This window comes from Anas acuta, chromosome 26, assembly GCF_963932015.1.
Source record: "Anas acuta chromosome 26, bAnaAcu1.1, whole genome shotgun sequence".
Taxonomy (NCBI): Eukaryota; Metazoa; Chordata; class Aves; order Anseriformes; family Anatidae; genus Anas; species Anas acuta.
In genome coordinates, this window is record NC_089004.1 from 2,420,237 (window position 1) to 2,705,827 (window position 285,591).

At 42.9% G+C, this 285,591-nt stretch overlaps 10 protein-coding genes and 2 long non-coding RNA genes across 16 annotated transcripts; 6 read left to right on the plus strand and 6 right to left on the minus strand.

The window, feature by feature from the left end:
• The first annotated feature begins 371 nt into the window (after nt 1–371).
• On the plus strand, nt 372–18,905 carry LONP1 (lon peptidase 1, mitochondrial). Its single transcript, XM_068661430.1, has 18 exons — nt 372–788; nt 2,294–2,382; nt 2,789–2,908; nt 4,369–4,597; nt 5,126–5,187; nt 5,749–5,878; nt 6,279–6,362; nt 7,567–7,787; nt 9,476–9,614; nt 11,133–11,311; nt 12,467–12,554; nt 14,349–14,471; nt 15,153–15,269; nt 15,571–15,711; nt 15,797–15,962; nt 17,119–17,327; nt 17,681–17,845; nt 18,525–18,905. Exons 1-18 carry the CDS (start codon nt 399–401, stop codon nt 18,687–18,689), a joined length of 2,817 nt encoding a protein of 938 aa, XP_068517531.1. The 5' UTR covers nt 372–398; the 3' UTR covers nt 18,690–18,905.
• A 2,402-nt stretch (nt 18,906–21,307) lies between these two features.
• Nucleotides 21,308–23,553, minus strand: RPL36 (ribosomal protein L36). The gene is made up of 4 exons (XM_068661431.1): nt 23,415–23,553; nt 23,237–23,331; nt 21,923–22,057; nt 21,308–21,438 (listed from the first exon to the last, which is right to left on the minus strand). The coding sequence occupies exons 2-4, from the start codon at nt 23,327–23,329 to the stop codon at nt 21,349–21,351; spliced, it is 318 nt and encodes a 105-aa protein (XP_068517532.1). The 5' UTR covers nt 23,330–23,331; nt 23,415–23,553; the 3' UTR covers nt 21,308–21,348.
• A 573-nt stretch (nt 23,554–24,126) lies between these two features.
• On the minus strand, nt 24,127–29,533 carry LOC137844823 (uncharacterized). The gene is made up of 2 exons (XR_011090020.1): nt 28,269–29,533; nt 24,127–24,529 (listed from the first exon to the last, which is right to left on the minus strand). It is a non-coding gene; the product is annotated as an uncharacterized lncRNA (long non-coding RNA).
• Nucleotides 29,534–37,783: 8,250 nt separating this feature from the next.
• LMNB2 (lamin B2) lies at nt 37,784–68,408 on the plus strand. Its single transcript, XM_068661782.1, has 12 exons — nt 37,784–38,096; nt 47,125–47,261; nt 53,218–53,374; nt 53,983–54,108; nt 55,417–55,587; nt 57,369–57,494; nt 57,710–57,930; nt 58,557–58,848; nt 59,336–59,443; nt 60,301–60,420; nt 61,809–61,910; nt 63,112–68,408. Exons 1-12 carry the CDS (start codon nt 37,896–37,898, stop codon nt 63,151–63,153), a joined length of 1,803 nt encoding a protein of 600 aa, XP_068517883.1. The 5' UTR covers nt 37,784–37,895; the 3' UTR covers nt 63,154–68,408.
• Nucleotides 68,409–69,796: 1,388 nt separating this feature from the next.
• Nucleotides 69,797–70,540, plus strand: TIMM13 (translocase of inner mitochondrial membrane 13). Its single transcript, XM_068661795.1, has 3 exons — nt 69,797–70,011; nt 70,142–70,210; nt 70,308–70,540. Exons 1-3 carry the CDS (start codon nt 69,874–69,876, stop codon nt 70,404–70,406), a joined length of 306 nt encoding a protein of 101 aa, XP_068517896.1. The 5' UTR covers nt 69,797–69,873; the 3' UTR covers nt 70,407–70,540.
• Nucleotides 70,541–70,705: 165 nt separating this feature from the next.
• On the minus strand, nt 70,706–96,223 carry TMPRSS9 (transmembrane serine protease 9). Of its 2 annotated transcripts, none has more exons than XM_068661775.1 (20): nt 94,780–96,223; nt 86,888–87,020; nt 85,877–86,004; nt 85,312–85,379; nt 84,719–84,897; nt 83,604–83,645; nt 83,129–83,242; nt 82,008–82,179; nt 81,494–81,768; nt 81,181–81,317; nt 79,665–79,983; nt 78,690–78,861; nt 77,424–77,695; nt 76,580–76,716; nt 75,721–76,081; nt 75,516–75,632; nt 74,750–74,921; nt 74,166–74,431; nt 73,491–73,627; nt 70,706–73,029 (listed from the first exon to the last, which is right to left on the minus strand). In XM_068661775.1, the coding sequence occupies exons 2-20, from the start codon at nt 87,003–87,005 to the stop codon at nt 72,868–72,870; spliced, it is 3,348 nt and encodes a 1,115-aa protein (XP_068517876.1). In that variant the 5' UTR covers nt 87,006–87,020; nt 94,780–96,223; the 3' UTR covers nt 70,706–72,867. The 2 variants fall into 2 exon arrangements, with proteins under 2 accessions (XP_068517876.1, XP_068517877.1); XM_068661776.1 differs by having other exon boundaries at nt 84,719–84,894; nt 94,780–96,222.
• On the plus strand, nt 88,151–93,478 carry LOC137845009 (uncharacterized). The gene is made up of 3 exons (XR_011090065.1): nt 88,151–88,249; nt 88,327–88,961; nt 89,045–93,478. It is a non-coding gene; the product is annotated as an uncharacterized lncRNA (long non-coding RNA).
• Nucleotides 96,224–103,059: 6,836 nt separating the features above from the next.
• SPPL2B (signal peptide peptidase like 2B) lies at nt 103,060–125,694 on the minus strand. 2 transcript variants are annotated; one of them, XM_068661783.1, is made up of 15 exons: nt 125,537–125,693; nt 118,651–118,770; nt 117,466–117,648; nt 116,339–116,428; nt 115,501–115,640; nt 114,585–114,727; nt 113,687–113,783; nt 113,416–113,532; nt 112,645–112,726; nt 111,769–111,843; nt 111,574–111,636; nt 110,164–110,263; nt 108,370–108,447; nt 107,129–107,289; nt 103,060–105,519 (listed from the first exon to the last, which is right to left on the minus strand). In XM_068661783.1, the coding sequence occupies exons 1-15, from the start codon at nt 125,591–125,593 to the stop codon at nt 105,232–105,234; spliced, it is 1,794 nt and encodes a 597-aa protein (XP_068517884.1). In that variant the 5' UTR covers nt 125,594–125,693; the 3' UTR covers nt 103,060–105,231. The 2 variants fall into 2 exon arrangements, with proteins under 2 accessions (XP_068517884.1, XP_068517885.1); XM_068661784.1 differs by having other exon boundaries at nt 105,379–105,519; nt 107,061–107,289; nt 125,537–125,694.
• Nucleotides 125,688–129,787, plus strand: LSM7 (LSM7 homolog, U6 small nuclear RNA and mRNA degradation associated). Its single transcript, XM_068661794.1, has 4 exons — nt 125,688–125,819; nt 126,043–126,133; nt 127,554–127,625; nt 128,738–129,787. The coding sequence occupies exons 1-4, from the start codon at nt 125,763–125,765 to the stop codon at nt 128,878–128,880; spliced, it is 363 nt and encodes a 120-aa protein (XP_068517895.1). The 5' UTR covers nt 125,688–125,762; the 3' UTR covers nt 128,881–129,787.
• Nucleotides 129,788–131,074: 1,287 nt separating this feature from the next.
• Nucleotides 131,075–139,417, plus strand: LOC137845002 (kelch-like protein 23). Its single transcript, XM_068661785.1, has 3 exons — nt 131,075–132,460; nt 133,194–133,605; nt 137,343–139,417. The coding sequence occupies exons 1-3, from the start codon at nt 131,482–131,484 to the stop codon at nt 137,653–137,655; spliced, it is 1,704 nt and encodes a 567-aa protein (XP_068517886.1). The 5' UTR covers nt 131,075–131,481; the 3' UTR covers nt 137,656–139,417.
• Nucleotides 139,418–139,491: 74 nt separating this feature from the next.
• Nucleotides 139,492–152,449, minus strand: LOC137845005 (ceramide synthase 4-like). The gene is made up of 11 exons (XM_068661792.1): nt 151,997–152,449; nt 149,718–149,890; nt 146,939–147,056; nt 145,887–146,005; nt 145,334–145,391; nt 144,797–144,847; nt 143,933–144,025; nt 143,243–143,371; nt 142,848–142,954; nt 140,275–140,419; nt 139,492–139,619 (listed from the first exon to the last, which is right to left on the minus strand). The coding sequence occupies exons 2-11, from the start codon at nt 149,882–149,884 to the stop codon at nt 139,542–139,544; spliced, it is 1,065 nt and encodes a 354-aa protein (XP_068517893.1). The 5' UTR covers nt 149,885–149,890; nt 151,997–152,449; the 3' UTR covers nt 139,492–139,541.
• A 137-nt stretch (nt 152,450–152,586) lies between these two features.
• CERS4 (ceramide synthase 4) lies at nt 152,587–207,034 on the minus strand. Of its 3 annotated transcripts, none has more exons than XM_068661789.1 (12): nt 206,881–207,034; nt 202,009–202,063; nt 186,223–186,396; nt 170,729–170,846; nt 167,238–167,356; nt 164,809–164,866; nt 163,680–163,730; nt 160,363–160,455; nt 159,628–159,756; nt 159,244–159,350; nt 158,688–158,844; nt 152,587–154,529 (listed from the first exon to the last, which is right to left on the minus strand). In XM_068661789.1, exons 2-12 carry the CDS (start codon nt 202,026–202,028, stop codon nt 154,338–154,340), a joined length of 1,218 nt encoding a protein of 405 aa, XP_068517890.1. In that variant the 5' UTR covers nt 202,029–202,063; nt 206,881–207,034; the 3' UTR covers nt 152,587–154,337. The 3 variants fall into 3 exon arrangements, with proteins under 3 accessions (XP_068517890.1, XP_068517891.1, XP_068517892.1); XM_068661790.1 differs by having other exon boundaries at nt 206,887–207,005; XM_068661791.1 differs by lacking the exons at nt 202,009–202,063; nt 206,881–207,034 and adding an exon at nt 191,249–191,268.
• Nucleotides 207,035–285,591: the final 78,557 nt, after the last annotated feature.

Consider the following 285,591-nt stretch of genomic DNA (forward strand, 5'->3'; position numbering starts at 1 on the left):
GCGCTCTGGCACCCTCCCCGGGAAGAAGTTCTTTGGCGTGTTGGTGCGGAACTGCCTGGGCTCCATTTGGTGGCCACTGCCCCTTGTCCTGTCCCCACAGAGCCCTGAGAAGAGGTTGGCCATGTCCCTCTGTCTGCCACCCCTCAGCTCTTTCCAGACACTGCTCAGATCCCCTCTCAGCCTCTCCTCCCAGGGGAGATGCTCCAGGCCCCGGATCATCTCTGTGGCCCTCCACACCGGCCCCCGGCCGAGCCGGGACTCGAACCCGCGACCCCGAGAGGACGCCCCCTCAGCCCGCAGCGGACGTGCGCGGCCCCACGCTCGGCGAGTCCCAGCGGCTCCCCCGGCGCCTGCGCGGGGCGGCGCGGGCCGGAAGTGCGGCAGCGCCCGCCGGCAGCATGGCGGCCGCCCGCTGCTTGCGGCTCTGCGGCCGCTGGCGGCCGGCGCTGCTGGGGCCCGCGCGGCGCCGCCTCTTGGCGGCCTCCTCGGCTTCCCCGGGCCCCGCCGCCGCCTCTCCGAGCCCCGCTCCGCCGGCCCGCGCCGCCTTCGGCACCGCCCCGCGGTGGCACCAGTGGAGCCCCGGGGGCCTGGCGGGGGGCGACGCGCTGGAGGGCGGCGGCGGAGGAGCCGAGGACGGCGGCGGAGGCGGCGGCGGGGCGGACCCCGGTGGGGCCGCGCCGGTGATGACGGCGCTGACGCCGCTGATGGTCCCGGAGCATTTCCCCAACGTGCCCCTCATCGCCGTGACGCGCAACCCGGTTTTCCCTCGCTTCATCAAGATCATTGAGGTGAGCGGCCCGGGGGGGGGGGGGGGGGGGGACCCGGGGCTGCAGCTCGGGGCCGTGCCCGGGCCCCGGCTCCGTCAGGCGGCTCCCGGCGGGTCCTGGGGCGGCTCCCCTGGAGCACAGGCACCGGGCTCGGGAGCTTCCCTCCCGGTTTGTGCCTTTCTGGTCCTTATTATTTACAAATCCCGGTTAATTACTCGGGAGGGCAGCGCGGTGTGGCACGCTCGAGGGCTTTCTGCTTCTCTGTGTTAGTTTTTAGCGGTCTAATTTTACTGACACACTGCTTTTTGGGGCTAGTAGCGGCCGTACGGTTTCACAGGTATTGCATCAGAGCCCGTTATGCTGCTTCTGGGGGGGAATCGCGCGGGAACTCTTCCAGAGGTCGCTGTCCTCGCTCGTTTGCTGAAGGTTAAGGGAAAGTGTCCTTGGTTTAGCTTCATGGGCTTGTGTCGATGCACCAAGAGGAATATTTTTGTGAAGGCAGTAATCGGTGAGGTGCAAGAGGAAGGCTCGAGTCCAGTGTAGAGCAACGCTGCTAAGTGGGAGGTGGTGCTGAGGCAGGATGATAATTGCAAAATTTAAGTTTGATCTTTGACGTGATGTGAGCTCACAAGGCAGACATATTTTCTCTTCCTGGAAGGTAATCATTTTGGAACAAACACTCATATTTGTACCACCCAATAATATTTTTCCAAACCAGTTTTGGGGGAAATGGAACAGATACTGAACCAATAATTCCCTATTCATGTAGTGCTATTTATCCTAATGTAATTCCCACTGGATATTTTTGCATGTCTAAATCTGATATATGCAAATTCTAGTGGCTTTGTAGCTGTGTTGGGGAGTGTAGAAGCTTGTGTATTATTGTGATCTTCAGATATGTAATCATATGACACTTCTATATATAAGTGATTAATTTCAGGTCAGGTCTTATATTCAGACAGTTGTTAAATGCTGTCTTATATCCCGTGAATTCATTGAGCTACCATTTATTACTTTAGTGACAAAGTGAGGTCCTATAATGAATATGGAAGGGCCCCTGGGTAGGCTGCTGGGGCTGTAGGAGATAAGGAACGGGACAGGCTTTGGATATGAGGATTTAAATTAGACTGGATGGGTTGATGGGGAAGGTTGGGCTAGCTGCCTAGTTGGAGTGGAGAGCTGGGACACACAGGTGTTGAAGTGATAGCAACAGAAATACTTACAAAGTGTTGCTCAAGTGACTGAGAAGTTTCTTGCTCAGAAGATTTGTAGGGTTTAGGCTTGATTTCTTCCCCTGCCTTCAAGTTAGTTTTATATACTCAGTGTTTTGTCTTAAATATTCAGTTTTCCTGTTTCTCTAATATTCTTCCACTTCTTTATTACTATCTCTTAATGAAGACAAGACTGGAAGGAACAAAGATTAGACTTGATAATTCAGTCAAAGGGTTTCACCATGCCTGTTCTTACACACTGAGTGTTCAAAGCTTATGTAAAATCTACATCTGACTTCACACTTATTGTCCCAGGTAAAAAATAAGAAGCTGGTGGAGCTGCTGAGGAGGAAAGTTCGTCTTGCTCAGCCTTATGCTGGTGTATTCCTTAAAAAGGATGACAAGTAAGTTGTTTCTCTTGATCTTTTTAACAATAAAATAATTCCATGACTAGCCTACATTTACACAAAAGGCTGTCATTTGAGATCCCCTGTCTTGGGTAGTATTAGAAATATTTGTAAGTATGCTTGGACCATTTTCTTACTATGAAAGTTTCCGTTACCACCACCAGCACTGCCAGGGGCTTGAGTCTTGCTCTAGGAAGGGCTGTTGTTGTCTGGGAGAGGGATGAACCATCCAGATAGTTGAGTGATTTGTAAAGGGACATGGTGGTGACCGCAAATAATGCGAACAGTCTTTGCTCCTGAATCCAATTTGAAGTTCTGCAAACAGTCATTGTTTTTTTTCCTTTTTTATATTTTACCTATTTTCTCAAGATTGTGAATATCTACTCTGTTTGTTTCTCAATAGTAATGAATCTGATGTAGTGGAGGATCTGAATGAAATCTACCAGATGGGAACTTTTGTACAGATTCACGAAATGCAAGACCTCGGAGACAAGTTGCGTATGATAGTCATGGGGCACCGAAGGTAATTACTTGTACTTCCACCACATCTTGTCAAATTATTTTTCTAAAGATATGTCCCTTGATCATTTTCACCATGTATATGCAGTTCCGTATGCAGCTCTTGTACAACTTTTTATCTTTTATTTTGTTACCACGATGTATTCTGACAGTATTCCAGACGCAGTATTCTGCATACTGTCACAGATGCAGTAGGTTAGCCCCCAAAAAAGAAGAGCCTCATGCATGTCATTCTTCCATAAACCATAATGTGATTCATGCAAGTATTCGATATGTGGGGAATTGGTCTTTATTTGATTGAGTTGGAGAGCACTGTTCAGTCGTGTCCACAGGAGGAACCAGACTGGGTATCAGATCTCAGGAGCATGCTGCATTTGGGGGGAAAAAAATATAGAAAAGGGAATTGTTTTATCAGCAGCCATAATAATGAGATGTGGTGTCCTACAAGTGTGGGTCCTCTCATTTCTAAATCCCTCCATTAGCTCTTCCCATACACCTTCTGGAATGTGGCAGCAACATCTTTATGAATGTGTTTGTAATGAGAACTTGAGGAAGGGAATGGGAAAGCTACTATCTGAAACAAATGATGATCTTTAGAAATAGTGGAATTCGTTTGTAGTGGTCTAAGAATACATGCAAGGTAAGCGCAGTAGTGTATTTCTTAGACTAGTGTTATTGTTGGAAGAAAGGCAAGCAAAGACAGTTGAGCTTTAGAGCTTAAAAACTTTGTTGAGGAACTGAACTTAAATATGAGCATTTCAAGAGGAGTGCAAAGGGGTTTTGACTTGATAACTTGATCCATCTTAAATATCTTACATCACGCATTAAGTTAGCAGGAACACATTTAGGAAGCATTGAGGAGTAAAAGCTAATTTGAAACTATATCCAAGTACTGAAAGAACCTTTCAGGGTTCATACTAGATACAGAGGAAATAGTAGGAGGTGTCCTTTTGTTTGCTGAAGCATATTTTGACAGCCCGTTCCTTTAAGTCTTGACTTAATATCACGACACAATCTTAAGTACATAATGATTTGACACAGTGGGAGTAGCTTAGGTATCCATCTTCCTTCAGAAAAGCCTCCTATTACTTCTTCCAGCTATTTATGATTTTGTTTGAGAAAGCTAGCCTGTCAAAATCTGGAGAGCAGGAACAGAAGTAGGCAAGTCAATTAACTTTTTTTTTTTTTTGAATACTTACTCACTGTGAATAGAGATTACTTACTCACTGTAAAATTACTTAAGTCCCATCCATATCTGTCACTTTACTGTTTTACTAAATCAAGCCTTATTTTGACAGAATGAACCCTAACCTAAACCTTATCAAAATAAATACAGTCTATTAGTTGCCTTTGTCAAATTTGGGAATTTTAGGTTATTCAAAATACAGCCCTTTTCATGCTGAAGAGCTGAAGTTACATACAGCAGAGGAGAATTGGTTGTATCTGGTTTCTTTTGGCTTTCAGGATTCGTATAAACAGGCAGCTGGAGGTTGAGCCTGAGGAGCCTGAAAACAAACAGAAAGCTAGAAGGAAACAGAAACGCTCTAAGAAAGAGGCTGAAGAGGAGTCAGGAGCAAAGGACCAAGCCGTGGAAGTGGTTCTAGATCCTGTAGCTGCTTCCTCACAAGAAGTTCTCATGGTAGAAGTAGAGAATGTGGTTCATGAAGATTTTCAGATCACAGAAGAGGTTAAAGTAAGTGAATTAATCATGCAAGCCTCAGCCTGTCCTGTAGAATTGCATCCATATTTGTTGCTTAAAGGAAGAGTTCTAAAATGAAGCTCTAATTCCAGGCTTTGGAAACCATTTCCTTTTTCTCACAGTCACTGCCTGAGGGGACTTCATGAAAATAATGGTTTTTCATTGCAACACCTCAATTCCTTAGAATCAGTCACTTCAAAAAATTGCTGACTGAAGACATTAAACTGTGCTTAAGTCTGTGTAATATCTTTTATCAAATTGGACCTTTGCTCCAAGGTGACTTGAGTGGTCAAGTTGACTGTATCTCTGTCCCAGAACAAGTTTTGTGCAAGCAGGAAGCCAGCCTGCAGCCCTTGCCCCCCAGGAGAAGTAACTGCCCCAACATGAAATACCATTTCAGCACAGCATTGGAGACAGATGGATTGAGCTCCCACAGTGGAGGGGTTGGGGAACATTGTGTTTATACTGAGGCCTTGTCCTTTTCCAGTCTTTTTCTTGATTAAATCTCTCTTGTGTTTATAGGCTCTTACTGCAGAAATTGTCAAAACAATCCGGGACATCATTGCCTTGAACCCTTTGTACAGGTACGTATTTCCCACACTGCTCTGCCTTGGGAACAGTGTATTCTCAGGCTGAAGTACCCTGAGGTTTTCTGTTCCATTTGTCCTTTCGCTGTAACAAAGAGGAGACGCTTGCTGAATTGCTACCTAGAAGTTTGTTTTGAGATGTAAGCTTTAGCATCCGCTGTTAGTAAAAGAGAGGAACGTTTGAAACCTATGAAATAGGACAATTGGACTTGCAGCAGGTGGTTTGGATCTGTGTGAAACTCACTGCATTAACAGTCACAGTCTTGATGCATGTAATATGAGCATAGTAAGAGGCCTAGCATAGTGGGGCACAAAAATTGTGTGACTATTGAGATAACACTTCACCTAGTTGATTATATTTATCATTGATCATTCCTTTCATCAAGTGATGTATGTGCTTGGTAAAATTTTTAAAAAGTTTTTAAAAGTTCCTTTGCTATGAAACTGAGCAGCATTTAATTTCTTTACCATTATAACAAGTAAGTAACCCCATAATGTTACTCCCTTATGAATGTACATATTTACTGAGCATTTTGGTTTTTACTACCATTTTTCTAGAGAGTCCGTGCTTCAGATGATGCAGGCTGGACAACGTGTGGTAGATAACCCTATCTATCTGAGTGACATGGGTGCAGCACTGACAGGAGCAGAGTCGCACGAACTTCAAGATATCCTGGAAGAAACCAGTGTAAGATGAAACTTTTAACTAAAGCTGTATTAGCTGAACCAAAAGTGTGTCTGCCATATGCCATGGTTTCTCTACCAGCCTCACTACAGAGGAGATTTCAGAACTACATTTGATGATATCAGTTAGTATCAATGATGAGATTCCTGCTGAAGGATATAGTGAGTAATTAATAACATGCCTTCAGGGAAAGGATGCTCTGCATCTTTGGTGGCAAACGTACTGGTTGTGTGTTGCTGTATTGCTAAATGGTTGCTCTTTCTACATCTGTGGGTGCTGGAGAATTAGAAAATGTAACGCCCAGGCAATCTGGTGGAGCTTTTTATTCTAGATTATAGCCTTTTGTACAGGGAGCTGACATGACTACAGTGCTTGAAAACTCATTTTTTATCTATCATTTCAGATTCCTAAAAGGCTTTACAAAGCCCTCTCCCTTCTTAAGAAGGAATATGAGTTGAGCAAACTTCAGCAACGTCTTGGAAGGGAGGTAAGTCTTTCAAGTAACGTGGAGATATATGTATATATCATATATATATTTATCATGTCCACCGCTCTGGTGCTTAGCACTACCAGTGATGAATTTAAAAGCAAATAACACACACTCTAAAGGAATTTGATTATTTTAGAGTTTGTATTTGATACTTTTTTCCATTAGAAATTTGATTTTTCTTGCACATTTGTAAAAGTAATACAGAATCTGATTAAATCTGCTTTCTCCTGGAAGCCTGTGCAGGCAAATGAAGGAGAAGGAGATGATTTGGAAGAGCCAGAAGGCATTTTAAAAGAGCAAACTGGGCCTGACCAAAGTGATTACCTTCTCAGATAAGAAGATCTAGAGCACAAAGGGAGAACAATACGTACTGTATACCTTGATGTTAGCAAGGCCTTTGTTGTGGTCATCGTTAGTATTCTTATGGTCAAATTGGGTGATATAGACTAGAAGGTTGAAGTACAAGATGTATGAAAAAGTTGGCTAGATTGCTGGACAGAAAGGATTATGATCAACAGTACGAAGTCTAAACTGCAACTAGTTGGTAGTGCTGTCTCTCAGAGAGTCAGTAAGAACCTCCTCAAGTTCAGCAAAGAGAAATTCGTAGTCCTACATGTGAGTTGGAATAATCCCATGCAACAGGCTGGGTGTCTGCATAGAAAACAACTTTGTGAAAAGGACTTTGAGATCCTGATTATTGTCTAGAAAACTGAAATGTCAGTCAAGCCTAATTTTCCTAAGTGGAGGACAAGAAGGATGAACTACAGCTTTTCCTTCTGTGAGATAAATTAAGCTGCACAGCCCTTAAATATGCTTGGATAGTGGGCATAGAAGAATGAGAAGTTATGGTATGTCGGAGGGGTGTGTGAAAGTAAAATGCGTAGTCCCCTATGGGACTATGCTCTTAAGGAGGCTTATTTTTTTGCAGGTCATTTCCAGAGTTGTTTGCAAAAGTTCTCCAGCTTACAGTATATCTGTATATATGTGCATATACACAAAAACAGTTGTGGAGATAATGTTGTCAGAGTGTTGGAAATGGTACAATTAGAGTCACCTGTTATATTAGAACACGCTTCAAATGAAGATTTCTGTTGTATTTTCAGCTGCTGAGGAGGTCATAACTCAGAAATGTTTGGAAGTATTTGATGTTTCTTGGTGGTACCCGGAACAGAATAGTAATGATACTTGTTGCTGTGTTTAGGTTGAGGAGAAGATCAAGCAGACGCATCGCAAGTATCTTCTCCAGGAGCAGCTGAAGATCATTAAAAAAGAGCTAGGTCTGGAAAAAGAGGACAAGGATGCTATAGAAGAAAAATTCCGTGAGCGACTAAAAGATCTGGTAGTGCCAAAGCATGTTATGGATGTGATTGATGAAGAGTTGAACAAGTTGGGCTTGCTGGATAATCACTCCTCAGAATTCAAGTGAGTGCATGCTTGTGTCCTCTGCTATCAGGATTAGTTAGTGGAACGTGGGAAATGGGAGAAATCTATCCAATTCTGTTCAACTCTTACCTTAAGTATTTATTTTCTCTTTTTGTTGTAATTGTATTCCCTGCTGGAGTATCTGATAACACCATAGTTGTAGGATGCTTCTCTAAATCTCCAGGGTTTTACTGTATTTGACCTTTTTTGGAACATTTTAGCTCTTCTCTTGCAACCTAATGCTATGTGTAAGTACAGTTCTATTCCTCCTCGTGAAAAATGCAGTGATTCCTACAGTCCTTAAGTTTGTCTCTTCTCGCATCTTCTTAGGTGTTTTCATTAGATACTAGTGAAAAGAAGTGAGTAGCTAACACACAACGCTGGCTGTGTGTTTGATTCCCTGAGCTGAGTGTGCAGAGTTTTAGAACAGACGAGTGCTGCTTTCACACGTGTTCTCCTCTGTAGTAGTCTGTTTAAACTGCTTACCACTGCCATTAGTTTCTCCATTAACATCCTTTTCTCCCAGTCTGAAATCTTTCTCTGTCATACCATACCTCCAGCCCTTTTTCCTTCTTGTACCAGGAAGCTTTCTTTATGTTGTCTTGGTCCACTGGGAAATCAGACAATCCTAGTTTGCTGTTTTAAAGTTTCATAGCCTGATTCAAACAGTTGACAGTCATGCAGAGCTTACAAAAAATTTCACTCAGCTTCAGACAGGAACCAGCACAACATCAAGAAATCGTACAAGGAAACTGTGTGCAGCAATCCAAGTGTTTGAACAGTACATTGGAGGTGCTGCTTTTTTTTTTTTTCTTTTTAAACCAACATTACTGAGGATTTTCACACGAAACATAGAAACTTGTCACATGCAGAAAGTTCCTGCTCTGGCATATTTCAAATCTTCCACTTCTGAAGCATGGTGAGGGGAGTATACCATAGCGGAAAAGTGTCAGTATTGTTTAGCAGTTTCCTTTTGTCCAAATTAGGCGGGTCTGGTTGTTTGATTTTTCATTGATAATTATCTGTAGTTAAAATTAAAGGTCTGTTTTATTGCTAGAACGTTAGACCAGAACTTTTGGCAAAGTCGCGGCATGGTTTCAAATGTCTTGTAAAAGGGAGCGGTGTGTGCTTGTGTTAGGTGGTGATACCAGACTGTAAGATCAGGTGTAAAAATAAATAACCACAAAGCCAGTGTTATCTTTAAGTCCAGCATTGCTGTGCACCCACTGGATAACAAACAGGTCTTGTTGTCAAGCCTTGTTTCACTACAAACTGGATTTTTATGCAGTATTTACCGCAACCACGTGATTCTAGCTATAAATGCTCATGTGGGATAGTCCTGGCAAGCCAACAGCCTTTGTCTCCTAAATAATGCAAGCTAAAGGAAGTAAGCCGATGTGGGAGTTCAACAGAAGGGAATTTACTACCTAGACCAAGGTAGTAAATTTCTTTTTCATAGATCTTGTTTTCCTGAGACAAAAGTTTTGATTTTCTAGGGAAGGAGCAAGGGAATGAAGATGTCAATGAAAGGTTAGCAGTGACTGCTCAGATCACAATGATATTTTCATAGTCCCCTGTTCATGAGTACAGTTTATACCCCATTTGTTTTCGGCAAGGTTATTTTGAAAGGCAGTGGAGAGTGGGAGCTGGTTGTTGTTAAATCACTCTCACTTGCGTGTTTCTGTCAGTGTTACACGGAACTACTTGGACTGGCTGACATCCATCCCATGGGGCAAGTGCAGTGAGGAGAACCTGGAGCTGACCAGAGCCCGAGAAGTTCTGGAGGAGGATCACTATGGAATGGATGATGTCAAGAAGCGAATCCTGGTAAGGCAGGAATAGGCAGAGAGCACAGCTTCACACTCTGCCTGACCCTGGGCAGTTTGTTTGTGTTTCAGCTTGTGGCTCTCCATTGAATTTGCATTAGTTCAGGAATCACAGAAAGCTGGAGGAATGTTCTGGTGATAAGTTAATATGTTTAATTGCCAGTGACAGTGAAAGTCATGTTCTGATTTAAATGAAAATATACCTCTTCTGTTATGTAAAAGAGGTATGCTGAGGAAATTAATAAATATTCAAGGGGAGCAATCTCTGGATTTTAATCAGTGTATCATCAAAATGGTTCATTACAACAGGCAAAGCTTCTGCCCTTCCAAAGCTTATTGAACCCCTACTTAAACCTCTCCAGTTAAGGCAGGGGGAGATGTTAGCTAAGATGCATGTTTGCCTCATTCATGACCCTTACCTGTCCCTAGAGTTGTGTTGCAAGCTGAAGGGTTTATAACGTTGCCTTGTTCCACAAATTCCCTTGCTTTTGCCTGAAGGTGTCCCACCTGCACTTAACATTGTTAGCAACTCTGTTTATATATAAGACTAGACACATGCAACAGGTTGCAGAAACTTGCAGTGGGAGCTGCCTGCCTGTCCAGAGGACAGGAATAGGATCCTGCTTTTAGGCAGCCAGTGATTTCAAGCAGTGAAACACGACCCCAGTGTTGGCAGGATTCTGGGAGGAGTGTGCCCTGTAGAGAGGAGGCAGGTGCAAATACTGATTTTGTGTTACAAATTTGCAGCGAGACCTTGCCAGATTTGGTGAAGCTACCGAGTACAGCTAGCCTTCAGCTTGACCTAGATGCCATTTCCTTCCAACGGTACATTAAGACAGTTTCTCTTATTGTTCAGTGTGCTGATGTAGCACAGCTCTGTGTTACCTTGTGGACAGAACTGATTACAGTTAGGCCACCTCAGTAATCACTGTGCACAGAAACAGAAGCTGTAGAGGCACCTCCTAAGCTACCAGTGAAATATTGATATGTATAACAAACCATAAATCCTTAGCCAGCCTGGATCTTTATTTTTATTAAATTGCTTTGTTCCACTCTGTAGAAAAAGGTAAAGGTTGTGAAATGTCTTCTCTCTGATCCTGAAAGGGGGATTCTTTCCCTAGTAGCACCCAAGACTTGTGAATTAATCCCACTATCTAATTCATTATTTTAAATGCTTTACAGTAAGCCCATTGTTGCACATCAGCAAGCAGGCAGTCCCTTTTGAGTATCAGCCAGCCATGCTGCTCATCAGCACTAGCACTATTTATGCTGTCTATGCCCAGTCTTTATACAGAATCAGATTGAGTTGCATCATGCAGGTCTGTGGATTTGATTACTGATGTGGCTGATTCCATGCAGTGGAAGAGTTGCACCAGTAATCTAACTTCTCCCCTTGCCCCCTCCAGCTCCTCTGGGGACCAGTTTTGTGTATGATGCTCAATTTGTAAGTGTTGCTTGATCCATTAACAAATATGCTGCAGTTGCCCTCTTCACTACTGATGCTTCATCTGTTGTGCAGGAATTTATCGCAGTCAGCCAGCTGCGAGGATCCACCCAAGGGAAAATCCTGTGTTTTTATGGCCCCCCTGGGGTTGGCAAAACCAGCATTGCCCGCTCCATTGCCAGAGCCCTAAACAGAGAGTACTTCCGCTTCAGTGTTGGAGGGATGACCGATGTGGCAGAAATAAAAGGACACAGGTGAGTGTACCTTGAGCAATTTCGCTGTCCAGCAATTTTTATTAATGTCAAAATAGGAGTGTGACTGAAGTTGGACAACGTGTGTAATTTCATTTCTGTTCTCCAACTCCCTTCAGCAAGAGTTGGCATAGAGGAAGAGGTGAAAATGATAGCAAAGGGAGGAGTTCATCGAAATGATATCTGTGCCTCAAAATGCCATTGCTTGCTGCTTCTTACGTATGCTTACAGGTGATCTTTGAAAAGTTGTGAGAGCTTTACAAAAGCATTGGACTTAGATGCAAACGTTAATTTGTGTTTGTCTATAAGAGCCAGCACTAGAGAATGGGGATAGTTTGAACAAGGTGATTCACTTGTTTTCAAATGTAACTGAGACTTGGTGTCTAAATGATCAGGAGAGAGGTGCTGTGTGAGGGAAACTTGGGAACAAGAATATTCATGGAGGAATGGGAAGTGAATACAAAAATCAGGAAAGCAGCTCCTGCCGGGGGTTATTTTTCCCCTGTGTATACCTTAAAACGTTTTTTTTTCAAACTAGTAAGGAAAAGCAGCAGTTCTGCAAGTTCTACAGCATGTATTGAACCTGTGAGGTTCTGCCCTGTGTGATACAGAAGTAGAGATAAATATTTTAGATGCTTTTCTGGAAGTTCTCTGCTCTGTGCCTCCTGGCATTCATCCTGCTGTTATCCTCTTGCTCTTCTTCTGCCTGTTCCTCTAACAGGATTGTGTTTTGCTGTTAGCAATAAGTACCTTCAGTGTACCTCTTGATTTACACTGATCCTCCTTTTTTTCTGTCTACCAAGTGAAGGAATGAAACATTCCCTTTCCTAACATTTATTTAACTAAAAACAAGAGGTTGCTTTTCAACCCTCTCACTTCTTAGCTTTACCTATTTGCTTCTCACTGATTTAAAAGAGATTAAAGATAAAAACTGCAGTCCAGGAGTATTCTGACAAAATTCAAGTCTGATCTGTAGTAGAAACAGACTGTATGGCTCTGGGTGCTTAGTATGGTGATGGAGAATGCTTTTGATAGATGTTAAAGAAATTCAGGCTTGTTTTCCAGCAGGATATACCTGTTCCACCATCTGCATGCTGTGTTGTGTGATGTGTGCTGTACTGCATGGTTCTTCCCTAAACATGGTCTGTGGTAAAACAGGAGGACCTACGTTGGAGCAATGCCAGGAAAAATCATCCAGTGTCTGAAGAAGACCAAGACAGAGAATCCACTTATACTGATCGATGAGGTGATGTATCTGCCCTTCTAGTTTTTGCTCTTAAAAATATATGTCAGTTACTGACACCAACAGGAAAGGTGCAGCAGTGACTAGATTCTTTTTGTTTTTAAATTATGCTGGGCTCTCTGATTCTTTAGGTGACAGTGATACCTTAGACCTTTGTTTTCTCTTCCTATAACAGACTTAAACTTTTATATTTCAGTTGTGCTCTTCTCTTTAAATTGCAGTTATTTGGATCATGAGGATCGTAGTGGTGCTGGCTGAGTGTTCAGAGAATTCAGTAGCTCTCACATTCCCTACCTAGTTGATACACCATTGTGAACAAAAACATGATTATTAGAAAAGATCACTTTTGGCAAGTCTAAAGCAATACTATAAGGAGTAAGATGTTTACAGTCACTTTCAGGTCTGATTTGAGAATAAATAAGAGCCAGGTCTACCAGTCCACTGCTTTGTGGAAAAGCAAATAGGGACGGGATATAAAAGCAGGTGTTCAGAATGGACCAGAGATGTCTCTAGTTCCATTACGTGCCATGCATGGGAAAGATCTACAGCAGGTGGTTTGGGAATGCTATAGAGGACTAAGAAGCTGGGTAAGGAGTTGCAGTGTAGTGAAACCATTAAGTAACTGGTAATGATTTGAAAGATCATGATAATGATTTGAAATCTGTAGCTCATGGCACTTCTACTTAAGTGGCATTGATGAGGAGCTGTGTGTTGGCCATAGCAGCACACTGTGTAACTATTGTCTAGTTAATTCTTTTTACGGAGGGGAAAAGCAGTGGAGAGGCACCTGGTTGAGAGCTTGTCCATGCTCTCAGAAGGAGGACAACACAGAAAGTAACAGCAACCGTGGAGATGCTCAAAAGCTGGTCCTGGGCAGCCAGCTCTGTAGGTGGCCTCACTTGAGCAGGGATGTTGGACAAGATGATGCCTTCCAGAGAGGTCTGTCCCAACCTCAGCCAGTTTGTGATTCTGTCAAAGTAGCCAAGTCCTCTAGCTGAGCTGTTTTCAGTGGCTGCGTGTATGTGTATTATTTGAGTATGCATCGGTTTTGGTATTACAGCTGCAGGGGTATTATAGCCCCCATTCCCCGTTCTCCTGTGCTGCTCAGGGGATGACATAGAAGAGGATGGATGCAGAGGAAGGTGGTTTTATCTTGCTTTTAGTTTCTCACTGTTCTAGCCTGCTAGTGATAGGCCATACATTACATTAATATCTCTGTGCTGAATCTGTTTTTCCCATGATATAATTGTTGAGTGATCTCCCTGTCCTTATCTCAACCCTTGAGCACTTTCCATTTTATTTTCTCCCCTTTTTTTCTTTGAGGAGGAGGAGGAGTGAGAGTGGTTGTGGTGGAGTTCAGCTGCGTAGCAGGGTAAAACCACCACAGTACGCACTTTGCACTTTGAGCAGTGTAAGTAAGGCATCTTAGATTAAATATTAGGGGAATGGTTTAAGCTAGCACCCTGCAGTCCTCCCGCTCTGGGTTCTGTGAATATAGCTTGGATTGGCAAGTAGCCCACTGATCCATGCTAACTCATTTGTTTCTAATTACACGCACACTTCTGAGACTTTGTGGTGCTTCTCCACACCACTGTTAAGAGTCCTGTGTCTTGTTAGTGTGCCACAGGCTCATGCCTTTAAGATCGTAGTAACTTGCGTAAATCTACAGAAAGCTTGGTAATGGCTGTTTATGAACAAACACATGAAGATTTTGAGATGGAGTTTTTAAAGAATCTTTACGTGGCAATCTATTGTGGTGAGAAACGTCTTGTAGCATGTAAATTGTGTCTCCCATAGGTGGATAAAATAGGAAGAGGATATCAGGGGGATCCATCCTCAGCACTTCTAGAGCTGCTGGACCCAGAACAGAACTCTAACTTCTTGGATCATTACCTTGATGTTCCTGTGGACTTATCAAAGGTAAGGTTCTTAAGGTGTAGACTTATCAAAGGTTAGGTTCTGGCTGTCTCGGATAACCTCCTTGTCTCCAGGCCACATGTCCCTGCTTCCACAGCCTCTGCATTTCTTTCTTGTGCCTCAGGCTAGCCAGCAGGTCCTTGCTCAGCCATCCAGGTTTTCTGCCCTTCCTGCCCACTTTCTTACCCAGGGGGTTGGAGAGTTCTTGTGCCCAAGGGAAAACATCCTTAAAGAGTTGCCAGCTCTGTTCAGCTCCTTTGTCCCTATCAACAGTGTTCCAGGGCATCTCTTCCACTAGGTCTTTAAATAGTTGGAAGTTTGCTCTTTGGAAAAATTCAGGGTCCTGACTTTGCTCTTTGCCAAGCCTGTATTCCTCAAGATCACAAACTCCACCAGGGCATGGACACTGCAGACCAGACTAGCACTGATCTTAACCTCTTTAATGAGTTTGTCTGCATTGGTGAGCACCAGGTCCAGTAATAGGGAACATCCTATTACATAGTTCTAGAATCCAAAGCATTATCTGTAATAAAAAAAAAAAAAAGACTCCACAGAGGACATGACCTTGTTCCATCCCTTCAGATCTTGCTCCAGCTCTTCAGACAGAAACGCAGTGAGGATGTACTGCTTGGAATAAAGTAGCAGCTTAATGAAATGCCTAAAAGGATCTGGTTATGCTTTCAGGTACTTTTTATTTGTACTGCCAATGTAACGGAAACCATTCCAGAGCCACTGCGGGATAGAATGGAAGTGATCAATGTGTCAGGATATGTAGCAGAAGAGAAACTTGCAATTGCAGAGGTAAGAGAAACTACTTCAGTGATGCACTGTAAATTACATCTAATAATGTTTTTGGCAGCTTCAGGCTTGCATATCTACATTCAACTATATCAACAAATATTAGGCACATGGTGTTGTGGACAGTGTACCTCTGATTTGAATACCCACTTAAAATAATTCCAGCATTCTGTAACAGTCTGTGGACTCCAGCAAATGTCATTCAGCTAATGGCAGATGGAAGTTAAATAAATTGGAACTACCAGGCTTTTTTTTTTTTTCCCACAAATACTAACAAAAGAATGTGCTGAATGATTTCTTTCAGAGGTACTTGGTCCCTCAAGCACGAGTTCTATGTGGCTTGGATGAAAACAAAGCCAAAATCACATCAGATGTCTTGACTGTTCTCATCAAGCAGTACTGCAGAGAGAGTGGGGTGAGGAATCTGCAGAAACAAGTAGAAAAGGTAACAGAAAATTATGTGTAACCGTGACCTCTTTGCTTCAACATTCTCAGCTTTTCCTACAGAAACAAATTCTTGTCTCACTCAGGTACTGAGAAAATCAGCCTATAAAATTGTGAGTGGAGAAGCAGAGACGGTCCAAGTAACACCCGAAAACCTGCAGGACTTTGTAGGAAAGCCCATCTTCACTGTGGATCGAATGTATGAAACCACTCCTCCAGGAGTGGTGATGGGTCTGGCCTGGACAGCTATGGGTAAGAGTTGTGCAGTTACCCAATGTGCAGTTAAACAGTGGCTTTTGGGCAAATGTGCATTTCCAGGAGAAATGCTTCCTCTTATCCTGCATTGAGGTGAGGTTGCAGGTTCTGAAATGTAAGTACTAGCTGGAAAACTGAAATGTGTGTCTACATTTCCATACAATTTTCAAAAATTGAGTGTGGTAGTCAAACTGAATTCTCCCAAGTCCACCAAAGTTCTTCTGCTGGCATCCGTAACGTTAACTTCTGTTGCTTTTTAGATTCTGACCTCTTCTTCCCTAAAGAAAGGACTTTTTTTATTTATAAGCCAAGGCTAATTTTGACTTCAGGCCAGAATGTTTTTCTCTTCATGCTCCATATCCTGTATGAACTGCATCCATTAGGAACAGTAACGATTAAAAGCATAATACTTGCTAAAAGCAAGGACAAAACCTTGTCTTACTTCCTTAAAAGCAGGAGGTGCTTATGGCACAGCTGGGGCATGCTGTATCTCTTCAATTATGTCTCACCACTGACTTGGCTTTCGATGTCAAGGGCAGATACAGGTATTCCAGCACTCTGTTGGGGTCGGTGGAAGTGACTAGTTACATAGGTCCTTGGATTACTCCCAATAGTACCTTGGAGGCTTATGAATACCACTGAAAGGAAATACAGTACATAATAAAGGACAAGGTTTTACATATGACTCCTGTGTATTCTAATTGACTTTTGGTAGAACTGAAATCCTGGAAGTAGTTAGGAGGGAAAGAAATCAGTATAGCAGAGAACGTAAAGAGGTGTCTGACAATGGAAACCAGAACTGGCCAGAAGTGTGTTATGGTGTGAGCTTGTCTTACTTCGTAGCCAAAAAAGTGCCTAAAACCTTTATAAGAACTGCTTGTTTTCACTAACTTTGGGTTGCATCTGTGTTAGTGGAGTATAAAGTCTAAAGAAGCAATGAAAGGAGGCTGTCAATGCAGGTCTGCTGAGAATTCTAGCTAAGCTTTCTGAAGGGATCTGGAAAGCAGGTTTTAATTGCTCTTTACCCAAGAGCTTCTGTCTCATTAGAGGGCCACAGACTCAAATCTGACGTCACTTCTGCATCACCAAAGCCGCCTGCTCAAATTTTCCTTTAACTTCTTTCAGAATGTCCTTTTTCTATTGTTTTTCTTAGGAGGTTCCACTCTGTTTGTTGAAACATCCCTGAAGCGACCCAAAGACAAGGAGAACAAGGATGGGTCCCTTGAAGTAACAGGGCAACTGGGAGATGTAATGAAAGAGAGTGCCAAAATAGCATACACATTTGCAAGAGCATTTCTGATGCAGAAGGAACCCAGCAATGACTTCCTCGTGTCCTCCCATATCCACCTGCATGTGCCGGAGGTAATCTGATGCAGAATTCAGAGGTGCATAGCAGCTAGGTTTACTTGCTACCTATGACATGAAGTTGAAAAACAATTTGTCCATGTGTTGTCCATGTATTGAATGCACACTTTTAGCAGTAAAACCTAGAAAAGTTGAGGAATGATAAGTTACTACTTATTATTAGATGGGCCAATTCAAGAATTCTATCAGTGACGACTTGACAAAAAGCTTTGTGTAGTGAATTTTCACCAACCTGAAATTGGTGCCATTGTAAAAATAGCAAGAGCAAAGGTTTTGTCTGGTTTTGCTACTCTTTGAATGAGGTAAAAACAAGGTTTTTTTGTACTTATTGTGTTGGTTTTTTTTTAAAGGGAGCAACACCAAAGGATGGACCAAGTGCAGGGTGTACAATAGTAACAGCTTTGCTGTCATTGGCTATGAATTGCCCAGTGAGGCAGAATGTGGCCATGACTGGAGAGGTGTCATTAACTGGAAAAATTCTTCCTGTTGGTGGAATCAAGGAGAAGACTATTGCGGTAAGAGCTCTCTCTGTCTCCATGCCTCATGGATTCATCTCAGGAGTATTTTGCTTTATGACAGTCATTATGGAAGGAATAATACATAATAGGGATGTCTGCAGGTCTGGTAACGAGCTGTGCTTGCAGGAGTGTGAATGGCCCCCAGAGATAAATGCAGGATCACCCAGAGAGTGGGTGAACACCTGCCAGTTGATGAGCAGGTTCCACTTACATGCTGTTTCTGATGCATGTGTCTGTATCAAAAGGCTTTGTAGAACTGTGCTATGGGTCATGATGTGGTGGGTTGGTCTGATAAACTTCATTTGAGTTTAAGGTTTGTCCTCAGACAAGTTGGAGCAGGCTTCTACAACTCAGTAAAACACTACGAATTAGCGTAATGCTCCCCTGGTGTGCTCTCATAGTCCTACTAAAATACCTCCCCCTTCATCTGTCCACACACCCCCTGGAAAGTGTTTTGGGGGGCTTGAGGAGATCTTGAAATATGATCTGTCCTAGTGACAGCTTCTATGAGTAATGTCATTGCTGCTCTCTGAAGAAGAGAGTAAAGCCAGATCATGTTCCTTAATAACTGTGCTTGTTCCCGCTTTCTGAAGTGGGAGAGAATCTCTGTTTTTAATAGATTGATGGATTTCTAGGACTAAACACGCAGACTGCATAATTTTCTTTTTCCCCATAGGCAAAGAGAGCAGGTGTTACCTGCATCATTTTGCCATCAGAGAATAAAAAGGATTATTACGACCTTGCTGGATTCATTACAGAAGGACTAGAAGTGCATTTTGTTGAGCACTACAATGAGGTGTTTGATATAGCGTTTTCAAAACTGGATTCGGCTGGAGGATGATGTTCAACAACCTGATGACTGCAAGGTGGTTTGTACCTTAATGCTCTGCCTCAGCTCAGAAATGGGGCAGTCCTGAAGTGGGACATGGAGCTATTGCTGCTGCGCAGCTGCTGAAATGAATTAGAGCTTTGGTAGAATAAAGTATTTCTCACTCTTTCATATTGAATTATGATTCAACTTAAGTATTTCCAATAAAAATAAAGCTGTGAAATTTTACCTAGAGAATGTGCATCTTATCAGCCAGCAGCAGTGGAGCTAGTTTTCCCTTAAGTATAAAAGAGACTAATGTTTTCAGTTATTTGACTGTAAATCTAAGTATCTGCTTCAGGAAATATTTAACTAGAACATATAAAGTGGTCATGATGTGGTACTGGTGGTTGAGTAGCTCACAAAAACCTCTCCCTGTCTTGGCTTAAAAGCCCACACTAAGCTAGAGGGAAAATTGAAATTCTCCTCGGACACTGCCGTAGATCTAGCAAATTCAGCTGCAGAGAAAAATGGTTCTTTTATTACAGAATAAACCATATACCATCAGTAACAGTTCCAAGCTTAAAGAGAGAAAACTGGGACAAAAGAGAAACGTGCTCAGTGTCAGTAGTCAGCACTGCACACCACTATAGGCTTTGTCACTATAGCAGCTGTGTTATGTTCACTGAGGGGAAAAAAGGAATTAAATGTGTTAGTGTGACTATTGTGCATCAATAAACACAGGCTTGGTCTAGAGAATTTGAGTACTTCATCTATGTCAAACACTAGAAAAACTGAGTTTAAATAGGATTCATTAAATAGCTGAAGAGTAGTTCCATGAAGCATTTGAAATGCATTTCCTTCTGCTGGAAGAACAGCAGCTGTCCCATCTCACAGCTAGGTAGTCCTGGGTGCAGAATAAAGAATTTGGGCAGCTGTTACTAACTCCAGTTCTTTAATGATTTGAAAACATGCTGAAATTAGTGTGAGCGGAGGATGCAAAGGGAGAAAAGCAAGAGCAATAGAAACTGCAGAAGGAACACATTGAAGTATCAAGAGGGAGAAGTGCAAAGTTGTTACTGTTAGTAATAATTCTTGGCTCCCATGTCTGCCTGCACACCTACATATGGGTAGGGGAGGCTGAGAAAGGATTTCCCTGGCATTGCAGCCTTCAAAGACTGGTCTATTGCAGAGACCAACCCTATCCCAAGGAAGCCCAGTTCAGTGAAACCAGGAGATGTGTTCTTCCTCTGGAATGTATCAACAGGACAGTTTCTGGGACAACACCAAGCCTGAGATGGCACAAGCCTGGACAAAAAAGGTTTGAGCTAAGGATGTCCCGGAACACAGTTAAACTCCCTGGTCAGCCTGCAGGATACAAATGAAAGACAGACCCGGGCCCGTTGTTTCATAGGACCTGACAACCACCTGAAGTGGTAAAGCATAGCTCTCTATTATCACCGTCTTTACATTTTTTTTATATGTACTTCTTGCACTAACTCCAGATCTGGGCATGGTGCTTTGCTAGAAAACAGGTACTGTGTTTTGCAGCAACTTCTGTCTGCATCCCCAGATGGGCCAGTTATGAACTGGTCTTTCTTTGTCATGATCACAGAGGAGCTGGAGTGTCAGGACAGGCAGACCTCACCACCTACTGGCAGTCATTTCCTCGCCTCATTTTCCTTTTATTGATTTATTCGTGATTCAGTGGAACAGCCAGGCTGACATACCTAAAAGAAGATGGATGCTCAAAGGTGTAAGGGAAGCATCCTTTTCCTTACAGCAGGTGGGACAGATGACAACATGTGCTGAGGCTGTTCCCAGCTGCCTGAAGCACAGTGAAATGGTGTAGGATGGTCACAGGTTCAGGAACCTGCCTTGACTCAAGGATGCAGCACAGCCTGGAGTTCAAGGGAGATCATGACACCCTTACCTGATGATATGTTCTGTCCAGCTGCCACCAAATCTAGGACAGGAGTTCTGTGGAATGTAACTCCTCCTTGTTGGTATACTGGGGACTTCTTCTGCAACCACCAGGAGTCAAAAGGTACTTAACAGAAGAGTGGAAAACAGGTGGAGTTCACAGAAAGGAAGAAGGGATGGGTTATAGTCAGGTACGTTACTGCCCGTTGTGGCAGGCTGACAGGCAGGATGGGGTATTCAGCCTCAGAAGCCCTGTGCAGGTCTTCTGCAACAGGATTTAGCTTTTTGCACTGTCTATTTATGTTATGAGAGGCTCTTTGAAAGGACAGGCCTTTTCTTGGTAGACAGCGTGAGAAGGCCACCACGCTGCTCTGGAGGAGCAGAAGCTGTGGCTCTGCACATAGAGAAAACATTCGCAGAGTTGCCTGCAGTCCCTGCAGGGCTTTTTCTGTGCTCTGGGTGGTTTTCCTGCATTTCCCTTTCCCCTCGTGCCTGTTTTGAGAATGATGATGAACTGCCCGGCTACTGCAACAGGCACAAAAGGGATTTTAAAAGGAGTTCATCCACATTTAGGAAGGTAGAAGTTGCAGGAGGGAGTGGAAGAATAAGGGCATCACCATCTGCAGCATTTTTTCCAGCTTACTGTATCTTAGGGATTTAGCATCCCCAGGAGCTACCCCAGTCCCCACAGACTGATGCAGACAGACCATTAACAGCTGCTACACCACTTTTGTGAGAAAGGACTTTATTGAGTTACAGACTGTACAACTCAATCCTTCTTTGCAGCAGCTTTCCTCATGGCTGCCAGGACGTTACTGAGCTCCTCCCGCTTTCGCTTGGCCCGAATGTGAGTGCCAACCTGCAGAGAAGAGAGCAGTACAGTCAGCATTCATCCCAGCAAAGAGCAGGGAAAAGAACCTTGTCAGACTTCAACCTCAACTGGCAAGCCAGGAACTACTTAACATCAGAGCTCGGTAGTATTTCTACTCTAGATTTTTTGGGGGGGACAGATGATTCTCTCAGCTATCAGGGCTGCCTTCAACAAACTCTCAAGTCACCTGGTTAATGGTACCCAGCCTCCATCAATGCTGCTCTCCTGTTCCCAGCACCAGATTTGCAAGTAATACAAAAACAGCAAAGAAAATCTATTGCTGTAGTTTGGGGCCTTGTCAGCAAAGTATTTTTGTCTGCCTCCCTCTTTCCCACTGGTCCTTGGCTGCTAACTACACTAACAATTGAAAAAAAAATAAAATAAAAAATAAAGTTTCCCTAGGAAAGGGCAGAAAACAAAGTTAGCCAAAAAACATTTCTGACATCCTCATTATGGTATCAGATTGACCTACCCGTTTCTTTATGAACTTCAGAGCACGTTTATCTTTGGAAACTTTCAGCAGTTCCATAGCACGTCTCTCATAGGGTGCAAAGCCACAGACCTCCCTGATCATGTCTCGCACAAACTTGGTGTGTTTGGTCAGGCGCTACAGGTAGGGGAAAAAAAAAACAAGTCACAATGAACACAAGCACAATCACAGCCAGCATCAATATTTCCATCAAAGCAGTTACTATAAAATAACTTCTGTTTCAAAGCTTGATTCAGTGACATGCAAAAATCATCCTTGTTAAGTGCCAGAATCAGTGCAGAATCAGTGCAGCCCTTTCACATATCCTGCAAGGTTCTCAACTACCTTGGCTACTTGCCTACACTTCTAGCACAGCCGGAGAGGAAGCTGCAGTCTCCAGTTGTATGCTAGTCACTTGCACTCAGTCAGCCTGGAACATTGATCATACTCACACATCAGAGCTTTCAGGAAAATATTCCCCTCAGCAAACAGAAGAGTTTGGGTGTACCATGCAGCAATGTTTCACGTACAGAAACAAATCCAACGCCACACAAGCAACTTTACAAAGAATGTAGGCAAACTGCTTGTACATTACTATTTAAGTACCAAAATGCAATTTAGGAATTCAAAACAAAGTACATAGTAGTACGGTTGGGTGGAACTTGTCTTCCTGGACTGAAGGCCTGGACTGCAAAGGGCTGTGGCAAACCCTAGGTTAAGGCCCCAAACCTATTATGCCATTAGCACATCTCAGAAGACACCTCGTAGGCTGTAAGCAGCACGGTGCTTTCAGAGACATGCTGCTCTCTGTTCATTTTAGCCGTAACACCTTTTATTGAGCACATCTGCGTGCACCAACACCTTTAGATGGGGCCAGGAGGAATCCAGGGTGTGCAGTGCTACATATCTCAAACACCATACGTAAATACTCTATTTAACCAAAGTGTGATAAAAGATACAAACTGAATTTCTCTCACGTGCTGAACCTTCACAGCTCCCGGTATCTGTCATCAGCTGTCAGTGATGTAGAAACCTGCTGCTGTTCCCCAAACAAGCAGCGTAGGAAGGCCTTCGGCAGCCATCCAGCCCGTTTTCTATTTCGCTATTAATTCAACTAAAGCCGTGCTCACCTACCTTTTTTTTTCACCTTATCGTCCACCTACCTTATTCTCCCACTACCGACTCCTCCCCCGCTAGCTCGGGGCCGCGCCTCCAATTCCTGCTCCGCGCTCCGCTGCCAGCGACTCCCCCGTCACCCCCCCCCTCCCCGGTACCTCAGGGGCCGTGCGCGCCCCCCCCCCCCGGCCCCGTACTCACCCCGCGGCGGCGGCACTGGCGCGGCTTGGTCACGTTCTTCGTCACTTTATAGCCCTTGTTGAGGCCCACGGCCATCGGGTAGCGGATCGCCATGTCTGCGGGGAGAGAGCGGTCAGCGCTGAGCCTCCGATGGCCGCGGATGGAGGCGGATCCCGGCCCGGCCCGGCCCGCTCCTCACCTGCAGCTCCGCCGATGGCGCCGCACCGGAAGGAAAGACCGCGCGCGGGGCTCTGAGGCAGCACTTCCGGTGGCACTTCCGCCAGCCCGCCCCTCGCCCCGCCCGGCGGCCGCTCTATCTCGCCTCTGCACCATAGAGGTGGCGGACTGGAGGACTGGCGGGCTCCCTGAGGGGACTGAAGGCAGGCACAGGAGGGCGGCTGCCCTGGGGGCAAATGGTCCTTAATTGGGAATGGCATTTGTGCCTTTCTCTGTGCCAGAGCGCCTGTAGGTTCTGCCTAGCTCGTGTTTGAAATGCTGCTGAAAGTGGCTGCTTCTCCAGGAGCTGCTGGGGAAGGTTTTTGCCTTTTCCTCTTGCTGCTTCCTCAGCTCCAGCTCCACCCCTTGCAAGCCCACAGCCCCTTGGCCTCAGGCCTTGCTGGCAGGCAGCATTGAGGTTCAATGGGATGTGAGGGTTTGTGCACAATTCCAGACTTTTCAGGCTCTGTAGCAGTAAGAGGACTCGAGCAGGTTGCTGCTAAATTCTGAAGGGCAAACCAAGCTGCCGAAGGAAGCTGTTTGATTTCCCCCCTGATAGTTTTACAAATATATTTTAATTTTGATAAACGGATCAAATTAAACAGCGTAAGCATAAGTTTTGGAAATGAAAGAGCTTAGATTTTCCTGCCTGAACAAATCCTTGCCTCTTAGAAAGAACAGAGAGGAGCACGTAGTTCAACCCAAAGAACTGTTTTCTACTTCCAAAGGCAGATAATATTTTTAACTGAAAATATTGAATTGAAAATATAAAATTGAAAACATTTCATTTTAAAGAAAATTATAGAATATAATTAAGAAGTAATTACATCTTGCCATTAGATGTATAGATCACATTAGATGTATAGGATCACACAATATAGAACTAGTCCGGATGCGAGACTCGTTCCTGCTGTACCAGGGTGGTTGTTTCAACCAACACGCGAATCCTGTTTGGATTCCCCGTCACCCAGCTCATGTCACAGATTCAAGAGTTGAGGAATATTCATCCCTTACATCCTGGAACAGGTCCAGCTGTAACTTTTTTCTCCACAGGAGGGCAGAATATTGACGGACCTGTGCAGCAGGGAAATGACTGTCCTGTTGAGACAAAAGAAATCCCGAATCTGCTTCATTCTAACGTTTCTGAAAGTCATTAAAGCAACATTAGGAATGCCAAATTTGTTATACGCACCTCTAAAATCAGCCCGAATTTGGTATAATGTTTATTAAAACACAACTATCATACAAGGCAAATAATGTCCATCCATCCACAAGCCCTTGTTTTCCTTCAGGAGATGTTGCATGCCCCAAACTGGACAAGATGTCATGTCCCCTGCCTGGGGCTATTTTGGTTGCTGCCTACATCAGCTCTGGGTGTGCAGAAGGGGAACATCCACCCACTTGGTCCCTGTAGCCACCAGCCAGCAAGGTGGCTCTGAAACAAGCCCTTGCCTGAAGGAGGAAGAGGCCACTGCCTTCTGTTGCCTGGTTCTGCGAGCACAATTGAACCAGGATGTGCTGCGGGATGGGTATTTTCCTCCACTCACCTGGCTACTGGAATATTCCACTCATGATGCTTTCTTCTTTCCCACTCAATGTGCAGACACATCAATGTACTGCTACCAACCTCTTCTTGGGTTTCTCCTCATTTTGCCTCCCTATTCTTCACTAAAAACCCAGAGAAAAACCATCTTTCCCCCATCCTTTTAGACCCTTTGCCTCCCATCATTGCTTTTACAAGTCCCTTATCACCTACTTGAAAATCCAGTCTTGCAGTTCCCAAAAGCCTCTGCCACATTCCATCAGAGGTAAATGCCTTGTCCCACATTTCCAGCATTTGCAAGTGGTTTGCATCTCAGCAGAATTTCCCCCTTTAATTAATTCCGCATTAAGTCTCCGTGCTCTTTTCCCTTATTAATTTCTCAGAGCTGTTATGAGCAAAGTCTTCATCAGGGGAGCGTGGAGGTTTTGTCTGGCCCAAGTACAGGAAGGATGGAGGCTGTTCCCAGATGAGTAACTAATTCTTTTGCCCAAAGCTTCGGTTGACTAGGTCAGGCAAAAAGGGCTCATAGACATTCCCAGGTGGGGATGAACCTGAGCTGGTCCCCAGAGTCGATGATTCAGCAGGCATATAAGAACACAGGTATTTAAAATCCAAGTTGTAAAATAGTTGGCTGCAGGGAAGTTTGTGGGTCTTTTCAAGTCAGATTCTTCCGAATCTCCCTTTTAGAACTGGTGACTCTAGGATGACTAATTCTTTCACTTTTACACAACGGCTGTCTGTTATGCTCTTCAAGGCAATTTTTACATGAATCAGCCATTTCGGAGAACAAGCAAGGAAAATGTGCTTTCACCACCAAATGTGGTTAATGTGGCCAAGGTTGAATCAGTGCCTTTTTTCCCTTCGTCTTCACCAACAGGTTCTCCCAGACTTTTGAGCCTACAGACAGAGATTTCTTGAGAAAATACCTACATCTCTACAGGACCAAATGAGATGCAGCCAGTGGTGCAAAGACGCCTGGCTGATATCAATGCAAGACTGCTGTCTACTTTTTGAAAGCTCATGGAAATCACTGATGATCACTGAGAAAGCACAACATGGCACCAGCCTTCAAAAAGTAGTTCCACGCATTAACTTAATTGCCTCCACAGAAGTGAGAAGTCAGGAAGCTGTAGCCTGCTGCTGTCTAGCCATGGTCCACCTTCGTGTCTTACCTGTCCCTGACCAAGGCCTTGCATGTTGTAGGCATTTGCGTTTGCCTGGATCCAGCCATACAGGAGGCTGTAGTGAGGTGGGGTTGGTCTATTCTCCCATGTGCCTGGTGACAGGATGAGGGGGAATGGGCTAAAGTCACGCCAAGGGTGTTTTAGGTTGGATTTTAGGAAGAACTTCTTTACCGAGAGGGTTGTTAGGCATTGGAATGGGCTGCCCAGGGAAGCGGTGGAGTCACCATCCCTGGAGGTTTTTAAAAGACATTTAGATGTTGAACTTAGCGATATGGTTTAGTGGAGGACTTGCTAGTGTTAGGTCAGAGGTTGGATCTAGAGGTCTCTTCCAATATAGACAATTCTGTGATTCTGTGACTCTGTGAGACAGCAGATCCAGGGAAACTGGTAGAGCTGGGCATCAGGAAGACAAGAAGGAGATTGATCATGAAGGAGGCTCAGCCTCATGCCTAAATCCAGGACACTTTAAATTTAAAGTCTACTGTCTTAGGTTAATTAACAAAAATACGCACAGCAACCAGTGTGAAAATACTTCAGCACCATTCCCACAGGCAGCCAGAGGTCTCCCCTTTGAGCTGAGACCTTGTTGCTCTCACAGCACCAATCTCGTTGGGAAGTGCTGCTTCCCAGTGCTCTCCTGGCTGTCCCTTCTAGACCTAAAACCCCTGAGAGCCCCACTCACTTCTGCAAGGATCTGAGCTGTTCGGATCTGCACTGAGGTCTGCTCTCACGTGCTAATGTGTTTTATCAGCTCAGCTTCGTATGTTCATGCAGGGTGTTTCCCCAAGTGATGGAGCTGCACTGTCTTCCAGGAAACAATTACTCACAAACATAACCATCACAGAACTCATCATATGCAGTATTTCTGCAACTGAGATCATCACAGTTAGGGATGATAATACCCCCATGCACCAAGAACGCACCAAGAACAGGAACAACTAGAACAGGGCTCCGAAAAGAGGATGTGGGGACAGGAGCAGTGATAACATCTCTCTGCCATCTAAAAAGTGACTGTGGCTGTCAGACACAGAAACTTGAGATTCTGAGTGTGCCCCTCTCACAGGCATGCAGTGCTATGCTGGCACAGCTTGGGCACTTTGTCATAGTTGCCACCATTGCTCCACTGTGCTCTTCTGAGGGGACAGGAGAGAGCTAGGGAATGGGTCCCCACAGCTTCTCTTGATGAGATGCTGAAGGTGGAGAGGATCCTTGTTGTGCAATGGAGCAGTCTGGGAAGTGATCAGAGCCAAATCAAGGTGGCCCTTCCTTGCCCAAGCAAGCTGAGGATTCCCCACCACTCGATCTTTAATAAAAACAGCCCTCCTGTGTAGGAATGACTCCACTGTCTTTGTCAGCTTTGTCTATCTCCTACATAGTGTTTGCTGTGCAAGCCTCAGTGCACAGGAACGTGCTGCATCAGTCTCAGCCCAGCCAGGCTGACCTCTGGATGGCTTCTGCTGGACTGTGTTGTTCACCATCTCCTTCACAAAGTTTTTCCCTGCTTTGAGGCAGTTAGAGACCCAAAACACTTTCTTTGATGGTGGTTTATTAGGTAAGTTTAAGCACACTTTATACAAAACACTGCTTTGCACATTGTAGAGAAATTTTTACATTGGTCTTTGATTCTTGCCATTTGAACTGAATTTAAAGAAAACTCTGGTCTTGGTAAGTAAACTGGGGTTGAGAAAATATCACCCAGAAATATTTGGTATCTTGCAAGACTTCCAATAGCAAAATCAGAAACCAGCAGCTTCTGTCCAGAAAATAAAAATAAATAAATAAACCAAAAAAAAAAAAGCAAAATCCTTCTCCTATGTGACCCCATAAACAAGGGCACCAGCTGCTCCACTTGAACCAAAATCTGCCCTCTGAAACAGTGCAAGTGCGTGGACATACAGACACACATACAGAAGCCGTGAAAACAGCACTCCTGAGAGGGGAAAGGCAGATGACAGTCCCCCTCTGTTAACACCACCGAACAGAGAAGCCAACGTGTGTCTCTGGTGCTATGCTTCGTGCACAGGCTTCTTTTGTAGCCTTTTATAGCACAGGCACAGTGCTAAAGCCATCACCCAAGCTGTCCCAGACCAGCATCTGTTCCCGAGCCCACCTGCTCCAGGAAAAACTGGACAACAACCCCTGCCTGTTCCTTGGGGCTGCTGCTGAACGATGGCTGTCATCCACCTGGCCAGTCCAATGCCTCCTCTGTCCGAGCACAGGAACCGCCTGCAGCTGCCATTTCAGGAGGGTTGCTGCTATTGCAGGAAATAATTTAACCCTTCCAGGGCTGTGGAGGTTGGTTTGTACAATCTGGGCTACTGTACTTAAACTCTGCTGCCATGCAAGGGAATGTCTTAATTTTTGATCCTCTTCTGCAATTGCAGAAAATTCTGTGTGGTGTCTGTGTGAAGGGATCCCTCATCCCTCTGGCATGGGCTCTCCTGAAGCATTTGTCTGAAATGGTATTACCTGTGGATGGTCACTGCCTGCTCAGACCTGCTCCCATTAAACAAGTCTCCCACCCAGCCTGAGACCAGCAAGCCCTGGTGGAGACAAGAAGAGCTCCCCAGCTCAGCCCTGTCTGTCTCCAGTGACACTGCCCCAGAGGATCAGCTGCAGGGAGCCTGCAGAAAGCTGTGCTGTCTGCTCACAGCACACACCACCAGGCAGCTGGAAACTCAACTTTTCCCACTTCTCACTTGCACGAATGCATTACCGGCCCACGCTTCATTGCTGCTGCCTGGGGACATCTGAAGAGCCCAGGACATACCTGTGACCACCTGATGGGGAGGAAGCAGCCACCGGTTATGGAGGCAGGAAACACAGAGTGAGGAAAAGATGGATAAAAAGCAGGGAAGCAGCACTAAATCCTAGCTGTAGAAGTGAGACGACAAGGAGAAGGGAGGGGAGAGATGCTCTTCTGCCCCAGAGGCTACAGTGACTGTGCAATACAGCTTCCCACCTGTCCTCAGGTCAAAAAAAAAAAAAAAAAAAGACACAAAAAAGACACTAAAGCAGCAAGAATGATGCAAGGGTTGGGTAAAATGGGGGACTACAAAGAGGAGGTCCTTCCCAAAGTAAGTTTTTACAGGAAAAGACCCAACTGAAAGGTCAAGGATTGCAAGGACAACTCTGCAAGACTGTGTCCAGAGTAGAAGGAAGTAGAGTAATGGGGGTATCCACCTCCCAAGGAGGTGTTGATCCTTCCTTGTTCACACACCAACAGGAGAGCCCTGTGGAAAGCAAATGTTGCTATTGATTTTACATAAGAAGGCATTTTGACAAGAATGAACAGGAAAGTTGGTCATGAGTAGGTTGGTATGGCCAGGGTGCTGCTAGCTGTCAACATCAAAGGAGAAATGTGCAGGGTGGAGAAAACCTGGAAAGAAAAAAGGAAACTGAATTCAAGAGATCTGTGAAAAGACAGAAAAGGCAAATAGGTAAACAGTCACAGTGCCCCTAAGTGACTCATGTAATGTAGACCTTACACATAAGATTTTCTCCATGTGGGAGTCCTGCTTTCTAGTCATTCAGCCAAAGATGTCCTGAGGCTCACTGAGGTTTCTCTCCAGGCACCCGGTTGCTACACTGGAAGACGTTCCAGCTCCTTGCCAGCTGCAGGGTGGAGGTGTTCTCCCCTCTGGCCTCAGCACAGTCCTGCAGACCCAACCCTGGCCACTGGGAAACTGGGCGGGGTGGCTGCTGAACCAGAACCGCTGGGTGACATTTCACACAAAATGTATTTGCTTAGTGGGAGGGGTAGAGTAGGTAGGGATTTATACTCTGCAGCACACAAATGCTTTGCAGGCTTGTACAGATTGGAGCCCTTGCCCCTGCAGTCCTGTTCAGACCAGCACGATGCAGGTGTGTGAATGAGGATGCTAACGGAGCCACCCACATGCTGACTTGTGGGCAGGCAGCCAGGCTCCTACAAGTAGCAGTTCATATGTGATGCCAGCTGTGCACTGCAGGAGGTGACAGTGGGGTTACAGACTTAACTCTTTACTGCTTTTTAAGTTAAATTGTAGGTATTAGCTGTCAATGGCCTCACCTGGTCATAGCCCGACACCAAACCCTGCGTCCCTCAGCATCTGCGGCCAGTTAGCAGTTTGCACCGTTTCTAAGCACTCCTTGGTATCCCATACAAATGCTACAAAAATGCAAAACCAGCAACACTTGCAGAACGAAGGTTATCAACTGCTTCTTTACCATCCAACATACATCAGCTTAACCTGACTGTTTTAAACTGGGCAGGCAGAGTCCAGGTCTCACACGTCCAATGGGTGCTTACAGGTAGACCACTCTTGGAGTCCACCACCGAAGGGGTGCTAGACACTGAGCACACAAGAACACATCCACACGTGCCACAGGGGTTGTGCACATCTGCCCTGGGTTGTAACACTGTGGCTGGGGGGGGCTACGCCCGAGGGTAGTGTCTCAGATAGTGGTCACGGTGCTGGTAAACTGAAGCAATCTCCCAATGCACTTTCTGGTATGCTGAGGGAGAGCTGGTCTGTTCTCTTGGGAAGAAGAACTGTCAGCTAGCAAATGCATGTCAGTTATTATCTCTTGGCAGATTGGGAAGCTCAATACTTCAAGCTTACAGGTTGTTTCTCTGGATTCCACAGAGTTATAATCTTTTGCACTTGAGGGAGCTCAAGGACTCAATCCGAGCAGGCCCAGCTGTGAAATTGCTTGCACCTGGGCATATCGCCCACTGAGCAATGACATTCGTGCCTCCCATTGCCACTGCATGATGTCTTCATCTTTCCAATAGGCAATATGGTCACTCTGTCACTGCACTGTGGTGGTTTCACAGATATTAACTGTGTAAATTTCACAGTCACGTGAATTTTGTTGCAAGCCCATTACAGTGCTTGATATATTATCCTTTGTAAAACACACTGATGTCTTAGGGCAGAGTGCACTTTGGAATTGCTGAATGCATGCATGCATTCTTCCCATCTCCTGTGTTAATCATACAATATACACAACAGAGACTGATCCTAAGCACATGCCTCTTTATCTCCACAGATGTTGTCCTCCCCACCTCACATATGTTTACTCCATAAAGTGTACCTTTGACAGAGGCTGTCTCAAAGAATCCCACATGTACACAGCATTTCTCATGTTACTGTACATGATGGGCTAATTATCTTTCAAAGTGAAACCAAAGATTTCTACTTTTACCTCTATTTGCTAAAAACTGAGTTCCTAACACTGGGGGTTTGGGGCTGATTGCTGAACAGAATAAAATCTTTGCTTATCTCCAGCAAGACCACAACAGAGCCTGAGCCTGCCTGGCCAGACATGAGGTACGTAGCAGGTTATTACAGCTGCTGGGGGAAAATATGTAAGTAGCTCTATGGTGATGGGCACAGAGCCAGCAGCAGTTGGTTTGAGGATTTGAAAATAAGGCGCCAAATGGTTGTTTTGAAAAAAACACTGGGTTTGTTTTCACTAGCATTTGAGATCGGTGCCAGGGCTTTATATAACAGTGCGGGGGTGTGAGCACTACATGCTCCCCTCCCACAGCTTTGCTGGAGTGGCGATGATCTAAGTGATCCTAGGGGCAGGCAGAGCTGGGATTGCTCCTGGCTGATAAAGCAAGCTTTGTGAACCCAGAGGAACTGCGTTTCAGAGCCAGTCCCCACCCTCCTGCACTAGGCACACCAAGCTACCAAACAGCTAAAATATTAGGAACTTGCTCGTTTTGAGGGAACCTGAACTCCATGGAATGCTATGGATGTCCTTTATTGACTAGAATAAGACTCAACTCAGAATGTGAAAATCAAAACTCAAAATGTCCAAACTTACTGGTATAACATTTCATAAAAGGTGATAAGCACAAACCCTTCCTTGAGTTTAGATTAAATTTGCTATCACCTCCACAAACAGCAGCTAGGTATACACATGAAGACTTGACCTCCCCAGGCTCCAGGGCTGCCTGCAGCCAGACTAGAAGGAAATGGTAGTATTGTTCCCACCTGGCCACCTCGTTTGTTTTCAGTGGTATTTTCACAGTACTTTATTGCCAAGAAGTCTGTCTTCCTATTACTTTGGAAGAATTCCTGAGCTATGGGGAGCCAGCGAAGGGAAATCTCAGTACCTAATGGTACACTTCCTTAGCCCGATAAAGGCTCTATTGAAGAAAACCTCTCCACTGTTCTCGTGTTACGGAAGTGGCTTTTTGGTAGGTGGGATGATAAATCACTGCATGGAGAAGTGACGAGGTAGGATTGTTTTAAATTGAGGAGCCCTAAGCCCCTAGCTTCTTCCTTTGTTTCTTTTTTTTGTTGAGATGGGAAAAAATGCGGTGTTCTTTTTTAATAAAATTCTCAGTTCTTTCTGGTCACATGAGACTAGGATCTGGTTGCAGTACTAGAATCTAAAGAACCGCCCAGGCTCTCCTGACATTGAAAGTCACTTGCCTTTCTGCCACAAAGGAGTGAACAATTTAAAGCACAGACCTGAATTCTCTTCCCCAGGCTTGGTTAATGCATTTCCCAGCATGATACAGGTTGAATTCTGCCTCAGTGAGGAGGTAAATGCTGTAGCAGAAGGATGTTATTGTCCAAGGGTCCTGCCAAACATTATTTGCCTGGAAATTAGAAATAAATACATCTGCTACACATTAGAGGGTGTCTTGTTTTGAAAAAATCCTTGTTCTACATACAGTCTAATAGCTGTTTGCTTTAATCCCACAACTGTGCACTGTGTTCCTCTTTGCTCTTCTTTGTATGTCTCTTAGCAAACTTTTTCATAAGCAAGCAAGGAAGATCTCCCTGCTGGAAGCAATTTTATTTAGTGGAAGCTGGAATTCAGGAGCAGAAATCTGTGGTGTAGTATGAATACTTCTTCCAGACTTTAAGTCATTGCTAGCAATTTTTAAATTACTGTTGAGCTGGGTTGAACGTGGACTGCTAGGAAAATGTTTTGTGCTATGTGTTCAATCCATGTCTCTTCCTAAAATTAATGAAAATATCTGAGACTATCAACTAAATAGGCAGTTCAGAGTGAAATAAGGAACATGAGGCAGAGAGGAAGTTGGATGACCAGAGGAAAGGCAGAGACAATCTTGCTATGGAAGACATATGAATAACAAAGGGTGGGATGAGAAAGTAGAGAATGTGACAGCTGCTGAGAAAGTAAAACAGTTGAGGTAAGAAACAGCAATGGAAAACCCATGTCCCCAGATTTGTCAAAATGTCAGAATCATTATGGAATCCAAGACAGCATCAGAAAACTCTTTACATCAAAATGTACAGGAAAGTGGCCAATGACAGAGAACATGCTTTGCGTCAAAGGATATGTGAGGTTTTCCCTTGTCTTTATTACCCAGTTTAATTATTTTTTTCATTTATCTAATGGGAAGAAGCACTCGAGTGCTAGGCAGAGCCTGTCACGGCTATCTATGTTCTCTGACATCCCAAGAATTTATTCTTAACCTACCCAAACAGTCAGGTGTTGCAAGTACCTTTGATATAGGGCTCCAAAACAGAGCCTAGGCACTTCCAAGTTCCTGACTTTATATCAGAATGAAAGCTGTACATGCACCAGCCTGTGCTCAGCTTTACATGAAAAATAAACCTGGTAGAGTCGATGAGATAGCAGCCTTCATGTGCTCCAAACAAGTTTGCAATCTGAAAAGCCATGAACACAGCTCCACTGATTGCCATGGCCCTCTGCCACCCCAGGCGGGTAAGGCTTACACATCCTTAGACTGTCCCTTTGTTGTGGGACAACAAAATAAATGATTGTGCCCTTATGTAGCAAATCAGTTCTACCTTCTGAAAGCAGAGAGGGAGTTTTAGTATTAAATTATTTTGTGTACCACTGAACTCATGGTCCTTAATAGTAATCTAATTGCTAAATATTGAGACAAATTGACTCTGGTTCAATACTAACCTATATCATCACAGTGATACAAAACGACCAGTATTTGAACAGATGCTGATTCCACCAGTAAAGCATGTGTAGCACTCCATGTCCACAGTCATCTACTGACTATTGGCTTTTGCACTTCCCTTCCTCCTTTTTTTCCCCTCTTCCCCATCCCACTCTCAAACTGTTCTCTTCTCTTTAGCAGAGGTATGAAAAGCGAAATACACATTCAGCAAACAGGGAGGGAAGACAAGTGCCTAAGACAAAAGTTTGCTAATGTTCCAGTTACTGCTTAAGAAAGGCACCTTCTAAGAAGTGTAGAAAATATTAAATCATAGAATCCTTTAGGTAGGAAAAGACCTTTAAGATCATCAAGTCCAACCATCCACCTAACACTACCAAGTCTACCACTAAACCATGTCCCTAAGTGCCACATCCACGCATCTCTTACGTGGTATTTCAAGAAACGTGTGAAAAAAAATAGGTTACTGTGACATGGGATCAGCACTATGAAAATAACTGGTAATATTAGATGGCAAAACAAACAAACTTGAAACATACAAAGTTAGTAAGGCATCATTTAAAAATCTGACAAAAAATAACAGGAGGAGTTTGGGCTAAACTTTTTGAACAAAGGGGACTTATATTATGAATTATATTATCAAACAAAATGAGGAAAAAGGTTTAAAGGAATTTCCAAAATATGATAGATGTGCAGGGTGTCACCTCAAATAACAAAAGAAATGAGCTCGCCCAAAAATGCTTATTCAGAGGCTTTCAGCATTCCAAAAAATATTTTTCTTCTGGTTTAATATAACCAAACTTTATTAGTGGTCTTCCACGATTTTCCTGGTGTGGGGAACTGTATGCCGGGAGAGAAAAAGTTCATTCCAAGTGCACAGCTTGAGGCTCACGAGCATTTTTCTTTGCTTCACCCAGGGGAAGGCAGCTACGTTTGAAATGACACAGACTCACACGGGCAGCTCCTGCAAGGCTGGGGGCTGGAGCCGATCCAGCAGCAGTTGGTTTACAGTTTGCAAGTGGCGCCGAAATTCAAAAAACGCACTGTACTTCAAATCTAGAGACGCAGATGAAAACAATGAGGAAGGAGGTGGCTTCAGAGCCTCCTGGGCTGTCCTTGGTGTGGCTCCCTGCCCTGAGCGGGCAGATGGTGGGTCAGACCTCCCTGCTGAGCAAAGAGGCCACAGCACTCTGGGATTTGTAGTCTGTCGTTTCTTTGTCATTTCCTGGATCCATTTCAAGACAAAGACAACTGTTTATGAGTTCAGTCAGGAAGCTGTTTCACACTGAGTGTTTGCTGAGTGTTTACTGAGTGTTTCACACTCAGTAATCATATTATAATCATGTATAACCTATTATCAGATCTCACTGACACAGAAAATCTGATAACAGTAATGGTAAAATACCAACATTGAATAAATGCCTATAGAAATGACAGGGATAGTGATCTAGATGCTTATTTTTCATCTCTCACAAACTCCCTCCAAGCTTCACAGGCTCAGTGTGGAAATCCCTGAAGGAGACAGGGATGAAGAAGCAACCAACCCTCTCCTAGGAGAGATGACACCCAAGGCCAGGTGGGATCATCTGCAGCCAGGAGGGCATGGTCTGTTTTCAAGAGGGGAAGGCAAGACAACTCTTTCATATTGGATACATATTTTTTAAATAGATATACTTAAGTGAAAACCTGTTTATATGGGTCAACTGCTAAAGATATGCTGTTATTGCAATAGGGACTTAAAGCTATTCACCAACAACAGAGTATTGATGTACTGAGGTTTTTCCAGACTGAGGTGTACTTGATCTTAGGATCCCAGATCCTCTAACATGAGAATCATCTAGCTTATGTGTTAAAGATAAACACACTTGTGCTTATTTGTTCAGCCTGCCTCCATGAGTTTGTTTTCATATATTGCATGCAATTTTTTCTCTTTGTGTTTACATCACACAATTACTATTTTGTTTGTTTGTTTGTTTGTTTTTCTTTGCTGTTCACATACCACTGATTTTGTATCTAGTTTTCCGTCTTCTCAGACAGAAAATCTTCCTTTTCTAAGCCTTTTCTGGTAGCCAAAAGGCAAAACTGCAGTAAGTGCTTTTCAACCTCAGAAGTTTTGTGACATTAGGAACTAGCTTACGAGAATGGAAATACAATATATAGTAGTTTATGTGTAAGAATGACAGAAATTGGTGTATGTTCAGTAAAAATATGCTTTGGGGAAAATAATACTTCAAGCATTTAGGAAGTGAAAACTTCCAAGTGGCTTTTTACAAATTTGGCTGCATTCCCTGTGATGGCAAAAGGATCTCAGGGTAACTGCCTTCTTGAACAGCCTGGCTGGAGGCTAGGAAGCCTTATACCTTCTCAGTAAGATTGGGGAAGTTTCTAACACCTACAAAACAGCACTCCTAAAAATTCCCTCCTGGAAATAGCTAATTGGTATTCATTTTGAAACACTCTATCCCCATTATAAACAAACAGCAGGTCCCTGGCCTACAGGATTTCAATGCAGACAGGAATTACAGCAAATTCATAAACACTTCAAAACAGGCTGATACAACACTTTTAGATATGTAAGGTGAAAATAGATCCTATAAGAAAAATATTACAACTTTCAGTAAAATCATAGAATTATGGGATGGTTTGGGTGGGAAGAGATCTTAAAGATCGTCTAATTCTAACCCCCCTGCCATGGGCAGGGACACCTCCCACTAGACCAGGTTGCTCGAAGTCACATCAAGCCTGGTCTTGAACACCTCCAGGGATGGGACATCCACAATTTCTCTGGGAAACCTGTTACAGTGCCTCACCGCTCATCTGAGTAGATATTTTCTTCCTTATACCTGATGTAAATCTACCCACTTTTAGTTTAAAGCCATTACTCCTTGTCACTACACCCTCTAACAAGGAGTCCCTCCCCAGCTTTCCTGCAGCCCCCTTTAGGTACTGGAAAACTGTTGGAAGTTCTCCTCAAAGCCTTCTCTTCTCCAGGCTGAACAATCGCAAATCCCTCAGCCTGTCCTCATAGGAGAGGTGCTCAAGCCCCTTGATCATCTTGGAGGCCATCCTCTGGACTTGTTCTAAGATGTCCCTCTGTTCTTCTTGTGCTGGGGGCCCCAGAGCTGAATGCAGTAAAATTGTGAGAATTAGGAACACAGCATCACTTCAAATCAATGCTTCCCTTGGAGGATATGGAAGGCTGCCGACTGTACAGGTCTATTTGTACAAAGTCATTTTTGGTGGGCATGGGGCTTTGTTAACAAAGAGCAGAGGCAGATCATAGCAGGGAGCAGCTGCTCTGCATCCCTGGCAGCTTACAGCACCTCAGCAGGATCACTGCAGGACCCCGGGAGCTGGGGGTGAGGTGGGGGAGCAGGAGCAGTGCTTGTTCTTGCTCTGCACGACACACTAGGATCTACTGCTGAGATCCAAGCACCTTAAACACTTGAGGAGCAGCCCTGACCCATAGCTCTGATCCCTCACGTTTGCAGTAAAAACACCACTTTCAGGACTGCTCGCTTTCACGTTGTGCTTTACTCATAGCCACGACAGCCCAACCCAGCCTTTAAAGCACATTACAAACTCCCAATTTCAGACGAGAAGCACACGCGGCCCTGCCAGCCGCCCGCAGCCCACAAAATGGAGGGCGTGAAGGGAACTGCGCCTCCCGGCGCGCCCCGCGGCGCAGCGCGGCCATCTTGGCGCCGAGACTTCATTTCCCAGGCGGCGCGGCGGTGGGGGAGGCGATGTCCGCCATCTTACCGCTCCCTCCTCCCCCGGTGCGGCTGGATTGAATGAGCCCGCTGCCCGCCTGCCCGCCAAGCGAGCGCCATGTCAAGCACCCCGAGCCGCGGCACCCCCGGCGGGACCCCGCTGTCGCCGACTCGCATCTCCCGCCTGCAGGAGAAGGAGGAGCTGCGGCAGCTCAATGACCGCCTGGCCGTCTACATCGACCGTGTGCGGGCGCTGGAGCTGGAGAATGACCGCTTGCTGGTGAAGATCTCCGAGAAGGAGGAGGTCACTACTCGGGAGGTACGGCCCAGGGCGGCCTGCGGGCCCCCTCCCGGGGCTCCTGAGGCGGGAGGGGTAACGACGGCGGCTCGCTGGAGGCGTTTTCCCCGCTCCCTCCGAAAAAAAAGGGGGGAGTCCGCGGCCCTGGGGCTCGCCCGACCCCTTCCCCCGCGGCTCCTCCGCGTTCCCGCCCAGCGCGGGCCGCGCTGTGGAGGCTCCGCGGGCCGGGTTTGTAGAAATCCCAGCCTGTTTCTGTGCCCACCCTGATTCTATGTGGCTCGTCAGGGATCTGTAGGGGCCGCGATGCCGGGCTGAGAGGCTGCTGGCGGCGCGCTGAGCTCGGCTCAGGCCGGGCTCGGCAGCGAGGGGAAACTCGTGAGGCGGGAAGGAGCCTGAGGCGGGCGCACGGGCTGGAGCCGCCCGCCGCCCTTCTCCTTTCGGCCGGGTAGGGTTTGCCGCCCAAAATGCGGCTCTCGGAGGCATCGAAATGTTCGGGCAGGTCTCATCTGCTGCATGCTGGTTCTCCGCTGTAGTTTGTAGCTCGTTCCCCTGTCACAGGTAAACCAAGGCTGAGCGCTTGGACCCCCTTGTCGTGTGAGTTGTAGCAAACAGACTGTCAAGTTTTATGTGTTTTTTTTTGTGTTTTTTTTTTTTTTTTTTCTCTGCCCTGTGGCTGTTACGATGAGGTGAAGAATTTGAAAGGGTTTATGCTAACTTTGGTTATAACTAGAGAAAATCTCTCTTAGTCCCTTCAAATGCCATGGATCAAATCCATTAGTGTGGAAGGGGATCTGGTCCCTTCCTTGTGATCCGGGAGGCAGACTGGCTGGTCCTTTTTCTCTAAGCCATGTTTTGCTTTTCCCTCCTCTCTTCCTTTCCCCCAGGACTCCCCTTCCCCTATGGAGGAAGGGTGTAGTCAGGGGTGCAGCTGGGGGCAGTCCCACCCATCCTGTACCAGCCCAAGCCCTCCTCCATCTCTTGGAGGCAGTCTGCGAGGTAAGGTGTCCCACTTCACAAATTAAACTTAATTAAGTTAAATTTCCATGGAAAGCTGGCAGATAGCAGCATTGTAACTTGTGTGATGTGAAGGATTGCTGTGGCACTAATGTAGGCTTTTTTATTTTTTTTAAGGGATCTGTTTTGGTGATGGTAGGGGGAGAAGGGTTTATATTCATGTAATTCAGTTTAAGCAGGCCAGATGTGGCTATGGCTTTTTTGGGGAGTGGTCAGCCTACCTGCAATCAGTGTACACTAAAGTACCTTGAAATGCATGTGTATTACTTAATGTTGTAGTATAACTTCAGTGTTTTCGAGATAATTAGGTATTGTGAAACATAAAAAATTGCCTGTGTCACTTGTTCTGTGTGAAATCATGCTATAAACAGAATAACCATGTCTGGTTCAGGGAACTTCTGAGTTGTAGATTGCTGGAGGCTGGAGATAAAAACAGGGACTGCATGCTTCAAATATAGGAGGCAGAATATAATTCCATTAACAAGAACATATGGAATGAGGGGAAGAACAGGGCAAGCACAACACACAAAAATAATCTTACATCTAGTATAAATTAAACCACCTTCTAATAACTGTTTTGTGTTACCAATTCTGGAAAAATACTCAGATGCAGTAATTAGGGAAAGTAAGCCTGAAGATTTTGATATAAAAATCAAAACGTTACCCTGGAGCTTTCCTTTCTTTGCTTTTATTCCAGACTCTTTTTTTTTTTTTTTTTTTTTTTTTTTTAAATCTTAATTCTTGGGCATAATCTAGGATTCCTCAAGCCCTTCTGTGTTAAGAGCCAATGCCTGTAAGATATTTCATTTGGTTCCTGGACTATCCTGTTAAATGCTTCCCCCTTCCTTTTAGGACAGCTTATTTTTTTCTATACATGTGTCTGGAATGATAGACTTGGCAGTCTTATCAGTGTTTTGATTCAGGATTGTGGACAGTGATTCAGGATTGTGCGAGCCTTAAAACTTGAAGTGGCTGTCAGTTTTCGGGTTTCCTGGGGTGGCAGAATCCTGTCCTTTCAGCACCAAACTGGTCAACTGGATTTTGTGCTGATAGCTCAATTTTCTTGTAACACCATTAGAAGTTGTGTTCCTAAAATAATCAGACTTAGCATGAAATGAGATACTAATTAAAAAAAAAAAAAGACCACCAGCAAAACAAACAAACAAACAAAACTAACTTCTATTCAGAAGCACTGTTAAGTGTAGTTTAGTTATACTGGCACACTGTTTGGGTGCATCATTATATCTTTATATTAGTCCTGCATGTTTAAAATATACTATTTTCTTCTTTCAGGGTGTTCATGGTGAAAACTCCCCTTGGTTAACCTCAGCTGTGTGCAAGTTTTGTCTCCTTTGATTTTTTTTTTTAGCTGTCTAAATATTTGAATATCTCTGGCTTATCTGTGGTTATCTGCATTTTCCCTCCTGATATTCTTCTTGTTACATTTACCACATTTAATAACTATCTTGACCTTTTACAGATTTTTTTCTGCACTCCAAGACTTTAATTTCAGTATGCATTAGGTCTGCTACTTTTTCTTCTTTCTAATAAATACGTTGTTTAAAGGGGGTTATCTGACTTTTTTAAGCCTATGATGGCTTACCTGCTGGTTGTGATAGTGTAATGTTGAGTAAGTCTGAGTAGAGAGCTAGTTCCCTTCCCACAAGAAGGATGGTGTTCTGGTATGATTCTGGTATGGTTCAACGCTTTATAGAAACTGAGACGCTTCCATATCCTGCTTATCCACTTCAATATTCAATAGGCCTGGTTAATTTTTTGTTAGCTTTTGTTCCAGAGTCTTTTTTTTTTTTTTTTTACCACTTATACATGGTAGGAGACAGCTTGCTGCACATGTTGAACTATTTGGGATAGTTTAAACTAATACTGGCTGAAGATTTTCAGAAGAACCTCAGTATCCAAATGATGCATGGCATGGAGTTGCAAGCAGGAGTAACTGCTTACCCATTGGGCTCTGCATTAACACCTGAAACTTCTGCCTTGAGAGCAGGTGACATGTCTGTGATCAAATGGGAGGTTTAAGGTTGTTCTGAAAAGCAGTAGGAAAAGTCGTGGGATCGGTAGAGGGGTGATTGTCCATTGCTCGTTTGACCATCCAGCCTGTTCCTCACCCACTGAGTTGTCCCTTTGTCAGATCCATGTCTCTCCAATTTAGAGACAAGGATTTTATGGGGGACAGTCTCAAATGCTTTGTACAAGTCTGTGTAGATGTCAGTTGCACTTCCCCCATCCACCAAACCTGCAACCCCCTTCTAGAAGGCCACCAGATCTGTCAGGCATGATCTACCCTTAGTGAGGCCATGCTGGCTGTCACCAATCACCTCCTTATTTTCCATGCCCCTTAGCAGAGTTTCCAGGAGGATCTGCCCCATGATCTTGCCAGGCACAGAGGTGAGGCTGACTGGCCTGTAGTTCCCAGGTCTTCCTTTTTTTCCTTTTTAAAATGGGGGTTTTATTTCCCCTCTTGCAGTCAGTGGGGGCTTCACTGGACTGCCATGATTTCTTGGCTATGGTGGTTAGTGGCTTGGCAACTTCATCTGCCACTTCCCTCAGGACCCTTGGAGGCATCTCCTCAGGTCCTATGGATTTGTCCACCTTTAGGTTCCTCAGATGGCTGCAAACTTGATCTCCTACTGTGAGTGGTTCCTCAGTCTCCCAGCCTCTGCATTTGCCTTCTGGCGTTTGGGCTTTGTGGCTAGAACTACCAATACCCTCCCTCCCACTGCAGTGCTTATGATTGCCTACCTCCAGAAAAGGCATTTTTAAGGCCTGGCGGGGGTTAGTACACTGTTCTGAGCACATCCCACTGTTCTCACCCTCAGGAAGAGGGGTGGGATGAGTAGGGGGAGTGAAGATCCCTGGAAGACTTCAGCACTGGCAGCAATCACACTTGTGGCAGAGGCAGTGTCTCCAGGCTTCCCTGCTCACTTGTGTTTTCTCACCTCTGTGGGTGTCACTGAAGGTGGCTGTAGCCTTGTATGTCACAGCCACCAAAAGTTTCATGGAGGTCTCACCTGGTTTATCACTTACCTGTCAGTGCTGCACGTGCTGTGCAAACAGCTACTGTCAGGGCTGTGATACGTGGCTTTGGTGCTACCTCATTGCCACCTCTGAGAAATACGTGTTCGGATGCTTCTGTGAGTGCTGGGTCCTTTGAGTCATAGCCTCAAGGCATAAGGATAAAGGATCTTCTGCCACTGCAGATATCTGTAGGGTGGTGACTGTATGCAGCTCACTTTCCTGCAGTAGTTTCACACCTGAACTGCTGTGCCTGGATGAAGAAGAAGGGAGAATGCTTACATGAGCTATTTTACTGAGGTCTTTGGGCAAAGGCAACCCTGTTCCTCCAAGACCTGTGACCTCACGTGCAGAGTTTCACTCAGATTGTGCTGTGGCACCAAGCATCTCTGTCAAGAAGCTGGTCCTCAACCCTATAGATTTCCTTGAACGGGTGTGATACTACTGACAACATGGGAATAATCTACCTTTGCCAGTGATGTTGATGCTGATGAGTGCCTGGTCCTAGGCAGATGTTTCAATAGCCTGGATGGGTGGGATCACATCAGAAAAAAGAGTACCCATGCCCTAACAGGTGTTCTTGGTGAGTCTGGTAGTCCTTCAGCAGCCTGTAACAGGTGAACAGGAGTGTGTGGAGCCACACCTGGTGGGAATGCACGTACCTCTGGCACATTGATGCACATTAATCTGATGAATGCTTCCTCACCCAGTTTGTCCAGGCTTGCTTGTGGGATGGGGCATGCTTCTTAGCCTGTGGATTTGTTGCCTTGGTGTGCCTTCTGTGTCTTCACTGAGTGATGTCTTGAGGATTTTCAAGTGATTGATGGAGGACCACTTGTGTTCATCTGTTTGCCCTTCAGCTGCTGCACAGGGCTTTCTTGAGTGCTCTCAGCACAGTTGGGTTACAGTAGGTAGGAAGGTTGAAGTAGACTTAAGAACATCCAGCAGTTCTGCCTTTCAAAGTGTTCTGTGCAGATATCTCTGCTTTCTTGTGCTTCACGTACTCATTTCCTTTCTCCCCCGTCTTCAGACGGTGCCTATGTTTTCAAAATGGACCTGACCTGCCTTCTGGGGAGGTTTGCTGCTGACCAGGGCATTCAGGTAGTTGCGGAGGAGCTCCTGAGACTTGTTTGGCCATCTGATTGTTAACCCCTGCTGCACATCCAGGTGATGCTGGCAGGGGTGACCTGGAGAGCATCAAGTTTGACTCCACGTCTCTGTGGGCAACTGTTCGTGTGATGGAGGCTCGGATGGTTTGCTGAGCAGGTGGAGCTTGAGGGTGACAGGACAGATCCTGCAGAGCAGCAGTCGACTGCAGCAAAGCTGTTGACAACAGGATTTTGGTTTCTAGAACCATGGAGCTGTCTTTCAGGATCAACAACTGCTTAGAAGAGAGGTTCTACCTAAGCAGGGCAAAGGTATCTCTGTCAACAGACTGGTCAGCCTGATAAGAACTTCAAACTAGGAATAATGAGGGGGAGAGAGGTTCCTCTAAGATCTGGTGAGGAAGTGGTACGTAGGCAAAGAGCCTGGGGTTATGTGAACAGAGAAGACAGTAATTAACAGAACAAGGATGAAATGGAATCGTCCACAACATAGGCACGTAAAGAAGGAAGCGCCTGTGGGACAGCCTTGTGGGGAAAGTTCTCGGGCTCTTCTTGGGGGATCATCATGGTGCTTTCTCTGAAATGTCTGGATGCTAATGTGTGCAATGTAGGGAACAACCAGGAGGAACAGGGCATTGGGGTCACTACAACCTCACTGGAGTCATGGAGGTGAAGTGGCATAGTTCACATGATGAGTGCTGCAACAGATGCATACAAGAAGCCCAAAAAAAGGATTCCAAAGAGAAAAGAGGTCCGAGAGAGCTGGGTTGATGTGCAAGGATAGCTGCCTCTAAGCTATGATCAATCCTGATAATTTCACTGGTACTTTAAAAAATGACAAAAAAGGGAAGATACTGGAAATTTTCTCTTGCACCCAGTATTCTTTAGGAGCGTTCAAGGACAAGTAGGCTCGATCTGGTGGCCCTCTGCAGGGAATTGCGATTAGGCAAAGACCCTGAAATGGGCTGCACGGTTGCTAGATGCATTTATTGAATTTCCTTTTTTTTTTTTTTTTTCTGGTCTTTTTAATGAGTAGCCAGCATGGGCTAGAAGTGTCATCAAGCCCAAGTTAAGAAATGGGTCCATGTGATCCTACTGAGGTTCAACAAGTCCAAGTGCGAGGTGTTGCAGCTGTGTTGGGGCAGTGCCAGATACGAGCACAGAGTGGGGGAAGAGCTCATTGAGAGCAGCCCTGCAGAGAAGGACTTGGGGGTTCTGGTGGGCAAAGAGCTCAACATGAGCCAGCTCTGCATGCTTGCTGCCCAGAAGGCCAACTGCATCCTGGGCTGCATCAGCAGAGGAATGGCTAGCAGGGGAGGGAGGGGATTGTCATAGAATCACTAAGGTCGGAAAAGGCCTCTAGATCACCTGGTCCAACTGTTCCCCAACCACTAATATCACCTGCGAAACCATGTCCCTAAGTACTACATCCATCCTTTCCTTAAACATCCCCAGATAGTGACTCCACCACCTCCCTGGGCAACCCATCCCAATGCCTGACTGCTCTTTCTGAGAAGAAATGTCTCCTCATTTCTAACCTAAACCTCCCCTGGCACAACTTGAGGCCATTCTCTCTAGTCCTATCACTAGTTGAACAAGATGGAGAGCAACTCTTTGCTCAGTCAGATAATGACAAGACAAGGGGGAATGGTTTTAAACTAAAAGGAGATTTAGGTTAAAGGTTAGGAGGAAATTCTTTACTCAGAGTGTGGTGAGGCACTGGAACAGGTTGCCCAGAGAGACTGTGGATGCCCCATCCATGGAGGTGTTCAAGGCCAGGTTAGATGAGGCCCATTTCTCAGTTACTTCTGCCTGCTGATTAGCTTAAAATGCTACTGAAAGTGGCTGTCGTGATAACATTTCGGACTGTGAATTGGAGCTATGTGTTTGCTACAACAGGAAAAAAAAAAAAAAACATACTAAGTTACTACAACAGCAGTGTGAGTCAGTCCGTTTTAATTAAGTAGCATGGTTTCTGGTTCTCTTTTTACCAGTAGGTTCTGAAATGGCTTGCATCATACCATTTTTAGTTCACTCTTGCAATCCTTGTCTTGAAAGAAGATAGCATTGTGTTTATTCACAGTTCAGAATATTGTTCTGGTGGTGGTGGTGTTTGGAGTGCCCTGAATGTGAAACGTAAATCATTCACTGCCTGTTGCTGCTCTGATCCTTACGCTACCTTTTTGTGGCAGTGTTTGCAAAAATCTGGGGAAAGAGGCTTTCTTTGTACATGCAATTCTGGTGAATGCCTTGGAGGACTGGGAAGTGATTTGTGCTTGTGTCCTTCGCTGGGATTTCACGTTATCTCTCTGAACCTCCAGCAACATAGACCCAAGCTCCCACAGGACATCCTAGTGCAAGTATTTTAGTAAATGTAAATAAAAGATGTAGGGGAAATGGTGTGGAGGTGGCCAGCATTAGGGAGGGAGCATTGTGGATGTAGTACCTGATATGGTACAGAATCAGTGCTTGGCCGTTGGGCAGTTGCATTTTGTACTGGTATTTGCACATGCTGTATTTTTACTGACGGGTTGTCCATAGGAGAAGGCTTTACAGCCTTAAAAATCTCTGTTTTCTTCTGGACGTAATGGAGTGCTGTATGAAGGATCTTAGCACAGTCAAGATACACATCTTTGTAGAACTTCCTGAATCTTGTAACTGGTAACGCAGAGTTGTATTGCCCTGTGTCACAGACAATTCCTGTCTATCAGCTATGGAAAAAAAAAATAACAAAACAAGTTGAATAAGGCTTGAAAGAATGAATTCTTTAGAGAAAGATGTAAGATGACATGGATAGCCAACCAAGTTGTTTCTGGTATGCAGTGTGCTTGCAAGCTAAGGCTTTTCAGCCCTCAGACTGTCATATCATAGTTAATTTCAGAAGGGTTGTGAAATGTACTCTATCAAGAACTGAATTATATCCTGACTGCCTTTAATCAGTCTTTTTGAAGACCAGTTGGTTGAGTCTGTCGTTGGTGCCACTCTGATGTTGAAATACGCACTCCTAGGAGCAACACAGTTGTCTTTTCTTGTCTCTACATTTTATGCTTTATGAAATTTCTCTTCCTAAAGTTGGTATGTTCGGCTTTTGGCTCATCCCACTCCCTTACTGCTCTGTCTGAATTTACATCAATAATAGCTGTTGTGGCACCCTTTGATAGAAGCAATACCAACAATCTTATCTTGAAATTCTTGCTACCTGATACACCTTTCAAATGATCTCATGTTCTAAAAAAAAATAATAAAAAAAAAATTACAGGTGTTGAAGACTTTGATGTGCATTGTTGCAGTCTGAATGGCTGATAATAGATTTTTTTTTCGAGTCTGGACAGGGAGAGGTCTATAGATCCTTATCCTCTGAGGTAGAGTACAGGAGTGGGAGTTTCTCTGTACAGTTCGTATTTTTGTAGTTCATCTCATTTCAGTTTCTTTTTTGCTTCATAGTACAAGAACAGTGGAGCTAAATTGGACTTCAGTCTGTATTCCAGAAAATGTTTGTCATAGTTTGTTTTTAAATGATCCTACCGCTTCAAAAAAATCACCCAAAACACCAATCTTGGAAACAAGTGTGAATAATTTAAGGTCTGTCTGTAGGGTGTGCCAGTTCGCTTCACTTGATCTCTTTGGAAGACTTGCACACTTCAAACTTGGTATGTTTTGTTATGTTCTGCTGGGAATAAATCTGAAATATTGTCTTTGGGACTAGATCACAATTAACTGTAGGTGCATAATTGAGAATGTTCAATATAGAATGCTCTTAAACAACAAAGTCATATCATGCACTCTCTTTTTTAAGGAAAGCTAAATGAAACCTGTTAATCTATTTCAGTTCTTTGATGCTTAGTCTTTGGGATGTTCTCATGTCTGAATACTTTTTTTTTTTTTTACTTCAGGTGAGTGGAATCAAGAGTCTCTACGAGTCTGAACTGGCTGATGCTCGAAGAGTTCTGGATGAAACCGCCAAAGAGAGGGCTAGATTACAGATTGAAATCGGAAAACTGAGAGCAGAACTTGAGGAGTTCAATAAAAGGTAAGGAAAGCCCTGTGTGATCATTTTTTGTTTTTTAATATGATAATGGGCAGTATTTGCAACATGACTGATGCTGCTGATGCTTCTTAAAATGCCTTAGTGGGTGACTTTTGGAAGTGTTATAGATCAGTGAGAAGGTGCAGGCTTGTAGAGGGGAATTCCTCAGAATGTACAGCTAGTTAGAGCAAATTATCAGCTTGGTATGTACACAAACATACATGTAAATGGAAGATTAATAAACTGTGATTTGATGAGCAATTTGAAATCTAGATGTTGAAACAATCAATTGTGCCCACTTCTGTCCTGTTGTGTCTCTTCTGATGTGAGCATGCAAGCATGCAGCTATTCAGTAAAATGGATCGAGAAACTAGATTAAAATTAACCCATCCAAGGAAGGTTAATTTTTAAACACTATCAATTTTATTGTCTGGTCCAGTGCATGTCTGATAGCAGAAATGAAGGAGAAGGGAAATTCATGGCCCTGAGCACACTGGGAATGTAGAAGCGATGTTGGCTTGAAAGTGCATGAAGCTACAGCATAAGCGTGCTGTAAGAGACATCGTAGTGACTACATAAAAAAAAAAATACTGTTTAGTCTGCAGTAAAGATAATTGACCTAATAAACAGGCTAATGAAGCCGATGTAATCCATTATTTCTGTTTGCACTAGGAAGCCTTTGTGCTCAAATACTGTTTAGCAGCTGAAAATTAATTTAAAAGTGAATATATGCCATGGCTAAAAGATCTTTGCTTCTGATTGAATTTTGGTACCTGTTTTAGTACATAAGGTTTGGGATGTACAGATTTCTCCTGAGCAAGTCAGTATGTTTGTGAACACTATTGGACATAAAATTGCTCTTAGTCTGGCAATGCCAGTACAAGCCTACCATAAGTCTCCCAATTTCCTTTTTCATTTAACTGGTTATACAAATAATGAAATATATTCTTTTTTTTTTTTTTCGGACTAGCTGATTTATTTATGATGGAGCATTTTTGTTTTCTATCACTGGATCTTCATTTTCTGTGCTGGACCCTGTTGTTAAAGTCAGAGACTTTGTGGACTTTGCTCCTAAATGAAATGGCCAAATATGAAATATCTGTAGTGTAAACATCTCTGTTTGAATAAGTCACCATAAAGCCTATTGAACTTGGTGCTCGCTTCATATCAGAAAATTTGTGTGCGTGCAGTTGGAGGAATTGTGCTTTAATATTTACTGGCTCTTGTTGAGGCCTTTCCTGACCATAAGAAGACCTTGTGGTGTGTGTAGGCATCTGAAGTTACGTGAGACAAATACCACCCAGTCCTACTTCCACGTCCCTCTTGTTGGGGCTAACTTCTTGCTTACAAGCTGTGGGCCAGCAGTCCGTTGTGGTTTAACCAAGCCTGCAGCTAAACACCACACAGCCGTTTGCTCACCCTCTCCCCTCCTGTCTGGGATGGGGGAGAGAAATGGGAAAGTGAAGCCTGTGAGTTGAGATAAAGACAGTTTATTAAGACAGAAAAATAATAACAATAATGATGATAATAGTACTAAGAATAATAATGTGTATGAAACAAGTGATGCACAATGCAGTTGCTCACCACCCGCTGACCAATGCCCAGCCTAACCCTGAGCAGTCCAGCCCTCCCACCCTGGCTAGCCACCCCTATATATTGTTTTGCATGACCCCAGATGGGGTGGAATATCCCTTTGGTCAGTTTGGGTCAGCAGTTCTGGGTCTGTTCCCTCCTAGCTCTTGCAGCACCCCCAGCCTGCCTGCTGGCAGGACAGAGTGAGAAGCTGAAACGTCCTTGGCTTGGTGTAAGCACTGCTCTGCAACAATTAAAACATTAGCATGTTATCAGCACTCTTCTCATCCTAAGCCAAAACACAGCACCCTACCAGCTACTAGGAAGAAGACTAACTCTGTCCTAACTGAAACCAGGACACAGTCCTAATGTTGATTTCAGATACTATGTTTTGCATGGCAGTCAGAGTTAGATGGACATCAGGGTTGTCCTGATGATAGCAAATATTCTGCTTGCTTGGGTTTTAATGCAAGCTCCAGAAACGAACAGCCCCAGTATCTCCAGGAATTTGGTTAATGTTTCCTGTTCTGCAGGGTGTGTATTTCTATGCTTTGATTAAGATATTTTTGTCAGAACTATCTTCACTTTGCAGCTGATGAGAATCACTGCAAGTTGTCTCCTGTTCTTTAGGCTTTTGACAGCACTAAGAGACTTTTCAAATATTTTGTAGAACGTTGTGCACTTGAAGTGATGGCGATGGTGTTTTCCCTCGAGTTATCTCCCTTTTGTGCACTTTTCTTGGACAATTGAGTTGAGTACCATTATCTGTCACTTCACTGACTTGATAGCGTAATTCTGCTCATAGGCTAAATATGAGGAAAGTACACTTCTTTTTGTCTGTTCTTAGTTTATAGAAGTAGAATTGAATTCTTTCTTGGCTTTGAATTTTCTTCTACCAAGTTGCTTCCAGTCCCTTAAGATGCTTGTAAGGTACTTGGAGTATTCCTGCTGTGTCTGTCTGGGGACATAGGGAAGGTTATGCTCGTGATGTGGCCAGATCTCAGATACGAGTCTTGCAAACACAGCTTTGAAAAGTCTGTTTGCAGGGTGTCCTCTTGACAGCCAGCTGATGACCAAAATCCTCCCTGCCCAAGCTGACAGATGCTTCTGGTCCCATGCCAAGTTTAGGTCAGTGCTTTGTGTATAATGGAAGAGCAGGTCAGCCTGTAATTTATGGTTGCTTACAATTACCTCAGTGTCTCTTTCAAGCTCGCAGCAGGCTTAGAGATGCCAGGAGGGATCCCAGGCATTGCTGCTCCCTTGATTGCTTGGAATAGATTGGGTTCCTGGGAAAGGAGACAGTAGGCTTCTGGCTTGGGGCATCTTTCCTTTGGTCTCCCATGTGAGAGAGGGAAGAAAATGGATAGTTGGGGGAGTCACAGTAGGAGAAAACAATGGCTGAAAAGGGTGCAGGGAAGTTTTTCCTAAAGATTAAACTGAACTGAATTTTAGTTGCGGAGCTACAAGCTTGTAGGGCTTTTCTAGCTACTGCCACTAATATAGCCAACTTCCAAGAGATGCCTTCAAGATACAGCTAACATCTTCAAGAGACGCCTTTCTCCCTGTATTTCTCTGCTAAAGCCTGTGTTTGTTAGTATGGAAAACACTTTCCTGGAAGTGCTGAGGATGCTCCAGGAAGGCCCTGAGGTGTGGCTGGGTGTGGTGATGTTGGGCCCAGTTCATGCACAGGAGGGAGCCCGAGGCTTACTCCGCTCTTGGCTTGTTCCTGAGGCTGTCTGCTTGCACAACACCAGCACACTTGGGAAGCTGCAAGACCCTTGCTTGCTACATGAGGATTTATGTCAGGGTTTATGGTCTAGGAGAGAACATGTTCTGTCTGTCAGTGCAAGCATTTATGCTTATGTCTTTCTGCCATGTACTCAGGCAGCTTCTTCAGCTAGTGACAAATGTTATCACCCCAGTATTGTGTGAGTACAGATACATATCCCTTGGGGTTTTGGATACCCTGGCAGATATTTTAATTATTTATTTATTATTTACCATGTAGCATACTGATGTTCTAACCTTTTCTGTGTTTTAGTACTTGGGATAATTGAACAAAAAGAAGCATCCCAAGCCTTTTTTTTTTTTTCTTAGAGCAGATCATATTGAATTGGGCCATCTTTGGCAAGTGATGTTGTTGAAACCTTGTGAGTCCAAGCAGACTGGCTTAGGTTGATCTTTCTTTTCCAAATGCTTTTTTACTGACTTCTTGGGAAGCTTATCTTCCCTTTACAAAAGCTAAATTCACCCTGACTCTTCAAATTCATCTGTGCTTATGCATATGCCCACTGCTCTTCATTGACACCTTTGTCTAATTTTGTCCATGCAAATATCAGGGTCTGGATTTCTCTGTATAATTAAAACAAAACAACCAAAAAAACACAAACAAACAAAACATTAATTTACTTCTTTAACATCTTATCATTCTGGTCAGGTCCTTCCGCAGGTGGTTCATCTCCAGGCTTGTCAGGCTCTGTTTCCTCAGCCCCTGCTCTGAGGGCACGTACTTCAACTCTCGGGACATCTTGGTGGCCCAGTACTGAACTTGTTCCAGTTTATTGACATCTTTCTTGGACTGGGAGTCCATAACTGGGTGCAGTATTGGACACACACATAATCACTGTCATGCTTTACCAGGCACATCCTATTAAAACAGCCCCAGATGCCTTTAGCCACCTTTGCTTCTGTGCCCTGCTGGTTGATGCTCATCTTCTTTAGAGGAGTCAAGCAAAATTAGTTTGGCTTCCAAATTACGGAGTCATCTGCAGAAGACAGAAGGGAGCCATTGGTCAATATGTTAGCATCTATACACATTTCAATTGAATTTTCTAGTTAGTAACATGAAACGTGATTTCTGGACAACACAATTAGTATTCAGATGCCTGAATGTCAATCTCTTGAACCTCCCTCACATCCTTTCTATGTCATAAATGCTGGCATAACCTGGATGTTGCAGGTATCGCAGAGCTTCTTAAGTCAAAGCATCTAAATCCTATCTTAACTAAACTTAAAAGGGTTTTCTCTGAGGGAAGTCTTTTCAGAAAATGCTTTCATTTCTCATTGTATACATTGTTGTAATAAAACTGCCTATCTTTTAAATTATATTTTTTGTGAGCTGTACAGTTTTCCAAACGAAACAAGAAAACAAAAAATCAGCTCCAGAAGGCTTTGGAGTATAGATAAAAGCATAAGGTCTTCATTGTCTCATAGCCAGGTGGAAGATGGAATAGTACTTTCTACATGTTTAGAACTGTACCATAGTTTTTCATCCAACTTAGGGGTGAGAACAATATGGAAAGAAAAATGAGGTATAAGGCCAGTGGGATGAGTTGAGAGTTCCCAGGCTTTGGGAGGTGCTGAGACATCCTGTTAATTACTACTCCAAGACTCCAGAGCTACCCTTTGTCAGCATGTGGCAAAGATGAGATATGTAAAGGGAGCCAGATAAAGTAATGCCGCTAGACTCAGAATGCCAAATCTCTCCATCACAGAAGGGAAGGGATTTGTCATCATTACCCTTTTTCCCAGGGAGGTCCTTACCTGGGTTAGGCTCTCCCTCGGTGTGAAAGGATCAATAAAGTTACTTGGAAGGAGCCATGGTGTCAATGTGCTTGCTCTGTGCTTCTGCTGAAAATGAGCACAGCAGAAGGGACACGCTGGTGCTACGGCCAGAGGGGAAGCAAGATCCATGGGAACTAGGTTCTAAGTTGTGCTCAGGTGCTTTTGAAACATCAGTCTTTTTAAGATAAAATATTTATATTATTCTGATTCTCCTAATGCAATTAAGCTCTTAAGTTTGTTCCTCAGAGTGGAATAGCCACTACAGTGTGGAAGTAGAAACATGGCAGGATGATTTCTTTATTACAGCACTTAACTTTGCTGCTTGCAGCTTTCCTGCTGCATTAATAAACATGACAACAGGAGGTGGTGATTGAAAAGCTTCAGAGAACAGTTATATTTCATTTAGGTATTTTTGTTCACAATACCCATCTTTGATGTTGTTGTCCTTTACGATGTTCTTTGGTAAGCTATCAAGATGATGAGGCTTCAAGTGTAAGTGAAGAAACAGATGAGAGAGGAATTCCCACTTCTTGGGACAGTTCTTTTGCAATGAAGACTAGTAGATAGAATTTTTGGTAGGTTTTTTTTTTTTGCCTGCCAGTGATGTGTTCATCTTTTCTAGGCAATACACTTAAATACATTGGCACAAGCTGAGTTCTAAGACAGGTTTATGATTATTTTAATTAGCTGCAGTTGGAGCCACCTAGTGGCACAACAGTCATAGTATAAGCGTATAGTAACACAAATCTGTAATTGCAACCAGGGTATTCTCAAGGTGTGTGTGCATCCATGTGTAAATATAGGTAAATTTTGTTTGTTTCAGCTACAAAAAGAAAGATGCAGATTTGTCTGTGGCTCAAGGTCGCATTAAGGATCTTGAAGTGCTGTTCCATAGAAGTGAAGCAGAACTCAATACTGTCCTGAATGAGAAACGCACTCTGGAAGCAGAGGTGGCTGATTTGCGTGCCCAACTTGCTAAGGTATGGCAGTGAATGTTTCCTTCAGCACGAGAAAGGTTGTTCCTTGTAAATAAATAAATAAATAATTTTGTTGTTAGTTTATATTTGAACATCACTATTTCGGTTCACTTAGGGTTAATTTTTACCTTCTCTTCTTGGATATAAAAATAAATTTTAAGAAATGTTTGTGAAAGAACCAAAGTAACATGGTATATTAGAAATTTTGATAGTGAAAAAAATACTTAAAAATATTTGGTAAATGTTTCTAGTTACTGAATGTTGTCCTTTGTAACATCCTGGTTAATTTTAAACTTACACTGAAGTATCCAGTGGGACTGTGCTGGCAAAAAAAAAGAATATGAAATATATGCTTGAGAAATTAATAATCCTTGGTTTTATTACCAGTCTGCACTGAAATTATCCTGTGGTTTAAACAGGTGCTTTATAAACATGAAAGCTTTTCGAAGTACTCATGCACACATTTTCACTTTTTTTTTAATTAGTAATTTGAGATTAGATCTATTGTTATAGATTATTGGTCCAAAAATATCAATTGAGGACCATAAAGGGCTTGTGGATGGGGAAAAAAGACATCCAGTCAAATCATTACCTTCCAAATTCTCTACCAGGCTGAAGATGGTCATGCTGTGGCTAAGAAGCAATTGGAGAAGGAGACACTCATGCGTGTGGACCTGGAAAATCGGTGCCAGAGCTTGCAAGAGGATCTGGATTTCAGGAAGAATGTGTTTGAGGAGGTATTATCAACCTCGTAATCTCATTATATTGTGAAGTGTATGTAGATCTTGTTCAGACTGATTATAAACCATTACTAGCTAGTCCACGTAGGGAAAATCAATATTATTCTTGCTATGAATTGGTTGAGTAATAAAACAGTTAAAGGTTTTGCAAGAGTCGCATGATAAATCAGTGGTTGCATAGGCATAAAAGCCAAGTGACAAGGGTATTACTGTTCCCTCGGCTGTTGAGCTAATGTAACTGCTTGCTGTGTGAAAGGGTAAGTCTTATTCCCCTTCTCTACACCTGGTTGCATGGCCCTGCCCCTTACTTGCACCACCCTCAGTGATTGTTAGACCTGAGTGTAACCTGTATTCGTTGATGAGAACAGTATATAGTTGCCCTGCTTTTTGCTGGGGTAATTTTCTGCCTGTTTAGTGGGTTGAACTGGCTCATAGTGATTCTAAGGAGGATTAGAGCTTCTCTAAAGCAAGTAGTGAGAATGCACATGTGAGGATGTGGGGGGAATGAGAAAGGGAAGCAAGGCCTTTGTGTACTAGTAGTAAACATATCAGGTCAGTTTATTTCATCCTGTGAACACCAGCTCTGACCTTTGATTATTTAGCAGCCTGAGCTCATTTAATTAGTGCTCTGAGCAGCTGCCACGTGTTCTACCTGTCATCTCACCCCATGCCAGATGTGATGTTTGGCTGACCATGCACCAAACCATTTTGGTCTGATTAACTAGGAAATACTTCTGGTTCTTCTTATTGAGTTTAATATTTGATAATGTAGTGGCTGAGTTATGTTTTACCATGGAATCAAGTGAGTGCTCAAACTGAATTAAGGGGCTAGGTGCAAGGTTGTGTGGCTAAGGACAGGTGCTGGAGTATAGAATCACAGAATATCCAAGTTAGAAGGGACCCACCAGTATTATTGAGTCCAACTCCTGGGTCCCCAAAGGGGGGTCCACCCAAAAAAATCAGACCATGTGTCTGACCACTGCCTGGGAGGAGGAGGTAAAAGAGGGTGGATGGGGGCAGAATGTGTTTTTGGTTTGCTTTTAGTTTCTCAGTGTTCTAGTCTGCTAGTGATAGGCCATGCATTACATTAACCTCCCTGTACTGAGTCTATTATGACTGTGATAATAGCTGAACGATCTCCCCGTCCTTTTCTCAACCCTTGAGCTGTTTCCATTGTGTTTTCTCCCCTTTTTTCTTTGAGGGGGGGAGTGAGAGAGTGGCTATAGTGGAGTTCAGCTGCACAGTGGGGTAAAACCACCAAGCCGCAGGAGCTTAATCTTTTTATCTTTTTTATTTTTTATGCAGGAGATAAGGGAGACAAGAAAACGGCACGAACATCGTTTGGTCGAGGTGGACACTAGTCGCCAGCAGGAGTATGAATCCAAAATGGCTCAGGCCCTAGAGGATCTGCGAAATCAACATGATGAACAAGTCAAACTGTACAAACTGGAGCTGGAGCAGACCTATCAGGCTAAGGTAACGACTGCTATCCACAGCACTGTCTGCCAGGAACTCTGGTCAAGGAAATAAAACCATTTCCATCAGTCCTACTGCTTTTAAGCAGACTAGTAATTATAATTTAAACAAGCTTTGTTCTGCTGTCCGAATGTTTCCTCTTGTGCTTGTGTGCAGATCCATTTCCACTGAGGTTATAGCCCAAGGTAACAGCCAGGAATAGCGTTAGCTGAGAAAGGCCAGTTTCCAAGAGAACTCTTGGAACTTCTGGTCACTGAGGAGGACAGAGTGGGAAAGAGGGATGTCACATACCTTATTAGACAGTGCCTTCTGTTATAAGGTGGATTTTTATTTTTTAAATATCAGTAGATCCAGTTTTTCCTCCAAAATGGAGGTGGAGTGAGTTGGCTCTAAGAACTGCTGCTCTGCTGCTGACTACCAGAAGGAATGGGTTGGAGAGCTCGGGGAATGGGTGGATTTCAGGACAAGCCTTTGCCCGATCAAGCTTGCAATCTCATTGTGGCCATATTGAGAGGAACGTTACAAGGTTGCATAGTCACTCTTCTCTAATTGGGGCCTTTGCAATGCTTTTACTAGCCCTGATACAGTAAATGTGTGTAAATATTACACATTTAAGTGATCTAAGTTAGTTCTGGATTCTAGAAAATTACTGTGTGCAGTTGTAGTTTCATTGGTGGGGGTCAGACAAGATACTGGACTTTTTAACAGGTATTGATGATGAAAACCGTAGTATGTAAGTTGGAGGTGTGAGCAAAGTGAGGAGTCACTTTATCCAGAAGAACGCTTCTTAAACTTCTTAAAATGTTTGCGCTACCTTAAAGGAAGTTGGGGGGAAACGGGGGCTAGCCTCTTGTCACAGGTAACTAATGATAGGACTAGAGGGAATGGCCTCAAGTTGTGCCAGGGAAGGTTCACAATTAACAACTAAAACCAGATTGTTTATTTAGAACCACTAGGAAAAAAAAAATCAAAAGCATCATTTTGCCTCTATGGCAGGACATTATCTGAAGTGCTTGCTGAGGGTAGCTTTGGTCCTTTCGGAGAAGGCAGCATAGAGTAATACAGAGAAGACCAGCTCAGGAGACTATTAAAAGTATGAAATGGGTCCTGCATGAAGAATACTTAAAATGAAACCTGACCTGGAAAAAGAGATGAGTCAAGAGAAGGGAAAGATGATGCCTGTAAAAAGATGAATGGCATAGAGAAGGTGAATCTTTATTATTTTTCAGTAGAAGTAGGGAAAATGATCATAACTCTCCAGTGGCAGATTCAAAAGGGACAGAAGAAAAACACTCTGTGCTGTGTGGATGCAGAGGGCAGAGGCTAATTCCTGCCTGAAGAATCTGTTGAAAGATTGTAAACATCAGGATCCTGTCTCCAACTGAGGAAGTTACAATTGGACAGCTGAGACATGACACTAGTGAAATTCTTTATTCAATCTGCACCCTGGGCATTCAGGGAACTGTTAGACCAAGACACAAACTCGCTAACGTTTGCTCCAGTTCATTGTGTCTTTTTTGTGGCAAGAAGGCAGATCGTGTGTGGCAACATGAACCTGAGCCTTTAGAAACTCTAAGGCTGCAAGTATAATCTTACAGGAATATGGCTCAAATTTTCTTGGCTCTTAGGACATTTCCTTGATATTATGAAATTCTGGTCATAAACATACTAGATTTCCATTTAAAATTATTTAAGGTTGAATGTCTTTCATTTCCTACCGAAAGGGTATTTTCAGGATATCTATCTCAATGCAACTGACTTTTATAAAACTTGCCTTCCAGCTGGAGAATGCCAAACTGGCCTCTGACCAAAATGACAAAGCTGCTGGTGCGGCTCGGGAGGAGTTGAAGGAGGCTCGCATGAGGATAGAATCTCTCAGCTACCAGCTTTCCGGCCTTCAGAAACAGGTATAAAAGGGGAAAAAGGGGCAAATTTTGCTCTTGTTTTTAATATAAAGCACTGTAATGTTTGCATATATTCAAATTTCTGTCCCTCCATATTTTCTGAAGTTTATGGAGATAAATGTTTTATCTTCTTTTGGAAGGATGGTAAATTTTAACTTATTTTTCTATTGCACCCCACATGGATGGCAACTGGATTTTCTGTTATACTGTCTCCCTAGGCTAGTGCAGCAGAAGATCGCATTCATGAATTGGAGGAAATGATGGCTGGTGAACGGGATAAGTTTAGGAAGATGCTAGATGCCAAGGAGAGGGAGATGACAGAAATGAGGGACCAGATGCAGCAGCAGCTTGCAGAATACCAGGAACTGCTTGATGTGAAATTAGCACTAGATATGGAGATCAGTGCTTACCGAAAACTCCTGGAAGGAGAAGAGGAAAGGTAAGTACAGATTCCATATGCTTATCTTAGGACTAGTAAGTGTTATTTTCACTTCTTAACATTTTTTTTTTTTAAACCATTTTAGCAGAAGTGACCGTATCACAGTTCCCTGCAGTCACATTGGCTTTGCACTGCAGTGTGTTACATGGAACACTTACAGCTGTTCTTGTCCAAACACCTGTCCTTACATTGTTTGGTTTTTCATAATGATCTCAACGTGTGGTGCAATTTATTCTGTACTTGACATTCATCTCCTCTTTGTATTTAAGTGCTTATACTTCTATGTTTTCCTGTTTTTAAATTGTTAGGCCAAGAATAGTGTGTTTAGTAATAGAAATACTGGAGGGAGGTATGATGTGATTTGCGTTGCTCTTGCCAAGCACTTCCACCTCATGTAGTCATGTTACTAGAAAACTTGAGAGGACTGGATAGCCTCCCTCTTCCTTTATATGAAGTCCTGCTGGCAAGACACTGAGGCTGCTATCAGCTTTGGGGCATATTACAGTCTGGTTACTGAGTGTATTTTGCATTTTATTGTGTGTAGTTCCCTGAATGAGCTAAAAAAAAAAAAAATCTTCACTTAGTTTTCTTCCATTTCAATAAAATGCTTGCTTGATTTTGTTCAGGCTGAAGCTCTCTCCAAGTCCCTCCTCCCGTGTTACAGTCTCTCGGGCTACCTCCAGCAGCAGCAGTAGCAGCACTTCACTCATTCGCTCTTCCCGAGGCAAGAGAAAACGTATTGAAGCAGAGGAGCTTTCAGGCAGTGGAACAAGTGGAATTGGCACTGGAAGTATTAGTGGCAGCAGTAGTAGCAGTAGCTTCCAAATGTCCCAGCAAGCTTCAGCTACTGGAAGTATCAGCATAGATGAGATAGACCTGGAGGGCAAATATGTTCAACTGAAGAACAACTCGGAGAAGGTGAGTGCCAGCTGAACTCCAAGGAAACAAGAAGCTAAATTGAAATGTTGCACAGCCTAATAAGCACACGTAGATAAAGTCTCTTGAGAGAAATAGCATTTTTCAAGGTGTGTCATCCTGCAGTAATTAACAGTGGCATTTGAAAGGTGAATATTACTACACTGCACTAGCATGAGTGTAGTGTTTGATGCAGGAAGAGAACGCAGTTTGTGCCCTGAATATCTAAACATATGTGCTGGTACCTAGCTTGTTGAAAACAGCCTTGCTGGCTGTAACAGAACTGTGAAATATCTCTTAAATTGTTGCTGAATGACCTTGTAGGATTTACAAATAACACTATTTTTGGGTATAGGAAAATATTTTCAAGTTAGAATGCAGATGTCTAACAACCATGTAAATAAATGTAATTGAAAAAGATCTAGGGAAAGTTCTGATGCCTGTTTGCTCTGTTTTGCTCACCCTGAATAACTTTGACTTTTCTCATTAGGATCAGTCTTTGGGTAACTGGAGACTGAAAAGACAAATCGGAGACGGAGAGGAAATTGCTTATAAATTTACTCCGAAGTATGTCCTCAGGGCTGGGCAGACTGTAACAGTAAGTCATACTTCAAGTATGTTGAAAACAATGTTATTTTGTTGATATTGTAGCAGTTGTAAATCTAACATTTGGTTTGGCCTGATTTAGGGTATAACTTCAGCTTTCTTGCGTTTTACTTTAGAGGAGTAGGATTTCAGTTACAGAAAGGCAAAATACAAGTTGGATTTCCATATTAACACTTAGTATTTAAGACTATTTGTGACACAAAGAGATGAAAAGGTATTTGGGGTGGGAGGAGAGGCAAGGACTGATTTTCAAACACCTTTGTCCAGGCTTGGAACATTAATCTTGCTCTACTTCATTAAATAGGAAAATTTTGGAGCATTTATTTGAACTGGTAGACTTTAAGACTAGATACTCTAAGCCTTAAATATAGTAGAACAGCTGCTTTTCTGTAATTTTATGTTTGATATTTAGTCTGCAATAGATGTCCTTTCAGAATTAAAAAAAATGGCTTTCCTTTGATCAATTCCAGCTATTACTACTTAAGTATCAATTGCTCAGATGCATGCCAAAAATGAAATTGGTACATTACAAGTTGCATTTTATGTCTCGGCTTCATACAGTGTAGTCATTGAGACTGTGGTAGGAGAAACTGCTATATTCAGAAAAGAATTGATGACTGCAATAATAGAATAACTTCTTTTCTCTTGCCTTTAACTATGGCTAGTGTTAATTTTTTTGCAGACTGAGAATGTCTTCCTAAAAGTACTGGCATAGGCAAAAGTAGGGTAAAATTACCACTGGAGTTTCAAAACAAAACTAACATGGAGAGAGAAGTGGGAGAGTTAGAAGTTTTTGGATATTAAAAAAATGTACACAAATACCTGATTACAGAATGTCTTTCTCACTAGATTTGGGGTGCAGATGCAGGTGTATCTCATAGCCCCCCTTCTGTTCTCGTGTGGAAGAATCAAGGCAGCTGGGGCACCGGAGGCAATATCCGCACATACCTCGTAAACTCTGATGGAGAGGTAGGCTCTGCCTGTTGAATAAGAATGTGGGCTGGGTTATCTCCTAAACTGATGAAATTGTTCTGGGAAAAACAAAACAAACAAAAATTTCCCCCATTGTCTTCTAATATAGTATAAGTTACAACACTGAAGTAATTAAATACCTGTATCTTTGTGATTTTGGAAACTTCAGACAACTGTGATTGTTATCCTTATTACATCCGTAGACTACTTTTTTCTCATTTTTAGAAAAACTCCCTGCTAGTAGTGGATTTGCTTGGCATTTAAGTTTGTGTTTTCAGTCAAAGAGGCAGAGAAAATAAATATTGCTGGCAATTAAAAGTTAGTGTGTAGGACCCACCATATTTTGGGATGCAGTGTCATTATTAATGTGGAAAGATAGTTGCTTTTTCAGTGTTGGAAGTATATCAGAAGTTTTCATTTGGCACTGCTTTCTCTGTGTTCTTCGTTGTCCTACATCTGCCCACAACTGTTTTTTCGAACTATCCCTGCAGAAGACTCCTGCAAGGGAAGATCGTAATTTGGCTGTTATTCATAAATGTGCCATTATCCCAGTTGTCCGATAGAAATAGGAAACTGATACAGACCTCAGTTGTATCAGTTTTCATGCTGCCTCTCTTGCTGGCAATTCTGTGGAAGCACTTTGTGCCTGAACAGCAGCACAGGACAAGGTAGGAGGGAGGGTCATTTGTATAGATAGAAAGCTCTCTGGCTCAGTATTCAAATAGAAGAAGTGGTTAAAATAGTGTATGGAAATACTTCAAATCCATGTCCTTACTTGCTGTGGTTACCTGTAGTATCCCTGCTTAGAAGTGTATGTTGAGGGCGACTTTTTCCACAACTAAAAATTTGCTCCTACAATTTCAAGGCTGCAAGGTTTACAGGAGAATTACATACTGCTAATAAAGTGTTCAAAAGTAGTAGTAAAGGAAGTTCCCTGATGTTTTAAAATTCTTTTTAGTGCCTGGTTTGGAAGACTGTCCTGATAATTCACATGCAATAGGTACAAAAAGTTTAACAAATAATGAATGTTCTTAATGCTGTGTAATCATAACGAAAAACTTTAGTTTCTGATGTTACAATATCTCTCAGACAGCTCCTAGCTGAGTCTGCTACGAGCTTGTAAAAAATTGAGTAATGGCCACCTGAAACATGGCTGCTACTGCTCAAATACCTATGGAATGAAAGAAAATTCCTGAAGCTAAATTACATTACTTGTCTTTTGGTAGTTAGAACTAGGAATGTTTTTGTGCTTTTCAGGGTGTTACAGGTATTTGGTTGCACAGCTAACTTTGAATCTGGAGCAAATTGCTTTGAATCCTCAAAACTTTAAGTGGGGTGTTATATTGATGGTATAGCAAAAACTCCTTGTCTTTCGTTTTGTGTAGGAAGTTGCAGTGAGAACTGTTACTAAATCGGTAGTCATGCAAGAGAATGAAGAGGAAGAGGATGAAGCAGAGTTTGGAGAGGAGGACATTTTCAACCAACAGGTAATAAGATGCAGACCAAGTTTTTAATTTGTGCCTGGTTGGTTAGATTAAACAGCAATGAGATTGTGGTGGTCCCTTCAAGTTTTCACTAGCTCTGAGTTTCTGGTCCATTCTTCCAACAGATGCTTGCAGAGGGCAATGCAGCTCTGCAGCATCACTACAGTGTGCAGAGAGAATACAGTGTGAGCAATTCCTCCAGGAACTGCTACTTGAGTCAATAATTGTACAGCTCAAGTGAAGTTTAGTGTCAGATTGGGATGCTGGAATACCAGTGGAAATATGCTACACATCACAAGTTTACAGCGCTGCAATGACTTAAACTATATTTAGGGTTGGTAATATTAGTGTTAGCAGACAGTATTTGCTGGGCCAGTATCTCCCGTTCCAGTATTTGCTTCTCCATAAGAAAAAAAGTGTCATTCTTGCTGTAAGCAGAATATAACTATTGGGAAATGTAACCACTAAAAAGGAAGGGAGGAGTGCTCCTTTATTTTTAGTATATACCTGCTACATTTGAAATAAACTTGATTTATGTAAACCACCTCTTTGTTTTCATAACTTATTTAACTAACCAGTGGTCAGCAGAATGAAAAAAAGAAAGATGCTTTATGTGAGTGATTCTAGAAAAATATTTCCTATTATTTCAGTCTGAAACACTTGGTTAATTTGATCAGTGACCATTAATAGCTCTTTCATGGAGAACTAATTCTGTGCAGGTTTGAAGCTGAGTTCTGAAAGCTTTTTCTTTGTTTCAAGGAGATTGAACATTGTAGTCATACTGTAAAGCAAATGAAACAAATATTTTTCCACCCAAAGAAGCAGCTGTGCAGCATAAATCTCTCTCAAATTGAAACAACATTTGAAATAAAGGGAGTAAATTAATACTCTAAAGCCAATGACGTTATGATTTTCATTTGCCATCTCTGTCCATGTTGAAACTATGAAGATTAACCTCTCAACCTGTTACAGAAAACTACAACAACCAATGTATCAGTGTCTTCATGCTGGCTAGACTGTGGTGTGTAATATGTTTTATCTATAGTTGCAATGTTCCCTAAACATAACTGAACTAGGAAAAAGTTGCTTTTACCAGCTGAGATGATAACCAGAATCTAGTCTTAAAATATCAAGAGCTAGTAAGGATGTAATGAAGTTTAACACTGTCATGTAGTTGAGTTTAACACTGTCTTTCTTATTTTAGGGGGATCCCAGAACAACCTCTAGAGGATGCGCAGTGATGTGAAGAAAGAAGAAAAAAAGAAACTATTATTTGCTATTTTTTCCATTTATTTCCTTTTATTTTTGCTATTTTTTTCCTTCCAGAGCCACTGAAAACTATTTTTATACGTATCATCTGATTTCTTTGAAGTTTACTCCTTGGTACATTTTTATAAAAAAAAATCAAAAAAAAAAAACCTTTACTGAACAAAACTGCCAGAATTTTTAATAGATTTCTTTATTTCTCCCTCTTGTTGAATCACTGTACTGAAATATTTTTTCCCCATACAGAGTTTAAAGTCTTATGTTCAAACCTGCAGCAGAAAAGTTTTTTTTTTTTTTTTTTTACTTAAAATGAGACGAGACTCCTTGAGTGTATGGTAAATCTATAGTCGGTGCATACATAACCAGGATAACTTATATTTTAAAAAAAGAGGGAATTTTAAGAAAACATGTTCAAATGCAGGGCCTCAGGATTGATTCATGGTAGTTTGTCCTTTAAGAAATGGTAATAAGTTAATGGTGTCCTCAGCAGTGCCCAGCTTAAGAAAATTGTACACTGCGTTCATTAGAAACGCTACTCCACCAGTGGAAGTAACAAAGGGTAGTTGCATTTTCTGTTGGTCTTAGCTCAGGACCGTGGCATTTTGTCCTGCTCTAGGATTTGACAGCCTAGTACAAACAGTTGAATCTTGTCAACGCCATAGCTCCATATCATTACTTTGGAAGATGGAGAGTGATGGCTTCTGCTTTCCTGAGATAGACACCATCTTAATGTATGGAAGTGTCAAAAATAGAGTTAATTGTTGTGTTTTCCAGGGATTTTGACATTGTCACAAATGAGATCTTGTTAAATTGTGAATGCAAGTTGTGATGTACAGTATTTATGATGTTAAGCATCATGATTTAACCATTTTGACATATTCCGCATTGAACAGAATGACTTAAGATTTTAATGTTGAAAATATTTTTACTTTTGGCAATGATAAATATTTGGAGTTTTAAAGGTTATCCTGTGTAAATGTTGAGTTTTTTAGACAAACCTAGATGCAGCTTGTTCATACTTGTCATATATTCCGAGGGGCATTGTCAGATATATTAAGCACTATTTGCAAAATAGCACAGAAATAGTTTAATGACATTTTTTAAAGTTAAAAGGAACTGCTGTTGGTTTGGACATAAGTATTGCTTTGCAGTATTCAGATCCTCAAAGTAACAGTGAGTGAAGTGAATAATCCTTTTTATATAAAGAATGCTTTGTATAAGTAGCAGATGATTTTTATTTCAATGTGATGCATTTTGTCTCTGACCATGTCCCTTTAGCTTCAGGTTTCCTATGCTGCATTTTTGTGGAGGTAACTGACTCCCCTATGGTTAATATTCAGATAGCAGTGCATCTTTAAGCACTAGGAAAAGTAATTGACTGTTCAAAGAACGTATTGGCTACTGTACAAGAAATATTTTTTTTCCCAATAGTAGTTTGGATACCATTTGATGACAGCATAGAATCCTGTTTTTACCCGCACTCTTGAACTCTGATCTTGTCATTCAAATAGTTTAGACTCATCAAACAGACTACAAGGTTTGAATGTTTTCGGTGGCTTTTGGATGTATGTTCTCTGAACAATGTTATGACTGACAGATATAACCTAGAAAGTCAGTTTAGTGGCTCTGACTGAAGGCTTTGCAATGCAAGCAGGGTGGGAACAGCAGTGACTTCTATGGATATATTTTGCCATCTAAAAATAAATTCAAGATGCTGCTTTTCTCTCTTTGGGTGGGATAATTGAATTACTGACGTTAAACTAATGCAAAGTTAGAATTATGCTTGTTATCAAAAGATACATTACAAAAAAGCAGTAGGAAGATTTGGCTGTTTGGGCTAATGGGATCAATTTATTGACATTGTTGGCCATTTTTCTAATATAATTTTCCCACTCTGCTTGCGTAGAAGGTTAAATATGTAGTAGGTCATGTCTTTCTTTCTCTCTCTAAAACATATCTAATGAAATTATGTTTCTCAGACATACTGTTACCAATTACCTTTTCTAAATTGCTGTTACACAAATGAATGCAATCAGTGTAAAAATATTTTTGCAATGCACCTTCCAACCACTGGACATTATTTCCCTGTCTGACCCACAGCTTCTATAATATCCTTCCATAGTGTTTGAGGGTTTTTTTTTGCATCGTTTCTTAAGATCTATATTTATTTTTTTACATTGGCCAGTTTTCAGATTTCTTATTCTCCTTTAAGATTGTCCTGTAAATATAAGATTGTTCTGTGATCTTAAATACTAAGCAATGAATGTGCAGTTCATTTGCGTTTTTTCTGTGATTTTTTTTTGTAAAGAATGGGCTAGAAAGGCAGCTTGAATGAGGAAGAACCTCTTGCTACCTGAGCCATATTTTGTTTTTTTTTTAACAGCTACTGTATGGGAAATGTGTCTTCTTGTAGCCTTAAGGATCAGTGCTTGCAGGTGTTTTGTGGTGAGCACTGTGCCCTTCAGTAACAGTCTGCAGAATTTGTCCTTAGATTTGAAGCTGTTCTTTTAACTTTAGAAACACTTCCTTTTTTCCTTAAGTTTAGGCGTAAATAGGTGTTCATAGACAACAATGATTGATACTGTGGGAGAAGCTTAATACAGCAGTCTGAATGTGTGATTCCATCACCACAGTGCTTTCTAAATGGCTACTTAGAATTCAAGAAATAATTCCAAGCTGTAAACTAAAAGACACAGAAAAACTACTGTATTCCACTTCTTGTTTTCTTTTTGTGTCTGTTTTCTTTAGACACTATCCTTTTCGCTTGCTTTTTGATACTGAGCTTCAGTATAACTACTTTCACTTTCTGTACTATCAGTCTAAAGTTGGTGCTCCTTACTAGGAGATTAATTTTTTTGGCTTTACCAAAGCAAAAAGCATTGATTCTTTAGCTTCTTTCTTTAAAGGAAGATTTTTTTGTTCAAATAAAAAGCAGTGTCCCTTTTCCTATTTGATCCTGTAGGTGAGCCAGTCACCACTCTTGAGGAATTTAGATGATCACACTTCTACTCCATTGTCTGATACCAAGTGTAGTGCTTTGAAGGTATTTGATATATAAGATATTTGATTTATCAGGAAAAATGATTTTAAGGCTTCTCTGATTAGAGAAATTAACCGGTATAGCTTATGTCAGAGTAGGTATTTGAGTGTAACTGCCCATCTGGATGCTCTCCTTCCAGAAGAACAAGCAAACAATTTTATTCTGGATGAAATAATAAAAATTATTCCTGAGTAATTTGCACCAGGGTGAAGGGGAAGGAATAAGAACAGCGTAACTACAGAAAGATAGTTAAGCTGATCTTTTCATTGTGTAGAGCATAGAGAATCACATAAAATACTGGTAAATGTATACCTACTCCTAAGTTTGTACTATGTAAAAATGGTTATTTGAACAAATCCAGCCGTCTGCAAAACCATGGGTAACGTGGAGTCCTGCAGAGTGAGATACAATTACATAGAGCCTCTGTTTCATGGCACTTCTTTCACCACACTTCTATATTTGTTACTTAAGCCGTTGTATTGCAGTGACTTGTTCCATGTAATAGAGTGGCTATGATTGCTTTGTTGCTGCACACTTTTATTTCACAGTTTGTGTTCTTAGGCTAGCTTAGGACTCTGGATTTGCCCTGACAAAAACAGTAGTTTACACTGATGTATTGATCACTTGTCTTCAGCACTGTTTTGCCATTAGGTGGGAGTTAGCTGGCATTGTTTGTGTTTGTAGCAGGAGCCAAAAGTCTCAGGAAGAAAAAAAAACACCTGCTTCCCATGGACTGTAATGTAAAAGCCAGACGAGTTTGTCTGCAGCTTGCGTTAGTCACAAAAATCATATTGCAGTGCGAAGCAGACCTTACTGTGAAAGGAGATTCACTTCTTTGTGTGTGTTTATCCTTGAGCAACAGGACACCTCATGTTCAGTTCAGGGATCTTACTATTTTTTTTATACACCCTTTTTCCTTCTTGTTAATGCTCATCCTGTAGGAAGGCCTTTTAACTGCAACCTGAGCAGGGTTGGTTAGAAGAGGCTCATAGAAATCCTCTCTACACACCAGAACATTTGAGAATATTTTTCTTTCGTGTGTACCAAGAAGATTTTGATGCTGTATGCAAACATCCATGATCTGTGTTTTCTATGTTGTGTAGCCACTTCTAATATTTCCTCACTATTAAGCTACTCAGTCTCTTCTTTCTGTATCTTGTTTTGGAAGTCTTATCTCTAAACGAAGGCAAATCCATATTTGATACTGGATTTTATTGCCACTGTTGGGTCCAAACCCCACATCCTACATAGCCAGGAGACAAAGCCTTGTTGTAAACCAGTGAGTGGAAGGTGAGATAGTGATTGCATTTTTGAAAGTATTGTTTTAGCTGAATGTCAAGACAAATTAGAAATTCTCATTTGTCAAACATTTAAAATGGCCTGGGAAACAGAATTTTTATTTGCCCTTCAACGTGCTTAGCTTTAAACCACTTTAAAATAATTTAAGTGTTTTTGTTTTTATACAAGACCATATTTACATACAATTATTATTTGTAAGCATAATGCCTTTCTTGAAATGCTAAGGTCTAGAGTGTGAAAAGGTTGCTTAATGTTGAAAGACTCTGTTTAAAATAGCACTAGCAGTGAATTGACTTAGAGTTCAGGAAAAAAAGTGTCTTATTGAACTTCTAAATTGTCTTGTTAGCTTTTAATGAAGTGACAATTCTGTCCATAAGGTGGATGTTACTCTATTCCAGCTACCCAGATCATCATTACACTAAAAGTACAAGCAATAAGCTGTTTTAAACAAGGTTAAGCAAAAATGCTTTACATTTGGGCACAATAGTACCTTCTGGGTTGAACTCTATTTTCATAACAGTGATGCCTTGTGACTTGAATTGTGATTTTAATTTAATTTTTATTTTTTTTAGCACAGACTTTATTTAGCTCTGGTCATTGGCCAGTTTAACTGACCATCTTCAGTCAGCTGCTGAAAACTAATTTTTGGGAGGTTCAGATTTTTAAAATGACTTGAGAGAAAGGTTACAAATTGAAATATAAGCAAAAGAATGAAAATGTTACATGGAGCTCATGAAAACTACATAATGATCTAGACTTTACCATTTCAAAGTGTTTTTTTTTTTCTTTTTAGAATATGCATGCCAAATGTCTTGTCTTTTTCAATGATTTGTAATATACATTTTATGACTGGAAACTTTTTGTACAACACACTCAAATAAATGTTTTGCATTTTATTTGTTTGTCTTTCATTTAAACCAATGCTGAGGTAACCTGGGCTGCTGGAGATGCTTTATCCCAGGAGCCCTTCCTGTGTATAGTGAGATGGGACAGCGAATTTTCTGCGCTCCTTTAAAAAAAAAAAAAAAATGGTTGAATGAAGTGGTGTGTCCAGAAACAAATAAGCCCTTTCTTTTAAATTTTACACAGGCAGTGCTATGGGGAAACTGCTGTCCTTACTGATCAGTGGCACTGCTTCTAACTCAAGCAGCAGGAAGAACTTGAGTGTCAGGAACAAATCAACTTCCATTCCCTCTCTCATCATCCCACTGTCCCTATGGAGCCCTTCCAGTGCAGGGGTTGTTTCCATTTAGCGAACATGTTCCTGACTCAAGAGTAAAAAGCAGATTCTGAGAGACTTAGGATCTGAGAAATGGGCTGAACTATTGCTGTGATTACCCGTGCGCATCATCAACCTACCTCACCTTCCAATTAACTATTTTGCTTTTCTGACCATGCCCAAACCATCCCATTTTCTCACATTTGAAAAAGCGATACCTGGATTTTGGATAAACAGAAAGTAAACAGAATGCAGTCTTCTGGGTTCACAGTCCACTTCTTTTCACCTGTCTGTACTCATACACTTCTACGCTGGGTAACCACCCTACCTTCAGCATTAGCTGCGTGGAATGCTGAGGTGCAGGAACTGTGGTGCATCTGTTTTTAAGTGGATGGACCCACAAAGGGATGATGTGGTTTTGCAATACGCTGTCTTCTGATTGCTGTCTAGCTACTGAAGGTGAGACCAGTTTTGGCTTTAGCTCTCCTGTAATGCTGAGGGCAACAGCAACATCCTTTGTGTGTCACATCTACCTGAAAAAAAGCTACAAAATGTGTTACCATCCTCCGTTTGATTTATGACCTCCTCCAGCGTCCTGGAGGCTGTCCCATTGTGCGGGTGCTCAGGGCATGAGCCACTTTGCTGAGCCAGGTGTCTAGGCTAGAGGGAACACGACTCAATCCCATAACGAGAAGGTTCACCGGGGAGCTGCTCTCTGCAGGGTGCCCAAATCCTACTGCTCATTGTAACGCTGGGAAGTGGCACCTGAGGACGTTTTTTAGCGCTTTTCTCTGAGGTAAAGCTGGCTTCGCTCCCTTCCCGCCGCCACAGCGTGTGAGGCTCTGCTTTAAACTCGATACCCCAGCGCTGCGCCGTATTTAACTCGCAAAATGTCACAGGTCTGGCACTCGCAGCCCACCCAGCAGGACCGGGCGAGTTATTTGGCAGCCCGGGCACGGAGCCCACGGTCCGAGCACCCTGCAGGCAGCGGCCCCGGGCGGCTGAGGGAGCGCGGCGCGGGGCGTGCCGGGAGTTGTAGTTCCGGCCCTGTGCCTCCCGCGGTGCACGCTGGGAGCTGTAGTTCCGGCCGGCGGCCATTTGGGCGGCAGCGTGCGGGCCGCTGCCCGCGGTGACTTTGCGGCATGGAGAGCGGCTTCGGCTCCGACTTCGGCTCCGACTTCGGCTCCGGGGGCAGCGGGGGAGGGAAGCTGGACCCGGGGCTCATCATGGAGCAGGTGAAGGTGCAGATCGCCGTGGCCAACGCGCAGGAGCTCTTACAGGTGAGGGGGGCGGCGGGGCCTGAGCCGCGCCTCAGCGGCGGGGGGGGAAGGGGGGGGGGGGCAGCGGCGGTCCCGGCCCGGTGCTCCCAGCCCGGGGTCCGCGGCCGCCTCTCACGGCCTCTCTCCGCAGCGCATGACGGACAAATGCTTTCGGAAGTGCATCGGGAAGCCGGGCGGCTCGCTGGACAACTCGGAGCAGGTGAGCGCGCTCGGGGCAAGGCGAGGAGCCGAGGGGTGACCCCGGCGGCGCTCCCCAGCTCAGGGCCTTTTTTTTTTTTTTTAATTTTTTGCCGCAGAAGTGCATCGCCATGTGCATGGACCGCTACATGGACTCCTGGAACACGGTTTCCCGAGCCTACAACTCGCGGCTGCAGCGGGAGAGAGCCAACATGTGAAGCTTCCCAGCTCCTGGACGAGGGAGGGACCATGCGGGGAAGGGACAAGCGGCCAGTCCAGGTGGTTGGGGGCGAGATCCCGCCGCCTCCCCAGCCCCTGCCGTGGCAGAGCAATAAACCCTCGCTGAACCGTTTGCATCCTTTGGCTTTTATTAGCACCAAAACCCAGGAGTGAGTGAATTTTCCAGCCTCAAGAGCCGCCGTGAGCTGCTGTTTTGCCTCGTGCCCTTCCCAACGGTCCCAACTGGCCAAGGCATATTATAGCGGCTGATAAATCCTGGCTGTGCGAGGCAAGGAGCCTTCTGTGGAAAAGGGGGGGCCAAGCCAGCAGCAGAGTGCTCTTGCCCAGGAAGCAAGCCTGGACCCAGCCATCAGGTAGTTACCTAGTCCCTTTTCATCAGTAGAAATACTGCAATGAGATGCTCCCCACGACGCAGTTGGCCCTTTCCTCCCTTGTGTTTATATAGCTGTTGGCGGGGCTGAAATGAAGATTTAGCTCAAGCAGTGCACTGGGAGCCAAGGGCGTACTTACTGAGCTCACAGCACAGCCTTGCAAATAGACTGTGTGTGAAATGGGTTAGGAACTACACAGGTTGATTTCTTCAAAGGAAAAAAATAAATGTGTGGCTGTGATTTTCTGTAATTTCTGGTTTGGTACTGACAAGAGCATTCCATCTTGGAGCCTACCTTTCAGGTTTCGTTTCTTTGGGAAGGAGCACTTCTGTAACGGTACTTCTCCTTTGCAGGTACACAGTATTGTGATTAGCTTGCACACCACACCTGGAATGGTCGTTATGTGTTGTGGTCTGCCAGCAGCTGGAAGAGCAGTGTGTTGGATATTAAAAATGCCTGTACCCCTGTAATGACGTTTTTGGAATTCCTTCTGTTACAGCACTTCCATATTTTATAAAATATTTCAGTACTGGCTGAGGCAGAGAGACAGACCGGAACAGACTGACTTCTTAACCTGCTAGGATGATCAAAGGAATGAGGGGGAAATTGGATTTCATTTCATCTTCCAGTGTGGTGGCTTCAGTACAGGGAAGAAAGTGCTCTCACAAGATAATATATTAAGAGAGATCTGGAAGTTTGGAATAATTGAAACTAAACTGGAGTTTCCCACCCAAATCAAGCAGACTGAGTACTTGAAAATACAAGTGCCTTCCAGCCATGTTCTTACAGGGGTCTTTTTACTTTTCTTTCAGTTTGAATTTTGTGGTCCTGGCTGTGCAGCAGTCCTGTTTCAGCAGTGGGAACATCCCACAAGTTTTCCAGCTCTGGAACTGAACCTACTGTGAGCTGAGCATAGAAGCCAGGTCTCCCCCCTTGCTGGCGCTCTAGCTGGGAATGTTGTGGGTCTCACTGCCAGATGAGCATGGCACTAAGGGATGTGACAGATACGGGACTCGGTGGGTCAGATTGATGGCTAGACTTGGTCTGGAAGGTCTTTTCCAAGCTAGATCGTTCTATGATTCTACAGGTTGGGAAAGAAGAAACCTACGGCTGTACCCAGATGCACAGCTTACCTGCGAAAGCCTAGGATTGGGGTTGGGAAACTAACAGAATTTAACCTCTCTGTTCTCTTTTGATGGTCAAGCCTATGAAGAGATGTCCAGGTCTGTCTAAGACTTTACACACGAGCTTTGCAGCATTTTTTTTCTTCAGAACAAATGCAATTGTGTGCCTTAGCTAGCTAGCGGGACTGGGCTTCCCACTGGATGAATTGGATGCTTGGCCACTCCCAGCATGTTGAATTATTCCCACCAGGCTTAACCAGAACAGTGCTATGTGGGGCTGCTATTCCTTAGCCCTCAACAACTGAATCAACTTACACAAAGGGAGCTGTGGCAGGGGGAGATGCCTGTACTGATTCTTTAATGTGGATGAGGGCCTGGGCAGTCTGAAGTCCAAGTGTCTTAATCCTAAGCTTCTCTTCTGATCAAACAGTAAGCCATGGAGCTTACAGGCACTAGTACCAAGCATTGATTTGAAGTGGTAGCATGCCCTTTCCGAAAGCCATTGTACATTATAACAACTCCATCCAGGCAGTGTGGTCTTGAGGCTTCAGCTCAGGGCTGGGACAAAGTCCACTCATCTCTTGGATGGCCCTTGGGAGGACAGTGCACAGACAGAGCTAGACCACGCTATGTGAATCTCTGGCAGATGTTTCTGGCACCACTCCAACTTGAGAGGCCAGGTTTTGATGCGTAGGATGTTTGGCCAGCTCTGAAGATGGGACAGGCCTCATTTATTTATAGAAAAATGTCTAGAACTGCACCTCTCTATGCAAAGCAGTTATCAAATACGCTGGTGCCATGACTGCAGAGGTTCACAACAGACTCATCTGCTTAATACCTGCAGGTCACCGTTACCCCTTCGCAGTATCAAAAAACATACAGTAGGTGCAGGGTTAATGCATCCCCTGTCATTCGTTGCCTTCCCTGAGTGGTAAAATGCAGCTTCAGAGCTTGAGGTTCTGCGCAATCCAGCCTTGGACGGCTGTGACTTTAGTGTAGACACCAGGAAAGTACGGCCTGGCACAGCCATAGCCCCAGCTTGTGATTCCTGCTAGAAACCACCTTCCTGAGGGTTCTTGACATGCCAAAGGACCACCAGCATCACCCTGCAGAGAGAGGAAAAGGGTCCTGTATCAATGCAAAAAGAGTCAAGCTAGCCCAGCCCCCCAGCTGTGAGATGTTGCTCTTGGGACATGGGAGCGTTTGCTGTCCTGTTGCCCACCTCCCTGGGAGCCCGTTTCCAAGCTGGAGGGCCCACAGATGGGGACTTTGGGACATGGAAGAGCATTTCCAGAGACACAGCAGGGACGTGAAATGGGCTTCATGATATCCCTGTGATAGCTTGCTTGGTGTTACCTCGCTGCGTGTTTCCCTGACCTGTTACGGGTTGGTGGGACAAACAGAACAAGGTGCAGGATGGATTCCAGTGGTGGCAACAGGCAGCAGAGATGGGCAGGCAGACATCTGAGCTGGGGAGGCAGGGCAAGGCTGTCCTGGATGATAACAGCACGGGGATTCTGCACGAGTTTGCTGGCCCTGCAGCAGCATTTGCTGCTCTCACACTCACCGAACAACTGTCGACGGTACCGTGTGGGAAACCGGCACACACCATCCTGCTGCTGATCTGGACAGGGTAGAACTTTTTGCAGGCCTGGTCTCCAATCATGTTCACTGCTGCTTTTTGCAGATCCTTTGACATGAGACCTGAGGAGGAAAGTATCTCTGTTAACTTGGTGCAGGGCACATAAGTAACAGCAGCATGTGTAAGAGTGGGGATTCTGCAGCCTTGCTTGTGTTCTAAAGGGAGAGATCTGCACTTTCTCAAGTGTACCAGGCCTGGTTCTTCCCCAGCAGAGCAAGCCCAGGAGGGTATCTTTGGTGTATAGTTTGGCAGGCAGTGCAGCTGAGCAGACAGAAATGGTATCGGGGTGGTCCTCATTCTGCAGGAACACAGCTGAAGCAGCTGTTAGAGGGATGGAGAGTGTGATGGTTGGCATGTAGAAAGCTTGGGAAGGCTGCAGGAGGGCAGAGGTGTAACCAAAGGGATGGGTACAGTGTGTGGTTGCTGGAGAGGAGATTGTGGTGGCACAAGGCTTTGCCCAGGGTGGTATCCCCAGCAGGGTATGGTCTGTCAGGGGTAGCGTGTGGGGCAGTGGAGCGGGGATGGAGATGTTTGGACTTGCAGGGTAGCTGGCACTTAACGTGGCCATCACGGATGTGAGGGAGCCCTCTCAGCCAGTACCTCCTTCCTTCGTGGAACCCCAGCCTGTGATGAAGCATCTGGCTCCTTCATGGAAGATGTGTGAACTGGCTGGGAGACATATAGGTTTGATGGTACTGCTGAACTTGATGGGCATGTTCAGCTCTAGCAGCGCCACGTCGTAATCCAGGCTGTAGACGTTGTAAAAAGGGTGCTTGTAGATACGGAATATTTTCTCCATTTTGCCATCGATGCCATTCAGGAAGGGTGTTCCTAGAAAGGCCACCCACATTTTGGGGTCACTGTAACTGCAGAAAGACAACAAACCTGGCCGTTAGGAGCACGGCTTAGCAAGAAGTGCCATTCCTCCGCTTGTGCGGCTGGGATGCACTGTGGCCACGTGTGAGGCCAGGGCCCCTGTCTCCATCACAGTGTGGGCAGATATGCCCAGGCTTTGCTCCTTTCAGTCTTCTTCCTGCTTACCTGTAGGGGCACACCTGTAACAGGCAGTGTGTGCTTGCAGTGGGGCACAGCACCCCAGCCATGGCGTTGGACCGTGAGGAAGGGGAAGGTGGGCTGATGGCAGTGTGGCCAGGGGCTGGCCAGTGTCACCCGCCCGTACTTACATATCAAAGCAGTGAGCTGCAGAGAGCAGCCACCTGTCAGCAATGAGGACAGCCCCGCACTTGTGCTCCTTCCGCCGAAGCCAGAGGCTGACTTGCCAGGGCCATTCTCCTCGAGCTGCAGTGCTCCCACCCACGATCTTGCTGAAGGCCAGAGCAGCAGTTAAGCCACAGTCTGGAACAGAAAAAGGCTTCTGTGACTAAGGGAAAGGGTTACCTGTCCTTCCACAGCCCCTACCAGGGGGCAGTGTCCTGGAGAGACATGCACAAGGCAGTAGGATGTGATGAATTTCATTCATGCATCTGAGGCAAGGCTTGGCAGACGTAATACAGGTTGGAAACATTTCCTTGTTATCACACGCCACGCCTTCCAGGGATGTGCTATGTGAGGATGGCAAATTCAGATGCACTGGCCGAGCTGTCACACAGCAAGGGATGTGCAGTCCTAGGAACAGTCCCAAGATAGCATGAGATCTGGGCTGCAGAGCTGTGCAGAGCTGTCACACCAGCTTGCTCTACCACACTGGCAGAAGGTCTGTGTGCTCGGAAATGTGTCCAATGGTTATAGTATAGAATAGGCCACGTTCCCTGGTAGAAAATTTGGACACTGCTCATCCAGGTTTATCTTGTAGTCTCTCAAACATCAAGTAAGACCAGGACCACAAGGAGCTGGTCCCAGACAGCTCATGTGAAGTTTATGGGTTGCACTGGGGAGTCTGAATATGGAATAAGGACAGGTAGCAGTGTCAGGTTGCAAAACAGGACTCACCACAATTGCTTTCATCAAAGCCATTGCTGCAGTCAACAACTCCATCACATTCAGGATTTTCCTTTCCAATACAGACATTGCTGGAACACCTGAAGGTGAAGCTGGTACAAGGCACCACTGGAAGGCAATAACCCACGGCCTGCTTAGTACCTGGGTCTGGAGGTCTAGCAGCATGTCAGTAAATTTGCTACTGATGGACTTTTACCTGGGGTTTGGGTGGGCTTGGCAGGCTCCGTGGTTCCCAGAGCTGTGGAGGTTTCTTTTGTGGGTGTGGTGGTCTTCATGCTCAGGGTGGTTCTGCTGATAGCTATTGCAGCTGTTGTAGTGGCGCGGCGTGTGAGGATGGCTGCAGTAGAAGTGCTGGTGATGGCTGAACTGGAAGGAGTGCTTGTGCCAGGACTGGCATACTGTGAGATGGTGTCCAGGATCCAGTCGTAGAATTTGGTAATTCTGGAGTACACGCCAGGTTTCTTAGCCTGGGCACAGCCAATTCCCCAGCTCACGATGCCAGCCAGATAAAACACGCCTGGGGTGACCTCACAGGCCAAGGGCCCACCTGAATCTCCCTGAAGAAGAAGCAAGGCAGTGGCTGCTCAGCCCACTCTCCCCAAGACACGTCTGCATAGAGTTGCTCCTCAGCCACACTAGGAGGAGTTGGCTAACTTCAGATTTTTCTGAGGGAGCTCTGAGGGACTCTGCTCCCACACAGTGTGCAAAACATGAGTGTGCAGAGGCTGAAACAGCCTGGCTGCAGTTACTCTGGCATTTGTTATGAATGGTAATATCTGACAGCACCTTTCCACTAGTGAAGGACAGTCATCAACAACTGCCACTTTGTCCTGCTGCCACAGGAGACCTGCAGGATGTTGGTTAATGTCATGCTTAATTTTTGTTTTGTTTTGTTTTGTTTTTTAAAGCCCTGTGGCAGTGAGCTGTTCTTTTGAGAACGTGGGTTTCAGCCTAGCCGCAGGAACTCAGTAAATATTTCTCAAAGCCATAACTTGTGAGTTAGCCCAGTTTTCTGGAGCAATCCGCAGAGGAGTAGAGAAATCCTAGACTCTTACCTGGCACGAGTCTATCTTCCCTTCCAGGAAGCCAGCACAGATCATTCGGTCAGTGAGGGAGAAGTTGTAGAGGAAGTTGCAGGTCTTCTGGTCAATGATGCCTACAGAAGCTTTCTGCAGGCTCTCAGGCTTGGTGACTGCATGGAAACCAAGGGATTAGTGAGTGCAGCAGACAGAAGTGAGACCTAATGGCTTTTAGGATGGTCCAACACATGCTTCAGAAAAACAGGCTTAGAGCCTCTCCCAGAAGAGAGATGAATCCTGTATGAGCTACTCTCATCTAGGAAGCCCCTGAAGCTCCTGGTTCACCCCAGGATGCAGTTTTATGCCTGTCTACAGGCTACAGGGCACAGGCAGCAAGTTTCTGTTGTTGTCACAGTTTGTGGGCTGTTTGCCAATGGTTATAAGGACAGTGGAGCCTCTTTGGTAGCACACGTGCCACCCTCAGGCCTTCTCCCTACACTGGGAGCCTTGCTCTTTCTAATAGCTTGGAACATCTTTGTGACTGACCCTGCTCACTGAATGAACTCTTGCCTGAGCTACAGCAGGCTGCCAAGGCAATACCCCACTGCTGCTTAGTATGGGAGAACTATTGAGGGGAGTCATCTGTTTTCTCCTGGTTCCCATCAAGCTGCTATCCCCATTATCTTGTTTTCTGGTGGCTCCTAAATAACTGCAGTTTAAGGTGTTCCCTTATTCTTACTTCCTCTTGTGTTTCTGTCAGTTCCTGACTGTCCCCTGTCGTGTATGCACCCAGGACTGTCTGGGTCACAGCGGTACAGGCTTTGCTGCTCAATCTGTCACTGTTCTAGAACAAATCAACTGATAAGGCACCACTACTTACAATTCCCTTCTTGGAGGTTTCCCCACCCAGAAATGATGCATTTCTTGCCAACAGGAAACTTCTGCACCGTAAGCGGGAGGCAGATGGGCTGGATGTATTTGCTGAAGACAAGGGGTTCTGCCAGCTCAAGTACAGCCACGTCGAAGTCCAGAAGGATAGGGTTGAAGAGAGGATGCTGGATGACCCTTGTTACGTTGACTCTCACTGTGTTATTATCTGTTCCATTTAGTGATGTTGTTCCCATGTACGCTTCAATCTCTTCTGGATCTGTCCTGTAAATACACAGTCCTAAATATGTATGTGCACACACATGTACCTAGCTTAAATGCTGAGCTGGTAGATTATTTAAGCTGCAGACAACTTTAAATGATTAGTGGTTGAAACCTGACTTTACCAAAGCGGAGCCCAGCATACACAAGGGGCTGAACCTCTCTTTCCAGCAGTGGCACCTGTTAGATGTCAAGAGAGGGTGAACATGTAGTAATCCTCTCCTTGCCTCCAAAAACTTGTGATTTCAGGAGTGTTCCGGCATGCAAGTGATGCCTCTATATTCAGAATATCTTGACAGATGTGGATTTTTTTTTTTAGAGTTTTTCTACAATTGTCTTTTAATCTTTTAACCCCATGTGGACTTTAAATATTCTCATCACTTCTCATGATGAAAAACTTCACAGTTTAACATCGTTTATGAAGAACTGCTTCCTTTTTCTTGTTTCCCATCTGCTCTTAATGGTTTAATTTAATATGCAGAAACAATAAAAAGGCATTCCCTAAACACTTTGTACCTTTCATAATTGCATAGACCCTACAACACACTCCCTTACCACCCAGTTCTCGTTCCCAATGTCTATTCTGGTGTATGTCATGCTTGTTTTGGATGCTGTTCTGCAGTGTGTATTGTGTCATTCTTTACAATGTGTTACTCTAGCACTGCGTGCAGTATGTGAGAAGTGAGTTGCAGTGGATCTAAGTACCAACAAACTGGTAATCTCGGTTGTTTTTCTAATAATCACTAGCATTCATTTGCTCTTTAATTGCCACTGCCCAGAGAGCTGCTGTCCCGTGGCACTTCTATATGCCATCTTATGGCATTTGCCCTTTTCCACCCCTGTGAAGTGTGTTGTTCTCACTCTTTGTCTGGGCCTTTTTAATATTTCCCCGCCTCATCCCAGCCTCCCCACAAAACTGCTTTTACTATTAACCTCTAGCTATAACAAAAATGAATGTTCAGTGCACGTCCTTGCTTTTCACCAGATGAACTCTTACTCATTGAAGCAGTGAGCTGCTGACAGCAGCCAGCGGTCCCCAATTATGGTGGCTCCACAGAAATGCATCGAGTCTTCTTTCAGGCTGACTTGCCAGGGGATCTCTCCTCTGGAAGCATCTGTTCCTCCCACGATCTTGCTGGGTTTAGAGAGCCCAGGTCGTCCTCCGCACTCTGAACAAAAGCCAAAGCATGATTTGTGAGTACTGTGAGCAGAAGACAAGTGAGAAGAGGCTTCTGCTCTCTCTAACCAGTAAGTCCGAGCAGGGACAAGTCAGGGCTGGAGTTTGAGATACTTGCCCAAGCCCTGCCTGCTGATCATGGGGTTCTGTTATGGTGTTTGTGCACAGCCATGCATGGGCCTTCATCCTAACTGCTGTTCTGCAGCTTGCTCTTAGCAAGTCCTTAGGTCTATGCCTTTCTTGAAAACAGAGTAACCACAGCAGGTTTGTGCCTCTTAGCCCTGCTATTCTAGATAGAAAGTTAATCCTAAATTTAGAAAAATACCTAACATCTGTATCTCCTTGCAGAGTTGCTGGGAAGACTCCTTGGATCTGACAAATCAATCTGTAGACACCAACCTTCCTGAAGGGAACTTCAGTGAGAAGGTGCATGGCTGCTGTTAGGTTACAGCCATCAGCTTGAACTTCTGGGAAACTCATAGCTGGCAAACAAAAGTGAGTGATCAACAAGTTAAGCAGTCAGGCACTGCTATGTTGTAGTCCCTGGTCCCTTAGGCCCTGTTCTGGGCCTGAGTCCATGACACTCATCTGTGCTGGTACTGAGTGACTGCCAGGCTGCTCTGGAGTAACCCAGGGCAACCAGATAGTGTCACTTGTGCCCTTGGCACTTAAGTAACAGTTCTGTGTGTCACCCTACCAAGGGTAATTTCAGCTCAGTGGAACAACGAATCTTGCAATTGGACCTGTACTAGCTTCTCTTCTTGCAAAGGTTGTAGCCACCCTGCAATCTCTTACCTTGCGGTCTGGCTGCAGGTGCTGGCTTGCTGGCAGCTGGGGCTGGTGAGGTGGTGGGGATTGCTCTGGGGGTGGTGGCGTTGAGCTCTTCAGTGGTGACCATGTTACTGTTAGTACTGGAGTGTATTAGTGGGACAGTACGCTCTATGGAGTTGGGAAAGGGCGAAATAGCATCCAAGATCCAGTCTCTCAGTTTGGTAACACGTGTGTAGACCCCAGGCCGTCTGGCTTCAGCACATCCAATTCCCCAGCTCACAATTCCTGCCAGGAAGAACTTGCCAGATGGTTCTTCACAAACCAGGGGCCCACCAGAGTCACCCTGCAAGGGAAGCCCAGATGCTGAACTATTCCTAGGGACGGTCCAAGCTTGCCACAGCCACCTCGAGCATACCTATGCAAGTCTGTGTTCCTCTGTCCCTGTGTAGCCCCACTCACCCCTGCTGATTTGCTCCATCTTAGTGATGAGTGAAGCCTCTCCTATGCTGACCTTTGAGTGCTCCACTATGTAGGCACTGTCCTACTATTAAGCAGTAGACTTGTGCCCTTGATATACCAGAAGAGCACGAGGTTTTCCTCCATAAAATCTAGTGCAAGAATTGCTACAGGTATGAGTTCAACTGCTGCTCTTAAAGGTTAGGTCCACAGCCCCTCAACAGCCAGATTATAGGCGATCATTGCATGATACAAAGAGGCCATGCTAATCTTTGCATGGTGCTTTTTGATTTGGCTTATAGTCCCTGGTCAATTCTTTGGTACCATGGGGCTATATGTCATTGCTGTAGGGCACACAGTTGGTATCTGTGAAGCTGGCAGTCCCAGCTGGAGGATGGGATTGTTCTACTTGGATAATAATTTGATAAGTCAAGTTCATCACCCAACCTCAAATCTTCCATCCTTGTCTCCCTCTCCAGTGTTTGTGCTACATGTGGTGCTTGAGTGATTGCAGCAATATGAAGTGCTGCCACCACAGAAGAGCAGTTTTGCTGAGCTAGTGGCTGCAGCTATGAAGGGCCCTGACAAACCACAGGAACAGCCATGAAAATCACTGTCCCCCTCTCACAGCACAATGTTTTCTCCCCACACATTGTGAAAGGCAGGGTTTTCTCCAGCACTTCCAGACTGGATAAAAGCTATCTAGGAAAACCATCAAGTCATTCACCAAGATCTATTGCATATATTTTACTTTCCACTTCTGCTCTTTGCCAGTGGGATTTTGATCTGAGGAGCTGCCAGGTAGGCTGGTAACACCAGACCTGATTACAGGTCAGCAAATAGAGAAAAGTAGTTATATAGCCCCAAAAAACTGTTTTAACAGCAGTGCCCTGCTCTAAGCACTACAGAATATATCTTCATTTTTCCCTTTTGCAGTCCCTCATCCATGCTTGGATCCAAGGTGTGGCCTCAAACCTTGGTGGGATGCTGTGCCCATGGTGTCAGATCCCACTTCTTGAAGTGCATACAGGGAAGGAAAAGACTCATGCTGGGAGGTGTGCAAGCTTCCCTGGACAATGCTTACCTGGCAGGAATCTATTTTCCCCTCCAGGTAGCCAGCACACAACATCCTGTCTGTGAGGGCATGGCTGTAGAGGCTAGAGCACAGCGTCTGGTCCAGCAGCTCCACTGTTGCTTTCTGCAGGAACTCGGGTTTCACCACTAAATGGGAGAGATGCAACCGTTAGCTCCCCGCAGGAAGCCTCGCATGGGACCAGCTCCTTGTGTTGCAGCCATCCTGGCTGGCCAGAGCATGGCTTGAGTGCCCTTCCCTGGTGCATTCCTGCACCACTCACACCCCACCATGCCTCCTCTGCCGCCTGCCACACTTTGCTTACAGAAATCCTCCTTGAGGTAGCCCCAGCCAGAGATAAGGCACTTCTTGCTGGTGGGGAAGTGATGCCCAGCATCTGGCAGGCACACAGGCTGGATGTACTTAGTAAAGGTCACGGGTCTCTTCAGCTCCAGCACAGCCACATCGTAGTCAGCTGTGTCTGTGTTGTAGGAGGGATGTGGGATGATCCGTGCAATGCCCATTTTTACTGTGCCTTTGTCCATACCGCTAATGGAGGTGGTCCCCGTGTAAGCTGCCCACATGGCTGGGTCCTGAAACCTGGAAGAGAAACAGCTGGGGCTTTGCAGACCTGCAGCGGCACCCTGCAAACCAGAGCCGTGCAAGTGGTGCCACCTCTCGTCCATCCTGCTATCAGCTCTGGGACATCAGCTCCCCATGCCTTAATCTGGCAGGGAAAGGAAACCAGGCTTGACGAGGCAGTGTGGTACTTCGGGAACTTGGGCCAGAAGCTACAGCAGCTTTTGGAAATGGTGCAAGATAGCGTGGCTAGGGCTTACTCAGTAAAGCAGTGAGCAGCAGACACCAGCCACTTCTCTGTGAGGATTGCAGCACCACAGAAATGTTCGTTGTTCTCTCGCAGGCTGACTTGCCATGGGAACTCCCCTCTGGATGCCTCTGAGCCTCCAACTATCCTGGTGGCAGTCTGCATGGCAGGGCGGCTCCCGCAGTCTGAAAGGGAGGAGAGAGCCAGGGCATCAGGATCCTGCCCGCTGTGCCTTGGCAGCGTGCTTTCTGGGGCAGGTGGGAAAAAAATCTGCTTCAGCTTTGTGCATGCTCCCAGCACATGCTCAAGTACCAGTACACTGCTAGAGATGTCACAAGGAACCGGACTTTAACCTGCAATTCTGGAAAAAAAGGCTCTGCAAAGCACTGACCCATCACAGGGTCCTCTCTGAAACTCCTTATGGCAAGAAAGTCTAGACAGAAATAGCTCTGCTAGTTTCACAAGCTCAGCCACTGCTGAGCTGCTTCCAGCAGCCCATGGCTGCACAGAGATTGCCTCCAGCACAGCAGGAGGGGATGGGCTGGTCCCTGGACCTACACCGCCTGTACAGGGTCAGACTGGGTATGCACAGGGGAATGGTAGCATTACAAGGGGAATGTGAGAGGCTCCCTATCTTCAGCAGTGATCGTGGGAGATGCCTGCAGGGTACCTGGGTCTCCTGGAACTCTGCCTCTACTCTTCTTCTGAGCAACCAAGTCTGTGACCAAAACATATCTCAAGTATGCTCATCAAGGCCCAAAGATAGCTCAAGCTCCACACTGCCAGGGGTGTTGATACGGGGCTGGGCATGACCTTGTGGCCAGGCTTCTGGGGCAGTGTCAGTGGGTGCTGACTGCATCCGCTGGATGTCTGCAGCTTGGGCATGTGGGATTCACTGGCTTATGGCAATGTGCTGCTCTATCCCTACATCGTGTTACTCCTTTGCTGTTGGCAATGGGACCAGCATGTTTTTCAGGTACGAATCCCCTTGTCCTGATGTCAGCATCTACTATTGGCCTAAGAAGTTAAGCTGTCCTTGCAGCACAGTGCCCAGAAGACCAGTGCTGTTACGGCTGCAAGGGGTGACTTGGGGCCTGTCCCCAGAGCCCAGGAGACCTGCTGCAAGGGACTCACCGCAGCCCTTTTCATCAGAGGCATCAGAGCAGTCCTTTTGGCCATCACATTCTGGGTTTTCTTTCGACACGCACTGCTTGTTGCGGCAAGTGAACAAGTCTCCGGGGCAGCTTCCTGGGGACAGCAAGGCTTCAGTCACTTGTGTCTTCTGCAGACCTCCCAGCAGCTGCCCCCTGGCTCCCCCAGGGGCAACCACCACTGTGTCCGTGCTCACCCTGCTTCCCGGCAGTGCCAGTGTCCCCATGGGATGCAGCCGGCAGCTGAGCTGCAGCTCTTGTTGAGCTTCCAGGGGGAACAGGGGAGCAGAGCACTGGTTCACCAGGTTATGAACAAGATGGGATGCAAACACCTTTTGTATCTGGTGAGGAGGAGGCTAGAGGTCAGGCTGCAGCATGCAACCTGGGGAACTGGGGCCGATCTTTGCCCTGGCAACGCTTAGAAAGGCACAGAGCTCTTCCTGCTGCCTGGCTCTTACCTGATTTCAGTCCTGGTCTGTATGGAGAAACCTCACTGGGACCTGTAACAAATGGAAGGAATGGGGATGAGCAAGAACATCCCAGTTGGGGTGCACAGGAGCTGTGTGCTCTCATGACTGCTGCTCCCAGCCAGGACTGGCAGAGGCTTTGCTTCACCTTTTCCTGCCTGCCTGGCAATTGCTTTCCCCATCCCATGGCCAGTGGGCGGCCCTGTGGTGAGCTCCTGGCACAGTTCGCTTCCTGGAGCCCTCCTCCACTTTGCTCCACCATAGGCACAGGGTGCAGTGAGTTAGCAGCTGCCTATAGTCCTGCAGGCTTTTGGGGTGCAGAGACCAGTTCTCAAGAGCTGTGGCAGTGATCGGCAGCCCAGGAGCAGGCTCCGAGGTGAAAGCGACACGGGGCTGTTGCCCAAAGCTGAGGTGCACCCTCCATTTGGGCTGCACAAGGCTCTCAGAGGCCTGGGACTCTGCCCATCCTTGCAGAGAGCACAGAGGGAGCTGCAGGGGAGCCCACAGCTTCAGGTTTTCTGGGCATGTTTCTTTAGAAAGGCCTACGATCACGTGCAACTGCACAGTTATTGAGGGAAGTGAATTCCAGGTGGTTTCAAAGAAGACTTTACATATGAGAAATATCCTCCCTAGCAGGAATTATTTCTGCAGCTCTGAGGATTGCTTAAGGACTGCTCACAGTTGTTAGTAGAGGCAACCCAGCAATTAACCTGCTGAGGTTTGGTTCCTCAGGCTGCAATTTGTGCTTTAGGCTCTGTTGTTGCCCCAGACTCCCAAAACAACTCTTGCAGCACAGAGAGCAGCAGGACATTGGAGGGGGATCTGGGGGGCTTCCCATGAAGCTTCCAGCTGTTCTGCAACTGCCAGGAGCTAAGCATGTTTCTGCTGCTGTCTCGTGAAGCACCAGAGCATCTTTTGGAGGTGCCTGGCAGCAGCTCCATTTCTAATGTTGCTGCTGGGCATGAAGCCTTGACTGGACATCCAAAACTAAAGCCCCAGGGCAGTACGGCTGCTTGAGACAGTTTTGCTGGTATGACCCGTGTTGCTAGCAGCACCAGCACAGGCTGCCTTGCTCTGGTTGCCCAGCAGTTATGGGAGGAGCACACCTGTAAGAGAAGCTGAGGATATCGTCCCATAGGCAGCCAGGGAGAGACCCTGCTCCTGCAGGGCAGCTGCCAGGCCGTGTCTGAGAGCTTCCTCCTCCGTGGCAGAGCTCAGGGGGTGGGAATCCTGGGGGCTGAAGCGGAGGCGGAAACGGACAAGTACGCTTGAGTTCCCATTCCTGCTGGAAAACAGACAATTACTGAGCACTTTGGCTCCATTAGAAGGAACAGTTTCTTGTGCTAACTGCCTACAGGGAACTTGAGGGAAACAAAATTAATTCTTAATAATTTAAGGCTCAAGTGTCTCTGGAGGTGTGGTCTGGGATGAAACAGTCATTCACATTCTCTTTGGCCCAACGTTCTCCTTTGGTTGAACAAGGCCATTTTCCTCTGCCTTTCTGACTACACTTCCAAATTAAAGAAACCAGAACACTGGTGCAATCCCATAAAAAAATCCGGACTCAACTTAAAATCAGTTTCTCTTTTTGCTAGTTTTGAACAAGAACACAGCTGTGAGCTCACTTTTTGGTGGAGCTTGTCAAAATGTCCTGAAAACATGAGTGGCACAGTCTGCAGACAAAGCTGCCTACACTCACCTGTAGCCCAGGATGGTGCAACCAGTGCAGCTCCAGTCCAGCTGGGAATCCTGGAAGCTGGACAGAAACTGCAAGGCAAAGAACAATGGTCACACACTGGGCAGAAAACCCCTATGAGATAGGTTTAGTTGGTGCCTAGTATTTTTCAGGGAGCTGGAGCTAACTGGAGGATCTTCTTGCCTTCACGGATGGCAGGAGCACCTGAGTCCAGCTCATCAGAGCACATGTAACCTTGTTCCCACCTGGCTCAGGCATGAAGATAACATCTTCCCACCACCACTTTTTTTTTTTGCAAGGAGCAGACCTGAGCACACATTTCCCACTCCACAAGTCTCTCTCGGGGCCCTGACGAGGCCTCTCGAAGTGCAGCTCAGCCCTGCAGTGTTCCTTGCTGATGTTTAAGAAGTCCCTGAATGAGGACAGCCAAGCTGGGCCCTGGGGAACCACACAGGCACGGAACTCAGCAGGGATGGGGCCCAGGCCACCCAGCAGCCTCCTGGCTCTGTCCTGTGCCAAGCGAGGGGTGCAGAGCTGCGGTGTGCATGGCAAGCCCAGCTCAACTTACCAGCCTCTCAAGAGCAGGTGTCAGCACCCTGTAATAGTCCGAGTTCTCCCTCTGCAAGCTGCTGTTGAATATGATTCCTTGCAGCTCCACTGTGTGCTCAAAGCTGGTCTCTCCCACAGGATGACAGGCTGCCAGAGAGGGAAAGTGTCTGTTAGAGACACAGAGGGCACACAGAGGTCTAGGGCCATGGCTGGACCCAGCTTTCCTCGCTGTCTGCTTTGGAGTATGGGTCTCTCCATGTCCTTAAGACACCAAGTTTCAGCAGCTTGACTGTCCCTGACCATCTCTGAGGTGCTTTGTGGGTGCCACATGGCTGTGCTGGGCTACCCCACACATATGCAGGAGGAGAATTTTGAATTTGTAGCTAATTTGAATATTAACACTGTAGATTTTTATCAAGCCTGAGAAAACAGATCAGAATCAAATGGGTACAGCTTGCTAGAGCAATCAGACTGGCCCTGTCCTTGCAGGAACAGGCTGAGGAAATGTGTCCTGGTTACTAAAGTCAGCCTAGAAAGTGGTACTGCACAGCAGAGATGTGCTGGTGGGCTCTGCCAGTCACATCAGGCTGGGCTCCACACCAGCATCCCAGCCTGAGGTGACATCTGGCCATAGGGCACCAGAGGCAGCAGGAAGGATGTGCGAGAGACAAGGAGATGGCGGTCACACTCTAGAGGACAATAGGACAAGCAATGGTCAGTGGATGCAAGATGAGGTAGGAGATGGTTGAGGAAGTGACAAGAGATTTAGGAGTTACTGTAAGAGATCAGAGAAGAATAAATCACATGCAGCACTAAGGATGAAGTGCTTTAGTCAGATGTCATTCAAAATATGAGGTGACTACAGCCTCTGCATTTTGGCTGTGTACGTGGGGAGAGCTGACCACGTCTTGGCCTCTGAAAAAGGCTTTTGAGAATTTTTGGTATGAGAACTATTGCTGTAAGCTGTGCAGACCATTACTCTTTTGGAGCAGATGATAAACCAAAAGAACAGCCTCAGCTGTGCACTCACCCAGCAGGATCCCCACGTAGAGAGCCATCACGCTGCCCACTACGGCGGCCACGACGGTTAACTTCCAGCAGCTGGCCTTCCGTCCCTTTCTGCCTGGCACTGGCTTTACTTGGTCCATGCCTTCTGAGCAGCCCTGTGAGTAAAAAGAAGAGGAGGAAAAGGACTTGTCTGGGATGAAATGAGAGATACAAGCTAAGATTACCTCAGTAAAAGGACTGGAAACACCCTGAGTCCCCTGGCCATGCCTTAGGCTGCAGTCAGGAAATTTTTCTGATACATCCAGTTTGTAGGACCTGAACACATCAACCATAGCGGCCTATCCCTTCCTGGTGGTGTGATCACAAGCCAGCCTGATGCCTCCATCTCTGTGCTATCCTGCTTTATCCAAAGCCAGCCAGTCAACTGTACTTTTGCCATGTTACTTTTTGCAAGAAGCCTAAGAAGGCAAGGAAAGGCACCGATTTCCTCTGTCCCTAAGATCAGTTGAATTACTGTATTAATATTCATCCCCCCCATAGAAAAAAGACACACATTCCTCCCCTCAGACTGGCACACAAAAGTCTAAGACAATTTGGGTTGCCAAGAGTTGAAATACATGCAAGTTCAGTCTTATTGACCAAAGATCCAAAGTTTATCAGCTTCAGAATGTTTTTTTGTTTTGTTTTGTTTTGTTTTGAGGACACAACCTCCAGCTTCTGGGAAACTTTATGGGACTTTAAGATTTATGGGTCACACCAGAAATGCGTAGTAAGGCAAATTCATATCTCCAACTTCCTCTGCCTAGATATTGACAGCTTCAAAGACATACAATGCACTCAGCTTTTCCTTCCTCAGTTCCGAATTCTGGCGTGCCAAGGGAAGTTTCATCCAGTCCCTTCTGAATCAGCCACTTCCTCCTGATCCAGAAGATGTTGTGAGAGGTTGGGCCCAAACACCATTTACTGATGCTATAAATCAGGCTGAAACTTCAGCAAACAGGGAAGCTGCAAAGGAACAGCCTTTTCTAATGCAAATCTATCTAGCAGTGAAAGAAAAAGAGAGAAGAAAGGCACTCAGGACACAGGGAGCAGCAGAACTGCTTCTGAAGAGCTTTTCAATGTTTTCCAAGAGGCATCAGCGGCTCTTTAAACTGAAGCTTCCAGATAAGAGATTTTAAAAGGTCACTTCTTTGTGAGGCAAGAAACAGAGAAGGGGGAGAGGAAGGGAGTCCATCCAGGATGCTTTTTTTTTTTTTTTTCTAACAAACCTCCATATCTTCTTTTTCAGTGGTAACTGAGCCTGGCAGAGATAGGCACTTTGGGCCCCTGTGTTTGGTTAACAATATCTCCATTTGACAATTCAGCTCTTGCTAAGAGGAGACATGTAAGAAACATTTTTTTTATCCAGTGGTCCCTGTGACCTAAATGCATACAGATGAGCAATCCCTTCTCCCTTAATAGGTTTTGGGGTCACCGGCTGTCTCGCATGTGGGAGCTCGAAAATCTATTCCAGACGTGCTGAGCAGTGCAAGGTCTTACTACCAGTGGACTTTAAAGGTAGGACAATGGCATAGAAAGAAAAAAATAACATCACAGGCAAAATTGGCTATGGCTGCTTTTTAATTGGACAATACAATTTAGTTTGAACTAATTTTGGCAGCAAATAAAATGTTATACTATGATAAAAGATTCTTAGAACCCCAGCAAGAAGTTCTTATTACCGATTGCACTGGCATTGTAACTGGAAAAAGAAAGTATTTAGAGACAGAAACCTACTTAGCAAAGCAATCAAAATTCATCTTTGCTCTCCTTTTAGCATAAGGAAAACTTATTTTCTTTTGAGCAAGTGGTGTGAGTTGAAAGAGAATTACACGTGAAATGAAAACACAAAGAAATGTACACCCTTCCTTCCTACCTGCAGTCTCAGACTCTCTCACAGGGGCTGTGAATTACCAGGAAACCCAAGGCTGTGCTGCAAATCAAAGAAATCAAATAACGTCCAGCAGAGGTGAGGGAGCAGGGGCAGATGATGGAGGAGAGCACACCCACCTGGCTGTAGCTTTATTCTGACCATACCCTCTGGGGTGGTATTTCAGGTGAGTTAACTAACTCAGCAACAATGAATTTCCACCTCATTTCACATTCATTTGGGTGAATGACCCACCTCATTTCACTCTAGGTTGCCAACTGCTTCAGGATCATTAAATCCAGCCACCAACCTGACCCACCAAGTCTCATCACTGTATCATGTCCCTTAGTGCCATGTCCACCTCTCCAGGGACAGGGATCCACCAGTTCCCCGGGCAGCCCATTCCAGTGCTCAACCACCCTCTCCATGAAGAAACTGTCTTGTCTCGTAGCCTTTTCAGTTGGGCTGCCTCAAGAAATCAGTGGACACACAGAACCGTGTCCAGAACCTGATGCATCTCCATCGCCTCTGATAATGGAGAAGAAACTGTTTGAAAGCCAAAGGAAGGTTGAGGTGGTGTATTTGAAGATGACGTGCTGGACTATAGCACCGCTGTGCCCTTGGCCTTGCCCTTACATAGTTTTCTGGGATAAAGATAAGACCCCTCTGGCCAGCAAGAGGGTTTCTGGTGGATGTTCAGTGGCAACTTCAACTTGTCAGTTTTTCCTTTGGCTGAAATGAAACTTCTTGAGAATTTTCAGAAGCTACTGCTGGGTCAGGAAAGAGACGACAGCAGGAATCAGCATCAACAGTTCTCGTGGTGGGTCTCAAGGAGTTTTCAAATCCCCTTGGTTTAAAATATATACATATATATATATATATATATATATATATAGTAGAAAAAGCCAATGCTTCTCTTTTGTTAGGAGCCCCAGCTGATTCCATGTTTGTCTGATATTGTAGTAGTCATTCAATATATCTGTCCCAAATCTTTGCATGATTTATTGGGTCATTGCAGATACTTTGGAAGGTTTATGGGGAGAGCTGCAATGTAACCTGTGGTACTGCAGTAGGTAATAACCATATCTGAAAGTGGGGCTGACAGCACATGAGGAAAGACATTGCTGGCTGAACTAAAGAGCAGATCAATGCACACACCACAGTTGTTTCCTGGGAACTCCAGCTGCTTCATCCACTGAGGTGTGAGAAGTTCCTCCTCTCCTTCAGGGCCATTTCCTAGAGGACAAAGTCATCGGAACAGCGAAGTCTGCTAAGAGACTCATTCACCAAGAAGCAAGAATTAACAAACAGGAAAGCACCAATAAACAAAGGTGAGGTGGGCTCTTCTACTAAATTCAGCTCTAGCCACCTACATTCCATGTCAACAGTTTAAGCCAGAAGAAATTAAAACACACCTTGTGTCATTTCACAGGATCTCCTTGAAAGTTTTTCCTTAATTGACAGAGATAGAGAAAATTTAAAATATAAAGCGGAATGGTGTAAATATTCATTCATCCCTGATATTACTTCTAATTAGGCAAACTAGCACTAACACCAGTTCTTTTCATTAAGGAGGACAAGACAGGAGCAATGCTGTGTGCAAGCATGGGTGTGCGCTTGTGCAGAGGGTCAGGGGCACATTACATCCAAGACCAAGGACAGGAGCAAGGAAGGACCTTCCTGGATGTCTCTGAATGCCTTGGGCACAGGTGACAGCCGCCCCGTGACACGTCTGTTTCAGGGACACACAACTGCTCAGCACAAACTGTGGTAGTGCTGGTTTTGAGGTAGAAATTGGCCTCTTGGAAAATGGGCTAGCACCTCAGGTAGAAATACGATGGTGACCTTCCAGCACTGTGCTGAAGGCTAACTAACCACCAACAAGGCTTGCTTTTTCTTCATGTACCTCCCCGTTTCCCTGCTTCTTGTCGTTCTCCACTCAGTATTTCTCTTTCTTTGTCTCTTCTGTGTCTTTCACCACCTCAGGTCTTTCCCCCAGCCCTCCCTGCCCTCTCCAGCTCTGCACCCTTACTCTCCCCTTTAGAACAGGAATGCTCACTCCCATATCTCACATTGCTTTGCCCCAGGCTCCCTCCTACTTTTCTTCATCTTTTTCTGTTCCCTTCCTACCCTCAGCAGCAGCTCTCCACCACGAGGACATGAATCAATCCTCATGAAAGCAGGAGAGGGACTCTGTGAGGACAAGGAGTAATGGATTAAACTGAAAAAGAGTAGATTTAGATCAGATATAAGAAAGAAATTCTTTACTCAGAGGGTAGTGAGGCACTGGAACAGGCTGCCCAGAGAAGCTGCGGATGCTCCATCCTTGGAGGTGTTCAAGGCCAGGCTGGATGGGGCTTTGGGCAACCTGATTTAGTGGGAGGTGTCCCTACCCATGGCAGTGGGGCAGAATTAGATTATAAGGTCCCTTCCAATCCAAGTCAACCTATATATAACCTTCTATGATTCTCCTCTGGTCTCTTGACCAGATAAAGAAAAACAAGGAAAGAAGCATAGAAAAGAAACAGTGGCACATGTGTCTTCAAAAGTCAATTTAATTTATTCTGCAACAGATAACGAATGCTAGAAAACCCTAACGACCCCTGAGGGCAGCTTTCAGACTGCTCTGGAGTCTTTGTGTTGTCTTTCTGTATTCCGCTGTGTTTGGATGTTTTATTCTAACGCAACAAATATAAAAAGCCAATTTACTGCAGGCATTTGAAGAACCAAGTGTTAAAAAAAATTGTTGCCTTTACTCTGCATTAGTTTGGTACTATTACAGGGTAGTCTGGCTCTCAGCAGAGTAACGCTGAGTACTGCAGTCTGCTAAGTCTTCAGACATGGGGGTTGTAAAACCATCTCATGGTCTAAGGTCAGGCATCTCCCAAACAGGGCTTTTGTGGAATGATGGTGTTGGTATGAGAAATATGTGACTTGCTTGAGGCAGACAACAAGAACAGCAGCAAATCTACCTGCACTGTCAGGAAGTAATGAGCACTTGGTCAAGGGTGAGTGAAGGACTAGTGATTTTATCACTGCCATAAGACTGGTGGTGCTTCAGAGGAGGAATATAGCAGAAGCATATTTCTCCAAATGAAAAAAAAAAAAAAGCACAAAATGAAAAAATAAACTCCAATGTGCCTCATTCGTCATTATTCAAGATCACACATGTCAGAATAACAAATCACATCTGGGTCAGCAAACCATGAGCTTGAGCAGAAGAGAGGAGAGAGTCATTTGTGGTAAGTGAAAACAGAAACATGACCAGAAGAGATAGAGACGTGGGTTAGCAAACAGGCCTGCTGGAACAGCCCAGGGGTGAGAACAATGAAACCCAAATGTCTCAGTGACCATGGAATGGAATGGAATGGAATGGAATGGAATGGAATGGAATGGAAGAGTTCACTTGGAAGGGACCTTCAAAGATCATCTAAACCAACTGCAAGAAAATAGCGTTAAAATAAAATCCCTGTGTGATTTTCTCCTTGTAGCTGGTAATTTAACTGTATGTAATTAGAGCTTGGCATCTTGTAGCAGCAGCTGCTGCCAGAAGGTAGAATATTTCCCCAGCAGCAGCCAGACGCTGGTGGTACAGTGCAAGGACATGGCAGTCTGGAGAGGCCAACAACCACATGCCAGTTGCCATCAGCCCCTTTATGGCTCAAGGGCACCCCAAGGCTGCACCAGAAGTGGGGCTGCAGAGAGGGGAGGGAGTGTTGGAATAAAACCTTTGCATTGTGATGAGTGCAACGTCTTAATTCTCCTCATGAGATGATGATATGCTGTGAAAACCGTACATGAAGAAACAGCAGGCAGCTGGTAGAACACAAAGGAATGACTGAGCTCCTCGGTGTCACTCCAGCTGGAGTGGACAGTTCCTTCATGAGCAAAGACAAAGCATCTACACATAGCAGACAGGCAAGCCAGGTTTGGCACACCTGCCCTTTTTGTTTCACGTGGCATGCGCATCTCCAGCCACCAAAGTGGTTCCTTGAACCACCTAACACCATGTTTAATCCTTTTGCTTTAATGCACCTCCAACCTCGGTAGCTGGCACATGTAGACCCATGTCCCCCAGTTCTCTGTGGATTAACCTTTAGTAGGGTTGTGCTGCACCTGAAAGTCTACGCCCTGCTGCCACACAGAACTAAACACTATCACCAAGAGGCTGTGAGTCCTGGTCAAGGACACTTCTTTTTCTATTCATGTAAGTTAGGAAAATGCCACCAGCGCTGTCTTCCTGCGGACTGCGAGCATCTTGCAAGTGAACAAGCCTGCTCTGGGTGTTACCAGCTCTAGCGATTCCGACTCGAATGATGCAGGTTTAGAGATGATCCTGAATACCTGCTGACTTGCAGCATCCTTTTTGGAGGTGCATCTGGTTCAGCTGTCGTCCTGCACTCAGCAAGCCCAGTGACACTGTGCGGGCCTTGTTTATTGTCTGTTTTGGACTTCAAATGTCTCTCAATTTACAGGTAAGAAGATCCTCTTCCTGCCTGCCAGCTCTGCAGTCTCAGCTGCGACACGACAGGCTGAGCTGCCCAGTGCTCGTATTATCACAGTAACAAAGGCTCTAACATCATTTCCACCGTGGAGACACTCAGCCCCTGAGCTCTCCCCTTGCTGAGAGTGCCAGGCAGATCTGTACCTGCAGTTGGGTTTTGAACTTCAACAATGTGTTAGAGAGCAAAATAAAGGCTGCCTTCCTCCCCCTTGACTGTGCTGCCTTGACCACATTTTACCAATAGTAAATACCGAGTACACACATGGAGTATTCAGTAGGCAAGAAGTGCCATTTTTGTCCAATTACTTTTCACAATAGGAGAACAATATAATTTGATACTTTTCAGCTCACAAATGGCCAAGGAAAGCTCACATGCTTAACTCATGGTATTTCATTTGGTCACAACCCCCTAAACGTGCTGCCCTACATTGGCTTCAGAGGCTGCAGCATGTGAAGGGAGGTTATCAGCTGCACCTGGTGAAAATACTGGTATAGTACTGGGACCAGAGCATCCTGGAGGAGCAGCAGGGGGCTAAACTTGATGCTTTCATTTTCCATGTAACCACATTTTGTTCTTTCTTACCAGCTTGCATAGATTTGAAGCAAGGCGTAAATCACATTTTGTGGTACCTAGCTTCAGCCCTTATTACAGCTTGGCAGATAGGCATCGATATTCATGGGCATAAAACCCTCGTACTACCCTGAAACCAGTCATCTGTAGTGCACAGTTCCCTCAAAGACAGAACACATGTAGAGAAACCAGCTGGTGATGACTGAGGAGCATTCAAGCCAGGAACTTGCAGTGCCAGAGGTGATGGGATTTTTGCCACTGACCTGGGAGGTTGCAGAACGAGACTCCAGACATAGCGGTGTGGGACAGTGCCATCTACTAAACTCAGGCACTGGGGGTTTGTGACCAGCCCTCCTGCCTGAGGGGACTGTCCCTGAGCACAGGCTGCGGGACACTGGCACACATGGGCTGCTCAGAGCTGCCTGCAGGGCAGCCTCGTGGCTGGAAGACAGGCTGGGCGCACAGCAGCACGACAGCACTCCCAGGCCCTTTCCTTGTAGCTTTTAAAGTCCTTATAGCTTTTAAATACTACATCACGCTCTGCATTTGTTTTCCATGGTACTGATGATATTAAGCATTCCTCCTCATGCAGTGCTTTCAGAGAGGAGGTTCCTGAGACCATTTTCCTGTGAAACCACGGCCGCACATTTGGTGTCGGTGGACACCCACCGGTCAATAGCCACACGATGAAACACCCTACAGAAATATAATATTCCGGGGACACCCAGCAGAAACACGCCAAACTTGTGGAGATTCAGCGGTGAGCACACTCCTGTGGAGAGTTTTGGCTCCTTCGCACTGACGGGCAGACCGGGTCCCCTCCAGCATCCCTGTGTCACTTGTGCGAAGCGCCCCCAACCTCAGCACCGTCATTTTAACGTCAAAAAGCACCGAAATCGGCAAGGGGCAGCCTCCCGAGCGGTAACTCACCTGCTCCGCTTCTCCTCCCGTCACGGCGCCGCCCGGCCCCGGGCCTCGCCTCCCGCCCAGCGCAGCCGGGAGGGGCGGGGGGCGGCCGGGCCGGGCCGGGCCTGGCCGGGCCGTTAAAGGCGCGGGGAGGAGCCGGGGCCTCACCCTCAGGAGCTGGCTCCTGAAGTGGTTCAGTGATGGGGGATTCGCGCTGGCAGCGCTGAATTCGCCTCAGTCGCCACAGGTTGTCAGCCCCACACAGTGAAACCAGGGGGTGGTGGATTAACACGCACGGGCCATGCACGTGGAAATCGCTGAAGGGGAGCACTTGTGCAAAAGTCCCTCACGCCCTCAGCCAAGCATCCATACCGCTTACAGTGCACACTTTATTTATCATCATAACAATCCCTGTAAGGAAAATGCCGTACTTGCTGCACAGGGACATGCAGGGCTTACCCTGCATCACACGTACTTGCAACAGAGGCCAAAACCAGGCAGGGATTGCCTTTTGTTGAAGCTAACATTTGAGCCTTTTGCCAAGACGTCTTGAAAGATGAAAAACACATGAAAAACTGAGAATTGGTTTTGTTTCAGCCTGAAAAGGCTAACGAATTTCAGAGCTTTGTATTTTCAGTCATCATCACTGTTTTTCTGTTCAAGTAACTTTCTTCCAACCTGTACTGAACAACAGCATTGGGCTGGTGAAGATTGGACCTCTGCAGTTCATTACAGCGAGCAAAAAGCTCGTATTTATGTGTGATATGCAATCTGTATTCCTTCTAAAACAGGAAAACATACACAAAAACAAAACAAACAAAAAAACACCATACCAAAACAAAAGAAACATAGGTCATCTAATTTTGAATATGTGGCAAGAGCTACAGAATTTAGGCTGCAATGAGCTATAAATATGAAACTCAGGTTTGTCTTCTAGTTCTAGCTGTGGCATAGCTGGTGATCAAGGCTGTCCCTGTCTGTACATCCAGTGCCATTAAGTCATCAAGGCCCTTGGTGGTCCCGAAACTCTCCACTTAGTCACATGCATGGGTAAGATAATGGACTGGTTTCGGTCAATGAACTGACTTGAAACTGGGCAATCCTCACTAAAAAGTATTTGAGCAATTAGTGCAGGAGCTCTCTGGGAAGGAATTTCACACTGCCCTGAGGGCAACCTTCAGGCAGCACCTGTGCACAGACCCACTCCTGTGCTCAAAGGAGCTGTCACTTGGTGGAAAATTCCTTCCTTCCTTCCAGACATCCCCCTAGGTGGTTCTTCCTGCAAAACCGAGCAAAAGCCTAAGCAGACAAGATGCTTGTAAGTAGTCAACAGAAACTGTGCCTGCAGATGCAGAAACTATGCAGTGCATATTTTGGAAATGTTTTAAATGCAACTGAGATAATCAAAAGCGACAGAACATGCATGTGCAGGACTGGTCATAGAGCCACAGACCAGCTGTACTGTAGGAACTCAGCAGAACAGCAGCTCAGGGTCTCATCCTGAGACATCCTTCTGTTTGAGTGATTTGATTCCCCATTAGAACATTACCCTGTGCCAAAATACCAATAATTTAGTTATTTTTTAAACAAATGCTCTGTCCATTTTTATGCAACAGATACAGGAATAAAAAAGCAACACATTTTTTTCCTTATTCTATTTCTGTTCTAATATGCAGATGTATATCTAAATCTAAATTACAATTTCAACTAATACAGGAAACTGTATGTGCTACTACAAAATAAATGTGACTTTTGCTTTGCTTAATAGCAACAACAAAAATAGTGATGGCACTACTAGTTTAGTATTTGTAGAGGTTTATGTGGTACAACTGTTTGTTGAGTAAGTGAGGTTACATGTGATGGATTAAAAAAAATGGACTAAATGGCAAAGGTATTGACTTGATAACTATGTTTTGTTCCCAGAAAATACTGCCTGTCAGCATTTTAGGATGGATTTTGTAGCCAGACTGAATCTTAATTTTTATTATCCTTTTTTTTTTAACACAAACCAGTCTTTCTGGTTTTGAGCCCTCTTTGTCTGAACAGAAGTAGCTGTTCTGTCATTCCGCAGCAACAGTCCAAAGAGAAAGGCTGTTTAGCTGCAATGCTTCCTTCCTTCCTCCCTTCCTTCCTCCCTTCCTTGTCTTTCTTTTTTCAAGGTAGGTGACACAAGAAATTTCTTAATTTTTGTCTTTTCAGCTATACTACACATGTAAAAGGAAAACGCAGGACATTTTCCAGTTTTACAAAACCAGAGTGGAAATGCACCTGTTTTCAATTCGAAGAATTCAGATGCCTCTATGATTTGCAATCTAATTCATTAGACTTACTATTTTTTAAAAGGACCTGCAAAGCACCCAACTTTCTTTCCAAGCAATAGCACAATGTGCAACTCATTGGTTTTATCTGTATAATAATCCCATCAGGGTTAGAATCAGAGGCAGAAAGAAAGCTTGATTACTCATTTAGACAGAGATTTGTTCTGAGTCTTTCATATGAGCAAGAGACTTGAAATGCAATGGGCAAGACTTGAAAGACCATAGACAAGAATTTTGCATGTAATTCATTTCAAGACTGAAGCTGTGAGCAGCTTCTGAGATCTTTTAAATCACACACAAAAATATATATATATATGTATTTTAGTGCAAAGAATAAAAGTAAACTGGATTTCAAACATAACAATGATAAAAAAATAGCAAAATTCAGTTCAAAAGTTAAGTAACTTTATTTTACAGTTTTAGAAAATTTTTACATTATTAAACTAAAACAGGCTAAGGTAAATTCCAATGTTTTTAAAAGGCAAAATAGAAGAAGAAAAAAAAAACAACACTGCAATTTCAGTTGATTTTTTTTCTTTTAGGATTGTGTTCTGTTACCATATATATGTATGCCTGAAATAGGCTAAATTACTCCATGGAAAACAAAACAAAACAAAAGAATCACTCTGCAGAAATCCTTGGGATATTTCTGATCTCTTGTCATCAGATTCTGTTTCTCCCACTGTTAATTATGAAATAGGATTTTCCCCATGTTACATCACAGAGGGAAGAAACAAATCTACATTGATCACTGGAGATGCTGTGTCTTACAATATATTTAAATATATAAAATTATATATTATGATATGCTCTGCAATTGGCTACATGACTAAATCATTCAGATGGAGAGGCTGATATCAAAACCATGATGAGTTCTATAGTTATATGGGAAAGAACCCACCCAGACTGAATGGAAGATCTGATGCAAGTAGTACAGTAAGACCTACAATGTCAGAAAAACAGAAGACATTCACCAAAAGTGTCTTTTACTACTTGGACACTACTTTTTCTTCTTGAGTTTTGCAATGGCTCTATTCTACTGTCAGCAGAGGAAGACAGTAGTAACATGACATGTTCAGTTCTCTATTATTGTTTGCAAACAATAGTAATAACTAAAATCTTACTTGTACCATAGATACAAGATACTTGTATCATAGATACAAGTCACAAAACGACCAATTTATCTATCCTTGTAGATACCATGCACCAATTTTGCAAATCATCATCTAGCAAACACCATGCCTGCTACAGTTTGCTTGAAGGGAGAGAACTACAATTCCTAACAGGCTGTCTACATTTCAGCAATTCAGTGAATTAAAACTGTGGAACTTATATTTATACTGTATGTGACTACCTATCTGACGAGATAAATGAGAGGCAAGATAAAATCAGGGAAGGATGTTCATTTTATCACCATACCTGATGCAATGATTGAGGACTGACTATATCTTTATAGGGAACTAAATTCTTTGTTCTTTAGGTCCCATCTGCATTTTATTTTGACAGCTTTTGACAGTGGCATTCCTAGCCACTGTGCAGGGGAAATATTTGAATGGAGCTTTTATGCCACAGTCTTCCTACCCTAGCAAAATTTCTTAGATGGAATTTTATTTTTTATTATTTATTTATTTATTTAGGTGCCAATAGCAAAGAAGATTTTCAATAACAAAAATGTATCAGCTTTTGAAACACAAAAGCTTCCTTCAGCACTTCATGAAACAAGAGCATTAAAGTTTATTCCTCTTGAATATAAAGGTATGCATTTGCAAGCACTAAAATTAATAACCATTTGAATTTGCAGTCTTCGTAACACTAGCCTATACGCAATTAGTTGAACATTATTGCAAAGACCTTCCACAAAGACATTGGACATTTTAAACTATTCTACTGTTACCTCCTGCTCCCTAAAAGAAGCTACTAACAAGCACCCAATAAACTAGCGTTAAACAAATGTGTATTTTCCTCTCTAGTCTTATCTCAGAAATTCTCTTTATACTGCTCTTTTTGCCTGCATTCTCCCATATGTTCCACATACAGAGCACTGGTAATTCACTTTTAATAAAGTAATGATAACATTGTTCAAACATTGTTAGCACGTTAACAGATCCTCAGTTCCTCCAGCACTGCACTATTTGAAAAAGTGAAATAAAGTGATAAAAATAATAAGTAGATCATCCATAGCCGAGGTTGAAAATCTGTATCTTTCTTTCAGAAAATGGTTCTGTTTTCACATATTGCCAAACTGAATGTATTGGAGCTTGTATGCTGTCAGTGACTTCTAGGATGGAAAAGATTTGTTGGAAGTGTTGGAACGAGACAGTTCCACACAATGAATGCAAGGTGTAATGCAGGAGTCAGGGTGGGTGATGGTATCTGATGGTTAAGATACGTTATCTGACAAGATAATGTTAATGGACTAGTGCAGAGAGTGCTTCAAGTGCACTATGAAACAGGGACTTCCCCGTGTGGTGGTTGATGCCCCATGCCTGCCAGCGTTCAGGAGGCATGTGGACAACACCCTCAATATGCTTTAGCTTTTTGTTAGCCCCAAAGAGGTCAGGCAGTTGGACTAGATGTTCTCTGAAGGTCCCTTCCAACTGAACTATTCTATTCTAATCTTGAGAGGTCAGTGACAAAGCACAAGTTGAAGACAAATAGGCAAGAGCTATTTGCACTAGCACATGCATACCATTGGCTTTAACTACCAGTTAGAGAGAAACATGGTTATCTCCTCCCATAGACTAGGTCCCATGCACATTACTTAAATGTACTAAATCAAAAGATAAGATTTATCTCAGTAGAAGGAGCACTGCATCTATTTAACAAGTGTTTTGACATGGTTTCTGTCCACAGAACTCATGATTTTTAAATTAGTAAAACAAAACCAAAACATTCTTTGTAAGAGAAGATGCGTCTTGGGACCAGTGCTGTTTAGTATCTTTAACTATGACATAGACAATGGGATCCAACGCACCCTCAGAGTAGGGCTAGGACGATGATCAAGGGGCTGGAGCACCTCTCCTATGAAGAAAGGCTGAAAGAGCTGGGGATGTTCTGTCAGGAAAAGAGAGAGCTCCAGGGTGACCTCAGTGCAGCCTTTCTGTATATAAATTTTGCTTTTAAAATGATGAACAACTTTTTGCTAGGGCAGACAATAATAGGACAAGGGGGAATAGTTTTAAACTGGTAGATTTAGATCAGATGTTTGGAGGAAATTCATCCCTCGGAGTGTGGTGAGGCACTGGAACAGGGTGTCTGGAGAGGTTCTGGATGCCCCAGCCCTGGAGGTTTTCAAGGCCAGATCAGATGCAGCCCTGGGCAACCTGATCTAGCGAGTGGCATTCCTGCCCATAGCAGGGGGTTGGAAGGAGGTGGTCCCTAAAGCCCCTTCCAATCCCATTCTATTCTATAATTCTAGATTCTATGATTCATTACAATTCCATTCTATTATTCTATATTCTGAACTGCCGATCACAATGCTTTCCTAAATATTCTAATTTTTTCCTCAATGTGCAGCCCTTACACAGATTTTATTTTAAAACATCACAGACCATATTTGTCAAAAAAAAAAAAAGAAAAAAAAAAAGGCATCCCCCCAAGCTATGGCCAAATGCTTGGATCTGCCAGCACATCTGGCATATATTATTTGTGCTTGTGCCAAAGGTGTGCCAGGTATTGCTATACACTAGTTGTGCAATATGGCTTGGCTAGCTTATGTACACATAGGAATATACTACAAATAACGTGGCAAATGATGAAAGCATATGTATATAAATTAATCACTTAACAGAATTATCAATGAAGCTGCCACTAATAAGTAATGTTACCGGGCTTAACATCCTAAACATCCAGTATAGTGCAAGAAATAAGAAATATATGCACTGCACAACCATAGGGCTAAAGAAAAGGGAGAAAGGAACAAAACCACAGGCGAAAACTGCAGTATCTTACAATAAAAGACCTGTATGTAAGCATTTACTTCAAGGCAACGCTGTTTTTGCCAACACCCAGTACAAGAGTGATTTCATTCTTTATTTTATTTATATTTCGCTAGCCTGGGAAGGTATAAAAACAGTTAAATGAAACAAAGGAACCCCTCAAGGCCAAAAGCATCTAATAGGAAGCAGAGCAGTTAAGCAGGCAACTGAGAAACTTCCTAAGTCAGAAAGGTTCTACAAACTGGAGTGTGATATATCCAGAGGCATTGAACTTACACGGTGTTCCATGGATTTTGTTCTGAAACAAAACTTTTTTTTCCTCCAAAAAAAAAAAACAAAAAAAAAAACTCTAAGCATTCTGTTGTCCATCAGACCTCCCAGAAAAATATTTGCAAGTAAACACATATCTCCCCCAATGTCATGCTAACTGACTGATGAATACAGTCACCTTCAACAAAGCTTAAAATGTTATTATTTCAGTTGTGTTTATTTTTTTTATTTTTTTTTCTGGCTCCAGCATCAGTGCTATTTTTCCAGCATACTTGGCATACTTAGAAGTCTACAGGCACTATCATTATGGTCGTATGTTCTCAGTGAGAAATGCATCACAGATGCAAAAAACAAATCTGAAACATGGAAATGGACATGTCTGAAAAACACTATTAGGACTTGCAAGGTATTCTTAAGAAAAGACAGACTGATGGCTACTGAAGCAAAAAGGAGCAGCTTCTGCAGGAAAGGCTTGACTGAGATTAAGATTATCAGGTAAAGAAAAAAAAGAAATTTGATATGGTTAATACAAAAGGAAACAAAATGAAAAGAGGAATTTTCTAAATGACATGTTTTCTAAATACTATATTAATAAACCTGTTAGGAACAATGTTGTGCTATGGGTAGTAGTATTTTTTTTTTTGACATTTGTCCAAGTTTAGAGATAACATTAAATCATTAAACATAAACAAGTATAGTTCTTCCATATGTGGACTTTTTTTTTTTGCCTTTTTTTTTTTTTTGCTACTACTGTTAAAAACAGATATATTATTGTATTTCGTTTTAAATGCTCTTCATCTGTGACAAGTGAAAAAGAAGATTCACACAAACTAACAGCATTTGGGGTACTTCTCCCTTATTTGTCACTCTCACTAAGTCACTAAGGTCTTTCAGGTTGCATTCTACCTTCAGCTGAATTTGTGAAACCCTTCAGGAGGACAAATCAAAACCAAACACTTGGACCACCACACTGACTCATATTTAGTAATTTCAGACCCAGGAAAGAATCTGACACTCACTACTGTGGTTATCCAAAGAAAGATTTTTGGTTGCTTTTGTGTTAAACAAGAAGCACTTTAACATTACTTAAAAAGCAGCCTTTTAACTCAAGTTGGTGGAGAATGTACATCTGCAATCATAAAAAAAAATCAGAATTAACTACATTGAATATATCTTGACATTTTCCTATAAAACACTATGTTTTACATTAAGCTGCTGTGGGAGGTTTTTTGAAAGACAGAAAAGCAGAGCCTTGTTTTTTGATGGAAGTGATTGAACTATGTGGGATCAGGGTCTAAACAGTCATAGCCAGACTAGTGCACCAGGGTCACCTGATTTGTACAGTACTAGAATAGTCAAAGTATATAACTCATTATTTACATACTTTAACTGGAATTATTGCACTATTTTTTTCCACATCGATCTCTGGAGTTTGAAGAAATATTACACTTAGATGGAAAACCATCAAAAACAAGAAGGTGAAGCATGTGTTACAAGCAGGCCCATCTGGAATGAAATATGAACAAAGCAATTACTGAATGTCTGTAAGTTAATCAGTGTTATAAATTATTCCATTTTAATTGAGTTATAAACAACTTGAGAAATAAACTCTTACCTACCCCACACTGCATGAGAACAAATGTTAAAATACATTTTCAAGGTGGTGATAAATCTTAATGCTTCATCATCAAAAAACTACTGACATAAGCGTATAAAAACTACTCCCAAAAATATTATGACTGAAAGATAATCAAGAAAAAAAAACATAGAACTTTGAGTCAGTCTCCAAATTCGTTTTATCACTATTTGTCAAGTTCATTATTTAAACACAGGATTGTATTTTGAATATACATACTTGTACAATGGTTTAAATTAAGGCATAATCCAGCTGGCTGATATTTTCAATAAAATGTCTCTGTTGCTTTTGAATCACTAATTGGTTCAGATTACCCCTGGCAAAAGTAACATAGTCCATTAAAGAGGAGATAAAACAGAAGAACAAAAATAACCCAGATCTCTCTAATCCTACTATCTAATCCATTTCCTACTATCTAATCCATTTGGGCCATTCATAAATTAATGTGGTGCAGGCCTTAGGACTCAGTAAGCCTTTCAAGAAACTCACCACTAAAAATCAATCTATCAGACAGGGCTTGAAGCTTTAGGCAGAAGCTGGTAAAATCCTGAACCCATGGTGTGGTTTTACAGAAAGCCTTTCACATTCTGGAGAAAGAATATTGTCCACCCAATGCAAAACAGATAAAGAGAGGTTAAACACCCAAAAAATACACGGCAAACTTTTTGAAGACCTAGCCAAAGAGATAATGGCTGAAGTTTAACAGACAGACATTCAAAGGAGAGCCTTTCAGCATTCAACTCAACATGCCAACTGGAGACTCTTAATTTAAAAGCATTGCCTCAGATCATGACACAATGATGATACTTTTGTAAATGACATTTTAGGCTCTTGAAATACTCTGAAAAGCATTTCTTCCATGCAATTTGGAATCATATTCTATATGTGATATTCAAATCATATTGCCTTTTTCAGCTTTAATGTAAAATATTTGAATTTTGAAATTTTAGGGAATTGCAATTTAAGTGTAGAACACAGACACCTTTGATGAAGCCAAGTGTTCTTAAATTGAATAAATGATATGCAAATCTCATCATCTGTGTGTATCAAAGCTGATGCGTAAACGGTTCAACCATGTTATGTAAGAAAATGCACATTTTCAGGAATACAAATTAAGACCAGCTGTACCTCAAATAGTTTTGCACCTCAAATAGTTTTAAATTCATCAATTTAGTCTTTCACAACGTCATTTAGCAAGAGGGGCAAAATAATAGGTTAGATCACAGCCTCATTTTGGAACCTGACAGGCCACACTTAGCTACTCTTGGGACAAAACAAAACATCCTTTGAAGCAGCTGATTAGTTACTGAGCAGCAAGTAGCTCTAAATCACGAGTGACTATAGCACCATATGTGTTCCCTTGGGAATGAAAACACCCTTTTCTTCAGAATTAATAATCACAACTATATTCCTTAAAGTTCAGCAGTTTGGATTTTTGAGCTTTTACTGATTCTTTTTGCTGTTTTACTTTAACGTTTTTCCTAGTGAAAGTACTGCCTATTAAGCTTCGTATACAACGCTTATATAATTACCTATTTTCTTATTTATCTGGCTTGTATTTTATTTCTTAAGCAAACATTCTTAATACACTTATTCTGTGACAAACACTTTATTTTCAGAGACAGCCCCTGGAGTTCATAGGAGTGCTTAGAGAGCTTCCTGTAGCTCCATTCATCCTGCCTTTTTAAACTAGACTAGTAGCCAACACAGATACCTGGAAGTAAAAACAAAGACAAAAAAAGTTTAAGAGATGCATTTAATGCACCACGGTAGTATAAATCCTTTCAGAGGCTGGTAATTTAACCATCCTCTGCATTTCCTGAATGTCAGCTTATACTAAAGCATTCCCTTGCATCAATGGCTTTGACGAGTAAAACGTGACAGTAGGCAAAGTGCTAAAAACCTATGTTTCTCTCAACTAAGCATTGTAGCAGACTTGTTCAATGCTTTTCCTCCGTGTTAACCTACACTATGCTAAAGCAGCAATAATAGCCACACAAGCACAGAGTACTGTGTAAATAAAGACTCTTAATACTACCCCGGTATAATGAAAATGCATCAGTCAAAGGCATTCACTTATAAAACGATCGCTGAAATCCATACATCAGAACCCTTGTAGAGCACCATATTTCTGAAATATATTTGAAGTGTATAGCTGTACCGAAGCTGGAGGCAGAACATTCTGCATTGTGTTTGATGATCAGACTCCCAATGAGGTTCCTCAATGAAGGTGAATACTACTGAACCAGTCTAAATACATACTGGCTTTACATGGATGTTTGTGACAGAAGATACGGAGTTCCTATCACATTGTTTATTCCAGCTGTTTTTGCTCTAGGTTTAGGCATTTGCTTTCAAGGTCGTCCTTGTTATGCCCAGCTGGTTCCTCACTCTGTGTGATAGAAATTTCCGACTGTTCCGTCTTTGTGTCATTATCAGCCAGCTCCTCTGCAGTCAAGGTGGGGCCATGCAGCTCCTTCACATGGAGGGTGGGATTGGTCATTTGCTCTGTCTCTTGTTGAGAGGCTGGTACATTGCTATCTTTGGGAAGCTCAGGGCAGTTGACAGGAGCTATCACCAAGGGAGGCTGAGGTAGGTCTTTCTGCAAATGGAAGATCACAGTTAGAATGAAGAAAATCATTAATTGTTACACTGCTGTCAAGAACGGTATTAACTGTATATAGAGATACACTAGGGTTTGCAAAAACTGTATTCAACTGCGTCCAGTTATCAGGTGAAGTGGTCAGATCAAATGGTCACACAAGGTGAAGATAAAAGGCACTTCTCTTACTATTCTTCAGTAGTGGACACATGCATAATGTGATCCTATTTTTGCATCTTAAAGTGCACAGGAGTTTTTTCTTCCAAGAACTTGTCTAATAATTTTTAAAAACCCTGTAAACTTTTCTTATTCACAACAATTTTGGCAGAGAGTTTCACGTCTACACAGAAGAAAAAGTTACTAAACTTCTAAAAAAGGTTTTGTTTTAAACTGTTGTTTGAATTCATGACTTCTAGTCTAAACTTTCAAGACAATTTTGTTAAGGCTAAGGAAGGGAAGGTATTATTACATGAGATGGTCCTAAAGAAATAGAGAACAACTTCCAGATGAACATTTGACTTTTTTTTTTTTTAATATAAATTTCTAAGAATGGTAAGAGGTAGCTGCTTGTTATGCTATACATCTGCATTGTACTTCTGGTAACCTTGTATGTTAAAGCTCTAGCTAGTCATCTGCACAATGGATTTGTTTTTTCCCCACCACCTTTTTATAAGCTCCAAATTCAGATATGTGGCTACAATGTATTGGCACCTTTAATACTATTAAAGTGTCTTTGCGCTAGGTTGCTAACGCAGAACAGTAGTGAAATGCCTAAAAGATTTGTAACCAGGAAATACTATTTCTCTAAATCAGAGTTGCAGGAATTTCTGAATTATTTTTTAAGTGTTCTCTGAAGAGGAAGAACTTTTATTTGCTAAGATCCTCCTGGGTCTCTTGCTATCACATGCCTGTAAGAAACTGACAATGCCTTTCATTTCTTTGATTGCAACCTTTCTGTGACATATTAGTAGCGGTTTTAGTCCCTATTTCTTGATTTATCAGTTGTGACAGTTTTCCAGAAACTTGACCTGTGTGAGGCATACAAAGGACTGCAATCCCAACTCAACTAACTGCATGCTACTTAGCTTCCTGTAATAATAAGAAACAGTATTTGCCAACTCAACCAATCCTAAAGTTTATGTTCTTACTGAAGAACCATGAAAAGAGAAGCACTACCTTCTGTAAAACTTAAGGGACTATAAGCAATCTATAATGAACTGATCTAGATCTCTATCTTCATAAGCTGTAGGCTACGAAAAAGATATGAAGATAAGTATTTTTAAGGAGTTACTTACCACAACAGTAATAATACTTTCAACAAAGATCAAACCAGTAAAAATTGTGTCAGAATGAAGGACAGACAGGGTCTACTTTACTTTTCACTAGCTAGTTTACGTGGCCATTAATATTAACATTAATATTAATATTAAAAGAAAGAAAATGAAAACATCACTGAAGCAAACAAGTGTGTAAAAAAGAAACAATCAAGCAAAACAAAAATCTTTGGTTTTGGTGGATAATACTACAATATTTTACTCAACTTTAATTCTAGTTAGGTTTTTATAATAATAGTATTTCTTGAAGACACTCATATCAAACTGGTATTCACCGCAAAGCCGCTGCCTGTCCAGAACATTGCAAGCTCCTTTCTCCAAAGAGCCACAGCAAAACTCGTGATTAGAGTGCAGGGCACCAAGTAGAGGAGAGCTGGCTGGCCCATCTGCATCAATGCCAAGGCGACAAAGGTCACAAGAAGGCCTATGCCATATGCTGGAAGGAAACAAAATAAGAAAAAAAATTCAGCTATAGCTCTGCTGAAGAAAAAACAATTAAATAGCTAAATAAGCATTTTAACAGGATTTTTATTTTTTTTTCCCCAGTAAGCACATAAAGCAACTTCTCCAAATTTTTTTCTGGCTTTTAAACAGAAGCATTATACATACACTATAAACTTTGACTACCTACTTTGAGATACTACTCTCTTTCTATTGGTAGTACAATGTGAAAGTAGTGTGATTGACCTAGTCCATACTGTGTGATTAAATCAATATCTTAAACAGTTTTAGAGAAGCAAAGTAAACAAATATTTTATTTCTCCTATTATATTTATGAATTCAGATAGAGACAATTATTTTGACCATATTATATTATATACTTGGTTTGGCTTTGACTGCTTCTTACTACATGGCAACATAACTTAAAACAGATGTATAATTTATTATTTTGTTTCAAATTACTGCTTGTATTCTGCAGAAAAGCAGAACAGAAGCATTTAGGATTTTATGTTGTAATTATTTTCAATTGCATTTTAAGAAGGAAGCTAAAACTAACTGATTTTTGTTCACAAGTAAGATTATTGGAATACTCAATAGTTTTATCCAGGTTTTTTTTTTTTTAATTATTGATAGTTCTTTGTATTTGGAGGTATTACATCCATTACAAAATAATTCATTACATCATAAATCAGATTTTTAGAACACACAAAAAGAACAAAGTCAATATCCTTGAACCTGAATTTTCATATGCCACCAACTCAAAAAATCTTTAATCAAGAAGCCAGAATGAGTAGCTAAGCACATGTAAGAATACATGTAGGGGTTACAGTTACACAAATCATGATCAGAAGTAGTTTCCTTTATTTATGTCAGACAAGGCAGCTCAAAAAAGTGATGTCATAATTCAGGAGTAGAAGGTCTAGCCTTTAAAGAACAAAGGAGTTTTATTTGCTTTATTACTTCTGTTTAATAATGAATGGAGCAGAATGATCAAAAAACAACGCAGTATGAGATCAACAGTATGCTTTTGAAGGGAGTGACTCCTCTAGATATCATGTTTAAGTGTCAAACATACCTATCGTGCAGGCTACAAAATAGACTCTGGATGACTGGACCTGAATATCAAACCTATGACAGTAGGCTACCAGTAAACCTAGGAAAGGAAAGAACAATTACATTTTCAACCCATTCATACATTGAGATAAATGAAAACGTATATCAAATTATCTATGAACTTTTAAGATTTTTTTTTTCTAATACTTTGGTACTCCACTATTTCAGAACCATGGCAGCATCATTCAGTAAGCCCCACAGCTTACAGAACAGTTACATAAATAGTCAAAGTTACCCTTAACTTAACACTTTTTATTAATATGCTTCTGCCTTTCCCTCCTGTGGGAAGGATCCCTCTCCACCCCACCCCATTTAAATAGATTTTTTTCCATGAAACTTGTAGGAATATAATTGTCTAAGGTTTTGCTGAATTTTGTTGAAACCAGGGATTGCAGAAACTTTGGTTCTGTAGAAATCAAAGCTAAATGCACAGTACTTTTGTGTGCTTTTTTTTTTTTTTTAAAAAAAAAAAAGAGTTCTTGATTAAAATGAAACAAAGTAAGTTTCAAAGCAATGCACATGAACCTGGTTGTTCATGTATTTTAAAGAAAACAAGAAACAAAAACAACAACAAAAAAAGTAATTGCTCTGGCAAATCAAATGCAGCAAGAGTTAACAATTGTACCACAGAAGATTATGCAGCTAGTGAAAAATAAGTTATTCACAGAAAGAATGCTGCTAGATGAATTGTCCACAGTATGTTTCATCACTAGAATGTAGATAATTCTCTTAATCTCAGATTATCCAAGTTCCTTGGATAATCAAGCTCCTTATGTAAGATTTAGTTCAACTCTTAACTCTGAAGCTTGGAAATAAATGATCCCGGGGACAAAGAATTAGAAAGCAGGCAGAAGGGAGGTCACAGTGCAAATGGGAAGCACTTCTTGAACTCCAATTACTGGTGAATTTCTTTTATTTTCAGGTGAATTGTCCATAACATCCACATGTACCCAGAGATGAGTTCTGGAGCTTTTCAAACCAATAGCAACTGCAAATCTACTCTGCCAAGTGCTGTAGCATATTGAGATGCTTTTGAATTGGCATAGTACTGGAAGAAACATGGACAGAGCACTCAGTGGCAGTTAATGCACAGTAAAGGTGGAGACAGCTCTCTGATGACTGACCACATGACAAGAGATGGCTCCAACCTAATGTTCTAAATGTTAATGTTGTAAATTGCTGTCATCACAGCCTGTTTTGCATTTTGGCAACCTATGGATGGGGATGGCTTCAAGTGGCTTACTAGATCATCAAGCTGACAAACTGGAAGCTTCATTTTAAGAATACAACCTATAAGAACCAGAGCAGTCTTCAAACAGACCATTTTGATGCTGGAGATGCAGGTTAAGTAGAGAAAGTGAGGTAGTAACAATGGACATTCATTGTGTTAATAACAAAACAATGAAGTTTTGAATAGCGAGGTATATGTGCACTCAAATCATGGGCAAATGGGCAAGTCACTTCCTCTATGATCTCACTATTAAAAATGTTTATATTGTAATATTAGCTGCTGAATTAATTCTTCAGTTTTCTCTACATTTCTCGACTTGACTGCGTGTGAAACTGAACCATCAAATTAGTAGGCATTTAATTTCTTATTGAAAGAGTAAATAGTGCAGAAAGAAAACAGAAAGTATACTTACAAATATATCAAGTTTATATATGTCAAATCAAACTTCCCACTTGAAGTGGAAGCAGAAGAATAAGCTAATATGACAGTGCAACAAGTACAATTAACACACTAAACAAGAAATACCTGGAACTAAAATGTCTCCAAATCCTAGGAGAGAAAAAGGCCTGTCACACAGAGCCAGTGGTGAAGAGTTCAGTCGTGGAACCTTCAGGACCATTGGGAGCTTAGAAAGAAAGAGACATAATCCTTATGAAAAGCTTTCTTCTCTACATACTGACACCAGAACTTGTTCCTGTTGTACTGGATCCAAAGGCTACACAGATATAGCAAAACATCTTTTTTTTTTTTTAAAAACATTATACATCTCATTACTGACAACAATAAAAATACAGTTAAGATGGGAGTGAAGAAATACTATTAAAAACAAACGGCCAAGACAACTTCTAGTATGATGCACATCTCAAAATACTCTATATTAATGTCAAAGTCCTCACGTGTAGTAGGTATCAACTCTGGTTTAACTGTAGAAACAAAATTAGACAAAGCTATTTCTTATACATGTGGCAGCTTATATTTGGTTCTACTGGTTGCAATGGATGTATCAAAAGAGCAAAGACTTGGGAAACCCTTTAAAAAAGTAATTTTTCCAATCACTTTGAGACTTGTTTTTTTTGTTGTGTGTGTATTCTAACATTTCTGTTTATTACATAACCTGCAGTGTTGAGGCACAGTATGACAAGATTCAGTGCAAACATTTCTATATTAGACTATTAAAGAAAATATATTTTGCTTATATTAGTGTTAAAATCATTGTATCTACTTATAGTATAATTATTCTTCCATACAATTAATTGTGTGTAAAATTTGAACTAAAGTGGGAGCAAAAGACTAGAGTAATTTTAAAAAAAAAACTGGTTTTCCTACAGATTCACTTCATATTTATTTTCTACACTGTAACTCATCATTTTCTACATCTCACCTACTTTCTTCCTCAACTCAGCCACATCATGTTGTACAGCTCTGTGCATGCAGCTGGCTGTAGTCAAAGGGTACAGAAGTGTTGAATTCTGACTTCTGTTTTCTATCTCCAGTTTGTGTTTCTCTCCTTTGCCTAGCTTCAGGTTTTCATAAAACAATTGTCAAAACTCGGGGGGACTGGATGGTAGGAAAGAGACATCATATGCATTTAATCTCTTCAGGTTAAAATGGATATGCTTCATTAGAAATTATATTTACAAATATGCTCACATACTTTTATGAAACTGAGCTAACCAGCTTCCTTTTACTGAAACTTCTACTGAAACTCTTTAAAAGCAAGATAAAGGAAGACCAAAGCTATCATGAAGAGTCACTAAAAGTCTGCTTGGTCCTGTTTCTCTTGTAGATTTCCAGAGAGCTTAGGAGTGCTTATTTCCATGTAAAATTCTTTTTTGAGTGGCATATCCATTTCAGACCCACAGTCTTTGAATTTTACAGAAGTTGAAAGCTTAATAGCTAGAAGTTAATGCCATACTTTCAGACTACGTACAATACCTTTTCATGAGTGGCAGAATCAGATGGGCCCGCAGCTACCTCCACCATTATACTCTCCCCAGTCTAAAGAAAAAAATGGCAAAATTTTGAATCAGCACATCAATCAGCAGGCCAGGGATTATTTAGGAATACAGTGAAACATATCATTACCTTTTGCTCTGTCTGCAGCAGGCAACAGAAAAATATTTTACTTACCTTTGTTAGAAAAGGTGTGATAAATACAAAGAATACATCATAGACAAAAAGAACCAAGAGGAGCAAGGTGCAACCCTGGAAGAGACAAGATACTTGGTGTGTATTTATATACTATGCGTTAGTTAGCAGCAGCATATAATGAGCAACTTGAGTATTCAGAATAAAAAAAAATAGGACTAAACAAGACACCCTAATTTTTCTCAATTCCTGAATATTTTAAGTGGAAGAATCTCATTTTGCATGCAGCAAGAATATAATTATTGGATACAAAGTTATATATTAGTCCCTCAAATTCTTTATCCTGTAAAATCTGAAAATTATGTTTCAATTTGTTAGGAGATACTAAAAACTTATGCATTTTCTCTGAATGATGCTAGGCATAGTTTGAAACAGCATCTACACTATCTCAGCCAATTTCTACAGGGGACCAGACTTATAGGTGAAGATAACTTGGAAAAGAGTTTGAAGAGCTGCCTAAGAAGCAACTAAATGACTAACGCTAATTTTTATTTTAGAATACTAATTAAGTTCGAGAAGATTTGAAAATTAGAACATTGCATCCATCTTATGTCAAATTAAGGGAAAAACAAAACAGAGTGGTGGAAACTACTCATATCTGATTTCCAGCAAAATGACATTGAGAAGGAGTGAAAAATCACAGCTGACAGATCTCAAGAAACAAGTCTTTATGAAGTAATCACATTTAGTAAAATCCGAATCATATGGTGCCTCAGAACTTTGTGTGTTTAAATCAAAGACCTGTATCATGAAATCATCACTGTATGGATGAGAAGTTCACTGGTTCACACTGCTGTAGTAGATAAAGTAAACCATTTTAAAGTAAACCAAAATTTAATATCTCTTTAACATCCATACCTTAAATGTAGGCAGGCGAATTGTTTTCAACATGTAAAGACAGAAAGCAATTCCTAAAGCATCTTGCAGAACCCAGGCCCACCTAAAGGAAGAGAAAATTTATATTTTTGCAGGAAGCAGCAGGACAGTCAGACCAAGCTGTTTTCACTAAGGACCTGCTTGGGGAAAAAAAATAAATCAAACAACCACCACCAAACCAAAATAAAAATTTTATTACAAGCTCTTGTTTGCAATCAACATTGTAGTCATCATGGACTTACAAATATGAAGTTGTACTGGACCATCACCTAAAGAAATAAATTAGACAACTTGTACCCAAACTTCTATACCACTTGTGGAAAGCTGCATGAAACCAGTCAGAGTATTGGCTGGGAATCCAGAACCAATGAATCCTGAATTTTATGGAAGAAACTCAGGTATAGTGAAAGACAGTTTCCCATAACTTAGACCAAGGAGAAAAAGATGAAGCACATCAAGAGCAACTATGAATTTTATATCTAATTTTTTTTAACACTTAAAATTACTCCGTAACAAAATGAATTAACGCAGATGGTACGCATCTTTCACAGCTTCCTCAGAAATATGAGAATGGAAGTTCCAGGGTGTTAAGATTGCAAGTTTTTTCTTTAATTTGACAAAAAGTAATCAATAGAAGTCTCTAATTTCTTCCAACTCCTAGATTCTGGATAGGTTTAAGCTTCTACAGATGGCAATAACATAGTATAACATAGATTATGGTCTTCTTGCATAGAAATTAAAATATACACTTACTGATCTTCATTTCTGAAGATTCCCCAGACTACACTGACAGAGATACAAAATACTGCCAACAGCAACATCCGGACCTGTGGACGCTTGTGAAAATAAGGCAAGTTGTTGTCTGGAATTCTGAAAACGAAACACAATTGGGTACAGTTACATATGTAGTTGCCCTCCTCCTTCATAAACATTTTGAAACACAAAATCACCCTGTAAATCCCTTAATTACCCTATACTATAAATTTAAATTTTCCCATTAAAGAACTTACAAGTTGTCACATACCTACACTTTCCCAAGGGAAATCTTCTTACAAAAGGAGACAGACAACTGTAAAGTCCAATTGATGCAGCCAGGCAGAATATTCCTATGATAACATAGACTGACAAATAAAAAATAGTAAGTCCACAAATGATAAGGTAAGAGATGCTTTCTTTCAATCAAAAAGCCTGAATAACGCTTAAATTTCATCAGTGAAAATTAAACAGACTTCAAATAACTGTTGATTAGATTTATGCTCTTTAAATATCTAATTGCAGGTTAGTTTACTCAGGTACTTTATGCAACAGCTGCTTTAACAGATCAAAAGCTCCTGGCTACTATTTTTAAAGTAAGCTTTAAATCAGAAGCCAGAGACAATTTACTGTGAAGTGTTCATCTTCTCACAATTGGTACACATAAGTGTCATAAGGGAACAATTAAAATCACTCAGTAACAAAATGAATCAGATGGTATGCATCTTTCATAGCTTCCTTGGAAATAGGAGAATGGAAGTTTCAGGGTGTTAAGGTTGCAAGTTCTTTCTTTAATTTGATAAAAAGTAATCAATAGATGCTTACCTTACTTATAAAGCTAGAAAAATCAACTTGAATAATAATAGAAAGGAGAGTATAGGTTTGAGAAATCCTTTGATAAAAATGCAGACTTAGCGTCTTACACCTTTATTCTACTTAACAGATTTTAATATTTGAAAGAAGTGCTATGAATACCAAATCCAACCTTACTAAAGTAGGTACAGAGGTCTACTCTGAGGATTTTCTTAAAGTGTTTAAATCATATAGCAATGAGAAAAGATGGTAGAAGACAGCTGTTTTGTAATCACTTCTACAGTAAAATTGTTCTTGAAGCAATGGCAGCCTAGTAGCATTGAAAATGTATCAACAGAAATATAACTTAAGAGTACCTAAGTGGTCATAGAAGAAATAAAGGAGGACCAGCATTGAGCAGCACATTACTACAAATACACAGATCATTATTGGAGTCACATCAACTGTTTCATCATCATGTTTCTCTGCCCCATCATCACGTTTGTGCTTCATGTATCGCCTGAAAGAGTAATATGGCTATAATCAGACCATTACTTCGGCAAGAAAATGGCACTGAAACTTCAGTAAGAGTTACATGGACTTGGAAAAGATGACACTACACCAACACCTGCACGGATTTCCACTGAAGTCAGTGGAATTCAACATTTTACATGTATGTATGAACACCAGAATAATCTGGTGTAATAGTAATCACAAAATTGTTATATCAAGAGTACTATTTTTCATTCACTTACAACTCTGAATCTTGAAAATTCCCACAGAACACACTGCTGACTTCAGAAGAAATCCTGAAATCAGCTTGCATGAAGTAAATGTTGGAAATGCATAGCATATATTTCCTCCCCATCTACTTGCTAAAAGTAACCATAAAATTTCAGTAAAACATTTATAATAAACATCATATGTTAACCATCTGTTTTACACTATACTAGTGAAATCAAATCACTATAATTTTCATAAAAGACCTTTAAAAATGACTCTTTGCAAAAGCCCAAATAGCCTATTCCAATCCAATTTCCCTTTCAAGTTTTTCAAATGCTTGGCTTTTTGAAAAAAGGCAAAACACTCAAATACTGTACATGAAAATTATACACCACGCTCAAGGGCTCTCAGATGTTACACTAGTATCTTCCCATTCCAGTTATACAGAGTCTCCAATCAGCTGCACAGCTACCAGGATGTCTTTAGAGGACACCACCACCGTGGTTCCATCCCACCCCCATCAAAAGCATAAGAAGAAGAAATCTGGCATATTATATTCCCCATACTCACTTTTTCACATCTCTGCTTCCCGCCCAGTAGCCTCCAATTGCAACAGTCCCCACGGCCATGACAAATATAATCACCATGTTATAGTCAAGCACAGGCTCATTTGGTGCATACATTGCCCCTTTCACTGACCTCCCAAAACTCTGCAGAGGCAAGCACAAATTCAAAGGAACTTAGTGATCAGTTTTCAGTTAGAACTACCCTGTTCTTTAAGTCTCCCAAGTTTGTTTTTGATATCACTTTTTCCCAGGAAAGGTATTTAAAAAAAATAAAAAATAAAGGCTATATGTCAAGGGAATGCAAAGAACACCTTCAGAGATTCCAAATATAAACACAATTTAAGGAGACATCTTTCTCTGTGATCTAGAAGTACTACAGACATCTGCAGTTCTGCTTCTGCAAAACTGCCTTGGCACATCCAGGTCTTCCTCTGCTGCCTCAGTTCAAGAGAAGATAGAGATAATGATACTACAACAGTGAAAGAGCTTACACATGCTTTACACACACCTGTTTTCTTTTACACCACTAACATACTTGTGAAGTTAGCTTCCTCATCACACATGGTTGAACTCCTTCCTGCTGAAGTGAACCAAGGTGATGTGTTCCCACTGCCAACAGGTATTCAAAGTACACTACCAGATTGCAACTATTCCAAAGCAAGGCTCCCCAAAATAAGTACAGGATGGACACTTCATAAAACATAACTAGATAAAACATAATATAACACAGTCTTTGCAAGTATAACTCTACAGATCCAAAGCTCCTAAGATGAGCTTCACATACTGTTGACCAATAACTCATTTGAGATGGTATGAAATAGAGTATTTAGTATTGAGCTTACCTTGCCAATATCTAACATATCAGAATAGCTCAGCAGAGCAACAGGAATATCAATCTCTTCATACTGACTCCTGTTACCCCCAGGAGGAACCTGAAAGACAGTTCAGATCAGGCAAAAATATATTAATTTCTGCAAAGACTACATCAAAAGGGTTAAAGTTTTTAGAATATTTTCTGAATTAAAAGGAAGCAAAAGGGACAAAAAAAATATAATTTAAAATTATCTTTACACAGGCAAACCACAGAAGAAATAACCCAAAACACAATACAAAACAAAAAAAATACTGCTAATGCCTTATCAAAAATCTTAAACCAACTATAAAGATGCTGCACTGGGGCCATGTGGCAAGGGCTTGGTAGCAGGAGGATGCAGCGGTGGCCTCTGTAAGCACAGCACAGCAGCTGCCCCAGGTCAGATCAGACCCAGTTCCAGCCAGCTCCAAAAGGGACCCACTGCTGGCCAGAGCTGAGCCACGTGTGATGCTGGTTTTGCCTCTGGGACAGCACATTGCAGAAAGGGGAAATACTGCTGTGCAATAGCAGCTGAGAGAGAGAGGAGTGATAAACAGCCCTGCACACACCAATCCTGAAGACCTCACCAAACTGAATGAGTGGGAAAAGATGGCCAATTCACTTTAGCACAAATATAAAGTAATGAAACTTGGAAAAAGTATTATAAACTATGCCAGTATGTTCCTAAACTCTGAATTGGTGGTTACCACTCAGAAAGAGATCCTGAAATCATTAACAGTTCTCTGAAGTTAGCAGCTCAGTATGTAAAGGCACCCAGAAAAGTCAAGAACCACAGAATGGCTTGGAATCTTTTTGATTCCAGTATTTCATAAGATGTGAGGAAAATTCTAAGCCTTTGACTTCATGTTACAGAGGCTCTATGCAGCACTCTGCCTACTTAAATTAATATATCCTCTTGTTTCATTAATATTTTCCTTCAGCTGTATTATTTCCACACATGGCTAGGCAAGGCAGGAAGATGCATGAAAATAAACATAAATAACATGTGTGTATATTTAAAGAGGAGCATCTGATACCAGCAATAAACACTGAAAATAAGACAGCATCTAACGCTAGAGGAGCATCAGTAATCTACAAAGACAGAAATAGACTTACCAGCCTCTCTCTGCTAACAATCAGCAGCCCACGAGCTCCATTTATCTGAGCAAGCCTCACTTTCTCATAGAAGGTGCAATTCCCTCGCATCACCATGGGGATTTGATTATTAAATCCCCCGTCAGGTACATCAGAAGGAGAACACAAAACAGATGCTGTCTGATCCTGCAGCTGCAAGAGTGACTGAAAAGAAAAAATATTTTATACATATATAAAAAAATAGAATCAAGAGCAAAAAAGCACAGGGTTTCTAAAAGACAACTTGGAATTTACAATAAAGTGAGAGTATTCTCAGAGAAGCAACAGTGTTGTTCTCTCTGTAGAGAGAGCAGGTAATATAGCGGGGTGGCTCTGTAACAGAGGGGCAGGATTGTACAGAGCTTGTAAATTGACAACCCAGCAGAGGGCCTCTTAGTAAGGATTAAGGGAAAAGCAAACAGAGAAGATGTCATTGTGGGAGTCTAGTATAGACCACCCAGCCAGGATGATGACACCGATGATTCTATAAGGAACTAAGGGATATCTCTAACTGCCTTTGTCCTTAAGGGTGACTTCAACTTGCCAGACGTTAAGTGGGAATACCACACAGCTGCTACAACAGATCCAGGAAATTTGAAAAGCACGTTGATGGTAACTGCTTGGTACAAGTACTAAAGGAGCTGTCTAGGAACGGTGATCTCCCAGATTTGTTGCTTGTAAACAGCGAGGGTCTCATGAGTGAAGTCATGAGAAGTGGCCACCTATCACCACCGAGTGGGAAAAAAAAGTCATCAGCTTACACAGCTCTGGATAACACAGAACACACGTGACAGTTTGTATTTATTCCTAAACTTAACAGAACTATGAATTTAGGATATCAGGAAGGTCATGTGGTATCTTTTTGTATCACACTAACATAAAAACTTCTTTCTAAGCACAGGTAAGTTCTATTCTCATTTAATTGATCATGTGCAAAAGAAAGATTGAACCTGAAATAGTTAACTCTCTGCATGCTACTTGGAAAGAAGTACCGCCATCACAGCACTGTCTAGGGAGATCTTAACAGACTGAAAATATTTTTCAAAGCACAGCAAGCAAATTAGGTGTTTCAGATTCTACTAAATCCAAGATAGGAATTAGAAATTTCCCCTATAACAAAGGCATTTTTGTATATATTCTTTTCTTAATACTTAGCTAGGTACTTACAGCTTTACCCAGATCATGTGGCAAATGGGCCCACTGTGAGTTGAAGAGGATACAGTAGTCTTTTCCTTTGCTGCTCCCCTTCTCTGAAAGGACATGTACCATTCCATACTCGCAGTACACCTGAAAGTATAACAAAATTCAGCACAAGAAGTTTGGGTCACATGAAACAGCTTGCTGTCAGCTCATCTGCTTTTTACTTAAAAGAAAAACAGAAGACTAAAGTTTCCAGGTCTGTGCAGGGAATACAGTGGAATTCGTTATCACTTCCATCATACTTCAAACAAAGAATTCAGATACCTAAGGCAGATTCCCTCCTACACAGGAACTGGTCAGAGAATCAAATGAAGTCTCCCTGAATATGGCTTTAAAAACAACAATCCCACCACCAGGAGATTCTGTTCCCCTCCCTCTTCCTTCTGTGCCACTTCATGTCACACTGACCTTCACTGAAAGGAAGTTGTGGGGAGCTGGGGGTCGGCCTCTTCTAATAGAGAACTAGTGATAGGACTAGAGGGAATGGCCTCAAGTTGTGCCAGGGGAGGTTTAGGTTAGAAATGAGGAGATGTTCCTTCTCAGAAAGAGCAGTCAGGCATTGGGATGGGTTGCCCAGGGAGGTGGTGGAGTCACCATCCCTGGGGGTGTTCAAGGAAAGGTTGGACGTGGTGCTTAGGGACTAGCCAAGTTCTGACCATTGCAGTCCCTGTAGAAAGCTTTAAATGCTTCGTTCACATTCAAGAGACTTTTTGTCCTGCTTTCTGAACAATTCAATTTTGAGTTTTTTTTTTTTAATTAAAATGCACAAATCCAGATCAATGCCTCTTTTTGAAGCTGGAAAGTCTTGATCTTTAACTGCTGCTTCAGGCCTTCAAGCACTTAAGTTTCTCTGCAAGAGGACTGTGAAGTACTGCTGCCAGGTAACAGACTATAAAAAGATTATGTGCATTGACACTGCACTGCTTGTACAAACTCTTAAGTGCCCTGAAGGGAAGGCAAAAGCACGGGGTTGATTTCCCATCACATAGCTGTGGTGGGCTGACCTCAGCTGGCAGCCAAGCCCCCAAACAACTGATCGTTCACTTTTCCCCTGCAGCATGGGGGAGAGAACAAGAAGGGCAGAAATGAGGGGGAGGGAGGGGGGGGGGGAAGGTAGGTCAAGCCAAATACGGTTTAAGAAGCAGAGGATAAAAAGAAATAATACAACTAAAACCAACAACAGCAAAGACGTGATGCAAAAGCAGTCACTCACCACCAGCAGACCAAAGCCCAGACAGTCCCTGAGCGGCAGCTGCTTTGGAAAAACTCTATCAAGTTTTTTTGCTGAGCACAAAGCTAGGTGGCTTGGAACAACCCTTAAGCCAGCTCAGCTGTCCCAGCTGCATTCCCTCTGAGCCTCTTGCCCACCCCCCCAGCCTAGTTGCCAGGGATGCAGGATGGTAACAAACAGCAAAGGTCTTAACACCGTGCAAGAGCTGATCAGCAACAGCTAACACCTACACTGTTCTGATCACAGACCTAAAATGCAGCTCCTCAGGGGTTTCACGAAAACTGCAGATGCAGAGCAGGAAGAATGACTGGCAAGACAAAACCCAAAAGCCAGCGTGACAGAAGGAGGAAACCTAGAAACGCTCTCTCCCTTAATCCAGCCTAGCAGTGCTTTCATAGCCCTGTGCTGAACAACTCAAAGCCAACTCATTTTATCTTCCTACCAACTGCCTTCATGTCCTACTACCCCCTACCCAAAGACCCAGCTCCTGTTCCCATTCTTGGCTATTTTTTCTTGTCCGGCACTCTATGAGCAGAGCTTTTCCAGCAGCCTGTATATTCACAAGATCCCTCCATGTAGATACCCTAAAATGTGCCTCGGCATCTGAAACACACGTGTCATCTGGAAGACCCTTTCTCTTTTAAACTTGGATGAATTGAAAGATTTCAAGATTATGAGAGAAACACAACAGACTATCCCTAACCACACTGCTGTGCTGGCTTAGACTAACAATTTTAGATAGAAAGGTGTTGACAGATGAGCCTGTCACATCTCCTTCTAACATTCATATGTTAAACAAATTAATGGTTTGATAACAATACGCTTGTACAAATACATCTTATACATTTGTGTCTTAAGTAGCTGCTGAGAAACACGATGACAGACACCTGGAAGCAAAGCTGAATCTTAACGTGCTTGTACTAAAATTCATTGAAAGAATCCCTCAGACATTTCTCCCCGTTTATTTCAAACCTACTAAGTGAATGCTCCGCTGCACCCCTGGAAACACTCGCAACAAGCATGCTTTCTGGAACACTTTGAAGAATTGTCTTTAATTGTAAACGAACTCCAAATTGCCTGGAGAATAAACTATACCATTTGACAGCAAAGGGGTAAAGAAAAAATCAACCCCAAATATGCAGGATGTAGAAATATTTGATCTTTAGCTCTTATGTATAATTAACTTTGGATAACTGATGCAGCAGTTTTCTTCTTCAGTATTAGTGTTCATTCGGTTCTCTAAAATGCACCAGATTTGTCCTGAAGTGTGCTGGGCATAGCAGGCTACACTGCCTATTTCAGTGCTGATTAAGGCCCTGCTGATTAAGACCAAAGTGCAAGTTTCAAGGCACAGCTGCTTTGGAAAGGGAGATATCACCATGCAGAATGGTGGTGGAAAAAAAAACATATTTAGCAAAACCAAACAACAAGAAAGATACCTACTTGTCAGTGTGCTTCTTTAGCTCGTATCTGAGCTATTTAACCACAGCACCTAAACCACTTTCATTTCAACAAAAGGAAGCATCGCTAAATAATAGCCCACAGTCATTATCTTGAACTTCTCTTGCACAAGTAACACAGCACAGAGACACTAGTATAGATATAGAAATGACCAGAACAAGACTTCTTCCTGCTTATTGTTACAGAAACTGTCTGGGTTTCAAAAGGACTGCTGTGGTTTAACTCAGCAGGCAGCTCAGCACCACACAGACATTTGTTCCCCTCACCCTACCCCAATGGGATGGGAGAATCAGAAAGAGGTAAAACTCACAGGTTGAGAGAAAGACAGTTTAATAGGACAGAAAAGGAAGGGAAAATAATAAGTAATAAGAATAAAAGAATATAAAAAGAATAAGTGATGCACAACACGATTGTTCACCAATGCCCAGCCAGTCCCTGAGCAGCAGGGCCCCATCTCTGTCCAATCTCCCCAGTTTCATTGCTGAGCATGACAACACATGGCATGGGATATCCCTTTGGCCAGGCTGGGTCAGCTGTCCTGGTTGTGTCCCCTTCCAGCTTCTTGTGCACCTCCAGTCCTCTCGCTGCCAGGACAGCATTAGAAGCTGGGAAGTCCTGAACATCATTAATTTTCTTCCTAGTAGCTGGCATGGTGCTTTGCTTTGGATTTAGGATGAGAATAATTCTGCTAACACACCAGTGTTTTAGCTATTGCTGAGCAGTGCTTACACGATCTCATCCAAAACCTGGACAGCTTGGTTTTGAATATTACATGCACAGCTATCTCTAAATGCTTCAGGCAGTTTTGCAGGTGCTAGCTACCTGCAGCAGGACGGCTTTATGCATTTGAACAACCATCAGCTTGTACAGTTAAAGATCTGGCATTTATAACAAACTACACATCTTTAAGAGGAGAGAATAGGCATAGGGTGCGTTGCTCCATTTCCATTTATATGACTGGAACTCATGAGAATCCCCAAGAGCCACACTGAAGACAGCAATACACAGTTAGGCTTTCTGAGCACCTTAATGGTTCTTAAAAGAAATACTAGGGGAGTAAAAGGTTCCTACTGTGCAGTGCTCAAAACACTTCAGAAAGCTGTGCACTTGTGTGCCAAAAGACAAGTAAAATCAAGGATGAGGGGAATTAAATGGAATATGATCAAGGCTGAAAGCAGAAGGTGTAAGGAGTTACAGATTGTCCACAGAGGACAGAAATGAACGGGGATTAACAAACATTTTTACAATGCAATTATCACTTAGCATCAAAGCATAGTTCTGGAGTCTGTTAACAACCACTTCGATCCTGTTCTCATTCTCTTCCACCTAAGGAGAATCATGGGCATTAGGGTTTCTTTTTGTCAGCACTGTAGGGCTTTGATGCTTCCAGTTTTGTTTTTGTTTACATCACTAGGCATCACATTGCCAGAGGAAGTTCAAAGCAGTGAGGTTGATGCACTGGGACAGCGGCAACCTTTGTTACTGTTCATGGTTCCTAGAGATCACTCCGTATCCTGGATTAACCTATGAGGAAACAATCTCCTCCACAGATCCTGTACAACCTTCCCACAAGCCCAAAAAGCACTTTTCCAAGGGTTTTGGAAAAGGCTGGGCTTGATATCCAAGTCTGCAGGAAAAAAATAACAGCTGGTATGATAAATTGTTTTCAGATTCTTGCTTCATACAGTACATATGATTTAGAAGATTGTGACAAGCTTAAAATGGAATAGGCTTCTTAGCCTCAAATAGAAGTAACTCCTCCCAGTTCAGTAGGGAATTATCCACTTTCCATATGTAAATAAAGAATGCTTGTATGGTAACAGAACATTTACAATCAGACATCCAGATATCCCCACAAGCAAGATTTCTGCAGAGATGGCAACCTGCTAGAATGGTGGCTTTCTGAAAACTGCCCTACAAACAACAGAATTTACAATACAAAGCTGCAAAACAAGGTAAAGGTTCTCACACAGAAGCATCAAGTCTGAGGGCACAACTTAAGACAGTTGAGCCAATCTATTAGTTTGTGGCACAAGAAGAGCACACTTGTTTGCTCTGAATCTCAGACCCTTATGTGGTCTATTTAATGCATTAAAAAAGCAGATCACTCCCCAAATTTTGCCCAGTTACTTTCTGCCATGATGGTGAGCTAATGCAGCTTGCAGACGAGCAGCTGGGCTTTTAAGTTAAACGATGGAAGAAGGTGGAGAAGAGGAACTCAGCTCACCAAGTTTCTCGAGAAACTGCAACATGAACAACTGAGCCAACCTACGGGCTCATTCTTGCTGTTTGCTCGTCTCTGCCATGTCTCCAAACTCACCTGGGCACCCCATACACCTTTAACTATCTAAACCTTTGTTTTTCCACAAAAGGAAGAAATAGTCACAGCAGGACAATACAGTCTGTATAACTTTAAGGGATTACACTTCATGGTGAAAGTGTAAGGCAACATAGAAAAGGGCAAATTATACTATAAGGAGGTCACACAAGTCTGGATGCACATAGAGAGGTTGTTTTACAAGACAGGGCTATAAATTTGTACGGCAGTTATCTAGAGGAGAAGACAGGACTTATTCATGACCTGCCTCTGATTTCACAGCCTTCGCAGTTCTGCCAACATAACAGACTGGGGAGCTAGGCTTGAGTCAGGTCACTGAAATAATCAAAACTAAGAAAAAAAATCTCTGGAGCATTAAGTTTATCACTCCAACACTCCAGTTTCTAGCATAATCTAGTAATGCCAGCAGAAAAGAATGAGGCAGACCATGGTACAGGAACAGCAAGTTATTACCTTGCCCTTGCCTTAGGGACACTGGTTCATTGAGTTACATCATAAGCAGTACCTCGGTCTGTATAAATACATGGTTATATCTTGGTCTGTGTAAATATATGGCAAGTAGAACTAGCACACAGTAAATACACACAACTCATTGTAAGAGCTGTCAGTTTTGTCCTCCTGGAATAATCCCATTCATCAGCTTTGTCCTCCTGGAATAATCCCATCCATCAGTCACTTGTGCTCACTTCAGTACAAGTGCATCACAGCACTCTTCCCTGCCTCCAGCTGAGGATGAGGTACTAGCTAGAACTCCTACAGGCAAGTACAAGAAATGTAAAGCACTGCAAAATCAGAGCTCTTCAAATAGTTTTTGAACAAGCCAGCTTGGATACCTGAAACATTAGTAGCTTACAATAGGTAAGTGACTGGGGTCACTTTTTCAAAGGTGATGGTGAACTCCATGCCAGACCTCAACCCCTTCTTATACCTTATTAATCTGTGGGCCTTGTGTTGGCACTACCAGTACATGTGAAGCATTATTAGAAACTGAAAAATGCACAAGGCAGGTGAAAAATTAGGAGGAGAAAGTATTATGCAGATGTAAGAAAAAAAAAAAAGTACTTTAACTGGTAATCAGCTCATTCTGTAACCAAAGATTGCTTATAAGGAAACATTAAGGAGACAGTAAGAGGGAAAAATCAAACCATCACATTAAGATCTTGCACCAAGAAGACCCAAGAAGAAATGCTGCTCTACAGAGTACCTATAAGCATTTAAGATATCTTAATGATACTTTCAGAATGCAGAACACCCGAGCTTAAAATACACAAACTATGTACTGTGCCACAACACAACAGCTAAAAAGCCCATTCTCTCCTGTGTCAGGATTACTTGCACGACTTGTCACATGTGTTTGTAAGACCTGGGAAAGTTTGTCCCACAAAATTTATTTCTACGGTAGAAGAACGCAGGAAACAAAGCTATCTGTGGGCTCAGCAGAAGCCCCGTTTGTTTTACTACGGGGGATTTCTCAAAGATCCATCGGCTGGGATGACCCCAACGCCAAAACCCACCCCTGGGGAGACCCCAGCCCCAAACCCATCCGCTGCCCCGAGCGCTGTTCCCAAGGGGCTGCCTGCAGAAGGCTCGGGCTGAGCAGAGCCACGGCGCTTTAAGAACGATAAAGAACACGCTGACAACTGCGGAACAAAGTAACAACGTAAGGACACTGATAGCTCACAGAGAACACACAGCACATACGGGGGGGGGGGGCTGCGGTCACGGCCCCTTCCCGTTATCTACCCAATGCCCCTACCCCAGCAGGGCACCCCCAGCAGCAGGGAGAGCCCAGGACGCTCTGGGGGCGGCCACCGACGGCTCACCTGAGGCAGCAAAAGGAGAAGGAGCCGGGCCTGGAGCCGGACCCGCCGCGCCGCCATCCCGGGCCCCGCTGCGCCGCCGCCCGCTTTTGTTTCCGCCCGGGCCAGGCCGGGCCCCTTCCGCACCGGTTGCCTAGCAACCAGACCCGGAAGTCCCGCCCCTCTCCCCGCGGCCAGCCAATGGGTGTTTACCCGGGAGGCGACGTCACTTCTGGCGGCGGCAAATGAAATGGCGAACGTCGGCGGGGGTGGCGGCGGTGGCGGTGGCGGCGCGGGCAAGATGGCGGTGAGGAGGGGGCTGCGCCGCCACGGGGGGCGCCGGGCAGCCGCTCCCCTCGCTCTGCGCTCGTCCGGAGCTGCCTCGGGGTGATTTCCGTAGCGGTGCTGTAAAGAGGGTGGTGTAAAAAGCGCCTGAGTTGATCGGGAGGGAAGGGGGGTTGGGGGGGCGTTGGGTTGGGTTGGGGGAGGCTCCTCTTTAACCCAGCTTTGCCTTCGCTCCGCTGCTGCAGGATAAGGAGAAGAAGAAGAAGGAGAGCATCTTGGACCTCTCCAAGTACATCGACAAAACGATCCGGGTGAAGTTTCAAGGGGGGAGAGAAGGTGAGCGGCACCGGGCTGGGTTCGGGTACGGGTGCCCCCAGAGTGAGGTTCTCTGTGCATCTCCTCACGTTATGACTCCCTTGCTTCTGGGGCTGCGTTCTTCTTTCCTGCTTTCTTTCGAGGAAAGGCAATGGATAACGGGTGCTTTCATTCATTACAATTCGCTATTTACTGGTGTGAAGCGTATCTCCTTTGATCTTTCTGTTAATCCCCTGGCTGAGATTTTATCTCTGTATTTCATCTGTGCACCTTTTTTCACCTTCTATTAGTTCTCGTTCCTTCTTCCTGACTCCTTACATTTCAAGAGTGCTTTTAAAGCAGCAAAGAAACATACTTAGGTGTTAGGATTCACACACCTGTCTTCCCTCTCATCTCTTAGCTTGCTAAAATGTGCCTGGAGTTCTTAGATTGTTTAATGGTATTTCCATGTCTCTCCATCACTTCCAAAGCAGTTACGTTTCCTTCCTTATTTGCTCCTGTCGTATTTACAGCTATCCATCCGTGAGCATCTGATAGTGCCACCTGCAGGCCACCTGTTTGTCTGAAAGCTAACAAAATGCTGCGTGGGAGATGCTGGACGTTAGATTTGCAAATTTGTTTGCAAAAATCTCATTTAAAGTCTGGTGGGCCCTGATGCTTACAGAGTTTTGGAAGTTATTTGTACTCTACTGTTAAGTGGGGGGGTGGTTTTTTGGTAGTTTTTGAGCAATGTTCAATTCTGTTGAGTCTAATGGTTTAGATTTTCTTCTCAGAAAAATCATGCTATTACTTTTATAATCTTCATTTAACATCTCAGATACAGGAGTCTGTTCCTTGGTTTGGGCTGGTAGCAATGATAGTAATGCTGATAATCAAGTATTTTTCAATAAGAGAGATCTATCTGTGTAGTCCTGCAATTTTAGTGACCAGTGAAGAACTGTGTTCTGTTTTAGATTAGAACCACTGACTGTCTGCAGTGCATTCCTATAAAGCTAGTGCTTATGCTGAAAAGGTTACATCCCAGAAAAGCACCTAGAAAATTGATTGTCTGAGGGAAGATATTAAAAGTTTTTCCTCCTTTTTGACATTCCACTTCTGTAAGGGGTCTTTTTTTTTTTTATCTATTTTATGTTTTGACTTTGTATTGATTTGTTATGGTGAGATATTCTTAAAATGCTCATAAAACTGGCTGAAAACTCAAAATGATCTTTAAGGCATTAACACTTCTGTAATTAGTTGTAAAAACTGGAATACAACACAGGCTGGGTTCTCACACTTCTGCATTTTTATAAAGTGTGTTGTTTAATATCTGTCACTCTTTTTGATCCTCTTGCTTGAGGGAGGGAATGTATCTGGAGAACTGAGTGAGTTCTCAACCTTCTGCGTTTCTGTGTTCCTGGTTTTGGTCTTTAATTATTCTTTTGTGTGTGGTTTTTAATAGCAAGCGGCGTCTTGAAAGGATTTGACCCTCTACTGAACCTTGTGCTTGATGGCACCATTGAATATATGAGAGGTAAGTAATACACTATCTCTGTAAAGCATCTTTCCCCCCCACAATGATTCACTTAACAGAAAACGTACGGCTCTGTGGGCGAATAACCAAAAATTGCAGGTTGACAACACCTGAACAGAGAGTCGTTGACAGGAATGAAGCATGAATGGATGAAATAACACACGTTAAGCCTATTTTCTGTTGCAGAGCATTGTTAGTTTTTGCTTGAGCTCCTGTATAACTCATTTGGTACTCCTGTCCTATAAAGCTGGAATGAAGAAGGGTTCTCTTTCAGATAGGCAGAGTGCCTTTGACCTGGAGGGTTGCCAGTCTTGCACAAAGCATGAGAAGCATTTTTTCAGCAAGAATTAGTATTTTATAGTCTTATAAACTGTACTGTAAATGCAATCTCTGCATACCCATGGAACTAAAGTCTTCTGTAGCTTCTTAGAGTTAATAGAGCTATGATTTTTTTTCAGAGTTATAGGATATTCTGAGTTGGAAGGGACCCGCAAGGTTTACCAAATCCAACTCCTAGCTCTACACAGGACAGCCTGAAAATCAAACCATATGTCCACGAGCGTTGTCCAAATATTCTTGAACGCCAGCAGGCTTAAAACTGTGACTGTTTCTCCAGGGATCCTGTTCTAGTGCCTGACCAGTCTCCCAGTGAAGAACCTTCTCCTAATACCCAACCTGCCCCTGAAGCAGCTTTATGCTGTTCCTCAGGTCCTGTCACCCTTCCGGTCCCCATCATGAGGAAGCTATAGGCCACTATGAGGTTTCATTTCAATCCGCTGAAAGTGTTTGTCTGTAAGGTCATTTGAAATGGTATCAGGATCTTTTTTTTCTTCCTTTTTTTTTTTTTTAATGTTTGTATCTATGCTTTTGGTTAGGTGAATTAAAGAGTGAATTTGTTAAAAGATAAATTTGTTGCTTTGAAAGCTAATAAAGCAATAATGTGCTGAAAATGTCAGATGCTGCATTATTTCTGTAGTCTTCTGTGCTCAATTTAAAAAAAAAAAAAGCAAGCTGGGAAGTCTGGAAAAATAACATCTGTGCTTCTTGAAGTTGAGGGAATTTGGTTTATCTTCCTTATGTTGCCATTGTAACTATGGATCTCTTTTTTTCAGACCCAGATGATCAATACAAATTAACAGAAGACACACGTCAGCTGGGACTTGTGGTCTGCAGAGGGACTTCTGTGGTTCTCATCTGTCCACAGGATGGCATGGAAGCAATTCCAAACCCTTTCATTCAGCAGCAGGATGGCTAATGGCTTTGTGCTATCTCTGAAGACTTCGGGGGGGGTACAAATCATGGAGGAAACTATCAGTGTGTGTGAAGCTCCCTGATTTGTGGGAGGAGTTTGAACATGTTTGTTAGTGTGAAAAACAGCTTTTATTTTTGTGGTTTTCCATAAGTGCAGGAAAGGGTGTGGTATGCAAGAAGTAAGTTCTGACTTTTTTCAAATAAATGTGAAGCTCTACAGTGTTCAGAGCTGACAGGAGAGAATATGCTGTCTAGGAATTGTCAGAAATCCTCTTGATATTGTGAATTTTGAAACAACCACATTAAAATTAGTAAAGAATGCCCCAAATATTGTTTATATGTTGTGCATCTTTAAATACATTACAACTGTTTTTAAACTAAATGGATTTGAATAGATTAGAATGTGTTTTTCTTCCTCTTAGTTTTCAGGACTCAGCTGGGAAGCATTTTGTGTTGTTTTAGTCTTCCTTCTTTAGATTTTGGTCTCTTTCCTGCTTGTTCCAGTGCATGCAGGAGAAATACTTCCATCATATGATACCTTATCACCTGTACAAGCTACATAGCTAAGAAGATATTTTCTAGCACTTGTTGCACAGATCACAACCCAAAAAATCTGCAACTGGAAGGCTCCCACACTTTTGCAGGAAAATTGGACTAACTTGTCATGTGATTGTGTCTCAGCTGATTGATGTGAACCTTATGGAAGTGTCTGTTTGATAGTTGAAACTTTAGAGGAAGCATGTTCAGTTGTAGGCAGTGTCTGGAAATACTGCTGATTTTTATATAACAGAACCATGAGGGGATGGCTATAATAATTTGATTTGTAAGTAAACACTTTATTTCTTTTATACTTCAAATAGCAGGACTTGAGGACTTGTGAGTGAATAAATGCAAATTAACTTGTTTCTAAATGTCTGTTTGTTTGAAAAAAGGGTCTACATCTGCCATTGCAACTTCTCCATATTTCTAAACTTAAAAGACACTTGTTCAAGGGGTGGGCAAAACAAAAGAAGTGACCAGATCAGAAATAGTGTTCCATTCTAAGGCAGGAAAGCAATGAAAAATGATAGCTTCAGGTCCCTTATGTGAATATGTCTGCATTTGTTAGGCATTTTAGATTCTCTTGTAGAAGATGCCTGCATCTAGCCTGTAGGCAATGTGCTTCTGCTACTTTCTGTTTCCTGTGGACCCTTTACAAGGAGGTTGTAGCTGGGTGAAGGGTTTTGGTGGCAGCAGGAGTCTTGTTCCTGGGCATCTTTGAGAAAGCATGGCAAGGGCAGGCTGTACTGGCTGTTCATTTTGGCAACAGCAACCTGTTCATGGCTTTTTCTGGGTCAACTCTAAAATGATTGGAAACTTGTAGTAGGTCGATCCAAGTTCAGTATATCAGAGTTGTCCAGAGAGCTATGACAGTAGGGACCATTTGTCTAGTGTGACATAAAACCCTGTATAAACAAGTGCTTCTGGATTTTCAGCTCCTAGGGGTTAATTCTTCAAGTGTTTTCCATAGCTGTCTGTAGAGTCATGCTCATTCCAACATATTTATGTAATACTGCAAAACAGTTCAGTTGGAAGGGACCTTCGAAGATCATCTAGTCCATCTGTCTGACCTATTCAGCACTAACCAAAAGTTAAAGCATATTGAGGGCATTGTCCAAGTGCCTATTGAATGCTGACAGGCATGGACCATCGCCAGCTTCTCTAAGGAACCTATTTCAGTGTTCGACCACCCTCACAGTAAAGAATTTTTTTCTTACATCCAGTGTGAACCTGCCCTGGTGCAGCTTTGTGCTATTCTCTTGTTCTACCATTGGCACTTCCCCCTGCTTACCTGCAGAAGGAAATAGGTGTACTAGATCCATGTAGCACTGTTTTGTCTGTTGAAAACCACTAGGGTAAGTAGCCCTAGTTCAAAGTCAGGGTGCAAATCCCTCCACTTAACAGCTTGGTCTAAGTGCTCCGGGAAATCCGCAGTGTGGAATCAGTGAGTGATCTGTTGCTCATTCTATGACTATTGATTTAGTGCATCAAGGTTGAGGCTGGCTAGGTATGTGGCTGCCTTTGGTATTTGCGTGGGGGCTCATTCCTTCCCCCCATGTCTTATTAAAGCTTAAAGCTAAATATTTAACAAATACTGCAAGCAATCTGGAATTTGATATCAAAGTTAAATTGGTGAAGGATCTAGCTTTGGGGAAATTATTTTTCTTGGAAAGTCTTAAGTTTTTGTTTTTCAGAAATAAAAAGCATTGTAATAAGTCATTTTTTACTTCTACCAGCAGGTTCAACGATAATCTGTAACTTCCTTAGGTGTAGTCAATGCTTGGGAAGGTTTTGATTGTTTTACCTCCCTCCTCCTCCTAGTCTAGGCTTTTTGCTTGGAGAACAGCTCCCCCAATTGACTTTGGTATTGCCTAGCAAAGGTGGGTGGCAATTAAATCTATCTCTTTGTAGTTAAACAGCTTTCCTGCTATTGCTGCTCTGAAAGCAATGGGAAAGGCTGAAAAGCAAAGCAGGAGGGTGGAAAACATATTCTATTTTTAGGCTAAGGTTGGCTTATCTTGTATTTATCCTGGAGCTGGGCGGATAATGTTTCCAGAGACCTCACATGAGTAAAGACTGCGTAGGGACGGAGTTAATTTTAACTGGTCAGCAGTCAACAGACATGGAGTCCACGCAAGAAGCGGAAGAGCTGGGACCTCAGGCAGAAATGGTTGCAGACACTGTTCTTGAGGTTGGAGAGAGACTCTTTCAGGTCAGCCGAAGGGCACTTTCACTGCACAGCCGTTATTTTGAAGCAATGTTTTTTGGGGGTGCAAGAGAGAGCACCGAGCACCATATAGTGATCAGAGGGATCGATGCAGCACCTTTTCAAGCACTTCTTGAGTTTTCTCGCACAGCCCAAGTGCTAATAGGTCAAGAAAATGTGATCAGCTTACTGGAAACAGCTGATTTTTTACAGTTTGACAGGGTGAAACTGTTGTGTGAGAAATTTCTGGAGAGGGAGCTGCATGTTTCCAACTGCCTGGGCCTGATGACCTACTCACAGCAATTTGCCTTTGCAGAGCTGCATGCATCTGCTATGAATGTAGCTCTCACCCACTGGGGGGATGTGATGTGTCAGGAAGAATTTAAGGCTCTACCCAAAGAAACGTTGATGCACTTCCTAAAAAGTGATGAGCTATTTGTTCCTCGAGAAGATGTGGTTTTTGACAGTATTGTGAGGTGGATAATGGAGGACCCAGCAACGAGGGAGGAAGACTTTTTGGATTTGGTTGGCGAAGTCAGGGTCGCTTTTCTGAGTTTGTCCTTCCTTGATGTCTTGGTGAAACGCAGCAAGCGCCATGGACAGTCAGATACCTTCTCCAGACTAATAAAGAAGTTAGACAGCTGTCCTCCACCCAGCTGGCAAAATCTGAAGCTGTGTCCTAATGCTGGTCGGAGCTATGACACCTTATATGTCCTGGGAGGAAAGCATGACAACGAACAACAAGAATTATTTCTGTTTCAACCTAAAACAGGGACCTGGCAGGCTTGTTCTCCATTGCAGCGCAGAAACCTCACGCAATACGCAGTGGCAGCAGTAGGTAACTTGCAGATCTGTACCTCAAGTGATGCCAACAAGTGGGACTGAGCAAACGCAAAGAAAAGCTGAGGTTTATTTAGAGTCTCAAATGCAGCAAATTCAGCTGCTTTTTCCTATAAAATATAGCATTGCCAAAAACCTCGCTTGTGTTCAAGGAATGGCCTCGTTTTCCATAGCCCTTGAAGATTGTTAGGCAAAACTAAATTATTTTTTCTTATAGCAGGAACAATAAAGGTATTGGATTCCTCACATTAGTTTTATCTGGAGTGAGTCTAACGACTCTAAGCATTTTTTTTGGCCTTGGTTTTGACAGGTGGTGACTGCTGATTCATAGTTGCCTTTAAGATAAATTTACCTGTGAATGTTGTGATGTCTTCATCCTTGGAGACTTTCAAGACAGCTCAAAAACCATGACTTCCCTTACTTAGTGTTGGTGATAGTCCCGTTTCAAGTGGAAGGCTGGATGTGAGACCCCCAGAAGTTCTTTTCTGCTTTCATGTTTCTGTTCAAGAGTGGGAACCAACTTGGAAAGAGTTGCTTCATCCTGTAGGCCCAGCATATCTGGGCAGATGAGGAATCAAATATTGCCCGCTAATACAAAGAGCAGTCATTTTCTTTGCTCATCCTGCAGCCTACTGGTACAGCTCAGAGGAAAAAAAAATAATGAAATGAAAGCCCTCAGGACCAATTTTTAGCCTTTGTGTAACTGATCCTTTTCTCTGCTGTCTTTCCAGGGAACTTCCTTTTTGTGACAGGAGGATATTTCCGGGATGAGTTTGTGTGGTATAGTGTCGATTGGGTGCTGATCTACAATTGTTTGAGTAATAGCTGGCTGGAAGGGCCTGCCATGAAGAAGTCTCGCAATAGCCATTGTGCAGTAGGAGCAGGGCTCTACCTGTATGTACTTGGAGGGAGCACAGATGAAGGGATAATCGCAGAAGTGGAGCGCATGGCTTTGGTGGACCCACAGTGGGAAAGCATGAGTCCTATGGTTCAACCTGTGGAGAGAGGAGATGCGGTCAGTGTGGGGACCAGGATCTATGTGGTCTGTGGTTTGGATGAAAATGGACACGTCTATGGCGGAGTGCAAAGGCTGAACACAGAGACGGACAGCTGGGATGTCATCTCATTTTCCCCGCTTCCAAGGTAAGAAATCTGGGACCTGATGAGGAGAGATGCTTGAGAGAGAGGGGTGTTATTGTTCCCCTCTGCACCAATGAGACCACCTGGAACAGTGGCTAGTTTTGGGATTCCAGTACAAGAGAGATGCAGAGAACCTGGAAAGGAGTCAGTGGAGGGTTATAAGATGGTAAATCCAGCACAGATGATGATATACTGGAGAAATGTAGATTAAAGCCTGTCAGATATATTTTTATTTATTTCGATTTCTACAAACATAAAGCAGCTCTGCTAGAATTTCAAAGAGTCAGAGAGATTCATACTATATTCCACCATACCTGCAGGGGCTGCATGCAAAGCTACACGCTGTGTTTTGACAGCATGGATTGAGCCCACAGCCTCAGGTTAAAGCTAAATTATTTGAGCAAGAGAAACGATCCACAGACTGTGGAAAACAGCTTAAAGTCACCCATATTTGAAATATATAAAGCTTGAGGCAGAGCTTCCTGAAGCCAGTGGCATCCTTTGCTGCTTTGGCTGCCAGGAGATGACCGGTTCCCATCCCTGAGATCCGGGATCCATGGATAAGGGCTGATGCAGCCACAAGTGTGTAAGAGCCGAGCTCTCCGTTACATCTTGAATCAAACTGTCCCTGTCCTCCCTCCTTCCCCTGCGTCAGCACATGGGACAGGAGATGGATGTTCCCACAACACCCATTTCCAGTCATTTTTTCTGTGTGCAAGAAATTCCATTTCAATGGAAGACTGCTGGAATTGTCCACTGTCCATTAGTCTGGTGGTGGGGATTTATTGGCAAGATATGGAACTATTTCTAGCAGCTTGCAGCAAAGCAATCAGGAGTGTTTTTTCTCAGTCAGGTCTAAGTGGGTATGTAGCTGAGTGAACCATGGCATCTCCTGGTAGCCTGGGTGCTTTTCTGGCCCTGCGGGACCCGTCTGTAGCTGGTGCTGCTTTGGATGTTTTGTCCAGACCCAGCACTGCAAACATTTTGCATGCTGGAGCAGGAATAAAGACACTTTCCAGCAAACATAATCCTGCATTATCTGCAGTGCCTCTGACTTAAAGTCTCCCCCTCTTAGTCTCTACTTCCTCCTCCACATCTTAAGAATTATCCAGGGGAGGAGGTGGCTCCTGACTCCTCTGCAGCTGCCTGGTGGCTGCCTGGGACCCTCCTGGGTGCTGGGAGCACACACAGGACGTTACTGGTCATTAGCTGGCACCCTTGAATCCTGCAGCTAATGCTTTCTTAATTTGCTCATCTGTAAAGTACTTAACATCCATCCACTGAATTATGGTTTAATTGTGCAAGCTTCCCTGATAATGCTGTTCACTGACATGAGGCTTAGTATAAAATGTTGATTTCTTGCTTGCTGATAATTGTTGTAATGATGCTCCGTAGTCATAGGACAGTGGCTGTGCTTTTGGGCAGGAGTAGGAGCACTTCATATCTTTGCAACCTGAGTAAACACGAGTAGGTAGTGTTCCTGCTGTCACTGGAGATGGGGAGACTGGGGCAGGGGATAGCTGAAGCTGATGGTGTGTACTGTGGATACTGATTATTTGGGAAGAGGTCTCGAGTCCCTAGACCTCTAGAGCCTCTGAGCAACCTGAAGTTCAGATGAAAGAAAGCTGGAGATGGGCTCTAGCAGGGAGTGTAGTGATGGAACAAGGAATAATGGCTTTGAACAAATGGAGGGGAGATTTAGATTAGATGTGATGTGAGGAAGAAATCCTCCACTCAGAGCACAAAGTGCACATGGGAGTTAGGGCTGAAGATACACCTTACTTCTGTTCTTTTCCATAAATAATAGAATGAAATTACCTAAAAAACAGTGTTAAAAATAAACCCTCAGCCCCCCCAACCCTCCTCCTCCTTCCATGTGATATCATCTTCCAGGCCAGTCCCAACACAGCCGCCTTTGGCCACGCGTGGGCCACTCCATCACAGAGCCTTGCTGAGGTCACAGTGGCCACCACTGCCCCGTGGGCCCTATAAAACAAGCCCCCTGCCACTGGCCCACCACTCGCTCAGCGACTAGCTCTTCCGGCAGCCAGCGAAAGCGGCAGGAGGACGACTAGAAGCATCAAAGCGAGAAGCGGCCCTTCTTGGTGTGTAAGGATAGCGATGCCGTCCGAAACAGCACCAAGAAGGAATGCAGCTAATATGAAGGAGATGCGTCGTGGGTGGAGAGAGAGCGCCAGCAGCACAAGAGACATCAGTGCTCGAGAGACCTCTGGCGCCCACCCCACTGACAGATATTGGCGGTACCATTGGTACCGCAACGACGCGGGGAACAGGCTGGCCCCTCAAGCACCCAGCGAAAGGGGGCCTGGGCCTTCCCAGAGGCGTAACGGTGGCGTGGGGCAAAATCAGGAGCATCGGGAAGACAGCCACAGGGAGCAGAGGCGTGCCAACAGTCCAGAACGGAGCATGGGACCCAGGCGTGGCCATCAAACTGTCAGCAGCCTCAAATCCATGCGTGAAAATCAGGCTGACAGTGGCATGGGACCTAGAGGCGGAACTGGACGACCACCTGGCTCGGCACCCTGGCCTGAAAATATGCGGAATGGAAGGCAACTTGTTTGGGCGGTCCCGGGCAAAGACTGGCTTGACCTTCAGCCAAGCACTGTCGAGCCCATGGAGCTGGGTCCACAAGAGGAGGTGGAGGAACAAATGCAGGTGGATCCACCTCCACCGGAACAGACCTGGGACTGCCGCAGCATGTCGTTGCTCTCTTCCATCCATGAGCACCAACATCAGCGCAGGAGTGCCCGCCCAGCTCCCTACTCGTTGCTCAGGCGCCATCCCAAGCGTTAGCTTGGGGCCACCGAACATCACGGACATCCCGCAGGCTCACCTGCAGGATGTCCCGGCAATAAACAACACTTGCCGATTCTCAGAGTTTGCGTGAGTGCTTCTTTCCTATCCCCCAGCCCTTGTGCGAGAGGTGGCAGCCCTTCTGCACAGAGCCTCGAGGAAGAGCATGAGAGAGGACTGAGAGGACCCAGCTTCCTTCGGGCTGCTGCACTGGGGGGACAGGAGGAGTCCCCAGAGGCCACCATGTGCCTTTAACATTTGTGAAGATAAACCGAGGGGTGAAAATAGTGTGTGAGTGATTATAGGTGGCTAATTTCTTATATTAGGAGTGAGTTTCAATAGCTGAGTAATTGGTAACGACTGACATAGAGAAGGCTGAGGTACTCAACAACTTCTTTGCCTCCATCTGCACTGGTAGACGGGCTTCCCAAGTCTTTCATTTCTGTGACACCATAGATGGAGGCTGGGGGATCAAAGTCCCACCCACTGTAAGTGAAGAGCAGGTTCAACACCACCTGATGCCTCTAAACAGGTACAAGACTATGGGACCTAATGACATGTATCTCGGGGTCCTGAGGGAACTGGTTGATGGAGTCACCATGCCTGTCTCCATCTGAGTTGAAAAGTCCTGGCATTTGGGCAATGTCCCTGGTGAGTGGAAAAATGGAAACGTCATGCCCCTACTCTTCAACAATTTAAACAATTAGGAGACATTTCTTCTCAGAAAGAGTGGTCAGGCATTGGAACGGATTGCCCAGGGAAGTGGTCAAGTCACCGTCTCTGGGGGTATTCAAGGGAAGGTTGGACTTGGTGCACAGGGACGTGGTTTAGTGGGTGACATTGGTGGTCGGGGGATGGTTTGACCAGATGGTCTTGGAGGTTTTTTCCACCTTTAATTTTTCTGTAATTCTGTGATTCCCTCTCAGGTATGACCTCTGCATCACATCACTGAATAGTGCTCTGTACACCATAGGAGGGGGAGCTTTTCGATTTGATGTGGAAACAGATGAATGGACTCGTGTGGATGAGGAATGCTTGACCAAGAAGTTCTTCATGGGATGCAGCACTGTTAATGGACAAATTTATCTCCTTGGACAGAGAAAGGGGAACAGTGCCCTCCCCATTGTAGTCCTCTTTGATCCCTATGTTGATATGTGCCAGGTCATAGAAAACAAACTGCCTTGCCCCCTTCCTATTCGTGGCTGTGTCTCTGTGCGAAGGTTTGATACATGGGTATGAGTGATACCAGACCCAACATAACCATAAAGAAAAAGTCATGTGCTTTACAGATGACGGGAACTGCATTGTATCGAATTTGATTTGCGATTTTTATTTTTTAATTTTTAATTTTGAAAATAGATCTGTTTCATTCCTAGCTGTTCTGTTTTCTACTTGGCAATTATCTTGAAACAAAAGCCAGTGAAACCTTTGCGACTACATGTAGTTTGCAGGTTGTTACTGGAAATAGTGGTCAGTGTACACAAGAGTACACAAATGCCTCAGCGTTGATGTTACACAAAAGGCTGCTCTGTCCTCTAACTTCTCTAGTTTTCTGTCCTTTGAACAGTTGGGAGAGACAGGAAAGTCATGGCATCAGATAAAAAAAAAGAAAAAAATGTAGGAGTATATGACCTGCATATACCCTGAATTAAAGATCGCTTATGAAGAAGAGGGGATTGATGGGCAGGACTAAGGATTTAGCACTGCTGTAGGAAACAGCAGGACAAGGGCATGTTGACTCCAGTTCCTTCTGCCTTTCTCTCACATATCTTTCCTGAATTATTTATATTTTTCTTTGATGGGTCAGATCTGGGAGGTAGACCACGGTTCTTAATGATAAAGTGTTCTGGGGACACCATCCTTCATTCCCCACCTCTTTGCAGTTCTCTAAAATGGTTTAATTTTCCCTAATGTTTATGCAAAATATATCAGACCCCTTAGAAGCATATTCAAAGCCTATGTAGAAAACAGCTTTTAAAGACAGCATTTGTAGGTTTCTATATATTGCTTGTAGACAAACGTATAAGAAGATATATTGTCTCTCTGTAGTTTTTGGGCCTTTGAATTATCAGTGATATCAGACCTCTAGCAGGTTTCAAAGATTTGCTGATTGACAGAAGAGCTGACATTACTATATTTCAAAAAATGATGATAAAAAAATCTGCATCATGCAAAATCAAGGTAAAATGGGCTTGTTTAGGTGTAATAATTCATTTCTACATAAACTTTAAATCCAATGTTATACTATAAATTCTGAAAATGACATCAGATACAATATATTACAAAGTGAATAGTCATCCAAAATAGAGAAAACCCTTAAAATATCCCATTAAAATGTTTGCATTGTAACACTTATTTTCAGATTTTAAAAATGAAACCTCAACAACATTAATACATCCCTACGTAAAGTTTCCATTTAGACTAGTAGAAAAGTGTGCCTTGAGAAGAATTTCAGTTGCTTTCAATTTTATGACCATTTTCTCTAAGTACACATTCAGTTAGCAAAACCTTTTAGATGCATGAGCTATTTTGTATAATTCACGCAGCAAACACAGCTTGTCTCACTTGGCCAGGCTTTATGTGTGGAAATGGTCTATCCTTGCCCCCAGACCTGACAGTTTTGGACTATACAACTAGAAGCTTATTTGGCAGTTAAAATAAGTGTTTTTTACATGCAACTTTTTTTCATAAGGTGGTTAGCACTGACTGCCAACATATTCTGAAATTGTGGTTCAGATAAATGTTCAGCAGTTGTAATTTATTATTTTATGAACCTTTTGGAAGGTTTTGAGATAACCACAGCTAAGTGTTATAACTTCAGCAGATTGTTTAATCCCTCTTACCCTGTTTTTAGTGAGAGTGTGGCTGATTGACAATTTTTTTTCTGGATAGAGTGTTAGTAAAGTGATGTTCCCAACAGGAGAGGTGAAGAAAACATCTCCTGAAGTTACTTGTTGCCTGGAAACTCTATGATGAAATTTTCTTTCTTCTAGATGTTGGATGATTCCTCAGATATACCGCTGCAAAGGGTTCTGTGAGCCTGTCTGGCCTCTCCCTCAGGCCTGTCCTGCCTTCCTGCTTTTGAGAGTCTGTCTGGCTTTTGGTATTTTGCAATGAGCCCCACGTTACTCTTTGCTCTTTGCCAGATCTTCTGCTTCACTCCTGTCACTTTCCTCGGTGTCACTTCTTGCGTCTTTTCTTTTCTGTAGGAGAGAAAGATGATTTAAATAAGCTGCAAATCTGATGTCTTGCTACATTAAAGGGGACTGGTTTTGCTTTCATTCAGTGCACTGGCATGTTAACCTGAGAGGTAAAATAAAAACAATAGCTGAGATCATATCCTTGAAATCAGTGTGGTTGTCCCTGAATTTGGGAGATTGACTTAAACTACCTGGAGTTTGTTATGTGTTTTCCTGACTTTTGAATATGTTTTTTTTTTTTTTTTTTTTTGGTGATCCTTATAATAGTCTTGTAATGTGACCTTCTGAAAATAACTTAGTGTTAATTCTACATATAGTTATTCCACATATATGCCTCTCTAATTTTTTAATGCTGAAGCTCTGAAAGTCAATATGTATTTGTTCAGTCTACTGCTGCCCTGTGCTGAGGGCAGTTGGTTATTTGGGAAGGCGATAGTCATGGCTACTTCTTGTGCACTGAAAACTGAATTTTAATGACATCCCATAAACAATGGTATCTATACAACTCTCACCATGTGCCTTCAGAAGCTTTTGGGCTGTTTTTTTTTGAGTAGTCCCACTTCTCCCACCCCTTCCCTGCAGGCATGCAGGGACCACTGTGGATCTCAGGGTTGCTCATGAGTAATGGTGGCACAGAGGAGAAAAAGATTTTTCATACCGCACCATGGAGGATGACACCAAAGACCATCTGGAGGATTAGATAGGACCAAAAAATGTGCAACAACTGCAGGATCATCAGGAAAGCATTTATCAGACAGCTTAGGAGGAACATCTGAAATTTTGTCACAAAGTAATAGTATGTGCTGTGGGAAAGAGAGAGAGGGAGAGATGAGTTAGTCTGCATGTCTTCACAATTACAAGGCTCAAAAGACTTTCTGGGCAAATAGTTGGCTCACGGGTTCCCTGGGAAGAACCAGTCTGTGCTAGGCCTGTGCAATCATGCTTCATGTCAATGACTTCTTGCTCTGTCCCAGAAAAAGACTTCACCCATCTTCCACAAAACATATCCCAGGTCTCAGAAGACCTGGAGAAGACCTATTAAAATTGCCAACCATAGAATAGTGTTTGCAAATAGGTCTGTTTGCAAAGTGTATCTGCAATTCTTCCCAGAAGCAGCAGGAAGCCACCATCTGGCAGCGGTCTTCCCTGGGCCAGAGACAGAACTTGACTTCCCAAGACCTTCACAGAGCATTCAGGGTTCTTATTTTTGTACCCCAAGGCATTGCTTTTATACATACGGGCTTGACCATGCAGACACGAACCACCCTGCAAGACCCTCTGTTCACATGAAGCTCTCTCTGCAAGAAGTCATGCTCCTCACCTGCAGAATCTCCAGCCCACTTCCACGGGTCCCTCTTCATGGGCAGCACTGGGAGGTCAAAGCACTGCCTCCGTCACGGGGCGAGGCCAAGGGCAACTTACTGTCATTGTAATACTGGCTTTAAAAGCTTTTCTGTGAATGTAGTAGTCAGAGAGACTGGGAGGAAAATATTTGGAGGACTGTGTCCAGTTCTGGGCTCCCCGGCACAAAAGACAGGGATCTCTTGGAAAGAGTCTAGTGGGGGGCCACAAAGATGATACAGGGCCTGAAGCATCTCCCCTGTGAGGAAAGGCTGAGAGACCTAAGTCTGTTCAGCCTTGAGAAGAGAAGATTGAGCGGGGATCTGATCAATGTTTATAAATACCTGGCTTGGAAAAGGAAATCAGACAGAACAGAACAGAATTTGGTGCAGGAGAGAAATAACAAACACTGGCATGTGCGCTCCTCTGCAAGTATCTATGACATGAAATCTAAGATGTTAAAAGCTGGGAAACATTTGGTGGATAAAACATCTATTTGCTCTGCCTTTATGCTCCTCCCTAAACATCTGCTTCTTGCTGCTGTTGGAAACAGGGTCTGACTTTGACGGACCCTTGGTCTGACCCTGAACATCCATCTGCTTTGTTCTTCCATTATAATACAGCACGTCACTGGGATTTGTTTGACTTCTTGTAGACAACTGAAATCAGTGTTATTTGAGCTTCTCAGGAAAGTTGCCTCAAACTTTTAGTGCTTTTCCCTTTGAGGGAGCTGTTTCACTGCCAAAGAGTTGGGGATTTGTTATGCAAAGTCAGCTTCACAGGCATCCAGACTTATAGGGAAGCAGGACCAATGTTCAAAACTCAGCATAGTCAGTGCTGGTACAGAGCCAGGGCAGGAACAGAGGACAGCAATGCAGACTTGTCCTTATGCATGTGTAACATGTCCCACTCCTTCTAGGCATACTAAGAAAAGTGTTTGGTTTTTGAAGAAAACTGAAACCTTAGACTATATATAATGCATGTATTGTGGAATGAATTTGTGGGAAGGTAAGTGAGATCAGCTTTTCTAGGCAAATTGGAAGTGGTAAAGAAGGGGGAACAATTTCAGCATAGTTAAAGGCTGGGAGTGTGGTCAAATGTGTATAGGCAAACACCATTCTCCAAGACTGGTGTCTGTGACTTCTGGAGATAATGCTTCTCTTACACTCCCAGCATGTCCGGTGTCTGACCTCCTGAATCCTGAGGTTGAACTCATCACTTTCCTGTTTTATTTCAAACAGATGCAGGGTCACCTTAAATTCCTACTTTTTTTTTTTTTTTTCTTTTTTTCTTTTCCCCCATATTAGTTTTATCTTAATAATGCTTTAAGCAGGACTTTCTTAGTCTGTAAAGAAATTCTTGGGAAATTCTAACCAGCATAATTTGTACCTTCCTTCTCTTGTACGAACCAGTGTTTGCAACAGAAGGAGGCCACTTCCTACTTGCTGGAAGAGTCACACCAGGTCTTGAGCAGGATTAAAGGAGATGAAGGATTACCCTCAGACTGTGGTGGGAGTGACCTTACAAGGATGGAGAAAGGTAGTCATAAAAAATTCCCAATGCTATGATTGCTCATGAATTGTCAGGTGCTGTAGCTGCATGTAGACATCTTATCCCAGCAAGAGAGACAGCTCCAGATGAGAGACAGTCCCTGCCTAGAAGACAGTGAGAGCCTGGAAATGGAGAGGCAGAGACTATGACTCCAGATTAATTTATACGTAAAAGTCCTGGCTTTTTCTGGGGTTCCTCAGTTCTACCTGGATTCATCTTTGAGCTTACCTGTAGTGTCCTGTTCCCTGCCTTTCCTGCCCTCACCATGGAGGGTCATCTCTCCAGAAGTACAAATAGTCCATGACACCCATGGTAAGAGAACATTAAAACGTAACTCACATTAACGGGAAAATGACAAGCCGGGAACTGATGAACACCACAGCAAAAACAACAAAGACTGCTTCACAGACCCGCTTCCATTTCATGTAATGGAGCATCTTGGCCAGCTGTAGAGAAACATATTGCCATTTATACCATGTGGCTATGTTCTTCTATTACCACTCTCCTGAAAGGCTTCAGGGATTTCCCATGTCCTGCAAGGGTTACTGGACTTGTTGGAGATTGTCCCAGCCCTGTGTACTCACTTACTTTTCCCCAAGAACAGTAAATCTGATACTTCCTAAATGCCCTAGCACTAGAACATACATGTGGCCCATCTGTGTGGGTCAGCACAGTTCCCACCACTACTCACAGACAAGAGAATAGATGAGCATTTCTAGGCGAGGGTAACTCACCTCTAAAATATAATCAGAGGCATCATGGACCAGCATGACTATCATCCCAAATCGTATAAGGTTGGCACAGTAGGAGACAAAGATCAGGGTGATGGTGGCGATGTGGTGGATGATCTGTTCCTTGAAGTCCTGGCATGAGAAGAGAGGTTGTGTCAGTCATTGAGCTTGACCTGGCAGCACCTGTTCAAAGATGCTGCTGCATCTAGGACATGGCAAACAGTAGTGCTCCCCACTGTTCTGCAGTTCTCCAGTGTTATGCATAAAGCCAAGACAAAGGAACAACTTTACATGCAGAAATGCAGATAAATACCAGTGAGGTAAACATAGGTGCAAGTGTGCTAGAAGACAGATTTTCTGTATTTTCCATGAATTAAACTTTCCTTACAAAGCTCCTCTCTCAATACTCTGAACCAGAGTCCTCTGGTTCAGGCTGCACTTGGGAGCAAGGCAGGGAAGGGCCACACTACCATGTCCACCTAGTGACCATCTCTTGGTGTCCCTTGGCCAGGCACAGGGACTGTCATGAGATGCAAAGGTGGGATACGAGAGAGTGTACGTGGCCTGGGGCCTTGCCCGCCTTGAGGCCTGGCAGAGCTCCGTGAGTCCCTGGGGTGCTGATAGTGGGAGGGGGGAGCCTCATGGTGGAGGTTGACCGAGCCAGCGGGTTGCTGCTGTGCTACTGTCACTCACCTTCCTCTTCACATCAAAAGGCAGGGTGGCAACCAGTGAGCAGTAGAAAGAGAGCTCCAACAGGTAGAACCAGCCCAGTGCAGGCAGGAGAGGCTGCAACACAAGCAAAAGGCAGAGTGACACGCTTGCTTAGCCATGGAGAGCAGGAGAGGGCAAATCTCTTCCCAGGCAAAATGTATTCATGAAAACTGCATCTAGGTCAGCAGGGCTTAGTCATGTCTAAATTTTCCTGTCCTTTGTGACTGAACCATTTGCTGGTGTGCTGGCAGCCTGCTCCAAAGCCAGGACAAGCCCCAGACTCTCTCAGAGGGACTGAGATGAGCTGAGATCTCCCCTCTACAGCGGGTCAGACTCCTCTCATCTCTCATTTCTCTTCATGTTCAAGAGTTCAAGGGATGTCCTGACTGCCAGGTCCCTTTCAAGGTCACACACATGGAGCAGCTTCCAGCCAGGCTTATATTACAGAGAAACTCTTTGAGGGGACTGTTCAGGGCAGAGAGAATCTCCTGCTGCTCTTTCATATGGAACACCTACAAGGAGCTGGCCAAGGAGACAGTCAGGCTGTTCATTCACATGGTGCATGGTGGTAGGATGAGAGACAGTGGGCATGCTTGGAGCCAGGAGGTGAATATTATGAGAAGCTTTTTCATCATGAGTGTCACACAGTGTCACACATCACGTGAGTCACACACTGGAATAGGTTGCCCAGAGAGGTTCTGCAGTTTCCGTCCTTGAAGGACTGGACTGGAAAAGACCTGGGTGACCTTGTCTGACCTCACAGCTGACTGCTGTGAGCAGGAGGTTGGACAAGAAACCTCCTGAGCCCCCTTCCAAACTGAATTATACCACATACATGCAGCTCACCTGCTGTGGAAAGCTCAGCCAGCAGACGGTGTGGTCCCAAAACCAAGGCTTCTGTGCAAAGAGAAGGCAGCAGTAAGAACCCATAGCCATTATAACATATAATAAAGTACTCTTTCATGTTGCCATTAAGTAAACACATGATGTCAGTGTACCTGTGGTAGAGCCAATCTGCCTTTGAACTTTGTGAAAGTGCATGGCAAAATGCATTTGTCGTCAGTGAATGTACAGAATGTTCCACAGAGGGTGTTGATACACAGTGGGTCGGATGAAGAAAACCATGGTCACATTACTGACACCTAGCCAGGTTTGTACCTGGATAAGGGGGCTGTTCTGCTGGATTTAGACTGGGTATGTTTCCATACCACATCCCTGAAATTTGTCCTTATTTGGTTCTGAAACCATGGTCTAACCCCTAGTCATGGCTACAAATGGTCAGTGGGTTCCTTGAAATGGCCGAGGACCATCAGACTTATTTTCCATGAATGAGGAACTCTGGAAAGGTGTCGCATCACAGTGTCTCCCACCTGACATACTTACATCATACAGAAGAGCCAGCGCAGAGAAGAATGATGTGAAATAGAATATAAATCTCCAGCTAAAATTGAAAAAGAAAAACAAGCAAACAAACAAAAACATGGGCAATTAAAACTTCCTCCAGAATTGTGATAGCTCACCAGGCTGTGCCCAGGCCACTGCATCCAGCACCCAGCTGTGTGTAAGTGGCTAAACTTGACACATTTAGGCACAATGGCTGCAGGCCAGAAACAGCTGGAGAAGGATGAGGTGCAGACAAACAAATGTGGTATCATGTCTTTCCAGGTGCTCTCCCAGCAGCTGCAGAGCCCATGGGAGAGCCTACTCGTTTGGATAAAGATTTGCAGTACCTCAGCTATGTGCTTAACATGCACAAATGTGCTGTTAAGGCAATGGGGTATCTACAGCCCACCCAGGCTCTGCTGTGGTCCATGTTGTGCCCAAATTCCTGATGTCAGAAGGAATTTGGCCATTTTAAAAGTTCCTCTCCCAGCATTATGGTATGCAGTCCTTGTTGGAGGTTTCCGTGATCAAAAGCCTCAGCTGGCTCACCTACCTTGCCTCACAGAATTTCTTCATCAGTCTGGGACGGTCCTGGGCCCGCCGGTGCCGGAACCAGGTCTCCACTTTTTTAACTGGGAGGTCATTTTGCTTGGCCAGAGAAATCAGGTCCTCCTAGAAAACAGGTCAGGAAAACAGGACTTCGCCTTCCTGATGCTTTCTGCCCCCATGTGGGTGGAAGAGGCCACCTCTGCCCTGTGGGCTTGTGTTTCCCTGAAGACCACATTGCTTTGGAAAAAAATTAGATCAGCTGTATTTGCAGTTGTGAGCTCCCAAATCATTCTGGACATTTTAAAACTCCAATCCAGCAATATGTAAATACAGGTTCAGAATTTACCACAGGCTCTCCCTGGTTAAATTTTGCTAGCTATGCACAATGGGATTCAACATCTGCGGTAAGAGCCTAAATACCTTTTTTTTTTTTTTTTTTTTTTTTTTTTTCATCTCTGATGTATGTTTAACATGATTATCAGCTACAGATGACAAATGAAGATTAAAAAAAGTTTTGGTTTGTGATAAGGAATCACTTGGTAATGTCAGATAAAACATCCAGCTGTTTGATCAACTGTGTATTCAGTCTCAAAAGCACCATTTCCATCATGCTCTATTTTATGCATAAAGTCCAAATAAAACTACCTAGTCTTATGATTTATAAACAGTGATTATGAATTAAGTTGACAAAGCTTCATACCTATTTAAGTCAATAATTATTTTAAAAATCCTGGAACATGCAACAATGTGAATAATGATCTGAAGGACTTGTGGTTCTGCTAAAAAGGAGTCCTATCTATAGGCACTACTCAAAATGGCTCGTTAGGAAAGCCAGCACCTCTCACACTATCTGCTCTATCTGATAAACTGTCAGCCAGGTGATGCTGAGTTTGTAGCTGTTCAATATGTTGGAAGGTGCAGAAGTATCTGCTTCTTCCCTAGCATGGTGGTTAGCAGTAACGGTGATGCCTGTGTGGCTGGTGTGCTTGGGTTGGGGTGCCTGTAGGGGAAGAAGGTATTGATTAGCTGGGCTCTTGGGACACAAGTGACACTCACCTCCTTTGGGGTCCTGCCAATCAGATTGTAGAAGTCTTCCAGTGTGGCATTGGGCTGAGCTTTGCGCCTCGGCTTGTTTCTCACACCCAGCCTCCTGCCCAGGGGTAGAGCTATGGTTCTAGAAGAGAAAAAGAAAGTTCAGACAGGAGAGAATGTGGGCACCCTCACTGTGAGCTAGGGCCAGCCCACAGCAAGATTGTGCCAGCTCCGTATCCTGTGCATGGACCCCAGGGGTTCAGCACTTCTCTGGCTGCACACACTCTGCCAGAGAAGTCCAAAGCCCCACTGGGTGCAAACCTACCCAACCCCAGGGGTCCAGCACCACTTCAGGGGCACATACAAAGCCTAGTGCCTCTCCTGGGTCAGTGCTCTTCTTTGAGAGACACAATGGCACCAAGGCAATGCTGAGGAATGCTGGGTGCGCAGTGGAGACAACACCAACAAATACAATCAGTATTGATGCCAGTTTTGTTTAACATTTTTATCAATGATCTTGGTGAGGGGATTGAGTGCACCCTCAGTAAGTCTGCAGATTAAACCAACTTGGGTGGGAGTGTTGATCATGAGGGTAGGAAAGCTCTGCAGAGGCATCTGGATAGTCTAGATTGATGGGCCACATCCAATTGGGATGTGCAGTCAACAAGACTAAATGTTGGATGTTGCACTTGGGTCTTAAGAACCCCACACAGTCCTATAGGCTGAGGGAAGAGTGGCTGGAAAGGTGCTTGGCAGACAAGGATGCTGGTCGGTAGCTGGCTGAACATGAGCCAGCAGCGTGCCCAGGTGGCCAAGGGCGTCATGGTCTGCATCAGAAATAGTGTGGCCAGCAAGACTAGGCAACTGATTGTACCCCCTGTACTTGGCACTGGTGAGCCCACACCTTGAGTGCTGTGTTTGGTTTTGGGCTCCTCACAGCAAGATCTTGAGTTGCTGGAATGCATTTAGAGAAAAGCAATGAAGCTGACTAGAAAACAAGACATATGAGGAGAAGCTGAGGGCATTGGGATTGTTTATATGGAGCAGAGGAGGCTGAGGAGAGACCTCGTGGCTTTCTATAACTCCCGGAAAGGAGGTTGCTGTGAGGTGCATGCCAGTCTCTTTTCTCAGGTGACAAATGATGGGACATGAGGAAATGGTCTAAGGTTGCACCAGGGGAGGTTTAGATTGGTATCAGGAAGAATTGCTTCACAGAAAGTGTGGTTAGGCATTGGAACTGGCTGCCCATGGAGGTGGTGGAGTTGCCATCTCTGGACATATTTAAGAGATATGGGGATGTGGCGCTTAGGGGCAAGGTTTAGCAGTGGACTTGGCAGTTAGATGGGTGGTTGGACTTGATGATCTTCAGGATCTTTTCCAACCTAAATAATTCTATGATACTATGATTCTACGATACTATGATTCTATAATGCTACAATTAATAACAGTAAGCAATAATTAATTATAATAATTATTGACTTGATACCAAGGCGGGGGAGGGAGGGGGTTGCTACGCTCTCATTGTCTTTCCCTATAGCTCTTAAGACACTCCACATGCGGAGTTAACCTGGAAGTGAGACCCTGTTTGGGAGTGCAGTGCTGGCCACTGGCCAGACTTCAAGCTTCTTGAGACCCATGAATACATGGGGTTTGCTAAGCCATTGCAGGCCTGCAGGTAGCGGAAAGATATTTTGATAATCCCCAGGACAGAGCTTTCCTTGGGGTCTGACTGCTTTGTGTTTCTCTGGCTCTTCCTACAGCCTGTTTTGCCAGAGCTTCTCACAAAGCTGAACACAGCAGCCAAAAGCCGGATCTCCAGAGAGGTGGGACAGTGCTTCCCCAGCTCCCCCAGCTTCTCTGGGCCACAGGAGAAGGCCCATACTCCAGCCGAGGGCAGGTTTGCTGAGCACAGCCTTCCTGCTTCACACACACCATTGTCCTGTTCTGCCTGGCTGGCAGCATCTTGTCAGGCCTGCCCGTGTCAGCACCTGCCCTGCTTTAACTGATAACCCCTTGATTTCCTCTGGGTGAGGGCTGGACCTCTCCACATGTCAGTCTCACTTTCTGGAAAAGGGGCCCAAAACACAATCTGGATCCATCTCCAGCGCTCAGCCATGTGGACCTAGATTGTTCCCACACGTAGGTTCCGAGGAGATGCCTGTCAGTTTGCAGTGTCCCCTTTGGGAGTACCATTTCCCTCAGCTGGGTAGGTGTGAATGCCCATAGCTAGGGCATTGTAGTACATGAACTGGGGACCTCTGGTGCCAGGAGGAGTGAGGAGGGCAGAACTGGCTGAGGGGAAAGAGTGGTGTGAACAGGGTGGTCCTACAAGAAGCTGCAGGAGCCATGGCTGCCCTCTCCTTCCTCTATGCTGATGTTGGGGACTCATGCAGCGTCTTTGGGAGTACCCTCTAAGACCAGGCTGAAGCCTGGCTCATCTGGGGTCTCCCAACCCTGATGTACCCAGCAAATTCCTTATCCTGTGCTGCATGCTCCCAGCTGGTTTCTCAAGAGCCCAAATCTGTCTCTCCAGGGGGAAGTCCCCCACACAGCTGAGGTGCAGCTGAGTGACTTGTCTTTTCACTCCCGGTAGTACAGGTTATGTTACGGGTACGGGAATGAGAGATGGCAGGGCAAATTGCTGACATACAAATGCTGTAAGTCACAAAAAGTAGAAAGCTTCAGTATTCCTGGGGAGAATTCCCTGCCCCCTTTGTAGTGGTTAGGAGGTGGGTAAGAAGTCCAGAGCAACCCTTCAGGACACCGATGACAGCACAGAAGAGGCTGGATTTGCTGCACTCACCTTTCAAAGATGTATCGGACAACAATCAGTATCAGGGCACCAGGGATGCAGAGCAAGAGGTCCTGAGGTTTTGGGTAGCGAACGTCAGCAGAATCCTTCATGTCTTCCCAGGTAGCTCCAGGTGGCAGCCAGTACTTGTGGTGCCAGAACTCCTCTAACAGTCCCATCCTGGTCTAGATTGTGGGAGCACAGCAGAGGCTCAGGGATTCAAAAAACAAATACAGCTGAGACGTAAAACTCACTCCTAAGCCAGGACTCCAGCGCTCCGGGACACCCAGCCCCACAGCTCGTCACTCACACTCCACACCTTTCACTCCAATCCATGACTACGACTTTAAACTAGTTGAAATAGCATCACTTGTTCTGACCTGCCCATGAGCTTAGAGGTGGAGTAAGATGTCCTAGTACAAGAAAGTCATTCAGTGGGTGTCAAGGAGGTGGCTGTCTTCAATTATACTTCAGTGCATAGACAGCTGAAGTCCCTTCCTAGTGACAATAACAGCAGGGGCATCTATCTCACCCTCTCTTCATACCAACCTTTTCCTTCCCAGGCTGCAAAGCTCTCACCTATTAATCAGCTCACCATTTATGGGGCTTCTCTAACAATCATAATTGCAAAAAATTTGTTGGTTTCTCATGGTAACCTGGGGTGGATTTCATTAAATCTCTGGTGAGAGATCTTTCCAAATGCCTCTGCAAAGCCACGCACTATCAACAGGGTTTCTCCTGTGCCTGTGTTCACTGACACTTTGGGATAACTCCAGTAAAGACATGATCTCCTCATACACGAACCAGGAGGATTTTTTGCCATAATGTTATGTTCATACATGTTTCCTATAATTCCATTACTCATGATATTTTAACCAATCTGACCAGTACAGGTGTCAAGCTACAGATGTCAGAAGCTCCTCACATTCCCACTTGGGACCTCCCTAAATTTTGGACAACAAGATGATTTGAAACAACAACAACAACAAAAAAAGGCACTCCACAATGCCTGGTTTAACTTTTTCTTGTGTAAGTTTCCTCTTGACACTTGAGCAAATACCACCCAAGCTGGAAGGCTTGCTGTTACTCAGTTACTTTGCTATATAACATCTTCTCACCCATCAGTTTTGGATGAATCCTCTAGAGACACATCCTCAGCAAGAAGACATCTGATATTGGCTCCCCTCTGCTTCTAAGCAGGGAAGTCGCAGGCAGCACTTTTTATTCTTTTTTTTTTTTCTTCTTTTTCTTTTTCTAGCCTGATCTTGTCTCAGCTTTGATAATCTTATGATTCCTACAGTCTTTCCAGTGTTTTTCAGAGATTGTCATTGCCTTTTAAGTTGTTTCTCAATATATTTCTTGGCCTGCTTTACTGCCTGTTCAGATTAATCTGCCAAAGTTACAGGTCCTTTCCACTTCCCGTGTTTAGACATGACTTTGACTTTTTGAACAATGCCTTGCTGTTTCTTAGGGACGCCCTTACCTGCAGGCACTGTGTCTGTTGTACACGTGCAAATGAGAAAAGCAATGGTGTTCAAAGTGTAGTCATCCAAGTAAAAGTTCCCTTGGGCATATGTCTGAATGATAAAAACATGGTGGATGCACATTGCCCATATTTCCTGTGTGCAAGGGAAGGCATGAAGCAAACTGCTCTTAAAACAAGATCCAAAACAGTACTAGATACCTGTGTCACTGGAGTTGGTAGACCCATGTTAGCTGCCAGCCCTGGGGGCCATACTTTGCCAGTCCTTGACACTCTTCAATGCATCTCTTATAGCTCACCTGCTGCTGGAAACCCCATCCCCACAACTGCTTGATGACATTTATGTGATGCACACCTTTCCTGTGTGCGTGGATGATTAAGATGCATTGAAAGTAGATCCTGCTCTGGTGCCCACTGCTTTATCTGCTTTGCTGGTTTCTTTCACAGACAAATCACAAGGATTCTCGCTGCAGGTTCTTACAGCAGCTTCTTTGTGCACGGGGCTGTGATACTCCAAGAGGAATCAGTAGGTGATGGTGGTGGCAGAGTGAGTTACACAGCACTCATAAGCTTCCCAATACCAGAGTAGACGTAAGGAAAGAAGGTGGAGCCATTGTGGGGAGCAAACTGATTGCACACAGCTTCTTTAAGCCATAGCAAATAGCATAGGAAAGAAAACAAATTTTGCAGTGTGATCTGCCCTGGTGACTCATCACTCATACTCAGTTATTCAGTTAAAAACGTTTTTAATTAACCCCAACAGCCCTCCTGAATCCTTGATGTATCCTTTCACAATGAACAGATTTACCTACTAATGAGCCTGGCAAGAGCTTATCTCCATCTTCAGGGGGATAGCATAGCCCCGAGGGTAAAATTCAGCAGACATTAGTGTATATTTGTATTGGCTCTACAGTGCATCACAGAGTCTCTGGGAAACATTCTGCTTCTCAGGTGAGATGTGATTTTACAACGTAGATCTTTCCTACCCTTCAGAAACCTCATTAAAAAGAAGGCCAGGCATTCTTCTCCCTTCCCATGACCTTGCAGTTCCAAAGCATCTTCTCAGTGCTGCAGTCATGGACTTGCAATTGCCTTGGCAGTGCCAGGTAACCTGGACTGCCCCTAGCTTTAATGTAGGGGTGCCCCAAAGTGTCCTGATCCAGGGCCACACGCAGCTTTACCTAGTAGGAGTGAAACTAGGCAGCTGCTGTTCTTCACTGGCATAACTTACTACAGCTGAATGCTCTGGGTATGCAACATCCTCTCCATGGATGTGTAAGAGCCATGGCAAAGGAATCCGTATGTGTCTCCTGTGTCACTCCCTCATCCACCCAGGTGGTGCAACTAGCCAGGTTACCCCCTGCTAGTCAAAGAAATAGAAAAGAGCACAGACAATCAAACTTTTCAAAAGTAATTTATAAAGATCTTTTACATTCAGAAGTACAAAATGATACATATCCATTCCTCCTGAACACATCACCTGCAGAGGAGTGGCAAGATTGTACGTATGGATTAAGGAAACATGACAGTAATACAGAACATATACTTTGAACTTTGAATTAGCCCAACATTTCAGAGGGAAACTATCGTCAACAAATATGAATTTAAACGATGATGGTCTGCTCCAGAGCATGTTGCTGCCCTGGCATCACCTGTGCTAGAACCACTTTCTCCTCTGAAATTATCCAATGTATTTTGACTAAAATGTAAGATCAAAGGCTCAGATCAAATCTTTCCTGCATTTCAACTTGGTGGGCTGCTGAAAATGCTCTTGTCCTTCTAGACTGTCATTTGCCTCTTAACTTTAACAATGTGCGCCATCTCCTTGAATCAGGCATTTTCTTGGTCCGTGTCCCCCCATTAGTGTTGAACCTTACCAGGTATATACAGGGAAGTATCCGCATGGCCTTGGCAGTCTAAGTCCCTACTCTCATAACAGTGAATCTGTTAATACTTTGGTTTCATAGTTTAATTGATCTATAAGACAGAAATCCATGCCGTACTAATTTAACTCTTTTAAGAGATTACAGAATCAAAGATCTAGTACTACACTGGATGATATAAAATACAGAACATCTAAAGGAACTAAATCAGAACTGCATCATAACTTCATGGTCCACTGCTTTAAACTTTCTACTTTTGACACATCTAGACAAAGGCCCTAGACTTAGAAGGCTAAGTTAAAGCATTATTTCATGAAGTTCAGCAGATCCTCTCTGGATCCTTTTTCCTCTGAGGACAGGGGTAATCGATTCCCTTCTTACCAAGCTGACTCTGTAAACATCTTCCACTGTGCCAATTACACTAGATAAAAACATGAGCACTTAATCAGTGTTGTCTTCTAGAGCATCTAGTTTCTTGTCCCCTCCCTTGTGACAGTGTTCCTTTCCAAGACAGGTTTAACGGATTACCTGGCAATTGAGACACAGCTGCCTGGATTTTCCAGCTCTTCTAACCGTGATTTGGGTGGGAACTGTCATCAGACTGGGCTTTGGAGTTTCCATCTTTGAGACAATAGAAGGGACTGAGTTCCATACAATTACAAAACTGGCACATGTACATGGCACACAGGAGCATTTCCTGTCAGAAAAAAAAAAGTTTTCTCCATGTCTTCCCAAAGCTTTTATTCCACTATACACAGTTTCAATTTTACGAGTAAGTATGGGGCACTTGTCTTCTTGGAAGAGGTGTTCCTATAATAAGATTTAGAGTTTCACACTTACTTACTTTCCATAATCATTAGTGGCAATGGGCCAGGGCCTCCAGAGGCTGATCAAGAATAAACAGATTCCTACCAAACAACATTAGGCAATTAAGACTTGACATTGCCAAAGTTTATCCACTGTTGTGAGTATTTTTCAAGATTAACACATTTAACAGCTATTATGGTACAGTCTAATACAAGTCAAACCACTTTGATCCCTTTCTATCTGCTTCAAGGCAACAACCTATAGTAAGCTTTTATTGAAGAAAGACCAAAAACTTCCCTCAAATATCAGTGACTATAAACAATTATGTTTACGGGAAGCAGGAATTCAACTATGATACTGCAATGGCAATCCTTTATATCTACGCAATCAGCAGAACATTTTCTAAAGACGGTGGACTGGATTCATTAAAGACCAGATCAGACAGAACATGAGCAGTAGCTATCTTTCCTTGACGTGGCCGTTGGTGAGATGGGCTCTGTTGGTCAGTGTCTCAGACCCATTCCTCTGGATATAATTGCTGCTAGTGACATTGCTGAAACACGTGATCCCATTTTTCTCCTTTTCCACGATCTTTTCTCTTTCTTCATCCTTATCACTTTCTTCTGTGTCACTTCTCATGTCCTTTTCCATCTAAAGAAATATGTAAATGAGAAACAATACAAATGCAGAAGTCTGCACAAGAAGCTGTGCTAGCTGATACACAGGCTAAAGACTGCAGCTGGTACTTCAGCCACCTGCCTTTGGCACACATTTCTATGATGTCTTTTTACATCACCTTTGGAAACATTTTATTTTCATCTACCTGACTTCTGTCTCGGTGGTATCTTAACTGTGATCCTGATAAACATGAAGAACTACTATACAGGTTGAGAAAAAGCACCAAATCATATATGCCCAGGACTGAGGACAACTGTATACAGCTGAGGAGATTTATGTTGTCTTTTGCATACAAAAGAAGGATGGGAAGAAGCAGTTAATCAAACTCTTATATTTTCCAAAAGGGACAAAGAGCTAGATTCTGGGTGGCTGCAAGTTGAGCACTCTGGTTTGGACAGCATATGCTTTCAAACAAACCAATAGCTCAACACAAAGCTGCTCGACTCTACATGTGGTTTTATATTCAGGTTTTTCCTCTTGCTATGAAGAGATCAGTAGTCCACTTTTGTGAATACTTAATTCCTTGCCTTAAAAGGAAGACAAACAAGAAATAATGCAGTAAAAAGGCAAGTTAGAGAAAGCAGCTTAACACTTGCTGGCTTCTCAGGCTGTTTCTACTCTGCAATACAAGATGCCAAAACTGGGAACAAATTCACAGTGTCCACACCCATTGTTGGAAAGAACACGGAAGGAAAGCAGCAAACCCCTTCTGTGACCTGAGGCCTGGAAACTCCTCAGGAGCTTGTTAGTTCTGGATGTGCTCTGTAGTCTCCATTTATTATATACATTCTTCTGGGGATAGCACTTGGATCGTGTTAAGCAGACTATTTAGTCTGATGTCTTTTCTAAAGATCACCACACCCAAAAGCAGATAGGATTTGTAAGAATGTGAAGTTGTACTCAAGTCAAACTGCCTGCAAGGCCAATAGAAACGGCAGATGCCACATTTTGTGAACAAACTCGATCCCATGTTGTTCTAGAATTGGCAGTTCAGAAACTATGTACAAAGACTCTTGCTCTGCAGCAGAAACACAAACAATAATCAGTATTCCTAAGTGCCTTTAGAATATGGTTTAGGTCTTAAACCTAGCAAGATTCACAAAGGAACTAGATAGCTGCATGAATTGAAAAGACAGCTGCCTCTACAAGGAAGTGAAACCCCTTACTTCAAGATCAAGGCTGAACTGTAAGTACGAGGGATTAGGAAACATCAAGTGAGAAGGTGGTGCAGATAATCCTGTAGTCAGGGAGGAAAATTACAGAGATCCGAAAGACCTATTAGAACAATCTGAACTTCTGACTGGAGTGAGAATTTCATTGCTCTCAAAAGGGGAGAATGTTCTGTATTTCTGCTGATACTGCTTTGGGCTACTAAATGTCTTAGAATCATAGAATATCCTGAGTTAGATGGGACCCACAAGCATCACTGAATCAGGCTCAACACAGGAATACATAAAAATTAAGCCATATGTCTGAAATGATCATGAAACATCTGCCTGGGACTGTTTTTCTTTGCTACTTATAGTTCAATATAACTCAAATATATATATTCTGCATTAAATATGGCAGATAATTTATTGTCATGGTTTTTGGCTGGAATAGAGTTAATTTTCCTTGTAGAAGCTCATGTGATGCTGTGTTTTGGATTTTTGATGAAAGTAGTGTTGATAACACACCACTGCTCTCAGCTGTTGCAGAGCAGTGCTTGCACAGAGCCACAGAGCCAAGGACTTTCCAGCTTCCCATGCTGCCCTGCCAGTGAGGAGGCCAGGGGTGCACAAGAAGATGGGAGGGGACACAGCCAGGACAGCTGACCCAGACTGGCCATATGCTCAGCAATAAAAGCTGGAGTAAAGAAGGAGGAAGGGGGGGGCAGGCATTCAGAGTGATGGTGTTTGTCTTCCTAAGAAACTTACACGTGATGATCCCTGCTTTCCTGGGAAGTGGTTGAACACACGCTTGCTGATAGGAAGTACCAAATCAGTTTCTTGCTTTGCTTTTAAGTGCAGCTTTTGCCTTACCTAATAAAACTGTCTTCATCTCAACCCACAAGTTCTCATACTTTTATCTTTTCCATTCTCTTCCTCATCCCATGTTGAGGGGGTGAGGGAGAGTAAGCGAGCGCCTGTGAGGTATTTAGTTGCTTGCTGGGGTTAAATCACAGCTTTTATGGATAAAATAAGAAAAAATCTGGATGTGCTTCAGTATATTTTTCCTGATGGATCATTTCTTTCTAATAACACTATCCACTATCTCATCATTTGACACTGTAATAACTGCAATGGAAGCTGTGGACAATATGGATGAAGATGAACCTTTCCTGCTTGTTCTCAGTTCCCATAAGACAGAATTTCCCAGTTGGATAGTAATAAAACAACTCATCCCAGGCTATGAGGTCAACTCCCACAGGGCATGGACTTGTTTCTGCTGGACTACATCCTTGGCAAGTGGCCACATTATGTCATGTCTTTGATTCTGAGAATAATTTCATGCTGAGCAGCAGTTTGGTTTCACAGCAGATACTACAGGCTGTAGTCAGAAAGAGGCGGGTGCATGTCACTTCAGTTTATACAGCTGCATCTCAGATATCCAAGGTTGCTCTGTTAGTGATAGCGACAAACAGGCAATGCCTGGTGCAATGTTGAATGGAGTATGCTTAGGACATGCCTGTCTGCTAGTATGTAAGGAGCCCAGACAGCTAGTTTAGACAAATGCATCTATTCTGCAGACATCTAAAGTACTGGAAGACAACCCCCATAAAACATACTTTAGTGACAGGGCAGAGTGCAACCTCAGCAAGCTTGCCAACGACACAAAACTGGGAGGAGCGGCTGATATGCCAGAAGGTCATGTTGCCATGCAGAAGGACCTCAGCAGACTGGAGAAGTGAGCTAACAGGAAACTCATGAAGTTCAACAAAGAGAAGTGCAAAGTCCTGCACCGGGGAAGTAACAACCCCATGCGCTAACATATACTGGGGGCTGCTCAGCTGGAAAGCAGCACTGCAGAGAAGAACCTGAAAGTCCTGGTGGACACCAAGTTGAGCATTAGCCAGCAATGTACCTTTGTTGCAAAGAAAGCTAATGGTATCCTGGTCTGCATTAGGAGCAGCATTGCCAGCAGATCAAGGGAGAGGATCCTGCCCCTCTAGTCAGCACTGGTGAGGCCATGTTTGGAGTACTGCGTCCAGTGCTGGGCTACTAAGTACAAGAGAGATGGACATACTGAAGAGAGTCCAACAAAAGGGCCATGAGGATGATTAAAGGACTGAAGCATCTCTCTTGTGAGGAAAAGCTGAGAGAGCTGCAACTGCTCAACCTAGAGGAGGCTTGGGGGGATTTTATCGGTGTATATAAATGTCTGAAGGGAGGGTGCAAAGAGGATTGGAGCCAGGCTTTTTTCAATGGTGCCCAGTGCCAAGACAAGAGGCCATGAGCACAAAGTGAAATACAGCAGGTTCCATCTCAACATTAGGAAACATTTTCTCACCCTGATGGTGACTAAGCATTGGAACAGACTACACAGAGAAGTTGTGGAATCTCCCTCCTTGAAGATATTCAAAAGCCATCCAGACATGGGCTTAGACAAGCTGCTCTAGGTGGCCCTGCTTGAGCCAGGGAGGTTGGACAAGACCTCCAGAGGTCTCTCATCCATTCTGTGATTCTGTGATGTTAGTAACACTGTAATTAAAAATCCTGTACTGGAAATCCCCTGGAGAAGAAACTATAGGAAAGCACTTTTGCACTGGCCTCATCAATTGCAACAACACTCCCTGCCTTGATTTCTTAGTTTTGTTACAAATGCAGTACTGACCCAAGCGTTGGGATCCTCACTCAAATGTCACTGGCTTTGTTCATAGAAATCTCCCATGGAGTCCAATACACATTTTTTTCTTGAATACACGCTTCATAAGTGAACCCAAATATTGTATCAACTCATAAAAACTTTACTTCTTTTGTCAACTTTCACTAGTATCGAGTGACCCTTTTACCTCACTGTTAGGAGTTCACATGTATAATTTTACTAGGACAAAAAAGAATCCATCCCAGATGTATTCCCGGTGCTCCCAAGCAGTCTCAGGGGATCCTCCCTCCCCATATGATGTACAGGGGACTACAAACTGATTCATACCGTGCCCTGGAGGATGAACTTGTAGACCATGTGAATAATTAGGCAGGACCAGAAGATATGGAGCAGCTGAAGAGTTATCAGGAGAGCATTCACGAAGTAGTATCCAAAGAAGGGTTGGAATATCTCCATGGAGTAATAGTAGGTGTTGTAGAGCACTCTGCAAGAGAGACAGAATTGCATTGGAGAGAGAGCGGCTGTAAGCCCCCAAAAGCTATTGTCACAGAAGTTTCACTTCAATCACTCTCTTCTTATACATAACACGTTAGACAACTCTCCGTTCCCCACTTGAAATGAGCAGAGTAGAGCCGTAAGCCGAAGACTCCTCTGCAGTATATTTCAGGTCTTTGCTATTACTCTCTGAACTCCAAGGAAGACCACCCTTGTTTAGCCCAAGGTAGGTACAACAGCCATGTGACAATGCAGCCTACGCAGAAGGCAGGGACATGAGCTCAAGAATTGAAAAGCAAAGGCCACAGCAAAAGATTTAGCCCACAGCTGAATTATCCTGCCTCTGAGAAGACAGTTTTTTCATTTCCCTTGACTGCAGCAAACTCACGTGTAGGGGAAAATGATCAGGCGGCTGATGAGGAAAACAGCTGCGAAGATCATAAAGAGGCTGTCACAAGTTTTTTTCCACTTCATGTAATTGAATATCTTAGTTGGCTGGAAGGAGAAAGAACAATAAAACAAAGCAGGTCAAGATAGTGCATCTGCATATGCTCCAAGATGCTAACAAGCCAGATATGATACAATCCACATGCAGGTATTCATGTTTCCTTCTGGCTCTCTGTAGGGCACCCTAAGCTGGGTGAGGAGATCATCAATGAGTTATCAGTGAAACCCCACAATGATTGTCCCTCATTGTGCTAGATCAAAAGACTTGGCTAAAGATCACCACTGCCAACTAGGCCTTGCCAGGCACTTAAACTGTGGAGCTCACCTCTAGGAAGCAATCAGAAGCATCATGAATCACCAGCACCAGTGTCCCAATGCGGATGTAATTGGCACAGTATGAGAAACTGATCAGGAAGATGGTTGCAGCATGATGGACTATCTGCTCCTTGAAGTCCTGATGAGAAAGGGGACAGCAGAAAATACATTGTACTTTCTGTTCTAGTTAGAGCATGCTGTTAGCTAAAAAATGTGTCTACTCAATGGGGCAAGAAACCTCCCACTGTGAAGTTTTATCCACATTAATCTTTAACAAAATGCATGCCAAAATGTAGGCAATCAAGGAACCCACGAATTATGGAGTAAACAGAGAATCTTGAGCAAAGAACACTCTGCTCTCTACCAGAAACGGTCTGGTGTTAGTGCAAATTGTAAGACAGAACCATGAGAGCTGATGATTCAGTACAGACAAACATAAAAGAGCTTCCTTTCGGTCACAAAGCAATGTCCATACTCACCTCTGCTCCAGCAGAGGAATTTCTGCTTGGGGAAGTGAACCTTTTGAATTAGTTTGCTCCTTTCCATGTCAAGGTTTGTGTTCTCCACCTCCCAGAGGAGAGGGAAGACAGTGACTGGTAATGGAAATTCCTGGGAACAAGCAAGGACGAGTCCCCTGAAACCTCAGACTAGCATTATACACACTATACAACCTTGGAGAACACTCTCCTGAGTGTTAAGCTTGGATCATGTTTGTGCTTCATTTTTCCCAGGGGTTGTCACTCACCTTCCTCTTCACATCACAGGGCAAGGTGAAGACCAGAGACCAGTAGAAGGAGAGCTCCAGCATGTAGTACCAGAACAGAGAAGGCTGGAGAGGCTGTAAGAGCAAGAAAGAGACAGTCGTATACCCATCAGATAAAGTAAAGAAAGGGCTGGAAATTAAAACTCCTACCTATACAAAAACAACAAACAAACAAACAAACAAACAAACTAACAAATATCAAATAAACCAAAATGACAAGATCTGGTTCCTGCAGCTTCATGGGGTAAATCCTCAACTGAACAGTCTAGTCACTTACCAAACATCATCTGTGCTCAGGTAAAAGCAAATAGCAGGGGAAACTCCACTTTGCCATACCATGTGAAACATTTAAAGAACCAGGGGGAAGATCCTGAATATTTTCAGGCGTTCTTCTGGGAAAATTCTTGAGCAGTCACTGTAGATCTCAGTGTGAACAGTACTCTGTGCTGTTCTGGCTAATTTTTCTGGGATTTTACAGCTGGAAAACTAAAAGCTTAGACCCACTCACCAAAGACATGTGCTAGTTAACAAGTAATTTTTCTGTTGTGGCACTAGATGGCATCTTTAAACCAGAACCTATTTGATTAAAAAAAAAAAAAAAAAAAAAAAAAAGTACTATGACTACAGAGGCTTTGCAACAAGCATTTCCAAAGAATCTTGGAGTATGGTGCTCCGAAGTACCAATTTATTTAGGTTTCCTTTACCCAAAGTGCTGATTTCTGTCCTTAGAAGATAGATTTTAGTTTGCTTTTCTTTGATGCACCAGTGATTAGCCACAAGAGGAAGCATGGCTGGATGCACTTTTCCTACCAGAGAGGATATTAACATCTCGCAGGCTGGTATGTGCTGTTCATGCTCTGGGGGTTATCCAAATAATCCTCTGGATCTGAAGGGATTTTTTTGTTTTTGTTTTTGTTTTTTCCAAAGATAGATTAGGTTATTAATGTTTCTTTTACCCTTGTCTGTAGCATACGACATGGTTTGTTTGGTAGAAATTGTGTTTAATATATTCATTGTTCCTGCTGTGCCACAGGTATGTTCTTGACCTTTCCTGCTCTTTACCAGTGGGGTGTTACCAACTCTGGTTTGGGCCTTTTCTGCTTACTACAGGTGTAGGAAAGTGTTCTGTTACAATGGCTTAGATTTCTCTGGAAAATACATGGAATGCAAATGTACAAAACAGGAAATAAGGACCCAAGAGATCCTCTCAGCCTTACATTCCTATTCAAACACCACCTGTTTGTATGAATCACAGTTAAAAACTGTGCATTACAATTACAGGTTTGCAAATCTTAATGTAAAATCTGAGGGTCTTGTTCTAACTTTGACTACCAGACCAAAAAGCCCTAAAGGTAGTTTTCACTTTGTCATGCTACTGTGATCAAGCTGTATCTCAGCCTCCTCTTCAATTAATGAAAGATTAAATTCCCAGCCAGGAAATTCTAGTATTGTAAAATCCCGTGCACAGGAGATCCATGCATGATACTAGGAGAAACTGCTATCCTGCTAGAAACACTTACCAGGCTTTTGGATTGGAAAGGGCAAATACTCACAGAATCATCACAGAGTCATAGAACAGCTTGGGTCAGAAGGGACTTTAAAGATCATTCAGTTACAACCCCCCACTAGAGCAAGTTACCCAGGGCCTTGTCCAACCTGGCCTTGAACACCTCCGGGGATGGGGCATCCCCAGCTTCTCTGGGCAGCCTGTGCCAGCGCCTCACCACCCTCTGAGTGAAGAATTTCCTCCTAACATTTAATCTCTATCTACCCTCTTTTGCTTTAAAATCATGATGCCTTGCCCTATAATTACAATCCCTGACAAAGAGTCCCTCCCCAGCTTTCCTGTAGGTCCCTTTTCAGTACTGAAAGGTTGCAATGAGGTCACCCCGGGGGCTTCTCTTCTCCAGGCTGAGCAGCCAAAGCTTTCTCAGCCTTTCTTCATAGGAGAGGTGCTCCAGCCCCTTGATCACCTTTGTGGCCCTTCTCTGGACCCATTCTAACAGATCCACATCCTTTTTGTGCTGGGGACCCCAAATCTAGATGAAGCACTCCAACTGGGGCCTCACAAGGACAGAGTAGACAGGAACAATCACCTCCCTCCACCTGCTGGACACTTCTCTGTTGATGTAGCCCAGTGAAAACTGTCCATTTTTAGAGCAGGAATGAAATGGTACCCAGGATTTTCATCAATTTATTCATAATGCTAATTAAGCCTGTAGAAGGCAGCTGTTCTAACAGGATAAGGAATCTTTTCCAAAGCCAAAATCAGATCTTTCACTTTAATGACATTTATCTCTTTGTAATATCTTATATTGGAAGGCTGCTGCTATACACAAGTCATAAAAACGTAAGGGGGAAAAGTAGAGCAGGTAATGGTTCCTGTGTCAGTGCACGAAGCCCCATTCTATGAAGACAGGCTGAGGGAGTTTGGTTTGTTCAGCCTGGAAAAAAAGAAGGCTCCAGGGAGACCTTATAGAGGACTTCCAATAGGCATGTAGACCTAAAGGGGGCTGAAGGAAAGATGGGGAGAGATTCTGTGGAGTGCAGCAGTAGGACAAGGAGCAATGGCTTTAAACTAGGGTAGGTTTAGATCAGGTATAAGGAAGAAATTCTTTACTCTGAGGGTGGTGAGGCACTGGAACAGGCTGCCCAGAGAAGTTGTGGATGCCCCATCCCTGGAAGTGTTCAAGGCCAGGCTGGATGGGGCTTTGAGCAGCCTGGTCTAGTGGGAGGCGTCCCTGCCCATGGCAAGGGGATTTGGAATTAGAAGATAGAATAGTGATGGAGGCAGCTGGGTAAACAGTACTTCACTTTTTTGTTGCTGTCCTTGTTCCTTGATAACCTAGAAGCATATTTTGTGCCTAGCCGACAATTTTCTATGAGCTTACTTTGGAGTGTATCACTCAGAACATGTCCTCTGCTCTACAGGCTTTCTACTGAAGTCTTCGCTTCTCCCTGGACAAAAGGTCCTACTCTAACTTCAGTCTCCTCTATAAACTAAACTTGAAGCATCCCTATTTTTCAGTTTCTAAGCTCGCCCAGTCAGAAGGCTTGCTTTTCCTTTACTACTGTAGAGTTGTCTTCTGCTGTACTGACTCCTCCTCTATTGTGTCTAGAGTGAGCAAAATATTAAGATGTTCTCTGTTGATAGGGATCTGTTTTCGAATTCTTATGGCTTATCAATCTGAATTTCAATCAGTGCCCTCTCTTTTGTCCCTAAAGTAATCTGATTTTTAAAAGATATCTAAAGAGAATACATGATTTATTACAACAATTTTTACTCCTGGATGACTCACCTGTTGTGGGTATCCTGTCCAGCACTCTCTATGGTCCCAAAACCAAGGTTTCTGGAAAGAAAATATAACATGAATGGGAAGATCCCAGACGAATTCTCTTATCAACCACCTAATTCCTGTAGCTTGTTACTACTACAGATTTGTTGTGTTTTATTGGAAACAGAGAAATAGAAAATAACCTTTTATTTTGATGTAAAGAATCAAAAAGCACTATAGGTGGGATTTAGATACCTCCACTCCACTGCTAGCTCATCCTGGAATCTGCAGACTCACGGAGTACCTTAAATTCTGTCTTAAAAGTTGCTAAGTTCAATGCTTCTTCAGCTGTTACAAAAACAAGCAGGTGCAAGTATAGTCTATGCCTCCTGTCTTGGGATCAGCAGATTTTCCATTATTTACCACATCAGGTCTCGGTGTAGAATATTTTTGCAAAGCCCACCCAAGGAATTGGGTTCAGCAAAAGAGCCAGGGTAACCTCTAAAATACAACCAGAGGATAACAAGTGTCCCTTGTCCCAGCTTAGTGACCACAGGTCTGGATTAGAGCATATGTTATACCTCTTCTGCCTCAGAGATTCAAACTCGTATCATTCAAGTCTCAGTCGTCTCCTGTTGAGGCTGTTCCATTTGTATCAAGAGAAATCATTATTTATCAAATCAGAGAAAAGGCAGAGGCATTAACCTCACCCTCTCACATCTTGGGTAAAGAAGAGGAAACACATACATAAAATTACTAAAATGCAGACCATGCTCCAAAGGAAGCCTAAGCATTTTACCTTAAACAAGTACTATATACAACACAGAAACAGGCCCTGCAGCTCCTGTCTCAGATAAATGTTTTATCTCCCATATCACAGAAATGTGTTTTTACAACTGCTGACAGCATCTCACAATCCTAGTTGTCTACTGCTTTTCCAGAGGAAGAGCAAAAGTCTTGGTTTTGAGTTGGAGTTCTTAAAGTAAGCATGGTTCGATAGATAGATCTCAGAAGATTGTGTGCTGTGCAGAGGACAAAGACATGATGGGAAAATCTCTGAAAGAAAGTTTGAATGCACAGGTTTGGCAACAAAATCTGCCATTCCTGCAGGCAGTCCCTGGAGAACAGCAGGTGGCACTGTTTGCATACTCACGTCGTGCAGGACAGCAAGTCCAGTGAGGAAAGCAATGACGTAAAATGTAAACCTCCAGCTACAAACAAAGAAAGTGTGTTAGTACCCCATTAGCCACAAAGCTACAATTCTGTGTATCACTTTTGTTCAAAAAATGACACTACTAAATAAAAGAAAAACATCAATATGCTCAAAGTTTGTGCAGATCATACATAACAGGAACTTTTTTTTTTTTTTTTTTTTTTTTTTTTCCATGCTGGTACATTCAACAGATTCCATGAAGAGCAATTCTTCTGCTTTAGACGATAGAAACTATGAGAATATCTCTGAGTAAAGTCACCTAGATAATCATCCCAACTCTTCACAGTACCAGTAGAGGCACGTGTAGATTGAAACAGTGCCAACTTCACTCATAGGCTTTTGGAGATCAGGCATGCTAAATTCATTATCATGTAAAACAATTGATTACTGTCATGTTTCGTCTCAGTCAGAGCTGCTAATGATTTATCCACATTAAATCCACACAGAAGTACTTATAAAATATGTTTGCCATGTCCAGTGGACAGAAACCCGTGGTACTGAATGTATACACATACATTAAGAAATTAGAGGAATTTTATCCCAACAGAATAAATGAGTAATAATGGATTAAAGACAGGAAATCTTTACAGGAGTAAAAATGCCTGCAACAACCCTTAAATTACCAAAAATCTCCATAACAAATCAGAAGATACAACATTTTTAGAGAGAGACTCAATCTGTCAGTGAAACAGGAGCTTCAAGAAAGACATAATCAGTGAGAGCAGAAGTTCTGTTTGTTTTGTTTTCTCCATTAGGGTTTTTAGGCAGGATTTTTGAATTAGAGGTTGAATATTAAATGGACAACAAGGTGATTAGCTCAGAAGTGATATCTACCCTATAGGTACACACTTCTAGTCAGATGAATGACACTGTAGGTATTCTCTTCCTTCATCTCTGTGGCCTTCCTGGATGAATCTACTTCCTTACAAGCATAGCAGAGCAGCCACTCATAAGTAAGGCACTTCAACTAAGATCAGGAGAATCCTTTTCCTCTGTGGAAAGCTGAGACAAAACTAATATTTCTAAGAGGGGCCAATTTCTGAATTTTTACCAAAAGATTCTTGACATTCCTCTGAATTTAATTCTGAGGAATTACAAACCACCAAACCCCAACATGCAGGAACTGCTCTGACTGTTGTGCAGAATACCAGTTGCTGGGTGATGGTCTACCATGTGATGGGATAGAGATCTGTAAAGACCTCAGGCTGCGATTTTAAAACACTGCCCCAGCACGAGGACCTAGTGGGGCCCCCACAAGGGATCTGGGAATTACAGACTCAGGTAACTATCTGGGACCTGCTCACAAGGGTATGGACATTAGTGTAGACCACTAGTTTATTGAAGAGCTTTGCAGACTTTGATTTCTTGGTGTAAAATGACCCTGAAAATGACTCATTTGGCGTCTTGCGAGGAGGTAATCCCAACTCAGAAAGATTGCCTAGGCACAGGAATAAGGACCGACAGCCACAGAGCTACAAGAGCTTACAGCTCAGTTGTACAACAGGCTGTCATGGGTAAAGTCACCACAGCCTCCAAGTGTAGCACTGAACAAGTAAACGTGTGTCTAGATGAAGTCTATCAGGGTTATTTCTCTGCAATATCTGTGGAAAGCTCAGTCAAGATTAACATTTACAGAAGTGGCTGACGTGAGATTTTTTTTTTTAATCTGCAGAAGTTAAAGTACTTAAAAAGTGAGGAACCCAATGATGATCTGCTTTTGTCAAACCTTCTTGTGCCTCCATATAATGAGGATTTCCACACAGCTGTTTCCAAGTTTTGCTCCCAGGAAAAGATTTCACATAGGTTTTTCTGCTATTATAAAAGGGTTCTGTTCTGTGACTTTCAGGGAAGCTGAAGTCAACTGACAGCAGAATATAGTCTAGACCAGTGTCTGTGACATTTAAAAGCAATACAAAGGAGAACAGTTGCAAAAAATATGTAGCAGAAAGAATCAGCTCACAGAGAAGCAAAGAGAGAAAGAGAGAGGCAATGGTAGGCTATTTTGGAGGCATGGAAGCAGCAGCAAAGCAGCAGGAAGCAGTAGGAAGCAAAACAATAGGGAGTTTTTCAGATAGGATAGTGTTCTGAAGCAGAGCATCAGTCTTACGAAGTCAGAAACCGGTGTTCTGTAAGGATTAAGGTGAGATAGGAGTAAAAGGAGCCTTAGGAGTGAAAATAAAGGGGAAAAGCAAGGAATGATTCAGTAACAGAGAAGCAACAGCAGAGCCAGAGAAGAATCAGGTAGGGCAGGGAAGACTCAGGATGCTCTCCGTGGAGGAGTGCAGGGCAGGCTGGGAGGCAGCAAACTGCCTGCAGAGCTCAGTGCCACTGAAAGGCCCCTGCAGCTGATGGCTTCTGCTCCTGCTCACCAGGCCTCGCAGAACTTCTTGGATAGGCTCGGTCGGTCAGTGTTCCTCCGGCGCCGGAACCACCTCTCCACCTTTCTCACTGGCAGGTCGCACTGTTTGGCTAAACTGATCAGCTCACTCTGGAAAACAGGCGAGGAAGCAGGGTTCAGATTCAGGTTTGAAAGTCATCATGGGGACACGGCCATCTGGTTTGAGCCACCACAGAACAAGCAGTGCAAGTTGAAGCATCTTTCAAAAAGCTGTCCATCCCTACTATAAAGATTTCAGATAATAGAAAATCTTTCATTTCCCCTTGTAAGCAACTGGTTATTAATACTAAACGTTAAAACTTTATGTTTTATTGTTTTATGTAAACATCTCCAGTTTCAACTTTCAAACTCTGGTCCCTTCTCACAGGTATTTCTTGTTCAATCACTTCTTCCCTCAGCCTTAAGAGACTGAGTCCCTTACATCTGTCACTCCAAGAAAGTTTTACTGCAGCTTAAATAACTTTTGAAGTTCTACACTGAATCTTGTCATGCCTTTCAGTATTCTGACGCAATATCAGGGAATAACCTGACCAATGTCATGAGCAGAGGCAACACCATTTTCCTACCGGATATTATCCTGTTGTGGTAAACCTGTAGGGATAATTTTTCAACAGGTTATTCAGAGAAATACTGCAATTACCTTCCTTCTTGTCCTTGGGCTCTTAAAGAATTTGGCGCGTGACACAGAAGAAGTCATCATGTTTTATATTCCTTTCTTAAGTGTCATCAATGATAATCTTATTTTTTAAGTAAAGCAATAGGTTTTCATGGAATGTGTTTACTTTAATGGTATCATTTGACAGTGATTTACATACTCTGAGAGTGCTGTAAAAAAGTGTGCCCATTAGTCATTTTCAGATATACTCCTTTCTATTTTTACTTAGTGACTTTTGTTCTTGCGGTGGAGTCAAGTGGAGACATTGATTTATATTCTCCAACTGCTCCATAATGCGGTATTCCTCCCAAGGAGATGGCTGCTGAGAAGAGCAAAATCACATCTTGTAAAAGCTGAATCATAAGCAGGAGTCTGAGCGCTCACAGGAGAGGGAGGAAGCTAAAAGACCAAGATGCAACCAGTGAATTGAGTCAGTAAAACATCAGCCAGCTGCACAATTCTTTCTCCATGTCAGGAAGTCAGAATGATGTCAGAAGTCTCAAAGTCAGGATTCACTCTGATATCTTTACATTCAATAGGATATTCTGCTCCTTCCGTGCAATGTGAGTGCAGGGACAGCTGTGTGGAAAGCCTGCTTCCAAAGGTAGGCCTTGAGTTAGATCTCTGCAATGGGAGCAGTTCTCTTGAGAAACTTGTGGATCGCTCAGACAGGCAAGAGGAAGATCAGGGACTATGGCAAGTGTTCTGAGAACATTCCTTCCATCTGCTAAGGAAAAGGGCTGGCAGCACAACCAAGATGAATGCCTTCATTTTTATTTTCGCCTCTATTCTTTTACTTTTAAGCAGGTACTGAATGTCCCAGGGCTCCACATGCCCCACTGCAGTATGAAACATGCTGCACCAGCCTCATCAAGGCAGTTACTTGTTTGTACTAGGACTGGAACCCCTGCTCATATGTCTTTGGTAGTGGCTAATAGCTTTTGCTTCAAGGCCAAGAAAGCCTTCAAAAAGGCACTGAAAATAAATGTGATTGCACTGGGCTTACATGGCAAGGTTTTGGTAGTTGGGGGGCTGCAGTGGTGGCCTCTGTGAGCAGAGCCCAGCAGCTGCCACAGGTCAGATCAGAGCCAGCTCCAGCTGGCTCCAAAAGGGAACCACTGCTGGCCAGAGCTGGGCCATGAGCAATGCTGGTTGTGCCTCTGGAATAGCACATTGCAGAAGGGAAAAAAAAAACTACTCTGCCACAGCAGTTGGGAGAGAGGAGTGAGTGACTGTAACAACCCTGCATACACCAAGGTTGGTGAAGGACACCAGGAGGTGCCCCAGGAATGGAGCAGAAGTTCTCCTGTGGCCTGTGGAGAGGCCCCTGGTGTAGCAGGCTGTCCCCCTGCAGCCCATGGGTCCCACATGGAGCAGATCTCCATGCTGCAGCCCATGGAGAAGCCCCCTGTGGAACCTGAAGGATGTGCCCTGAAGGAGGTTGCGACCCATGGAGAGCCCACACAGGAGCAGGCCCTGGGCCAGAGCTGCAGCCCGTGGAGAGGAGCCCACGCAGGAGCAGGGGGTCTGGGGGGAGCTTCCGCCCATGGGGGACGCATGTTGGAGCATTTTGCTCCTGATGGATGGCCCCCATGGTACGGAGCCATGTGGGAGCAGTTCTTGAAGAGCTGCTGCCTGTGGGAAGCCCACACAGGATCAGTTTGAGAAGGACAGCATCCCATGGGAGGGATCCTACGCTGGAGCAGGTGAAGAGAGTGGCTGTGAAGGAGTGGCAGAGATGGAAGTGTTACAGACTGACCACCTCCCTGTTCCCCTGCGCTGCCTGTGAGGAGGAGGTAGAAGAGGTGGATGGAGGGAGATAATTTTAGTGTATTTTTGCGCTGCTCTAGCCTGTTAGTAATAGGTTATAAATTACATTTCTCTCCCTCTGTTGAGCCTGTTTTGCCTGAGATGGTGGTTGGTGAGTGATCTCCCTCTCCCTGTCCTTATCTCACCTCTTGAGTCCTTTTCCATCATAGTTTCTCCCCCTGTTCTATTGAGGAGGGGGAGTGAGAAATTGGTGGGGTGGAGTTTAGCTAGCCATCAGTGTGGAATCACCACAGTGATTCGCTTACTTACCACAGTGGTTACATCCAGGGTCTCCACTGTCAAGGCTAAATCCAAATTCAGCTTAACTATATACTATCCTTCCAATGCTTTTTCCCTCAGCAGCAGCCATTATAACTGAATTATACTGCCAAGATCTTCAAGATTTCTTTTTTTCTCCCAAGGGAAAACTACCTACCATTTGTGTTTGCAGTTTTCTAGTGCTCCTTACTTTGTCTCTAACGACAGACAGGATTTTAGTCGGCTTCCTAAAAGGCCAATCTCAAACTGGTGGATTGCACAGCAACAGAATAACCTGCCTCCCTGAACTAAGAGAATCACGCAATCCACATGTGCTATGCTTCAAGGACTAGCAACAAGGGAAGTCACTTCAAGGGAGTTGATGTGACAGTGATTTGCTAATATATGAAAAGAAGGCAAACGAACAAACAGGAGTTGTCATTATTTCCTTTGGGAGAGGAGTTTCCTGTCCAAACAAGTTTGAGATTTAATTTTTTGGAGTGCTATCTGTGGAAAGCTGTTATTCCCACATGTTCAGAAGCAGAGCTGATGACTGATGGCATTTGCAGGAAGATCACCATGCCTAGTCGGTGTCAGGCGGCCGGCCAGTGCTACAGAGGTTCCTGCTGCTTTGTTGAGTTTCCAAGTGGCATCACCAAACTTCAGGATTCCCAATGTGATGTTATTTAGGTAAAGATACAAGGGCTAAATCTAGAGGAAAGCAAAGAAGAAAGACTCACTTCTTTAGGGTTCTTGCAGTGCGTACTGTAGAATGTTTCCAGTATGGGGTTAGGCTGAGCATTTGGTCTCTGCTTGTCCCTCACACCCAGTTTGGCACCAAGGGGCAGGGCTATGGCTCTGCAAGAGAAAAGATTCAAGGTTCAGCCCAAAATAGAACAGTGATTTCTGATACTGCAGCACCGTACAACATGGTGTAGTACATTAACAGTTGTGTCTCACAGTTATCTCCGACAATTTTGGGTCAAGCAGGTAAGGAAAATAAAGAAACTTGAGTAAAAAAAGTTACAATAGAAACAGTGGGGCTTCTATGCTATAGGCCTTGAGCTCAGTGTTGCAATACACAACACTGACTGAGGTTGGAAATGCTACATCCTGCTTTGTCAGCTTTCAAATCAACTATGTTTGGGCGTCCCAGATTATGGCATGAAGCCCAGGCTTGTAGAGACAGCCGTCATACCTGCTGTTGGTCTTTGGCTTGCTTGTAGCTTATGCAGAGTACCACATTGATGACAAGGCCTCAACACTGTTTAGTTTTGATGTTAAACATACAGAGGACCCATGTGAACTACAGACTTGGCTCAGGATCAAGAGGATCAATAAATATCCTGATAAAACAGGAGGCCCCTGTGGTGTTTAGCTGCCTAGCATGGTAAAACCACCACAGCCCCTTGGTCTTTACTGGAAAAACTTTCCTCAGTTTCTCTTAAAGCATGCCAAACAGTGGGAACATAAGAGCATAACAACTAAAAACATAACCACAAGGCATAGTTGCTTATGTTTGCTGTGCACCTTTAGCCTTTCATGGCGAAACAATGCAAAGAAAAATATCTGCATAAATAGAAAAAAGTTTCAAACAGGTGGCAAGACTAGGCATAGAATTGTTGTGCTCAACAACTAAACTTCTCCACTACAAACCCTCTTTTCCTCCTTAACCATAGGAAATAGCTTCATAAATGGTGTGAAGTGAGGTACCGCATGAACACTGCACAAACAGGAAACTTGGCAAATCAGAATTGCAAAAAAGGCCCAGTTTAACTGCCTGCTCCTTGCATTTCTGGAGAATTAGTTCATAGAATCATAGAATTAGTTGTTTCTTATAAGTCACTACCGTTTACACATTGCCACTGGCATGCAATTAATCTCATTAGCCGAAAAGAGTGGAGTGTCTGCCTAGAACTTTTCAGCACTGTTCATAGAATCCCAGCATGGCTGAGATTGGCAAGGATCTCTGGCCTACAGCCAGTCACCCAGGACCATTTCCAGACAGCTCCAACGAGGGAGACTCCACCACCACCCCGGGCAACCTGGTCCTGTGCTCTGTCACCTTCACAGTGCAACAGTGCTTTCTAATGTTCAGACGGAACCTTCTGTGTTTGGATGATCCTTGTGGGTCCCTTCCAACTTGGGATATTCTATGAGTTTATGATTCCCCATGTCCTCCTTCTTGCTCTTGTCAAGGATAGGAGTGACATTGCTTTCTTCTAGTCTTTAGGCATTTCTCCTAGTTGCCACAATCAATCAAAAAATATTGAAATTGGCCTTGCAATGACATCTGCCAGCTCCCCTCGGCACTTGCAGGTGCATCACATGAGGTCTTATGCATGTCCAGTTTGCTTATGTTTTCCCTGGCCTGATGCTCTTCCACCAAGGGCATATATTCCTGCTAGTGATCATCATACATGTAAAATCATTGGAAAACCTTCTCTCTGCATTTTGGAGAAAAAAGAAAATTTTGCTCTAAGTGCTAACAGCTCCCTTGAACTTAGCAACTGTAAATTGGCGTTGAGGGTGGTTACGAGCTGATGAATACCATGCAAAGGTAGAGAGTGCTGAGATGCAGGCCTGCTCTGCCTGGTTCATCTTCGTTCTGTACAAGCAGCAGCTCTGATCAGTTATCCCTAATAATTCAGAAACCAAACAACATTTTTTTTTTCATGGGAGCAATAAAGTTGTGGAAGTTACATCATTACATAGGTGTTTAAAGACGTTTTACTTAAAAACTGTATGTGGTATGTTTATAACTGGGATTATATGGTATGGCTGCCTGTGATCTCTTCTAGCCATATAGCCACTCCATACATTTGTGTGTTTAGGAACTATTCTAGATCAAGTATCCTACCAGAGCGTTCTTCTGACTTTTATCTTCATTTAGTAAACAGGTTTCAGAAGCAATTTTCTGAAGAGATTACCTACCTAAGGAATTTTGTAACTTCTATTATATTAAGGCATAAAACACAGAATGGTTGTACATTTAGCTCCCTCATATAACAGATGATTTCAACCATTCTTTTCCATGGCCAGCTCCATATTCCAGTTGTTCTTTTCCATCTTCTCTGGGAAATTCCTTTAACATCACTGGCTAAAGAACCATTCAAAGATGTACCAAGACCACTGAAAAATATGTATTTCTACCATAAGAGGGGGTTCAGTGGTTATGTGTGATTGCTAGCTACTTTCTAACTACAAGACACACAGGTATCACACTCTGTGTAAGCTCTCATTAGTTTTAGTGAAACTCAGCAGCATCTTGGCATTGCTGCAACAGTTAACAGTGGTATTAGACAGCCCCTCCTGTGCTAAGAACAATGACAAAGTATTTCAAGGATATCCATAACTATACAGAAATGGAGAAAACATTTGCCCTAAGATCTGCACTAGGTCTTGGTTCTTAAGTGGTTCCTCTGAAGCTCCTCTGAAGATGAAGATGTAATAAATTTCTGCTGCTCAGGAAGAAACTTACTGCAGCTTCTTATCAGTCCACATCAGAAACTGGTCTAAAATTTTCCAAGCACCTTAAAGGGAAAGAGAACGTTCCTGCCAGGTGTCAGGGCAACTTGCCAACAAGTTTGGTTCTTTTTTTGAAAAACTATTTCAACTATTCTGCATGACGCCTTAATTTAGATTAATCTTTTTCTCTTTCTTTCCTGTTGGTTTGTTATGGTCATGGTATAAAATCTCACTGTAACAGAAACAAGCCAGTTGCAGTTGATGAGGACAGGGTGTGATTAACCAGAGCTACAATTACTTTGTTGTTGAGGTTTTGAGTTTAACCATGAATTATAGGACCAATCCTACTTTTATGAACACAATTGGGAAATCAAACCCTGAAATTCCTCCTAAGGGAGGTTTGTACATGTTGGATGTATGCTCTGACTCACTTTTCAGTTGAATCTTGTTCCAAACTCAAAGAGGATGATGTTTGTACTGATTTCAACATCACAGATTCATCACCTCAGTTGCAGAGATGGTCTCATCATGGAAGCTTATCATCTGTCCGGAATATGGAAGCAGAAAGCCTGAGGACTAATTGTACAGCTTTCCATAGCTAGGTAAGGCAAGACACAGTCCATGAGATGTCTTTTATCTCAAACCTATTCCTTCTTCAGAAAGGTTGAGGTGAAGATAGCTTCTCTAACTTCAAGGTTTACAAGGGGAAGTTCATAGTAAGGAATTCAATTCAGTAATCACCAGTGAACAAACTATTTTGTGCAAAACCTGATGAAGCTGAAATTAAATGGATTAATCATGGAGGGGCCTAAGTCCACACTCCCTCACCTTGCAAGACTGGGCTATGCCCCTTTGCAGAGGCTTTCAGAGATAGTACGAGACACAGGAAATAATTTAGCTTTTGTGAGTTTATTTTCCACAAATGTAATTGAATTTATAAGGGTGTCACTCTGCAAATATCTTCTAGCACCAAGAAATGGAGAACCAGTGTCTGTAGGAACCAACACTTCTACTCTTCGAACTGCACAATCTCTTGAAGACCCATACGTTCCAGTGGCAAAGTGTTACCTCTGTGATCCTATAATATCGTCAACTTTCTTGTGGTTACAAGAGGATGCTGTCAAGAAGCTGTCAAAGCTATATTACACAAAACAGCCAGCTTAAATCTTTGCACCAAATACATGCCTAAAGCACCTAAGAGGAAGTTGTTTTCAGATGCTTCTTGATTACCAATCAGTAACAAAAATCTCTGTGGAAAATGAATCGCAGAAAAATACATTTCAAAATTAAATACTTGAAAATGGTCTTCTCTTCCACCTTTCTTCTGGTTCTGAGTTCATCTGTTCTGAGCAGTTCAACGCTATTCCTTTCTTTTAATGCACAAAACATAGCTCATATACTATCGCAACCCTCCTAAAGAAAAGACCTAATCATTCTGACTAAACTGGGAGTATGTTTAAAATAACTTAAAATAGTCTTTTATTATTATTTTTGTTAATAGTCCGGATTTACAGCCATGCTCCCATGAGAGGTAGTTGCCATGGAGAAATGCACCAGTTTACAACAGGCACTTTGTTTTGTATGTAAATAGAAATTATCAATCATTTACTTACTTGGGAGAATTAATATTCAATGGGCTACAGTCTGCTGCCCTTCTTTGGCAATATGCTCTGCTACATCTGAATTAACAGGGTCCTGGAGATTTCTTGGACACTGGAGAATTCTGTTCTGGTATTTTGGAACATTTGCCCTAAGTTTTTCAGGTTTATACCATTCCACTTGGAGGAAAATACTTAAATACTGATTGAGCCAGAGAGGTAAAAAATTCCAGGTAACTTCCATCTACTTTACTAAACAAACATACCACAATTTAATTAAAATAATTATTTTGTAAAGTCTTACAATAACAGCTTATGAATACAAAAATATATATGGATAGGAAACAAAGTTATACTGTTATTTTTGTGTATCTGTTAATAACACATTTCGTTTGTGAGTAAGACTGTTTATGATCTCTTCTTTCATTCCCTAGCATTTGATCCTCTGTAAATTACTGTGTTGATCCTTAGCCTTCTTGACAAGATTTAGGCCAACAAAACTTGGCCTAAATTACTAAGGAGCTTGAGAAGCTTGTTCTTAACTTCCACTATTGCACAACAGCGTAGAGGCAATTCTTATTTTTTTTTTATTTTGCTCTATCATGTGCATCAGCAGGGGAGCTCCCTTTTTCATATGCAAACTTGATGCCAAATCCTCCTCTTCCCACCCTGCTTTGTTGAAAAGCAGGAATCTCACAAGGAAAGACTCAGGAAGTGAGCTATTTCAGCTCTCTCTGCAGCAAGGTTAAAGCTAATGTCAAATCACAAACACAGAGCAGTTCACTGTGCCTTTTAAGTGTTTCAGCTTGTTTTCTAAGAGGCTGCAATTAGTATGTTGTCCCATGAGGTTACCAAGGAAAGAAGCACAGAAAATCAGCAGATTTATGGATTTTGCCACCAGAAGGAACCAATAGGATAATCGAAGCAAGGAGAATAATTCCTTGCCATTATCAATCTGTCCTTAAGTTGTCTCCATGCAGCTTGACTCCTACATAAACCAGGTCCCGGACTGAGACAACACTTCTTGCATTATACCTGTAATTTCTGAGACAAAGTGAATCTTTCAGGATACCCAAGCTAGACTTCCTTGAGGCTTTGTGCGTGCCTCCTTCCCATTTTAACATCAGCTTCCCTTTCCATTTGCCAGACTGGTCTGTGCTTCACTGTGACACTCAGCTGCAAATCTTTGTAAGCCTTCGTTTTGAGCCCAGCCAGGGGAGATGTCTAGTAACAAACTCAGCTGCAGCTCACTGCCGTTCAGCAGCTGCTGCCCAAACAGGCATAGAAATTCTAGGGCAAATGTTAGAGTGGGAGGGAACAAACTCCTCTCTGAACAAAAAGCGAAATCTCGTGTAGCTTGTTCTAACAGCTCTTACTGAAGAAGCTCAGGACACAGTGTTTTGTTTCCCCTGCTCTGCCCACAGTAACCTGATACGTTATCTGTAGGCTATTGTCTGTGGGTAGTACATATTCCAATTGTTTGTCTCTGTGTATAAAAATATCTCAGTGTCAATGCAGGAATCACAGACACTACAGGTCAGAGAACATAAGCCAGACTGCTATTAAAAGAGCCTCTGAATCATTTTTGAAGGGGCAAGCTCAGAGCAACAGCTTAACTGAAAAAGCAATTCCTTGTACTCACTACATATCCTTTATCAGAAGGGCCCAAAGGCTCTTCACCCATGTAAAGCAATATGCTAACACAGATTTTCTAGGAATAAACTTGCCTAACAATCTGGTAGAGCAAGAAACAGAGCAAGTTATTACCATACAAAATAAAAGGAACAATACAACTGTCTTGGTTGAACGGTTCAGCAGAACCCTGGAGAGAGATGGAGCCATGGACTCATGCAGATTAGGAACTACCAAGAAATCTGTAAGGTCTTCTTGAGGCAGGGCCTGTTCCTTGAGGGCAATGACACTCACCACCCCTTAAACCTCACAGCAGGCCTGAGAAGTGGCTGTTGCTGGATACAGATTGCATTGGAACAGGTCTTTGACAATGACCACAGGCAGAGAGAAAAACCAGGAGCTACCCTCACACAGAGAGCAGGCACAGGAGCAACCACCCTCACGGTTCAGTGCATGCAAAAGGGTGACGTGATCTCTATGGATGGTCTTCTAGAGTTAGGAACAAAACAAAACAAAGCAAAACAACGGCCAGGTTACAAGGAAAACACTCTGGTGTTCCTTAGGGGGTTTGGTGGAACAAGGTCACATGAGGTGACTGCAAGAGCACCACATTTTAGGTACCCCTGATGTCCACCCTATGGCTAAAAACAGTACCACAAGGATCTGTGCTGTCATCCCTCCATTGTAGCTGCTCGGCAGAGTCCCTAGGCTAACCAGTAGTCACCTACCACTTCAAAAGCTGAGGAAGAGAAAGTCATGCAAGCTAATTTCATAAAGGAGCATTGAAATTAGTCTAGGCCAGACAGGATTGGTTTCCAGGGATGTCCTTCTAACCAGGCCAGAGTGTACAAGTGCTGATTCAGATGTGGAGCACTCACGGCAGAGCACGGCTATCTCCCGCATACTTTCAAAAAGCAAGAAGTTGCTAAGGCATTTGTGCTCGTTTATCTCAATTCTAGTAAAATGCAAGAAAGCTTTGGTCAGATTTGTATATTTATCTTTGGAAATCAAACAGACTCAAATCACTGGACCACAGGAAATGTATATGCAGCCCTAATTCTATAGCTTTCAGAGTACCTTTCCCTACATTTCTTCACCATATAGGACGGGAATCAAACCATAAAGTTATTGCTATGGGGGCTCCCCTCCCTCACTTCTGTTGAATTATGCAAGCTGCAGCTACAGCTAGGATGAGACAGGCTGCAGCTGAATGAGCTACTGTGTCTCAGAGAGTGAATGTGCTTTTAAAATAGGCATCAAACAGTACTTTGTGCACCATTTATCTTGAATTCTGCACAATCTGGATAAATTATTACTAGTTTTGTAGCATCATTGTAACTTTTTGCTACAAGGAGACCGAAATTCATCAGTGTTTTCGAATCTGTGTCACAGGATCAGCAAAAGGGAAGACAGAAGCCGCTTTTCAACTTGAAGAGAGATCATTCTTTTTACTGGTTTTCTCTCTCACTTCTCCCATTCATGCTGCCAAGCACTGGTAACAGCAGTGATGACAGACATCTATTGTCCCCAGCAGCAGCCAAGAAGTTCTGAAAAACAAGTCCACATCAGCTGAATTCTCCACCAGATGAAGAATGAGCAGTACACAAACAAATTCACCACTTAAGGAGCTAGACAGTGATATTCTATAAGCCAGGTTCACCCAGCAGCAATGTGGACCAGGGTCCTCTATATCCCCAACTGCCCATGGGCTAATTCTGAGTGCTAGTGGAAATCTGAAGCTCTGTACGTTTATACTCTGATATAAAGCTTACATTGTACTCATCTCAATTGTACCTGAGCATGTGCTAGGAGACAATTAAATAAATTGCATCATTATTTTTTTTTTTAAAGATTGGAGTAGTTGTTTTCCATAAGGTTTTATTCCAGATAATAAGAATTACTTTGTTGTAATAATAAAGTCAGTTGCATGGTTTGCCTTTGAAGGCAAATGGATTGGAAAATTCTGAGTGGATGTTTCTGCAGAAATTCACACTACAATCTGCAAGTATAAGCTATCTCCATGAAATACTTCTGTCCTTACTATAAATGCATTTATAGTGAGGTTGTAAAAGCTGAAGAAGTTGGATGTCTTATGAAGCCAAAACTGATCAGAAGGAAATCAGAAAGCTTCCTCAGAAGGTTACCTTTCATTGAAAACCAAAAGATACCAACCTTTATGGCTAAAGAAGATTGCTTGAAAAGATGGCTTAACAGGACACTGGAAGTTCAGGAACCAGAACTTCAGTTCCCCAAACGCCTACACTGGGGCTCACTGCTGATCAAGGGGAGTAGCAGATCTGACCTAATTACTGATCTGGACTTCTTATGCTGCTCTCCCTGGTGTCCTGTGAAGATGGAGCATGAACTAACATCAAGATTTGAAAGGAAACCTCTAAAGCAGTGTGGCTTCAGCCAGAGAAACCACGGCCGCCAACAAAGATGAAGATGTCATTTCTGATTGACTGCAAACCAGTTTTCTGAAATCCACAAGGTAGGATTTAATTGGCAGTTCACTATCTGGCAAGATGGATGAAAATTAAACCACAAGACTGTGAACTGGCAGATCTTTGTTACAGTCTTTTGTGCTTTAAACATCATTTACCTTTTCATTAACCTCACCTGTCAGCTTACACAACATTAGATTCATCCTGTGTCAACCTGTGGTGAACATACACAAAAGAACAAAAATATTTTGTTTGAATTGAGGGAAATGGTAAGAGAATGTAGATATTAGAATAGGATCATGAAGCAGTAGCCTGAAGGAAATCTGAAGATAACCTGAGGTAAGATGCTGCACATCTCTAAATACTATCACATTCATAAACTTTTTTTTTGAAAAAACGACCCAATTCTTCACATCTACTGCCTTCAGAGATGCTGGGATGCCAGAATCCCACGTTCTCACAAATCTGAGTGATAATATGTATCACTTACCACTTTACTCTGGATCTTGAAGGCAAAGCAGCAGAATCACTTGTGAGAATAGTAAGAATATCTCACTGTGAGATAGTGTCTCCCAACCCCTGGTGATGAAATGGACTCAGTAAAGGAACACTTGGCTTTCAGAAGGCCACAGTTTGCTCTACCAGTACCGTTTCCATTCCAAACTTAGGGCACTCTGTGCTTAGAAGCACAGAGGCAGCCTAGCAGAGGATAACCGAGGCAGAGGGAGCTCCATAGCTGAAGCTGCCTTTTTTTCATTTCTGCAACTTCAAATAATTTAATTAAAACTGAATTGTCTCTGGCTCCTATTCAATGGCTTACCGTGCACCACTTCTGTCCTTGAACAGACAGAAGAGAGAAAGGTGTTATAACCTGGACTACAGCAACCTTGAATTTGCTGATCTTAATACAGGGCAGAGGAGAATCAACAGGCAGAGTACAAAATGAGCAAAGGCACCAGATAGTATCACATACAGCTTTGACAATAATGCAAGGCTTTATGTGAAGTTAATGGGGACAGGCTGTGGATGTAACAAGCCAACTTTCAGCTGCTGATTTTTAGCAGGTTTGGCTCTCCCTCACTGCATTCAGAACAGCACCCATTTCCCCTCTCACTTATTTCAGAACTGAATGCAAAAAAAAAATAAAAATCAATCTCCCCATGACTTAAGACATTTCTTCACAGCCCATGCAGCTCAGAGGAAGCAGAATATACAAGTGCACCTGAAGGTTTGACAGAATCACTTGACAAATGTAAGAGAGCCTTTTCTCAAGTGCTGTTCTACATGCTACCAAACATTTGAAGGACCAGTTAGTAGGGGAACCACCCAGAAGTTCTCCATTTTGGCTCTTGTCATTGCATCTCCTTCCAAAGCAACAGTATTTGGCAACATGTTCATTCTTCTCACCAAAACATCCTTACCTACAGCACTCACTTCCCACTAGCAAAGTTGTTCTGCAAACAGGCAGTGAAATCTATGATCACCACCTTTAAAAGCATCAATGTTGTTTATAGAACCGTATTTAAATGAGTACTAAATTATTACCAATGCTATATAGTCCAGGATTAAACTGATATAAGAGTATCAAAGTATGTATGCATATATGCAAACACACATATATGTATGCATATATATAGTACAGATAATTTATTTATGCTGATTGTAGCTAACCTAGACTAGAACCTATGGTTCTATTTACTAAAGATTTTAAAAGTTTAAAACCAAATAATTATCTGAGTCTTCTATTTTGTGCTGGTGACAACTAAAGATTCATGAGTTTCCTCAGGTTTTTGCTCAGACAGAATGCTTTGATTTTGACATATATTTTATAATGACTGATATTTGTGTAACACCTGAAAGCAAGCCAAGTCCTTAAGAAACACATATGAATCATGAATGGGTTCAGAGACTGCAGTCCAAGTAGAAAACGTAGAAATGAATGGACAAAAAAAACAATTTAGATTGAGGACTTGTAACAGCAATGACACCCACTGTGCATTTGAACAGAACTCCATGCAATTCAGAGCTTGTTTTAGCCCTTAGCTTCCTTCAGAAAAGTGCTTCACAGGCTAGAATTTCAGGCTCTGTACTTGTGCCTGTTTCAGCTATTTCTCAAAGAATCTAGAACCACCTTGGGGTGTGTAAGGTTTGAGATGTCTTTTATCATTTTCTCCTATTAAAAACCTTTTTCTACATTTACTGGCTCAGAGCAGGACCACTGCTAACACCAGATCAGGGCAAAAGAGATTTCAACATTAAGTCTTGTAAATGCAACACAGAAGAGTCTGGAGGACACCAAGCACAGAGATCCTTCACCTTTATGGTGTTAAGTTCCAGGACTATACTACCCTCCCTGGAAAAAGAAATTCTTCCTGATGACCAAACTGAATTTTCCAAGATGCAGTTTTCTAGCCTTTACCATTTTTCATACCACCTGACAACACCAAGAAGAGTTTGGCTTTGTTTTCCAAAGAACTTAAAAATTCTTTGTAAAGCCCCTCCAAGTAGCTCTAGGCTACCATCAGATTGATCCTTAGCCTTTTCTTCACTCAACTAAACCAACCCAGCTCCCTACACCTTTCCTCACAAGACGTGTGCCTCAGGTCCTGACCATCCTGCAGTACACCCCTGGAACCTCTCCAGTCTCTGTACTCTCCCTCTTTAAGTGAGGCCCTACACTGGACACAGTACAGAGATACACTCCAAACAGTGCCAAGCTGAGGGGGAGACAACCTCTAAATATGCTGTCCAAGCTCCTTCTAATATGGCCTGAGATGCAGTTTGCCTTACTTGCAACAAGAGTGTCTCCTGGCTGATACTGAACCTGGTGTCTTGAAAACCCTCCTCTGCACACAGTCTTCTCAGATATAATCCTCCTGTACTACAATTTGGAAGCTATTGGAATTCAAATGCACTGACAATGACTTTCAGTTACCAAAAATCAAAGGTCAAGTCTAAAATCAGAACTATTAAAATGTACATACATTTTGTTTACCAACTTTTTCCCTTATTAGCCTGAAAGCACTTCAGTTTCCATATTTTCTTAACAACATGGGCAAGAAACACTGCAATAAAAGTTGTGATTTCTTCATAACCACAAACTCCAAGAAATTTACTTTGATGGAAAGAAGTCCATCATTTGAAAGAAGTCTCATTTTGGGGGTTGGACCCAATGATCTCTCAAGGTCCCTTCCAATCCCTACAATTCTGTGAAGTTTCAAACATTATAAAACTTGTCTCTTGTCTCCAGACTGGAGACATGGACTTGATGGATGGACCACTCACTGGGTAAGGAATTGGCTGGATGATCACACCCAAAGAGTTGCAGTCAACAGCTCAACATCCAAGTGGAGATCAGTGATGAGTGGTGTTCCTCAGGGGTCGGTATTGGGACTGGTGCTGTTTAACATCTTTGCTGGGGACATGGACAGTGGGATGAAGTGCACCCTCAGCAAGTTTGCCGATGACACCAAGCTGTGTGGTGTGGTTGACACACTGGAGGGAAGGGATGCCATCCAGGGGGACCTGAGCAGCCTTGAGAGGTGGGCCTGTGTGAACCTCGTGAGGTTTAACAAAGCCAAGTGCAAGGTCCTGCATCTGGGTTGGGGCAATCCCAAGCACAAGTATGGGTATGCGAGTTTAAACAGGCACCAGATACAGGTGCAGGACATTCCTCATTCTCATAAACACAATCTGGAACTGTTAGAGAAAGGGCTTCTCAACTTCCAGGTCCTCTCTCTAGTCAGGACAGAACTACCGACCTCCCCCAGCACCTGCTTCAATATTGTGGCAGGGGCTAGGAGCGTGCATTCTGCTCTCATCAGCACCGAATGCCCCATATTTTCCCAACTTATCCAGAGCAAACAAGCTCACAGAGGAGTTGCTTCACAGAAGTGTGAGTTGTTTCTTTTCCCCTAGGGCTGCACCCACAACCTCCTTAGCTCTCCCAGGCCCCACCCAGCTACTGCATAGCCTCTTCCCACAGCCACCACCTAATGCACAGTAACTGGTTGTCAGACACTGCTGTCTCGGGATTTCCAAGTTCAGCCAGCAGGTGCCAAGGAGAGGAATAAACATGCTCAAGGTAGCAGGGTCTTTCCTGGGTTTAATCTCCAAAATAAGAAGATGGCACCATTAAAAACTGCCAAGCATGGTGTCTGATGCAGTTGGTGAATCAGGGTGTGCAGAACCTTCTCTGAACTTCTCGTTTCTTTGTATTTTCTTGGAATTCTGACCCAGGTAATGGTGACAGTTTACAGCATTTCTGAAATCCTAGGGCAGGCACCACAAGGAAGAAGGTGCACATCTAGAGAAAAAAATGCTGATGCACAGTTGCAAGTAACAGATGAGGGTAGAATCAACTGCCAGAGGCCAAGCTAAGGCCATTGAATCTAAACTTGTTAGCCTACTTATGTTCTCCGAAATCACACTCATATTGACCCACAGGTATATAAAGCTACAAAGTTATGGCCATCTACATGGAGAATAACACCCATCCTTTCAATCTGCAATTCTCAAAACTCTGTGCAAATGAGTTTAAACGGTCCTAACCCTATTGTATACGCAAGGTAACGGAGAAACAGAGGACTTGATTCATACCTCCCATTCTCTAAGGGAACCTTTCTTCTCCAGGATGAACTGAATGTGAAATGGTAATTATTAAGAATGAGAAAACTTCATGCTGAAATAAATGACTGCGGAGAGTTAGGACAAACAAGAATATAGCTCAGAACACTAGTTTGTAATTTGCATAGGTAAGATGGTGGTATGATTACAGGGTTCCTGGACCTGTAAAATGGGCTTGAGATATTATCTTTCCTAAGGGTGTGACAAGAAGCTTTTATTTAATGAAGTCTGTGAATCAAAACAGTTTTAAAATGCATGAGTAGGCCTACGCCTGTGGAAACTCTCCCAACTTAGGTAGAACTTGGAAAGGAAATATAAGAATCTTTTGATCTGGTCAGGAGCATCTTAAAGGAGATGGTAAAGATATGTAGGCTGACTAGGACCAGTATGGCAGGGGGGAGAGGAATAAAGGGACAGAGTTGCAAAAACACTGAATCATAGAAGCTGGAGGTGGCCTCTGGAGATCATCCAGTCCAACTCTGCTGCTCAGGCAGGGTCAGCTAGAGCAAGCTGTTCAGGGCTGTGTCCTGCTGGGTTTCCAGTGTCTCCACAAGCGGAGACCATTCCCTCTCCAGGGAATCTGTTCCAATGTTTGACCACCCTCACAGTTAAAAAGTGTTTTCTTGTGTTCAGATAGAATATCATACGTTTCAGTTTGTGCCCACTGCCTCTTGTCCTGTCACTGGGCATCACTGAGATGTCTAGATCCTTCTTCATGTCCATGTCTTCCCTGTACTGAAGAGCTCACAATAGGACTATTCTAGCCAACGCAGAACATTGGGGCTTAATCTCTAGCTTCACAATGAAAGTGTGTCCAAGTGACCAAAGGACAGTACCTGCCTAAAGAAGTACTCTATACAGCCATGTCCTGCAGGTCAGCAAGAAAGAAATGTGATTCACTTCTGTTTTAATGGTTACCTACAGCACCTTGGTTCCCACATCAGTGGAGGTAACTGAGACACTTATGTCCTCAGGGAAATGCAGGATAAAAACCATGGAATTAATGGAATGCACACTAAACATATTATTTACAAAGAAAAGACTTGGATTCCAAGTTTGTATCATCAAAAGAAGATTCTTTAAGTAATCATTCATGCATTTGTTTTTAGTAAAAACCCAATTTAATGCCAGTATTTTTATGTAAAAATATTCTCACAGCAGTGCTCAGAATTCTACTTCTAAACACTTTTTCAATTTGTCCTTGTATCACAGAGAATCTGGAGAAGAAACATGTTTCGAGCCCTCAGAAATGTCTATGACCATTTTCTTGTGCAGACTCTTTTTGAAAAGGAAAAATCTTAATTTTCAAAAATTTTCATTTAATTTTTTTTTTGTTTAAGATCTTTCCAAACTTAAAACCACTATAGATTTTGACTAAGCTATTTCAGAACACCTCTTCAGACAATTTGTAATAGCAATTTTTCAATCCAGTGAAGACCATTTGAGATAATTTTCAAAAGGGGTCTTACTCTGCAGCCCTGACAATGGCTGACACTAAGGTAACACTCAGTTAGTCCACTAGCAAATTATATCCAGTAGTACACAATACTGACTATGGTTAAACTGCTTATAGCAACAGCAGTAGTTCAAGACCTTAATGAAAGTCAGAGCCAGCAAACCTTGTGGAATTTCTAGCTGTGCTTTCACATAATTCCCAATTTTACTGTGCTGAATAGTAATGTGTAAAATACTCAAATGGTTCTGGCCAGAAAAATCCTAGAGACAGAGTTACTCTTGTGCTGATCCTGGAAGGTCATATCACAGAATCTACAAAAAGCAGCCACTGAAGCAGGTCTGGTAGCAGAAGGAGAAAAGGAAGAGAGATTCTGGCAGCCCAGCACTGGAAGTGGCTGTGGCAGGCCTCAACCCAGAGGAAGCTGCTACAAACATCTTTACATGGTGCTCCCAAGGAAATTACACTTCCTGAATCCAGAACAGTGGTCAGTGAAATGCATACATTCATGGGCTATGCCAGTACTCATTCTGAGGTCTGATGCCTCAGCTTATCTTACTGCATCTTATTCAGGTTCCTCTGTAAGGTGGGATATCCCACATCCCCATTTGCCAAGATAAAGGAGATTTAACTGTATTTGGGTAGTCTAAGCATTATTTCCACTGCACCTGGCCCAGAAATAGCAAGTAACGTGCAATAGAAACTGCATGTCTGCCTTCTAGAGCACAAGCGTAAACCTAATTCTAGGGCTTGCTTGTTTTGAGTGTGGGAAGTCACACTGCTTCTAATTAGACCTTAAGGGTAGGATTTGTGTCCTATATTCAACGCGCTTCTTTAGTAAGTAAACAGAGCTGTATAGAAAGAGCTGAAACATTTACCTCAGCACACTTTATGACCTGGAGTTTCCGTGAACCTCCATAATCATGTATTGGATACAGACAATAAAGCCAGCTTTTGGACCCAAACTGACAGTATTATCCCTAAAACACCCCAAAGAGCACTAAATGACTTACCTTTCAAAGACGTATCGAATGACAACCAAAATTAAAGCAAAAGGAATACTGAGCAGGAGATCACGAGGCTGAGGATAATGGATGTCTTCAGACTCCTTCATGTCCTCCCAGGTAATTCCTGGGGGGAGCCAGAACTCATGCTGCCATAGCCATTCATTCAGAGCGCGTGCCATCCTGGAAAGAAGAGAGACCAGAATACACTGAGGATAGTCTAGCACATAGCAAACCTGTCAGCACAAGCCGGCAAAGCAGAGGAAGGATTACACCCTAGCTGAGGTTGCATCTGGCTATGAAAGTAGATGAGGTGTGGAATGCATCAATGCCCAAGGACCTGATAAGCTACTCACAGATTTTTATCAGGTGCTCAGTGACTGCAGATTCCTGGCACGGAATCAAAAAAGGCTAACATGGAGAAAAGTGTTCCAAAAATTCAAAAGAGCACACCAGTGTCATGCTCAGCAAGATGTATCAGAAAGTTTTAATCTGAGTACTGTAACCTCTCAGGTTCATAGATCCCTTTCTATAGGAGCAACAGCTTGGTATTATGAAGATCTGGCAAGTCTGTTCCAAGGCTGGCTACCAGTTCTCCTTTATATGTACATATCCCTACTTTTTAGTCTTTGATCTTTTGTATTTGTTTGTTTCTATTTACATATTACAATTCCACTGTGCGTGTGTGTGTACCTCTGTGAGGTAATTAATACTATTCTGAGGCTTGTCCTTTAAAAAAAAAAAAAAAAAAAAAAAAAGATCTATATTCTGCTTTACATGATTAAGGAAAGTACTTCCAGGTAAGAATTTTGTGCTAAGTGGTAAATCTCAATGAATCTTAAGGACCATGACTGAAGTGTGATTTACATATATGATCAGAGAGTTTAGGAGCATAAAAGAGTGAAATGGGTTTACCAAACCATTCAGCATGAAAGTACTGCTGCTTGGTAATTCTAGCTCACACACAAACAGGAGCTGCGCTGCTTTCCAACACAGGCTTCTCACTCCGACTGGTAACAACAAATATCCCGAACACAAGTTCTGAATGTAAATCAAACAGACTCTGTGTAGGTACAAACTATGTAAGGGAATTAGATGCCCATTGAGATTATTTTAACAGCACACAGGAAATGCCATCTTACGAAAGCAATGGGAAAAAACATGTAATTTAAAGCCGAATATCATAAGACATCTCATGCAGGAGAGGCCCAAACCCTGGCCCATTTTCTGCAAAGAGAATTGCTTAACAGATTGAAAACAAATCATACATTTTATTTTGAAGATACCTTTAATTCAGGATTAGTTCCTTTGTTAGCTAAACTGAAGATATGGCTTATTCCAGAATTTTGGAGAGTCTGAGGGATATCATCTGAAGCACAACCTCTCGTCTTGATTTGGTCTTTCTTATTCAGCTCAGCGTGTCTTCTGATCTGATTATAACAGGGAAGAACAGGACCCTATTTCTTCACATTTGACTCTCATTTCTCCTGAAGCATTCACAGCCAATTCAGTACGATGACAAAATTGATTGCAAATGTATATGTGTATTTGACACAAAGTGTATGCAATTTTCAGTGCATTTAAGATATGCAAAGCAGGAAAACACTTTCCCCTTTTCCACAAGGAAAAAAGAAAAACAACATACTAAAAATGCATTCTCTTCTTCCTCCCTGCATTCCCTGATTTCAGCATCTGATACCTAAATGCACAACACAAAAATGACTGAAAAATCTGGAGCTGTAGATGTGTAGCTGAGAGTAGAAGCAGTATGGCCACAGGAACGATATCCATTCTTGCTGCAGCACCCAACTTCACTAGCACTGAAAAGAACACAGAGTTCTTTTGCCAGATCTCAGTTTGACAATAATCACAGCATTTTCTTTCTCGTGCAGCTTCCAGGACTCTGCAAACTGCTGGCTTTTTCCCACTTCCAGGCTGTTCTCCGTTCTGTCTGCTAGCCCTTCTTCCAGTGCAATATCTGGACAAAGATCATTGGTTACTTAAAGTGAACATAAACACCTTTTATAGACTCTTCAGAATGTGTTTTAAGAACCTGCCAGTCAAGATGTAACAGATTTTAAACTGCCTGCCAAATCTCTTGAATCTCTCTGACTCTCTGGGACATAGATTATACGCTAATTTCCCGCATTAAGGGTGTTTTAAGGTGGGAACAACCTGCTATCCACATCTGTCCCCTTGCCATAGGATGCTTCAGAGATAATTCCCTTTCTGTCTTGCCTTTGATGATTCAGCAAAGGCAGCTGAAGCCAGGACCACAGAAGAGTCATGACAGGATTCACTGTACATTAAAAAGAGAGAAGCTAGTTGAAGTACATCTTTACCAAACGGGTTAGGCGTTGGAATGGGCTGCCCAGGTAAGTGGTGGAGTCACCATCCCTGGAGGTCTTTAAAAGACATTTAGATGTTGAACTTAGCGATATGGTTTAGTGTTTTGGTTAAGACACAAGAATTACAAGAGGTGATGGAGGAAAAATAAGCTTTATAAGGCTTCCCTGGAAGTTTTCAAGGACACTTTGGGCAACCTAATCTAGTAGAAAGTATCTCTGTCCATGGCAGGGGGGTAGAACTAGATGATCTTTAAGGTCCCTTCCAACCCAAACCATTCTATGATTCTGTGATTCTAAGGTTAACAAAACAAAGGAAAGTTCAGAATATTTAGCAAGTGGGTTAAGACACAACCATTCAGGAAAGAAGCTGGTATTTCTTTGATCCCAGAAGTGGAACATAATTTCTTGTGATGGGCATGTACTATTTATATTTTCCAACCATCCTTGTTATGGTTTTCATCCTTTCAGTTGTCACTGATCAGCAGCATAATGGGGGCAAAGGCAGAACAAATGTTCCAAGTATTGCTATGAAGAGAAGTGATAATTTTCTATTGTAATATCTATAGGTCAAAAGATTTACATGTGCCAGCAGCAAATTAAACATTCTGTTATCTTAAAAAAACAACAAACATATTTCATGGTAGGGAAACAATGAGCTTTTGGATAACATGACGTGTGCTACCAAAAGCAGAACACTATAGTGGTGCAGTTATGCTTGAAGTCTGGAAAATAAGTTATTGGTTTCTTCTCTTGGAGCAGGCTAGAGTCACAGGACTAGTTAATGACCTACATACCACACAGATATGAAGAATATTAAAGCTAGGAAGTGTAGTCAGCAAGAGCACAGAGGCCTTGCATTTTGAGTTGTCCATGACAATAATTTCTGGAAAACGCCCTCCTGGGTTTCTCAAACAGCTACCAAGATGCTGTATGACCTCTGGCTGCCCATTATCATAATCACGCAGGACTTGTGTTCTCAGAAAAGCTGGGTAGTGTCTGAAAAACATGAGCTAGCAGTTAGTATTAAACACATCCAGCTGTGAATTGTGGTGATACAACTGACCACAGACACTGCACAGCAAAAAGCAGATCTAACAGTTGGCCCCTCTTGTCATAACCCACATGCAGTTTCTAGCATATGGACATGGCAGGCTGCATTTCTTGAAGTTATCTGGTTGGTGGCCAAAAAAGCCTGGGTCTTATAGCTGCAGCTGCTGCATGCCTGCCTGGGGACAAGGCACCCGATTCTTCTACTCCGTCCTGGGATGGAGCAGAAAGGTTGAGTTACATCCTTGAAATGGAGTGTAAATTTGTGATCATTTAGTGACATAGCCTGGGAACAGCTTCAACTTGCAGTTAGATTATTGTAACTAAGAAGGACATCAGGAATACCCAAGAGAACCCTAGAGAGAAATTACGTTTCGCCTCTTCCTCAGCTCTTCAGAAAACATTTCTTCAGTACCACGGGGTTATTCCAAAGGGCAGACAATAGGCATGTTAGGGAAAGATGCCATAATAAGTAGCTTTGCTTTTCTGAGGGTGCTCAAATGGGCATTTTAGAAACACAGCTTTTTTCCAGTCTGCAGCTTTCCAGCTGCCTCTGCTTGAGAACTCAGCCTGTCTAAATTGCAAGAAGTTAAATATGTTGCTTCATATCACAGAATTGTCTAGGTTGGAAGAGACCTCAAGATCATTGAGTCCAACCTCTGACCTAACAGTAACAAGTCCTCCACTAAACCAAACTGTATCCTTTTCTATATTTTGTGATGTACAATGGTATCTGCATGATGCACAACCAGGAATTCTCCCTCCAGAACTCCATGTATCTGATAGCAAACACAGACTTGGTGGAGGACAGCAACATAACTCTGCCAAGTGGGGAATATTTAAAGTAAGTCCTGCAATTTGCTTAGGGGGAATATTCTAAGATTCAAAATACTAAAGAAGTAAACATCCATTATCTAATCTACTCTCATGTGCAAACTACACTCAGGATCACCTTCTTCAAAGTTTTCTTTATCTCAGCAGCTATCATCATACATCACAAAAATATAGAAGGCACAGTGTGAAGCAACATATTTATATTTTTGCAATTTAGACAGGACAAGTTTTCAAGTTGAGGCAGCTGGGAAGCTGAAGACCATGGTGCTTCTAAAATGCCCACTGAGCGCCCCCAGAAGAGCATCAACTGGCCTACTTCTTTTTCAAAAGTCCTTTACACCTCACAGAACATCCTGTGTTATTAGTTGTAGCTTTGTAATAATATACAGGAGGAAGCCCTCCAGCTCTGAATACAAGAGAAACAAAAACCTTCTTTTACAAAGAAAAGTTCAGCAAGAACAAAGGAAAAAACAACACTGCAAAACACTCCCCCATACGTGACACTGAACAGATCAGCATTAGGATTTCACAGTGAGCATAAGAGTAAATGCTGAGAAAACAGCATTAAGTTTGAAGTAGAATATGCATGTGAAAATGAAATCAAAAACAGAGGATTATCACGCTTATGCCATGGGGACAGGGAGGTCAAGGCTTAGAACAAGGCTGAGTCTATACCATGACAAGATCAGGCACTCAATATATACATGAACATGGCTCCTTGAAGTCAGCACAAGAAGGTCTTGAAGCAACTGGATTTAGCACAGTCCAGCAGCCCTGCCAATTGCATTTACATTGTTAAATCTTACCTTTCTTGATTTTTTCTTTTTAACTTGACATTTCTATCTGAATCTTTAGAGTGACAAAAGTCTCTCCTATCAGGCTGCACTTGAACTGCTGCTGGGAAAGCAGAAATTGCTCTGCTTTGCAGGAGGAATGCAACTGCAGTATCTAAGCACCGCAGCAGAGAACAGCACTACAGGGCTCCGTGAAATCTGAGCCGTGGATCAGTAACACCACTACACTTAATTCCCGTAGGGACGTATTTATATAGTTTCACTTTCAAAGCTGAACTGTTTGAGAAGCAGCACGGAATCTGGCTAGAAAGGTTACTCCTCGTCTCACAGTTAAAATGGCCAAGCAGGTTTACCCAGAAAGCATAACTGTTGCTTACATCTTCAAAGAGTCATTCTGCTGCTTCCCTTACAGAATCTATTCCCAAGCAAAACATTAGAATATAGCTACATGAATACTCAGATAAATTTGCATATGTGAATACAGGAGATAAGGATGAGGGAAAAAGAGAGAGAAAAGACTTAAAAATCTTCATAAAGAACAGGGAAATTAGCTACCCACTCTGAAGAAAACTAGGTGTAGGTATCTGCTGTCCAGTTTTTAACTGCAGTGTCAAGCTAGATGTTACTGCATTAGCCACTGTTCAGAGGAAGATAATATAAAGATCCGTAATAAAAAAAAAAAAAAGAGATTACACTGGATTTTTTAGTTTGCTTTTTGATCAATATTCCCTCCCCTAAACCCTTCTGCCCCTGCCTTAATGTTTACGCAGCACATACTGGGAACGTAGATGCAGCAGTGATTTAGGTCTCTGCTGTAGGAATTCTGGCCCAAAATAGCACAGAACTTCCAATTTGTTTCAAGATTCCTAAATACAACTCACAAACTTGTTTCCTCCTCCTCTCTACCTCAGGAAGCAGTTAATCTTAGGAACATCCAAGACTGTGCTGAGTCACTTTCAGCTTTTTGCTATAAGAGGCAAAAATAATATCTTCTTACTGAAGGTTAGGTACCAAGATGTATTAGAGGTGTCTCAACATTTTTGCAGCAAATACCTTGGAAGGTTGTTTACTACAGGAATGCCAGTGCTGGTTCCAGCAGCAATGTAGTTTTACCATGGTACTACTGCACTAACTACTAACAAACCAACTACAATCAAGAATTTAAATGCCATTTGTTTTTGTATTAGCACAGGATTTTACCACGAGCAAGTTCTTCTTACTGTTTACAGAACAGTACTTTTATCTAATCCTTTATTTCTAGGCTAAATAAGTCCATGGCTTCTAATTCTCTCCTAATATAACTAGCCATAGTTGAAAAGACAGAAAACCTTTCCTTGCACATTCCTCTGTTTATGACTAGACTGTGAACAGGATTTCCGAGAGGAGTGTCTTGCTTTAACACCCTCATTTTTAATACAAATTTCTCTTATTAGTCCCCAGATACACAACTCTGCACTTTTTACTATTAAATGCCACCTGACTTCTCTTACTCTGGCTAGGAAGGTCTTCCAGTTCTTGATGATACCGCAGATGGTCTATTGTCTAGAGGTGGATTAGCTGAGTTTGTGGGTGGATAATGCCACAGGTACAAACATCCACCAAGTGCCTCTGGGCCAAGCTGTTTAGGTCTGTCAAGTCTGATTAGCTTAAGTGCAGCATCATGCTAACGACATTGCTGCCAGAAGCAGCACGGGTATTCCTGTAGTAGACTTCCTGGAATAGCCAGTTTTCCTAGGACTTAATTAACCCCCAGCAGCACATTAGTGCCACAGGGGAAATTACTAGTTAATGTGGAAGCACACCACCATACGGATGCAGTTATATTGCTTCTGGATTCAACTTGCTCTATTTTTTGCATGGGGCTACAACTGAAATAATCAAAATCCAAAAAAAAGCCTCTTAAATCTTGATATTTTGGAGAGCAAAATGAAGAGGCTCTCCCTATTTTTCTGAGAATTACAGAATCACCAAATGTTAGGAATTGGAAGTGACCTTAAAAGATCATCTAGTTCAATCCCCCTACCGGAGCAGGAACACCTAGATCAGGTCACACAGGAACACATCCAGACAGGTTTTGCGTATCTCCAGAGAAGGAAACTCCACAATCCCCTGGGCAGCCTGTCACACTCACCATAAAAAAAAAGTTTTGGCTCATATTTAAGAAGAACATCCTCAGTGAGGTCACCACCCCTCAGTCTCCTCCAAGCTAAACAGCCCCAGCTCCCTCAGCCTCTCCTCATCAGGGAGATGCTCCACTCCCTTCATCATCCTCTTGGCTCTGCGCTGGGCTCTCTCGAGCCGTTTCCTGTCCTTCTGGAACTGAGGGGCCCAGAACTGGACACAATATTCCAGATGTAGTCTCACAAGGGCAGAGTAGAGGGGTAGGAGAACCTCACTCAGCCTACTACCCACATCCCTTCTTGGGGATGGGGAAGGCCATCGGCCTTCTTGGCCACAAGGGCACGGTGCTGGCTCATGGTCATCCCGCTGTCCACCAGGACCCCCAGGTCCCTCTCCCCTTCACTGCTCTCCAGAAGCAGCTGGGGTGTAGAAACAGATGCATACGTATCCTATGCATATTCATAAAGGTTTCCTGTTACTTCAAATAGGAAGAGCCATTGTATTGCAGTCCTGAACTTATCCACACTTTCTAAATTTGGGTTATCCTTATATGTTATGCATTTGAACCTTTATCTAATTTAGCTAAGAAATCAATTATTCAAAAATTCCATAGGTCAATTCCCTTCCAATAGCTTTTCTAGACAGTTTCCTACCTATTTGATACTTCCCATAATCATAGAATCACTAAGGTTGGAAAAGACCCCCAGGCTCATCTGGTCCAACCGTCCCCCTACCACCAATGTCACCCACTAAACCATGTCCCTAAGTACACCATTGAACTACTTGCTACAGTTACATAAATTACAAGTTCAGACCTGAAATTTACTGCAGTTCTCTTCTAGAGAAATAATTTTAACAAAGAAAACTTAGACTAACATGACATAGGCTATCTTTTCTGTACCCATGTTACCTTCAACGTCTTCATTTCAGTCTCCACGGTTTTTCTGTCCCCAATTTTATTTGTAAAAATTTCACATTAGGATCACAATACTGGGATTACAGTTGGTGGGATGATTTTTCCATCTAACATACTGTATTAATGTACGGTCAATTTGTTAAAAATGTATAGGTAAAAAGAAATCTTTGCTCAAATATTCTTAAGTACATGTACTAGTATTTCCAGCATGCTGAGACAAAGATTACTTAAGTTCTAGTTCCCTTAGGGGAATACATTAAACTTTTCAAACTTTATCTCAGCTTGGATATGTTCATTTCCATTCCCTCATCCCTAGGGATATACCTGCTTTCTGATATCATCTTATCAATGTTTCATTTCCCAGAGATTGCTCCCTTTCCCTTTTCCCTCTGTTAGTTCTTCCCCATTTTAATTTAAAGCCTTCCTTATCTATCAAGTGAATTCAACAACAGCCTGCCAGTGTCCAAGGGACTCAGCTGATATTTATTAATTAAGAACAATGCATAAGAATGTCCTCTGATGGAATAAATAAATAAATAAATAAACATCTTTCCTTATCGTACGTGTCCATGAACAATTTATTAACCTTCACTCTCTTGGTATGCCTTCTCCTCATTTTATTTGTCAAAGTATCTTTCCTACAAATGCCATGGCCCTCTACACCACCATTTCTCTGAACTTCTTTCGGAGATCATTGTAAGACTGCTTGCTCTGACCATAACCGACACAGAACCTCCTCCAAACACACAGGCAGATTCTAGTATGAATCTCTGTTTACCTGCAGCTAATTCTGCTTAATTTCTCCCGTGTTCCCCAGCCTTCTCATCTTTTTTTCTTGTGATTCTGAATGAGCTTTTATTTTCTCTAAAACCTCAAGCTCTGGCAGAATCTCCACTTTTTTTTTTTTTTTTTTTTGTCAAATAAGACTTTTCCAACTGTGACTAGAAATGAAAAAACCAAAATCTTCTTCCTTTTGTAATCATCAACACTAAGTCTTCCCAGGCTTAAAAAAAAAAAAAAAGGCTGAAAACTTGAAATGATTTATGCAGCCTTTTCTTGCCACCAATGATCAGTTATACTCAACTATGTCTGCTGCCCAATCAAGAATAAATTAATTTTGCAATTCATCTTTTTGAATTGAATTTCTCTATTTGTTTACTTCCATTACTAGTCCAACAGAAGCTTATTTTTTTACTCATTGTTTTAAAAGCCGAATGGCAAAACTTGCCTCCACAACCCTCTGAGAAAACATCTCTTTTCAACTCACTGGGGTTCCTAAACTTTCCAACTTTTCACCAATTTTAGCCCTACCTCATGCTTCAGTGTGGGCTGGTCATGTGCTGCTCTGTTCAAAGGCAACAATTTTCATTTACACGCTCTTTTGAGAGTCCCCTGTCCCCCCCAAAAAAGCATAAAAACACAAAAGAAGTGCTAGAAGCTACAAATAAGCGTTTAGCAAATAGACAAACTTTGCTACCTTGTTCTCCACAGAACAACACTCTTTTCTTCCCTAGCCAATATAAATTACTAATTGCCGTACCTTGTGGTCTGCTTGCCAGCTTCTTGCTTGTTAGGCTTCTCTGACTTCTGACTGTTTGACTCCACAGCAAACTGCCAGGTCTGACTGACAGCACAGCTTACAGACTGATGTCAGTCATCCACGTCAGAATGCAAATCAACAGCTCTTCTCACTCTATTATCCCTTATTGAGGTAGATGAGTAAGATTCCTTGATTTTACTCAGTAGAAACCAAGTACTGGTTTAACCAGGAAAAAACAAAAACAAAAAAGGCACTAAGGACCTCAGGCTTCTCCAGGTCTTTGGTCAGGAGGTACTTCTAACAGTGAGCCCAAATTTTTCTTAGCATGCCTTTTGCTGACAGTGTGCTTAGAGAAGCCCTTCTATTTGCCCTACACATCCATAGCCCCAACACAGCTCTGACTTTCCCATCTCAATTCTTGCATGCCACTCCCAGTTCCACCTTCCTGATACTTTTATTCTGTGTTTGAGTTCCATCAACAATTTCATGTTCATCCCTGCTGGCCTCCTGCCATTTTTGTTTGATATTTTGCATGTTGGAATAGACTACACTTGTGCTTAGAGGAGGCCAACCTTGAAGACCAACCAGCTGTCCAATCCCTTTACCTACCAAGACAGTCCCCCATGAAATCCTACCAAACAGATCCCCAAACAAGCCAAAACTGTCCTCCTGAATTGTAAAACAAAACAAAACAAAACAAAAACAAAAAAAAAAAAAAAAACAAAAAAAAAAACAAGAACTTATCATCCTTACATGCACAGTTAAAAATAATATCATGGCTGTTTCACCCATACTGCTTTTCCAGACCCTTGGGGATGCTTCCCTACTAAGGCTGAAGAAACTCATGGTGAACTGCAGCACCCGTTAGTCAAACAAGTCGCAAAAATAAAGTGGTATGTCACCAGCGTAAAAAGCAGCAGAGACGAAAGTTGAAGACCTTTGCAGACTCTGTCTGGCACTTACCCCAGGGTCTCTACTATTAAATGAAATAATGTTCCTTTTTTACTTCCTCGGTGGGGTGAGGTAACATCAACTTTGTTTTTCTGACACTTTGGAACAATCACTATTCTGCTACTGAATGCTAAGTTTACAAACAATTTTTCAACAAAAAAAAAAAAAAAAAAAAACCACAACCCTGCATGTTGATTGTTTCGGTGAGGCATAAGAGCACTACAGAACCAACCATTGGGTTGGAAGGGGTCTCAAAGATCATCCAGCTCCAACCCCCCCCTGCCATAGGCAGGGCTGCCACCCACCAGGGTTGCTCAGGGCCTCATCCAGCCTGGTCTTGAACACCTTCAGGGATGGGGCATCCACAACCTCTCTGGACAGCCTGTTCCAGTGCCTCAACACCCTCTGAGTAAAGAAAACCACGTTCTACCATCACTGCATAGAAGACTACACACATATTACCTTTTAGCAAGAACATCAGACACTACAAGTATCCAAGTAAGGCAACTCAGGCATCCAAAGTACCAGCTAGAACATCCCCCCAAAATACATACACAGGTATTAACATCTTTATGTGTGTTTTTTGAAAGCATACATTTACAAACATGAAATGCAAGAAGGAGGCACTTATAAAATCCAGACCAGCTACTCAGCAATTTCTTTGGATTTTTTTCCTTCATTGTTTCTTCTAATGCCTGCTATTTCCTCTGGTCTTTCTGTAGAAATAGGACTCACTGGATTACATCACTTGAGAGAACTAAGGAAGAAAATCAAGTTATTGGACTCAGGCCACAGTAAGCTAAGAATTCACGCTGGGAGATCACATAAAGAAACCAAGAGGAAACTTAGTTTGATCTTAACTACTCATCTCCTTTCTCTCAATTTCAATAAAGCAAGAGTACGTTAGATGCTTCTTAGTGAGGCATCTTCCTTCAAACTGAGTTAAAAGACAATAAAAAACTGCCAAAATGCTCTCTAAGCTTACTTATCCCCAAAGACCGTACAAACAAGTAGTTTGTACACTGATAGAGACATTTTCACAGGTTTTGGAGGGAAACAGAAAACAAAAGAAATCACACACTGAGAATACACACTGAGTAAGGCTCAAAATTTTAAGCCTGTAACAGTGACAGCTATGGGAGATACACAAAATTCTTCCAAAGGCAAGTCCTTGTTATATAACCTAAAGTCCTGTGCATGATGTTTGTATGCTGGAGAAATGGGAACCATGAGCCCATACCTTTCAATATGATACATACCCCAAACATCTTTTCTACTGTCATATGAAATTTTTCAACTGATTATCACTGTTCCTGTTACTCAACAACTACACATCAGGCCTCAAAATGTTTAATTATAACAGTGAAACTGAAAAACTGTGAAAAACAAATAGAGGGTAGTAGGTTCAAGTTTCCAAGGTCATATCTTAAGTCATATCTTCAAACTTCTTGATGTAACCACATTTGTTAGGAAATTTTCTTGCCATATAAACTGAAATTTCAACACAATTTCTAAGTCAGGATTTGAAAGGAAGAATTAAAATCCTGCACAACCCTTGTCAAAATCTTTTTCATGTACGTTCATGTGACAATGCAATGCTTGTCCAATGTGTCATCTGATTCTTCAGCACTTCCAAAGCACATTACAAAGCAAATATTGGTATGGTTCTGGTCTGATGGCCCTCTCCCAATCTGTTTTCTAGGTATCACCTTTGGCAGAAGGGGTTTGTGTTCTGTTCCGGAACAGAAAGGCCTTCCTGCTCTGTTCTGCCACTCTGGCCACACGGTTAGCTCTGCACAGTTTGTAGCAGCTCTCACAAGGTCTTCATCCCTGGCATTATCCAAAGTTCCTACTGCCCTGAAGTCCAAAGCTTCACCATTGCTTGTTTGTACAGTCAGTCCCTGCAGTGAGTCAAGCCCTATGTTACCCTTCACTCTACCACAAATGAGGCATTTCCCCAAATATGTGTTTCTCATTTTTCACCCCAGCAGTAAGAACATTCAGCTAAGCGAAGCACTGAACTCCTGAACTGTTAATCTTCAGACAAAATGAAAGAAACAGTTGTGATAATAAGGAAACGGTAAGACAAAGGAACAAATACATGTGACTTCTATGCCACAGATCTAACAAAGATAAAACATCAAAGTGGAATTGGATCATTCTGAATGCCAACAGAGACTAGAAAAGTGCTTATCTATCATCCACGCTAGGTGAGCTTGTTTGCATTAGGTTGAGGGAGGCATCCTTTATTATAACCTAGCACACCTACAGATGCAGATCATAACTTTTCACACAATCTCCATTCTCCTCCCTCACGCAAGGAACACACAAGCTTTAATTACTTTCTACCAGCTGGCTTTGAATTTCAGTATCAACAGTTCCATCAGTTTCCCAGGTTATTTGTTCCCACAAACTCCCCAGGCTGTTTCAAAGCTTAGAGAGAAAAATGAAATTTTAATTACTAAAATTAAGATTTTAAAAATGATACCCTTATACTTCTAAAACTAGTATGTTTTCATTATTTTTCTTTCATTTCAAAACATAAAACCTAAAACTTTATCTGAGAATAGCATCTACATTACCAACGCTACAGCAAAAGCAAAATACATTTAAAACATTGTCTGAGAAACAGCAACCAACAGAAAGATTTCCCTTTCTCCACAACTAAAAGAACTGACTCACTTTTCACAATCATTACTGCTTAATGAGTAATGCAATCTACTGTATGATGATATTTAGTTTTTAAAAAAAATTGCATATGAACTATGTGAGCTCAGACAATTACACCTCTACCAGTTACAGTGACTGGATAAGTGAACATAACCCAGGCCAGAGTGACAGCCACAGCCATTTCAATTTCCCTGTACAAAGTTAACATCTCTGGCTGTCACAGCACAGCCCTGATTCATGTTAGCTGAGCTCAGGGTTTATTTTTAAAATACAGATACTCAGGGTCACTTTCTCCTTTCTTCAGTTCACCACAAATCAATGTAAATACTGGGGGAAAATAACTTTACAAGATAAATCACATAATAATTATTTCAGGAATTCTGATTTCAAGTTGTTTTTCTTTAGTATCATCTCTAAACAGAAAAAAAAAATCAATGATCTTTTCTTTAAAAATATTAAAAACAATCTCTGGCATAACATCTTTCAAATCCTTCAGAAGAAGGTTACCTTTCATATACGTATGAAGACAGATGGACGATAAGGAAGCAGTTCCCCAGAAAAACTGTGACAGTACCCCAGTGGGTAAAAATAACCCTTGTTACAGAAAAATAACCCAAACAGAGCCTGTTTCCCTCTTTCATGTTTTTTTTTTCTTTCTTTTTTTTCATACTTAATATATATTTTCTCGTGTGCCCGGTGATAGGACGAGGGGGAATGGGCTAAAGTTGTGCCAGGGGAGGTTTAGGTTGGATATTACGAATAATTTCTTTACCAAAAGGGTTGTTAGGCATTGGAATGGGCTGCCAGGGAAGTGGTTGAGTCACCATCACTGGAGGTCTTTAAAAGATGTTTAGATGTAGAGCTTAGGGATATGGTTTAGTGAAGGACTTGTTAGTGTTAGGTCAGAGGTTGGACTGGGTGATCTTGGAGGTCTCTTCCAACCTAGATAGTTCTGTGATTCTGTGATATATGTATGTAATAGAGACCCACAATAAAATTAAAGCCTTTACTTCAAACAGAAGGACAGTCAAGGATGTGGAACAAAGCCCTGCAATATATTTCAGCAATCTGAGGAAAACAGCCCACAGCTAGAAAGCCTGTGTGTGAGGTCTGGACCATGACTGTCTAGCAGGACCAAGGAGAGTAGCTCCGTCTCCTTCTGATAGAAACGATGTACCTGGTGGAGAGCATTGGCTTGCTCAGCTTAGCTTTGGTAGCTTTTCAACAGATATCAGCTCAGGCTAGGTAACAGCTCCTGAACCTGATAAACCCAACATAACAGTACAAGAACCTGCACTATTTATGCAGTACCCCAGCTCTTGGTAGAGTTTCCTACATACCTGTTCATCAGATGCACTCCAGATCTAAAGACTGTGTTAGCTGGAGCTTTTACAACACAACCTGCAGTATGTTGCATTGCAATCAAAAGCATCACATAAATTCTACACCTGTGACATGTTACATTGCAGATGTGCCTGAAACACTCAATTAATATATTAACTAGAATAATTCAGTTTACTAGTAAGAAATAATTACATGATCTGTTTTTAAGTTCTTGTGTCAGATAAAGACTCTTGCTTTCCCCTTTCTCTTCAGGTGAAGACACAGGTTTTCTGCTACAGGAAAGAAATTTGGAACGGATATCACGAATACAAGCATGAGATAAAACACAGGGTACAATAAACTGTCCTGACTCTGTGAATCTCATTACAATTTTGTTCTTATCTATATACTATCTATAAACTATCTAGTTCACAACTGAAGTAGAGTCAGCTCAAAACTGCTCTCACCTGTTTAGATTGAATATTACCGTGAACTTGTTATATCATAGTAATGTTTGGATGCATACAAAGAGTCAAAATTAAAAGAAACAAAAAAGCGATCTTCCAGATAGTGCTGTGAGTTATGGACTTAATCTTCAGCATTTCAAAGGCAAATATATGTTAATCAGTGCCCAGAGTACAGAAAACAAGACAGACTATTTGTTTTGATTTGTGGATGTTAGTCCTCTGAAATTTTATAATCTTCCCTCTTGTGAATTTGGTTTCACCTGAACAAAGCCAGATTGCAGCACAGGAGACCACAGTGAGGGAGGAATCAGACGTTTCCTTTAAGATTATATCAATGGGTTGAGAGATTCAACACAACCTCTTAAACTTTGAAATGAATCTACTGCTCTGTCCAGAGTGAAGTGATTCCTCCGCTGTCACAGGTTTTTGATAACTTAACATAGTGTTAACACTGCCAACTGAAACCAACGCTGCCAGCTGGGAGTAGGTGCCGGGCCTCCACCCATTCCTGACCAGCACTCCCATTTATGTGTTAAATAAACGTGTTAAAACATTTTTTTTTCTTTTTACTTGTGTTGATTTCACCTCACACCAGTTCCTCAGTGCAATTTACCACATGGTTTCAGGATCATTTGTGCAGGCTAAACAAGATAGGGAAGAGAAGCCCAGGTGGCTTGTGGCAGGACAAAGGGGTTCATTTGACGTTGACCTCAATCTGATCAAACTGTAGTGCTGCAGAAAACGTCTCTGCTGAACAATAAAACCTCCAACTGCTACATCATACCTGGTAATATCTGGATTCATGTCATCAAGTCCTTATTGCCCTCTGGAAAAGGAACCTGAAAAAAAAAAAAACACAAAAAAGCTTAAATATTCTATATGCATAGCCAAAAGTAAATTCTGAGTGTACATATTCAAATAAATTGCAAGGAACCTCAGCATCACATCACTCCATCCGTATTCCTCCCATGTTTCTCCTAAAGGTGAGTAGGAAGCTTACAAGAGCTTCCCTTACTCATGTTTGACTCGGAAAAACAAACAATACATGATAACACCCTAGCTGTGTTTTATCCTCTTAGTGAGAAGATGGCTATGAATTAAGATTTCAAAATTCTATTCTATTAAGATTTTAAAATGCCCTGAGAGATCTTTCATTTTAAATAATTGCTTCCAAAGTCTTAACATGGCAACTCAGCTGCTAGAGGATGGATGTTAGAATCTGTTGCAGTGGTCACAAAAGAGTTGTAAAATAAGCAAAAGTCAGAGCTATGTCTACATGGCTATAGCTTTACCACCTGCTATTTTCTGTTCCTACACTAGTCTGTAAAGCTCAGCTGTACCTATTTCAGAAAATACGAATTTGTCTAGATCTATGAGACAAAAAGCAAATTTATCGCCAAAAACTTTGCATAGGAAGGTTCTAGAATAATTTAGAAGCTGGTGTTACAATACAGAATAAAAATTTAGAAAACAGTGTTAGTTTTCTTGTCTCATAATACTGTGTTTCTAAAGGACCTTGTCAACAAGTATGCAAAAGCAGGTGGATTCTTTGTTGCATAGAGAAACTTTCCTGCACTCAACTTTTCCAAAGTTTTGTTAATGATCAGAAACAAAACAAACAACAAAAAAAAAAAACGTACGAACAATTGACAAAGTAGTTATTGGATGGTACATCCTAGCTTGATCCTATTTCTGTTCAGTGAAAACTTAGCGGAGTGATAAAGTAGCAAGACAAATGACACATTTGTCCAAGGAATTAAGAATGCATCTTCATCTGCCACAGCTCTGAATTGCTGCCTTGAGGTAATGCTCAATACAATGTCCACATCTGGTAGAAAGACTTTTAACGGGCCAGCAAGAGCTATCAAAAGGTCCTGCTACAGGTAGAAATTTATTTTTGGGTCTTTCTTTACATATTACATGTATTCCCAAATCTATGATAGTGTGGAACAACATGTGAAACAGTCATGGCAGTTAGGCGAAGTCCACAGTGAGTAGAAAAAGCGAAACAGCTCACCTCCTTTAAAACAGAGTAGAAAGAAATGGTCTTTGATACATTCCAACACAATATCCTTGTGTCTAAATTGGAGAGAGATGGACTTGATGGACTGGAGTTGGCTGATGAATAAGGAATTGGCTGGATGGCAAGAGTTGCAGTCAACAGCTCTATGTTCAGGTGGACATCCATGGTGATGCTTTATATCTTTATTAACAACATAGACAGTGGGATCAAGTGCACCCTCAGTGCATTTGCTAATGATGCCAAGCTGAGTGCTGCAGATGACACAACAGAAGGAAGGGATGCCATCCAGAGGGACCTGGACAGGCCTGAGAAGTGGGCATACATGAAAGTCAGCAAGGCCAAGTACAAGGTGCTGCACCTGAGCCAGGGCAATCCCAAACATCAGTACAGGCTGGGTAACAAGTGGATGGAGAGCAAGCCTGTGGAGAAGGGAGGTATTGGGGGTATGGGTGGATGAAAAACTCAACATGAGCCAGCAGTGTGTGCTTGCAGGCCAGAAGGGCAATTGTACCCTGGGCTGCATCAAAAGAGGAGTTGCCAGGAGGCTCAGAGAGGTGATTCCCTGCCTCTACTTCAGTCTCTTTAGACCTGATGTGGACTACTGCATCCAGCTCTGGGACCCCCAATATAAGGACACGGACTTGATGAAGCAGGTCTGGAGGAAGGCCACAAATCTGATCAGAGGGCTGGAACTCCTATGAAGGAGAGAGCTAGAGATGTTCAGCCTGGAAAAAAGAAGACTGGGGAGACCTTATTGTAAACTTACAATACTTAAAGGGGGCTTTTAAGAAAGATGGACAAATACTTTGTATAAAGGTGTGTAGTGTTAGAACAAGGGGTAATGGTTTTAAGCTAAAAGAGAGTACATTTAGACTGAATATAAGGAAGAAATTCTTCACTATGAGGGTCGTAAGACACGAGGTTGCCAAAAGCCCTATCCAATCTGGCCCTGAACACTTCCAGAAGTTGTTCATCCATAACTTTCACTGATCTACTGAAAGATGTACCTGCCCATGGCAGGGGGGAAGGACTAGATGGTCCTTTCCTATACATATCATTGTATGATTCTATGAACAAAAGATAGCTGAACTTTTAACATGGGTATCTATCTCAAAGAACAGAAAGCTATTAGACTTTCCTGAAACCTTTTTAATTCTTGAGCCCTCTTAGGCTCAGGAACATAATCCACATCAATCATCTTTCTGAAAAACTCTCAATTTCAGGAACGATTGATAAAGTGATTCTTGTGTTTACTGGACACCACTAAAATTGGCTATCTTTGTGATACTAACCCGTCAGAACTTGCTCTCTCCTTGAGACCAAATACTATTTAAATTCTGAATAGAAAAGGATGTCAGAAAAACCACAAGTAACCTTCAAAACCACAATAAAAATGCCTTCCATCAAGCTTGTGACCTCGTGCAGAGAAGAAAAAGAACTTCCTCAAGTGAAGCCCCAACTTCTGGGCTTCAGATTTCAGACAGGTCATTGAGTGTCCCCAGGTAAACTTGGGAGGAAAGAGTGGACAGCTTAGACACCCCCAAGCACCACCACTGTCTTCACTTCTTTGTAGACTAGGGTGTCCTTAGACATCCTCTAAGAACAAGCAGAAAAGGCACCAGCCCAGAAGGGACATTTTTATTTTGATTAGAGCTGAAATATATCATTAATTCCTCAACCACTGCCTGTAGAGATTGCAGCAGGAACCTCATCTTTCACTCGTGCATAGAGAAGCTGAGTCTCTCTGAATTATGTGAGTGATAGGGTACAGTAATAAATCCAATTTCTGTGGAGTTAGGTGGACTGCAATGGAAGGGCAATGTAATAATTACTTTTCACTGCATATATTTGCTCTCCTTCCTACCGGAAGCAACTATCAAACTGAGAAATCTCTTCTCTTTGCTTTATCTCCTTAATGCAATTCTAGCAGAAGAAGGGAATTAATAAAATTAATATTTTATATGAATTTCATCCGTTTGTTACAGCTAATAACCCAGAACAGGTATTCCTCACTGGGTAGCATTGATTCTAGATAAAGAGAAATTTTGGCTTCATATCAGATGCATTGTTCAGTTTTGCCAGCTTTGATGCACTGAAGCATCAGCATATCACAGTCTGATTTTTTTCCAACATACAGCATTGGGTTAACAATATAAAAGAAATTGGAAAAAAAAAAAGTTCCTTTGTGTTTTTAAGTCTCCGTACATCTCCTGAATATCTTGATAAACTTGAGCTTGCAGATAGATGAGTCACCAGCACATTTTCATATCTTGCAGCTGTCTCTGGTCAGTCAGAAGAAAGACTGGCTCCTTTGGAGGACAGAAGTCTCCACGTTTGTCCCCTCAAACACACTTTCTGTCTGATTTTTGCAAAACTTAAATAAGACTTCATGTTAAAATTGCAAAACACGAAAATTTTGTCTTCAGATGTAGATAAAGGTGTAGGTAAGAAAGTAACCATATTCAAATCTTGCTAGCTAAAATTCAGATGTCTGAATTCATATAATTCATCATCATCTATCTTGGAAACATTCATTTCATGCTCTGATACCTAACTTGATTCAGACTGAACCATCACTGCTTCATAAACTTACCATACAAGCTGACTTTAAATGATTCCAGAAGTGCAAAGTACAATCTAAATTTTTTTTTCTTTCAACTTTAGCCTGTTTTTTTTTCTTCATTTTACCCCTTGAATTTTGATGAACAAACAAATCATCTTTAAAAAGATTTATAATTATAAAAGATTTATAAACGCATTCATGCAGCCCTGTGGGCAGCTTTGCCGTATTTTTTTTTTTTTTTCTGGGAATAGTTTTCATTGCCACCAAGGAAAATCTTTCTTTAATTTCATCCTCCTTCCATGCAAAGGGCTAAGAGTGAAGTACTGGAGACTCAACCAGCAGCTACCTAGAGGAAGGCAGAATGGTTTCTCAAAAAGTACCATTGCGATTGCCTGCTCTGACCTTCTTCACCGCAACCACAGCTCAACACAACCCCTTATTTCTATATTGATTTCATACTAACTGGCCGTGCTCTACCAGAAGAACTGCAAGCTCTCCTTTTACAACAGAACGGCACCAAGGCTTTTTCTTCCCCTCCGGACTGGCAGCCAGCAGCAGGCCGGCCAGCACCCCACCCGGCAGCAGGTGAGACACGGCCCCTGCCAGCTCTTCCCACAGCACTGCTCTACTGGGGCAGGGGGCTGCCGTGAGGGGGCTGCCGTGAGGGCACCCTTTTGGCTGCTCCTTGCAGCCCCAGCAGGAACCCGTGCCTCAGCAGCCCCTCGCACCGTCACGGCGACCCCTCCCCAGCCACACAGGGGCCGCCGCCCGCTGCTCGGGCCCGGCGCCCGCGCTGCCCCCGCGGCTCCCCGGTGCCCCCCACCTCCGCCCCCGCCACCCCTCCGCTCACGGCCGGCTCCCCGCGGCACCGCCGGCTGCATGGGTACCTGACCCTCGGGCGCTGCCGGATGGCTCCGGCACTGTCCCTTCGCCCCCCAAAAGCACTGCCCGCTCCCCCGCCAGGCACCGTCCGACCCCCGCTCCGCCAGCGCTCACGCACTCTCCCCCCGTCCCCGACACCCCCGCGGGCTCCTTCAGCCGCCACCTGCCGGGCTATATCCGCCCCTCACCTCCACCTCCACCTCCCCCGGACCCCCTCTTTTTCTCTTTCTCTTTCTCTTTCCCCCGGGGCGGCGCCGTCCCGGTCTCCGCGGAGACCCGAGAGGCGTCCGGGCTCTGCCTGGCCCCGGGCGCGATGAAGGAGGCGGCGGCCTCGGGGCGGGGCCGGGCCGGGCGCTGCTCCCAGCGCGCCGGGGAGGAGGACCCCGGGCGGCGGCCGGGCCTGGCCTCCCGGCCTCGAGGAGCTGCCGCGGGGTGGTCCCGGTTGGTCTTTTCCAACCTTAATGATTCTATTCCATGACCCGTGTGGGATGGTTCTGGGCTGAGCCCCGCGGGGAAGCGTCTCCAGGGGCCGGAGGGCTTTGATCACAGAATCAGAGAAACACAGGGTTGGAAAGCACCTACCAGATCATCTAGTCCAACTGTCCTCCTGTCATCAGTGCTACCACTAAGCTACTAAATCATATCTCTCAGCACCTTGTCCAGGCACTTCTTGAACACAGCAAGGGACGGTGACTTCATCACCTCCCTGGGCAGGCCGCTCCAGTACCTGACCACTCTTTGAGAGAGAAAGTTTTTCCTGATATCTAATCTAAATGTCCCCAGGTGCAACTTGTGGCCGCTTGATGGACACCCAAAGCCAGGAGGCCATGAGCAGGGGCACCCAGGACTGCAGGGGCCAGGATGTGAAGAGAGTGTGGGGGTACCAGCAAGGGAGGAGAGGCTGGTTCTGGTGACCTTGGATGAGCCTTGCAAGGTGACGCACCTAGGAGATGACAGGACCATTATATGAATATCCACGTGTGTTTCAACATTAAAGGGAAAACTTGGCCTGTTTGCCTTCCCCAAGAGGGAATTAATGTCTCCAGGAAGAGAAGCAGGTGTCATGAACTGGAAGGAACAGCTGTGCTAGGACAGAGATGCCGTGACACCCGTAATACAGATCACAGAATCATCTAGGTTGCAAGAGACCTCCAAGATCAGATGGAGTACCACCAGAACAAAGACACTGAATTCCTTATTTTCTCTGATTTTTCACTGCATGGCAATACTGTTCTTTGCATGGTACCATTTATAGCTGTCGAAGTGAGAATTAAGTGCTAATGAATTAGCCTAACTATTACTTTACATGCACTTTTCATGAGTGCAAATTAAAAGATAATGAAGGTGTCATGGGAATCTTCGTCATGAGACTCCTGCTCCTGCTGCAGTTCGATGTAATGACAGCCTTCCTGCCACTGACCTTATGAACCAGATCCTGCTCCTTTTCTCATCATACATGTTTCCCCCTTTTCTTTTGCTAGTTACCTCTTTTACCTCCACTACTCTCTTAGATCAGAAATTTGCTAATTTCGTGCCTGCTCTATCACTTGTGTAAAAATACATTTAAAAATGCACACATATGAAAGTATGTATATGCCATTACATTTTAAAATCAAAGCGTGCATCAAGCAGGACATACAGCAGCCTATAAATGCTTAAATGGATGATGCTGGAGCACATTTCTGCAGTTCCATGTTTCTTTTGCCAACAGTGAACCTGGTTAGTTTAACCCAGTATTTTCTTCGTAAACATTATAAAAAAGGAGACAAAATAAAGTCCCTGAGCAAATTGCAGCTGCCCTTTACATGAAAAAACAAGGATTGAGTACTACATGTTATTTCAGCCTCTTGATGAGGCAAGTCAAAACAAGGAGGAAGAGCTAATATGGTGGACTACAGCTTTGGAATCACTTCAGTACAGCTGGGTAGATTTTAAGGCCAGAAAAAAAATGTTAAGCTCATCTATTCTGTCCTCCTGAATTACGTAGGCCAAAAAAAATTCCACCCCATCATTCTTGCTTTCAAGTCTTGGGAGTACAGATCATGTGTACTATTATTGTTTGCCAGTGTGCTATAATGCATTCTTGGAGCACTTAAGACTGTTCTCTCATCTTACTAAAACACTTTCCATCAGTTCTTTATTTCCAGATTTTTCTAAAGCTGTAGCCAGTATGGTTTTGATAAATATAGCTGTAAATACCTGTGTAGATAGAACTGTTAAGAATTTAAAGACAAATTTAATCACTTGTTAAAGTTTTTTTTTTTTTTTTTTTTTTTTTTTCTTACTGATTGTATTTTACATGCTCAGTTCCAATCAAGCAATACACAGTCAAACATGTAACTGACTGATGGCTTGAAAATGGTTTCTGCTCAAGATTGCCATGAATGTACTAGCATCTGTACAAATAAACTGGTGAATATTTGCACAAAGTATTTGGGCCATGGAGTAATAATGTCAGGAATCTCTAGCCATATCATATTCCCTTGGGTGGACCCCAACGCTCCTACATGCATTAGTGTTCCTGTAGCTAGTTGAATGGGATCACCAAAACCAATTTAAAACAGTGCTTGACCAGCAGTCTTTGTATTATAAATCCAGCTTTTCTGGGTTTGATCCAAAGCCTGCTGACCTGAGTGAAAAGCTCCCACTGACTTCCAAAGGACTTGGATTGGGCCTTCCTTGGGCAAAAATCTGCTAATGTCAGAGCAGAGGGTAAATAAAATAGAAACATTTAAAAACACTGGAACAAAGGAAGGGGCTTTGCTCAGGGTATTTGTTTTTCTCACCCCCTCACCCCGGTTATCTGTGACTTCCTCAGTTACAGAGGTGGAATATGAGTCATGCCACTTGGAACAGAAATTTTTGCTTAATCACCAGTCACCAGCACACAGGGCCATCATCAAAACACAGTACAAACCTCCATGCCCCACAGCAATTTGGGACACAAAGTCTTGGTGAGGAGCCCTGGTGCACAGGGACATGACCTGTGCATACCTTGTCTTTTATATGAATCATGATGTATTTTGAACTCTGGCTATGAGTGCTGAACAGTGCCCCTCATTCTGACCATAGAGGGTGCTCCATTAAAGACTTAAAAGTTACCACTCTTTTTTATAATATGCACCTTGAGACATCCAAAGGGGTCTGGAACACAAAGATGGACACTCAGTCTCTAAATATCAGGCTTCTTCAATTTTTTTTCCCCAGGAAATAATTAGTATTTGAGGTACTTAAAAATAACTTGAAAACATAGGCTGATAAACCCATTTTATTATTTATATTACAATATATCTATGAGTAAGAAAAAACTGGTAGTTTGAATGTGATGATTTATACACTAGCTGCTTAACGTGGGCCAGATATTGAACAAGTCCTCTGCTTATAGTCTTTGAAAGAGTCACCCTCTGACATCCTGTACATCGAGTCCAAATAAATCTCTGACCAGACCTGGTGGGCAGTTTGTCTCCAATCTCTTTGGTTGTGATGTGCTGGACACCCTGAAGGTGGACTGTGTCAGCCTGGACAGCACCCTCAAGTGGAAAACCAAAGTCCCTGCACACCCAGTCTGTCCCACTCGGTACAACTGAACTTCAAACATAAATGGGTACTGGTGAATATACAGTAGGTCACAGAATCACAGACTCACAGAATTGTAGGGGTTGGAAGGGACCTCCAGAGATCATCGGGCCCAACCCCCCTGCCCAAGCAGTTCCCCAGAGCAGGTTGCCCAGGGAGGCGTCCAGACGGGCCTTGAAGATCTGCAGAGAAGGAGCCCCCCCAGCCTCCCTGGGCAGCCTGTCCCAGCGCTCCGGCACCCTCCCCGGGAAGAAGTTCTTTGGCGTGTTGGTGCGGAACTGCCTGGGCTCCATTTGGTGGCCACTGCCCCTTGTCCTGTCCCCACAGACCACTGAAAAGAGTTTGGCCATATACGTCTGTCTCCCACACTTCAGGTATTTATAATAGCCCCAGCTCTCTCAGCCTCTCCTCCCAGGGGAGATGCTCCAGGCCCCATATCATCTTTGTGGCCCTCCACTGGACTCTTTCCAGGAGATCCCTGTCTTTTTTGTGCCAGGGAGCCCAGAACTGGACACAGAACTCAGGTGAGGCCTGACCAGGGCAGAGGGGGAGGATCACCTCCCTTGACCACGCTCCTTTTAATGCATGCCAGGATCTCATTGTCTGTCTTGTCGTCTACCAGGACCCGCAGCACAGAAGGAAAGTACATTCCTCTCTGGGCTACAAAGTTCCCCATTGTCTCCCATCATATCTCATCTCTTCCTGTAAATCCTGCAGTCTGGAATACAGAACCAGAAACCCCGAGGGAATCCCCAGCACCAACCTGTTATTACAGACCTCGAGGGGGAGAAATAGGGAGGGAATGAAGCTCTCTTCCCCTCTGAGAAAGTATTGCCATGTATTTAGATATAAATGGAGATACCATTTAATGTTTTTGATTTAATCGATTCAATTTATTTTACAGCTTTTTAATTTGTGTGTTCATGAACACTCAGCTTCATAGTGACCCCAGTGTTATTTCTGAGGGGTAGGCATACTCTAAAAAAATTCTCCCTGCATTGGTTTTCAGGGGATTTAGGAACAGAAATATCTGGCTTGTGTAGGTGAAAAAAGGGTGCTGAGAAGCTCTGCTCAGCTAGTGCAGTGGCACCTCTGGGTACCTGCAGCAGCACAACCTCAGATTCACAAAAACTTGCTGATGCAATGTCAGGGCTGTAAGGTGAAGTTTCAGGAATTGTGCTTGCAGATACTGGTGTTCTGATATCTTACCATGCATTTATCTTTCCAATAACATACGTGTGAAGCTTCACTTTTGCAAAAATTCAAATGCAACATGAATTGTGCACTTCTTGCTAGTGACTCTGTAATAAGCCAAATGCCAGTCTTTTCCTGCTGTTAAAATGCTTCTTTCACTTTGATTTCAGGTGTTCAAATGCAGACAGAACTGAACTTCCTCACATCACAGCGTGACAAACTGTTCAAACAGGATCCACTTCCACTTTTTAGGAGCTCCCAAAAGCGCTAATAAAAGTGCCGTAATCTTCTCTAATGATCCAAAACATTGCAGCTTGCAGTGATGTTGGACTGTTTTGGAACAAAACTGAATTCTTTTCCTCTCAATTACTTTCCCTTCTGTTTACTTCACTGTGCCCTCCGGTGACCTTTTCGGGTCTCAGAGGGAGGTTGTGTCAGCAGTTCAAGTGTTGATAATGTTCCTAGTGCTGTGGCAGTCGGGGAGGGTTGCAGCAAGTAAGTGACCCAAGGTGTGAAAGGCTGTTTGTGCACATACTGGAGCACTTCTTGCAAAGTTCCTATTGTTCACAGCAGTGGGCAAGGAGGCAGTTGTTTCTTCTCCCCTTGCATTTTAAGGAAGAGCAGGGCCCAGTGGCAAAGTTCTGTAGCAGAAAAGCAGACAAGTTACTCAGGTGCTTTTTGCATGGTGAACCCACTGGCACTACAGCCCCTCACAATGGACTCTGCTCTTGGGTAGGTCACATTTCAGGAAGGAAGACATCAAAGTTCACATTATTTTTTGTAACTCTAAAAGTAAATCTGTGACAGAGAGAACAGGTCTTTGTGAACTGAGCACGGGCCTGGTGCACCTGGAAAGGACTGAGGGCTAAATCACAGTTTTGAGTTACTCAGTCTGAGACACACTGGACTTACTCCTTTGTTTAAGGGAGCAGCGTTGAATTACAACAAATCTACCCAGTAGCTACCTGCTGCAGAAAGAGGCTGCCCTGACTTTTTCAGCCTGTATTCCCTCAGGCACAGAGGCACAGTCCTGCCATTCATTTTACCTTCTGATGGGCCAGTTTGAGGAGCTAAACCACCAGAAAACTTATTATTATTTTTAATTAAACCACTGTAAGAAAGATCTTATACAGGGTTAGTTTTCTTCTAGTTTAGCTGCTTAAACTGGCTCAGCCAGATGCATGTGACTGAAGAGAGGCAGCAGCTCGTGCAGTGCAGTGCAGTTCAACAGCAGGTTAAATCGATCTGTTCCAGCTTGTTACAAACCTGGCCCGCACCTTACTCCTGGCTTCATGGTCCTCATACTTCTAGTGTACCGGCACAAACACTTGTGCAGAGGCATTCTAATTTAGCAGCAATGCCACTGAAAGTAAAACAAAAGAAGATTTTCTCTTTCCCTAGTCCTAATTTAACAAAGATTATTCCAGCCTTGATGATGTTCCAGTATGCATACGTGATTTTAGCCAACTAACAGCTGCAGAAATTAGGGTTACAAGGGAAACTGTGTAATTGAAATGACCAGCAGAAAAATCTGATAGGTGTGCGTGTTACCTGCCACACAGAATGAAGAAGCAATGGCATGCTGGAAACAGCTCTGATGCCAAGCTTTGTGCAAGCAAAGATGAAGCCCTCAGACCCTGCCATCTATCTTACCTCATTCCGTTAGCTGAATTTTGTCAGCTGCTTTTTTGAATTCAAACACTGTTATTTGTCAATTATCTCATGAAACAAGTGTTGCAGTCCTGTCTGCATTCTCTACTGTCACCAAAGTATCTGGTACAAACATTTTATGACCCAGCTTTAGGGATGTCAGCAGCGTTTCTTTTTAAAGATATCGTATATTCATCTCTGAGCATGAAAACAGCTTCAACACTGTTCTTGAAGATAACTTGGATAACTTGTATGTATTAGTGTTCTCTAAGACTGCAAAGACAAAGGCTTAGACGCTGACACACAATTATTTTCTCAGAAGTAAAGCTGTTTTATCTCATTTTGATTTAGGTATTGCTGTTGGAGGACACAGCTTAACCAGGAGGTCGATTAAGATATGACAGCTTATTTTAGAAACAAACAGTTGTACTGAAAATTTACAGAGACACTATTATTCATCAGAGAATGACATTTTGACTAAATAAGGAGTGCTGCCACTTTAAATTATAACTTCTCAAGAATCACACAGCTGACATGAGAAAGTCTGTTCCACAGCTGCATCTGGGAAGATTAGGCAAAGGCTTAAGGCCCTCTGTTGCTGGAGGAAAGTCTCCAAAGATAAGTCTTAGTTATTTAAAGTAAATCATCTGTAATAGCCAATGTGATGAGAAATCCCACAGTGGGATATTAATAGAGATAAATGGATGGGAAGGGTACATTCACAGGCAGTCTCCTTGCAGCATGGGCAAATCCAGGCATCGTTCTTGGACACCCAGGCCATTGAGCTGTGCAGACTGTTCTCCTGATGTGAGCCTAAGAGATGATGCTAGCTTTCTATTCCACCAAAGGAAAAATACTCACAATGCTGATGGCAATACTGAGAATGTGATGCTTTCCTGGTGTCTTATCATTACTACAGTCACATAGCAGGCAATGGTGAACAATTTTATGATACCAATACCGTTAAGTAATACTGATAGCCTCCAGACAGCTGCAGAGCCCTTTCTCACAGCTGTTTTGCAGCATCCCTCCTGAGCCTGAGCATGCATGAGAATTGGGTTCAACCAGCGAACAAAGTGAGGAAGAGTATCGATGACCACCAGAAGACCCAGAAAGACCACCAGCAGAAGCAAATGTACGTGCATCAGGGCCATTTACATGGCACAGAGTGGCTTGAACATATTGTGCGTGTCTCAGTGCTTCCTGCAGTCCACTTACCCACCTCTGCTGCCTGTGTCTGCTGCATGGCCTCACTTGCACATTTTTCTTGCTGTGTGTCAGCCTGACTTGGTAGTCCTTGGGCCTTATGGCCTCAGGTATCAGGAGAACTTGGCTTACTGCCTGGTGCTGAAGCTCAGTAGCTTGAGCCAAATTTATGGTTTTGGGTGGGTAATAGAAAAAAAGAAATGCAGGCACTGTGAGTGCTCTTGGATGTCGTGCAACCCCCTCCCCCCAGTCCAAGGCTATATGGGGAGTCACATGAGAGCAGATTTGTTCCTATTTTAAGGACAGACCAAAGTATCCAACAACCACTTTGTCTCCCCGGTACAGTCTGGCAGGATTTGAATTACAAACCTCAAGGGACTGTGCTGCTCCAGGGGATTAGAGAGGAAAGCTGTCCTGGGATCTCTGTCTTTCTTGACAGAGCTACAAAAGTATATGATCTGTGGCTATTATTAGGTATTGCAACTTCAGCAAGCAATCCCATGCCCTTTCTCTACTGCTGGGCTCTGCCCTGTCCTGCTGTGATCTCAACCTGCAGCACCGTTTTCAGGGTGAATGTGTCACTGGTCCCTCCTCCTCCACTCTGAGAGAGAAAAGTGTCTTGAGAGTGCCTAGCATGCCATGAGAATGTCAGAGCATCCTGCCTCCCCCCTTCCCCTTACACAGCCTGTTCAGCAAAACTCAGAGCACACTGTACAGGTTATTTTATTTTAAACAAAATTGATTCATCCATATGCATCCTCTCTTGAATTTAATTTACTGATTCTCTCATATCCATATACAAGTACTGGTATGGATGTGTGCAAGTGGTTTGGACAGGGTCACTTGCAGTAACATGGAGAATAGGCAACACTGGCTAAGGAGTCCTCAACATCTGCCAGTTCTTTGTGATTTCGTGGCTGTGCTGTTTTTAGCATTTACCTTTCCTACCCATCATGAGTTGGCAGTGAATGTGGACTCTGAGCTAGGAAGTATTGCTGACTGACTCTCCTTTTTCTTGTTTGCTGCAAACAGGCTGTCCTTTGTAGTAGGCTGTCCTTTGTTTTTCCAGTGTGACTGTTTCGAGAACTACGAATTGATGTTCTGGTGATGACCTGCTGCTCTAGGTGCCAAGACCATGTGCCATTCTTGTATTCTCTGCAGTTTCTTCTGGTGCTTTCAGATGCATGTTCCTGCCAATCTTAGTGTTTCTTTACCATTCTCTACAAGTTTACCTTGAGATCCACAGACAGACAAAACATGTCTCCAGTTGTCATAATTCTATATTAGTTTTGATTAATAAAAAATGAAAAAATGCAGTTCATTAAGTCCAATTGACTTAAAACATCATTCTGGGCTGTGTCAAGAACATATACCAAACAGATGTCAGAGATAGAGATACACGTGTCTGCAATTTATGCTTGCCAATTTCTCCCCAAATCACTGATTTCTAAAATATTGTCTGTGATATTACCTTTTACCAAAAACCTCATCCAAACTGCCTGTACTGGAGGGAGCTGAATCCATCTGAGGTCCATCCTCAGAGGTTACAACAATGCTCTTGCTTAGAAAGAAAAGCACTTAAATATATATGGTAGGTGATAAATCCCTGGAACAAGTCCTGGAACTTAAAATTCTATTTTAAATTGGCAAAGTAGTGATAAAAGTTGTGTTATCTATTGTGTTCACAGGGCGTTTCTGCTCCAGAAAATAAAGTCAAAAATAAAATGAACTATCCCCAAATATGCATCTAAATAAAGAAATTCTAAGTTGTATTGAGGGACCACTTAACAAAATGAAAACTTCCAAATTGGATGTTAATCAAAATCTGCACTTTAACTGATACTTTAAACAGACACAACCAATAATGATCACCCAAGCCAGCAATAACATTACATGACCTAGACAAACGCTTGCGTGCCATGGCTCCTGCACAGAGAGCCCAGGCCAGAGCTGAAGCATGTACAAAGACCTGAGCTTGTGCTGGAAGTTGGGTTAGGGCCTCTTCACGTCTCTCCTGCTCAGTGAAGGAGTTGTAACTAATCAGAGACCAAAAGCAGCTGCCATTTTTTGACTCTCAACTTCCTAGTGCCTAATTTCTTAGCTGATAGCCTTCAGTTACACTGCCAGGCCAACCATCTAGTCTTTAGGTCTTGTATCACTTAAGCTGAATGCCTGAATGAGACAGTTTAGGTGTGGTTGCACATGGGCATCAGTCTCACACCTGTTGATTTGTTGTGCAGGCTTTATCAGGCAGCGGGAAAGGCTTCAGGCCCATGAATACCTTGGGTCAGATCTCACTCGATAGGGAACATGTCCCCCATTCAGAAGATCTCACTGGGGTGTGGATATGGTTTACGTTGGGCCTTATTCTAATCAATTATTCCAGTAACCAACATTTATGATATAACCAAAGACATGATAAATATATTACAAGCTGTTACATATTTACAAGCTGTGTTACAAGCTGTTCTTTACTCATCCAGTTGCAAGGTGCTGGAAAACAGCCTCAAACAGCAGATGGAAAATCCAGATTGGAATATTGCATTCTTCTGTTCCTGACCACAGTTTATTCTGCAAAATCCCCTCCTGACTTGTGACATCTGATGGTCTGGGAGCCATGATGCTTTTCTCAGAGATGCTTCACGGCTAAAGTACTGCCCTGCTTCCTTTTCCTTTTGTCAGAAAAACATCTGTTACATCAGCCAGGCCATTTCCATAAGCTGCATGGTTGCATCTACTTGTATCTGTGTTTTGCATTTAGTTTGCCAGGTCTAACATTACTAAACACTGCGGTAACAGGTAGCAAAGTGGAGCACTGCAAACAAAAAGCCTGTCTTATCCTCTGGTCATTGCCTGTAACACTGAAACATTAAACTTTTTACCTATAGTTGGAATTGAGACTTACAGGCTTAAGTGAAAGACTTGATTGTTTTTCTGAGGGTCTTGGTTCTTTAAAAACACAAATGTATAGTGATACAGCAAAAGCTATGCATCCTTGGGCTTTAAGGGTCATTAGCCTGAATGTCTGGTCTTCAGTTAGAGCAGAAACCAAGAGCATCTTATCTGGAGACTGAGTCAAGTTTGCAAATTCAGTGAAAAGGTTTGTTACCGTTCACTTTTTTCAGTGGAACATTTTTCAGTATGGCATTTATTGCCATACTGCCCCTCACCACATGGTTGTTACCTTCAGGGTATGAAAAATCATTTTACACATCAGTCTTGCAAGTACAGGAGGGCTGTACATGTCCCAAAAGAAATGGCAGCTTCAGAACAATATGCCCTCATGGACATGACACGGTAATGTCCACTAGCATCATCACTGGGCAAAGGAGCACAGTGGGTCATGAACAGAACAGTATTACTAATCTGAGAGCAGGCTCAACACACACACGCACACACATACAAATAAAAATAAAATAAAAAATAAAATAAATAATAATGATAATAAAGCATAATTGCTGCAAGTCTTCCTGGGGCTTTAGTCTGGACTCTATGAGAGCAGAGAGAATTTGAAAAGTGGTTGCATGCTCTGCAGATAGAATGCAGAGAAGAAGAATGCTCTTCATTCAATTCCATGCAAACCACAGCAGCTGCAGAAGCTGCTTATGTTTTTTTTTTCTTTTTTCTTTTTTCTTTTTTCTTTTTTCTTTTTTCTTTTTTCTTTTTTCTTTTTTTTCTTTTCTCTTTTTTTTATTTTTTTTTTTCTTTTTTCTTTTTTCTTTTTTTTCTTTTCTCTTTTTTTTATTTTTTTTTGTTTTTGTTTTTTATTTTTTCTTTTTCTTTTTTCTTTTTTTTTTTTCCTTCCCCAGCATCAACAGAGGAAAATCGGTCTGTCACTGAAGCAGATCCCCAGAGACTGAAGAAAATGGCCAGCAGAGTAGTAGGGGAAGCGAAATTAATCATGTAAAGCCCTGGGATAAGAGCGTGGAACAAATTCTCAAACTCTTCTTGATATTACCAGGCTGAGAGACCGGAGTTAATCACACATCAGAAACTAGATGGCAGACTTTGCCTTACAGATCAGGTTTCCAAAGGAGCTCTCTGAAGTCTGGCCATGACCCAAGCACCTGGTTTACAGTCATGCACGGCTGCCAAGGAAACAGAAGAATTCCCCCACATAAATAATTGTCATCTCTGCTCATTTGGCTGAGGTGTTAACACTGGGACAGCCTGGCTGTGCAGTCACTGCCTGACAAGACATCTGGAAGGAATCTGCTCTTTTTGCTTGATGTTTCTTTCCTGTGTGTTGAGGATGGCCTTCAAGGAAAGGGTAACAGGAGCAGGTGTGCTTCCTGGTGGTGCCAGATGGGTGTGCAGAGAGCTCCCCGGGCAGCTCCTACCATTACCTAAGGCCCTGGGTAGAGGAAATGCTGCCACTCCTGCCTGTAGGGTGGAGGGGTTGTTGATTATGTGGGCAGAGTTCATTACAAATGTAGATGTCTACCTACTAGGCAGCCAATAAACCTTCCTTTAACAGCTGGAAAAGAAAATGACACCTCTGGGGAATGTATCATCTGATCTGGAGCCACTTCCCAATTCTGAGTTGGGAGACTGAGCCACCTTTGTATGGCTGGCCTTTCTGAGGTCTTTACTAATTCTCTGGGAGTCTCCTCCATCCTGCTCTAGAGCATCATAACTGTTGCACAGGGGCACTTCAGGTGCAAGGGGAAGACCCCTCCTCTGGGTCCATGCAGAGACAAGGATCCACTCTCCCTTGTCCTGTGAGTCTTTCAAATGTGCTCGTTCAGGGCTGGAAGCTGGTTTACCTTCCCCTTGCCAAGACTTAAGGCAGGTTTGTTGCTCAGACATAATACGATTTGTCAATCTCCCACTCAGATTCCCAAATGCTATGCTGTCCAGTGAGCTCCTCTTGCAACAAAGGCACCTGTTTGAGGAGCTCATCCAGCGGGGCACTCTTGCACCCCCTAACACCCACCTCTGCCTTCAGGACCTAAGGGGAGACCTCCAGAGTCTTACATGTACAGATAAGCATTACTGAGTCTTAATTCCTGAGTTTGGCTCAGCGTGATGTTGAAGTTTTGAAGAACTTCTAAAAATAACTCAGATGCGAAGCACACAGCTCACACCTCAGTGTTAGGGACACTGGGGTATTCAGGGACTCTTCTACAAATTCACAAAGGGAAGGAGAAACCAATGGGACACTTGGGCTTCAAGTGAATCATCAAGTTTGTTTGGATAAAGTCATTTAATTTCCTGTCAGTTAACTTTCTATCTAATTATCTGATACTTTTGGAAGCTTTTCTCTTGTGTAGGGTATCAAGTAGAGTATGTCCCCTAAAATAAAGTGTATTTGATTATGTATAGAGATTTGAAATTAAATAGCATAAGAGCAAAGGGAGAAAACCCAGAAGAAACTCAGGAAAACTTGCATGCCAAATTAGAAAGTGTTAGCACATCTATCAGTGCCTCGTTTGAATGTAGTTAGACAACTTTTAAGGAAATACCTTAGAAAGGAGATTCCAGTTATTAATTCCACTTATTAATGAGACCAATTCAGAATTATGGCACTTAAGGAGAACATGAGAGAGTTTCTGATAAAGGCTCAAACATATCGCTAGACATTGACTCCATCTATTGGTTGTCAGTGGAGGAAGCAATGGGTACAACAACATTTGTAATAGAAAATGACAGCTGTAACCATGCTAACCACAGGGAAGGCAGTCCCATGGAGCATCAAGATTTATCTGAATCCATGTAATAAGTTCCAGACAGAAGATGAGGTCCATACTACATATTCAGACCATTTGAAGTAAGGCAGAATGGGGTTGAAAAGAAATATCGCGGTCTCTTTTTAAGGTTTTTATGTGCTTTTACATCTGACAATGTAAAGGGGTTAGGATTAGCTGAAGGTTCTCATAAGGATCATAGAATATGCCGAGTTGGAAGGGACCCACAGTGATCACCAAGTCCAACTCCTGGGTGTGCAAAGGACCACTCAAAAAATAATAATAGTAACAAAATCAGATCATGGACAATCAGAGCATTGTCCAAATGCTTATTGAAGCCCAGCAAGTTCGGTGCCATGACCACTCCCCTAGGGAGTCTGTTCTGGTGCCTGACCACCCTCTTGGTGAAGAACGTTTTCCTGATATCCAGCCTGAACAGTCCCTGTAACAGCTTCAAGCCATTTCCTCAGGTCCTGTTTCTGGTCCCAAGAGCAGAGCTCAGTGCCTGCCCCTCTGCTCCCCTTATGAGGAAGCTGTAGGCCATGATGATGCCTCCCCTCAGTCTCTTCTCCAGTCTGTACAATACACGTGATTTTAGCTGCTCCTCATATGTCTTCCCCTCTAGACCCTTTACCTCATTTGTTGCCCTCCTTTGGACACTCTCTAACAGTTTTATATCTTTCTCATATGGTGGTGCCCAGAACTGCACACAGTATTCAAGGTGAGGCTGCACCAACGTGGAGTAGAGCGGGACAATCACTTCCCTTGACCAGCTAGCAATGCCGTGTTTGATGTACCCCAGGGTACAGTTGGCTTCATCTCCTGCAGCTCCTGACCGGACTCCCTGGATGGACCCTGGATCTTATTCACCCCCTTGCCTTGTTTGGGATTGTCAGTGGGGCCTTTTGTCACCAGTCCTGCCCAGATACTGTAGAAATGCACATGGTGAGTGCTCTGTCTGTGCTGTGGTCTCCTGGCTATCTTCTCTTGTGGAGTAACCCCAACTTTGTTGCTGCCTGATGGAGTGAGTGAAGACTACTGATTAAGGAGATTCATTTCCCTTCGAGGTGAGCAAGCTATGAAGAACACATCAAAGGAAAATCCAGTTCCAGCAAAGGAGCCACACACATGCATGTTCACATTTCAGCAACTGTGAACATCATCACATGTCCCTAAACTTGCTCCTAGTGGCCCTGAAGATTTGGTTAGGTCAATGGTAGACACTTACATGAATGACACCTTCTGCAGTCTAACTTGCTAGATAGATATCTGATGGTGAAAGGTGGCCAGGCCACAGAGAAAGGGACAACAAGAATTGTTTTTGGAATGATCTAGGAGTTTGTTTTTTCATATCAGGTATGAGAGGGCCCAGTTCAGATGTACTTGCAGAGGATGTTTGGGTGGGCTCTTGGCAGTGCGGATGCCAGCTAGGGGCTTTATTGAGTCACGACCATATGACTTCTGTGTGGTTTTTATGGAAAAAAACCCTCAAGGCAGATATTGGCTGACACCACATAAAAGTGGATGAATCAAGTGTTTTTCAGACCTTGCTGGCAGTAAAGACAAAAACTTGCTCTGCGTGTGGGATGGAGTATTGACTCCAAACCAAGCTTCACAGGTTCAGCTGTGAGTTGAGTGGGCAGTGGACGAAGAAGCCTGCTAGGAACAGCACAATTTCTGTACCACTTGGCCAGTGCCATGGGCTTCTTTCCATGGCGTCACCCCTGGCACAGCTCCATACAGTGTGTGGAGCCATTGAGCAAAGCAAGTGGTGTGTGCACAGTACATTCTTCACCTTCCTCATTCCCTTTTCATCCCCTTCCACAGGACTGTAAAACAGCAATTTAAGCACGCTTGCTTTGGCTCTTTGCCGGCCGCAGTCTTTCAGCACAGAGGAAACATTGGCACACCGTGCTCCATACTCCATTCAAGGGCTGGTTTGTGACCCTATGCTCTGTGTGTGCACGGGACAGCTTCTAGAGAGGTTTGTGTGGTGGATGGATGTTGGAGAGAAGATGACTTTGGTTAAATCAAATAACATCTCTAGAGCTCAGTTGCTTCACTCATTTTTGTTAGACCTTGTTATATTTTGAGATGGTTCAGTTGAGGGTATTTGACCAGCAGTGTTTTTGTTCATGAAGAAAGTGCTAAGGGCATATACAGGGCATATGGAGAGAATGTGCACAATTTGAAACAACTTTGGAGTGCAATTTCTTCCAAGGGCTTCCAGAGAGGGACAGAACTGCAGAAAGTGTTTGCTTTTCCTTGTTCCTTTTTGAAGCCTACTTTGAACATTGAGGAATGGTGGTGCAGATGGTAGGCTTCTGGTTTAGGAACTGAAAACTGCCATTTAGTTAAACTGATGAAAATTCCTGCATGAAAAATTATTTCAGTTTAAAAGAAAGAAGCTTGTTATATTCGGAGCTGATAGCATTGCCTAGAGCTAAGTTTTCCTAATGCTTTCCATTGTAGCACCATGTTTTCTGTTCCTTGTACTTCTGCCAGCATTAACCACACAGTCTGAAACACACCACATTCCCTGTCTGCCTGTGGCTGAATTATTTGAAAAGTTTGGGCTGAAACAGTTGGGCCATTTCTGAAATAAGGCCAAGAAGAAACTATTGTTTTGACATATGAAGAAAATATTCTGACAGCCTTTTCTTTGAGAAGCTATAATGCCCCAAACTTTGAATATGTGTCTGTGGGGGTGTGAAACAAAAACTACTTTCAAAGGTGATCTACCTGTAACTCTGGAACGATATTGAAGTAGATCCAGGGAATTTGGGGAGTAGGGATGAGGATCGTCTGGAATAGAGACTGGGAGGAGAGGGAGGTGGGGAGGGGGAGAGAAGGAAGGAAAACAGAATTAAATTAGCATTATTAATGATGACATCAAATGTCATCCTGTTTCTTCATGATCTTATTCCATCACTGCTTTCATGACCTTATTTCATTACTGCTTGTACACCCATTGTTCATGTGACACATTTCCTGATGTGCAGCTACCCGCTTCCCATCACACCCAATCTGTGGCAACTGTGATCCAGGTGCGAGCCTCCAACAAACACCTCAGGAGTGGGAAGGAAAGTAGCAAGGAGGAAAAAGATAAGCTCATAGCTTCTTAACATGATGCTACCATGACAAACTCCTGTCTCTGACACAGAGAGAAGGAATATTGTAGAGGTGGTTCATGGGTGGTCTCAGAGACACATGGTGTCTTTTCACAGTGCCTGGACTGCTATCCTGTTCTGGGGTTTGAGATCCTGTGGTGCTGAGCCTCTGCACCTGAAATCACTGACGAGATTTATTGGAAATAAGCAATCCTCATTTGTTTGTAGGGGAACCCCAAGTTACTGGGAGGGTTTGGTGTTACTTTTGCTGCGGTACAGTTCCTCAGATGAAGATGTAAACACTTCTGTTAGTTACAAGTGTGTGTGTACGCACATATATGAAAATACATGAATCACCCTTCTCAAATTTCCAAATCACCCAGGGGAATTGATTCTGTGTTCAGAACAGGACTTAGATTGTCTTGTGGCAAACACATTTTAGCAATAGTTGAATCCTGGATTGTGCCAAATGAAGTAAGGGAGCTGGGGTCCAGATTCCTGTGAAGTGTTTGTAGAGGAGGACTGAGCTGAAGCTGTAGGATGCTGAAGCTGGGAGCATGCAGAGGGCTAAGAAGAGGCTGCCAGCAGATCCAAGAGGAAGACTTCCCGTAGGGAGCAAGTCAGACTGGCCCAACTGGGGTGGAGCTGGAGCTGCAGAAAATGAACTAGTGATGGAAGGGACAGGAAAGCAGGTTGGGTGGAGACAATGAAACGTGAAAGGCTGAAGCGCTTGCTCAATATGTGCTCTAAAGGGCAAACCAGAGGGCAAGCCAGAGGGATGGTGACTCCACCACTTCCCTGGAGAACCCGTCTCAATGCCTGACTGCTCTTTCTGAGAAGAAATATCTCCTAATTTCCAACCTGAACCAACTCTGGCGCAGCTTGAGGCTTATCATCCTCAATCGCTAGTCCTATCACTAGTTACCTGTGAGAAGAGGCTGACCCCCAGCTCCCCACCCGATTAGCCTCAGACCCAGCAAGTTATTAGATTTGTGTAGAGGAGAACATATGCAGTAAACGTACCTCAGAAAACCAGAGTGGCTTCTGTGTGTGCACCCTCATGAATCTCTTGCCTACCAGGCACTGTGGGATGGAGGGGCGCCAGAGTGCCTTGAAGCTTTCTTTGGTCACACACACCTGTAGGGATGCTGAGGTGAGAATAAATTGATGGAGACAAAGCTGGGGCTTGTACAATGTAGGAGGCTTGATTTACCACTCAGTGGCGCCAATGACCCACACATGATGGTACAGCCTGATTAGAGCTCCCAGGAGTTGGAGCATCCTCATGCTCATCACACAGTCTCTTGGGATCATCTTATTTTCACTCGACTGTTCTTGTGTCCACATTTTGATGGAAGAATCGCCCCTCTGCACCAGTTGTTCTGATTCTTGATCTCTTTTCCCCAGCCTGCTCAAATGGCTTCTCCTTGCCTGGTCTTGGCCAAACTTTCTCTGGCACTGTCTGTGGCTACCCCAGTAGTGGAATGGGCAGGTGGTGCAAATGAGTATCTGTGGGAACACTTTTTGTGATGCTGCACCAGACCATGGTGATGAAGTGTAAATAGGTGGCACCACTAGGACCCAAGCAGGACAAGATCTTAGGCATTTCCATCATGCCACTAGCAGAGAGGTGATGGGATGGTTCTGCACCTCACCTGTGCTTGTTAGATCCTCTCTTCCTGCAGCCTGACCTCCAAACCCTGAGCTACTCAGGGACTGGACCAGAGCCTCTGGTCCTGCCTTTTCTCCAGGACTTATAGGACTCCTGGATTCAGAGGATCTTCTCGGCAACCTGGCCCAGGTGACACTTCACATGTGGATGCCAGCAACACCATGCCTGAGCCCCAGAGCACCAGTGACAGACAGTCTTAACTTCCTGTCAACTACAAATTCAAAACAAAACAAGACAAAACAAAACAAAAAAAAAAAAAAACACCAATGACAAAAAAACAAACAAACAAAAAAAAAAAACAACCCACCACTTTCTCCTTCCTACCATCTGGGACACTACTAAAAACCCTGAATAGAAGTGGACCCAAAAAACCACTGCAAAGTCTACTTTCTATGTTCCTCTGTAGTGACAATTGTCCCTTGAGATCTGCTCTCTCAGTATGGCTTTTGATCATCCCAGTTCCCCTAAGCCCTAATGAGAATGTATATGAAACAAAATCTAAAGCCATTTTCAGGTCAAAATAACTGTCACCAGCTGTTTTTTTTCCCTATCTATAGAAACCCAGTGCATATGGAAATTAAATTGGATTGTCATAATTTGTCCTGGAAAAAAATAAATGTTCATAGCTTCTCATCTTGTCAGCTTATAACATACTTACAAAAGGACTGTCTGCAATTTTATTAAGGAATTGTTCTGGGTATTGAGCTACATGTAAATCTCATCAGTTGCTCTGGGTCAAAAAATAAGTCTATCCAGCCCAATAAATTTCTCCAGCAGCATCTGACAACAGATGCTTAGGGAAAGCATGTAGGAATGGGGAAGAATAAATTATACTTTCCCCATATACCCTGCCTCTAGCAGTTTTCAGCTTAGACACTTCCTCTGCAAAACGCAGTGCGTTTGTATCTGGAGTCCTCATTTTCCATAAATTTGTCTAATCACCACCTGAATGTATGTATAATATTCTCATCTACAGCGTCCTGTGGCAAGAAGTTCCACACATAAACTCTGTTGTGTGAACACTCATCTCTCTGTATTAGGTTTGAATCTGCCTTATGATGGCTTTATCTGATATATTCTGAACCTTGCCAGGAAAGTCACTGGGGATAGGTATTTCGTCTTTTTCCTGTCCATGACACTTGTGACTTTACATATCCATCAGTTACCTCTTGCATTGCTTTATTTAATTGTTATCATCAAAGATGCCATTCAACATCCTTAAATACATTTATTGTCCTTCTCTGACACTTTTCCAGTACTGCTGTATCCTTTTTGAGATGGAGGTGAGGACCATAGGTGGAAAAGACGTGGGCAAACCATCAGTTTTCACAGTAGCATCTAACATTGTGTTTTATTCTATGGTCATTTCTTAATAATTCCTAGTATTTAATTTAATTTTTTTTTTTTTTTTTTTTTTTTTTTTTTTTTTTACTTTCTTTCTTTTTAAGAATTTAAGTATTATTTTCAGAAAACTGTTAGCTGTGTTCCTCAGTTTTAGATACTGAGTCTATAGAATCCAAGCAACTCTTAGTTCTATCAATGGTAGAATTCTGGGTCTCTCATTTATCTCCTTTCTTAGAAGTCTTCTAAACCTTTTCATGCCTCTACTATTGCCTAATTGTCCAGACAACTGCTGGTGGCCCTGGGTGCAACTACCACCTCTGAATATACTGGGATGGTGTTCTTTAAGCCAGATATTTTATGAAATGTAACCTCTCCACATACACTCTAACCTGTAAGTATTTGTCCTGTTCCTGATGATGCTTGCAGTTGCCCTTTTAGGCAGAAAGAGTTGCAAGGAAAGCATCAAATATGTTGGCTACATCATCTGTCTACAGCTTCCTTTCTTTCTCCTCTGAGGAGTCAAGCAGAAGGTTCTTCATCAACTTATTAACAAAGTACTTACAGAACATTTCTTGTTGTGTTGTGTCCCTTAACTGATTTCATTTTGTGCCTTTTTGGTTTTGCCTGAACAAGCTCATACTGTTCTTTTAGTCTTGTCCTTATTACTTTGACCTAGTTTCCAAGCTTTGTGCAACTTCAAATGCAAGTAAGAAGCAATGAAGCCACACTTCCTGTAGTTCCTCTGCATGGGGAGTTTGCACTTATGTTCTCAGTAATTTCTTTAAGGAACTGCCAGTTCTCCTGAATGTCTTTTGCTTTCACACTTCCAATCCAGGAGGGGAACTACCATGTCTTTGACTGAAATCTATTCCATTTTTCTGTTTCCTCTTTCCAGATTTGGAATTATAAAAATCACTCAGTTAACATTTATTCACTCAAGTTGCTTTCCATTTTCATGTTCCAAAAGTCTCATTCTTTCTTGATGGAAGAAAAAGTAAATCTAGAAATCTGCCTTCTCTCATCTTTCTCCGTTTTGTTTTTTTTTTTTTTTTTTTTTTAAAATCATTTCCAAAGGCTTTTGATGAGCTGAGGACAGTTCCTCAACCTCAGCACTGTGACAAACAACTGACTTTTCTGACTTTCTTTGGCTCTGGAGAAAAGGTAGATAATACTTTTCTTTAGGAGGTGATATAGCTGGAGTCAGTTGAGCTGTATATTATCGTTGCTGTAAAGCTCAGGACTGGACTGGCCACAGCAGCACAGATTCCTGCTTCTCTGCTGAACTCTTCAGCAAATGTTTCTTCCACAGAAAATTTTAATTTCCAAGGATTTTTTTTTTTTTTTTTTTTGGAGGGGGGGGGAGAAATCAAAGCATTCAATTTTTTTTTTTTTTTTCAGTGAAATATTGAAAATGAACATGGAGAACAAATGCTATCTGTGAAAAATTTGGTTAATAGATTTTTTCTTGAAAAACTGTTTTCATGCAGAATTATCAGTATGCCCAAAGTTCAACAGGAACATAGTAAAGCAAAACAACAAACCTGTGAACTTGTGCAACTGAGTGAGCAACGTATTTTGTTGAACTCCAGTGCTGCTGAGAAACAGATACTTTGTCAACAGCTGACTGGAAATGCAAAAGCTTTCAGGATCCCGGTGTGGGAGTAGCTAAGGCATTCCTGGTCCTAGATAAATGGTGCTGTTCCAGGAGCAGCTGGACTAAGAGAAGTACAGTTTCCCATGGATCAGAATCTCATGTTTTGATTCTCCGGTGCCTAATAACATGTGAGATCCAAAACCAAGTATTTCCCTTGCAGCTAGGGCAGACACAACATTTCTTTCCCATTTGTGCTTTGTAATAGCACAAGAGCTCACGCCACCACCTTTTCTTCCCTGGAGGGCACCAATAGGAACTCTCTCCTGTAATTCAGTGAAATATGAAGGTGCTTATCAAGATTTAAGACTAGATACTATCAAACTTGATTAAAACTTTGGAAATTGAATATTTAATTATCAGTTACCAAAGTGAGGGAAATTATAGTTAAAATAGTTAACATCTTCTTTTATTAAGAAGCCACTGACAACAAAACGAAAAGGAAGAGGTAATTTCAATTCCATGCATTACAGGAGAGAGTAGGGGGAAAAAAGGACCCTGTTCACCCCTAAGCTTTTCATGAGACAGTATTGGGAACCCTCCAAAGCACAGTGCAATGCAAACCCCTGGGCATTGTCAAAGACTTTCAGCTCAGGGTAAGGAAAGATGGACTTCGTTCTTTGTTAGAAAGTTAAACCTTCGGATGAGTGAAAGGGCTTAGTTTTCTTCCATGATTTTCTCATCTCATTTTGCTTCCATTGTGACTGGTCAGAATGCCAGTATCTTTGAAGAGTTCCAGCAGAGGAACCTTGGGATACTGGGAAGATGTTAGGTATACTGGTAGGTCCAGATGGTCTCCTTCCTACACTCTAGATCCCAACTTTATTAATTCACCTTCCTTGAGCTTGCTTCCTGGCCTGAGTACGTGATGTCCCTTGGGCAGCAGCTATCTTACGGCTTATTTTTAGACAACAGATTTTTCCATAAGTACAAAGGAGGAAAAGGAAAGAAATTTCTCCCCTCTTTACCTCTTTATAGTCTGGCCTAGAAGGTGTCTAAGAGCTGTTGGCAGCCACTAGTCTCAAAGCTTGGCAAGGCCCCAGCCCACCAGCCATTCCCTTCTGCCTCTTCCTCCCACCATTCCCAGGGTAGACTGTCTGTCACTCAGTATAAGGGAAATTCAGGGTTTTTTCTCCCCCTCCAACCCTGCAAATTCATGCCATTTGTATCACATCTCTGGAAGGCTCAGGTGAGTTCTCTAGCAGCCATGGCAGGAGAATATCTAATGTCTTTTATCATCTCTTGCTTACCTTACTAATTCTTCCTCTCTGACCAACAGCCCATGTTCATAATGCACTTGTCGTCACTAAGGCAAGAAATATACTGAGAGGAACATTTGACTTGCAACCTCTTCTTGGGGGTAGCTGTAGGATGTGCTTCCCAGGCAGGGAGATAAAAGGCAAAAAGTGTGCAGCAGGCATTCAGGCTGCTGCCTTTGATCTGTGCCTTGCACTGCAGTTGTTAAACAGACTGTGGTGTTTGGTCTGGCCAGGACACAGCCCAGCTCTGGGGGCCTAGCTGGAATGTGCTTGAAACCATTTGGAGCATTAAGCAGCAGTTCATGCCAGTTCAGACAGTGCTGGGCTGCACTCCATTGAGGCAAGAGCTAGAGACATTAACTCTTGCATGCTCAGGCTGGGAGAGAGTCTGTAAACACAAAGGTAGGACCTTAAGCGAACTTCAGTTTCTTGAAGTATGGTCCGGACATGGCCCCAAAATTACTTTGCAAGGGAAGTTTCCCGAATTTTAATTGAATCCTTTGCTTCTTAATGGCTTTCAGCTGAATGGAGAACCAACACTTGGGAATAACATCAAGCTGAAAACCTGCCCAGGAGCTCTTTATCCCACTGTGCTTGCTTTCTGCTGGTAGTTTTCCATAGAATGGGTACTACAGTGTGCTTCTCCTTGGCCAGGCTTTGTTATTCATTGTTGTTTCTCAGAATTCAGGCCAAGATCTTAGAGATACTTGAGGGTCTCAGCTAGACTCTTGATAGTTACAAGACTACCCTGTGTCTGTGTGTATGTATGTCTAGAGCTAAATGATACATATGGTGGGATTTAGATAGAGCCCAGGCAGTTCCGCAACAACATGCAAAAGAACTTCTTCCCAGTGAAGGTGACAAGCACTGGAACAGGCTGCCCAGGGAGGTTGTGGAGTCTCCTTCTCTGGAGGTATTTAAGGCCTGTCTGGATGCCTATCTGGGTAGCCTGCTGTAAGGAACCTGCTTTGGCAGGGGGGTTGGACCTGGTGATCTTTTGGAGTCCCTTCCAACCCCTTCAGTTCTGTGATTCTGTGATTTAGGAGCAAGCAGAGAAAGAGCTGGCCTTTGCAACATAAAACTAAGCTTCAGTGGGGATGAGCAAGTTGCAGGATATTTGGTAGATTCCTCACAATTCCTGAAATATCTTTATTATCTGAGCATCCATTTAAGGCTGCATACTCTTGAGTATTTCTAGGAATCTGGATCCTTATGTGCAGTCTGTGTGTGCACCATTTCAGAAGGTCCTGATCTAGGTCTCCCTGTTGCCTATGCAGAAACCCCAAGTACTCATTTTACTCTGAATCACCCTGATGGGCTTAGGCAACAGCTATTTTAGGTATGTTAATACCTGCAACTACACCTTGAGTAGGTCTCAGTAGATCCCCAGACCTCTGTCCAACATTTGTTTCCATGGCAAGGTGAATGTAGTTTGATGGTGACTGTTGCAGGAGCATGTGGGCCTACGGAGATAAAAGTCACAGTGATGAGCTCTGGCGAGATCTCTATCCCCAACTAGCCAATGCATAGCCTTTGCTCAGCCCTGTCCATAATCTCACTTGCACATCTAGACCAGTTTGCACACTCAGGGAGAAGTGACAGCAGTCCTTGTGATGCTTCATACAGGTAAGCACTTTTGCCTGCTCCTTGCACAGAACTTGGCCGTTGCCCATGCAAAATGGATATATGGCAATCCTTTTGCAGATCAAGGACTCTGGCCACTCCTTGCAGGGAAAAGCATGCTGACTGAAGCCCATCTGCTCCCTGAGTTGGGCCTGGAGACATGGGAAGGGAGCCCAAGGCATTCCCATTGCCAGTCTCATAAAAAAGGGAAGAAGAATTGCTCACCCCTCTGCTGCCACTGTTTATGCTCAGAGGGGAGAATGTCCTTTTCATCATCTCTGAACAGACATGGTATTTAGCTACACCACCTGAAGCAGGTACTGGAGGTGTATCTCTTCCCACATGAGCTGCTCTGCCTGCAGAAAGTGCCCCACAGCCCCGTTGCTAGAGGAGGCGAGGGTCTGCCTGACTCTCACATATTACTTGTCAGGCAAGATTCCTGAGGGATTTTCCTGCCCAGGGCTATACATTGTGTCTCACCTTTCAGAGTCAGCAAGTAAACTACCAAAGAATTAAGTGATTTTGTACCAATTAGTCAACTGCACTGTTTCAAGAAATCAGTGTGCTCTTACCAAATGTGTGCCTATGCCATGATCCTACTGAGAGGCTGTGGCAGCAAGGGCAGAGAAATGTGTATGGTCCTTACCAGTAAGCACTGGCGAGTTTGGAGTGTCTGCTGAGATCAGAGAGAAGGCAGTGAAAAAGAACAGCGCTTTGCTGTAAGCTGCAAGATTTTTAGCTGTGTGGATATTTTAGGCTGATGCAAGCAAAGGACTGATAATGGCAGCAGGAAGCTTCAGATCTTCCTTTAAAAGGACTTCTTGTATCATGGCTGCTCTTTAAACAGCTAAGGAGGGAAATAAATGCAAAAACAGTCCACTCTTCAGGGAAAGACATGGACCCTGGCTGTAAGAGGAATATACAGCTCTATTCGTTACTGTGCCATTGACTCATAGCTTCCATTTCCCTTGGGTCCACTGTCTGTGACCAAGATCTCCGGGAAGGAGCTCTCTGTCCATATGTGGGTGTGATATGCCCTGATCTCTGAATGCATCTTGCAGGGCTATTGTAGTAGTGACAATGGGGGCAGCAGCCAGGCCTAGTTTGTGCTCTGGAAGGCTTTCACAAAGCAAAACAAAAGGGATCTTACTTTACAGTAAGACAGATCCTTCCAAGCCTTGAGAGGAGAAAGACAACGCTCTTTAGTGCTGTACAGCACTGCTCAGTGCTTCAGAGAATGCAAAGCTAAATAAATGTGTGTGTCATAGAATCACAGAATCATAGAGTCATTCAGGTTGGAAAAGACCTCTAAGATCATCTAGTCCAACCTTTAACTTAGTACTAAAGTACACCAAAAAAACATGCTACTAACTTCTACATCTACACATTTCTTGAAAACCTCCAGGGATGGCAACTCAGACACTTCCATGGGCAGCCTGTTCTAGTGCTGCACAACCCTTTCAGTAAAGAAATTTCTCCTAATATCCAACCCAAACCTCCACTGGTGCAACTTGAGGCCATATCCTCTCACCTCATCACTTGGTGCTTGGGAGAAGAACCTGATCCCCACCTTGCTACTACCTCCTTTAAGGTAATTGTGAAGTACAATAAGGTCTCTCCTGAGCCTTCTCTTCTTCAGATTAAACAGCCCCAGCTCCCTCAGCCAATCCTCATAGAACTTGTTATCTAGTTCTAGGTCTAATCTAGACCCTTCATCAGCTTCGTTGTCCTTCTTTGGACACGCTCCAGGGCCTCGATGTCCTTCTTGTAGTGAGGGGTCCAAAACTGCACACAGTATTTGAGGTGCAGCTTCACCAGAGACAAGTATAGAGGGTCACTTCCCTGGTCCTGCTGGCCACACTCTTCCTGATGCAAGCCAGGATGCCTGTTGGCCACCTGAGGACACTGCTGGCTCATAGTCAGCCATCTATCAACCAATACCCCCAATACCCTTTCCACCATGAGCTTTCCAGCCACTCTTCCCCCAGCCTGCAGCATTGCATTTGGTTGTTGTGCCCCAAGTGCAGCACCCAGCGCTTGGCCTTGTTGAACTTCATACAGTTGGCCCCAGGCCATCGATCCAGGCTATCCAGATCTCTCTGCAGAACCCTCCTACCCTTGAGCCGATCAACACTCATGCCTAACTTGATATTGTCTGCAAACTTACTAAGGGTGCACCTGATCCCCTCATCTAGATCATTGACAAAGTGAAAGACAAAATTAATTTGTCATCCTCTCTAACAAACTGAGTGAAGAAACTGGGTGAAGGGAAAACCTCAGGGGTATTTGGCATGAGGTAGACAGGTCTTTGTGGTTGTTTTGGGCCACAATGGGAAGAAGTGCTGGACCAACGGAGGCATCACAGGGAGCAGAGTGGTAGCTGGGATCTGAGGGTCAGGATGGGAAAAAAAAAAAGAGTGTTTTTTTTTTTTTTTCCCGCCAAGGCTGGTACCTGAGAATGTTTGTTGGCACAGGAGGTCTGTCCTGAAGGGCAGTCTCCAGCAGCAGCCCAAAGCGCAGCACTAATCAACAGGCACCATGTCTGACAAGGAGGAGATGTGGGACGGGGGAGGCTGAGCACGGTTTCCTGGCAGCTCACCAAAGCGCCTTAAACAATTGCTGGGTTCGGAAGAGCTGAGCAAATGCAGTTGGCACACATAATTAGAACAGGTCCCTGTTTGCTCGGTGCTGTCAGCAGACAGAGAGGCCCAAGAGGCCAAGAGGCTCCAGCTCTACTGTTATTTGGTAAAATTTGATGGGATTTCATTACTGGTTTGTTCCAAAAAAACTACTTGCAATTTCCCTTCCCAGATTATACCCCTCTCCAAAACAAAGAACTCCTTGTTTATTTGAAGAGTCCAAGGGAGAGGCTACACTAACCCTGTGCTTTCCACTAGGAGGTCTCCGGAGTTGTGAGGATAGACCCTTACTGATATTCCCAGACTAATGCATTCACTTCTCTTTGCAGAACTTTGTTACTTTAGGGAGTCTGTTGCCAAGTATGCAACCATGCAGCTCATTTTATTTTATTTTATTTTATTTTATTTTATTTTATTTTATTTTATTTTATTTTATTTTATTTTATTTTATTTTATTTTATTTTATTTTATTTTATTTTATTTTATTTTATTTTATTTTATTTTATTTTATTTTATTTTATTTTATTTTATTTTATTTTATATTTATTTTTTTCTTGCACAGCATTGTAAGAAAAGTGCCGTGGGACCTCTTCTGACCATACTGCAGATTGTGGAGCTGCATCACCGCTTCAGTTTTACTGCTATGGAGTTTGAGTGGCCAGCAGAGGGTGAACTTGTGATGCTCTTCCCTGAAACCAGACCTTTCTCTGACTTAAATGTAGCCTCGTATGTCTCTTTCTGCTGAATGAAACAGCTAAAAAAAAAAAAAAAAAGCAATAGATTCCATCTGATAAGTAAAGCTAACTGTTTCCTGGGAGATAGGACGAAGCAAGAAATAAGCTTTATAAACCAGAGGATCTTAACACTGAGACTGGAAGCCTGCTTTAAAATCTGTTTATTCCTAGCCACAAATTGCTGGGCTAGATGCAGAGATTGTGGAGTGAAGTTTCTCTCCAATAAAAGGCTTAGTGTGACTACAATGTCAACTTCTGACTGGGTGTTGGTGGGGAGGAAGAAAGGCAATTTTCCTAAATAAAGACAAGCTCATTTCATCAGGAAAATCAGCTAGTCTCACAAAGGACTACCTACAGAAGAGGATACTCTGAGGTCAGCAAAGGAGAGATGCTGCTAATTTACTTATTATGCCTCTGTTTGTGCATGTGAACCAGAGCTGGGGAACAGTTTCCATACATTCAAATAGCAACACTCTTAATGAATCGTAGAATCATTAGGGTTGGAAAACCCTAGACCTTCAAGATCATCTGGTCCAACCATCACCCTACTACCAGTGTCACCCACTAAACCATGTCCCTAAGCGCCAGGTCCAACTTTTCCTTGAACACCCCCAGGGGCTGTGACTCTACCACCTCCCCAGGCAACCCATTCCAATGCCTGGCTGCAGAAGAAATGTCTCCTAATTTCCAACCTAAACCTCCCCTGGCACAACTTGAGGCCATTCCCTCTAGTCATATCACTAGTTACCTGTGAGAAGAGGCCAACCCTTTTGTCAGGAGAACAAGGGTTCTGGGGAACAATTGGGCATGCTACAAAACAGGTATTTCAGGCTGCTTCAGATCACTGGATGCTGAGATAACAAGCACCTTAGCAATGTCAAGTCCTTCCCAGTTTCCACTGCCTGTTTTGGGAAGGTTGTAACCATTCCATTTGGTTTTCTTCTCTATCAGGTTTTCAGCAATCTCTCTGAGGTGAGGCTGAGACTGACATGCTAGTAACAATGTCCATAGCCATGAACCAGAAGGCACAAACTCTCACGGAAGGTTAGAGCTGTGTAAAGCTGCATAGGGAGGACCTACTGAGCCAATATGCAGTGATCTCTACCATGAAGTGGAGCTTCACATCAGAGACTTTCTTTCCTGTGCTGCAGCCTAGCTACTCTCTGAGCATCATGGCAGCTCCAATTCCAGCCAATTCAGTTCTAGCTTCAGACTTTTTTTCTCCCCGGGCTATAAAGAAAAATGGTGTTGTGGTGAGACAACAGAATTACCCACCTTTGGTTTTCTGTTATGCTTGACAATGTGGTTGTCCTCATCAATATAAAGAAATATGTGAAAGGAGGGTGTTGAGAGGATGGAGCTGGTCTCTTTTCAGTTGTGCCCAGCCATGAGTGGCAATGGGCATAAACTGAAACACAGGAGGTTCCAGCTCAATTATGAGGGGGCACTTCTTTACTGTGAGGGTGACAGAGCACTGGGACAGGTTGCCCAGAAAGGTTGTGGGGTCCCCTTCTCCGGAGATACTCAAAACCTGCCTGGACACCATCCTGTGCAATGTGCTCTGGGTGATCCTGCTCAGCAGGACTATATGATCTTCAGAGGTCCCTTCCAATCTCCTCCATTCTGTGATTCTGTGGTTGTGCGACTTCCCTCTACATTTACACTGCACTAGAAGGTTCTTGTTTTCAGATGACTCTAAGCAAAAATATTGTTTTTGAGATTTGCTGGTACTATAAAAGTGTGTGGAATTGCATAAAATATGTTTCCTAGAGCCCTGTTTGCCTTAACTAGTTGTTAATGCCAGAGAGCAGCTGGCTACATTTCCTGCATTAGCACAGAGCCATTAATCAGCATCTCAGGAATGCTGGTGCCATGAACTCCAAATGGGAAGATCTCGGGCTTTTCAGCAAAAGCAGTTTCTTTGGAAAATAGTAGTAAGTGTCTCGTGTTGATAAAGCTTGAATATGCTTTAGAGCGAGAGTTTTAAAGGAGAACTTTAAAAATACAGACAGAGGTGGAAATTATGAGAGTGATGTCATATGCCAAGGGAGGTGTGGGTGGATGGAGAAAGATGACATCACTTCCTGTCTGGTCTCTTAACACTGCTGTAAATGAAAAGAGACTGATTTGAAGCCTGTCTCTAGCAGTTAGGAGTTATGGAAACATAATGTCCCAGACTCCCCTGGAGACAGGCTTTTGCAGTTCATCTGGCTTCCAGATAGACATGCATTACAACATCACCCTACAGAACAAGGGATATGGTGGATCTTGAAGGAATGGGCTGGAGTTTGGGGCTTAGCTGTGATCTCACTGCACAGTAGACAGGGCAGAGAAGCTAAAAAAGGAACTCTGTTCTACTGAGATGTTGAACTTGAGACCCCCCTCCTCCAGCCAACACCCAAAACCAGGAAGGTGAGACACTTAAGTCCAGACAGGATAATATGCCACTTCATATTGAGGCTTCACTTTCCTTGTATCTTGCCATGCCGAGCTGTAGATAACACCAAACACAGCCTTGTACAAACCTCCCACACATCTGAAGTGTCTTGCATTCTTCCTGGTCTTTCCCACACATGGGTATTGGGTTGTTATGAAATCCCAATAATACTTTGCCCCAGGGAAAAGTGTCCTTCATTTGGAGGGATTTGTGAGAATGGATCTGACAGGATTCACAGCTCCCTCTGTTCTTGACATCCCAAAAGCGAGGGGATGATCTCTTTCTAACCTGTTCTGTACCTGGACTTCAGAGGAAGTAGAAGAAAAAAATCCCCTGAAGCATGGTTCTTCTGGCCAGGGGACCATATAATGCAGTTTTGAATGCCTGAAGCTCAAGGACAGTTCGGTTGCATCACCTCTGCCACGTGCTCTGACAAACACAGGACATCTACAGACAGGGACCCTCTTCTACACAGGGTCTCTGCTCAGGAACCCTTCCTCTAAGGGTGCCTATGTCCAGGAGCCCATCCGTACTGTGCCCTGGTACCCTCCATTTGGTTCTGTGCCCACACAGAAACCTGCCCTTTCAAAACATATCTTCCTTCTCATACCTTTCATTCCCATTGCATATTCATTGTCCTCAAATAGGGGATCTTAAAGACATGGTCATCACCTTTTGTAGGGGCTGTCACACTGTGGTTTTGCTATACATATGCACTCCATGGCTAATGATGGCAGTACAAAAATTAGATTAAATAGGCACAGCTGGAATAAGGACTCTGGCGTGGGAACAAGGCTACTCTGTCAGCATAAATATCTTGCTCCCATGCACACTCAGTCTTACCCTGGTGTTAGCAGCAGTGCACACTAACAGGGTAGGAACAACTAAGAGAGAAAGTGTCTGGTATAGGTCTGGGAGTTTTAGAGGGAATAGAGGGATTGCATGGGAGATAGAGAAGGCAAAAAAGAGGTGCTGGAGTTAAAATAGTCAGGACTGGACTAGGGGCAGGGAGGAACAGCAGATGAAAGGGGAACATAGGGTGGGAGGAGGATGTTGATGAGTACCATAACAGACATGAAAAATAAGGTATTTAGGCATATTGTTTGCATGCTGAGTGTGCATGTTGCAAGACTAGCAGGATGTGGCATGAGAACTTCACCCAGATTTAGGGAATGAAGCTGAATTTTAAAGAATTATTTAGATTGGAAAAGACCTCTAAATCACCAATCCCAACTTTCAACCTAGCAGTGCCAAATCTACCAGTAGACCATGTCACTAAGTACCACATCTACATGTCTTTTGAATGTCCCCAGTGATGGTGACTAAACTACTTCCCTGTGAAGCATGCTCCAATGCCTCACAACTCTTCCAGTGAAGAAATTTTCCCTAATATTCAACCTAAACTTCCTCTGGTGCAACTTGAGCCTGCTTTCTCTTGCCTTATCACTTGCTGCTTGGGAGAAGAGACCAAATGTCCTTGGGTTTTCCAATGACGGTGAGGCCTGGAGGCTTCTGCAATGACCCGCTCTGTGCCAAAGCCCCTGGCCTCACCGTTTCCATCAAAGCCTGGTTCATGCCAGGGCCAGCTGCCTGAGCACTGGCTTATTCCAGAGCAGGACTTAACTGTCAGCTAGCTCCAGCTGAGAGTGCACTACCAAGACTCTGAGAAACTGCCTGGATGCTCTGGGAAGATGACTCCAGGCCCTTTCCTTGGTACATGACAGGGCCACACACATCATGATCCTGAGGAGTTCAACTGCCATAAGCCCCTATAGCTCAGAGGCTTCTCCTGTTTCCAGCCCTCTCCTTGTATCTCTTCAGAAGTCTGTGCATTTCCTCCAGTTCTGGTTCCTCCTGCCCAAAGCAGAGAGAACCTGATGGAAAGACCTGCTCTGGAAGACAGTGTGAGGCAATGGGGTACAGGGCGAGCAGCAGAACTGAGAAGTTTGGAAAGGAGGCAGGGGACTGCCCATAAAGGGAGCATAAAAACACCTAGGGTACTGATGTAGCACTAATACCTTATTCCTGTCCTTCAGGACAGTGTGGCTGGCTATGGGAGTCTTATTAATGAGGAAAGATCGGGGGGTCCCTAGGTGGGGGTCTTAGTGGAAGAGACATCATAATAAATAGTGAATGCTGCAGACATTCCAGGAAGTTGTGTATGTGTATGTGTGCCTGGACCATACAGGGATTTGCTCTATAAATCATTCAGCAGGTATGGACACATGCACTGTGACTGTGGATTAAATCACGTGTTCAGGGGAGATGGTGTTGTATGTCCACTGAGAAATACCAGGAGTCTTTATCTTTGATCCTTAGCTTAGTCAGAGGAATCTCTGATGTGAGATAAATCTAGAATGGATTCAGGTCATTTTGCCACAGATAAAAAGCTAACCTTCTAATCTAATCTATTTGTTAGAGAAAATGGGAGAAACATCATCCCGAGGTTGGATTGACATTAATGTGTACCACTGTGAACTGCTTGGGACTTTGATATGAGATTGCTTCTTGTCCCAGAATTCCCTTGCAAGACGGGATGGAGAGGAAATGGAGGAGGAAATGAGTTGCTCTTCTTTCTGTCTAGAATGGGAGAGGAATGAAAAATAAATAAATCCAAGCACTGTGGGGGAGCAAATCTGTTTTGACAAGCAAAGACGATATGTGGGGCAGAGGAGAGATAGACTGTATTAGGGGGAATGTCTGGCATATTTACGTTTTGTTAAACAAGAGACATGCCAAGAATCCAATTTCTACTAAAAGTTAAAACTTAACTCTCTCTTCCTCATCTGTGCCTCTGAAAATCCTCTAATTGTGCCCTGTGGTGTAAATTATGATATGAAAATTGTTATGGTACTGAAGTATGTGAAGCATTCTATCCATTCTGATCTCTGTTGTTTTGTTTCTTTAATAGTTCTGTTAGTTTTTTGTTTGTTTGTTTGTTTTTGTTTTTTAATGTTACCTAAAGATATGAAGATGAGGCTTGGCTCTTGATCTACTTGCTGGTTAAAAAAGACAGAGGAATCTTTTTTTCTACCAGGACGTCTAGAACCTTTTAAACTACAAGAAGGCTCAAGTGAAGTAGAATATGGGCCCCAACTCAGATTTCAACTACTGCACCATAAAATTAGATTTGGAAGCTGATCCAAAAGGGAGATCATAAATAAACCAATGTTGACAGCAAACTTAAAAATTACTTTCATAATTCATGCTTGTATATCTGCAAACAGTCTGTAACTGCAATCTGTCTGCATAGTGTATGTATTATAAGCACAAACACTACAGACTTCAGATTCAAAATTCACGTACATTTCTTAGACTTAGTATGCAACATAGAAGCCTAATTCTGAGAAGCCAGTAAGCAGGTTTCCAAGCATGAGAGATTTAGCATTTTCATTGCCAGTTACTGAGTTGGAAGGAGTTTCCAAGGATAATGACAAACTCCTTTGAGCAGTTCCTGTACCAGCTTCTATGCTAAAAAAAAAAAAAAGAAAAAAAAAAAAAAGAGGGAAGTGGAGTAGAACATGCTTCAAAATCTGGATTGACTCACTGTCTGCTCCATTTCTCTTTGTTTCTCATTATACAGTGGCTGGCAATGGGAACTTTCCCTCCAGTTCTCCATCATTAACAGATGGGCCTGGGATAGACAGACAGCATAAGCCATGCCCCACTGATGTCTTGTGATGTGAGCAATTTCATCTTATACATTCTGCTCTAAGTTAAATAAAAGCCATAGTGACTGAACTCTTTCATATTAAATGAAATAAAAATAGGCAAACTTAATTTGTTCCACAAAGAAAATCCGTATTTCTATACTATCATGAAGTAATTGTCTGTGTGCAACCTTAACAGAATCCTGGCTGACTGAGCTGCTGCAAACATCAGTTTGTCCATGGTGGATGCAAATCACATGTGCATGCAGTTGTGCATGCTTTCTGTGAGGAACCACAAGTGAGACCTTCTACAAAATAGCGTTCAAGTTAACTGTACCACTTATTTGAAACTGTTTCTTTTTATTTTCTATTGAAATTACATTACTGCTTGAGGTACACAGATTTCTGTTTTTTTTTTTTTTTTTTTTTTTTTTTTTTTTTTTTTGGTTGGTTGGTTGGTTGTTTTTGTTTTGTAATTGCATACAAGAGGCTTGCCATGTGTATCTTTTCTAGGAGATGAAGATCAATATTACACAAGTTTTCATATGAAAGTTCAGAAATGCACAATTTTTTCTCTCTTAATATTCTACTTTTTTTGCTTAAAAGGTGCTGTTGGCACCAACTTCTTCAAATAATGACAACTCCAGAACCCTAATAGAAAAGCAGGCATGTCTTCATTTGTTTATAGTTGACTGAAGGAAGAAATGCACTGTGACCACAAAAAGTTGGAAAACTGAGATGCTGGCACATGAGCCAGATACCTGGACATACTCATAGGTCTTGGAGATCCAGTTAGTGAAGCCTGGGGTGCTATTCATCTGACTAGTGCAGGTGTCTACATTAGGATGAGAGGAATAGCATCTTACACTCTTCTGACTGCACTGCCCTGACCAGTGACTGCAACAGCCCTAATTGCTACTGTGTGAACCATGTCTTATTTTAATTGCTGGGACTGGAACAGTGGAGACACCTTGTACCACCACATCAGGTTCTGGAGATGGTTGGTACCTTCACTATCAGGTCTCCGTCTGAAGGACAGATTTTCACACTGGTGGGAATTTATGGCACAACAGCATGAAGGCCAGCATGGCAAGCAGGTGGTTGGCTTGGCACATTGAAATTTGAAATGAGGCTGGGAGGATGCATACAGCTGGATTGACTTGGGAGCAGCAGTACAGTGTAAAATAATGTTCCCCATTCATGGTACTGGACTCAGCCACATTAACCCTATGAACGCTGTGCTACATTTATCTACATTTCCAACCCCATTTCCAACTTCTCTAGTCCTTACAGCTGGCTCCTTATAAGCAGAATCATAAATGGCTGAGCTTGGAAGGGACCTCTGGAGATCACCTGGTCCAACCACTCCTGCTCAATTAGGGCCACCTATAGCTGGTTACCTGTGTTTTAAAGCAAAGTCTTGAAACTTGAGGCTTGCCTCCACTAAAGGACATCCTATAACAGAATAGCTGAGTGGTGGTTTAGAGTGTCTGACTGACTCTTCTAAAAGGGAGCAGGAAACTAGAATTTGAGGCTCAGAAAGGAGCAGGATCCTAAGTTGCTAAGTAAGCTATTGCCAACACCATCAACAGCTTTGAACTGTTGTTACAAGGCATCTGAACAGTTTAAATTCAGACTCCATGTTCTCAAGGATGGAAGATAGATTACATTTAGCAGTTAGCAATTTCAGATTTCAATGCAAGGAAAAGAAAGCTAGCTGAGGTGTACGGCCTGTCTGCCGAGCTAAGACTCTCTTTGCTTGATTGAATGAACCTCTCTGAATGCATGCTGGAGAGGTAGAAAGAAGAGCCGTCACTCAGCAACATCTTTGAGGCAGCTTAATATCCTTCTTTGAAGAAGCTGGTTCCCTACATCACCTGGGACTTTCTGGGAACTGTATGACTAGGCACGGATGCAAACAAGCGACAGTGTGCTCACTGGAGCAACTGGACTTGACTGTAGTGTGGTGTCCTTCTGGAAAGGATGAGGTGTGGCTGGGTCTGACCAGCACCAGAACATTCACTCCCAGAGAATTTGGGGGTCAGACACTGGACTTTGGGCTTTGCATGCCACTATAAAAGGTGATAGCTGAAGCGGGTGCCTGAGGAACTGCAGTTTTGAACAGAAGCACAGGCAATCCAGGCCTTAGCATTCACTCAGTGGTGGGCCAACATGAATGAATCCATCACCACAGCATCTCTGTGAAGGAGATAAACAAGAGTCACCTCAATTTGGCATGCAGAGATAATCAAGGAGGCAAAACCTTGGCAAATACACTTTGTGCTGCAACATCCAGCTGCTCCCTGCTCTGGTGATGAAGCAGCTCTGAGGGGCTCACGCAGTGTCTGGGGAATTTTATCAAATTGTGGAGACCCTTGCTGAGATGTAAAAACAGCACTTATCTTTGCTTTATTTTTTCTTATTATCTGATAGAAGATTTAACTACAGATTGATATATCATGGGGGAGGATCAGAAATGAGTGAGAAGAGTAGGAGCGGGGGTGATGAGAGAATAGGGAGAAGGGGACAGGGAAGGACAGTAAGACAGGGAGAGTGTGGGAGACGCAGTAAGGAAAAACGTCCTGGAGAGGATAGGTGCTGGAGAGCCACGGGGAAGGGCAGATAGTAGAGAAAGGTGACTGGTGAGCAGAGAAAGGTGAGGAGAGGGAGAAGTGAGGAAAAATGAAACGGTGAAGGAAGAGGATGAGCCCAGGATGCAGAGGGAAGAGTTAGGAGAGCGGGAGGAAGAGGGTGAAGGAAGACTTGTTACTATGGTGGTATTGGGGAATGCAGTGGTGGGGACCAAAGAGGGGGAGAAGGATTCTGCAATTATTAATTTGTAGTCTGGGAAATGTTCAGAACAGATGGTTTTAATCTTGACTTGCTAAATATGTAAGCCAAGGATTTTACCACTGTTATGCACTCTGTTTGTTATCCTTCCCACAGAACGCTCCCCTCTTTAACTGGTTTATCAGTTGCACTCCTCCTGATAAAAGGGCAGAATGTCCTGCTTTGCCCTAATGCTCCCTTCCCTCCCTCCTGCCATACCAGCCATGTAGGGTTTGTCACATTCCTTTCTCTAGATTGGGAGACAACCATTTTCCCTGTGCAGCCTTTTGGGCTCAAGCAGCTGAAAGCACTGAAGTTTAGGAAGTGCTCTGAAGTCTTTGCCTAAAATCTCATTATCCTTCCTGGGATCAATTATCTCTGTTACTTCACTGCTTTGCAGGGCTCAAGAGCTGCTCAGTGATAATAGCCTGAAGGAAGACAGAAGGAGCTCAATGGCAGTCAACACAGGAGTGGGGCTATCCCTGCATCCTAGGATACTCTTTGGAAAGGGAAGAGGTCTCAGAGTCTGCCCGTCTGCTTTGTTGGTGTTAGCAAACGCAGCACATTCTCTCCAGCCTATGACATGCAGTGCCTCTGGGGAGTGCAATGCAGATAGCACTTTCCTGGGAGGACAAACCTTTGCCCACTTGACCAAGTGATGGTGCTGCCCCAGCAAGCTGGCATGCGGTAAACTCAGGGAGAGTCAGGGGACTTACCAGTAAATTGCACTCCTGTTCCAAACCAAAATGCTAGCATAGCTACATCCTGCTTCTGTGCTAGTGCCACGCTTGCTCTGGGACTGTGGGAACCCTGACTGGGACTAAACACAACATCCAAAACCTTTTATGAGAATGTGTATCATGTCTTTAGACTATTTTGCTGTTATTTTTAATTTCTTCTCTAAATATTATAATATATTTTTTTTTCTGTTTTACAGAATAATTCTGTTGCACATTATCAGAATCTTTACCAAGTTTTACCAAACTGACAGCTTAGCCACCTTCCTGAACTGATTCTGTTAATGGTAGTGGTGAAGCCTGTATAACAAATTTTGATGATTTTGCAATGCCAATGAATTAAATACATTGAAAATTCATTTGTGGTACATCTTGCTCTACTTGGATTAGATTTCTCTGACATTAGATCCACCTGCAGTTTTCTTTGGTCTTGAGTGAGCTAAATCATATGCCATTTGTAAATGTTTGTCCCATCACTGCTAGTGTCTAAATTATAAATGTGCATTACCCAGCACATTACTTGTCCTGGGATTCTAGCCCAGGAGATGGCAGGGCTCATTGAGAAGGCTTTAATCTAAGCATGAAGGGGGACAGGGGGAAATGAGGCTCAATACAGATGAGCCTGGGGGAGCAATGCTGGGGTTGAGGGTGAGGGCAATGGTGCAACTGAAGTGCATCTACACCAATACACTCAGCATGGGCAACAAACTGGAGGAGCTGGAAGCCGTTGTGCAGCAGGCAAGCTACAACCTATTTGCCATCACTGAAACATGGTGGGACCACTTCCATGACTGGAGTGCTGCAATGGATTGCTACAAGCTCTTTAGAAGGGGCGGGCAACTAAGGATTCTTATCCATATTTATTCCATATTATTTAAATGAATATCGGTGGGAGCTATTTGACATATTCTTGTTTTCAGAATATCCTGTAATGCAACAGGCAGCTACAGAAATATGGTCAGATGAATGGTCATACAGTTTTTTATCTTGTTCTTGATACTGTCCAGCTGTTTTACCGGAAGAACAAGAACCCCCACAATAATGATTCTGGAGGAGGCTGTGATTCGGCAAAATGTCTGCCTAAGCCTGTAAGTTTGTGGTTGGCTTGCATCCAGCAGCAGATGGATTTACATCCTTTCTCTAAACAAAACAAGGCATTCCTATTGCAGTATTGCTGGGAGTGTCTTGCTAGTCGTTTATTGAACCTCATTCATAGTATCTTGTAGCAGCTTGTTCCAAGGGAATAGAGTAGTGAGCTGCACAGAAATACATTTCTTCCTATTGGATTTCAATTTGTAAGCACTTGCATCAGATATCTTTTTTAATTATACTGTGAGAAAACAGGATTATCCAGTTTACTTCTTCTGTCTCTATACAGTTGGCCAAAGCATTTCCCATCAACTCTCTGTGGCCTCTATTTTTTCATTTTTTTCTCACAGGGCTACGACTAAAAGTTGTATACCTTATTCCCCTGCCACATCCTTTTTCAAAGGAGCATGCTGCATATTCTGAACACATTAGTGACTGCTCATATCACCAAGAACATTTTATCAAACCGTTGAGGCAGTATGATGACTGCATGTGAAATTTTCTGACCAGTAAGCTTTGAGTGCCTCTGAGGCTTGAAATTTTGCCCTGTACAAATACTGTTTGTCCTTTGCTCAAAAGCCTCAGTAAAATATCTTTTTCTACTAATGTTTGATGGGCTGAAGGGAGACATTTTGGGTTTTCACAGACCTGCTCAAAGAGTATTCAGTATCTTCTCTTTAGAGAATGACCTTAATTAAAAACTTGTAATTACAGAAGAGCTGTCCAAATTATTGCCTCAAGTCTGTATTACTTTGCATTTATCAGTTGTGAATCTATCTTTTACCCACACTGATCAGTACCAATGAAAACTGGGGACAGCCTTGGCTTCAGTGACATCAGATGGTGGAGTTCAGGATCCTGAGAAGAGTCAAAGTGTCAAATAGAAGGATCAGAACCCTGGACTTCAGGAGAGCAGACTTGGGCCCATTCAGGTATCTGCTTGGAAGAAAGTCAAGTGCAGGAGGTCTGTGCACATGGCAAAACTTAAACAGTAAAATTTACTTAAAAGTAAATGTACAGGAGTGGAAATAGGATAAGGTCACACAGGAAGAATACAGAGATACTGCCCATACATGTAGAAATGGGGTGAGGAAAGCCAAAGTTCACCTGGAATTGCATTTGGTGAGGGATAAGAAGGGATTCAAGACAGGCACCTACAAGTATATCAACAGCAAAAGGAAATCTGGGGAGAACGTGGGCCTGCTGATGAAAGAGAATGGGACCCTAGTGAAAAAAAGACATTGAAAAGGCCAAGGTAGTCAGTGTTTTTGCATCAGTCCTTACTTTAGCTTCAGGAATCCTATGCTCCTGCAATTTACGCAAAGTCTGGAACAAAGAACAGTGCCATCTGGTGGAGGAGGATCAAATTAGGAAACATCTAAACAAATAGCCCATCCAAGTCGTTAGGAGCCTGTGAGATGGATCCATGAGTGCTGAGGGTGCTGTCTGATATAAATACAAGGTCATTCTCAACAATCCTTGAAAACTCACAGTGATCAGAAGAGTATCCTGAGGCAAATACCACTTCTATCTTCAGGAAGGGCAAGAAGGAGAATGTGGCAGTCAGCATGGAGTTATGAAGGCAAAATCATGCTTTGCCAATCCAACAGCCTTCTATACTAAGACAACTAGCTTGGTGGACAAAAGGAGAGTAGTGGAAAGGCTTTCGGAAGCCTTTTTAGAAAGACTTTTTACACTTTCTTCCATAGCATCCTCATTGACGAACTGATGAAGGATGAGTTATATAAATGGACTGTAAGGCAGGTTGAAAACTATCCGGTTATCAATGCTGTGCTCATGTTCAGCTTGCTGTCATTTTGTCCAGAAGGATACTGTGAGAGACAATATTGAAAGCTTTACAGAAATCCAGAAAGATAACATTGATTGGCTTCCTTTGGTCAACTAGCTGGATGATCTTGTCATAAAATGAAATTAAGTTTGTTGATACCCTAGTTGGGCTGATCAGATTTCTGGCATGGAATCCTTCATTCAGGACAGAAACCGGGAGTGAGGATTAGAAGCTAATATGTGTACATTTAAATTTTTATTTATTTTTTTCGTATGTTTAGGAATGCCATGTGTCCAAAGAGCCATGCAATTACAAGTCAGGAATTTAACACCACCTCAGACACTGTCTTGCTTTATAGGATAAGGGAGAGCAAAGCAACTCATCTTATTTTTCTATGTCTGTGAAACAGGAACTGTAATGCTGCCAATCTCTTACAGTGCTTTTGCAGGAATATATTGTCAGTGAGCACCTAAAGCAAGGACCAGATGTACAAAGAGTGTGTGCGTAACAAATCAGTAAAGGAATAAGTACCAGCAATGCTGTGTTTGTATTTCGTTTTCAGTGTTAAGTGCAGCTGAAGTTATTTCTCCATGAGGATTTATAGGATCCAAGTACTGTTATCTAATGCAGAAAAATAATTGGAGAAACCCCAGAACAAGACTCATTATCACTGGATACAGCTGACCACAGCCCCTCTACTTGTCCCCCTGGCATACAGATAAACTGGCTATTTTCTGTTTATCTAAAACTTAGTTCAGACTGATACAGAGCAGTGCATCACTTAACAGGTGACTGCAGCCCCAGAAATGATGTCATGGAAGAAAGCAATGCTTTATCTAACAGTAGAAGAGTAAAAAGGGCAGATCCCTTTTGTGCCAGACTGGCTTCAGTGTTGATCTGGCTCCCTCCTAGAGATGCAGCAAATACATTTGGAAAAAAAAAAAAAAAAAAAAAAAAGAGAGAGAGAGAGAGAGAGAGAGACTGAAACATTTTGATCAAACAGCTATTTGAAAGCTCTTGAAGAACGGCATATCTTGAAAACTTTTAGCTCCTTTGACCTCTCCCTAGAGCCTGCTCTGAATTCCAGGCCAGACCAGCTTTTTGAAATTATATGTTGCATTGCACTATTTTTTCCATATGTTTACAACATCTTGCATCAGTTAGTGCTTATTTCTCTGGAAATTTGGCTGATTCCCAGGATTTCAAGCAGATAACAATTGAAGGTCTGATTTTAAAGGCAAAACATTTTTAGATGAGACACTGAAGTGATAGTTAACATAACCTTTCACCTTGAGTTTGCTCATGCAGCATTAATGGAAAGGTTGGGTAGTGTGTCAGGAAATGATGAGCTCAGATTTGAGGTAACAAAATCACAACTACTCACAGGAAGAATGAAAAACCAAGGTCTTCAGATCATCCCTCATCCTCCTTCAGATGAAAGTAATAAAGAATGGCAATTAATGAACAAATTAGGGAGGGATTTATGAGTCTGACATTGGAATAATTATTGTTCTTGTGGGAGAAGCAGTGACAAGATTTTTACAAAAAGAGAGATGTGCATATTTCCCATGAATAGCAGAAGACGTTTAGCAAGAAAAATGCATCTCCTCTACCAACATTTGAAATCAAACATGAAAGAGAGGGAAAAAAATCTCTGTTTCTCTAGCATAACTTCTGTTTCTCTTTCTCATGATGCTCTTGTAGAACAAGGAAACAAACTGTTATTTTCAGAAAAAGAATATGGCAGGTGCTTTGTCCAAGTTAAGTACAGCATCGCCAGTAGCCCCGCTCACTCCCTTTCCAGGCTCTGAAGTAAAGGCAAATCTGATGGCAGCAGTACTATGTTCAGAAAAAGAGCAGGGCCCTTGGCCTTCCTTTCTTGAGGGAAGGCAGAATAATTCCATCACCTGTATTCACTGTCCTAAAGTAAATCAAACTGCCAAAGTCTCACTGTCCTGTTTCACAGAGTACTTGTCTTGGTCCCTAGTGCCTTTGGATGTGCACTATAAACAAGTTCTTTCTTGCAGCTGTGAACTCTAAAGCTTCATAACCCTGGAACCTCAATCATGCTTCTCCTCCTGGACTCCAAATACCATGGGACCACTGCAGAGCACTGGTTCCTTTTGAGGAGGATGCAACTAGCAGCTGCTTTGCAGTGACACAAGGTACTTTCTCTGTGCCTCATAAAGTGACCCAACTAAAGTCCTCAGCTTCCAGTCATGATAAGGGAAAGGGAAGTGTGGTACAGACCTAAGCTTAGCATTGTCCACGAGGTGGTCAAAGAAAGGAAGAAATTGGATTCTGGTTTTGGTAGAAAGCAGGAGCTTGATTCTCTCTGACTTCTGAGTTCTCTGTAACCCAGTGAAGCAGTATGACAGCCCATACAAGGAGCCATGTAAAGGCAGTGTCTCCTCCATCGCATGCAATGCTTCAATGCCGACTTCCAAGCACAATCCCCCAAGAGTAGGGCCCACTGTCCCACCCCGACATGGACTATCTCTCACTGAGGCTCTTAGCACAGCTCCTTGATGTCAGGAATTGGTGGGATTCCACAAGAAGGTGGTATGGCTGTGCTGCACTTACCTTCTTTGTTACAGTAAGAAGGAAACTCAGCTAGCATGTTCCTGTTGGCAATGCAAACATTGTCTTTCAATCCTATGGGTGCTATCACTCTTATGCTCTTTAGATCTCAGGTCTTTAATCCAGGCTCTGGCTCAGCTCTTTTCACATGATTTCTATCCTGTGGCTGCCAGGAAGGAGAGAGCTGTGTTTTCTCACCAACCCTCCATGGTGCCTCTGACCTCAGTGTTGAAATGTTTTAAAGCGTATCTGCTGGATACCAAACAAACATACCAACTGCTGTGGAATTTCTATTGCACCTCTTGTCTATGGAAAGAAGTGTTCTACCTCAACCCTAGAAGTGCAGTGGAGTTGGTAGTGCACCTTACTGGCAGTGAAGACCAGCCACACGCTGGGATGCATTAGCAAGAGTTTAGCTGCCATTTTTAGGGATGTTACTCCACCTATCTGTGTGGCACTCATGAGGGCACATATGAATACAGGGGCTAGTGTGTGGAGCCCCAGGAAAAACTGCAACAAGTCCAGCAGAGACTGTGAAAATGATTAGGGGCTGAAGCCTGCCATGTGGTTATAGGAATGGAGCTTCTTTAGCTTGGAGGTAAGAAGTCCGAGGGGTAAATTACTTACTGTCTTTCTCTGACTAGGAGGAGGGTTATGGGAAAGATGAGGCCAGACTTTTCTCAGAGATGTGTTGTAAAACAACAAAAGGCAATGGGCAGAAGCTACAATGTGGGAAATTCTGACTGACTTTGGGGAATTAATTCCTCTCCATGACAGTGCTTCAGCTTTATGACAGAAAACCGGAGAGGTGGGAATCTCTGTCCTTGGAGATGCTCAAAACTAGACTGGAAAAGGCTCTGTGCATCCCAGACCAGCTTTGAAGTTAACCCAGCTTGTAGCCTCCAGAGCTCCCTTCCAAGTTTCAACTTTCTGTGTGTCCTTGAGCAGTTCAGATCCTTTCCACCACTGCAGACTTACAGTATGAAGACATGCACTTAGTAGTCCCTCACCCCATGATACGTTGCTGCAGGGCCACTACTATCTGTCAGCTTTTCTATTTCTAGTCTTCTGTCCCTGGGGGATGGCCACTGGGAGTTTTGCTCCGCTCAGGCACATTGTCAAGTCATACCTCCTGTCCTGTGTGCTTCACCACCAGAAATGTGTGTGACCCACCTTTATGTGAGTCAGCACACAGGACTATATATCCACTATCCACCCAGGTGGGCTGTCAGCATATAAGTTGTACTTGAAACCAAGGCCTTGATCTCTTAATATTTTGGTGGGCAAAGATCATGAAACATGAAACTAAGATTTCTCTGTGAGGGAAAAAAGGAAGTGCTTGGTGTTTTTCAACACTTGACCTTTTTGTGGTTTTCAGGCCTGCTGCAGCTGCAGTCTTCAGTCTGTTACCTGGAGGATGATACAGTTTTTATGCCATGCTTCAAACTAGACACTTAATTACCTTGTCTCTCCCTTTTCTTCTTGGGAGATAAGATGGGGCTACAATAAAATGTTGTATAAGTTTTTATTTGCTAAAAAAATATGTTTTATTGTGTACTCATGTTGCAACAACCTTGCCTTTCATTCCTGCGGCCCAGATGAAGATAGGGTCCAAAGAGAAAAGCATTTGGAGACCACAGTTTTGAAACACATAATGGAAAACAGCTTAATGTAATTGGATGGGCGTGAGTCCATTGTGCTTTGGAGACAGAACTACCTGTGATGCTGTGTATGAGGTGCAGGGTCTGGGGCTCTCCAGGACAGGACAGGGGAAAGAATTCAAGGGGGTTAGCATACCTGGGACTTCAGTCAAATCAGTGTTTGCAAGGAGTACCTAATGATGTACAGAGAAGGGCTGGGTGTTCAGTGCTGAATGGAATGATACCAGGCACTAACTCATATAGTTTCCTTAGGAAACGCTATCTCAGCAGTGTAGGAATTGAAGGACAGAAATGATCTGGGAGATCACTCAATGCACTGAGAGCCCATGCAGACAGAATAACCAGTTGGCTGGGGGCACATAAAGGGCTCCTTCATGGCTACATCGATGAAAGTCTCCACAGAGGCCTGATGCCTGAGACCACCTACATTTTGGAGCTTGCTCCCCAGATGTTTATCAGAAGCATCCCCTCCAGGCCTATGAGGCACCATGCTCCTGCCAGGGGGGATTGATCTGTTCAACACTGCTGAAGCAAAGACTTGTGAACAGAATACAGGAGCCAAGGGGCCTCATTTTGGCAGTTCCCGGCTCCTACAAGACTGTAATAACTCCTGGGCTATAGAATGGGCCTAGGGGGTCACCTACTGTTTTTACACTGATGCTAGACTCCAGCAGAACTCCTGCATTTCTGTCTAGCTTTCTCTGCGCTCCCTGCTCAGCATAAGGGAATTCCACCTATGCATCAGGGCACCAGTTTTCTAATAAAACCAGTGGAGACAGCCTACAGCTCTGAAATGTACTGCAGGGGCCAGCTCCAGGTGCAGATGTTGCATCATCTACTTTGGAGACAGATATTTATCTCAGGTCTGAGACATATCTCAGTCTCGAGAAAGTCATTGCCTGGACTATCTGTATTTTTGAACACCTGCACAGAACATAGCTGGTACCCTTTGGATTATTATTGCATTATGAATTCTGCTGAGCTTATTTTTTTTTCTTTTTTTTTTTCTTTTTTTTTTCTGCCTTCAGTGGAAACATTTTTACTTTCGAATCTATTATCTGAACGTCTTGGTTTGCAGAAGATTCACACCTTGCAGTAGAGCTTATTCTTTCCCTCCTTTAGGAGTTTGAAGGAGCAGGTTGAATAACATGTTCATATACTTCTCCAGTCTTGAGGGGCATATTACAGTCACCTGCATGGATGACTATAGACCTATTTCTCTGTGTTAGATGGCTATTACTCTCACAAAGAAGACTGCATTCAGTTGTTTCTGTCCTTTTTTCCAGGGCTGCTCAAACAATGCCACTGAAAACACCACTCCAGTACAGTGCCTGTCTCCTACTGGATGTAGTGGTATCAGTCATTTATGCTCAGCTGCACCCAGCCTGAGAAATCCAGAAACCAAGAGTCAAGGAGGCTGGGGGAGCAGAGGGGGATTTGTTGAGGTTGGTAGAGAGCCCATAATAAAGCCATTCTGAATTATTTGCTTAACCACAACTGTCTCCATTCTGTATTTACCCAGGATTGCTGAGCCCAGCTATTGTTTATCTAGGTCCCCAGCTGGGCTTGAGTCAAACAAGAGGAAACCATATGCCTCTCCAGGGAGTCCCACTGTGTGTGAGCAGCTCAGTCTGGCCTCAAATCCTGCACCCTTCGTAGTCTGCTTTCTCTTTCTTTCTTTCTTTCTTTCTTTCTTTCTTTCTTTCTTTCTTTCTTTCTTTCTTTCTTTCTTTCTTTCTTTCTTTCTTTCTTTCTTTCTTTCTTTCTTTCTCTCTCTCTCTCTCTCTCTCTCTCTCTCTCTCTCTCTCTCTCTCTCTCTCTCTCTTTCTCTCTTTCTCTCTTTCTCTCTTTCTCTCTTTCTCTCTTTCTCTTTCTCCCTTCCTTCCTTCCTTCCTTCCTTCCTTCCTTCCTTCCTTCCTTCCTTCCTTCCTTCCTTCCTTCCTTCCTTCCTTCCTTCCTTCCTTCCTTCCTTCCTTCCTTCCTCTCTTTCTCTTTCTCTCTCTCTCTCTCTCTCTTTCGTTCTCTCTTTCTCTCTTTCTTTCTCTCTCTCTCTCTCTTTCTCTCCTCCCCACTATAACCAGATCTGACTCTGTCATGAGCATTCATTTCCCAGTGCTGCCTGTATCATTCCTATAGCCATTGCCAAAGCTGCTCTCATTTCATTTCAAAGACAAAAATAGTAAAATTTTCCAAGCAGATGCCAAATCACAAGTGTAAATCTGTTTTTCAAAGGAATTGCTAGAATCCTTGTCCTTTCTAACTGCTTCTACCCTGTCATTCCCACACTCCCTAGGGCCTTCCACCTCTGCTTATGGGGTGGAAATCAAGAACAGCTATAGCAAAGGAAACCAATAAACAAATAAAGCTGCTGTAAAAGTTTTTAATGTCTCATAGCCATTAACATAGTCCGGGCCTTACAGGTTGGCTACAGTGGACCCTGTTGGCTTGTGTATCTTGCTTTCCTTTGGCATAAGAAAGCCCTTAAAAGCCAAATTCTGTTCTCAGAAAAACTGTTCTGAAACCTGTGGAGCTGCACTGCATTGAGGATGTCGTTAATGGACTCTGAATTTGCCCTGTGGTGACTGGGGAAGTCAGGGGAACTGGGACCTAAAAGACTGCTAAGAGCTTTGGGGAGAATGGGAACTTGAAAGATAGCTTGACAACATTGCAGCTGGCAGGAAGGAGGAATGAATTTCTCGAATCCATTGCATTGCATTTGTATATCTACCTTTGCATTTTAGCTCTTGTTTTTTGTTATTTATTTCCTCGAGCTGGAATTCTGTGCTCAGTTCCCAGTGAAAGGAGCTTCATGTTTTTTAAAGCCTGGTTTTGCAGCTGACAGTTTCAGGTTTATTGAAAGCACAGTCACAGTCGATATAAAAGTAAGCCCAAGCCTTTTCCTGAGATTCTTAGATATGACTTATTAAGTAGATTCCCAGGATTATCTATGAAAGTTCAATCTTATAAGGAGCTTTCAGCCTTTGTGCTGTGTTTATGCAACATTACCATACTGACTCAAAATGTAAAAGTAAAAATTACCATGACTCCTGTGTGCAAGGGGATGGCTGGTGCATATACAGTGAGCCCAGTCTCAAACACAGAAATCCTTCCAAATGGTAGAGAATGAACCTGTTGCAGAGGATTTACCTGAGAGAATGGGAGAAGGTTTCTGTTCACCTAGACACTGACCCTTGGAGAAACATTGTTGTTGTAATTAAAATGTCCTGCCATGTAGGACCCTCCATGGCTGTGAAACCATTGTAAATCTGAATACGGAACAGTGTCATCCAACATTTTCCTGATACTCCTCTCATGACTCAAGTTCCCTATTGTTCACATATCACTGACAATCTAACTTATTTTTCTCCTTTTACTGGCCTCCTTCATCTTGGTCTCTACTTTTAATATTTGTATACTGTCATGACACAGCAGTAGAGGACAATATCTAAATTTGATAGTCGACTGCCATGCTCAGTTTATATTACAGTCAATAATCTCATTGATTTATTATGTAAATGCGTTTATTATGTGAGAGCCCAGAGCATTTTAAAAACTTATGTAAATAAATACAAGTGTGGAACGTCAAAGATATGCTTCTTTTCTTCTTGCCCAGTCCTTTATAATAATTTCCCATCGTGAGGACGTTAAAGATCCTCAAAGTGCATTTAGGCTCATTTAGCTCATTATTTTATTTTGTTCCAACTGATGGCATGCCTGGGAGCTGGTAGATCAGAGATTAAAAAAAAAAAAACAAAACAAAACAAAACAAAACAAAACAAAACAGAAAAATGGTATATTGGACAGAGTGCCATTTCTCCTTGAGTATTTGATATTTTATATGTATAGTGCAGGTCTCAGTCTCACTTCACTGAAGTATTCACACCAATAATGAGTTCAGAGAAGAGCCTGTTTCTTATCAAATGAGAAAATAAATACAAAGCCAGGCCAAGTCACTAGGCCACAGATGAGACAAGAGTCAAGACAGGCAGGGCATGGAATCAGCAGTTTGAGGCTGTAAAAGACTTCCAGCCATTGGAATGGGCTCCCACCAGCAGGAGTTAATGGCATGTCAATCTACTGGAGAGCTTCCTTCCATAACACGTGTGTGTTTGAGGGAAAAATCCCTCCAGGGTTTCAGCTCCCGAGTCTGACTTACAGCTGTGTAACCTTCCAAACACATAGCAAAGGCATTTTTCTCTGGGAATGTGTCAGCTCCCTTCGGCCTCACGCTGACAATCAGCCATTGTGTGCCCATTCAGTGATCCAAAGTGCACTAAAAGAAAGACTGCAAACTGGTTAGTCTGAACACCTGGGTTTTCCTAGTGTAATTCTATAAGCCAAATAGTCTTTGAGTTTATATTGAAGTGTATGGAGTGAAATCAGGTCTCTGTGATGGGAAGTCTATGCAGTTTAAAGCAACTCATAGCTCAGTAATGTGTGTGGATTAAGAAGGCACATTTAAAAGGTCTTGTAATGGCAATAACTGATTACATATATGGGGACAAAAGTCCATCTTCTGAGTTTTCATTTTATGGATTTTGCTGTTTGAGCAAGAAAACAAATGGTTTGTATTACTCATTTGAGGGAGGCAGAGTTGCTTAATTCTTAAAAAAACAGGATTGATTATTTTTCTTCCTGGCTCTGTCATTTGCATCAGACTATGACCCTAGGAAGGTCATTAGCTTTGCAATGAAATTTCCATATCATGATGATGAAGATAATAACTAATATCGCACAAGATGACAGGATGAAACATTAATATTCAAAAAGAGCTTTAAGCTTTTTGTTGACTTAGATCTTAATAAAGCCATTGCTTGCAACACAAAGTTTGCATTCTAAAATCAATTTAAAACAGAGCATAAATTCCATGTTATTTCCAAAATACAATGACAAATCAGTGAGAACTTTTACAGGATAGTTCATGTCATCTGAACATTGTGTGTAGCTTTTGTTTGTTTTCTCTTCATACCTCCTTAATAAGAAATCTTTAAATTTGGATTCTAATTGAAAAATGTTCTTGGCAATATAGTTTTTTATTGTTGGCTGGCAGCTCTCTCAAAACTTTCACAGATGTCTATCCTTCATTTACATTCAATTTTTATTCCTACATCTTCCTCTCTAACCAAAATACACCACTATTTTTTATTGAATCTGAATTTTTGGAAAACAAGGCAGTAGACTGTGACAGTTGTGTGTTCAGTTATTGTATCTCCATAGCTGGAATGGCAGCTCTCTGGTGGGAACATGCTTTATTTTATAAGCTTTATTGTGAAACAAAACCAACATCAACAAAACCAAAAATAATAACAACAACAAAAATGAAAATTTTGGAATTTCATTCCATGTAAATTTTCAGCACCAGGCTTTCAGTCATATGCTTCCTGGAAGTCTTATTCTTTCTTTTGGAAAGTAAATTTGAAGTTTTGTCTTTGTAGATGTGGGACAAACTTCTCAGGACTAAAATTGGTGTTCTGTGTAGTGAAGTATACTAGAAAAAAGTATATCTGTCAAAACACATGTGCTTAATGCCAAGTTCTAATTATTCTTGCAGATGAAGTGGCAAATGGTGGGGAAGCAAGTGTGGGTATGTTTTTTTCTTTTTTTTTTTTTTTTTTTTTGCTTTGTTTTGTTTTTAAGGAAGAAGTCAAGAATATTTCTCAGCGATTTCTCTCTAGAATTTATGTCTTACTCCCACTCTTCCCTCATCTGCTATTGTTGTCAGTTAGGCCATTTGGATTTATTAATCTATCTAAGCTCTAGCTCATTACACAGGTCCTATTTCTTGCCAAAATTCTTCTGAAATTCCAGGAACTCACTCTGGTTGGGAACTCACTCTGGTTTTGTACAACACACCTAGGCAGGTTGTGCATCTCCTCTTGATGCAGGTCAAATCTATATGGCATCAGAGAGGAAAACGGTTTTGGACAACATAGCAGTTCTGCTATCCCTTGCAGTGTGTTAATCAACTCTCCTACACAGAAAGGGAACAACTGCATATTTCTGTCTGCTCTGTTCCTACTGATTGATTCTGCCTACTGCCTACTTCGATTCATATCACTATCTGTTCTGTCTGTCTCTATTTATTTATTTTTTAATTAAATTAATGTGACAAAACATTACCCATCAGTTTAATAGTAACACTGGAGGGAAAGCCCAGCCATGGTTTTGCTTACAGCAAATAAAGCTAGAGCTGAGAATTATAGGCTCTTCAGCTATAGATAGATTTTATGTGGAAGAGAATCTATTCCCAGATATGTAAAGGATGAAAAGATAATCACAAAAGCTCAGCATGGATTTACCAAGGCCTAATCATGTTTCACCAGCCTGATGTCTTTCTGAGATGATATGGCTCACTGTAAAGAGGAAAGCAGTGGATGTAATACCTTGTCCTTAATAAGATTTCTGGCAGCATTTCCTACAGCCTTTTTGTTATAAAGTTAATAAAGAATACTTAAGAATAGACTGTTGAGTGGGTTAAAAAACAGCTGGACAGTTGGGCTCAAAAGTTAGTGAGTTACTAGTGGCTTGATATACAGTTGTTGGATTAACTTAGGGGTTGATAGTAGGACTCATATTGTTCAGCATCTTCTCTAGTAATCTGAATGCCCATGCACAGCACAACTTCAGCACATTTGTGGATGACACTAACTTTAATGATGGTGACCAGCAAAACAAACAGAAGAGTTTCACTGCAGAGTGGAGAAACTTCAAAATTGGAACAACAGAAACATTGTGAATGTCAACAAAGAGAGGTTCTAAATTCTGCACCTGAGGTGGAATAAACACATACAGTGCAAGGCTGGGTATAGGACGTTGTTATCCCCAGCTACTCTGCATTAGTGAGACCATACCTAGAACAACATGGTCAGTATGGGGGCCTGTTGATCAAAAGGAACATGGAAAAAAAATGGAGTTGAGCTGGCAAGTAACTATGGAAATGGTCTGGAGCATGTCCCGAGAGGAAAAGCTGAGGGAGACAGGCTGATCTGTCTGGTAAAGAGGAGGCTATAGGTACTCTTGGCAGTACTAAACAAAGCAACAAAGGTTGCTGACTACAAAATTTTGCTTGGGAGATGTAGTTTGGATATGAGGAAAAATGTTTTTCCCAGGAGATGTTGCAGCCCTGGTACAGTTCACCAGCGAACCTGGGGATCTCCATCCTTGAGTATTTTCAAAATTTAGGTAGACAAAGTGATAGGCAACCTGATCTAATCTTGAGCACTTTGCCAACTGGAAGTTGGATGGCCAGTCCCAGAGACCTCTAGAGGCTCACCTAGTGAACACCCCTATGAATCTTTTTCTTTCTTTTTTTTTTTTTTTTTAATCTTTCCTCCATTGCTTCTGCTGTCTTGGAGGATGGTGTCATGATTGCCAACTCTGCTCACCAATAAACACTCAACTGCAAGACCATCTCTGAAATGAAACCATGGACCAAAACTCCATAAGATCCTTTGCCAACAGGTGTTGATTATCTTTGAGCATGTTCTGGAAGGGAGCTGTATGAACGGAATGACTGCAGTCATTGTAGCAGTGCATATGCTTTTTGCTGCTATGTCATAATGTTGTTTAGCCATTTTTTATTTATTTTTGTATGCCAGCAACACAGCTGGTGGCAGACAGGGTATGTAGCTAAGGCTATGATTTGTTGAGAAAGGATCCTGCATACTCTGACTTTCCTGGGTGGAGAGCTTGGCAATCATCAGACAGTTTCTTTCCAGCTTGAGTTTTCTTTCTCTTTGGCCTCAGGAGAAGGGGCCCACTGGAGATCTGCCCTTCACAAACCTTATGTCTATCTCCTTGCATTTCCACAAAGCTCCTTGTGTTTAGTCTGGGGCTTGCTGTAACTAAGCAGCATTAGGTTACTTAATAATTACAGTAACCTGCAAGAATGCCTGACTGAAAAACCCTCTGTGCCAGGCAAAGTGTCTCCTCTGGGGATGGTGAATGGGCTCATGATGTTGTACACTCCCTTGTTTCCTTTTACAGCACCTCAAAGTCTAATAAAAGCTGCTGATTCCTGTTTAATGGATAACATTGGTTACTAACAATCTCACCTCCCTCTTAAAAGGCCAATGTCAGTCTCAGGAGATCTAATTTAGGAAGCACATGTAAGGCAAGGAGTGTCCTACAAGTGCCTCTGAGGTGAAAGCCACACCATGCAGTGCTCCATGCAACAGGCTGGTTGGCTGCCAGAACTCAGAGTATTTTTACTCGTGACCCATGAGTCTCAACAGCCTAGCTGCCAGAGGTTCTTCTCAAACTCAAAGCTGCACTTTAAAGTAAGAAAGACAGCAGCGCAAGTCTCGTGCTACAAAGCTCTTCTGGTGCCACCTCTTGTACAGCATCAGCTTGCCTCATTCAGTCTGGTCCATCTGATCTCTCTCAGGTACTGTAGTCTCTTTCCTCTCTGGGTCTTCCATCCTCTTGTTTTGGATGGATTTCTCAAGGCATTGGTACTCACCTAAGAGACCAAGAGATTCTGTTAGTTCTGGTTTATCCTCACCACCTTTGGCATGAAGCTGAGTTAGCACCTGCTGTTTCACAAAGGCTTTGCTAGAAGGTGACACAAAGCTCCACAGCTCAGGCATTTTGATCCCTTGTCAAACTGTTCCAGCAGAGGCAAAGATGCATTTCACTAGAGCAAACCAAAAAGTTCATTATAATACAAAGGAGAGAGGCCTATTTCAAGATGTGCGGTAATGTAGAAAGGTCTGATATACAGAAATTTGTTTTCCCAACAATGACATTTGCTACCAATGGTATTTCTCATAAGGCACCACCCTCCTCCTGGAAATGGTGTGTGATGTAGTGTGTGTGTATTGCAATATTTAGTGCTATGGAAAAGGTTAAGTGTTAATATGGTTATACCACACAAGCAGATCAGCAAAGATCACCAGTGTATATTCGTAAATGCTTATACTAGGTGCCCATAGCCACCTGTGCTGTGAACTATCTCGAGTACTGGGTGTGCAGAGAGCCCTTCCTGAACTCCTATCACATATATTTCAAAGCTACCATTTCAAGTCTACAGTAAGCCAAAGGAATCCATCCATAGCCTGTTGTTTGCAGGAGTGTTAAGTTTGTATGAGAAGACCACATAAGCATCCGTGGCCATGAAAGCTGTTGTGATGTGAGTGAAACGCAGCTAGAGGGGATCTTGGGTGTCCAGAGACAATCAGGAGACATGAAAGCAGACAGCTTCATCCTGTTCAATATGGTCTTCCTTAAACTATGTTTTTACTTCAGATTTGGGCTGCGAATAACTCATTCAAACAATGATCTAATGCCTATGTGAATGTTTGTAAAACCTCACTGTTCTGGCAGGTTGAGCGCTTGCCAAAAAGCAATCACATGTAATTAGAGAGAAGGAATTTGAATTTACTGGCCTTTCAGTGCAGCATATTTTCCAGTTGCGCTTGTACCATTTTAACCATCTCATTAACTGAGATTGTGCTCCATATCGGGATATATGTGAATTCTTCCTGTTTTCAAATGAATTTTCTCTGTAAACAGCACAACACTGTGACCATTTCAAGACCTTTATTCATATGTGTCATCAAGGTGGAGCAAAGCTTTTCAGTCAAGCAGGGTATCCAACATCACACCCAAGTGACATCTGGAAATGGCTCACCTAGTTTGCCTTGTATTTGGCACTAGCATCCGGTTACCACCCCTTTTCCTTGGTCAATAGAAGAATGAAGAGGAGAGAGGCTGGTGAGGGCAATGCCCTCAATGGTCTTTCAGTTCCTCAACTCTCTGCACCTTCCAGCGTTTCCTGCTGTGCAGAAAGTGATTGTGGAGGTCCTTCGCAGGTGTGCTGAGCCCTGATTGAACAGTGGCTAAAAGTTCATACCTCTCCAAAGGGACACTGAGCCTTTCCAAGGGGATGCCCTTCCCCTGTGACATCGTCCCACTCTCCATTTCATACATTCGCCCATCCCTACTGTGCTCCTTTTTTAGGAGAACAGGGGCAAGCCATGCATTTGACAAGTACCCTGTCAGACTGGCCAAGGAGAACTGTCAGATTGTTCATTTAAAGAGGAGTTGCCAGCTTTGGGGGCATTAGAAGCCCTTCCAGGATGGTAGATACCAAGTGCCCCTGACAAAGAGGAATAATGTATCTTTTGCCCACAGGGGTTAGAAGTGCAGTCTTCATGCTCTCACATAGTACCTGAGGTCTCAAAGGAAATTTCCAAGTAATCTGGGAATTTTGACGTGGAGACTTCAATCAGAAAACTGTTCTTGAAATTTTTCCAACATCCTGGAAATTCCCTTCACTCCCTTGTTTAGTTCTGGAGAACTAAAACTAGACTTGTCCTGAGTTCCCAGGAACAGTGGACAGAGCATCTGAAGACATCACCTTGGACACTACCTCTCTTCACCCTCTTGAGCATTCTAATCCAAGAATGGGCAAGCAGTGGTGCTCCAACATGCCAGGCACATCCTGTAGCACTGAAATACCAATGGGACCAATGTAGGGAGAGACTGCTACAGGCATGGACTGTAGCTACTACCATTCTGCTCCATAAGTTGGAAGCCTGTCACTGATGCCAGGTATTAAGCCAAGGGACCTGGACAGTGACCTTGAAGATTATTTCAAGACTGGAGGGTCAGAGAATGGCAGATACAGAGCTGGGACGTGCTCTGCTCCTTATCTTTTCCACTTGAAGATGTCTGTGGCTGTTTGTACTGCATGGGATGCTCCAAGGCAGTGAGCACAGGTCAGGAGTGTGTGTTTGCAGGAGGGAGTTCTCGTGGGTGCCAGCATACCTTAGGGTCAGTGGGGTGCTGAGATCTTCATTGGATTTATCCAGAGAGTCAAAGCCATGTTTTAAAGCACTGGAGTTTCTAGACCTGAGTAGTCGTAGGCAGCCCAATGACACAAGCTCTAATCAACTGTGAGGTTTCTCAGTCTGTGCTATCCATGCAGACAGTAGTGGTTTCATAGATGTTTTTTATCCTGAGGCACAGGGTAGTGAATTTCATGTGAAGATGTTAACACGGACAGAGCAGGCACAGCATTCTTTCATGCAGTCAACTGATCTGTCTTTGGAACAGAGAGTGTCAAATGTCCTGTGTCCCCTGAGCCCTTATAGGCTTTATAGTCACATCTGCATGGTACACACAGGTCCACAAAGGGACTATTGGCTGCCTCTAAAGATATCTGAACTGCTGGAGTTCAAGACTACCCTGCAGATAAATGACATGTAACAAAGGTTTCCCAGTGGAGGAGTGTTGGTAATACTCACTCCAGATTTTCCCATGCTCAGAGAATGAAAAATTAGCTGTTTGCAGCTTCTGTAGTCATTCAGACATTAGGCAGGAACCTAATATCTTGACTGTCCAGGCTATATATATAATCTCTCATAGAATCATAGAATGGCTCAGGTTGGAAGGGACACTAAAGAGTGATGTTTCCCTTTTTACAGCCACTGGAGACTTCACCTGACTGCCAGAACTTTTCACAGATGATGAAAAGAGGCTTGGAAACTACATCAGCCAATTTCTTTAGGATCCTGCGATGCATCTCATCAGGCCCCATAGACTTTTACCTGTTCAGTTCCTCCAGGTGGTCTCAAACCTGCTCTTCACTTAGAGTGGATGGGACTTTGCTCTTCTCCATCTATGAGTTCAGGGAAATGAAAGGTACTTGGCCACTGTCCAGGTACTTAAACACTGAAGAGAAAGGCTGTGCTCTTTGTTTACGTGTTGGGTGATCGGCCTGTATTATGTTCTCACCGGTAATTCTGGTGAAATTTGCAGGCAAACTCCAAAACACCTGAAGTGTTCATACAAAAACACAGTTGTCATCTCAATTCAGGAAGTCATATAACAGGCCAGGGACACACACAGGTCAAATCCTGTGAGAGAAGGACCTGTTGTTTATGGGAGGAAGTTTTTTTTTTTTTTTTTTCCTTTATACAAAAGAAGAGAGGTGGATTCTGCTCTCCAGTGACCATTGGGCCTAATTTCCATCCAACAGTCATTGCATAAAACTACACTGATGAACCTGACCTAGTTTGAATAATTAGAGGTAATTGTCAGCTCCTTCCAAATAACGAATCCTTAAACACCAGCAGATGCTTAGCCCAGTCTCACAAAAAAAGGCTAGAAACACATAACAGGGTTGGGAATATTGTTGTCCCAGAGGCACCAACTTACAGGAATGGTCAGGAATGTTCCATAGGGTTTTTTCCAATACATGGTCAGCTGCTCAGCCTGGGGTAATGTTACACCAGGGTAGCAGGAGAGACTGCTGAAATAAGAAGGTCTTTGGGGACTTGGTTTTAAAAAAAAGAACCTGTCTGTGGCATCTTCCTCCTCTGGCTTGAGCTGCAGAGACCCAACCCTCTATTCTCCTGCCTTATTCAGGAGCGTCTCCCTGACTTCTGCTGCTGCTTCCCTGCAACGTGCAACAAGTCACAAGCTGTGTGTGTCCACCCTTGTCACTCAGGGATCTCAGTGCAAGGTTGTATTCTAAGGCTTTTCATAACCTCTTTAAGTCCCAGCATGTTATTCCAGGGCTCAGTTTCTGCTGAACCTAGAGATATTATTGCCATCACTTCCTTCAACTGCAAGTGGTGACTAGATTATTAGTAGTTATACAAAATTTAGGAAAAGGAACACTCGGAGATAGTGTGAAGGGGACTGGCTGAGGGGAAGTGAAGGGCTTACTGGTATGATGGTATGAAGCAGTGCTAAAACAGAAAAGATTATCAAGGAGCAAGCCAGAACCTTTACAATACTCAGAACCAGGGCTCACAGGTGTGTTTTGCCTTCTGTGGAACTGGAAAGTATTACAAAGCTGGAAACATCCTGGAAGTGGTCAGAGGAAGGGTTTCTTCTTCCACCCAAGTAGAGGGCTGTGACAGATGTAGTTTCTGTAGAGAATGCTATAATGAAACATTAAGACTTCTCCAAAGTGACTCTCAGAATATTTGGAGCATTTTATAACACACTAGTATTCATCTATTCCCATAAAACCTCCTGTAAGGGGACTAATAATCAAGGATCATGCTTCCAAACTAATGACTCCCTTGGGAACGTGGCTGGGACAGGACTTACTCTGAGGATTTTGAAGCAGGCAGTAATGTGGAAACAGTTACACCAGTGTAGCTCCCATGGACTGTAAGGGGTCTCCCATCTGGGCATGGGTGTGGAGCTCTTCAGCCAAAAAGAGTGAAAAATGACTTATAACACCTTTGGGGAAAGGTCAGTCTTCCCATGATGTGTTTGTTTAGGACTCAGATGTTACTGCATTACTTCTGTCACTGTAGGAAGAAAAGGACCAGAGCAGTTGCACAGTGTGTGGTAAGCACAGCTCATAAACGGGGAGGTGGAGGGAATGAAGAAGCCTCCTCCTGTAATACAAACAAGGACATCATAGAGGCACTTTCCATAGTTCTGCAAGGAAATTCATAGGTAGTAATCTGCAAACTGGGGAGACAGTGGTTCTCTTAAATGCTTTGGTCCATATTGCCTTCCCCAGGTCTTGCTGATGGTGAGCAAAATCCTGTTCTGCCCGATGGGGTCTGGAGGATGGTAGGTCTTGAGTTACCCCTCCTGAATATAGCACACAGTCACAGACACGGGTCTGACTGGGATGGAGTTAATTTTCCTCACAGCAGCCTATACAGTGCTTTGCACTTGCACTTGGATGCCTAGGAAGGCATTAATATCACACTGATGTGTTTGGCTGTTGTGAACAGTGCTGGCACAGCATCAAGACTCTCTCCAACTCCCCATACTCCCCCCAAAGCCAATAGGCTGGGGATGGGCAAGAGGTGGTGAGGGGATGGATGTCTTCCTGGATCTTGTGAGTCTCAGCCAGGTGCTTTGCCTCCTCCCTGCTTTACTCATTCCCAGATGTTAGTTTTTCCATGTGCTGGTTCTTGCACTATCCTTGTGGGCTGCACAATCCATACCTCAAAACTGCCCAGGAGAGGGTAGGCTGGTAGAGGGTTGAGGGTAGACCCTAAGGCACAGAGGGCTGGTAGATGAGGAGGAGAGAGCAGCTATCAGGGCAGGGGTCTCACCAGCTAGTGTCCAAGCTGGGACAGTAGCCAGGGCTTGCCCAGTGTCCAGTCCACCAGTGACAGAGCTGAAGACAGGCTCACCTTGGACTTAACTCAGGCAGGCTGATCTGAAATGGGGCCCCTGGCCCCTGGGAAGGGTGTGGGTTGGGGCTCCAGGTGAGGCTGGACGGTGCCATTAAGGCCTATTAATGTTCTCAAGATGCTGGCAGAAATGCACAGACCACACAACTGTGACCTTCAGCAAAGTGAGTTTCTCCACTGCTGCCTTCTGCCAGGTCTTCCCAGCCCAGACTCGAGGCCTCATACCCTTTAAGATCTGCTTTTCATGTGTTTCTCCCTAGGGAAGGGTCTGAGACAATGCTAGACTCCAGTAAACTGTTCTGACCAGTCACCCAGTACTGGCAGGTTACTTTTGCTGGAACAAACTCCATCTATTGCTTCTATACAATGCTCCTAGTCCAGACATCCTCCCTCTGGTCTTGAAGCCAGTATTGTAATGAAAAATTGCCATTCTATTATGTCTGCTTCAATCTGAATCCCTCTAGGAAAGATGTTGTGTTCTCCAGCTCTTTGCTGCTGAAATTAGCACTGTCATCCTGCAGAAATTTCGGGCTTGATTCTAGTATCTAGCGGTTACTGAGACTGCAGAGACAAGACGTGTTTGGGAGCCAAATGTCCAAAAGTACATGCTTAATAATAACCCAGTGAAAAGGAGATGCTTCAGGAAGGCAGCTAAGGGATCCTGCTAAGGCTGGAAAAAAGAAAAAAGAAAAAAGAAAAAAAAAAAAAAAAGTGTTCTTGGGGGCTGGCGCAATCCAGAAAGGGTTAAGCTGTAGTGCAAAATCTGAGACAGCTGCAGAATGCTGGAGTGGGCACTGGGACTGGAACCAGAATGACAGTTTTAGGTCACTCACAAAGCTTTCTAATTACACTTTTTTGGGGGGTAAAAAATGGTGTGTTTTATTCTGTAAGTGCTGAACATTCCACAATTGCTGTGTTTAATAAATACAGCGGGGGCTCCTAGGAGACTGAATGGGGCTGAATGAATGAAGTATGTGAGACATCTGAAACCTATTAGTTGGAGCAAACTGTTAGAGAGGCAGGAATTCTTCTCTTTTTAAAAATATTTATACATTTTGCTTTAATGTCAGGCCAACATCTTATTTGGGTTTATGTTCCAGTGGAAGGAAAGGTGTGTCGGGGGGAAATGCAGGGGGAGGGGAGGTACATTTTTGGTTCAGTCCCAAAAGAAGCAGAAGGGCTGTGTGACTTTAGTAGCATACTTTCCTTTCTGAAGTGAACTCAGCACATGGAAACATACTGAGACATTGCCCCAGTCTTGGGGCTCATTGCATTTTGGTGTGCATTTTGGGAAGTCTACTGGGCTCATCAGACCTAGAGGTCCTTTCCTGGGGCACCAGCAGAACTCTGCAGCCATCATGACATTAGGTGTATGGATGCCGAGAGAGTTAGTTTGCTTAATTTGGTTTTGATATTTAGAGAAAAATTATAGCCAGTGTCTTCTCCAACATATGGACAGCTCCGTGAAGCTGGACTGGTGTCCAGCATCAGTAAGGAAGACGCTGTGTCTCTTCCTCTTTTATTCAGTGCTCCCTGATGCAAGAGATCCACCCATGCTTTTCTTTCTAGTGCAGAAATTAACCCGTCTACTTATGAAAAGGCAGAAAAACAGGGAAAATGCACAGGAAGAACACGGACTGTGACACCAGAGAAGAAGCAGAGCTAACAGTTCTTTAGGACTCATTTCACCTGCACAACACACAGATGTCCCTGGAAATAGGTCCAGCAGAGAAATAGTTGACAACACTCTCCTCTTTCAGCTTCAATTTGGGCATATTTTGAGCTGAACAGAGTAGACAGAGTAGCTTATATCTTCCAAAACCACTTTTTTTTTTTTTTTTCGGCTATTGTTCTGACAGGCTCAGTCCCTTCCAACCCAAGCCATTCCATGATTCCATGATTGTGTATAAACTGTGGACCAAAGCTTACAATGATTTCCGAAAGGTCCACGTTATGGAGTATTTTCCACTTGATGGAGGATATGTAAATTATTCCTGCTTTTCTTTGGTTCCTGGTGATCTTTATTCAGCCCAATTTTATTTAATGTGGCACACATTCCTACTTGAATTGACCCCATTCTTTAATGCTTCCTAAAGCTAAAATATAAAGTTTTAGCAATCTGAGAAATTGCAAATGTCTTTCATTATCCTTTTAATCTTCCAAAACCTATTAGATTGTAGGATATCTCTCCACTACATAGGAAACAGATGTTCTTCTTGCAGTGGCGACCTGTGGGAGGCATCATTAAGTTTGTTTAGTTTAGGGTGTCTTGGAGATGCAGTTATTATTTGTGGTTACAAGTTGCTGCAACCTTCTATATATGAGCTAGGATTTGGTTGAATTTAGAGTGGTGTCAGTAATGGATTTTCCTTGAGTTTCCTTTCACCATTAGTGCCCATCTCTTAGACAAATTTGAGAGATATTTTCTGAGCAGGTTTTGATATCGTTTGCTATTCAACTTAGAGGTGACTACTCTGGAAACATGACTGGGGGATGGTATGTGATGTGGCTGTTTCTCATTTTAATAAGGAAATAGTGTAACCTACAGATTCAGAGACCCTATGAATGGATTTAACTCTTTCTAGTGCTAAAGTGGGTGAGGCAATGATGAGACCTATTTTATTCCTTTTATTGCACTTCTCTGTGACATCTGTACAACACCAGTAGGAGTATTTTGTTAGAATTCAGCGTGGTTGTTTTTGTGTACATGTAACTTGTTATTTCAGATTGCAATTTTTCTTTTTACTGTGTTCAAAAAAAATGTGCTTTCACTAAAGACACCAAGGGAAGTGCCAGTGTTATATCCAATTTTTTTTTTTTAATTTATTTTCCTCTATATTGGAGTTTCAAAGTGAATGTTTTTGTGTGGGTGGTGATTGTTTTACAGAATAGCTAAAACTCTTACAGCTTCTATTATTTTATTTTATTTTATTTTATTTTATTTTATTTTATTTTATTTTATTTTATTTTATTTTATTTTATTATTTTATTATTTTCCAAACAAGTTAGTCAAATATGAGTTCTACCTCCTGAAAGACCTGGACTTCACTTGGGATGAAGGTCTCCATACATAAAAGAGGCTGAATAGAAGCTTTTCTTACTGGAGAACATTTATTGTTTTATTACTTACAGGCTAGGCCACAGCACAACCATGTAACACCAAATACAGAGAGGGAATGCAGTTTTATCTGGTGGACAGATTCTCCACTCTGAGTATATGTTGATGAGAGTGACAATGACCAATACTTTGGAAAAAGAATCTTAAGTGTAAGTCAAGTAAAACCAGGTCATTAAGGGGTGACACAGTGACGCTGAAGGACATTTAATGAAGTCATTAGAATGTATGCAAAGGAAACTGCAGTTTTCAGGGTTCTAAAGAGTGGGTAGCCCTCTGATTTGGTTAACATGATGGGTAACTCCAGTATAGTAAGAAAAGGGGTATGACACCAAAACCACTAGCATCTCAAAGTTAACAGCAGATGGATCTGCACCTGCGGTGGCTGACAGACTAGATACAATATTTGCAAATACTCTGGGGAGTTTGCAAACTCCTATGGCTTGCATAACTATAGGATGTGAAGGTATGCACAACATGGATCACAGACAGGACAAGTTGGGAAGAGTTCCTTTTCAGAAGAAAAAAATGTATCAGAATATCAGAAACTGACTAAAAAAAAAGGCAAAAAAAATTTAAAAAGAGATCATAGCTGTAGGTGTAGCAGTGATAGTAGGTGTAGCAGTGCTACTCACAAGAGACCCTCTTGGGCTTGAGCACCATTAAATTCTGCTGATCTGGCAAAGAAAAATATGTGAGAAGGATGAAAATACTGTAAAAAAAGCTTACTGAAGATGAAATTTAGTGACACAATGTGAAAAGACGTAGTTTATAAATCATAAACAGTAACTTTGGATGTAAACTGGCATTTACTCTCAGCAAGTAGAAATAATGGAGGGTGATAAATATTGGTATGAAGCAATGAATCAGAAAAGAACCTTCAGCTGAGGAGTTAGCATGGTAACTTACATGTATTCAGGCAGAAAAGATGTGCAGCATTGCTTATGCTAGCACATCTATCAGCTTTGGCAGCTGCTTTGTGCAGTGGCAAGGTATGGTCAGTTAGTTGGAGGTTTCTGGCAGTCATGACCACACGGCTAGTAGCTACTTTCAGGTTTGTTTTCACAGGGATATTCCTAGCCAGTAATCATGACTTACCCATTTTTTTTCTGGACTCCAAATTTTCCTCTTTCTCTGGCATGTCTCAGCTATACTGAATAGAGTATTTTTTTGGTGCTCTTCTGGTGTTCTCAGTACCTCCTCCATGGGTCAGCCTGAGTTTGATTTCAGCCCTTCCTTCTAGGGAATAACTGAGTCTGTCAGCAAAGCTGGAATTTGCATCAGAATAAAGAGTCCAGAAGCTGGCATAAGCCTTGACCGGAAATGCAAAGTTCTTGGGCTGTGGAAAACTTCTGCTCATTCACTGTGCAAATATTAAATTCAGGCTCCCTTGCTGCTTAGTCTTGTCTGAATGCAGAGGTTAAAATACTGTGAGAATGGTTTGTTTTATTTCCAACTTGCCGGAAACCAGAGATTCCTGGGTGATTTCCAAGGCACTCACTAAAACCAAGTGGATTTTGTTGCTCTATCACATGCAAACCTAAAATTCTCAAGATCCTCTGATCCCTCCAGCAGTGTGACTGTCTTTACTCCCCCTCCTGCCATCACTCTGGTCCATTCACAATTCCTCAGTGTTTATTCCCTTAATTTATTTTGTATCCATCTTACAGTAGATAGGTATTTCTCTGGTTTCTCTCCAAGACTGTAACCATCTCAAATGCTCTAATAAAGTGGAGAGATGTGACTTGCAATGCATTTTGTCTCTTTTAAGCTTTAAATCTGAATGAAGGCAATTCAGCTGCTTTGACAGGGTGGTTTTCATGGGCCCCTATTACATCATTTCCACAGAATCACAAACTGGTTGAGGTTGGAAGGGACCTCTGGAGATCATCTAGTCCAACCCCGCTGCAAAGCAGGACCGCCTAGATCATATTGCACAGGATGGCATCCAGGCGGGTTTTGAATATCTCCAGAGAAGGAGACTTCACAATCTCCCTGGGCAAACTGTTTTAGTGCTCTCACACCCTCACAGTAAAGAAGTGTTTACTCACATTCAGACAGAATTTGGCAGAGATGCCTAGAGTTAATGCTGGAAATTTCCTATCAGTTGACCTAAGGAAAAGAAAAAGGTATATTATCTAATATATATATATTATAATATTTATATATATATACATATATAAACATATGGAAAGGCTGGGTTCCCCTTTGCTAATATCTGGACTTACAAGTTAGGCACCCTGGCAAAATGGTTCATTTAATCACAGTAGGTGATGCAGTAGATCTGCACAGTAACCACAGGCAGGTGTGGAAGATGTCAGCCAGATGAGCTAGCTCACCAGCAAAAGAGCTGCTGGGACAGCAGAGCCCTGCCTTAATGAGATAGCGCAGTGGCTGAGTGTAAACTGCCTGCCAGGACCTATCCACGCACAAGTTAAAATATGGCAGGGAGATAGAGGAGATGTGGAAGTGTCAAAAGAAATGAGAGATTTGCCCTATAACTTTATATAAGTATATATGTATATATTTATATATTTATATATATATATTATATATATATATACATATATATATATATAGGTTTGTTGTTGTTGTTTTCCAGCTTTGTAACGTTTTTGGATAGGTGCAACACCTGAGAACCCCAAACTGGCACAGATTAAATTTCCTATGTGCCTGTTTTCTACCACATGGGCAGTATTTTCAAGTGTGTTGATAATGGAATTGAAATGCAGAACACATCTTGATGTGTCAGACTGCAATTTATAGTTTATCATATTTCTCAAATTCCCAATATATGCAACAGGATGTTCTCTCCTTTTGTAAATTACTAGAGTTATTTTGATTTGAAGTCAAGGTGCATGAGGAACAGCCATCCAAATTGTGTGCGTGCAGCGCTGAGAGGATTGCATGAGTCCACAATACCTGCAGCTGCTGCTCTTTGAGCCACAGCTGATTGTTCTTTCACTCAGCTGTGAATGCTGTGCATTGCTTGCAAGCTGGCTTACCATGTTGCAGTGGTGCATTGGAAAAAAAAAAGCAGGACTTCTGTGTTTTGTCCTTAGCACGGAGGGAGAAATGCCTAGACTAACCCCAGCAGATCCAAGCAAGCAGGGTGGGGAAGTGGCCAAGAGCTTGGAAGCAGTCCCGGGCTCCAGCCCTGAGCCTGAGAGGAGCACAGCCCTCAGCTCAGTGCCATGGCAGCTGTCCACATGGAACGTGACGGCTTTGGAGAACTGCACTTCTGCAAGTCCTCAGTTCCAGGAATGTTCTAGGAAGTGGGCAGAATCCTACTGATTTTGGTGAATGCTGGAAAAGCCCGTTTTTCCCTTGAGACTCCATGTGCTCTTTCACGATGCTGGTGTGGCATAGCAGCCCCTGACATTTGGGTGATATTTAGGGGAAGAAGGCCTACTGTCCCCCACTTAACCTGTGTGCTTTCCTCTCTTTATGTACTTCCTTCTCATTCAACCAACTCTCTTTCCCTGCAGCTAGCAGAAAACAGGCCTTTCTATTTTTTACCAAAATAAACACAGTTCTGTCCAACATAGGAGGGAAGAAAGAAGGGGGAGAGCACGGGCCTCAGTTGTAAAAGGAGCACAGTAGGAAAGGGCTGCGTATCCTGGCCCGGCAAATGCTGGAGGTGATGCAGCACACTAAAATACCAAAGGAGTCAGCAGAGCTGGGACAGGACCTTCTCTAGCTCCTACATCATTAGGAGTGTTTACTGAGGGAATTCTCTCCCTTTTCACTTGGGCAAGCACACTGTACAATCAGTGCTGGGAATTCAGTGTTTGTTCCAGTGCATTTCTTTGTAGTGATGGGGAAAACATGAGTGACCACAACAGATCCGTCTCCCTACTTACGAGCAAGAGACTGTAACAGGAATTAAACGTGATGCCAGGAAAAGAGGGTGGTGGAGATTAAAGGTCTTGCAGATGCGTGCAGTGGGATAGCAGCATGCAGAAGTGTCGAGGAATATTATAGGTGTCTGAATATTTTCTCTGTGTCAGTACAGGATTCATCCACCTGCTGGTGGATGATAAAAAAAAATAATAAAAAAATGCTGTTACATTTTTTTTTTCCATTTTAATTTGGTTCCCTTCCCCCAGCAATATATATACATAAAATAAATGGTTTGAAAAATGGATTTGGCCTTTACTATTAAGAAGTAACTCCAACTACCCCTGGCAGATCTGCTTCAGACAATCCTGAAGCGGTGGGGTTAGAGCTGGTCTGAATTTTCCATCCTTTTTCCTGTTGAATGCCCATGCTCATCCACTTCACCAAGCAGCTGGAATCCCAGCCACATAGTAAGAGACTGTCTCCTAAATAAGATTTTGTAACAAGGGATATTCAGAAATCTGTAATAAATTGGGCACATGCGAGGCTCCCTGAACTCTGTATATACCCCCTTCTGTTACACTGGTGACGTCTGTTTGCATTTTTAACTTTGCAAAGTAATGGTCCATGGTTCCTACTTTATGGCATGTAACTGCTTTCTCCTTTTGGTCTTTATCTGCAACCTCATGTCGAATCCTAACCCAGAAAGACAATATTTCCTGACCCCAGTGTTAAATACAAAAACGACTCATGAGGTATTTCAGAGAATGTGACTTTTCTAGGACTCCACCCCTCCAACCATAGATTCTTAAGCCCTCAGGTGGGATTCCTTATCCATGTTATGTCTTCACAAATTGGCCTCTTGGCCATCCCCGCGGGGGTCTGTCTCCCATGGATGGAAGCCTACCTGTTTACATTTTGCTATAGACCAGGGCACATGCAGGCTGGACTGTATTTGGTGGGGCTTTAGAAATGAAAACAATGATACTGTGATAGAAGAAGTTGGCAATCACAGAATGGCCAAATGCAGAGAAGAAGGAAGAGGAGCAGGAAAAGGAGGAGGAAGAAAAGTAGGAGAAGGAGGAGGAAGAGGCAGTTTATGTCATCTAGGATTCACATCTTGCTACAGCAATTGACCTAAAACAGTTTGCCTTCCTGCCTGTGCTCCCTGATATGAGAAACTATAAGGTGTTTCTCCTCTACCCAGCATTTAGAGAACAAGTGTCCTGGAAAGTCCTGAGCCTTGTGATCAAGGTTTACTGGGACAAGCCAAGGAGAACTGTGTCTAGCACATTGCTCCCAGCTCATTGTCTAGCCTCCATACATTTTCTACTATCTTCCCTTTCCCAGCACTGCCTCCACATGTTCAGAGGGAAACTCAGAAGAACCTGGTCCTATCCCTTGCCTGTAACAGACTGGGACGCCCACAGAGGAGGAAAGTGTCAGGTGCTGTGCTGAAGTGGTGTGTTGTACAAGAGAGCAGAACCACACTCAGACCTGGAGACATGAATTCCCCCTTATTGAAACTCAGGCAGGTTTTGTCCAGCCCAAAGGCCTGATCCTGCCTTTTGGCAGTTTGCCCTGCCAAACTTCATCCCTGTAGGATGGCCCAAGAGCTGTTAATGAAGGTACATATATGTTTTTATAAGGAGAAAGGTTTATCTTTTCCCATTAGTTTCCCTCACCTACACTCATGTTTGATCAAATCCCGTTTCAGTGTACTCACAGCAATATAAGTGGGTCTTCATGCTACAGATACCCAATTTCATCTGTCTCAGCAAGGCAGACAAGCCTCTTCTCTGCACACCACAGGCTGTCAGAAAATTGTGTTTGTGAGCACAAAGGAAATATGAAGGACTTTGAAGAATACAACGATAGGGGATGAAATCGTTTAAGAAAGCAGGTAAGATAAAATATTTCAGAGCATATGGGGCTTCTTGACCACTCCATCGTTACCCATCCACACCTTTCAAAACTTGAGCCAGGGAAAAAAAAAAAAAAGGCAAAACAGAAGTAGTTAACAGAGACCTGGGCAGGAGCCAAGAGCTCTTGCTGAAAGCTTATCTTCCCCACCAAAATATCTGATGTTTGTGGCAATGGACATGGTGTTGTCCTCATAAAATACAACAATAACAAAAAACCCCAAGCATTGCTATTCACAGCTCAATAACAAGCCATAAAAAAAGCACTAGAAATGCAAGAACATTTATTAAAATGGAACCATGTGTTTCATATAGTCCTGTCTTCATAAGCTTGTGCACACAACGTTGATGTTTATGTTCTTCTCTGGTGTGTGAGGGGTTTTTTCTGTGCATGTGCCGTTTAGTGATTATCCAGAGGAAGCCTGAATGGACTCATGTCTCCAGTGAGTAGGACCAGGAAACCCTGTACACACCAGTTGATATGCAGCTGCAGAAGAAACACAAACTTCCTGCAGAATGTTCTTGCTTGTGCCCCTGCAGAAACAACCAAGGAAACACAAGCTTTTGGGTGTAAGAGAGCAGCAGCAACTGGCTGCTCCTAAAGAGATTGGGAGCCTGGAGTGAAGGGGGATAGCCTGGGCAGCAGGTCAAGGCACGATGTCACAGTACTGGAGCAAGTCAAGCAGGGCAGACTTAGGGTCCATCAGGATTCCAGATCATCAGAGAAGTCCATAGTTACAAGGCAGGTCTGACGTCAGCCCAGGTTTACAAGTCAGGGTGAGGATCAAGTCAGGAGACAATAACTAGGGTCAAACAGTCCCATGTACACCAAGCAAGTCAAGAGCAGCGCTGTCTGGACATGCTTTCCACATGGTCCTCACAGGGGAAAAGGGCAGCCCTCAATGACACTGTCTCCGAATTGGGCACCCAAGCTCTCAGGAAGTAAAGAAGAATGCCATCAGGACCCTTAGAATAACCCTTTCTGATCAGTAGACTTGGCAATTGCTGATCTGCCTTTTCTTGATGTAAGCACAGGAAGCCTGCTACACCTTGCAAACTATTTAGGACTTTGTCAAAATCAAGTACCATGAACTTTACAAATAAACACTAGTTGGCTGTTAGGGAGTAAGATGACGTAATCACTCTTACTTCTCTGTTTTCTTTGGCTATAGCACCTGTGCATTGTAAAGCCTTTTGATAACTTTTGTGGTCTTTTTTTCCACCTGTGCAAAAGTATTCCATTGCAATTAAAGTAGCACTGGACTCCTCTACTGCACAATTGGGATACTGGAAAATCATATTCTATTCCTCCTAATGTCTTTGTTTCTGTCTTCCTCTTAACCAAATTCAGTTCAGTGTAGGTGAGGTTCTATGACTATGATAGAGAGTTCCTTGCTTGATTAGTGGTAAACTTGCTCCCCTTCAAACTGCTAAGGCCAACTTTCTATTCTTTTCTTCATCTAGGACTTACTTGGTTACATCATGCCAATCAGCAGTCAGTTCTAACATAAGAATCTGGACTTTCCTTTCTCCTGATACTTTGTGCCAAAACTTCACTTAAACAATACTGCTATGGGATGTGAGACTGCTAGAATTTTGAACTCTTAACTGTGTCTTTTTGCAAATGAATTCAAGCCTCAAGTCTTAGTAATCAAAACTGGATATCCCTGCTGGAAAGAGAGCCTAGTTATCATTTCCTCACAGCATGGGAGACTTACCAGATGGCAGAACAGCATTTTCGGTCAGCATTATAGCACTGAATAAAGGAAAAGCCTAGCTAAAGAAATCTGAAAGGGAAGAAACTAAAGCTTGTCAGCCTCTTATGGAAGTCATGTACTTTGCTCTTGACAGTCTGCAGAAACCTGAAACTTTCAGGGCCTTATCTCACTGGCACTATATTCTCTGTACTTTACTGCAGCAGTGTTCTTGTTTTAATAAAGCAGAGAACCTTCAAGTGAGAACAAGTTTTTGCTTTAACCTTAAATGAAATCAGTGTTTCTTCACCTCTACTGTAGGAAAGGCATTAATGCATCCATATTGTTGAGAACTTGGCCTTGTACACAGAGCTGCAAACAATTAACTTTAAAGTGGTGGAACTAATTTTAAAGTGATGGGAAAATCCTTGTAGATAGTTATTTCAATGTACATAGCACTGAGCCTCATTTTATGGTTGTCTTCTTTGGCTTATTTTGTGTTACTTACAAAGAAGCCTATTTAAGTTTCTTCCTTTTTGCTAAACTGTATTTAACTTTCTGCATATCATAGAAACATAGAATCATACAATGGTTTGGGTTGGAAGGGACCTTAAAGATCATCTAACTCCAACCACTCTGCCATGAGCAGGGACACCTCCCAGCAGATCAGGTTGCCCAAAGCCCCATCCAGCCTGGACTGGATGGGGCTTTGGGCAACTCATTGAGTAGTCATATGGCCTGAATGTTTGGGTAGACCTGTGTGGAGCCAGGAGCTGGACTTGATGATCCTTCTGGGTCCCTTCTAACTCAGGATATTCTATGACTCTATGAGTATCTCGGTATTCTCCATACCCAAGGAGACCAGGTCTCCTATTACATTCCAGAAAGGGCCCCCACTTTCCCCAGTCTTCTTTCTATCACCGATGTACCTGTAGAACCCTTTCTTTTTGCACTTGATGTCCCTGGCCAAATCTAATTCTAAACAATCTTTGGCTTTCCTAACCTGATCCCTGGCTGCTCAGACAGTGTCTCTGTATCTGCCCCATGCAATCTGTCCTTGCTTGCACCCTCTGTAAGTCTCATTTTTCTGTTTGAGTTTGGCCAGGAGCTCCTTATGTTGTCCATAGATCAGCAAAACCTAGGTATTTCAGACAAACTGGGAAGTTTAAGTTACTTCCAGATTAATTATGGTGTTACCTAAGTCCAAAAAAAGTTATACCATATGTTTTTTGCCTAGAAAAACTGACCATGACTCCGGGGGAAGTAAACATAAATTGCAAAGTGGAATGAATTGAAGTATGATCTTCCTAGGAAGGATGCAAGGAGTTTTTGGGGTGCAGACGACTTAGTTGTTTGAAAGACTTCAAAACTAACAGTAACTTTTGTGAGCTGCAGGATCTTGATTGCTCTGACTGGTGTTTTCTGCTTGTAAAAAGGACATTTGCACCTGGCAGCAGGGAAGCTGGGCTTTTTGTTGTCAGTAACTAGTAGTCTTACATCTGATACTAGCCATATTAAATAAGCCTTGAGTCTGTTTTGTCTTCATTTCACATTGAAGCAGTCCTGAGTTCTCTGTGAATGACAGGAGTTGCCAGGCTTAAAAGGAAATATGTTAATCACCTGGATCTGTGTATACGTACTTCTTAAATGGGCATGGCATGAGAACCAAGTGGTTCATGTTGTAAGGTCAAAGTCAACATAGTAAGGTGCCATCAAAAACATATTAGCAGCTGAGTCTTTAAAAAGGTGACACAAATAGCAAACTGTTCAAATGCACATTCCTTCTATGTCAGCTTCAGTGGGATACAGAGTAGATCCATGGAAAGAAGAGTCACAAGTATAAATATGCATGGGGTCTGTGTATTATGAGGTGTGTTATATAATACAGTGAAAACATCACTGATCTGCATTTAGGTTCAATGTATGCCCCTTTCTTCTCATCCTTTAATAAATATGATTGTAGGTAGCCCTAATAAGGCTATTTGTAAGTATAACAGATAGTGTGTTGAATACCCACTCATACATACATGAGTAAACATGCTGAAAGTAAGTGATGAAATGACCAAAGAATGCTTCATTGTTGTGTATGTGACTAATGATTTATTTATTTATTTATTTATTACCTTTTGCTTGACAGATAGTATATGTGATAGTATTCTGTCCACTAGTCATTTCTTTTATACATAGCCACTGGCTGCATTGGGTCTACTTTTATTCTAGTCACCATATCCTGTACCAGAATGCTGCAGTAAAGCACAAGCCTTTTGCCATATGATGTAGCGAAAGAAAATATATCACGAAATGGGAATAGAAAGCAATGATATTATTAAAAGGAAGACTTCTGCGCTGAAAAAAAAAAAAAGTCTGATCTCATCTAACAATGCTTATGTTCACTAGCACAAGATTAATCAATGTGTCACTGTCGCTTGCAGACTACCTTCTTTCTCTAGTTCCAGACTCTCATCACCTATAGGAGAAGTCTTTGTTTTTGAAGCATGAAAACCCAGCTTTTTTTTTTTTTTTGCTTTTTTTTTTTTTTTTTTTTTTTCTCCCAATGATTTGCTGATGCTAGATGATGGCATTGTGGTTTAACACTGATGGGAAGCTAAGCACCACCCCACCACTCTCTCACTCCCCTTCCTCAGAAGGACAGGGAGAGCAAGTATGATGAAAAAGATGCAAGGGTTGAAATGAGGATTGGGAGATCACTCATCAGTTACCGTCATGGACAAAACAGATTCAGCACACGAAGGTTAATGTAATTTATTGCCCATCACTAGCAGACTAGAACAGTGAGAAACAAACAAACAAAAAAACAACAAACTAAAAACACCATTCACCCTCTTCTACCTCCTCCCACTGAGTGGTGCAGTGGAACAGGGAATGTTTCTCCCACAAATAGATAATATAAGGAACAACACAGGGCATACAGTTAATCCTATGTTATTCAGAAGGTCAAATTAGATTGTCATAGATTCATAGAATCATTCAGGTTGGAAAAGACTTCTAAGATTGTCTAGTCCAACCTCTAACCTGGTACTGGAGTCCACCACTAAACCATGCTACCAAGTTCTACATCTACACATTTCTTGAAAACCTCCAATATGCATTGCCTGGATCATGTCAGACACCAGAAAGAGACAGCATTAAATGACTATTTCAAACAAATAAGTCATGTAGGTGTTGGCACTGACGAAAATTTGCTTCTACTATTAGTTCATAGCTGTCACTAGGAAGAGAAGTATGAAGAAAAAGGGTGTTTTGCACCTCCCAGAGAAGAAAATGCTAAACTATTAGCTCAAATCTATATATGTTAAAAGGAAACAGATTTACTGCTGGCACTTGGTTTATTCTCTCGTTACAATGAACAGGAAAAGAGACCCTTCAGGCAATGGACTAAAGACATTCAGACATTCAGGTTACAATGGCCAAACAATGACATCAGCTGATGGACTAACTCATAACAGAGGATGATGGTGACTCGCACAAAGCCCTGACAAGCAGTCTGTTAATGAATCAAAAGAATAAAAAGGAAAATGTATTTTCCCAGATCTTGAAATGTTAATACTGTTCACAAGAGGACAAAATAATGATGCAACTCCCAGTAGAAACAGAATGATCTTCTGCCAGACAGCCAAAGACACAAAGACATCTACTGTGCATGTTACTTATGACAACACTACAAGCTGCATTGATTTCATGATTTAAAGACAGGAATCCTGCACACCTTGGCTTTCTAGTCATCTGAAAGCTCCAGTGCTTGGTCAGAGTGTTAGGACACCTTCTTTTCAGTGGTATTTCCAGAATTTGCTAGGATGGGATGGGTTGAAAATGCCTGCATTTGAAACACTCATAGTCAGGCCAAAGAAAGATGATGGGAACATTCCCCACAGCCATTCATTCAGTCTATGCTCTGCTATTAGGGGTCCTGAAGAATTACCTCTTTGAACAATACAGTACCATATGTAGAAAAATTTCAAAGAACAAAACTTGAGTTCAGCGGTCTCAACCAACATGCAGTTGTTTTGTCTACTGAGAAAGGAAAACAAAATATAACATCACGCATTGGCAGGGAGCACAACAAATGACCTCACAAGTATTACCCATCTGAAAACAGTGTTGAATGAGAAAAAAAGGACATACGCAGGACAGCTTTTATTCTCCAAATAAATAGCTAATTAAGCTATCTGCTTTCATCTTTTTGCAAGGGATGCTTGTCATTTGCCTCTCTACAATTCGTGAGGTGGTGCGTTCAGTCTGGCAGTGGTATGGGGAATGTGTGGTTTCACTCCTATTTCACTTCCTACTTAGAAACTTAGCACCATGTTCAGATGGAGGGTACCATATGTCTTGTCTTTCCATAATAATGTTTCAGTGTTCACCTTTCTGCTTGAATTCATGAGCTATAAAACCAGCTCATCGGCTTTTGAAAGCAGACACTTGCACAAAAGAAGAAGGGTTTTCTCCAACATTTTTTCTTAGTTTTCTCATTTTTGCTTCTTCACTGAGAATTTCTCAGCTGAGAGCTATAGGAAGATGCCAGGCCTCCTCTCTTGTGTGTTCATGAGTAATACTAGAATATCATTCATGGTCATCCAGTAGTTCTTTTTCACACACTCTTACCCTATACTTGCTGGATGCTAATTCAGACCCTTCTATACTACCCCCTTTAGGATGTTGTTCTGCAAAATAGAACAAATGCAATTTTTTTTGATTCACCTACATTTTTATTACTGTTTTTAATTGATCTTAAGTTTTACTTTAGGTCAACCTGAAATTTTCTCTTTGACCTAAAATGAAATATTGCACTTGGCTTCATCTTTTTTTTTTTTATTGACCGTACAAATGACAGACAAAATTTGTGATGGAGCTATTATCTTAATTTTAAAACCCGGAGGTTGGAAGGGACCTCATGTAGGTTGGAAGGGATGTCTAGTCAACCACCTGCCCAAGGCAAATCCAGTTCAAGCATGTTGTCAGACCATGTGGAGTGTTATCTCCAAGGCTGGAGATTCCTTCACCCCTCAGTGTCTCTTTACAGTATACAACCATTCTTTGTTAAAATACAACAACAAACAATCAATCAAACAAACAAACAAACAAAAACAGTTTTCCTTATATCTCTGCAGAATTTCATTTGCTCCAACTTGTGTCCATTTCATCCTGGCCTTTATTTGTGTATGTCTGAGAAAACCTGTCTCTGAATCCTCTGTACCCTCCTGTTAGGTAGCTGTAGATGGGCTCCTTCTCCCCTTGCCTTCTCCTCATTGAACAAATCAATTTTCCTCAATCTTTCCTCATACATCATGTAATCCAACTCCCTGACCATCTTGGTGGCTTCCGTTGGACTTCCTCCAATACATCAACGTATACTGGGGAAACAGAATCTGGAGATAGTGTCCAGATGTGGTCTTACAAGTACTGCACAGAGGGAAATAATTGCTGCCTGTGACCTGCTGGCTGGACTCTTGCTAATACATCCCAGGATGTGTTTGGTCTTTCGAAGGTGACAAAATCTCACAATGTCATTACCATCTTCATCAGCACATTTACATGCATCCCATCTGCCGCCCTGCATATTTCTGTTTTGCAAAAATAAAAATAATAAAAAAATCCAAGAAATACTAAAACTTCAAATTCTTAATTAAAAAAAAAAAAAAAAAAAACCTTCAGATTTTTTTTTTTGAGCTGAAAAAATCTGCAGATGGTTTTAGAACACCACACAATATTTTTTTCAGCAAATTTGCTTTACATTGAAAAATTCTACCCATCACCTCTTCAGATCTTTTTGTAAACTCTATAAAGTTTACCTTATCTCTCCTTTGTTGCATGTTGTAAAAAGACTAGTACATCTGAAAAGGGGAAACTGTTGCCCTCTGCTCCCCTCCTGAACCTCTCTGGTCCCTGTGGGTTCATTCCTTTGCTATGACTCCTTGTGCCAACTCACAGCTCTGGGCTTGGACTGTTCACAATGTTAATGGGCACGACCATGTTTTTTGCTCATATGTGCTAAAAGGAAAAAGGATGTTCTCTCCCCTGAGGAATGACTCCAACCTGTGCCTTGCCCATGTCTGAGCTCAGAAGCGTGTGGATGTGCTTGAAAGGCAAGCACAGAGCTCTGCCTGATCTTCATCTACAAAATAAACTAACCATGGATTTATCACACTGATCCTTCTACAAAGTGAGTCATATGAAGAGGTATAACAGGTTTCCCTAAAATTATCAATTATCCTTGCTTTTTTTTTTTTTTTTTTTCTTTCTTTTTCTGCTTGGAATTAGTCCACATGGAATGTGCACACTTTGGACCTTCCACTGGGGAAGTACACTCATGTGGTGACTCATTGATTGCTGATGTCCTAGAGAAAATCCCAGTTTCTCTATCTGAAAATTGTTTTTAGGCTTCGCCTGGCAGATTCAAGCAGTAAGTGGCTGGAAATCCTGCATACAGCATTGAGCAGAAGAAGTTCCTGGGATCTAGGGAGTTGGTCCAGTGTTCTCCATCTGTTCCAGCACTGTTGCCAAGTTAAACTTTTGTGCTACAGATTGCACAAAAGAGAGAAAAGAACTACAAATGAAAAGGTTTGAGAGTGGGAGACTTTGAATTCAACCAAAGGAAATGAGAGTAATGTGGGCCTCTTTGGGACCTGCGCAGACAGCTGCAGCAGGAACTCTATGCCTTCAAGCATGTGCCAGGAGAGTTCAAGGGAACGACCCCTCCAAGGCTGTGAATCCCCCATCCCACAAGTGAGGGCTGCATGCAGACTCCAGCCCACATGAGGGCAAGGAGAAAGGTATTTGTATCCCTGATTTGAATTTCACAGGAAATGGAGGGATCGCCTTACTCCTGGAAGGAGAAAGACATGATTTTCATTCTAAATAAGGCAGCTCACATGTATGTCAGAAGTTCCACAGTGAAATCCCACTGCACTCACTGCATGTCTTTTTATGAATAAAATTTTAATAAATGTCCAGTGTTTGATTTTTTGCAGCAGACTTGCCTGGCTTTGATCTACATTTGCCTGGGCTCAGCATGGCTGCTGCTGCCTGCCAAGCTAAAGAGAAAAAAGTTACTTTCCTTAGTTTAAATAAAAGTGTGGTGTTTTTTTAAAAAAAACATCTTGGCTGTTGAGTTGTATGTTATACATCATGCCTTAGCCCCATCCCTTCTCTCCCAATCCAGAGCGCACACTGAAACAATTTCCCTGTGGTTTCCCTCCTTGGTGGAGTCGAATTCCTAGAAAACAAAAGGAATGTTGCAACTGTGATCATAAGCTCTAAGACTGCAAATCTTACATAGACAGGAGCCTCAGTCTGAGCAGGACGCTGGTAGCAATTTATCATGAGTGGGTACCTTTGGTTTGAGCCTTACTGTTGGCTCCAGCAAAGCGGACAGGTCTGTTCAGACAAGTACATGTTTGTCACAGGAACATCATTGTCCTGTTACATAAAGCCTCATATGTGTGTAAAACCAAGGGATATTTCTACAGCCCTGGAAATGGCACAAAGCAGTGAGGATCTGATCGCCTCTGTAGGCCCCTTGTCTCCCCAGCCTCCATGCAATGTCACAGCCAGCACATATTCCCCATGTGGGGTCCCGTCCTGTTGCAGAGGGAAATGCTGAAACAATGCCAGGCAACCCTACTGTAAGGGCAAGGCCACTGCAGGCTCCATTGGTGTCTGTGGGCCACCCAAAATAGTGGTGGTTCCTCTGCCAGGTTGGCATCTCATGCTAACAGTGTGAGCAGCACTGAGAACAGAGGATTGCTTGTGATGAACATGTCTAGAAGCAAGCTGCCCTTTTCTGCCCAACCTCAATCATTTCTGTCCATCGCGAAAGGCCTTAAAATCTGGACTATGTGACCCAAAGGGCAAAGAAAATAAGTAAGTGCCACCCAATGCTCTTTTTTTGGCACTTCGTTCACTCTGGTTTTACCAAGCCTTTCTGCTTTTGGAAATCTATGAAACAAAGCTCCACTTTAACTATTAAAATGTCATTCCAATGCCTCAAGTGATTGGCTTGCTCAATGCACCAGAAGCTGCTTGCTGGTCCCTTTCCCTGTCCCTCCACTACCTGTCACTTAGTGTGCTGGAAGCCCTTCTAATTCCTGAGGATCCCTTTGCAACACACCAAGCAGACTTCAGCTTTCTGGAAGTAGCAAGCAATGCTCAATGTTGAACCGTGCCCAATGGGGACATTTGCAATAACAGGTACCCCTCCTCTCTTAACTCCTGCTCTAGAACTTCTGCCTTACTTGGAGAAGATCTTAATGGGAATCTTTTTTCTTTTCTTTCTTTCTTTCTTTTCCTTTCTTTCTTTCTTTCTTTCTTTCTTTCTTTCTTTCTTTCTTTCTTTCTTTCTTTCTTTCTTTCTTTCTTTCTTTCTTTCTTTCTTTCTTTCTTTCTTTCTTTTTCTTCCTTCCTTCCTTCCTTCCTTCCTTCCTTCCTTCCTTCCTTCCTTCCTTCCTTCCTTCCTTCCTTCCTTCCTTCCTTCCTTCCTTCCTTCCTTCCTTCCTTCTTTCCTTCTTTCTTTTTTAAGAGAAAAACAAACTTGCTTTTGTGAGAGATTGAGAGGCTTTGCAGAAGGATCTAGATACACTGGAGCAGTAGACGATCAACAACAGCATGAAGTTCAACAAAGGTAAATGACGGTTTTATGGGTTTTACAGGGATATAGTTAATTTTCTTTATAGTGTCTGGTATGTGTAATGCCAGCAGGTCAAAAGAGGCAATTCTCCTGCTACACATAGCACTGCTGTTGCCTCACCTTGAGTATTGTGAGTAGTTCTGGGCTCCACAGAAAGGATGTTAAGGTACTTGAAAGCATCCAGAGAAGGGTAAAAAGGCTGGTAAAAGGGCTGGAAAGCATGGCCTGTGAGGAGAGGCTGAGGACACTTGGATTGTTTAGGTTGGAGTAAAGGAGGATGTGAGGCAGTGAAATTTCTGGCCTGCATTATTTAGAATGTCAGATAAGATGATAAAACTGTTTTCATGTTAAATGCCTGATGACAATCTGAAGTGAATGAGATATTTATTGTTGTAGGATGATTTCCCTAAAGAAACCTTTGTCTGAATTTGTTCCTCACACTCTTTAAATTCTTCACATGGTGTTGATAGCTTCCACTTTCGATGTCAATTTGTTTGAGATGAAATTGGACAAGAAGTTTCTGGAAATTCCCTGCATTTATTTTTTTTATTCCTATTCATTCCAGAAGCATATTTCAAAGGAAGATGGCATCATACCCACATTCAGTGGGATTGTACCTGAAGCACAAAGAGATGACTTGATTATCTCTCAGCAGATCTGAAGAAAGATGGAACTTGTCTTTTGAGCACTGCCTTGAGCCCACATAAATCACTTACATTGTAGAACACCCAGGAACAGCATCAAAAACATGTTGGCTATGTAATACTAAGGTTATGTGGGACTTGTGCTCCTGCAGCAAGTCAAGAAAAATTTTGTTGTGGGGAAAAAAAAAGTAATATAAGAAGTGTCTGTAATGGCTGTGAGCAGCACATGCCCCTTTGCTACGTGTCTGCCTTGCAGACTGCCCACATGCCATCTGCCCAGACTATCAGACATTCTGCTAACTTGCCAGGTTTATTTGGACATGGACTCCTGCATACATTATTGTGTGTCTTCTGCTGTGCCAGTGCCTGAACTTCAGGATTACTGGTTTATACTGCCAAAAACCCAGCCTGGAAGATAACCCTGGAGCTTACATTAAAACACATTCAGGCCACATGTCTTTCCCTTCCATTACCTAGTGCATCTGAGCCTGGCCTATTTCTGAACAAGTCTTGTTCTTTGAGGCACACATCTCTGGACATACTCTGCAGCTCTGGACTAGCTGCAGAAGAAAGGGATGCACTGCAGGTTGTTGTGGACCCAAGGGACATCTACCTGTCGTTCAGGAGGAGTCCAGGTGCCACAGCTCCATCCAGAACAGAGCATCATCAAGAAGAAGTGGAGACTAGTCACCTGTATACAGGCAGATATCTGGCTTCTTAGAATCCATTTATGACCCCCTCCATCCTCATTATCTGAGTAGCTCGTTGTAGTGATCACAGCACTACCCTGCTGGCAGCATCCTATG

Coding starts and splice junctions, on each gene's coding strand:
- LONP1 (XM_068661430.1), top strand. CDS start 399: ATGGCGGCCGCCCGCTGCTTGCGGCTCTGCGGCCGCTGGCGGCCGGCG. Junction 2,909..4,368: donor ATAGTCATGGGGCACCGAAG/GTAATTACTTGT, acceptor TTTGGCTTTCAG/GATTCGTATAAACAGGCAGC. Junction 17,846..18,524: donor TCAAGGAGAAGACTATTGCG/GTAAGAGCTCTC, acceptor TTTTCCCCATAG/GCAAAGAGAGCAGGTGTTAC.
- RPL36 (XM_068661431.1), bottom strand. CDS start 23,329: ATGGCGATCCGCTACCCGATGGCCGTGGGCCTCAACAAGGGCTATAAA. Junction 22,058..23,236: donor GCCAGTGCCGCCGCCGCGGG/GTGAGTACGGGG, acceptor CCCTACCTGTAG/CGCCTGACCAAACACACCAA. Junction 21,439..21,922: donor TGAAGTTCATAAAGAAACGG/GTAGGTCAATCT, acceptor TCTTCTCTGCAG/GTTGGCACTCACATTCGGGC.
- LMNB2 (XM_068661782.1), top strand. CDS start 37,896: ATGTCAAGCACCCCGAGCCGCGGCACCCCCGGCGGGACCCCGCTGTCG. Junction 38,097..47,124: donor AGGAGGTCACTACTCGGGAG/GTACGGCCCAGG, acceptor TTTTTACTTCAG/GTGAGTGGAATCAAGAGTCT. Junction 53,375..53,982: donor TGCGTGCCCAACTTGCTAAG/GTATGGCAGTGA, acceptor ATTCTCTACCAG/GCTGAAGATGGTCATGCTGT.
- TIMM13 (XM_068661795.1), top strand. CDS start 69,874: ATGGAGAGCGGCTTCGGCTCCGACTTCGGCTCCGACTTCGGCTCCGGG. Junction 70,012..70,141: donor ACGCGCAGGAGCTCTTACAG/GTGAGGGGGGCG, acceptor CTCTCTCCGCAG/CGCATGACGGACAAATGCTT. Junction 70,211..70,307: donor CGCTGGACAACTCGGAGCAG/GTGAGCGCGCTC, acceptor TTTTTGCCGCAG/AAGTGCATCGCCATGTGCAT.
- TMPRSS9 (XM_068661775.1), bottom strand. CDS start 87,005: ATGGACCAAGTAAAGCCAGTGCCAGGCAGAAAGGGACGGAAGGCCAGC. Junction 78,862..79,664: donor ACCTGCAGCCAGACCGCAAG/GTAAGAGATTGC, acceptor GCTTTTGTTCAG/AGTGCGGAGGACGACCTGGG. Junction 73,628..74,165: donor GGGTTCCACGAAGGAAGGAG/GTACTGGCTGAG, acceptor TTTCCTCCTCAG/GTCTCATGTCAAAGGATCTG.
- SPPL2B (XM_068661783.1), bottom strand. CDS start 125,593: ATGGCGGCGCGGCGGGTCCGGCTCCAGGCCCGGCTCCTTCTCCTTTTG. Junction 116,429..117,465: donor TTGTTAGCAGAGAGAGGCTG/GTAAGTCTATTT, acceptor ACTGTCTTTCAG/GTTCCTCCTGGGGGTAACAG. Junction 111,844..112,644: donor TTCGCCTGCCTACATTTAAG/GTATGGATGTTA, acceptor TGTCTCTTCCAG/GGTTGCACCTTGCTCCTCTT.
- LSM7 (XM_068661794.1), top strand. CDS start 125,763: ATGGCGAACGTCGGCGGGGGTGGCGGCGGTGGCGGTGGCGGCGCGGGC. Junction 126,134..127,553: donor GTTTCAAGGGGGGAGAGAAG/GTGAGCGGCACC, acceptor GGTTTTTAATAG/CAAGCGGCGTCTTGAAAGGA. Junction 127,626..128,737: donor CACCATTGAATATATGAGAG/GTAAGTAATACA, acceptor TCTTTTTTTCAG/ACCCAGATGATCAATACAAA.
- LOC137845002 (XM_068661785.1), top strand. CDS start 131,482: ATGAGTAAAGACTGCGTAGGGACGGAGTTAATTTTAACTGGTCAGCAG. Junction 132,461..133,193: donor ATACGCAGTGGCAGCAGTAG/GTAACTTGCAGA, acceptor CTGTCTTTCCAG/GGAACTTCCTTTTTGTGACA. Junction 133,606..137,342: donor TCATTTTCCCCGCTTCCAAG/GTAAGAAATCTG, acceptor ATTCCCTCTCAG/GTATGACCTCTGCATCACAT.
- LOC137845005 (XM_068661792.1), bottom strand. CDS start 149,884: ATGGGACTGTTAGAGGAGTTCTGGCACCACAAGTACTGGCTGCCACCT. Junction 147,057..149,717: donor GTCCGATACATCTTTGAAAG/GTGAGTGCAGCA, acceptor TTTCTCTTCTAG/AACCATAGCTCTACCCCTGG. Junction 144,026..144,796: donor GGCTGAGCTTTCCACAGCAG/GTGAGCTGCATG, acceptor CTTGTGTTGCAG/CCTCTCCTGCCTGCACTGGG.
- CERS4 (XM_068661789.1), bottom strand. CDS start 202,028: ATGAATCCAGATATTACCAG. Junction 186,397..202,008: donor ATGAATCCAGATATTACCAG/GTATGATGTAGC, acceptor TCTTCTTTCCAG/GATGGCACGCGCTCTGAATG. Junction 154,530..158,687: donor AGTTCATCCTCCAGGGCACG/GTATGAATCAGT, acceptor ATATTTCTTTAG/ATGGAAAAGGACATGAGAAG.